At 40.6% G+C, this 243,004-nt stretch overlaps 14 protein-coding genes and 16 long non-coding RNA genes across 38 annotated transcripts; all 30 read left to right on the top strand.

Annotated features, from left to right (window-relative positions):
• Positions 1-7,553: 7,553 nt before the first annotated feature.
• LOC146385388 (uncharacterized) lies at positions 7,554-9,822 on the top strand. The gene is made up of 4 exons (XR_014800495.1): positions 7,554-7,678; positions 7,778-7,955; positions 8,050-8,134; positions 9,693-9,822. It is a non-coding gene; the product is annotated as an uncharacterized LOC146385388 (long non-coding RNA).
• Positions 9,823-11,864: 2,042 nt separating this feature from the next.
• Positions 11,865-15,026, top strand: LOC146385387 (ubiquitin carboxyl-terminal hydrolase 37-like). The gene is made up of 6 exons (XM_084931080.1): positions 11,865-12,593; positions 12,679-13,035; positions 13,170-13,246; positions 13,427-13,535; positions 14,145-14,529; positions 14,616-15,026. Exons 2-5 carry the CDS (start codon positions 12,928-12,930, stop codon positions 14,220-14,222), a joined length of 372 nt encoding a protein of 123 aa, XP_084787206.1. The 5' UTR covers positions 11,865-12,593; positions 12,679-12,927; the 3' UTR covers positions 14,223-14,529; positions 14,616-15,026.
• Positions 15,027-23,184: 8,158 nt separating this feature from the next.
• LOC146385386 (uncharacterized) lies at positions 23,185-26,343 on the top strand. 2 transcript variants are annotated; one of them, XR_014800494.1, is made up of 5 exons: positions 23,185-23,353; positions 23,453-23,630; positions 23,725-23,809; positions 25,370-25,704; positions 26,003-26,343. It is a non-coding gene; the product is annotated as an uncharacterized LOC146385386 (long non-coding RNA). The 2 variants fall into 2 exon arrangements; XR_014800493.1 differs by having other exon boundaries at positions 23,191-23,353; positions 25,370-26,343.
• A 2,221-nt stretch (positions 26,344-28,564) lies between these two features.
• Positions 28,565-30,613, top strand: LOC146385385 (ubiquitin carboxyl-terminal hydrolase 37-like). The gene is made up of 5 exons (XM_084931079.1): positions 28,565-28,696; positions 28,837-28,913; positions 29,095-29,203; positions 29,517-29,901; positions 29,988-30,613. The coding sequence occupies exons 1-4, from the start codon at positions 28,589-28,591 to the stop codon at positions 29,592-29,594; spliced, it is 372 nt and encodes a 123-aa protein (XP_084787205.1). The 5' UTR covers positions 28,565-28,588; the 3' UTR covers positions 29,595-29,901; positions 29,988-30,613.
• Positions 30,614-38,555: 7,942 nt separating this feature from the next.
• LOC146385384 (uncharacterized) lies at positions 38,556-41,721 on the top strand. Of its 2 annotated transcripts, XR_014800492.1 has the most exons (5): positions 38,556-38,724; positions 38,824-39,001; positions 39,096-39,180; positions 40,741-41,075; positions 41,374-41,721. It is a non-coding gene; the product is annotated as an uncharacterized LOC146385384 (long non-coding RNA). The 2 variants fall into 2 exon arrangements; XR_014800491.1 differs by having other exon boundaries at positions 38,562-38,724; positions 40,741-41,721.
• A 1,073-nt stretch (positions 41,722-42,794) lies between these two features.
• Positions 42,795-45,990, top strand: LOC146385383 (ubiquitin carboxyl-terminal hydrolase 37-like). Its single transcript, XM_084931077.1, has 6 exons — positions 42,795-43,634; positions 43,720-44,076; positions 44,217-44,293; positions 44,474-44,582; positions 44,896-45,280; positions 45,367-45,990. The coding sequence occupies exons 2-5, from the start codon at positions 43,969-43,971 to the stop codon at positions 44,971-44,973; spliced, it is 372 nt and encodes a 123-aa protein (XP_084787203.1). The 5' UTR covers positions 42,795-43,634; positions 43,720-43,968; the 3' UTR covers positions 44,974-45,280; positions 45,367-45,990.
• Positions 45,991-49,182: 3,192 nt separating this feature from the next.
• On the top strand, positions 49,183-50,981 carry LOC146385382 (uncharacterized). The gene is made up of 3 exons (XR_014800490.1): positions 49,183-49,306; positions 49,406-49,583; positions 49,678-50,981. It is a non-coding gene; the product is annotated as an uncharacterized LOC146385382 (long non-coding RNA).
• Positions 50,982-52,610: 1,629 nt separating this feature from the next.
• LOC146385381 (ubiquitin carboxyl-terminal hydrolase 37-like) lies at positions 52,611-55,171 on the top strand. The gene is made up of 6 exons (XM_084931076.1): positions 52,611-53,136; positions 53,222-53,578; positions 53,719-53,795; positions 53,976-54,084; positions 54,398-54,782; positions 54,869-55,171. Exons 2-5 carry the CDS (start codon positions 53,471-53,473, stop codon positions 54,473-54,475), a joined length of 372 nt encoding a protein of 123 aa, XP_084787202.1. The 5' UTR covers positions 52,611-53,136; positions 53,222-53,470; the 3' UTR covers positions 54,476-54,782; positions 54,869-55,171.
• An 8,283-nt stretch (positions 55,172-63,454) lies between these two features.
• Positions 63,455-66,325, top strand: LOC146385380 (uncharacterized). Its single transcript, XR_014800489.1, has 4 exons — positions 63,455-63,611; positions 63,711-63,888; positions 63,983-64,067; positions 65,626-66,325. It is a non-coding gene; the product is annotated as an uncharacterized LOC146385380 (long non-coding RNA).
• A 1,530-nt stretch (positions 66,326-67,855) lies between these two features.
• LOC146385379 (ubiquitin carboxyl-terminal hydrolase 37-like) lies at positions 67,856-70,875 on the top strand. The gene is made up of 6 exons (XM_084931075.1): positions 67,856-68,517; positions 68,603-68,959; positions 69,100-69,176; positions 69,357-69,465; positions 69,779-70,163; positions 70,250-70,875. Exons 2-5 carry the CDS (start codon positions 68,852-68,854, stop codon positions 69,854-69,856), a joined length of 372 nt encoding a protein of 123 aa, XP_084787201.1. The 5' UTR covers positions 67,856-68,517; positions 68,603-68,851; the 3' UTR covers positions 69,857-70,163; positions 70,250-70,875.
• An 8,068-nt stretch (positions 70,876-78,943) lies between these two features.
• On the top strand, positions 78,944-82,090 carry LOC146385378 (uncharacterized). 2 transcript variants are annotated; one of them, XR_014800488.1, is made up of 5 exons: positions 78,944-79,100; positions 79,200-79,377; positions 79,472-79,556; positions 81,117-81,451; positions 81,750-82,090. It is a non-coding gene; the product is annotated as an uncharacterized LOC146385378 (long non-coding RNA). The 2 variants fall into 2 exon arrangements; XR_014800487.1 differs by having other exon boundaries at positions 81,117-82,090.
• A 1,089-nt stretch (positions 82,091-83,179) lies between these two features.
• LOC146385377 (ubiquitin carboxyl-terminal hydrolase 37-like) lies at positions 83,180-86,662 on the top strand. 2 transcript variants are annotated; one of them, XM_084931073.1, is made up of 6 exons: positions 83,180-84,008; positions 84,094-84,450; positions 84,591-84,667; positions 84,848-84,956; positions 85,566-85,950; positions 86,037-86,662. In XM_084931073.1, exons 2-5 carry the CDS (start codon positions 84,343-84,345, stop codon positions 85,641-85,643), a joined length of 372 nt encoding a protein of 123 aa, XP_084787199.1. In that variant the 5' UTR covers positions 83,180-84,008; positions 84,094-84,342; the 3' UTR covers positions 85,644-85,950; positions 86,037-86,662. The 2 variants fall into 2 exon arrangements, with proteins under 2 accessions (XP_084787199.1, XP_084787200.1); XM_084931074.1 differs by lacking the exon at positions 83,180-84,008 and having other exon boundaries at positions 84,016-84,450.
• A 7,940-nt stretch (positions 86,663-94,602) lies between these two features.
• LOC146385376 (uncharacterized) lies at positions 94,603-97,014 on the top strand. Its single transcript, XR_014800486.1, has 5 exons — positions 94,603-94,692; positions 94,792-94,969; positions 95,064-95,148; positions 96,709-96,789; positions 96,988-97,014. It is a non-coding gene; the product is annotated as an uncharacterized LOC146385376 (long non-coding RNA).
• A 13-nt stretch (positions 97,015-97,027) lies between these two features.
• On the top strand, positions 97,028-101,412 carry LOC146385375 (ubiquitin carboxyl-terminal hydrolase 37-like). The gene is made up of 12 exons (XM_084931072.1): positions 97,028-97,414; positions 97,524-97,607; positions 98,110-98,165; positions 99,096-99,152; positions 99,253-99,384; positions 99,477-99,600; positions 99,686-99,837; positions 99,943-100,042; positions 100,183-100,259; positions 100,440-100,548; positions 100,862-100,919; positions 101,089-101,412. The coding sequence occupies exons 1-12, from the start codon at positions 97,280-97,282 to the stop codon at positions 101,271-101,273; spliced, it is 1,269 nt and encodes a 422-aa protein (XP_084787198.1). The 5' UTR covers positions 97,028-97,279; the 3' UTR covers positions 101,274-101,412.
• An 8,726-nt stretch (positions 101,413-110,138) lies between these two features.
• LOC146385374 (uncharacterized) lies at positions 110,139-113,038 on the top strand. 2 transcript variants are annotated; one of them, XR_014800485.1, is made up of 4 exons: positions 110,139-110,327; positions 110,422-110,506; positions 112,065-112,399; positions 112,698-113,038. It is a non-coding gene; the product is annotated as an uncharacterized LOC146385374 (long non-coding RNA). The 2 variants fall into 2 exon arrangements; XR_014800484.1 differs by having other exon boundaries at positions 112,065-113,038.
• A 1,097-nt stretch (positions 113,039-114,135) lies between these two features.
• LOC146385373 (ubiquitin carboxyl-terminal hydrolase 37-like) lies at positions 114,136-116,667 on the top strand. The gene is made up of 5 exons (XM_084931070.1): positions 114,136-114,956; positions 115,042-115,398; positions 115,539-115,615; positions 115,796-115,904; positions 116,218-116,667. The coding sequence occupies exons 2-5, from the start codon at positions 115,291-115,293 to the stop codon at positions 116,293-116,295; spliced, it is 372 nt and encodes a 123-aa protein (XP_084787196.1). The 5' UTR covers positions 114,136-114,956; positions 115,042-115,290; the 3' UTR covers positions 116,296-116,667.
• Positions 116,668-125,244: 8,577 nt separating this feature from the next.
• On the top strand, positions 125,245-127,171 carry LOC146385372 (uncharacterized). Its single transcript, XR_014800375.1, has 3 exons — positions 125,245-125,411; positions 125,511-125,688; positions 125,783-127,171. It is a non-coding gene; the product is annotated as an uncharacterized LOC146385372 (long non-coding RNA).
• Positions 127,172-128,339: 1,168 nt separating this feature from the next.
• LOC146385371 (uncharacterized) lies at positions 128,340-130,068 on the top strand. Its single transcript, XR_014800483.1, has 3 exons — positions 128,340-129,241; positions 129,327-129,683; positions 129,824-130,068. It is a non-coding gene; the product is annotated as an uncharacterized LOC146385371 (long non-coding RNA).
• Positions 130,069-143,423: 13,355 nt separating this feature from the next.
• Positions 143,424-145,945, top strand: LOC146385370 (ubiquitin carboxyl-terminal hydrolase 37-like). Of its 2 annotated transcripts, XM_084931068.1 has the most exons (5): positions 143,424-144,263; positions 144,349-144,705; positions 144,846-144,922; positions 145,103-145,211; positions 145,821-145,945. In XM_084931068.1, the coding sequence occupies exons 2-5, from the start codon at positions 144,598-144,600 to the stop codon at positions 145,896-145,898; spliced, it is 372 nt and encodes a 123-aa protein (XP_084787194.1). In that variant the 5' UTR covers positions 143,424-144,263; positions 144,349-144,597; the 3' UTR covers positions 145,899-145,945. The 2 variants fall into 2 exon arrangements, with proteins under 2 accessions (XP_084787194.1, XP_084787195.1); XM_084931069.1 differs by lacking the exon at positions 143,424-144,263 and having other exon boundaries at positions 144,271-144,705.
• An 8,852-nt stretch (positions 145,946-154,797) lies between these two features.
• LOC146385369 (uncharacterized) lies at positions 154,798-157,838 on the top strand. Of its 2 annotated transcripts, XR_014800482.1 has the most exons (5): positions 154,798-155,026; positions 155,126-155,303; positions 155,398-155,482; positions 157,021-157,355; positions 157,654-157,838. It is a non-coding gene; the product is annotated as an uncharacterized LOC146385369 (long non-coding RNA). The 2 variants fall into 2 exon arrangements; XR_014800481.1 differs by having other exon boundaries at positions 154,847-155,026; positions 157,021-157,838.
• A 1,548-nt stretch (positions 157,839-159,386) lies between these two features.
• On the top strand, positions 159,387-162,270 carry LOC146385368 (ubiquitin carboxyl-terminal hydrolase 37-like). Its single transcript, XM_084931067.1, has 6 exons — positions 159,387-159,912; positions 159,998-160,354; positions 160,495-160,571; positions 160,752-160,860; positions 161,174-161,558; positions 161,645-162,270. Exons 2-5 carry the CDS (start codon positions 160,247-160,249, stop codon positions 161,249-161,251), a joined length of 372 nt encoding a protein of 123 aa, XP_084787193.1. The 5' UTR covers positions 159,387-159,912; positions 159,998-160,246; the 3' UTR covers positions 161,252-161,558; positions 161,645-162,270.
• An 11,010-nt stretch (positions 162,271-173,280) lies between these two features.
• Positions 173,281-175,009, top strand: LOC146385367 (uncharacterized). The gene is made up of 3 exons (XR_014800480.1): positions 173,281-174,182; positions 174,268-174,624; positions 174,765-175,009. It is a non-coding gene; the product is annotated as an uncharacterized LOC146385367 (long non-coding RNA).
• A 5,412-nt stretch (positions 175,010-180,421) lies between these two features.
• Positions 180,422-184,713, top strand: LOC146385366 (uncharacterized). 2 transcript variants are annotated; one of them, XM_084931066.1, is made up of 6 exons: positions 180,422-182,120; positions 182,268-182,392; positions 182,504-182,569; positions 182,669-182,846; positions 182,941-183,025; positions 184,581-184,713. In XM_084931066.1, the coding sequence occupies exons 1-5, from the start codon at positions 182,088-182,090 to the stop codon at positions 182,998-183,000; spliced, it is 462 nt and encodes a 153-aa protein (XP_084787192.1). In that variant the 5' UTR covers positions 180,422-182,087; the 3' UTR covers positions 183,001-183,025; positions 184,581-184,713. The 2 variants fall into 2 exon arrangements, with proteins under 2 accessions (XP_084787192.1, XP_084787191.1); XM_084931065.1 differs by having other exon boundaries at positions 182,264-182,392.
• LOC146385365 (ubiquitin carboxyl-terminal hydrolase 46-like) lies at positions 183,724-189,830 on the top strand. Its single transcript, XM_084929932.1, has 18 exons — positions 183,724-183,826; positions 184,789-184,915; positions 185,214-185,286; positions 185,396-185,479; positions 185,982-186,037; positions 186,357-186,456; positions 186,566-186,649; positions 186,744-186,844; positions 186,968-187,024; positions 187,125-187,256; positions 187,349-187,472; positions 187,558-187,709; positions 187,815-187,914; positions 188,055-188,131; positions 188,312-188,420; positions 188,734-188,791; positions 188,961-189,118; positions 189,205-189,830. The coding sequence occupies exons 1-18, from the start codon at positions 183,724-183,726 to the stop codon at positions 189,208-189,210; spliced, it is 1,701 nt and encodes a 566-aa protein (XP_084786058.1). The 3' UTR covers positions 189,211-189,830.
• Positions 189,831-197,790: 7,960 nt separating this feature from the next.
• On the top strand, positions 197,791-200,074 carry LOC146385364 (uncharacterized). The gene is made up of 4 exons (XR_014800479.1): positions 197,791-197,930; positions 198,030-198,207; positions 198,302-198,386; positions 199,945-200,074. It is a non-coding gene; the product is annotated as an uncharacterized LOC146385364 (long non-coding RNA).
• A 2,560-nt stretch (positions 200,075-202,634) lies between these two features.
• LOC146385363 (ubiquitin carboxyl-terminal hydrolase 37-like) lies at positions 202,635-205,193 on the top strand. Its single transcript, XM_084931064.1, has 6 exons — positions 202,635-202,835; positions 202,921-203,277; positions 203,418-203,494; positions 203,675-203,783; positions 204,097-204,481; positions 204,568-205,193. The coding sequence occupies exons 2-5, from the start codon at positions 203,170-203,172 to the stop codon at positions 204,172-204,174; spliced, it is 372 nt and encodes a 123-aa protein (XP_084787190.1). The 5' UTR covers positions 202,635-202,835; positions 202,921-203,169; the 3' UTR covers positions 204,175-204,481; positions 204,568-205,193.
• Positions 205,194-213,121: 7,928 nt separating this feature from the next.
• On the top strand, positions 213,122-215,050 carry LOC146385362 (uncharacterized). Its single transcript, XR_014800374.1, has 3 exons — positions 213,122-213,290; positions 213,390-213,567; positions 213,662-215,050. It is a non-coding gene; the product is annotated as an uncharacterized LOC146385362 (long non-coding RNA).
• Positions 215,051-216,218: 1,168 nt separating this feature from the next.
• Positions 216,219-217,947, top strand: LOC146385361 (uncharacterized). The gene is made up of 3 exons (XR_014800478.1): positions 216,219-217,120; positions 217,206-217,562; positions 217,703-217,947. It is a non-coding gene; the product is annotated as an uncharacterized LOC146385361 (long non-coding RNA).
• A 10,034-nt stretch (positions 217,948-227,981) lies between these two features.
• Positions 227,982-231,085, top strand: LOC146385360 (uncharacterized). Its single transcript, XR_014800477.1, has 4 exons — positions 227,982-228,170; positions 228,265-228,349; positions 229,908-230,242; positions 230,541-231,085. It is a non-coding gene; the product is annotated as an uncharacterized LOC146385360 (long non-coding RNA).
• Positions 231,086-231,958: 873 nt separating this feature from the next.
• Positions 231,959-235,454, top strand: LOC146385359 (ubiquitin carboxyl-terminal hydrolase 37-like). The gene is made up of 8 exons (XM_084931062.1): positions 231,959-232,584; positions 232,677-232,800; positions 232,886-233,037; positions 233,143-233,242; positions 233,383-233,459; positions 233,640-233,748; positions 234,358-234,415; positions 234,585-235,454. Exons 1-8 carry the CDS (start codon positions 232,481-232,483, stop codon positions 234,767-234,769), a joined length of 909 nt encoding a protein of 302 aa, XP_084787188.1. The 5' UTR covers positions 231,959-232,480; the 3' UTR covers positions 234,770-235,454.
• Positions 235,455-243,004: the final 7,550 nt, after the last annotated feature.

Raw genomic sequence — 243,004 nt, 5'->3', positions numbered from 1 at the left:
AATATTCCTTTTACTCTCCGCCTCATAATGTTTATACTAGAATCGACTACTTTCTTATTTCTGAAGCCTTAGTGAATAACGCTATAGATTCAAGTATTGGTAATATAGTATTCTCGGACCATGTGCCAATTTTTCTATGTCTTGGAAATATTTTACGGATTCCTCAAAGCCGCAGATGGCATTTAAATGTGTCCTTAATTAAAGACTCTGAGTTTATTAAATTGATAAGAGATGAAATACAATTTTACAAACAGACAAATAATCGAGAGGACACTACATTGGCTACTTGGTGGGATGCTATGAAGGCATACTTAAGGGGGAGGATAATTTCTTACGCTTCCTTTAAAAAGAAGGCAGCTAACAAGAATATCATTACGTTAGAAGCCAAATTAAAGGCACTTGAGGCAGTACATTCCCATACAAAAGACAGAGTTACGTTGAATAAAATTGTTCAAGTTAAATATAAGTTGAATGTACTGTACAACAGAAAGGCAGAATACGCTTTATTTCGCATTAATCAAGCATATTGGGAAATGGGAGAAAAGCCGAGTCGTTTATTAGCATACCGTCTTAAACAGAAAGACAGTATGAACCATATCCCAGGCATACGACAATCAGATGGGGTTATTTCAACTTCTATTAGACATATAAATGATGGATTCAGGGCCTTTTACAATAATCTTTATTCTACACAAGGGAGTTTAGATGAACAGAAATTCAAAGCATTCTTTACTGATTTAAACCTGCCACAGCTTTCTACTACTGACCAGCAGATTATAGATGCTCCAATTACAGTGGAGGAGATTACCCGTGCAATTAACAGTATGCCACTTAATAAAGCTCCAGGATTAGATGGGTTACCATTGGATTTCTATAGAGCATTTGAGGATATGTTAAGTCCCCTGTTGCTCGATGTTTATAATGAGGCGTTCAAAGTAGGCTCATTACCTCAGTCAATGCACTCTGGACTTATAACATTTATTCTTTAAACTGGGAAAGACCCTTTAGACCCAAGTGGTTACCGCCCCATATCTTTGCTGAATTCTGGCCAAAAAATCTTGGCAACGGTCTTAGCGGGTCGATTAAAAGTAGTAATGGTGAAAATAATTCATGCAGACCAATCTGGTTTTGTTCCAAACCGCTATGGCTCAGATAATATTAGGCGGTTGGTTAATTTGCAAAATTATGTATATGATTCAGTACATCCAACAGTGGCCCTATCGCTGGATGCTGCAAAAGCTTTTGATTGTGTTGAGTGGGATTATCTGTTTAAGACATTATAAAAGTTTGGTTTTGGTGACAATTTTATTAGGTGGATAAAGATATTATATTTTGGCGAGCTCAGACAAGGAGGAGACGGAGGTATCGTTTGGTCTTGCTTTCCGTGAGCTAGCCAGGGAGCACAGCCGTTTATTAACATCTGCAGAAGAACACTGCCGCTAGCTAACTGCTCAGCACGGCAACAGAACAGCAACAACAACACACAGGGCGCCCTCTGACCCCGGAAGGACACACCGTCGCAGCCAGAGGGCGTCACCCGTCACTATGGTAACATAAACAAAACATCACAAACAGAACCTCGAACAGCCCTGACCCGCTACATAGCCCCCACCTAAGGGGTCAGTCGTCCCCGACGACCCCATTACCCCACACAAAGTCCTGCAAATGTCCAGGTGCCTTCTTTTGGCGCACCGGCCGGTCTCGACCGGCGGGGGAAAAGTCCCTCGGGTCAGAACATGGGGTGCCACCAGCATCCCCTGCCCCGGCGTCTGCCGGAGCGAGCGGTCGGTACGGTGAGAGCCTGTCCCGGTGCAACACCACCATGCGCCCCGGGCCCAGCATGCGGATACGGTACACCACTTCTGTTAGCCGCTCCACGACCTCCGCCGGCCCTTGCCAGTGACTCCTCTCTTGCGAACCGGGCAGTACACCCAAACCTTGTCGCCAGGCATGAAAACCCCCCTCGGCACTTGGTGTCGTAGGCTCTTTTCTGTCGTACACCCGCGCTGGCCTGGGCCTGGCGGGTGTAGTCATGAACCACCTGCAGCTGCTCCCACAGCCTCCTGTAGTAGTCCATCTCTGGCCCACCATCAATCTCCGGCTCGGGGGGGGGGGACCCGAACACCAGATCCACAGGCGTCCGGAGCTCGGCCCGCTCCTCCTGTCGCAGGCAGTAGCGGCACTCGACGGCTACGCAGGGCCGCCTGGAGAGGGCATCAGCGTTGCCATGCTGTCGACCTGCCCGATGCTGGATCTCGAAGTCATAACCCTGAAGGACCTCCAGCCAGCGGGCCACCTGCCCCTCTGGGTGTTTGAAGTTCAGGAGCCAAGTCAGAGATGCGTGGTCAGTGCGCAGGAGGAACCGGCAGCCGTGCAGATATGGCTGGAAGTGCCGCACCACTAGCACTACGGCCAGCAGCTCCCGCCGGGTCACGCAGTAGTTCCTCTCGGCTCGCCCCAAGGCACGACTGAAGTACGCCACCACCCGTTCTCCAGCCTCGTCCTGCTGGGAAAGGACCGCCCCGACTCCTACATTGCTAGCATCAGTGTCCACAATGAAAGGTTGCCGGGCGTCGGGGTAGGCCAGGACTGGGGCTCTGGTGAGGGCCTCCTTCAGCTGTGCAAAAGCCGCAGCACAGGCATCCCCCCAGCCAAACAGCTGTCCCTTGTCAGTCAGGCGGTGGAGGGGGCTGGCCATCGTCGCGAACCCCCTTGATGAACCGACGGTAGTAGGAGGCTAGGCCCAGGAAGCTCCGCAGTTCTTGGACGTTCGAGGGAGTCGGCCAGTCCCGGACCACAGCCACTTTTGCGGGGTCAGTGGCGACACCTCGAGCGCTGATCACATGGCCCAAGAACGTGGTCTCTCTCGCCAACAGCCGGCATTTCGCCCAGCTCGTCGGATGGCACTCAAGACCTCGCTCAGGTGAGACAGTGCACTGTCGAAGTCGCCACCATGCACCAACAGGTCATCCAGGTACACAACGCAGCGGCTACGAGGGATATCCACAAGCACCCTCTCCATCAGCCTCTTAAACGTCGCTGGCGCATTGCAGAGCCCAAATGGCATGACCCTGAACTGCCACAGCCCCTGTCCAATGGTGAATGCAGTCTTAGGCCTTGCGTCGGGGGCTAGCTCCACCTGCCAGTAACCGCTGCGTAGGTCGAGGGAGCTGAACCAACTGGAGCCGGTAACGTAATCTAGGGCCTCGTCGATCCGCGGCAGCGGGTACGAGTCCTTCTTGGTGACTGCATTGAGACGGCGAAAGTCCACGCAGAACCTCGGGCTGCCGCCCATGGGCTATTGGACGGCTCGATCACCCCAGCCGCAGCCATCTCACGGATCTTCTCTTCCGCTACCTGCCGTTTTGAGAGGGGCAGCCGGTGTGGGCGCAGACGGATGGGCTGAGCAGAGCCGGTGTCGATGGTGTGCTGGACCAGACTCGTCTGCCTACAGTCTTTGTCACTGGCGGCAAAGATGTCCACATTCTCGTCCAGGAGGCACCTCAACCGCTGGCGCTGGTCAACGTTGAGGCCTACGCTGCTGTGCTGCCAAAGGTCATCAACAGCCTCGATGGTCTCGGTCGAAGGAGGTTTGTCGGGCTGAGAGGCTGAGGCGAGTGGAGATGACCCGGAGCCACCGGCATCCGAAATCTGCTGAGCGGCAGCTGCCCGACGCCTGTCTCGTCTGGTCCCCGCTCCCTGCTTTTGGCCGCGCTGGACGGCAAAAGTCTCTGCGCCAAGAGTGATAGCCAGCTTCGCGGTGTCGACGCAGGCCCCCCAGTGGCTCAGCAGATCCAGGCCAATGATGCACTGGTCTTGAATGTCGGCGAGCCAGAAGTTGTGCACCAGCTCTAGATCCTTCACTCGGATCCGCAACAGTTTCTTCCCCCGCATAACAGTTTTCTGCCCCGTCACTGTCATCAGCTGGGTGTCTGTGGGCAACCAACCCTTCACCAGTGGCCCGGATGTTTCAGGGAGCACGCCAGGTCGTATCAGGGAAATGGTAGACCCCGTGTCCACCAGGGCCTGGCATGGCTGGTCCTCAACACAGCAGCTCAGGTAGAGTCCCTTGAGGTGCCCAACTCGGCCCCCCACTGTGCATCGTCCTTGGAGGGGGGCAGGAAGCTGGAGCGGTGGTCCCCTCGCTACACCGCTCCCTCCTCGTTTCCCTGAGGCTGCGTAGTTCTGGTCTTCGGGGCTGGTGCTGGGCAGTCACGCGCCACGTGGCCAGGCTCATCGCACCAGTAGCAGCGGTCGGTCGGTCGACGAGGACGTCTCCGGGGCACCGAAGGTTGCAGCTGGGACATCTCGGCGACCCCCCCCTCCCCGTCGCAGTCTGTGGCTCTGATTTGGGGGTAGTTTGGGGGGGGCGCCTGCTGGTTAGGTCGCGAGGTGTGCACCGGCTCGGCCCTTTCAGCCTCAAGGAGCGCCTCACGGAGGGTCTGAGGCATGGCCAGGCGGACGTGTTGGCGTAGTCGCTCTGGGAAAAGTCCTTGCAGAAAAGCATGCAGGCTAGCTCCTCACGGGCTGCTGCTGGAAACTCCGGGTAGCCACGACGAGTATACAGAAACACGTCTGCTGCAAAGGTGCCCAGGCTCTCCCCCGGTCGACGGCTCCGGTTGGTCAGCTGCTCTCTGCTCTGATCAGTGGAGTGCCGCTGCCCGAATCGCCTCTCGAGTGCCGCGGTGAGGGCCTGGAGCTCATGCTGCTCTGCCGGGGCTAGGTCAAGGAGTATCTGCAGTGCATCTCCCTCTAATGCTAGCGCTAGGTGTGTAGCAGTCTCCTCTTCGCTCCAGCCACTATGTCTGGCAGCCAGCCACACTTGTGAGAGGTAGGGCTCTAGCGGGGTTAACCCGTTGTATTTTGGTACCTTGACTGGCGTGGTAGGCATAACTGCTCGCGGTTGGGGGCTCGGCGTGTGGGTCGACAGAGGTAGCCCATGAAGCATCGCCCTAGCATCTGTCGTGACGGGCCGCCGCCGCGGTGCGCTCGCGCCATCGGGACCCGTCGGGGGACTTACATGGCCGCTCACATCCTCTCTCTTCAATCGCCAGTTTCCCAAGCGGGGAATGTTCTCCTCGACAGCTTGCTCCAGCCTCTGAATATCTCTCTCCATTGCGGCGAGGGTGAGCTATCCCACTTCTGACACCAATGTGGCGAGCTCAGACAAGGAGGAGACGGAGGTATCGTTTGGTCTTGCTTTCCGTGAGCTAGCCAGGGAGCACAGCCGTTTATTAACATCTGCAGAAGAACACTGCCGCTAGCTAACTGCTCAGCACGGCAACAGAACAGCAACAACAACACACAGGGCGCCCTCTGACCCCGGAAGGACACACCGTCGCAGCCAGAGGGCGTCACCCGTCACTATGGTAACATAAACAAAACATCACAAACAGAACCCCGAACAGCCCTGACCCGCTACAATATGATTCGCCTTCAGCGCGAGTATTGACGAATGGGCTCATATCAGACCTATTCCTTTTACAGAGATCCACAAGACAGGGTTGTCCCCTTAGCCCCGGTCTTTTTGTAATTGCTATAGAGCCTTTGGCACAAAAACTGAGAAATAATGTAAATATATTTGAAATTTCGATGGGTAATAGTCAACATAAGCTTCTATTATATGCAGATGATATGTTGTTACTTATGACCCAGCCTGGGAAGTCAATTCCAGCCCTATTAGAATGTGTAGAAAGCTTTACGCTGCTTTCAGGGTATCGCGTCAACTGGGATAAATCAGAGGCAATGCCTATGTCAGGACACTGCCCCCATACTTTATTTAAACAGTGGGAGTTTCGGTGGTCCGTGAATGGTTTGAGGTATTTTTGGATACAAATTACCTCGGATTACACTAAGATGGTTCGAGCAAATATGGAGCCAATGTTGGAAAGAATAAAAATGGAATTTGGTAGATGGTCCAGAGTACGTCTCACAATATGGGGTAAAATTAGTTGTATTAAGATGATGACTGCACCCATGATCTTTTATATTTTATCTAATATTCCATTACACATTCCAGATAAGTATTTCAAAGATCTAGACTTTTTAATCCGGCAGTTTCTTTGGGGTAGCTCACGTTTTGCTCTCGTTTAAGTATTAAGAAACTTCAAGCGAGTGCAAAACAAGGAGGTTTTTCATTGCCTAATTTCCAATGGTATTATTGGGTGATGAACGTGAAACAACTTAGAGCTTGGTTACCTACTGCACCAGTTAAACCCATCTGGTCCCATATAGAGACGGAAGTTAATGGCGGTATTTCTCCTTGGAGGGAGCTGTTTGATACCAGTCATAAAACTACCCATCCTATAATTGCAAAGACATTGTGGTTTAAATTACATAGGGCAGGTCGCTGGGACTTTATTAAATCACCTTCGGCAACCTTATGGAGTAATAAAAGAATTTTAATTGGAGGGACATCGGTTGACTGGTTACAGTGGCGTAAAGCAGGCATCCTTAATGTATCAGATTTATTTGACTGTGGGACTAAATGTTTTTTAAGCTTTGATAAAATTGTAGAGTTATATAAGTTGCAGCGTAATCAATTCTGGAGATATGTCCAAATACATAGTTCATTATCGAAGTGGCTGGGAACCCCCTTGAGTTGTCTTGTGGGCAACCCTATGGAAGTCCTGCTCTCAAGATCACCCTTGGGTAAAGGCATTACCTCTAAGATTTATCACTTATTGCAAGAACGGTCAGCTGACCCTCTCCTTAAAGTTAAGGGCTACTGGGCCCAGGACATGGCATTGGACATATCTTCAGTTGAATGGGATTCATGTTTTCAAAATGTTAATACTATGTATAAAGAAACAGGCAGTAGATTTATTCAACTTAAGATAATCCATAGGTGGCATCGAACACCGCAACAATTGTATAAATGGAACCTGGCCTCTACGGACGAATGTTGGAGATGTGATGGTCAAAATGCTTTGATTTTACATATCTTATGGAGCTGTTCGGCACTTCGGGATTGGTGGGAAAATATAATGGAGGTAATTTTCAGTGTTTTAAAAAGGAGATTTGGTATCTCACCAAAACTGTCCATACTTGGTATAACCACAGAACTTTCTGATGGAGATTTTTCCAGTTATACAAAAAGATGGATTATTTTGGCTCTTACTACGGCCAAACGGGTCCTGCTAAGACATTGGCGGAAAAAGAACCCCCCTCCCTATGAAGAGTGGCTAAAGACAATGGCTAAGTTGGCGTCTTACGAAAAAGTGACTTATGGTTTATTAGACAAATTGCCTCAATATGATTGTATTTGGTCCCCCTTTACAAGCTGGCTTTCTGTAACTTGAAGAACAGAGGAGTAATGACAGAGTGGTGGTGTGGGGATTGGTGTGCGAAGAAAGAATAGGATAACTTCCCTTTGTTTTGTTTTTTGTTGTTGTAGTGTTTTGTTTTGTTGTTGTTTTGTTTTTGTTTGTTTGTTTTTTAAACTATTTATTTATGTAGTTATCCTTAAGCTCTGTTATTGAAGTTTAAAATGAAATAAATAAAAATTGTTGATGATAGAAATAAAAAGTTTAAACTTCAAAGCTCATGCATACATGCACATCCAGTGCTCAGTGTCTAATTGTGTGTTTGTGTTTTTACCTTTTTGCAGTAGCGTAGTGAAACATTTGGGCGGTGGATAAATAATGGAAAATAAAATTCAGACTACAGACGGCTTCAGGTGAGTACACGTGGTGCACAAGGACCAAAGCTCACCTTCTCAACCTGGACAAAATGAATTATTTTACACTGATACTGTAAACTTTTGTTTGTGTGTCAGGTTTCCATACATCGGAAACAGCTGCTGCATCTGTAATTCTGTCCATCCAGAGGAGAGTCAGCACTCTACATCAGATCCTTGGCTCACCTATAATGACGCACAGGTGCTGCACACAACTGGATCTGCAGCTTGTGAGGAACAGCAGCACTCAGCCTACATCCTGTTTTACAAGAGAAACGTAAGAAGACACAGCATCTCATCCTGAAGTGAGAGAATGGCACGCCAGCTGCAGCCTAATCCAATCTCTCTTCTTTTCTTTTTTCGGTGCCCAGACACCCTTCAGTTTCATCATGTCATCCCTAACAATAGCTGTAGAGTTGGATGGAGGATGAAGACAGCAGAGAGCAAAAGAAACAGGTAAGAGCAGACAGGTAGTCAGAGTTAACAAAAACTTTTAAAGCCAGTGTAGCTTCTGTTTTGAACACATTTATTGATGACAATTTTACATAAATAAGCAGTGTGTTATACTGTTATCAGATGTGGAGTCTCACTAACCACTTTAATAGTGACTTGTGTCCCAAATACTGTTTATTTGTCTTAGTTACAGATAGTGAAATAAAAATGGAAAATGATTCTTTCATAATTGTATACTCAGCTTGGTCAAGACAATAATTCGAGAACGAGGGGCAGGATTTTGAATTGATGCCATTGGTGCATCTACTAAAGTTCTGGGGTCAGTTTGAATATCAGTGACCTTGACCTCAAGTTCAAAGGTCAAGTTTTCTGAAAATCTTGTGAATGCTACAACTCTGACGAGAAGTAAGTCTCCTAGGTCTTTAAATTTGTATATAGGTGAATCTACTAGGAAGCTGAAGGGTTGCACTGCGGGCCATCTGTAGAGGTGTAGAGTCAACAACCTGTCTCTGAACGTGGACAAAACAAAAGAGATTGTTGACTTCAGGAGAGCACAGTGGGATCACTGCCCACTTAACATGAATGGATCCTCTGTGGAGGTCGTCAAGAGCACCAGATTTCTTGGTGTCCACCTGGCGGAGAACCTCTCCTGCTCCCTCAACACCAGCTCCATAACCAAGAAGGCCCAGCAGCATCTCTACTTCATGCAGAAGCTGAGGAAAGCCCATCTCCCACCATCCATTCTCACCACCTTTTACAGTGGGACTAACGAGAGCATCCTAAGTAGCTGCATCACTGTCTGGTATGGTAACTGCAGCGTATTGGATCGCAGTACCCTACAACGGATTGTGAGAGCAGCTGAGAAGATCATTGGAGCCCCTCTCCCCTCCTTATAACAACCGCTTGCTGGAGGACCCCACACACCCTTCAAACACACTCTTCACCCTGCTGCCTTCTGGAAAGAGGTCCCAGAACATCCGGGCCCTCGCTACCAAACTACGGAAAAGTTTCTTCCCACAAGCCGTCAGACCCCTGAACACTCAGTGACTGCACTGGCACACGCACACCTACACACACGTCACTACCAAGCACTTATCTGCAGTGTCTCACACTCATACACATACATACAGACACCAAGTTACTTTTGCACAATACTCAGCATTTTGCACATTTCCATTGTCTTGTGTCTGTATCGTCCTGTTCTGTCTAGTTTTGCACTGTTTTGTCTTGTTTATTTTTGCAGTTTATGCACACTGCACTTTATGTAGTCCTGGGTTTGTCCGTATATGTCATATACAGCACCAGGGTCTCGGAGGAACGCTGTCTCATTTCACTCTGTACAGTACCTCTGCACGTGGTTAAAATGACAATAAAAGCCACTTGACTTGACCTGTTTTTGTAGCAGTTGCTTGGAGACGAGTACCATACAGTTCAAATGAGCATACATTCCAAAATATGCAAATTAGCCCCATACACCATAATGATGATGTTTGCTGTTCAGGGTATGAACATTCTATGCTGAAAGTTTATAAATATACAACCTTTGACTGCTTGTTTTCAGTTGAACTTTTGCAAAGCTGAGGAGATTTTCGCTGCGATCACCTCAAGTCCAAAGATGTTTAAACTTCTTTTTCACAGAAAGGTAAGTTTGAAGAGACTCGCAGCACATTTCTCTGAATATTTTCTTATGGTAAATAAGCATTTTTGAAGCTTTTACGGAAGCTTCTTGGATGATTTCTGTAAAAACTGAATTTTGAATCCAAATGAAGGATTTTGTATTTTCATACCATATACTTTCTTTTATGCCATTACTGATGTTGGTTTTCTTGTTTCTAAACAGAAATCACACAAACAAAACGTGGCAGAGAAGGAAATTCCTTCTACGTCTCATCAGAGGTAAAGAAATGCGCCACTCTTTAATGCTGCTGGAGATATTTATAGCAGTGGTTTAGTTGGAGCTCTTTTATTTCCCTTTTATTGGTGTTTTGTAGTTACATCTTTTTTACTACTTCTAGTCTTGTCTATAATTTATATTGATTCAGAGATTAGCGTTTGAAAATGTAGAGTGTAAATGTACAAAATACATGATTTTGTTCCATTACAGTTATTAATTTTTATTTGCAGTCTCCAGCATGTACTCCTTGTTAAAAATTTCCACTTTGAAAAATAACATTTACACTTTTGTCCTCATCAGCATCCCGGATGCTTCTGTTGCTGAAAATGGTCAAAAGAAGAAGAGAAAATGGAGACACCTCTGCTGTTCCTCGGTTTGCTTTTACACAAAACATATGAAATGCACATTCTCTTTAAATTGCACTTGTTAATTTAAAGTGACTTTACTTTTTTAATAAACGTATGTTTGTTCGTCCTCTGCAGCAAACTGACAGCGATGCAGAGGCAGAGACCAACACTGTGAAGACACAAAAAAAGTGTCGCTGGTTTCTTTTTAAATTCTGGAAGGTATGTTTTATGGAAAGAGTCACTGTCATCAAGCATTTACTCATCACAGTTAAATGAGAAGAATTAAGAGCAATTTAGCACAGCTATGTCCTCAAATTAAGTTCAAAGATGTTTAAACGTTTGTTGTTTTTTTTTCACAGAAAGGTAAGTTCGAAGAGACTTGCAGGATGTTTCTCTAAATATTTTTTATGGTGAATAAGCATTTTTGAAGCTTTTAATGAAGCTTCATGGATGATTTCTGTAAAAACTGAATTTTGATCAGAACCAAATGAAGGATTTTGTATTTCATAGGACAAACTTTAAAACTGAATTTAAAGCATGAATAAATTGTTTTTATTTTATTTAAAGATATTCCTATATATCTGCTTCATGAGCTGACAGCTCACTAAAGTGATAAATAATATGAAATAATACCAAATTTTCTAACTGGACACTTTTCATGGAGAGACTCCCTTGGTATGTTTGTTTTATGCCATTACTGATGTTGGTTTTCTTGTTTCTAAACAGAAATTACACAAACAAAACGTGGCAGAGAAGGAAATTCCTTCTACGTCTCATCAGAGGTAAAGAAATGCGCCACTCTTTAATGCTGCTGGAGATATTTATAGCAGTGGTTTAGTTGGAGCTCTTTTATTTCCCTTTTATTGGCATTTTTCTTCCACCTTGTGTATTTACATCTTTTTTACTACTTCTAGTCTTGTCTATTATTTATATGGTTGCAGAGATTAGCGTTTGAAAATGTAGAGTGTAAATGTATAAAATACATGATTTTGTTCATGTTGGTATTCCATTACAGTTATTCACTGTTATTAGCAATCTGTATTAGCAAAATGTACTCCTTCTTATAAATTTCCACAACATTTACACTTTTCTCCTGATCAGCATCCCGGATGCTTCTGTTGCTGCCACACCAGCTAACCCTGAAAATGGTCAAAAGAAGAAGAAGAAGAGAAAATGGAGACACTTCTTCTGCTGTTCCTCGGTTTGCTTTTACACAAAACATATGAAATGCACATTCTCTTTAAAATGCACTTGTTAATTTTAAGTGACTTTACTTTTTTAATAAACTTATGTTTGTTCGTCCTCTGCAGCAAACTGACAGCGATGCAGAGGCAGAGACCAACACAGTGAAGACACAAAACAGGTGTCGCTGGTCTCTTTTTAAATCCGGGAAGGTATGTTTTATGGAAAGAGTCACTGTCATCAAGCATTTAAATGAGAGCAATTAAGAGCAATGAGGCACACAGCTATGTCCTATATATATATATAGCAGGTAAGAAGCACCACGGAAAAGATCCCAGCAGACCTGATTTGGGACACTTTGATTATGGAGCTTCTGGACCAAGAGAGTGGATGGGAGCATGTGTTTAACAGGTAAGAGAAAGACGTCCTCCAAAATGTTTCAACTTCAAAGCTCATGCATACATGCACATACACTGCTCAGCATCCTGACATCTTTCCTAATTTTGTGTTTGTGTTTTTACCTTTTTGGAGCAGTGTAGCATGCGGTGGAAAAATAATAGAACGTCAAACTGAGACTATAGACTGCTTCGGGTGAGTACACGTGGTGCACAAAGACCAAAGCTCACTTTGTCAAAGTGGAGAAAATGAATTCTTTTACACTGATACTGTAAACGTTGTGCGTGTGTGTCAGGTTTCCAAACATCGGAAACACCTGCTACATGAACTCCTGCCTGCAGAGCCTCCTCAACATTGAGGAGTTCATAAGAGACATCAGGCGTCAGGAGGTTTTGTGGAGCACAGATCCAGAAGCTCAGCTCTTAAGGTGCGCTACGTCAACCTTCTACTTTCTTCAAAAACCTGAAGAACAAAGAGATCTAACAGCAGAAATGTCTGTTTACCCTTTCCTTTCTACAGAAGGCTCATTGATGTCAGGGACTGTCATGAGTCAACAGATTATGGCCTTAAAGATCACCACCTAAGAGCTTTTAAGAAGGCATTCAGCAATCAAGCTCCTGAATACACCGGCAGTGCACAGAAAGTGCGTCAGCTATTTGGACATTTCGTTTTTTGCTTTACCTTCTGATTTTGATGTACTGTTTTAAATCTCTCTGCTTTTCTTTCAGGACGCTCATGAATTCCTAACATTGTTCCTCAATGAGGTCAAAAGGCTCACACCTCACCTGGAGAGGAACGCAGCTCTCCTGGGCCAAAGTTATACCTGCCCAGTAGAAGACCATCACATTTTTAAAATGGAAAACATGAGGACATGCAAGAGGTAAGCCTGTCTTTCAGAAACGCAGAGCTGGTTGCAATATTTTCATATACCTCTTTTCCACCTACCTGATCTTTACTTTAACTACGTTACTCCTGAAATGTGTAGCTGCGGTCACCAATCATCACAGCAAGAGGAATTCACCAGCTTGTCTCTTGACCTGGTTCCAGAGGGGTCTGTTATAAACATGTTAGAGACATACTTGAAGGTAAGATCACAAATTCCAATAGAGTTGTAGTGTCAGCGATCTTAACACACCTTTTTTGTTTGTGTGTATGTGTGTGTGCATATGTTGAGATTTCTTTCTAACATAAAGCCTGTTTTCTCTGTGCTGTTGTTCAGGAACAAGAAATAGAATTTCGCTGTGATTGTGGAGGGACGGCCTCAGAACTGAAGTCGTCTTTTGATACACTGCCAAGGTGAGTAAGGTCACATCAGAATTGATCGACTGACCAGGTTTCCAAACTGTGGCGCATCAAATATCAGAGTTTTTCGAGACAATACTTGAGCAGTCGTTTTCTCCCATCTTCTGTTTGTGTTTGACACTCATTCTTCTTATTTTCTACCTTGTTTGTTTTATTTTTTTTCTTTTCTGCCAGAGTTCTGATCTTGCATCTGAAGAGGTTTGGCTTTACACAAACCTACAAGATTCAGAAGGTGGATGACCCCGTCAGGCTGCAGAGGGACTTGGTGGTGCCATCCAATCAGGTAAAAACAGACTGCAGAACGTCTCAGGCTACGTCCACATTAGCCCTGATAGATTTGAAAACTCCGTGTCCACACTAGCGTTTTCAGTCATTTTCAAATAGTTGTGCGTCTGCATTGAAACGGCCGAAAACGCTTACGTTCCAGTCCTGCGCATGCGCAAAAGTGAGTGAGAATAACAGAATTTGAAGAAAAGCTATCCGGAGCATGTACAAACTGATATTAATCTTTTTTAGGGCTGTCAAAGTTGAGAGCAATCAAAACAACTGCTGTATAATGCACTCGGCTATCTTTGTTTAATTGCTCACATGACTGCATCACATGACTAAAATGCGTCATCGTTTTAGAAAGTCTGCATTTTCGAGTGTCCACACTGCGACGGGACAACTCCGTTTTCAAATGTATGCGTTTTCGAGAGCGTTTTCAAGATGCTGTGTTTTTCCTTGAGGAAAACGCCATCTCAGTGTGGACGGGAGGTCAAAGCGGAGAGAAAACGATGTGTTTTCAAACGAAAACGCATTCGTGTGGACGTAGCCTCAGCAAATCAGCTTAATTATGGCACTGATGTGAGACTTTATGAAACTAACACTCTTTGGATTTGTTCCTTCTCAGGGTGGTGGCTGTTATAGTCTTGTCAGCATCATTAGTCATTATGGAGGCACAGAGTCAGGTAAAACAACAGACTTGTGACAAACAGAAAATGAAAACTTGCTACTTTTCAGTGAAGGACTCACACACAAAAGCTTTTGATGTTCTAAGAAGCACTAAGTCAAAATCACTGTTTGCTTGAATCAGTTGACTTCCAGAAGTTGGATTCATTTGTCTTAATGTGATTTCAGGACACTACATCTGTAGTTCTGTCCATCCTGAGGAGAGTCAGCACTCTACATCAGATCGCTGGCTCACCTATAATGACGCACAGGTGCTCCACACAACTGGATCTGCAGCTTGTGAGGAACAGCAGCACTCGGCCTACATGCTGTTTTACAAGAGAAACGTAAGAAGACACAGCATCTCATCCTGAAGTGAGAGAATTTTTAAATGTCCTGTTACCTTGTTAACCAGTTTTGTCTTCATTCTCAGTTCTGAAACAGGAAATGGAAGGAAGGAAGGAAGTTAAGGTCATCATCATGCTGAGAAGAAACAACACTCGTCCCAGCCCACCATCGCACACTGGAGGACAAGTACTGGTAAGTATTGCCCTCAGGAGGAAGGGTCCTCCCAGAGAGCCTGGTTCCTCCCAAGATTTCTTCCTCCAGGAGGGAGTTTTTTCTTGCCACCGTCGCCCCACATTCACTGGTCTCATCAGCAGGGACATTTTTAACATCCTAAGACCTGAACTCTTTCATGGCATGCATTTTTCATTTCTCTGTGCCATTTGGGTTGATTGGGACCTGATGAATGTAAAAACAAAGACATCAGATTCGGACTATCTTTTTTTTGTTTCTCAAAACAATGAGATCCACATATGAGGACGTTCGTTTTAAATTTCGATTGAACAGTGGCAGTGTAATGTCCTCCCTCATAAGTGGATGTCAGGTTTTTGAAGAGCAAAATTTTGTATTTTGGTCTAGACAACCCAAAATGTTATGTCTACATATGTGGACACCAGGTCCTAGGAGGTTAAAACAAATCTACTAGTAGTGCACCACTACTAGAGATCGTCCTTTTCTGGACCAGTGTTTGGCTTGCTCTCTGGCAACAAATTAGTGCTGTCAGTGTTAACGTTATTTTAACTAATGACGTTTACGCTGACATCACTAATTTTATAGTTATTATTATTAATATTATTATTAATTTATTTGTAAAAGAAATTAAATTTAAAAAAACAAAGAAATTATTTAATTCTTTGTTATTTTGTTTTATTAAAATCAAAATAACAACAAAACAAAAATAACTAATAAAAAAATATTAAAAGTATTCAGCAGTGTTTTGTGAAATTTGTAATGAGCCTTAGTTAAGTTGATGTCACAGAAGTTTCTGAATCATTTAGATTGTTCAACAAACTGATTCACTCAGGTAAAGATGGTAAGCTGGAGCAATGGTACCCTTGGAGTTCAGTTTAAGTTTTCAGACAAACATTCACTCGATCAGTTGCAGCTTCTGCTTTTAAATAAATGATTTAGCTGCAAATGTTTAGCTGCAGGTAGCAAAGTCCAAAAGTGACAACATTTCCACTGCAGTCTCTCCAGAAATGGCTTATAAAATTTTGACCAAATTAGACATTTATCCTTGGATCATTGACAACCCTGTAGGGTGAAAATCTTTAATTGTACCTTTTATAACATTTTAACAAGTTACTGTCTCCTGCTGCATGTTTCCTGTTTTGGCTGAACTTCATCAGCTCAAAAAACTCACCGTGCTGTGGTGTACTAAATGACCTCATGTACAGGACACACTGAAGGCAGGTTTGCAACGTTTAATCAACAAAGTCAAGATCAGTTAACAACAGCTGAACTAAAGACTTTCTTTTTCTCATTGATAAAATGAGGTCCATGCCAATGTGCTCAAATGGGACCTCCATTAATGGTGAGGGGCATAAAGGTGCTTTTTAAATGACCAGCTGGTTCACCAGCTGACACCACTGGACGCACACCATCGGCGCACATCCAAACATGCAAAAAATGCAAGATGGTGGTGCGCACAGATACAGCGGCTCTATGCTCTCCACTTACCCAATTTCACTGTGCAAGAAACTGCACAATGACAATAAAAAGCTCTAAGTCTAAAACAGTTTCCTGGCCAGTAAAATCGGGCAATTATTCGCTCCAGAGTTTTATCTTATTCCAGGTGACCAACCATCGACTTGTAATGAGCCAGCTAAAACAATAATTTCTCAGTGGCTCTTCTGGCACCAACAAGTGGGTGTGTTCTTCCATCGTGCAAGTGTCACGACACACTGAACATGGTCTGTCCCTACTCGTTACAACATGTGGAAATGTCAGTGCTATGTCAGGGCGCACTATTTGACTATCAGCTTTCATCATTTGATCAAAGGGCCAGTTGCATAATGCCATTATCTTCTGTGTAGCGAATTGCTGGAACGGGCAACCCAAACGCCACGTGTCCCTGTTGGTGGTGTGTGCAGGCCTACATACTACCCTATTGAGCTACTAAACCCCGACCAATCAGTTTTCAGATTTAAGGGGTATGATGGCCGTCAGCTAACTGCAGCCGTTACTCTATGCATTTTCCCCCGATATTTCTTTTCCACCAGTACTATGGGGTATTTGTGAATATCCATGACTGACCCGGCCAGCTGGTCTTTGGACAGGGTCACGGCAGTTTCAAGATTTAAAAAAAATCCCTTTCACTGACAGACTGAAGGAAAGCTCCTCAAAAATGGAGGGTCTTCAAGCTCCTCAGTGGCAGGAAAAGGTTTCCCGGACCCAGTGTTGTATATTTGTTTCCCAAAAGATTGAAATAGTGGAGAGAAATCAGGTTCTGAAACCATCCAGAAGACAAAGTCTCCAACTGGTTTGTGGAAGTCCAGTTTCTCCAAATTAATCAGCGGGTGAAATGTCTCTTCATGGATGGTTTTGATTCTGTTGTTGTTCACAAACAAAGCCCTCAAAGCAGCATATGAAAGAAAGTCATCTTTCATTGTTGTCTCCAGCGTGTTAAAAGAGAGATCGAGCTCAGTGATGACTTTTGAAGCGGCTGCAGGGACTTCTCGAAGGTTTTGACTCAAACGGTCGCAGGATGTTGTTCACAGTGGTGACACTGTTGACTGGTGATTGACAAGCACTGAGATACTAACATGACAAACACAAGAAACATCATGACTTATTCTCCTGAGTGCCTGCAAAACACAAAATCAAACTCAAAGCTTTTCTCTCAGGTGCTGGTGTGGCACAATCTAATGATAAAAAAAGGTCATGCTAACAGCTTTTGGAGCACAGCTGCACAAAATAACAGCTTTTGGAGCACAAAATGCATTACAGGTAAACCCAGTACCCAAACATGTTAACAAGGATAAAGAAAAAATCTGAAACAAAAGCAGGTAGTGTGGTGATTTATGTTGTGAGGATGCTTTCACTCCCATCAAAGTCACCCAGTGTTGAGAACCCAAATGAGCCCAGAAACCTCAAGTGGCTGCAACCAACAGCGAACGCCAAGAAGTGCATGCTGAGCCAGAAACATGCAGAAAACCCAAAAGAGGCAAGACAGCACATCTTGGTCCCACTCAGGCAGTACGAACACCTGGAAAGAGGAGCCCACAGTTCAGACCCAAGGTCACTGGTAAGGACACCAGCCAGTTTTAAGTCTAGTTTCATTTTAGTTAGTGTTATGGCCTGTCTAAGGGTGGCCAGACCATAATATAGGGGTGATCCACCCCTGTCTGACCCCAAGCAGCACATCACACAACCAGTACAATTTTGATGGTGATTTATTTACAGTGATTGAATTCTAACAAAGGAAAGGAGCGAACTATAGCTTCGGGGTGGACCCCAAAACAACAAACAAGAGGGACCGTATCAAAAGGATGTACAAAACTTATTTATGAAAAGAATAAAACCAAATGACAGTGTCTTATCTCCCTAACTAACAAAAACATAAGAAAAGGGTAATCAAATAAAAAGGCAGTCCACCCCTACATGCTCCTGTATAAAGAAACAGGTAACACAAAGCCTGCCGGTTGAGGTCCATGGCGGTGTCATCTCATATGTTGTCTCCAGGTCATTAGCCAATCTGTATGGTCCGTCCCATGGATGCACCAATCACGGAAAGGCACCTGCACACTCAGATTTACATATGAGACAACATTACAACAACAGTCGTAACATTAACTAAAAATGTTTTTCATCATCTCGTTTTAACTTCTGGTTTAGCTTCAGCTAACTAAAACTAAATGGACCTTGGAGATAATCACATCTTAATAGAGTGAACCATAGACTGTATAAAAGATAGGACCATTGCAACTTTACTGCAGCACTTCACCCTTTCACATAGTCCCAGCTCTTCTCTGTCATGTTTTATGGTGCTGCAAATGTCTTCAGTTGGTGAAAGGTCTGGACTGCTGGTGTCTTGTTGTGCTTGCTATGCATCCCTGACTCTTTTCTTCTTTCTGCATCAAGTAAGGAATGTAGTGAAAGTTCCCAAGAGGTTAAAAACACCACTGGAAAAAATGCCATCAGACCTGAGTTGGGACACTTGGATTATGGAGCTTCTGGACCAAGAGAGTGGATGGGAGCATGTGTTTAACAAGTAAGAGAATAATGTCCCCCAAAATGTCCCGAACTAACAAAAACATGAGAAAAGGGTAATCAAATAAAAAGGCAGTCCACCCCTACATGCTCCTGTATAAAGAAACAGGTAACACAAAGCCTGCTGGTTGAGGTCCATGGCGGTGTCATCTTATATGTTGTCTCCAGGTCAAGGAGACAACATATAAGATGGATAGACAGACAGATTTCAAAATAGCCAGCTGGAATGTTAAGGGGTTGAATAACGGGATTAAGAGGAAGAAAATGTTAACATATCTAAAGTTATCAAGAGTTGATATAGCCTTTATTCAAGAAATGCACATGTGCAAGTCAGAAGCCTTAAAACTTAAATGTTCCTGGGTAGGTAAAGTCTTTTCCAGTCCTGGAACTGATAAAAGTAGGGGAGTGTCGGTTCTGATTCATAAAGCAGTTAGCTTTGCTGAAACAAAAGTAATAACAGATAAGGAAGGTAGATTTATATTGGTTTATGGACAACTACTGGACACACCAATAATTTTATGTAATATCTATGCACCTAATGCGGACATACTCGCCTTTTTTCATAACCTGTCACGGTATCTTTTGGAATTAGAAGGTGCACAAATAGTGGTAGGAGGAGATTTTAATCAAATACTGGATCAAGACCTAGATAGATCACTTCCTAGGAGAGGCACAGAGAGTAAATCTGCAGTTGCCATAAGGCAGATGACCTCAGATTTAGGTCTGAATGATATTTGGCGGACAATGCATCCAGAAGGCAGGGAATATTCCTTTTACTCTCCGCCTCATAATGTTTATACTAGAATCGACTACTTTCTTATTTCTGAAGCCTTAGTGAATAACTCTATAGATTCAAGTATTGGTAATATAGTATTCTCGGACCATGTGCCAATTTTTCTATGTCTTGGAAATATTTTACAGATTCCTCAAAGCCGCAGATGGCATTTAAATGTGTCCTTAATTAAAGACTCTGGGTTTATTAAATTGATAAGAGATGAAATACAATTTTACAAACAGACAAATAATCGAGAGGACACTACATTGGCTACTTGGTGGGATGCTATGAAGGCATACTTAAGGGGGAGGATAATTTCTTACGCTTCCTTTAAAAAGAAGGCAGCTAACAAGAATATCATTACGTTAGAAGCCAAATTAAAGGCACTTGAGGCAGTACATTCCCATACAAAAGACAGAGTTACGTTGAATAAAATTGTTCAAGTTAAATATAAGTTGAATGTACTGTACAACAGAAAGGCAGAATACGCTTTATTTCGCATTAATCAAGCATATTGGGAAATGGGAGAAAAGCCGAGTCGTTTATTAGCATACCGTCTTAAACAGAAAGACAGTATGAACCATATCCCAGGCATACGACAATCAGATGGGGTTATTTCAACTTCTATTAGACATATAAATGATGGATTCAGGGCCTTTTACAATAATCTTTATTCTACACAAGGGAGTTTAGATGAACAGAAATTCAAAGCATTCTTTACTGATTTAAACCTGCCACAGCTTTCTACTACTGACCAGCAGATTATAGATGCTCCAATTACAGTGGAGGAGATTACCCGTGCAATTAACAGTATGCCACTTAATAAAGCTCCAGGATTAGATGGGTTACCATTGGATTTCTATAGAGCATTTGAGGATATGTTAAGTCCCCTGTTGCTCGATGTTTATAATGAGGCGTTCAAAGTAGGCTCATTACCTCAGTCAATGCACTCTGGACATTTATTCTTTAAACTGGGAAAGACCCTTTAGACCCAAGTGGTTACCGCCCCATATCTTTGCTGAATTCTGACCAAAAAATCTTGGCAAAGGTCTTAGCGGGTCGATTAAAAGTAGTAATGGTGAAAATAATTCATGCAGACCAATCTGGTTTTGTTCCAAACCGCTATGGTTCAGATAATATTAGGCGGTTGGTTAATTTGCAAAATTATGTATATGATTCAGTACATCCAACAGTGGCCCTATCGCTGGATGCTGCAAAAGCTTTTGATTGTGTTGAGTGGGATTATCTGTTTAAGACATTATAAAAGTTTGGTTTTGGTGACAATTTTATTAGGTGGATAAAGATATTATATTTTGGCGAGCTCAGACAAGGAGGAGACGGAGGTATCGTTTGGTCTTGCTTTCCGTGAGCTAGCCAGGGAGCACAGCCGTTTATTAACATCTGCAGAAGAACACTGCCGCTAGCTAACTGCTCAGCACGGCAACAGAACAGCAACAACAACACACAGGGCGCCCTCTGACCCCGGAAGGACACACCGTCGCAGCCAGAGGGCGTCACCCGTCACTATGGTAACATAAACAAAACATCACAAACAGAACCCCGAACAGCCCTGACCCGCTACAATATGATTCGCCTTCAGCGCGAGTATTGACGAATGGGCTCATATCAGACCTATTCCTTTTACAGAGATCCACAAGACAGGGTTGTCCCCTTAGCCCCGGTCTTTTTGTAATTGCTATAGAGCCTTTGGCACAAAAACTGAGAAATAATGTAAATATATTTGAAATTTCGATGGGTAATAGTCAACATAAGCTTCTATTATATGCAGATGATATGTTGTTACTTATGACCCAGCCTGGGAAGTCAATTCCAGCCCTATTAGAATGTGTAGAAAGCTTTACGCTGCTTTCAGGGTATCGCGTCAACTGGGATAAATCAGAGGCAATGCCTATGTCAGGACACTGCCCCCATACTTTATTTAAACAGTGGGAGTTTCGGTGGTCCGTGAATGGTTTGAGGTATTTGGGGATACAAATGACCTCGGATTACACTAAGATGGTTCGAGCAAATATGGAGCCAATGTTGGAAAGAATAAAAATGGAATTTGGTAGATGGTCCAGAGTACGTCTCACAATATGGGGTAAAATTAGTTGTATTAAGATGATGACTGCACCCATGATCTTTTATATTTTATCTAATATTCCATTACACATTCCAGATAAGTATTTCAAAGATCTAGACTTTTTAATCCGGCACTTTCTTTGGGGTAGCTCACCGCATCGTTTAAGTATTAAGAAACTTCAAGCGAGTGCAAAACAAAGAGGTTTTTCATTGCCTAATTTCCAATGGTATTATTGGGTGATGAACGTGAAACAACTTAGAGCTTGGTTACCTACTGCACCAGTTAAACCCATCTGGTCCCGTATAGAGACGGAAGTTAATGGCGGTATTTCTCCTTGGAGGGAGCTGTTTGATACCAGTCTTAAAACTACCCATCCTATAATTGCAAAGACATTGTGGTTTAAATTACATAGGGCAGGTCGCTGGGACTTTATTAAATCACCTTCGGCAACCTTATGGAGTAATAAAAGAATTTTAATTGGAGGGACATCGGTTGACTGGTTACAGTGGCGTAAAGCAGGCATCCTTAATGTATCAGATTTATTTGACTGTGGGACTAAATGTTTTTTAAGCTTTGATAAAATTGTAGAGTTATATAAGTTGCAGCGTAATCAATTCTGGAGATATGTCCAAATACATAGTTCATTATCGAAGTGGCTGGGAACCCCCTTGAGTTGTCTTGTGGGCAACCCTATGGAAGTCCTGCTCTCAAGATCACCCTTGGGTAAAGGCATTACCTCTAAGATTTATCACTTATTGCAAGAACGGTCAGCTGACCCTCTCCTTAAAGTTAAGGGCTACTGGGCCCAGGACATGGCATTGGACATATCTTCAGTTGAATGGGATTCATGTTTTCAAAATGTTAATACTATGTATAAAGAAACAGGCAGTAGATTTATTCAACTTAAGATAATCCATAGGTGGCATCGAACACCGCAACAATTGTATAAATGGAACCTGGCCTCTACGGACGAATGTTGGAGATGTGATGGTCAAAATGCTTTGATTTTACATATCTTATGGAGCTGTTCGGCACTTCGGGATTGGTGGGAAAATATAATGGAGGTAATTTTCAGTGTTTTAAAAAGGAGATTTGGTATCTCACCAAAACTGTCCATACTTGGTATAACCACAGAACTTTCTGATGGAGATTTTTCCAGTTATACAAAAAGATGGATTATTTTGGCTCTTACTACGGCCAGACGGGTCCTGCTAAGACATTGGCGGAAAAAGAACCCCCCTCCCTATGAAGAGTGGCTAAAGACAATGGCTAAGTTGGCGTCTTACGAAAAAGTGACTTATGGTTTATTAGACAAATTGCCTCAATATGATTGTATTTGGTCCCCCTTTACAAGCTGGCTTTCTGTAACTTGAAGAACAGAGGAGTAATGACAGAGTGGTGGTGTGGGGATTGGTGTGCGAAGAAAGAATAGGATAACTTCCCTTTGTTTTGTTTTTTGTTGTTGTAGTGTTTTGTTTTGTTGTTGTTTTGTTTTTGTTTGTTTGTTTTTTAAACTATTTATTTATGTAGTTATCCTTAAGCTCTGTTATTGAAGTTTAAAATGAAATAAATAAAAATTGTTGATGATAAAAATAAAAATAAAAAGTTTAAACTTCAAAGCTCATGCATACATGCACATCCAGTGCTCAGTGTCTAATTGTGTGTTTGTGTTTTTACCTTTTTGCAGTAGCGTAGTGAAACATTTGGGCGGTGGATAAATAATGGAAAATAAAATTCAGACTACAGACGGCTTCAGGTGAGTACACGTGGTGCACAAGGACCAAAGCTCACCTTCTCAACCTGGACAAAATGAATTATTTTACACTGATACTGTAAACTTTTGTTTGTGTGTCAGGTTTCCATACATCGGAAACAGCTGCTGCATCTGTAATTCTGTCCATCCAGAGGAGAGTCAGCACTCTACATCAGATCCTTGGCTCACCTATAATGACGCACAGGTGCTGCACACAACTGGATCTGCAGCTTGTGAGGAACAGCAGCACTCAGCCTACATCCTGTTTTACAAGAGAAACGTAAGAAGACACAGCATCTCATCCTGAAGTGAGAGAATGGCACGCCAGCTGCAGCCTAATCCAATCTCTCTTCTTTTCTTTTTTCGGTGCCCAGACACCCTTCAGTTTCATCATGTCATCCCTAACAATAGCTGTAGAGTTGGATGGAGGATGAAGACAGCAGAGAGCAAAAGAAACAGGTAAGAGCAGACAGGTAGTCAGAGTTAACAAAAACTTTTAAAGCCAGTGTAGCTTCTGTTTTGAACACATTTATTGATGACAATTTTACATAAATAAGCAGTGTGTTATACTGTTATCAGATGTGGAGTCTCACTAACCACTTTAATAGTGACTTGTGTCCCAAATACTGTTTATTTGTCTTAGTTACAGATAGTGAAATAAAAATGGAAAATGATTGTTTCATAATTGTATACTCAGCTTGGTCAAGACAATAATTCGAGAACGAGGGGCAGGATTTTGAATTGATGCCATTGGTGCATCTACTAAAGTTCTGGGGTCAGTTTGAATATCAGTGACCTTGACCTCAAGTTCAAAGGTCAAGTTTTCTGAAAATCTTGTGAATGCTACAACTCTGTGACGAGAAGTAAGTCTCCTAGGTCTTTAAATTTGTATATAGGTGAATCTACTAGGGAGCTGAAGGGTTGCACTGCGGGCCATCTGTAGAGGTGTAGAGTCAACAACCTGTCTCTGAACGTGGACAAAACAAAAGAGATTGTTGACTTCAGGAGAGCACAGTGGGATCACTGCCCACTTAACATGAATGGATCCTCTGTGGAGGTCGTCAAGAGCACCAGATTTCTTGGTGTCCACCTGGCAGAGAACCTCTCCTGCTCCCTCAACACCAGCTCCATAACCAAGAAGGCCCAGCAGCATCTCTACTTCATGCAGAAGCTGAGGAAAGCCCATCTCCCACCATCCATTCTCACCACCTTTTACAGTGGGACTAATGAGAGCATCCTAAGTAGCTGCATCACTGTCTGGTATGGTAACTGCAGCGTATTGGATCGCAGTACCCTACAACGGATTGTGAGAGCAGCTGAGAAGATCATTGGAGCCCCTCTCCCCTCCTTATAACAACCGCTTGCTGGAGGACCCCACACACCCTTCAAACACACTCTTCACCCTGCTGCCTTCTGGAAAGAGGTCCCAGAACATCCGGGCCCTCGCTACCAAACTACGGAAAAGTTTCTTCCCACAAGCCGTCAGACCCCTGAACACTCAGTGACTGCACTGGCACACGCACACCTACACACACGTCACTACCAAGCACTTATCTGCAGTATCTCACACTCATACACATACATACAGACACCAAGTTACTTTTGCACAATACTCAGCATTTTGCACATTTCCATTGTCTTGTGTCTGTATCGTCCTGTTCTGTCTAGTTTTGCACTGTTTTGTCTTGTTTATTTTTGCAGTTTATGCACACTGCACTTTATGTAGTCCTGGGTTTGTCCGTATATGTCATATATAGCACCAGGGTCTCGGAGGAACGCTGTCTCATTTCACTCTGTACAGTACCTCTGCACGTGGTTAAAATGACAATAAAAGCCACTTGACTTGACCTGTTTTTGTAGCAGTTGCTTGGAGACGAGTACCATACAGTTCAAATGAGCATACATTCCAAAATATGCAAATTAGCCCCATACATCATAATGATGATGTTTGCTGTTCAGGGTATGAACATTCTATGCTGAAAGTTTATAAATATACAACCTTTGACTGCTTGTTTTCAGTTGAACTTTTGCAAAGCTGAGGAGATTTTCGCTGCGATCACCTCAAGTCCAAAGATGTTTAAACTTCTTTTTCACAGAAAGGTAAGTTTGAAGAGACTCGCAGCACATTTCTCTGAATATTTTCTTATGGTAAATAAGCATTTTTGAAACTTTTACGGAAGCTTCTTGGATGATTTCTGTAAAAACTGAATTTTGAATCCAAATGAAGGATTTTGTATTTTCATACCATATACTTTGTTTTATGCCATTACTGATGTTGGTTTTCTTGTTTCTAAACAGAAATCACACAAACAAAACGTGGCAGAGAAGGAAATTCCTTCTACGTCTCATCAGAGGTAAAGAAATGCGCCACTCTTTAATGCTGCTGGAGATATTTATAGCAGTGGTTTAGTTGGAGCTCTTTTATTTCCCTTTTATTGGTGTTTTGTAGTTACATCTTTTTTACTACTTCTAGTCTTGTCTATAATTTATATTGATTCAGAGATTAGCGTTTGAAAATGTAGAGTGTCAATGTACAAATTACATGATTTTGTTCCATTACAGTTATTAATTTTTATCTGCAATCTCCAGCATGTACTCCTTGTTAAAAATTTCCACTTTGAAAAATAACATTTACACTTTTGTCCTCATCAGCATCCCGGATGCTTCTGTTGCTGAAAATGGTCAAAAGAAGAAGAGAAAATGGAGACACCTCTGCTGTTCCTCGGTTTGCTTTTACACAAAACATATGAAATGCACATTCTCTTTAAATTGCACTTGTTAATTTAAAGTGACTTTACTTTTTTAATAAACGTATGTTTGTTCGTCCTCTGCAGCAAACTGACAGCGATGCAGAGGCAGAGACCAACACTGTGAAGACACAAAAAAAGTGTCGCTGGTTTCTTTTTAAATTCTGGAAGGTATGTTTTATGGAAAGAGTCACTGTCATCAAGCATTTACTCATCACAGTTAAATGAGAAGAATTAAGAGCAATTTAGCACAGCTATGTCCTCAAATTAAGTTCAAAGATGTTTAAACGTTTTTTTTTTTCACAGAAAGGTAAGTTCGAAGAGACTTGCAGGATGTTTCTCTAAATATTTTTTGTGGTGAATAAGCATTTTTGAAGCTTTTAATGAAGCTTCATGGATGATTTCTGTAAAAACTGAATTTTGATCAGAACCAAATGAAGGATTTTGTATTTCACAGGACAAACTTTAAAACTGAATTTAAAGCATGAATAAATTGTTTTTATTTTATTTAAAGATATTCCTATATATCTGCTTCATGAGCTGACAGCTCACTAAAGTGATAAATAATATGAAATAATACCAAATTTTCTAACTGGACACTTTTCATGGAGAGACCCACTTGGTATGTTTGTTTTATGCCATTACTGATGTTGGTTTTCTTGTTTCTAAACAGAAATTACACAAACAAAACGTGGCAGAGAAGGAAATTCCTTCTACGTCTCATCAGAGGTAAAGAAATGCGCCACTCTTTAATGCTGCTGGAGATATTTATAGCAGTGGTTTAGTTGGAGCTCTTTTATTTCCCTTTTATTGGCATTTTTCTTCCACCTTGTGTATTTACATCTTTTTTACTACTTCTAGTCTTGTCTATTATTTATATGGTTGCAGAGATTAGCGTTTGAAAATGTAGAGTGTAAATGTATAAAATACATGATTTTGTTCATGTTGGTATTCCATTACAGTTATTCACTGTTATTAGCAATCTGTATTAGCAAAATGTACTCCTTCTTATAAATTTCCACAACATTTACACTTTTCTCCTGATCAGCATCCCGGATGCTTCTGTTGCTGCCACACCAGCTAACCCTGAAAATGGTCAAAAGAAGAAGAGAAAATGGAGACACTTCTTCTGCTGTTCCTCGGTTTGCTTTTACACAAAACATATGAAATGCACATTCTCTTTAAAATGCACTTGTTAATTTTAAGTGACTTTACTTTTTTAATAAACTTATGTTTGTTCGTCCTCTGCAGCAAACTGACAGCGATGCAGAGGCAGAGACCAACACTGTGAAGACACAAAACAGGTGTCGCTGGTCTCTTTTTAAATCCGGGAAGGTATGTTTTATGGAAAGAGTCACTGTCATCAAGCATTTAAATGAGAGCAATTAAGAGCAATGAGGCACACAGCTATGTCCTATATATATAGCAGGTAAGAAGCACCACGGAAAAGATCCCAGCAGACCTGATTTGGGACACTTTGATTATGGAGCTTCTGGACCAAGAGAGTGGATGGGAGCATGTGTTTAACAGGTAAGAGAAAGATGTCCTCCAAAATGTTTCAACTTCAAAGCTCATGCATACATGCACATACACTGCTCAGCATCCTGACATCTTTCCTAATTTTGTGTTTGTGTTTTTACCTTTTTGGAGCAGTGTAGCATGCGGTGGAAAAATAATAGAACGTCAAACTGAGACTATAGACTGCTTCGGGTGAGTACACGTGGTGCACAAAGACCAAAGCTCACTTTGTCAAAGTGGAGAAAATGAATTCTTTTACACTGATACTGTAAACGTTGTGCGTGTGTGTCAGGTTTCCAAACATCGGAAACACCTGCTACATGAACTCCTGCCTGCAGAGCCTCCTCAACATTGAGGAGTTCATAAGAGACATCAGGCGTCAGGAGGTTTTGTGGAGCACAGATCCAGAAGCTCAGCTCTTAAGGTGAGCAACGTCAACCTTCTACTTTCTTCAAAAACCTGAAGAACAAAGAGATCTAACAGCAGAAATGTCTGTTTACCCTTTCCTTTCTACAGAAGGCTCATTGATGTCAGGGACTGTCATGAGTCAACAGATTATGGCCTTAAAGATCACCACCTAAGAGCTTTTAAGAAGGCATTCAGCAATCAAGCTCCTGAATACACCGGCAGTGCACAGAAAGTGCGTCAGCTATTTGGACATTTCGTTTTTTGCTTTACCTTCTGATTTTGATGTACTGTTTTAAATCTCTCTGCTTTTCTTTCAGGACGCTCATGAATTCCTAACATTGTTCCTCAATGAGGTCAAAAGGCTCACACCTCACCTGGAGAGGAACGCAGCTCTCCTGGGCCAAAGTTATACCTGCCCAGTAGAAGACCATCACATTTTTAAAATGGAAAACATGAGGACATGCAAGAGGTAAGCCTGTCTTTCAGAAACGCAGAGCTGGTTGCAATATTTTCATATACCTCTTTCCACCTACCTGATCTTTACTTTAACTACGTTACTCCTGAAATGTGTAGCTGCGGTCACCAATCATCACAGCAAGAGGAATTCACCAGCTTGTCTCTTGACCTGGTTCCAGAGGGGTCTGTTATAAACATGTTAGAGACATACTTGAAGGTAAGATCACAAATTCCAATAGAGTTGTAGTGTCAGCGATCTTAACACACCTTTTTTGTTAGTGTTTGTGTGTATGTGTGTGTGCATATGTTGAGATTTCTTTCTAACATAAAGCCTGTTTTCTCTGTGCTGTTGTTCAGGAACAAGAAATAGAATTTCGCTGTGATTGTGGAGGGACGGCCTCAGAACTGAAGTCGTCTTTTGATACACTGCCAAGGTGAGTAAGGTCACATCAGAATTGATCGACTGACCAGGTTTCCAAACTGTGGCGCATCAAATATCAGAGTTTTTCGAGACAATACTTGAGCAGTCGTTTTCTCCCATCTTCTGTTTGTGTTTGAAACTCATTCTTCTTATTTTCTACCTTTGTTTGTTTTATTTTTTTTCTTTTCTGCCAGAGTTCTGATCTTGCATCTGAAGAGGTTTGGCTTTACACAAACCTACAAGATTCAGAAGGTGGATGACCCCGTCAGGCTGCAGAGGGACTTGGTGGTGCCATCCAATCAGGTAAAAACAGACTGCAGAACGTCTCAGGCTACGTCCACACTAGCCCTGATAGATTTGAAAACTCCGTGTCCACACTGCGACGGGACAGCTCCGTTTTCAAATGTATGCGTTTTCGAGAGCGTTTTCAAGATGCTGTGTTTTTCCTTGAGGAAAACGCCGTCTCAGTGTGGACGGGAGGTCAAAGCGGAGAGAAAACGATGTGTTTTCAAACGAAAACGCATTCGTGTGGACGTAGCCTCAGCAAATCAGCTTAATTATGGCACTGATGTGAGACTTTATGAAACTAACACTCTTTGGATTTGTTCCTTCTCAGGGTGGTGGCTGTTATAGTCTTGTCAGCATCATTAGTCATTATGGAGGCACAGAGTCAGGTAAAACAACAGACTTGTGACAAACAGAAAATGAAAACTTGCTACTTTTCAGTGAAGGACTCACACACAAAAGCTTTTGATGTTCTAAGAAGCACTAAGTCAAAATCACTGTTTGCTTGAATCAGTTGACTTCCAGAAGTTGGATTCATTTGTCTTAATGTGATTTCAGGACACTACATCTGTAGTTCTGTCCATCCTGAGGAGAGTCAGCACTCTACATCAGATCGCTGGCTCACCTATAATGACGCACAGGTGCTCCACACAACTGGATCTGCAGCTTGTGAGGAACAGCAGCACTCGGCCTACATGCTGTTTTACAAGAGAAACGTAAGAAGACACAGCATCTCATCCTGAAGTGAGAGAATTTTTAAATGTCCTGTTATCTTGTTAACCAGTTTTGTCTTCATTCTCAGTTCTGAAACAGGAAATGGAAGGAAGGAAGGAAGTTAAGGTCATCATCATGCTGAGAAGAAACAACACTCGTCCCAGCCCACCATCGCACACTGGAGGACAAGTACTGGTAAGTATTGCCCTCAGGAGGAAGGGTCCTCCCAGAGAGCCTGGTTCCTCCCAAGATTTCTTCCTCCAGGAGGGAGTTTTTTCTTGCCACCGTCGCCCCACATTCACTGGTCTCATCAGCAGGGACATTTTTAACATCCTAAGACCTGAACTCTTTCATGGCATGCATTTTTCATTTCTCTGTGCCATTTGGGTTGATTGGGACCTGATGAATGTAAAAACAAAGACATCAGATTCGGACTATCTTTTTTTTGTTTCTCAAAACAATGAGATCCACATATGAGGACGTTCATTTTAAATTTCGATTGAACAGTGGCAGTGTAATGTCCTCCCTCATAAGTGGATATCAGGTTTTTGAAGAGCAAAATTTTGTATTTTGGTCTAGACAACCCAAAATGTTATGTCCACATATGTGGACACCAGGTCCTAGGAGGTTAAAACAAATCTACTAGTAGTGCACCACTACTAGAGATCGTCCTTTTCTGGACCAGTGTTTGGCTTGCTCTCTGGCAACAAATTAGTGCTGTCAGTGTTAACGTTATTTTAACTAATGACGTTTACGCTGACATCACTAATTTTATAGTTATTATTATTAATATTATTATTAATTTATTTGTAAAAGAAATTAAATTAAAAAAACAAAGAAATTATTTAATTCTTTGTTATTTTGTTTTATTAAAATCAAAATAACAACAAAACAAAAATAACTAATAAAAAAATATTAAAAGTATTCAGCAGTGTTTTGTGAAATTTGTAATGAGCCTTAGTTAAGTTGATGTCACAGAAGTTTCTGAATCATTTAGATTGTTCAACAAACTGATTCACTCAGGTAAAGATGGTAAGCTGGAGCAATGGTACCCTTGGAGTTCAGTTTAAGTTTTCAGACAAACATTCACTCGATCAGTTGCAGCTTCTGCTTTTAAATAAATGATTTAGCTGCAAATGTTTAGCTGCAGGTAGCAAAGTCCAAAAGTGACAACATTTCCACTGCAGTCTCTCCAGAAATGGCTTATAAAATTTTGACCAAATTAGACATTTATCCTTGGATCATTGACAACCCTGTAGGGTGAAAATCTTTAATTGTACCTTTTATAACATTTTAACAAGTTACTGTCTCCTGCTGCATGTTTCCTGTTTTGGCTGAACTTCATCAGCTCAAAAAACTCACCGTGCTGTGGTGTACTAAATGACCTCATGTACAGGACACACTGAAGGCAGGTTTGCAACGTTTAATCAACAAAGTCAAGATCAGTTAACAACAGCTGAACTAAAGACTTTCTTTTTCTCATTGATAAAATGAGGTCCATGCCAATGTGCTCAAATGGGACCTCCATTAATGGTGAGGGGCATAAAGGTGCTTTTTAAATGACCAGCTGGTTCACCAGCTGACACCACTGGACGCACACCATCGGCGCACATCCAAACATGCAAAAAATGCAAGATGGTGGTGCGCACAGATACAGCGGCTCTATGCTCTCCACTTACCCAATTTCACTGTGCAAGAAACTGCACAATGACAATAAAAAGCTCTAAGTCTAAAACAGTTTCCTGGCCAGTAAAATCGGGCAATTATTCGCTCCAGAGTTTTATCTTATTCCAGGTGACCAACCATCGACTTGTAATGAGCCAGCTAAAACAATAATTTCTCAGTGGCTCTTCTGGCACCAACAAGTGGGTGTGTTCTTCCATCGTGCAAGTGTCACGACACACTGAACATGGTCTGTCCCTACTCGTTACAACATGTGGAAATGTCAGTGCTATGTCAGGGCGCACTATTTGACTATCAGCTTTCATCATTTGATCAAAGGGCCAGTTGCATAATGCCATTATCTTCTGTGTAGCGAATTGCTGGAACGGGCAACCCAAACGCCACGTGTCCCTGTTGGTGGTGTGTGCAGGCCTACATACTACCCTATTGAGCTACTAAACCCCGACCAATCAGTTTTCAGATTTAAGGGGTATGATGGCCGTCAGCTAACTGCAGCCGTTACTCTATGCATTTTCCCCCGATATTTCTTTTCCACCAGTACTATGGGGTATTTGTGAATATCCATGACTGACCCGGCCAGCTGGTCTTTGGACAGGGTCACGGCAGTTTCAAGATTTAAAAAAAATCCCTTTCACTGACAGACTGAAGGAAAGCTCCTCAAAAATGGAGGGTCTTCAAGCTCCTCAGTGGCAGGAAAAGGTTTCCCGGACCCAGTGTTGTATATTTGTTTCCCAAAAGATTGAAATAGTGGAGAGAAATCAGGTTCTGAAACCATCCAGAAGACAAAGTCTCCAACTGGTTTGTGGAAGTCCAGTTTCTCCAAATTAATCAGCGGGTGAAATGTCTCTTCATGGATGGTTTTGATTCTGTTGTTGTTCACAAACAAAGCCCTCAAAGCAGCATATGAAAGAAAGTCATCTTTCATTGTTGTCTCCAGCGTGTTAAAAGAGAGATCGAGCTCAGTGATGACTTTTGAAGCGGCTGCAGGGACTTCTCGAAGGTTTTGACTCAAACGGTCGCAGGATGTTGTTCACAGTGGTGACACTGTTGACTGGTGATTGACAAGCACTGAGATACTAACATGACAAACACAAGAAACATCATGACTTATTCTCCTGAGTGCCTGCAAAACACAAAATCAAACTCAAAGCTTTTCTCTCAGGTGCTGGTGTGGCACAATCTAATGATAAAAAAAGGTCATGCTAACAGCTTTTGGAGCACAGCTGCACAAAATAACAGCTTTTGGAGCACAAAATGCATTACAGGTAAACCCAGTACCCAAACATGTTAACAAGGATAAAGAAAAAATCTGAAACAAAAGCAGGTAGTGTGGTGATTTATGTTGTGAGGATGCTTTCACTCCCATCAAAGTCACCCAGTGTTGAGAACCCAAATGAGCCCAGAAACCTCAAGTGGCTGCAACCAACAGCGAACGCCAAGAAGTGCATGCTGAGCCAGAAACATGCAGAAAACCCAAAAGAGGCAAGACAGCACATCTTGGTCCCACTCAGGCAGTACGAACACCTGGAAAGAGGAGCCCACAGTTCAGACCCAAGGTCACTGGTAAGGACACCAGCCAGTTTTAAGTCTAGTTTCATTTTAGTTAGTGTTATGGCCTGTCTAAGGGTGGCCAGACCATAATATAGGGGTGATCCACCCCTGTCTGACCCCAAGCAGCACATCACACAACCAGTACAATTTTGATGGTGATTTATTTACAGTGATTGAATTCTAACAAAGGAAAGGAGCGAACTATAGCTTCGGGGTGGACCCCAAAACAACAAACAAGAGGGACCGTATCAAAAGGATGTACAAAACTTATTTATGAAAAGAATAAAACCAAATGACAGTGTCTTATCTCCCTAACTAACAAAAACATAAGAAAAGGGTAATCAAATAAAAAGGCAGTCCACCCCTACATGCTCCTGTATAAAGAAACAGGTAACACAAAGCCTGCCGGTTGAGGTCCATGGCGGTGTCATCTCATATGTTGTCTCCAGGTCATTAGCCAATCTGTATGGTCCGTCCCATGGATGCACCAATCACGGAAAGGCACCTGCACACTCAGATTTACATATGAGACAACATTACAACAACAGTCGTAACATTAACTAAAAATGTTTTTCATCATCTCGTTTTAACTTCTGGTTTAGCTTCAGCTAACTAAAACTAAATGGACCTTGGAGATAATCACATCTTAATAGAGTGAACCATAGACTGTATAAAAGATAGGACCATTGCAACTTTACTGCAGCACTTCACCCTTTCACATAGTCCCAGCTCTTCTCTGTCATGTTTTATGGTGCTGCAAATGTCTTCAGTTGGTGAAAGGTCTGGACTGCTGGTGTCTTGTTGTGCTTGCTATGCATCCCTGACTCTTTTCTTCTTTCTGCATCAAGTAAGGAATGTAGTGAAAGTTCCCAAGAGGTTAAAAACACCACTGGAAAAAATGCCATCAGACCTGAGTTGGGACACTTGGATTATGGAGCTTCTGGACCAAGAGAGTGGATGGGAGCATGTGTTTAACAAGTAAGAGAATAATGTCCCCCAAAATGTCCCGAACTAACAAAAACATGAGAAAAGGGTAATCAAATAAAAAGGCAGTCCACCCCTACATGCTCCTGTATAAAGAAACAGGTAACACAAAGCCTGCTGGTTGAGGTCCATGGCGGTGTCATCTTATATGTTGTCTCCAGGTCAAGGAGACAACATATAAGATGGATAGACAGACAGATTTCAAAATAGCCAGCTGGAATGTTAAGGGGTTGAATAACGGGATTAAGAGGAAGAAAATGTTAACATATCTAAAGTTATCAAGAGTTGATATAGCCTTTATTCAAGAAATGCACATGTGCAAGTCAGAAGCCTTAAAACTTAAATGTTCCTGGGTAGGTAAAGTCTTTTCCAGTCCTGGAACTGATAAAAGTAGGGGAGTGTCGGTTCTGATTCATAAAGCAGTTAGCTTTGCTGAAACAAAAGTAATAACAGATAAGGAAGGTAGATTTATATTGGTTTATGGACAACTACTGGACACACCAATAATTTTATGTAATATCTATGCACCTAATGCGGACATACTCGCCTTTTTTCATAACCTGTCACGGTATCTTTTGGAATTAGAAGGTGCACAAATAGTGGTAGGAGGAGATTTTAATCAAATACTGGATCAAGACCTAGATAGATCACTTCCTAGGAGAGGCACAGAGAGTAAATCTGCAGTTGCCATAAGGCAGATGACCTCAGATTTAGGTCTGAATGATATTTGGCGGACAATGCATCCAGAAGGCAGGGAATATTCCTTTTACTCTCCGCCTCATAATGTTTATACTAGAATCGACTACTTTCTTATTTCTGAAGCCTTAGTGAATAACTCTATAGATTCAAGTATTGGTAATATAGTATTCTCGGACCATGTGCCAATTTTTCTATGTCTTGGAAATATTTTACAGATTCCTCAAAGCCGCAGATGGCATTTAAATGTGTCCTTAATTAAAGACTCTGGGTTTATTAAATTGATAAGAGATGAAATACAATTTTACAAACAGACAAATAATCGAGAGGACACTACATTGGCTACTTGGTGGGATGCTATGAAGGCATACTTAAGGGGGAGGATAATTTCTTACGCTTCCTTTAAAAAGAAGGCAGCTAACAAGAATATCATTACGTTAGAAGCCAAATTAAAGGCACTTGAGGCAGTACATTCCCATACAAAAGACAGAGTTACGTTGAATAAAATTGTTCAAGTTAAATATAAGTTGAATGTACTGTACAACAGAAAGGCAGAATACGCTTTATTTCGCATTAATCAAGCATATTGGGAAATGGGAGAAAAGCCGAGTCGTTTATTAGCATACCGTCTTAAACAGAAAGACAGTATGAACCATATCCCAGGCATACGACAATCAGATGGGGTTATTTCAACTTCTATTAGACATATAAATGATGGATTCAGGGCCTTTTACAATAATCTTTATTCTACACAAGGGAGTTTAGATGAACAGAAATTCAAAGCATTCTTTACTGATTTAAACCTGCCACAGCTTTCTACTACTGACCAGCAGATTATAGATGCTCCAATTACAGTGGAGGAGATTACCCGTGCAATTAACAGTATGCCACTTAATAAAGCTCCAGGATTAGATGGGTTACCATTGGATTTCTATAGAGCATTTGAGGATATGTTAAGTCCCCTGTTGCTCGATGTTTATAATGAGGCGTTCAAAGTAGGCTCATTACCTCAGTCAATGCACTCTGGACATTTATTCTTTAAACTGGGAAAGACCCTTTAGACCCAAGTGGTTACCGCCCCATATCTTTGCTGAATTCTGACCAAAAAATCTTGGCAAAGGTCTTAGCGGGTCGATTAAAAGTAGTAATGGTGAAAATAATTCATGCAGACCAATCTGGTTTTGTTCCAAACCGCTATGGTTCAGATAATATTAGGCGGTTGGTTAATTTGCAAAATTATGTATATGATTCAGTACATCCAACAGTGGCCCTATCGCTGGATGCTGCAAAAGCTTTTGATTGTGTTGAGTGGGATTATCTGTTTAAGACATTATAAAAGTTTGGTTTTGGTGACAATTTTATTAGGTGGATAAAGATATTATATTTTGGCGAGCTCAGACAAGGAGGAGACGGAGGTATCGTTTGGTCTTGCTTTCCGTGAGCTAGCCAGGGAGCACAGCCGTTTATTAACATCTGCAGAAGAACACTGCCGCTAGCTAACTGCTCAGCACGGCAACAGAACAGCAACAACAACACACAGGGCGCCCTCTGACCCCGAAAGGACACACCGTCGCAGCCAGAGGGCGTCACCCGTCACTATGGTAACATAAACAAAACATCACAAACAGAACCCCGAACAGCCCTGACCCGCTACAATATGATTCGCCTTCAGCGCGAGTATTGACGAATGGGCTCATATCAGACCTATTCCTTTTACAGAGATCCACAAGACAGGGTTGTCCCCTTAGCCCCGGTCTTTTTGTAATTGCTATAGAGCCTTTGGCACAAAAACTGAGAAATAATGTAAATATATTTGAAATTTCGATGGGTAATAGTCAACATAAGCTTCTATTATATGCAGATGATATGTTGTTACTTATGACCCAGCCTGGGAAGTCAATTCCAGCCCTATTAGAATGTGTAGAAAGCTTTACGCTGCTTTCAGGGTATCGCGTCAACTGGGATAAATCAGAGGCAATGCCTATGTCAGGACACTGCCCCCATACTTTATTTAAACAGTGGGAGTTTCGGTGGTCCGTGAATGGTTTGAGGTATTTGGGGATACAAATGACCTCGGATTACACTAAGATGGTTCGAGCAAATATGGAGCCAATGTTGGAAAGAATAAAAATGGAATTTGGTAGATGGTCCAGAGTACGTCTCACAATATGGGGTAAAATTAGTTGTATTAAGATGATGACTGCACCCATGATCTTTTATATTTTATCTAATATTCCATTACACATTCCAGATAAGTATTTCAAAGATCTAGACTTTTTAATCCGGCACTTTCTTTGGGGTAGCTCACCGCATCGTTTAAGTATTAAGAAACTTCAAGCGAGTGCAAAACAAAGAGGTTTTTCATTGCCTAATTTCCAATGGTATTATTGGGTGATGAACGTGAAACAACTTAGAGCTTGGTTACCTACTGCACCAGTTAAACCCATCTGGTCCCGTATAGAGACGGAAGTTAATGGCGGTATTTCTCCTTGGAGGGAGCTGTTTGATACCAGTCTTAAAACTACCCATCCTATAATTGCAAAGACATTGTGGTTTAAATTACATAGGGCAGGTCGCTGGGACTTTATTAAATCACCTTCGGCAACCTTATGGAGTAATAAAAGAATTTTAATTGGAGGGACATCGGTTGACTGGTTACAGTGGCGTAAAGCAGGCATCCTTAATGTATCAGATTTATTTGACTGTGGGACTAAATGTTTTTTAAGCTTTGATAAAATTGTAGAGTTATATAAGTTGCAGCGTAATCAATTCTGGAGATATGTCCAAATACATAGTTCATTATCGAAGTGGCTGGGAACCCCCTTGAGTTGTCTTGTGGGCAACCCTATGGAAGTCCTGCTCTCAAGATCACCCTTGGGTAAAGGCATTACCTCTAAGATTTATCACTTATTGCAAGAACGGTCAGCTGACCCTCTCCTTAAAGTTAAGGGCTACTGGGCCCAGGACATGGCATTGGACATATCTTCAGTTGAATGGGATTCATGTTTTCAAAATGTTAATACTATGTATAAAGAAACAGGCAGTAGATTTATTCAACTTAAGATAATCCATAGGTGGCATCGAACACCGCAACAATTGTATAAATGGAACCTGGCCTCTACGGACGAATGTTGGAGATGTGATGGTCAAAATGCTTTGATTTTACATATCTTATGGAGCTGTTCGGCACTTCGGGATTGGTGGGAAAATATAATGGAGGTAATTTTCAGTGTTTTAAAAAGGAGATTTGGTATCTCACCAAAACTGTCCATACTTGGTATAACCACAGAACTTTCTGATGGAGATTTTTCCAGTTATACAAAAAGATGGATTATTTTGGCTCTTACTACGGCCAAACGGGTCCTGCTAAGACATTGGCGGAAAAAGAACCCCCCTCCCTATGAAGAGTGGCTAAAGACAATGGCTAAGTTGGCGTCTTACGAAAAAGTGACTTATGGTTTATTAGACAAATTGCCTCAATATGATTGTATTTGGTCCCCCTTTACAAGCTGGCTTTCTGTAACTTGAAGAACAGAGGAGTAATGACAGAGTGGTGGTGTGGGGATTGGTGTGCGAAGAAAGAATAGGATAACTTCCCTTTGTTTTGTTTTTTGTTGTTGTAGTGTTTTGTTTTGTTGTTGTTTTGTTTTTGTTTGTTTGTTTTTTAAACTATTTATTTATGTAGTTATCCTTAAGCTCTGTTATTGAAGTTTAAAATGAAATAAATAAAAATTGTTGATGATAAAAATAAAAATAAAAAGTTTAAACTTCAAAGCTCATGCATACATGCACATCCAGTGCTCAGTGTCTAATTGTGTGTTTGTGTTTTTACCTTTTTGCAGTAGCGTAGTGAAACATTTGGGCGGTGGATAAATAATGGAAAATAAAATTCAGACTACAGACGGCTTCAGGTGAGTACACGTGGTGCACAAGGACCAAAGCTCACCTTCTCAACCTGGACAAAATGAATTATTTTACACTGATACTGTAAACTTTTGTTTGTGTGTCAGGTTTCCATACATCGGAAACAGCTGCTGCATCTGTAATTCTGTCCATCCAGAGGAGAGTCAGCACTCTACATCAGATCCTTGGCTCACCTATAATGACGCACAGGTGCTGCACACAACTGGATCTGCAGCTTGTGAGGAACAGCAGCACTCAGCCTACATCCTGTTTTACAAGAGAAACGTAAGAAGACACAGCATCTCATCCTGAAGTGAGAGAATGGCACGCCAGCTGCAGCCTAATCCAATCTCTCTTCTTTTCTTTTTTCGGTGCCCAGACACCCTTCAGTTTCATCATGTCATCCCTAACAATAGCTGTAGAGTTGGATGGAGGATGAAGACAGCAGAGAGCAAAAGAAACAGGTAAGAGCAGACAGGTAGTCAGAGTTAACAAAAACTTTTAAAGCCAGTGTAGCTTCTGTTTTGAACACATTTATTGATGACAATTTTACATAAATAAGCAGTGTGTTATACTGTTATCAGATGTGGAGTCTCACTAACCACTTTAATAGTGACTTGTGTCCCAAATACTGTTTATTTGTCTTAGTTACAGATAGTGAAATAAAAATGGAAAATGATTGTTTCATAATTGTATACTCAGCTTGGTCAAGACAATAATTCGAGAACGAGGGGCAGGATTTTGAATTGATGCCATTGGTGCATCTACTAAAGTTCTGGGGTCAGTTTGAATATCAGTGACCTTGACCTCAAGTTCAAAGGTCAAGTTTTCTGAAAATCTTGTGAATGCTACAACTCTGTGACGAGAAGTAAGTCTCCTAGGTCTTTAAATTTGTATATAGGTGAATCTACTAGGGAGCTGAAGGGTTGCACTGCGGGCCATCTGTAGAGGTGTAGAGTCAACAACCTGTCTCTGAACGTGGACAAAACAAAAGAGATTGTTGACTTCAGGAGAGCACAGTGGGATCACTGCCCACTTAACATGAATGGATCCTCTGTGGAGGTCGTCAAGAGCACCAGATTTCTTGGTGTCCACCTGGCAGAGAACCTCTCCTGCTCCCTCAACACCAGCTCCATAACCAAGAAGGCCCAGCAGCATCTCTACTTCATGCAGAAGCTGAGGAAAGCCCATCTCCCACCATCCATTCTCACCACCTTTTACAGTGGGACTAATGAGAGCATCCTAAGTAGCTGCATCACTGTCTGGTATGGTAACTGCAGCGTATTGGATCGCAGTACCCTACAACGGATTGTGAGAGCAGCTGAGAAGATCATTGGAGCCCCTCTCCCCTCCTTATAACAACCGCTTGCTGGAGGACCCCACACACCCTTCAAACACACTCTTCACCCTGCTGCCTTCTGGAAAGAGGTCCCAGAACATCCGGGCCCTCGCTACCAAACTACGGAAAAGTTTCTTCCCACAAGCCGTCAGACCCCTGAACACTCAGTGACTGCACTGGCACACGCACACCTACACACACGTCACTACCAAGCACTTATCTGCAGTATCTCACACTCATACACATACATACAGACACCAAGTTACTTTTGCACAATACTCAGCATTTTGCACATTTCCATTGTCTTGTGTCTGTATCGTCCTGTTCTGTCTAGTTTTGCACTGTTTTGTCTTGTTTATTTTTGCAGTTTATGCACACTGCACTTTATGTAGTCCTGGGTTTGTCCGTATATGTCATATATAGCACCAGGGTCTCGGAGGAACGCTGTCTCATTTCACTCTGTACAGTACCTCTGCACGTGGTTAAAATGACAATAAAAGCCACTTGACTTGACCTGTTTTTGTAGCAGTTGCTTGGAGACGAGTACCATACAGTTCAAATGAGCATACATTCCAAAATATGCAAATTAGCCCCATACATCATAATGATGATGTTTGCTGTTCAGGGTATGAACATTCTATGCTGAAAGTTTATAAATATACAACCTTTGACTGCTTGTTTTCAGTTGAACTTTTGCAAAGCTGAGGAGATTTTCGCTGCGATCACCTCAAGTCCAAAGATGTTTAAACTTCTTTTTCACAGAAAGGTAAGTTTGAAGAGACTCGCAGCACATTTCTCTGAATATTTTCTTATGGTAAATAAGCATTTTTGAAACTTTTACGGAAGCTTCTTGGATGATTTCTGTAAAAACTGAATTTTGAATCCAAATGAAGGATTTTGTATTTTCATACCATATACTTTGTTTTATGCCATTACTGATGTTGGTTTTCTTGTTTCTAAACAGAAATCACACAAACAAAACGTGGCAGAGAAGGAAATTCCTTCTACGTCTCATCAGAGGTAAAGAAATGCGCCACTCTTTAATGCTGCTGGAGATATTTATAGCAGTGGTTTAGTTGGAGCTCTTTTATTTCCCTTTTATTGGTGTTTTGTAGTTACATCTTTTTTACTACTTCTAGTCTTGTCTATAATTTATATTGATTCAGAGATTAGCGTTTGAAAATGTAGAGTGTAAATGTACAAAATACATGATTTTGTTCCATTACAGTTATTAATTTTTATCTGCAATCTCCAGCATGTACTCCTTGTTAAAAATTTCCACTTTGAAAAATAACATTTACACTTTTGTCCTCATCAGCATCCCGGATGCTTCTGTTGCTGAAAATGGTCAAAAGAAGAAGAGAAAATGGAGACACCTCTGCTGTTCCTCGGTTTGCTTTTACACAAAACATATGAAATGCACATTCTCTTTAAATTGCACTTGTTAATTTAAAGTGACTTTACTTTTTTAATAAACGTATGTTTGTTCGTCCTCTGCAGCAAACTGACAGCGATGCAGAGGCAGAGACCAACACTGTGAAGACACAAAAAAAGTGTCGCTGGTTTCTTTTTAAATTCTGGAAGGTATGTTTTATGGAAAGAGTCACTGTCATCAAGCATTTACTCATCACAGTTAAATGAGAAGAATTAAGAGCAATTTAGCACAGCTATGTCCTCAAATTAAGTTCAAAGATGTTTAAACGTTTTTTTTTTTTTCACAGAAAGGTAAGTTTGAAGAGACTTGCAGGATGTTTCTCTAAATATTTTTTGTGGTGAATAAGCATTTTTGAAGCTTTTAATGAAGCTTCATGGATGATTTCTGTAAAAACTGAATTTTGATCAGAACCAAATGAAGGATTTTGTATTTCACAGGACAAACTTTAAAACTCAATTTAAAGCATGAATAAATTGTTTTTATTTTATTTAAAGATATTCCTATATATCTGCTTCATGAGCTGACAGCTCACTAAAGTGATAAATAATATGAAATAATACCAAATTTTCTAACTGGACACTTTTCATGGAGAGACTCCCTTGGTATGTTTGTTTTATGCCATTACTGATGTTGGTTTTCTTGTTTCTAAACAGAAATTACACAAACAAAACGTGGCAGAGAAGGAAATTCCTTCTACGTCTCATCAGAGGTAAAGAAATGCGCCACTCTTTAATGCTGCTGGAGATATTTATAGCAGTGGTTTAGTTGGAGCTCTTTTATTTCCCTTTTATTGGCATTTTTCTTCCACCTTGTGTATTTACATCTTTTTTACTACTTCTAGTCTTGTCTATTATTTATATGGTTTCAGAGATTAGCGTTTGAAAATGTAGAGTGTAAATGTATAAAATACATGATTTTGTTCATGTTGGTATTCCATTACAGTTATTCACTGTTATTAGCAATCTGTATTAGCAAAATGTACTCCTTCTTATAAATTTCCACAACATTTACACTTTTCTCCTGATCAGCATCCCGGATGCTTCTGTTGCTGCCACACCAGCTAACCCTGAAAATGGTCAAAAGAAGAAGAAGAAGAGAAAATGGAGACACTTCTTCTGCTGTTCCTCGGTTTGCTTTTACACAAAACATATGAAATGCACATTCTCTTTAAAATGCACTTGTTAATTTTAAGTGACTTTACTTTTTTAATAAACTTCTGTTTGTTCGTCCTCTGCAGCAAACTGACAGCGATGCAGAGGCAGAGACCAACACAGTGAAGACACAAAAAAGGTCTCGCTGGTCTCTTTTTAAATCCGGGAAGGTATGTTTTATGGAAAGAGTCACTGTCATCAAGCATTTAAATGAGAGCAATTAAGAGCAATGAGGCACACAGCTATGTCCTTTATATATAGCAGGTAAGAAGCACCACGGAAAAGATCCCAGCAGACCTGATTTGGGACACTTTGATTATGGAGCTTCTGGACCAAGAGAGTGGATGGGAGCATGTGTTTAACAGGTAAGAGAAAGACGTCCTCCAAAATGTTTCAACTTCAAAGCTCATGCATACATGCACATACACTGCTCAGCATCCTGACATCTTTCCTAATTTTGTGTTTGTGTTTTTACCTTTTTGGAGCAGTGTAGCATGCGGTGGAAAAATAATAGAAAGTCAAACTGAGACTATAGACTGCTTCGGGTGAGTACACGTGGTGCACAAAGACCAAAGCTCACTTTGTCAAAGTGGAGAAAATGAATTCTTTTACACTGATACTGTAAACGTTGTGCGTGTGTGTCAGGTTTCCAAACATCGGAAACACCTGCTACATGAACTCCTGCCTGCAGAGCCTCCTCAACATTGAGGAGTTCATAAGAGACATCAGGCGTCAGGAGGTTTTGTGGAGCACAGATCCAGAAGCTCAGCTCTTAAGGTGCGCTACGTCAACCTTCTACTTTCTTCAAAAACCTGAAGAACAAAGAGATCTAACAGCAGAAATGTCTGTTTACCCTTTCCTTTCTACAGAAGGCTCATTGATGTCAGGGACTGTCATGAGTCAACAGATTATGGCCTTAAAGATCACCACCTAAGAGCTTTTAAGAAGGCATTCAGCAATCAAGCTCCTGAATACACCGGCAGTGCACAGAAAGTGCGTCAGCTATTTGGACATTTCGTTTTTTGCTTTACCTTCTGATTTTGATGTACTGTTTTAAATCTCTCTGCTTTTCTTTCAGGACGCTCATGAATTCCTAACATTGTTCCTCAATGAGGTCAAAAGGCTCACACCTCACCTGGAGAGGAACGCAGCTCTCCTGGGCCAAAGTTATACCTGCCCAGTAGAAGACCATCACATTTTTAAAATGGAAAACATGAGGACATGCAAGAGGTAAGCCTGTCTTTCAGAAACGCAGAGCTGGTTGCAATATTTTCATATACCTCTTTTCCACCTACCTGATCTTTACTTTAACTACGTTACTCCTGAAATGTGTAGCTGCGGTCACCAATCATCACAGCAAGAGGAATTCACCAGCTTGTCTCTTGACCTGGTTCCAGAGGGGTCTGTTATAAACATGTTAGAGACATACTTGAAGGTAAGATCACAAATTCCAATAGAGTTGTAGTGTCAGCGATCTTAACACACCTTTTTTGTTAGTGTTTGTGTGTATGTGTGTGTGCATATGTTGAGATTTCTTTCTAACATAAAGCCTGTTTTCTCTGTGCTGTTGTTCAGGAACAAGAAATAGAATTTCGCTGTGATTGTGGAGGGACGGCCTCAGAACTGAAGTCGTCTTTTGATACACTGCCAAGGTGAGTAAGGTCACATCAGAATTGATCGACTGACCAGGTTTCCAAACTGTGGCGCATCAAATATCAGAGTTTTTCGAGACAATACTTGAGCAGTCGTTTTCTCCCATCTTCTGTTTGTGTTTGAAACTCATTCTTCTTATTTTCTACCTTGTTTGTTTTATTTTTTTTCTTTTCTGCCAGAGTTCTGATCTTGCATCTGAAGAGGTTTGGCTTTACACAAACCTACAAGATTCAGAAGGTGGATGACCCCGTCAGGCTGCAGAGGGACTTGGTGGTGCCATCCAATCAGGTAAAAACAGACTGCAGAACGTCTCAGGCTACGTCCACACTAGCCCTGATAGATTTGAAAACTCCGTGTCCACACTGCGACGGGACTGCTCCGTTTTCAAATGTATGCGTTTTCGAGAGCGTTTTCAAGATGCTGTGTTTTTCCTTGAGGAAAACGCCGTCTCAGTGTGGACGGGAGGTCAAAGCGGAGAGAAAACGATGTGTTTTCAAACGAAAACGCATTCGTGTGGACGTAGCCTCAGCAAATCAGCTTAATTATGGCACTGATGTGAGACTTTATGAAACTAACACTCTTTGGATTTGTTCCTTCTCAGGGTGGTGGCTGTTATAGTCTTGTCAGCATCATTAGTCATTATGGAGGCACAGAGTCAGGTAAAACAACAGACTTGTGACAAACAGAAAATGAAAACTTGCTACTTTTCAGTGAAGGACTCACACACAAAAGCTTTTGATGTTCTAAGAAGCACTAAGTCAAAATCACTGTTTGCTTGAATCAGTTGACTTCCAGAAGTTGGATTCATTTGTCTTAATGTGATTTCAGGACACTACATCTGTAGTTCTGTCCATCCTGAGGAGAGTCAGCACTCTACATCAGATCGCTGGCTCACCTATAATGACGCACAGGTGCTCCACACAACTGGATCTGCAGCTTGTGAGGAACAGCAGCACTCGGCCTACATCCTGTTTTACAAGAGAAACGTAAGAAGACACAGCATCTCATCCTGAAGTGAGAGAATTTTTAAATGTCCTGTTATCTTGTTAACCAGTTTTGTCTTCATTCTCAGTTCTGAAACAGGAAATGGAAGGAAGGAAGGAAGTTAAGGTCATCATCATGCTGAGAAGAAACAACACTCGTCCCAGCCCACCATCGCACACTGGAGGACAAGTACTGGTAAGTATTGCCCTCAGGAGGAAGGGTCCTCCCAGAGAGCCTGGTTCCTCCCAAGATTTCTTCCTCCAGGAGGGAGTTTTTTCTTGCCACCGTCGCCCCACATTCACTGGTCTCATCAGCAGGGACATTTTTAACATCCTAAGACCTGAACTCTTTCATGGCATGCATTTTTCATTTCTCTGTGCCATTTGGGTTGATTGGGACCTGATGAATGTAAAAACAAAGACATCAGATTCGGACTATCTTTTTTTTGTTTCTCAAAACAATGAGATCCACATATGAGGACGTTCATTTTAAATTTCGATTGAACAGTGGCAGTGTAATGTCCTCCCTCATAAGTGGATATCAGGTTTTTGAAGAGCAAAATTTTGTATTTTGGTCTAGACAACCCAAAATGTTATGTCCACATATGTGGACACCAGGTCCTAGGAGGTTAAAACAAATCTACTAGTAGTGCACCACTACTAGAGATCGTCCTTTTCTGGACCAGTGTTTGGCTTGCTCTCTGGCAACAAATTAGTGCTGTCAGTGTTAACGTTATTTTAACTAATGACGTTTACGCTGACATCACTAATTTTATAGTTATTATTATTAATATTATTATTAATTTACTTGTAAAAGAAATTAAATAAAAAAAAAACAAAGAAATTATTTAATTCTTTGTTATTTTGTTTTATTAAAATCAAAATAACAACAAAACAAAAATAACTAATAAAAAAATATTAAAAGTATTCAGCAGCGTTTTGTGAAATTTGTAATGAGCCTTAGTTAAGTTGATGTCACAGAAGTTTCTGAATCATTTAGATTGTTCAACAAACTGATTCACTCAGGTAAAGATGGTAAGCTGGAGCAATGGTACCCTTGGAGTTCAGTTTAAGTTTTCAGACAAACATTCACTCGATCAGTTGCAGCTTCTGCTTTTAAATAAATGATTTAGCTGCAAATGTTTAGCTGCAGGTAGCAAAGTCCAAAAGTGACAACATTTCCACTGCAGTCTCTCCAGAAATGGCTTATAAAATTTTGACCAAATTAGACATTTATCCTTGGATCATTGACAACCCTGTAGGGTGAAAATCTTTAATTGTACCTTTTATAACATTTTAACAAGTTACTGTCTCCTGCTGCATGTTTCCTGTTTTGGCTGAACTTCATCAGCTCAAAAAACTCACCGTGCTGTGGTGTACTAAATGACCTCATGTACAGGACACACTGAAGGCAGGTTTGCAACGTTTAATCAACAAAGTCAAGATCAGTTAACAACAGCTGAACTAAAGACTTTCTTTTTCTCATTGATAAAATGAGGTCCATGCCAATGTGCTCAAATGGGACCTCCATTAATGGTGAGGGGCATAAAGGTGCTTTTTAAATGACCAGCTGGTTCACCAGCTGACACCACTGGACGCACACCATCGGCGCACATCCAAAAATGCAAGATGGTGGTGCGCACAGATACAGCGGCTCTATGCTCTCCACTTACCCAATTTCACTGTGCAAGAAACTGCACAATGACAATAAAAAGCTCTAAGTCTAAAACAGTTTCCTGGCCAGTAAAATCGGGCAATTATTCGCTCCAGAGTTTTATCTTATTCCAGGTGACCAGCCATCGACTTGTAATGAGCCAGCTAAAACAATAATTTCTCAGTGGCTCTTCTGGCACCAACAAGTGGGTGTGTTCTTCCATCGTGCAAGTGTCACGACACACTGAACATGGTCTGTCCCTACTCGTTACAACATGTGGAAATGTCAGTGCTATGTCAGGGCGCACTATTTGACTATCAGCTCTCATCATTTGATCAAAGGGCCAGTTGCATAATGCCATTATCTTCTGTGTAGCGAATTGCTGGAACGGGCAACCCAAACGCCACGTGTCCCTGTTGGTGGTGTGTGCAGGCCTACATACTGCCCTATTGAGCTACTAAACCCCGACCAATCAGTTTTCAGATTTAAGGGGTGTGATGGCCGTCAGCTAACTGCAGCCGTTACTCTATGCATTTTCCCCCGATATTTCTTTTCCACCAGTACTATGGGGTATTTGTGAATATCCATGACTGACCCGGCCAGCTGGTCTTTGGACAGGGTCACGGCAGTTTCAAGATTTAAAAAAAATCCCTTTCACTGACAGACTGAAGGAAAGCTCCTCAAAAATGGAGGGTCTTCAAGCTCCTCAGTGGCAGGAAAAGGTTTCCCGGACCCAGTGTTGTATATTTGTTTCCCAAAAGATTGAAATAGTGGAGAGAAATCAGGTTCTGAAACCATCCAGAAGACAAAGTCTCCAACTGGTTTGTGGAAGTCCAGTTTCTCCAAATTAATCAGCGGGTGAAATGTCTCTTCATGGATGGTTTTGATTCTGTTGTTGTTCACAAACAAAGCCCTCAAAGCAGCATATGAAAGAAAGTCATCTTTCATTGTTGTCTCCAGCGTGTTAAAAGAGAGATCGAGCTCAGTGATGACTTTTGAAGCGGCTGCAGGGACTTCTCGAAGGTTTTGACTCAAACGGTCGCAGGATGTTGTTCATAGTGGTGACACTGTTGACTGGTGATTGACAAGCACAAACACAAGAAACATCATGACTTATTCTCCTGAGTGCCTGCAAAACACAAAATCAAACTCAAAGCTTTTCTCTCAGGTGCTGGTGTGGCACAATCTAATGATAAAAAAAGGTCATGCTAACAGCTTTTGGAGCACAGCTCCACAAAATAACAGCTTTTGGAGCACAAAATGCATTACAGGTAAACCCAGTACCCAAACATGTTAACAAGGATAAAGAAAAAATCTGAAACAAAAGCAGGTAGTGTGGTGATTTATGTTGTGAGGATGCTTTCACTCCCATCAAAGTCACCCAGTGTTGAGAACCCAAATGAGCCCAGAAACCTCAAGTGGCTGCAACCAACAGCGAACGCCAAGAAGTGCATGCTGAGCCAGAAACATGCAGAAAACCCAAAAGAGGCAAGACAGCACATCTTGGTCCCACTCAGGCAGTACGAACACCTGGAAAGAGGAGCCCACAGTTCAGACCCAAGGTCACTGGTAAGGACACCAGCCAGTTTTAAGTGTTGGAGATGTGATGGTCAAAATGCTTTGATTTTACATATCTTATGGAGCTGTTCGGCACTTCGGGATTGGTGGGAAAATATAATGGAGGTAATTTTCAGTGTTTTAAAAAGGAGATTTGGTATCTCACCAAAACTGTCCATACTTGGTATAACCACAGAACTTTCTGATGGAGATTTTTCCAGTTATACAAAAAGATGGATTATTTTGGCTCTTACTACGGCCAAACGGGTCCTGCTAAGACATTGGCGGAAAAAGAACCCCCCTCCCTATGAAGAGTGGCTAAAGACAATGGCTAAGTTGGCGTCTTACGAAAAAGTGACTTATGGTTTATTAGACAAATTGCCTCAATATGATTGTATTTGGTCCCCCTTTACAAGCTGGCTTTCTGTAACTTGAAGAACAGAGGAGTAATGACAGAGTGGTGGTGTGGGGATTGGTGTGCGAAGAAAGAATAGGATAACTTCCCTTTGTTTTGTTTTTTGTTGTTGTAGTGTTTTGTTTTGTTGTTGTTTTGTTTTTGTTTGTTTGTTTTTTAAACTATTTATTTATGTAGTTATCCTTAAGCTCTGTTATTGAAGTTTAAAATGAAATAAATAAAAATTGTTGATGATAAAAATAAAAATAAAAAGTTTAAACTTCAAAGCTCATGCATGCATGCACATCCAGTGCTCAGTGTCTAATTGTGTGTTTGTGTTTTTACCTTTTTGCAGTAGCGTAGTGAAACATTTGGGCGGTGGATAAATAATGGAAAATAAAATTCAGACTACAGACGGCTTCAGGTGAGTACACGTGGTGCACAAGGACCAAAGCTCACCTTCTCAACCTGGACAAAATGAATTATTTTACACTGATACTGTAAACTTTTGTTTGTGTGTCAGGTTTCCATACATCGGAAACAGCTGCTGCATCTGTAATTCTGTCCATCCAGAGGAGAGTCAGCACTCTACATCAGATCCTTGGCTCACCTATAATGACGCACAGGTGCTGCACACAACTGGATCTGCAGCTTGTGAGGAACAGCAGCACTCAGCCTACATCCTGTTTTACAAGAGAAACGTAAGAAGACACAGCATCTCATCCTGAAGTGAGAGAATGGCACGCCAGCTGCAGCCTAATCCAATCTCTCTTCTTTTCTTTTTTCGGTGCCCAGACACCCTTCAGTTTCATCATGTCATCCCTAACAATAGCTGTAGAGTTGGATGGAGGATGAAGACAGCAGAGAGCAAAAGAAACAGGTAAGAGCAGACAGGTAGTCAGAGTTAACAAAAACTTTTAAAGCCAGTGTAGCTTCTGTTTTGAACACATTTATTGATGACAATTTTACATAAATAAGCAGTGTGTTATACTGTTATCAGATGTGGAGTCTCACTAACCACTTTAATAGTGACTTGTGTCCCAAATACTGTTTATTTGTCTTAGTTACAGATAGTGAAATAAAAATGGAAAATGATTGTTTCATAATTGTATACTCAGCTTGGTCAAGACAATAATTCGAGAACGAGGGGCAGGATTTTGAATTGATGCCATTGGTGCATCTACTAAAGTTCTGGGGTCAGTTTGAATATCAGTGACCTTGACCTCAAGTTCAAAGGTCAAGTTTTCTGAAAATCTTGTGAATGCTACAACTCTGACGAGAAGTAAGTCTCCTAGGTCTTTAAATTTGTATATAGGTGAATCTACTAGGGAGCTGAAGGGTTGCACTGCGGGCCATCTGTAGAGGTGTAGAGTCAACAACCTGTCTCTGAACGTGGACAAAACAAAAGAGATTGTTGACTTCAGGAGAGCACAGTGGGATCACTGCCCACTTAACATGAATGGATCCTCTGTGGAGGTCGTCAAGAGCACCAGATTTCTTGGTGTCCACCTGGCGGAGAACCTCTCCTGCTCCCTCAACACCAGCTCCATAACCAAGAAGGCCCAGCAGCATCTCTACTTCATGCAGAAGCTGAGGAAAGCCCATCTCCCACCATCCATTCTCACCACCTTTTACAGTGGGACTAACGAGAGCATCCTAAGTAGCTGCATCACTGTCTGGTATGGTAACTGCAGCGTATTGGATCGCAGTACCCTACAACGGATTGTGAGAGCAGCTGAGAAGATCATTGGAGCCCCTCTCCCCTCCTTATAACAACCGCTTGCTGGAGGACCCCACACACCCTTCAAACACACTCTTCACCCTGCTGCCTTCTGGAAAGAGGTCCCAGAACATCCGGGCCCTCGCTACCAAACTACGGAAAAGTTTCTTCCCACAAGCCGTCAGACCCCTGAACACTCAGTGACTGCACTGGCACACGCACACCTACACACACGTCACTACCAAGCACTTATCTGCAGTATCTCACACTCATACACATACATACAGACACCAAGTTACTTTTGCACAATACTCAGCATTTTGCACATTTCCATTGTCTTGTGTCTGTATCGTCCTGTTCTGTCTAGTTTTGCACTGTTTTGTCTTGTTTATTTTTGCAGCTTATGCACACTGCACTTTATGTAGTCCTGGGTTTGTCCGTATATGTCATATATAGCACCAGGGTCTCGGAGGAACGCTGTCTCATTTCACAAGACACAAAAAAAGTGTCGCTGGTTTCTTTTTAAATTCTGGAAGGTATGTTTTATGGAAAGAGTCACTGTCATCAAGCATTTACTCATCACAGTTAAATGAGAAGAATTAAGAGCAATTTAGCACAGCTATGTCCTCAAATTAAGTTCAAAGATGTTTAAACGTTTGTTGTTTTTTTTTCACAGAAAGGTAAGTTTGAAGAGACTTGCAGGATGTTTCTCTAAATATTTTTTGTGGTGAATAAGCATTTTTGAAGCTTTTAATGAAGCTTCATGGATGATTTCTGTAAAAACTGAATTTTGATCAGAACCAAATGAAGGATTTTGTATTTCATAGGACAAACTTTAAAACTGAATTTAAAGCATGAATAAATTGTTTTTATTTTATTTAAAGATATTCCTATATATCTGCTTCATGAGCTGACAGCTCACTAAAGTGATAAATAATATGAAATAATACCAAATTTTCTAACTGGACACTTTTCATGGAGAGACTCCCTTGGTATGTTTGTTTTATGCCATTACTGATGTTGGTTTTCTTGTTTCTAAACAGAAATTACACAAACAAAACGTGGCAGAGAAGGAAATTCCTTCTACGTCTCATCAGAGGTAAAGAAATGCGCCACTCTTTAATGCTGCTGGAGATATTTATAGCAGTGGTTTAGTTGGAGCTCTTTTATTTCCCTTTTATTGGCATTTTTCTTCCACCTTGTGTATTTACATCTTTTTTACTACTTCTAGTCTTGTCTATTATTTATATGGTTGCAGAGATTAGCGTTTGAAAATGTAGAGTGTAAATGTATAAAATACATGATTTTGTTCATGTTGGTATTCCATTACAGTTATTCACTGTTATTAGCAATCTGTATTAGCAAAATGTACTCCTTCTTATAAATTTCCACAACATTTACACTTTTCTCCTGATCAGCATCCCGGATGCTTCTGTTGCTGCCACACCAGCTAACCCTGAAAATGGTCAAAAGAAGAAGAAGAAGAGAAAATGGAGACACTTCTTCTGCTGTTCCTCGGTTTGCTTTTACACAAAACATATGAAATGCACATTCTCTTTAAAATGCACTTGTTAATTTTAAGTGACTTTACTTTTTTAATAAACTTATGTTTGTTCGTCCTCTGCAGCAAACTGACAGCGATGCAGAGGCAGAGAGCAACACAGTGAAGACACAAAACAGGTGTCGCTGGTCTCTTTTTAAATCCGGGAAGGTATGTTTTATGGAAAGAGTCACTGTCATCAAGCATTTAAATGAGAGCAATTAAGAGCAATGAGGCACACAGCTATGTCCTATATATATAGCAGGTAAGAAGCACCACGGAAAAGATCCCAGCAGACCTGATTTGGGACACTTTGATTATGGAGCTTCTGGACCAAGAGAGTGGATGGGAGCATGTGTTTAACAGGTAAGAGAAAGACGTCCTCCAAAATGTTTCAACTTCAAAGCTCATGCATACACGCACATACACTGCTCAGCATCCTGACATCTTTCCTAATTTTGTGTTTGTGTTTTTACCTTTTTGGAGCAGTGTAGCATGCGGTGGAAAAATAATAGAAAGTCAAACTGAGACTATAGACTGCTTCGGGTGAGTACACGTGGTGCACAAAGACCAAAGCTCACTTTGTCAAAGTGGAGAAAATGAATTCTTTTACACTGATACTGTAAACGTTGTGCGTGTGTGTCAGGTTTCCAAACATCGGAAACACCTGCTACATGAACTCCTGCCTGCAGAGCCTCCTCAACATTGAGGAGTTCATAAGAGACATCAGGCGTCAGGAGGTTTTGTGGAGCACAGATCCAGAAGCTCAGCTCTTAAGGTGCGCTACGTCAACCTTCTACTTTCTTCAAAAACCTGAAGAACAAAGAGATCTAACAGCAGAAATGTCTGTTTACCCTTTCCTTTCTACAGAAGGCTCATTGATGTCAGGGACTGTCATGAGTCAACAGATTATGGCCTTAAAGATCACCACCTAAGAGCTTTTAAGAAGGCATTCAGCAGTCAAGCTCCTGAATACACCGGCAGTGCACAGAAAGTGCGTCAGCTATTTGGACATTTCGTTTTTTGCTTTACCTTCTGATTTTGATGTACTGTTTTAAATCTCTCTGCTTTTCTTTCAGGACGCTCATGAATTCCTAACATTGTTCCTCAATGAGGTCAAAAGGCTCACACCTCACCTGGAGAGGAACGCAGCTCTCCTGGGCCAAAGTTATACCTGCCCAGTAGAAGACCATCACATTTTTAAAATGGAAAACATGAGGACATGCAAGAGGTAAGCCTGTCTTTCAGAAACGCAGAGCTGGTTGCAATATTTTCATATACCTCTTTTCCACCTACCTGATCTTTACTTTAACTACGTTACTCCTGAAATGTGTAGCTGCGGTCACCAATCATCACAGCAAGAGGAATTCACCAGCTTGTCTCTTGACCTGGTTCCAGAGGGGTCTGTTATAAACATGTTAGAGACATACTTGAAGGTAAGATCACAAATTCCAATAGAGTTGTAGTGTCAGCGATCTTAACACACCTTTTTTGTTAGTGTTTGTGTGTATGTGTGTGTGCATATGTTGAGATTTCTTTCTAACATAAAGCCTGTTTTCTCTGTGCTATTGTTCAGGAACAAGAAATAGAATTTCGCTGTGATTGTGGAGGGACGGCCTCAGAACTGAAGTCGTCTTTTGATACACTGCCAAGGTGAGTAAGGTCACATCAGAATTGATCGACTGACCAGGTTTCCAAACTGTGGCGCATCAAATATCAGAGTTTTTCGAGACAATACTTGAGCAGTCGTTTTCTCCCATCTTCTGTTTGTGTTTGAAACTCATTCTTCTTATTTTCTACCTTGTTTGTTTTATTTTTTTTCTTTTCTGCCAGAGTTCTGATCTTGCATCTGAAGAGGTTTGGCTTTACACAAACCTACAAGATTCAGAAGGTGGATGACCCCGTCAGGCTGCAGAGGGACTTGGTGGTGCCATCCAATCAGGTAAAAACAGACTGCAGAACGTCTCAGGCTACGTCCACACTAGCCCTGATAGATTTGAAAACTCCGTGTCCACACTGCGACGGGACTGCTCCGTTTTCAAATGTATGCGTTTTCGAGAGCGTTTTCAAGATGCTGTGTTTTTCCTTGAGGAAAACGCCGTCTCAGTGTGGACGGGAGGTCAAAGCGGAGAGAAAACGATGTGTTTTCAAACGAAAACGCATTCGTGTGGACGTAGCCTCAGCAAATCAGCTTAATTATGGCACTGATGTGAGACTTTATGAAACTAACACTCTTTGGATTTGTTCCTTCTCAGGGTGGTGGCTGTTATAGTCTTGTCAGCATCATTAGTCATTATGGAGGCACAGAGTCAGGTAAAACAACAGACTTGTGACAAACAGAAAATGAAAACTTGCTACTTTTCAGTGAAGGACTCACACACAAAAGCTTTTGATGTTCTAAGAAGCACTAAGTCAAAATCACTGTTTGCTTGAATCAGTTGACTTCCAGAAGTTGGATTCATTTGTCTTAATGTGATTTCAGGACACTACATCTGTAGTTCTGTCCATCCTGAGGAGAGTCAGCACTCTACATCAGATCGCTGGCTCACCTATAATGACGCACAGGTGCTCCACACAACTGGATCTGCAGCTTGTGAGGAACAGCAGCACTCGGCCTACATGCTGTTTTACAAGAGAAACGTAAGAAGACACAGCATCTCATCCTGAAGTGAGAGAATTTTTAAATGTCCTGTTACCTTGTTAACCAGTTTTGTCTTCATTCTCAGTTCTGAAACAGGAAATGGAAGGAAGGAAGGAAGTTAAGGTCATCATCATGCTGAGAAGAAACAACACTCGTCCCAGCCCACCATCGCACACTGGAGGACAAGTACTGGTAAGTATTGCCCTCAGGAGGAAGGGTCCTCCCAGAGAGCCTGGTTCCTCCCAAGATTTCTTCCTCCAGGAGGGAGTTTTTTCTTGCCACCGTCGCCCCACATTCACTGGTCTCATCAGCAGGGACATTTTTAACATCCTAAGACCTGAACTCTTTCATGGCATGCATTTTTCATTTCTCTGTGCCATTTGGGTTGATTGGGACCTGATGAATGCAAAAACAAAGACATCAGATTTGGACTATCTTTTTTTTGTTTCTCAAAACAATGAGATCCACATATGAGGACGTTCATTTTAAATTTCGATTGAACAGTGGCAGTGTAATGTCCTCCCTCATAAGTGGATGTCAGGTTTTTGAAGAGCAAAATTTTGTATTTTGGTCTAGACAACCCAAAATGTTATGTCCACATATGTGGACACCAGGTCCTAGGAGGTTAAAACAAATCTACTAGTAGTGCACCACTACTAGAGATCGTCCTTTTCTGGACCAGTGTTTGGCTTGCTCTCTGGCAACAAATTAGTGCTGTCAGTGTTAACGTTATTTTAACTAATGACGTTTACGCTGACATCACTAATTTTATAGTTATTATTATTAATATTATTATTAATTTATTTGTAAAAGAAATTAAATTTAAAAAAAAACAAAGAAATTATTTAATTCTTTGTTATTTTGTTTTATTAAAATCAAAATAACAACAAAACAAAAATAACTAATAAAAAAATATTAAAAGTATTCAGCAGTGTTTTGTGAAATTTGTAATGAGCCTTAGTTAAGTTGATGTCACAGAAGTTTCTGAATCATTTAGATTGTTCAACAAACTGATTCACTCAGGTAAAGATGGTAAGCTGGAGCAATGGTACCCTTGGAGTTCAGTTTAAGTTTTCAGACAAACATTCACTCGATCAGTTGCAGCTTCTGCTTTTAAATAAATGATTTAGCTGCAAATGTTTAGCTGCAGGTAGCAAAGTCCAAAAGTGACAACATTTCCACTGCAGTCTCTCCAGAAATGGCTTATAAAATTTTGACCAAATTAGACATTTATCCTTGGATCATTGACAACCCTGTAGGGTGAAAATCTTTAATTGTACCTTTTATAACATTTTAACAAGTTACTGTCTCCTGCTGCATGTTTCCTGTTTTGGCTGAACTTCATCAGCTCAAAAAACTCACCGTGCTGTGGTGTACTAAATGACCTCATGTACAGGACACACTGAAGGCAGGTTTGCAACGTTTAATCAACAAAGTCAAGATCAGTTAACAACAGCTGAACTAAAGACTTTCTTTTTCTCATTGATAAAATGAGGTCCATGCCAATGTGCTCAAATGGGACCTCCATTAATGGTGAGGGGCATAAAGGTGCTTTTTAAATGACCAGCTGGTTCACCAGCTGACACCACTGGACGCACACCATCGGCGCACATCCAAAAATGCAAGATGGTGGTGCGCACAGATACAGCGGCTCTATGCTCTCCACTTACCCAATTTCACTGTGCAAGAAACTGCACAATGACAATAAAAAGCTCTAAGTCTAAAACAGTTTCCTGGCCAGTAAAATCGGGCAATTATTCGCTCCAGAGTTTTATCTTATTCCAGGTGACCAGCCATCGACTTGTAATGAGCCAGCTAAAACAATAATTTCTCAGTGGCTCTTCTGGCACCAACAAGTGGGTGTGTTCTTCCATCGTGCAAGTGTCACGACACACTGAACATGGTCTGTCCCTACTCGTTACAACATGTGGAAATGTCAGTGCTATGTCAGGGCGCACTATTTGACTATCAGCTCTCATCATTTGATCAAAGGGCCAGTTGCATAATGCCATTATCTTCTGTGTAGCGAATTGCTGGAACGGGCAACCCAAACGCCACGTGTCCCTGTTGGTGGTGTGTGCAGGCCTACATACTGCCCTATTGAGCTACTAAACCCCGACCAATCAGTTTTCAGATTTAAGGGGTGTGATGGCCGTCAGCTAACTGCAGCCGTTACTCTATGCATTTTCCCCCGATATTTCTTTTCCACCAGTACTATGGGGTATTTGTGAATATCCATGACTGACCCGGCCAGCTGGTCTTTGGACAGGGTCACGGCAGTTTCAAGATTTAAAAAAAATCCCTTTCACTGACAGACTGAAGGAAAGCTCCTCAAAAATGGAGGGTCTTCAAGCTCCTCAGTGGCAGGAAAAGGTTTCCCGGACCCAGTGTTGTATATTTGTTTCCCAAAAGATTGAAATAGTGGAGAGAAATCAGGTTCTGAAACCACCCAGAAGACAAAGTCTCCAACTGGTTTGTGGAAGTCCAGTTTCTCCAAATTAATCAGCGGGTGAAATGTCTCTTCATGGATGGTTTTGATTCTGTTGTTGTTCACAAACAAAGCCCTCAAAGCAGCATATGAAAGAAAGTCATCTTTCATTGTTGTCTCCAGCGTGTTAAAAGAGAGATCGAGCTCAGTGATGAGTTTTGAAGCGGCTGCAGGGACTTCTCGAAGGTTTTGACTCAAACGGTCGCAGGATGTTGTTCATAGTGGTGACACTGTTGACTGGTGATTGACAAGCACTGAGATACTAACATGACAAACACAAGAAACATCATGACTTATTCTCCTGAGTGCCTGCAAAACACAAAATCAAACTCAAAGCTTTTCTCTCAGGTGCTGGTGTGGCACAATCTAATGATAAAAAAAGGTCATGCTAACAGCTTTTGGAGCACAGCTCCACAAAATAACAGCTTTTGGAGCACAAAATGCATTACAGGTAAACCCAGTACCCAAACATGTTAACAAGGATAAAGAAAAAATCTGAAACAAAAGCAGGTAGTGTGGTGATTTATGTTGTGAGGATTCTTTCACTCCCATCAAAGTCACCCAGTGTTGAGAACCCAAATGAGCCCAGAAACCTCAAGTGGCTGCAACCAACAGCGAACGCCAAGAAGTGCATGCTGAGCCAGAAACATGCAGAAAACCCAAAAGAGGCAAGACAGCACATCTTGGTCCCACTCAGGCAGTACGAACACCTGGAAAGAGGAGCCCACAGTTCAGACCCAAGGTCACTGGTAAGGACACCAGCCAGTTTTAAGTCTAGTTTCATTTTAGTTAGTGTTATGGCCTGTCTAAGGGTGGCCAGACCATAATATAGGGGTGATCCACCCCTGTCTGACCCCAAGCAGCACATCACACAACCAGTACAATTTTGATGGTGATTTATTTACAGTGATTGAATTCTAACAAAGGAAAGGAGCGAACTATAGCTTCGGGGTGGACCCCAAAACAACAAACAAGAGGGACCGTATCAAAAGGATGTACAAAACTTATTTATGAAAAGAATAAAACCAAATGACAGTGTCTTATCTCCCTAACTAACAAAAACATAAGAAAAGGGTAATCAAATAAAAAGGCAGTCCACCCCTACATGCTCCTGTATAAAGAAACAGGTAACACAAAGCCTGCCGGTTGAGGTCCATGGCGGTGTCATCTCATATGTTGTCTCCAGGTCATTAGCCAATCTGTATGGTCCGTCCCATGGATGCACCAATCACGGAAAGGCACCTGCACACTCAGATTTACATATGAGACAACATTACAACAACAGTCGTAACATTAACTAAAAATGTTTTTCATCATCTCGTTTTAACTTCTGGTTTAGCTTCAGCTAACTAAAACTAAATGGACCTTGGAGATAATCACATCTTAATAGAGCGAACCATAGACTGTATAAAAGATAGGACCATTGCAACTTTACTGCAGCACTTCACCCTTTCACATAGTCCCAGCTCTTCTCTGTCATGTTTTATGGTGCTGCAAATGTCTTCAGTTGGTGAAAGGTCTGGACTGCTGGTGTCTTGTTGTGCTTGCTATGCATCCCTGACTCTTTTCTTCTTTCTGCATCAAGTAAGGAATGTAGTGAAAGTTCCCAAGAGGTTAAAAACACCACTGAAAAAATGCCATCAGACCTGAGTTGGGACACTTGGATTATGGAGCTTCTGGACCAAGAGAGTGGATGGGAGCATGTGTTTAACAAGTAAGAGAATAATGTCCCCCAAAATGTCCCGAACTAACAAAAACATGAGAAAAGGGTAATCAAATAAAAAGGCAGTCCACCCCTACATGCTCCTGTATAAAGAAACAGGTAACACAAAGCCTGCTGGTTGAGGTCCATGGCGGTGTCATCTTATATGTTGTCTCCAGGTCAAGGAGACAACATATAAGATGGATAGACAGACAGATTTCAAAATAGCCAGCTGGAATGTTAAGGGGTTGAATAACGGGATTAAGAGGAAGAAAATGTTAACATATCTAAAGTTATCAAGAGTTGATATAGCCTTTATTCAAGAAATGCACATGTGCAAGTCAGAAGCCTTAAAACTTAAATGTTCCTGGGTAGGTAAAGTCTTTTCCAGTCCTGGAACTGATAAAAGTAGGGGAGTGTCGGTTCTGATTCATAAAGCAGTTAGCTTTGCTGAAACAAAAGTAATAACAGATAAGGAAGGTAGATTTATATTGGTTTATGGACAACTACTGGACACACCAATAATTTTATGTAATATCTATGCACCTAATGCGGACATACTCGCCTTTTTTCATAACCTGTCACAGTATCTTTTGGAATTAGAAGGTGCACAAATAGTGGTAGGAGGAGATTTTAATCAAATACTGGATCAAGACCTAGATAGATCACTTCCTAGGAGAGGCACAGAGAGTAAATCTGTAGTTGCCATAAGGCAGATGACCTCAGATTTAGGTCTGAATGATATTTGGCGGACAATGCATCCAGAAGGCAGGGAATATTCCTTTTACTCTCCGCCTCATAATGTTTATACTAGAATCGACTACTTTCTTATTTCTGAAGCCTTAGTGAATAACTCTATAGATTCAAGTATTGGTAATATAGTATTCTCGGACCATGTGCCAATTTTTCTGTGTCTTGGAAATATTTTACAGATTCCTCAAAGCCGCAGATGGCATTTAAATGTGTCCTTAATTAAAGACTCTGGGTTTATTAAATTGATAAGAGATGAAATACAATTTTACAAACAGACAAATAATCGAGAGGACACTACATTGGCTACTTGGTGGGATGCTATGAAGGCATACTTAAGGGGGAGGATAATTTCTTACGCTTCCTTTAAAAAGAAGGCAGCTAACAAGAATATCATTACGTTAGAAGCCAAATTAAAGGCACTTGAGGCAGTACATTCCCATACAAAAGACAGAGTTACGTTGAATAAAATTGTTCAAGTTAAATATAAGTTGAATGTACTGTACAACGGAAAGGCAGAATACGCTTTATTTCGCATTAATCAAGCATATTGGGAAATGGGAGAAAAGCCGAGTCGTTTATTAGCATACCGTCTTAAACAGAAAGACAGTATGAACCGTATCCCAGGCATACGACAATCAGATGGGGTTATTTCAACTTCTATTAGACATATAAATGATGGATTCAGGGCCTTTTACAATAATCTTTATTCTACACAAGGGAGTTTAGATGAACAGAAATTCAAAGCATTCTTTACTGATTTAAACCTGCCACAGCTTTCTACTACTGACCAGCAGATTATAGATGCTCCAATTACAGTGGAGGAGATTACCCGTGCAATTAACAGTATGCCACTTAATAAAGCTCCAGGATTAGATGGGTTACCATTGGATTTCTATAGAGCATTTGAGGATATGTTAAGTCCCCTGTTGCTCGATGTTTATAATGAGGCGTTCAAAGTAGGCTCATTACCTCAGTCAATGCACTCTGGACTTATAACATTTATTCTTTAAACTGGGAAAGACCCTTTAGACCCAAGTGGTTACCGCCCCATATCTTTGCTGAATTCTGACCAAAAAATCTTGGCAAAGGTCTTAGCGGGTCGATTAAAAGTAGTAATGGTGAAAATAATTCATGCAGACCAATCTGGTTTTGTTCCAAACCGCTATGGTTCAGATAATATTAGGCGGTTGGTTAATTTGCAAAATTATGTATATGATTCAGTACATCCAACAGTGGCCCTATCGCTGGATGCTGCAAAAGCTTTTGATTGTGTTGAGTGGGATTATCTGTTTAAGACATTATAAAAGTTTGGTTTTGGTGACAATTTTATTAGGTGGATAAAGATATTATATTTTGGCGAGCTCAGACAAGGAGGAGACGGAGGTATCGTTTGGTCTTGCTTTCCGTGAGCTAGCCAGGGAGCACAGCCGTTTATTAACATCTGCAGAAGAACACTGCCGCTAGCTAACTGCTCAGCACGGCAACAGAACAGCAACAACAACACACAGGGCGCCCTCTGACCCCGGAAGGACACACCGTCGCAGCCAGAGGGCGTCACCCGTCACTATGGTAACATAAACAAAACATCACAAACAGAACTCCGAACAGCCCTGACCCGCTACAATATGATTCGCCTTCAGCGCGAGTATTGACGAATGGGCTCATATCAGACCTATTCCTTTTACAGAGATCCACAAGACAGGGTTGTCCCCTTAGCCCCGGTCTTTTTGTAATTGCTATAGAGCCTTTGGCACAAAAACTGAGAAATAATGTAAATATATTTGAAATTTCGATGGGTAATAGTCAACATAAGCTTCTATTATATGCAGATGATATGTTGTTACTTATGACCCAGCCTGGGAAGTCAATTCCAGCCCTATTAGAATGTGTAGAAAGCTTTACGCTGCTTTCAGGGTATCGCGTCAACTGGGATAAATCAGAGGCAATGCCTATGTCAGGACACTGCCCCCATACTTTATTTAAACAGTGGGAGTTTCGGTGGTCCGTGAATGGTTTGAGGTATTTGGGGATACAAATGACCTCGGATTACACTAAGATGGTTCGAGCAAATATGGAGCCAATGTTGGAAAGAATAAAAATGGAATTTGGTAGATGGTCCAGAGTACGTCTCACAATATGGGGTAAAATTAGTTGTATTAAGATGATGACTGCACCCATGATCTTTTATATTTTATCTAATATTCCATTACACATTCCAGATAAGTATTTCAAAGATCTAGACTTTTTAATCCGGCAGTTTCTTTGGGGTAGCTCACCGCATCGTTTAAGTATTAAGAAACTTCAAGCGAGTGCAAAACAAGGAGGTTTTTCATTGCCTAATTTCCAATGGTATTATTGGGTGATGAACGTGAAACAACTTAGAGCTTGGTTACCTACTGCACCAGTTAAACCCATCTGGTCCCGTATAGAGACGGAAGTTAATGGCGGTATTTCTCCTTGGAGGGAGCTGTTTGATACCAGTCATAAAACTACCCATCCTATAATTGCAAAGACATTGTGGTTTAAATTACATAGGGCAGGTCGCTGGGACTTTATTAAATCACCTTCGGCAACCTTATGGAGTAATAAAAGAATTTTAATTGGAGGGACATCGGTTGACTGGTTACAGTGGCGTAAAGCAGGCATCCTTAATGTATCAGATTTATTTGACTGTGGGACTAAATGTTTTTTAAGCTTTGATAAAATTGTAGAGTTATATAAGTTGCAGCGTAATCAATTCTGGAGATATGTCCAAATACATAGTTCATTATCGAAGTGGCTGGGAACCCCCTTGAGTTGTCTTGTGGGCAACCCTATGGAAGTCCTGCTCTCAAGATCACCCTTGGGTAAAGGCATTACCTCTAAGATTTATCACTTATTGCAAGAACGGTCAGCTGACCCTCTCCTTAAAGTTAAGGGCTACTGGGCCCAGGACATGGCATTGGACATATCTTCAGTTGAATGGGATTCATGTTTTCAAAATGTTAATACTATGTATAAAGAAACAGGCAGTAGATTTATTCAACTTAAGATAATCCATAGGTGGCATCGAACACCGCAACAATTGTATAAATGGAACCTGGCCTCTACGGACGAATGTTGGAGATGTGATGGTCAAAATGCTTTGATTTTACATATCTTATGGAGCTGTTCGGCACTTCGGGATTGGTGGGAAAATATAATGGAGGTAATTTTCAGTGTTTTAAAAAGGAGATTTGGTATCTCACCAAAACTGTCCATACTTGGTATAACCACAGAACTTTCTGATGGAGATTTTTCCAGTTATACAAAAAGATGGATTATTTTGGCTCTTACTACGGCCAAACGGGTCCTGCTAAGACATTGGCGGAAAAAGAACCCCCCTCCCTATGAAGAGTGGCTAAAGACAATGGCTAAGTTGGCGTCTTACGAAAAAGTGACTTATGGTTTATTAGACAAATTGCCTCAATATGATTGTATTTGGTCCCCCTTTACAAGCTGGCTTTCTGTAACTTGAAGAACAGAGGAGTAATGACAGAGTGGTGGTGTGGGGATTGGTGTGCGAAGAAAGAATAGGATAACTTCCCTTTGTTTTGTTTTTTGTTGTTGTAGTGTTTTGTTTTGTTTTGTTGTTGTTTTGTTTTTGTTTGTTTGTTTTTTTAAACTATTTATTTATGTAGTTATCCTTAAGCTGTGTTATTGAAGTTTAAAATGAAATAAATAAAAATTGTTGATGATAAAAATAAAAATAAAAAGTTTAAACTTCAAAGCTCATGCATACATGCACATCCAGTGCTCAGTGTCTAATTGTGTGTTTGTGTTTTTACCTTTTTGCAGTAGCGTAGTGAAACATTTGGGCGGTGGATAAATAATGGAAAATAAAATTCAGACTACAGACGGCTTCAGGTGAGTACACGTGGTGCACAAGGACCAAAGCTCACCTTCTCAACCTGGACAAAATGAATTATTTTACACTGATACTGTAAACTTTTGTTTGTGTGTCAGGTTTCCATACATCGGAAACAGCTGCTGCATCTGTAATTCTGTCCATCCAGAGGAGAGTCAGCACTCTACATCAGATCCTTGGCTCACCTATAATGACGCACAGGTGCTGCACACAACTGGCTCTGCAGCTTGTGAGGAACAGCAGCACTCAGCCTACATCCTGTTTTACAAGAGAAACGTAAGAAGACACAGCATCTCATCCTGAAGTGAGAGAATGGCACGCCAGCTGCAGCCTAATCCAATCTCTCTTCTTTTCTTTTTTCGGTGCCCAGACACCCTTCAGTTTCATCATGTCATCCCTAACAATAGCTGTAGAGTTGGATGGAGGATGAAGACAGCAGAGAGCAAAAGAAACAGGTAAGAGCAGACAGGTAGTCAGAGTTAACAAAAACTTTTAAAGCCAGTGTAGCTTCTGTTTTGAACACATTTATTGATGACAATTTTACATAAATAAGCAGTGTGTTATACTGTTATCAGATGTGGAGTCTCACTAACCACTTTAATAGTGACTTGTGTCCCAAATACTGTTTATTTGTCTTAGTTACAGATAGTGAAATAAAAATGGAAAATGATTGTTTCATAATTGTATACTCAGCTTGGTCAAGACAATAATTCGAGAACGAGGGGCAGGATTTTGAATTGATGCCATTGGTGCATCTACTAAAGTTCTGGGGTCAGTTTGAATATCAGTGACCTTGACCTCAAGTTCAAAGGTCAAGTTTTCTGAAAATCTTGTGAATGCTACAACTCTGACGAGAAGTAAGTCTCCTAGGTCTTTAAATTTGTATATAGGTGAATCTACTAGGAAGCTGAAGGGTTGCACTGCGGGCCATCTGTAGAGGTGTAGAGTCAACAACCTGTCTCTGAACGTGGACAAAACAAAAGAGATTGTTGACTTCAGGAGAGCACAGTGGGATCACTGCCCACTTAACATGAATGGATCCTCTGTGGAGGTCGTCAAGAGCACCAGATTTCTTGGTGTCCACCTGGCGGAGAACCTCTCCTGCTCCCTCAACACCAGCTCCATAACCAAGAAGGCCCAGCAGCATCTCTACTTCATGCAGAAGCTGAGGAAAGCCCATCTCCCACCATCCATTCTCACCACCTTTTACAGTGGGACTAACGAGAGCATCCTAAGTAGCTGCATCACTGTCTGGTATGGTAACTGCAGCGTATTGGATCGCAGTACCCTACAACGGATTGTGAGAGCAGCTGAGAAGATCATTGGAGCCCCTCTCCCCTCCTTATAACAACCGCTTGCTGGAGGACCCCACACACCCTTCAAACACACTCTTCACCCTGCTGCCTTCTGGAAAGAGGTCCCAGAACATCCGGGCCCTCGCTACCAAACTACGGAAAAGTTTCTTCCCACAAGCCGTCAGACCCCTGAACACTCAGTGACTGCACTGGCACACGCACACCTACACACACGTCACTACCAAGCACTTATCTGCAGTATCTCACACTCATACACATACATACAGACACCAAGTTACTTTTGCACAATACTCAGCATTTTGCACATTTCCATTGTCTTGTGTCTGTATCGTCCTGTTCTGTCTAGTTTTGCACTGTTTTGTCTTGTTTATTTTTGCAGTTTATGCACACTGCACTTTATGTAGTCCTGGGTTTGTCCGTATATGTCATATATAGCACCAGGGTCTCGGAGGAACGCTGTCTCATTTCACTCTGTACAGTACCTCTGCACGTGGTTAAAATGACAATAAAAGCCACTTGACTTGACCTGTTTTTGTAGCAGTTGCTTGGAGACGAGTACCATACAGTTCAAATGAGCATACATTCCAAAATATGCAAATTAGCCCCATACATCATAATGATGATGTTTGCTGTTCAGGGTATGAACATTCTATGCTGAAAGTTTATAAATATACAACCTTTGACTGCTTGTTTTCAGTTGAACTTTTGCAAAGCTGAGGAGATTTTCGCTGCGATCACCTCAAGTCCAAAGATGTTTAAACTTCTTTTTCACAGAAAGGTAAGTTTGAAGAGACTCGCAGCACATTTCTCTGAATATTTTCTTATGGTAAATAAGCATTTTTGAAACTTTTACGGAAGCTTCTTGGATGATTTCTGTAAAAACTGAATTTTGAATCCAAATGAAGGATTTTGTATTTTCATACCATATACTTTGTTTTATGCCATTACTGATGTTGGTTTTCTTGTTTCTAAACAGAAATCACACAAACAAAACGTGGCAGAGAAGGAGATTCCTTCTACGTCTCATCAGAGGTAAAGAAATGCGCCACTCTTTAATGCTGCTGGAGATATTTATAGCAGTGGTTTAGTTGGAGCTCTTTTATTTCCCTTTTATTGGTGTTTTGTAGTTACATCTTTTTTACTACTTCTAGTCTTGTCTATAATTTATATTGATTCAGAGATTAGCGTTTGAAAATGTAGAGTGTAAATGTACAAAATACATGATTTTGTTCCATTACAGTTATTAATTTTTATCTGCAATCTCCAGCATGTACTCCTTGTTAAAAATTTCCACTTTGAAAAATAACATTTACACTTTTGTCCTCATCAGCATCCCGGATGCTTCTGTTGCTGAAAATGGTCAAAAGAAGAAGAGAAAATGGAGACACCTCTGCTGTTCCTCGGTTTGCTTTTACAAAAAACATATGAAATGCACATTCTCTTTAAATTGCACTTGTTAATTTAAAGTGACTTTACTTTTTTAATAAACGTATGTTTGTTCGTCCTCTGCAGCAAACTGACAGCGATGCAGAGGCAGAGACCAACACTGTGAAGACACAAAAAAAGTGTCGCTGGTTTCTTTTTAAATTCTGGAAGGTATGTTTTATGGAAAGAGTCACTGTCATCAAGCATTTACTCATCACAGTTAAATGAGAAGAATTAAGAGCAATTTAGCACAGCTATGTCCTCAAATTAAGTTCAAAGATGTTTAAACGTTTTTTTTTTTCACAGAAAGGTAAGTTTGAAGAGACTTGCAGGATGTTTCTCTAAATATTTTTTGTGGTGAATAAGCATTTTTGAAGCTTTTAATGAAGCTTCATGGATGATTTCTGTAAAAACTGAATTTTGATCAGAACCAAATGAAGGATTTTGTATTTCACAGGACAAACTTTAAAACTGAATTTAAAGCATGAATAAATTGTTTTTATTTTATTTAAAGATATTCCTATATATCTGCTTCATGAGCTGACAGCTCACTAAAGTGATAAATAATATGAAATAATACCAAATTTTCTAACTGGACACTTTTCATGGAGAGACTCCCTTGGTATGTTTGTTTTATGCCATTACTGATGTTGGTTTTCTTGTTTCTAAACAGAAATTACACAAACAAAACGTGGCAGAGAAGGAAATTCCTTCTACGTCTCATCAGAGGTAAAGAAATGCGCCACTCTTTAATGCTGCTGGAGATATTTATAGCAGTGGTTTAGTTGGAGCTCTTTTATTTCCCTTTTATTGGCATTTTTCTTCCACCTTGTGTATTTACATCTTTTTTACTACTTCTAGTCTTGTCTATTATTTATATGGTTGCAGAGATTAGCGTTTGAAAATGTAGAGTGTAAATGTATAAAATACATGATTTTGTTCATGTTGGTATTCCATTACAGTTATTCACTGTTATTAGCAATCTGTATTAGCAAAATGTACTCCTTCTTATAAATTTCCACAACATTTACACTTTTCTCCTGATCAGCATCCCGGATGCTTCTGTTGCTGCCACACCAGCTAACCCTGAAAATGGTCAAAAGAAGAAGAAGAAGAGAAAATGGAGACACTTCTTCTGCTGTTCCTCGGTTTGCTTTTACACAAAACATATGAAATGCACATTCTCTTTAAAATGCACTTGTTAATTTTAAGTGACTTTACTTTTTTAATAAACTTATGTTTGTTCGTCCTCTGCAGCAAACTGACAGCGATGCAGAGGCAGAGACCAACACAGTGAAGACACAAAACAGGTGTCGCTGGTCTCTTTTTAAATCCGGGAAGGTATGTTTTATGGAAAGAGTCACTGTCATCAAGCATTTAAATGAGAGCAATTAAGAGCAATGAGGCACACAGCTATGTCCTTTATATATAGCAGGTAAGAAGCACCACGGAAAAGATCCCAGCAGACCTGATCTGGGACACTTTGATTATGGAGCTTCTGGACCAAGAGAGTGGATGGGAGCATGTGTTTAACAGGTAAGAGAAAGACGTCCTCCAAAATGTTTCAACTTCAAAGCTCATGCATACATGCACATACACTGCTCAGCATCCTGACATCTTTCCTAATTTTGTGTTTGTGTTTTTACCTTTTTGGAGCAGTGTAGCATGCGGTGGAAAAATAATAGAAAGTCAAACTGAGACTATAGACTGCTTCGGGTGAGTACACGTGGTGCACAAAGACCAAAGCTCACTTTGTCAAAGTGGAGAAAATGAATTCTTTTACACTGATACTGTAAACGTTGTGCGTGTGTGTCAGGTTTCCAAACATCGGAAACACCTGCTACATGAACTCCTGCCTGCAGAGCCTCCTCAACATTGAGGAGTTCATAAGAGACATCAGGCGTCAGGAGGTTTTGTGGAGCACAGATCCAGAAGCTCAGCTCTTAAGGTGCGCTACGTCAACCTTCTACTTTCTTCAAAAACCTGAAGAACAAAGAGATCTAACAGCAGAAATGTCTGTTTACCCTTTCCTTTCTACAGAAGGCTCATTGATGTCAGGGACTGTCATGAGTCAACAGATTATGGCCTTAAAGATCACCACCTAAGAGCTTTTAAGAAGGCATTCAGCAATCAAGCTCCTGAATACACCGGCAGTGCACAGAAAGTGCGTCAGCTATTTGGACATTTCGTTTTTTGCTTTACCTTCTGATTTTGATGTACTGTTTTAAATCTCTCTGCTTTTCTTTCAGGACGCTCATGAATTCCTAACATTGTTCCTCAATGAGGTCAAAAGGCTCACACCTCACCTGGAGAGGAGCGCAGCTCTCCTGGGCCAAAGTTATACCTGCCCAGTAGAAGACCATCACATTTTTAAAATGGAAAACATGAGGACATGCAAGAGGTAAGCCTGTCTTTCAGAAACGCAGAGCTGGTTGCAATATTTTCATATACCTCTTTTCCACCTACCTGATCTTTACTTTAACTACGTTACTCCTGAAATGTGTAGCTGCGGTCACCAATCATCACAGCAAGAGGAATTCACCAGCTTGTCTCTTGACCTGGTTCCAGAGGGGTCTGTTATAAACATGTTAGAGACATACTTGAAGGTAAGATCACAAATTCCAATAGAGTTGTAGTGTCAGCGATCTTAACACACCTTTTTTGTTAGTGTTTGTGTGTATGTGTGTGTGCATATGTTGAGATTTCTTTCTAACATAAAGCCTGTTTTCTCTGTGCTGTTGTTCAGGAACAAGAAATAGAATTTCGCTGTGATTGTGGAGGGACGGCCTCAGAACTGAAGTCGTCTTTTGATACACTGCCAAGGTGAGTAAGGTCACATCAGAATTGATCGACTGACCAGGTTTCCAAACTGTGGCGCATCAAATATCAGAGTTTTTCGAGACAATACTTGAGCAGTCGTTTTCTCCCATCTTCTGTTTGTGTTTGAAACTCATTCTTCTTATTTTCTACCTTGTTTGTTTTATTTTTTTTCTTTTCTGCCAGAGTTCTGATCTTGCATCTGAAGAGGTTTGGCTTTACACAAACCTACAAGATTCAGAAGGTGGATGACCCCGTCAGGCTGCAGAGGGACTTGGTGGTGCCATCCAATCAGGTAAAAACAGACTGCAGAACGTCTCAGGCTACGTCCACACTAGCCCTGATAGATTTGAAAACTCCGTGTCCACACTGCGACGGGACTGCTCCGTTTTCAAATGTATGCGTTTTCGAGAGCGTTTTCAAGATGCTGTGTTTTTCCTTGAGGAAAACGCCGTCTCAGTGTGGACGGGAGGTCAAAGCGGAGAGAAAACGATGTGTTTTCAAACGAAAACGCATTCGTGTGGACGTAGCCTCAGCAAATCAGCTTAATTATGGCACTGATGTGAGACTTTATGAAACTAACACTCTTTGGATTTGTTCCTTCTCAGGGTGGTGGCTGTTATAGTCTTGTCAGCATCATTAGTCATTATGGAGGCACAGAGTCAGGTAAAACAACAGACTTGTGACAAACAGAAAATGAAAACTTGCTACTTTTCAGTGAAGGACTCACACACAAAAGCTTTTGATGTTCTAAGAAGCACTAAGTCAAAATCACTGTTTGCTTGAATCAGTTGACTTCCAGAAGTTGGATTCATTTGTCTTAATGTGATTTCAGGACACTACATCTGTAGTTCTGTCCATCCTGAGGAGAGTCAGCACTCTACATCAGATCGCTGGCTCACCTATAATGACGCACAGGTGCTCCACACAACTGGATCTGCAGCTTGTGAGGAACAGCAGCACTCGGCCTACATCCTGTTTTACAAGAGAAACGTAAGAAGACACAGCATCTCATCCTGAAGTGAGAGAATTTTTTAATGTCCTGTTACCTTGTTAACCAGTTTTGTCTTCATTCTCAGTTCTGAAACAGGAAATGGAAGGAAGGAAGGAAGTTAAGGTCATCATCATGCTGAGAAGAAACAACACTCGTCCCAGCCCACCATCGCACACTGGAGGACAAGTACTGGTAAGTATTGCCCTCAGGAGGAAGGGTCCTCCCAGAGAGCCTGGTTCCTCCCAAGATTTCTTCCTCCAGGAGGGAGTTTTTTCTTGCCACCGTCGCCCCACATTCACTGGTCTCATCAGCAGGGACATTTTTAACATCCTAAGACCTGAACTCTTTCATGGCATGCATTTTTCATTTCTCTGTGCCATTTGGGTTGATTGGGACCTGATGAATGTAAAAACAAAGACATCAGATTCGGACTATCTTTTTTTTGTTTCTCAAAACAATGAGATCCACATATGAGGACGTTCATTTTAAATTTCGATTGAACAGTGGCAGTGTAATGTCCTCCCTCATAAGTGGATATCAGGTTTTTGAAGAGCAAAATTTTGTATTTTGGTCTAGACAACCCAAAATGTTATGTCCACATATGTGGACACCAGGTCCTAGGAGGTTAAAACAAATCTACTAGTAGTGCACCACTACTAGAGATCGTCCTTTTCTGGACCAGTGTTTGGCTTGCTCTCTGGCAACAAATTAGTGCTGTCAGTGTTAACGTTATTTTAACTAATGACGTTTACGCTGACATCACTAATTTTATAGTTATTATTATTAATATTATTATTAATTTATTTGTAAAAGAAATTAAATTTAAAAAAAAACAAAGAAATTATTTAATTCTTTGTTATTTTGTTTTATTAAAATCAAAATAACAACAAAACAAAAATAACTAATAAAAAAATATTAAAAGTATTCAGCAGTGTTTTGTGAAATTTGTAATGAGCCTTAGTTAAGTTGATGTCACAGAAGTTTCTGAATCATTTAGATTGTTCAACAAACTGATTCACTCAGGTAAAGATGGTAAGCTGGAGCAATGGTACCCTTGGAGTTCAGTTTAAGTTTTCAGACAAACATTCACTCGATCAGTTGCAGCTTCTGCTTTTAAATAAATGATTTAGCTGCAAATGTTTAGCTGCAGGTAGCAAAGTCCAAAAGTGACAACATTTCCACTGCAGTCTCTCCAGAAATGGCTTATAAAATTTTGACCAAATTAGACATTTATCCTTGGATCATTGACAACCCTGTAGGGTGAAAATCTTTAATTGTACCTTTTATAACATTTTAACAAGTTACTGTCTCCTGCTGCATGTTTCCTGTTTTGGCTGAACTTCATCAGCTCAAAAAACTCACCGTGCTGTGGTGTACTAAATGACCTCATGTACAGGACACACTGAAGGCAGGTTTGCAACGTTTAATCAACAAAGTCAAGATCAGTTAACAACAGCTGAACTAAAGACTTTCTTTTTCTCATTGATAAAATGAGGTCCATGCCAATGTGCTCAAATGGGACCTCCATTAATGGTGAGGGGCATAAAGGTGCTTTTTAAATGACCAGCTGGTTCACCAGCTGACACCACTGGACGCACACCATCGGCGCACATCCAAAAATGCAAGATGGTGGTGCGCACAGATACAGCGGCTCTATGCTCTCCACTTACCCAATTTCACTGTGCAAGAAACTGCACAATGACAATAAAAAGCTCTAAGTCTAAAACAGTTTCCTGGCCAGTAAAATCGGGCAATTATTCGCTCCAGAGTTTTATCTTATTCCAGGTGACCAGCCATCGACTTGTAATGAGCCAGCTAAAACAATAATTTCTCAGTGGCTCTTCTGGCACCAACAAGTGGGTGTGTTCTTCCATCGTGCAAGTGTCACGACACACTGAACATGGTCTGTCCCTACTCGTTACAACATGTGGAAATGTCAGTGCTATGTCAGGGCGCACTATTTGACTATCAGCTCTCATCATTTGATCAAAGGGCCAGTTGCATAATGCCATTATCTTCTGTGTAGCGAATTGCTGGAACGGGCAACCCAAACGCCACGTGTCCCTGTTGGTGGTGTGTGCAGGCCTACATACTGCCCTATTGAGCTACTAAACCCCGACCAATCAGTTTTCAGATTTAAGGGGTATGATGGCCGTCAGCTAACTGCAGCCGTTACTCTATGCATTTTCCCCCGATATTTCTTTTCCACCAGTACTATGGGGTATTTGTGAATATCCATGACTGACCCGGCCAGCTGGTCTTTGGACAGGGTCACGGCAGTTTCAAGATTTAAAAAAAATCCCTTTCACTGACAGACTGAAGGAAAGCTCCTCAAAAATGGAGGGTCTTCAAGCTCCTCAGTGGCAGGAAAAGGTTTCCCGGACCCAGTGTTGTATATTTGTTTCCCAAAAGATTGAAATAGTGGAGAGAAATCAGGTTCTGAAACCATCCAGAAGACAAAGTCTCCAACTGGTTTGTGGAAGTCCAGTTTCTCCAAATTAATCAGCGGGTGAAATGTCTCTTCATGGATGGTTTTGATTCTGTTGTTGTTCACAAACAAAGCCCTCAAAGCAGCATATGAAAGAAAGTCATCTTTCATTATTGTCTCCAGCGTGTTAAAAGAGAGATCGAGCTCAGTGATGAGTTTTGAAGCGGCTGCAGGGACTTCTCGAAGGTTTTGACTCAAACGGTCGCAGGATGTTGTTCATAGTGGTGACACTGTTGACTGGTGATTGACAAGCACCAATAATTTTACAATAATCTTTATTCTACACAAGGGAGTTTAGATGAACAGAAATTCAAAGCATTCTTTACTGATTTAAACCTGCCACAGCTTTCTACTACTGACCAGCAGATTATAGATGCTCCAATTACAGTGGAGGAGATCATGACTTATTCTCCTGAGTGCCTGCAAAACACAAAATCAAACTCAAAGCTTTTCTCTCAGGTGCTGGTGTGGCACAATCTAATGATAAAAAAAGGTCATGCTAACAGCTTTTGGAGCACAGCTGCACAAAATAACAGCTTTTGGAGCACAAAATGCATTACAGGTAAACCCAGTACCCAAACATGTTAACAAGGATAAAGAAAAAATCTGAAACAAAAGCAGATAGTGTGGTGATTTATGTTGTGAGGATGCTTTCACTCCCATCAAAGTCACCCAGTGTTGAGAACCCAAATGAGCCCAGAAACCTCAAGTGGCTGCAACCAACAGCGAACGCCAAGAAGTGCATGCTGAGCCAGAAACATGCAGAAAACCCAAAAGAGGCAAGACACCACATCTTGGTCCCACTCAGGCAGTACGAACACCTGGAAAGAGGAGCCCACAGTTCAGACCCAAGGTCACTGGTAAGGACACCAGCCAGTTTTAAGTCTAGTTTCATTTTAGTTAGTGTTATGGCCTGTCTAAGGGTGGCCAGACCATAATAGGGTGATCCACCCCTGTCTGACCCCAAGCAGCACATCACACAACCAGTACAATTTTGATGGTGATTTATTTACAGTGATTGAATTCTAACAAAGGAAAGGAGCGAACTATAGCTTCGGGGTGGACCCCAAAACAACAAACAAGAGGGACCGTATCAAAAGGATGTACAAAACTTATTTATGAAAAGAATAAAACCAAATGACAGTGTCTTATCTCCCTAACTAACAAAAACATAAGAAAAGGGTAATCAAATAAAAAGGCAGTCCACCCCTACATGCTCCTGTATAAAGAAACAGGTAACACAAAGCCTGCCGGTTGAGGTCCATGGCGGTGTCATCTCATATGTTGTCTCCAGGTCATTAGCCAATCTGTATGGTCCGTCCCATGGATGCACCAATCACGGAAAGGCACCTGCACACTCAGATTTACATATGAGACAACATTACAACAACAGTCGTAACATTAACTAAAAATGTTTTTCATCATCTCGTTTTAACTTCTGGTTTAGCTTCAGCTAACTAAAACTAAATGGACCTTGGAGATAATCACATCTTAATAGAGTGAACCATAGACTGTATAAAAGATAGGACCATTGCAACTTTACTGCAGCACTTCACCCTTTCACATAGTCCCAGCTCTTCTCTGTCATGTTTTATGGTGCTGCAAATGTCTTCAGTTGGTGAAAGGTCTGGACTGCTGGTGTCTTGTTGTGCTTGCTATGCATCTCTGACTCTTTTCTTCTTTCTGCATCAAGTAAGGAATGTAGTGAAAGTTCCCAAGAGGTTAAAAACACCACTGAAAAAATGCCATCAGACCTGAGTTGGGACACTTGGATTATGGAGCTTCTGGACCAAGAGAGTGGATGGGAGCATGTGTTTAACAAGTAAGAGAATAATGTCCCCCAAAATGTCCCGAACTAACAAAAACATGAGAAAAGGGTAATCAAATAAAAAGGCAGTCCACCCCTACATGCTCCTGTATAAAGAAACAGGTAACACAAAGCCTGCTGGTTGAGGTCCATGGCGGTGTCATCTTATATGTTGTCTCCACGTCAAGGAGACAACATATAAGATGGATAGACAGACAGATTTCAAAATAGCCAGCTGGAATGTTAAGGGGTTGAATAACGGGATTAAGAGGAAGAAAATGTTAACATATCTAAAGTTATCAAGAGTTGATATAGCCTTTATTCAAGAAATGCACATGTGCAAGTCAGAAGCCTTAAAACTTAAATGTTCCTGGGTAGGTAAAGTCTTTTCCAGTCCTGGAACTGATAAAAGTAGGGGAGTGTCGGTTCTGATTCATAAAGCAGTTAGCTTTGCTGAAACAAAAGTAATAACAGATAAGGAAGGTAGATTTATATTGGTTTATGGACAACTACTGGACACACCAATAATTTTATGTAATATCTATGCACCTAATGCGGACATACTCGCCTTTTTTCATAACCTGTCACAGTATCTTTTGGAATTAGAAGGTGCACAAATAGTGGTAGGAGGAGATTTTAATCAAATACTGGATCAAGACCTAGATAGATCACTTCCTAGGAGAGGCACAGAGAGTAAATCTGTAGTTGCCATAAGGCAGATGACCTCAGATTTAGGTCTGAATGATATTTGGCGGACAATGCATCCAGAAGGCAGGGAATATTCCTTTTACTCTCCGCCTCATAATGTTTATACTAGAATCGACTACTTTCTTATTTCTGAAGCCTTAGTGAATAACTCTATAGATTCAAGTATTGGTAATATAGTATTCTCGGACCATGTGCCAATTTTTCTATGTCTTGGAAATATTTTACAGATTCCTCAAAGCCGCAGATGGCATTTAAATGTGTCCTTAATTAAAGACTCTGGGTTTATTAAATTGATAAGAGATGAAATACAATTTTACAAACAGACAAATAATCGAGAGGACACTACATTGGCTACTTGGTGGGATGCTATGAAGGCATACTTAAGGGGGAGGATAATTTCTTACGCTTCCTTTAAAAAGAAGGCAGCTAACAAGAATATCATTACGTTAGAAGCCAAATTAAAGGCACTTGAGGCAGTACATTCCCATACAAAAGACAGAGTTACGTTGAATAAAATTGTTCAAGTTAAATATAAGTTGAATGTACTGTACAACAGAAAGGCAGAATACGCTTTATTTCGCATTAATCAAGCATATTGGGAAATGGGAGAAAAGCCGAGTCGTTTATTAGCATACCGTCTTAAACAGAAAGACAGTATGAACCATATCCCAGGCATACGACAATCAGATGGGGTTATTTCAACTTCTATTAGACATATAAATGATGGATTCAGGGCCTTTTACAATAATCTTTATTCTACACAAGGGAGTTTAGATGAACAGAAATTCAAAGCATTCTTTACTGATTTAAACCTGCCACAGCTTTCTACTACTGACCAGCAGATTATAGATGCTCCAATTACAGTGGAGGAGATTACCCGTGCAATTAACAGTATGCCACTTAATAAAGCTCCAGGATTAGATGGGTTACCATTGGATTTCTATAGAGCATTTGAGGATATGTTAAGTCCCCTGTTGCTCGATGTTTATAATGAGGCGTTCAAAGTAGGCTCATTACCTCAGTCAATGCACTCTGGACTTATAACATTTATTCTTTAAACTGGGAAAGACCCTTTAGACCCAAGTGGTTACCGCCCCATATCTTTGCTGAATTCTGACCAAAAAATCTTGGCAAAGGTCTTAGCGGGTCGATTAAAAGTAGTAATGGTGAAAATAATTCATGCAGACCAATCTGGTTTTGTTCCAAACCGCTATGGTTCAGATAATATTAGGCGGTTGGTTAATTTGCAAAATTATGTATATGATTCAGTACATCCAACAGTGGCCCTATCGCTGGATGCTGCAAAAGCTTTTGATTGTGTTGAGTGGGATTATCTGTTTAAGACATTATAAAAGTTTGGTTTTGGTGACAATTTTATTAGGTGGATAAAGATATTATATTTTGGCGAGCTCAGACAAGGAGGAGACGGAGGTATCGTTTGGTCTTGCTTTCCGTGAGCTAGCCAGGGAGCACAGCCGTTTATTAACATCTGCAGAAGAACACTGCCGCTAGCTAACTGCTCAGCACGGCAACAGAACAGCAACAACAACACACAGGGCGCCCTCTGACCCCGGAAGGACACACCGTCGCAGCCAGAGGGCGTCACCCGTCACTATGGTAACATAAACAAAACATCACAAACAGAACCCCGAACAGCCCTGACCCGCTACAATATGATTCGCCTTCAGCGCGAGTATTGACGAATGGGCTCATATCAGACCTATTCCTTTTACAGAGATCCACAAGACAGGGTTGTCCCCTTAGCCCCGGTCTTTTTGTAATTGCTATAGAGCCTTTGGCACAAAAACTGAGAAATAATGTAAATATATTTGAAATTTCGATGGGTAATAGTCAACATAAGCTTCTATTATATGCAGATGATATGTTGTTACTTATGACCCAGCCTGGGAAGTCAATTCCAGCCCTATTAGAATGTGTAGAAAGCTTTACGCTGCTTTCAGGGTATCGCGTCAACTGGGATAAATCAGAGGCAATGCCTATGTCAGGACACTGCCCCCATACTTTATTTAAACAGTGGGAGTTTCGGTGGTCCGTGAATGGTTTGAGGTATTTGGGGATACAAATGACCTCGGATTACACTAAGATGGTTCGAGCAAATATGGAGCCAATGTTGGAAAGAATAAAAATGGAATTTGGTAGATGGTCCAGAGTACGTCTCACAATATGGGGTAAAATTAGTTGTATTAAGATGATGACTGCACCCATGATCTTTTATATTTTATCTAATATTCCATTACACATTCCAGATAAGTATTTCAAAGATCTAGACTTTTTAATCCGGCAGTTTCTTTGGGGTAGCTCACCGCATCGTTTAAGTATTAAGAAACTTCAAGCGAGTGCAAAACAAGGAGGTTTTTCATTGCCTAATTTCCAATGGTATTATTGGGTGATGAACGTGAAACAACTTAGAGCTTGGTTACCTACTGCACCAGTTAAACCCATCTGGTCCCGTATAGAGACGGAAGTTAATGGCGGTATTTCTCCTTGGAGGGAGCTGTTTGATACCAGTCATAAAACTACCCATCCTATAATTGCAAAGACATTGTGGTTTAAATTACATAGGGCAGGTCGCTGGGACTTTATTAAATCACCTTCGGCAACCTTATGGAGTAATAAAAGAATTTTAATTGGAGGGACATCGGTTGACTGGTTACAGTGGCGTAAAGCAGGCATCCTTAATGTATCAGATTTATTTGACTGTGGGACTAAATGTTTTTTAAGCTTTGATAAAATTGTAGAGTTATATAAGTTGCAGCGTAATCAATTCTGGAGATATGTCCAAATACATAGTTCATTATCGAAGTGGCTGGGAACCCCCTTGAGTTGTCTTGTGGGCAACCCTATGGAAGTCCTGCTCTCAAGATCACCCTTGGGTAAAGGCATTACCTCTAAGATTTATCACTTATTGCAAGAACGGTCAGCTGACCCTCTCCTTAAAGTTAAGGGCTACTGGGCCCAGGACATGGCATTGGACATATCTTCAGTTGAATGGGATTCATGTTTTCAAAATGTTAATACTATGTATAAAGAAACAGGCAGTAGATTTATTCAACTTAAGATAATCCATAGGTGGCATCGAACACCGCAACAATTGTATAAATGGAACCTGGCCTCTACGGACGAATGTTGGAGATGTGATGGTCAAAATGCTTTGATTTTACATATCTTATGGAGCTGTTCGGCACTTCGGGATTGGTGGGAAAATATAATGGAGGTAATTTTCAGTGTTTTAAAAAGGAGATTTGGTATCTCACCAAAACTGTCCATACTTGGTATAACCACAGAACTTTCTGATGGAGATTTTTCCAGTTATACAAAAAGATGGATTATTTTGGCTCTTACTACGGCCAAACGGGTCCTGCTAAGACATTGGCGGAAAAAGAACCCCCCTCCCTATGAAGAGTGGCTAAAGACAATGGCTAAGTTGGCGTCTTACGAAAAAGTGACTTATGGTTTATTAGACAAATTGCCTCAATATGATTGTATTTGGTCCCCCTTTACAAGCTGGCTTTCTGTAACTTGAAGAACAGAGGAGTAATGACAGAGTGGTGGTGTGGGGATTGGTGTGCGAAGAAAGAATAGGATAACTTCCCTTTGTTTTGTTTTTTGTTGTTGTAGTGTTTTGTTTTGTTTTGTTGTTGTTTTGTTTTTGTTTGTTTGTTTTTTTAAACTATTTATTTATGTAGTTATCCTTAAGCTGTGTTATTGAAGTTTAAAATGAAATAAATAAAAATTGTTGATGATAAAAATAAAAATAAAAAGTTTAAACTTCAAAGCTCATGCATACATGCACATCCAGTGCTCAGTGTCTAATTGTGTGTTTGTGTTTTTACCTTTTTGCAGTAGCGTAGTGAAACATTTGGGCGGTGGATAAATAATGGAAAATAAAATTCAGACTACAGACGGCTTCAGGTGAGTACACGTGGTGCACAAGGACCAAAGCTCACCTTCTCAACCTGGACAAAATGAATTATTTTACACTGATACTGTAAACTTTTGTTTGTGTGTCAGGTTTCCATACATCGGAAACAGCTGCTGCATCTGTAATTCTGTCCATCCAGAGGAGAGTCAGCACTCTACATCAGATCCTTGGCTCACCTATAATGACGCACAGGTGCTGCACACAACTGGCTCTGCAGCTTGTGAGGAACAGCAGCACTCAGCCTACATCCTGTTTTACAAGAGAAACGTAAGAAGACACAGCATCTCATCCTGAAGTGAGAGAATGGCACGCCAGCTGCAGCCTAATCCAATCTCTCTTCTTTTCTTTTTTCGGTGCCCAGACACCCTTCAGTTTCATCATGTCATCCCTAACAATAGCTGTAGAGTTGGATGGAGGATGAAGACAGCAGAGAGCAAAAGAAACAGGTAAGAGCAGACAGGTAGTCAGAGTTAACAAAAACTTTTAAAGCCAGTGTAGCTTCTGTTTTGAACACATTTATTGATGACAATTTTACATAAATAAGCAGTGTGTTATACTGTTATCAGATGTGGAGTCTCACTAACCACTTTAATAGTGACTTGTGTCCCAAATACTGTTTATTTGTCTTAGTTACAGATAGTGAAATAAAAATGGAAAATGATTGTTTCATAATTGTATACTCAGCTTGGTCAAGACAATAATTCGAGAACGAGGGGCAGGATTTTGAATTGATGCCATTGGTGCATCTACTAAAGTTCTGGGGTCAGTTTGAATATCAGTGACCTTGACCTCAAGTTCAAAGGTCAAGTTTTCTGAAAATCTTGTGAATGCTACAACTCTGTGACGAGAAGTAAGTCTCCTAGGTCTTTAAATTTGTATATAGGTGAATCTACTAGGAAGCTGAAGGGTTGCACTGCGGGCCATCTGTAGAGGTGTAGAGTCAACAACCTGTCTCTGAACGTGGACAAAACAAAAGAGATTGTTGACTTCAGGAGAGCACAGTGGGATCACTGCCCACTTAACATGAATGGATCCTCTGTGGAGGTCGTCAAGAGCACCAGATTTCTTGGTGTCCACCTGGCGGAGAACCTCTCCTGCTCCCTCAACACCAGCTCCATAACCAAGAAGGCCCAGCAGCATCTCTACTTCATGCAGAAGCTGAGGAAAGCCCATCTCCCACCATCCATTCTCACCACCTTTTACAGTGGGACTAACGAGAGCATCCTAAGTAGCTGCATCACTGTCTGGTATGGTAACTGCAGCGTATTGGATCGCAGTACCCTACAACGGATTGTGAGAGCAGCTGAGAAGATCATTGGAGCCCCTCTCCCCTCCTTATAACAACCGCTTGCTGGAGGACCCCACACACCCTTCAAACACACTCTTCACCCTGCTACCTTCTGGAAAGAGGTCCCAGAACATCCGGGCCCTCGCTACCAAACTACGGAAAAGTTTCTTCCCACAAGCCGTCAGACCCCTGAACACTCAGTGACTGCACTGGCACACGCACACCTACACACACGTCACTACCAAGCACTTATCTGCAGTATCTCACACTCATACACATACATACAGACACCAAGTTACTTTTGCACAATACTCAGCATTTTGCACATTTCCATTGTCTTGTGTCTGTATCGTCCTGTTCTGTCTAGTTTTGCACTGTTTTGTCTTGTTTATTTTTGCAGTTTATGCACACTGCACTTTATGTAGTCCTGGGTTTGTCCGTATATGTCATATATAGCACCAGGGTCTCGGAGGAACGCTGTCTCATTTCACTCTGTACAGTACCTCTGCACGTGGTTAAAATGACAATAAAAGCCACTTGACTTGACCTGTTTTTGTAGCAGTTGCTTGGAGACGAGTACCATACAGTTCAAATGGGCATACATTCCAAAATATGCAAATTAGCCCCATACATCATAATGATGATGTTTGCTGTTCAGGGTATGAACATTCTATGCTGAAAGTTTATAAATATACAACCTTTGACTGCTTGTTTTCAGTTGAACTTTTGCAAAGCTGAGGAGATTTTCGCTGCGATCACCTCAAGTCCAAAGATGTTTAAACTTCTTTTTCACAGAAAGGTAAGTTTGAAGAGACTCGCAGCACATTTCTCTGAATATTTTCTTATGGTAAATAAGCATTTTTGAAACTTTTACGGAAGCTTCTTGAATGATTTCTGTAAAAACTGAATTTTGAATCCAAATGAAGGATTTTGTATTTTCATACCATATACTTTGTTTTATGCCATTACTGATGTTGGTTTTCTTGTTTCTAAACAGAAATCACACAAACAAAACGTGGCAGAGAAGGAAATTCCTTCTACGTCTCATCAGAGGTAAAGAAATGCGCCACTCTTTAATGCTGCTGGAGATATTTATAGCAGTGGTTTAGTTGGAGCTCTTTTATTTCCCTTTTATTGGTGTTTTGTAGTTACATCTTTTTTACTACTTCTAGTCTTGTCTATAATTTATATTGATTCAGAGATTAGCGTTTGAAAATGTAGAGTGTAAATGTACAAAATACATGATTTTGTTCCATTACAGTTATTAATTTTTATCTGCAATCTCCAGCATGTACTCCTTGTTAAAAATTTCCACTTTGAAAAATAACATTTACACTTTTGTCCTCATCAGCATCCCGGATGCTTCTGTTGCTGAAAATGGTCAAAAGAAGAAGAGAAAATGGAGACACCTCTGCTGTTCCTCGGTTTGCTTTTACACAAAACATATGAAATGCACATTCTCTTTAAATTGCACTTGTTAATTTAAAGTGACTTTACTTTTTTAATAAACGTATGTTTGTTCGTCCTCTGCAGCAAACTGACAGCGATGCAGAGGCAGAGACCAACACTGTGAAGACACAAAAAAAGTGTCGCTGGTTTCTTTTTAAATTCTGGAAGGTATGTTTTATGGAAAGAGTCACTGTCATCAAGCATTTACTCATCACAGTTAAATGAGAAGAATTAAGAGCAATTTAGCACAGCTATGTCCTCAAATTAAGTTCAAAGATGTTTAAACGTTTTTTTTTTTCACAGAAAGGTAAGTTTGAAGAGACTTGCAGGATGTTTCTCTAAATATTTTTTGTGGTGAATAAGCATTTTTGAAGCTTTTAATGAAGCTTCATGGATGATTTCTGTAAAAACTGAATTTTGATCAGAACCAAATGAAGGATTTTGTATTTCACAGGACAAACTTTAAAACTGAATTTAAAGCATGAATAAATTGTTTTTATTTTATTTAAAGATATTCCTATATATCTGCTTCATGAGCTGACAGCTCACTAAAGTGATAAATAATATGAAATAATACCAAATTTTCTAACTGGACACTTTTCATGGAGAGACTCCCTTGGTATGTTTGTTTTATGCCATTACTGATGTTGGTTTTCTTGTTTCTAAACAGAAATTACACAAACAAAACGTGGCAGAGAAGGAAATTCCTTCTACGTCTCATCAGAGGTAAAGAAATGCGCCACTCTTTAATGCTGCTGGAGATATTTATAGCAGTGGTTTAGTTGGAGCTCTTTTATTTCCCTTTTATTGGCATTTTTCTTCCACCTTGTGTATTTACATCTTTTTTACTACTTCTAGTCTTGTCTATTATTTATATGGTTGCAGAGATTAGCGTTTGAAAATGTAGAGTGTAAATGTATAAAATACATGATTTTGTTCATGTTGGTATTCCATTACAGTTATTCACTGTTATTAGCAATCTGTATTAGCAAAATGTACTCCTTCTTATAAATTTCCACAACATTTACACTTTTCTCCTGATCAGCATCCCGGATGCTTCTGTTGCTGCCACACCAGCTAACCCTGAAAATGGTCAAAAGAAGAAGAAGAAGAGAAAATGGAGACACTTCTTCTGCTGTTCCTCGGTTTGCTTTTACACAAAACATATGAAATGCACATTCTCTTTAAAATGCACTTGTTAATTTTACGTGACTTTACTTTTTTAATAAACTTATGTTTGTTCGTCCTCTGCAGCAAACTGACAGCGATGCAGAGGCAGAGAGCAACACAGTGAAGACACAAAACAGGTGTCGCTGGTCTCTTTTTAAATCCGGGAAGGTATGTTTTATGGAAAGAGTCACTGTCATCAAGCATTTAAATGAGAGCAATTAAGAGCAATGAGGCACACAGCTATGTCCTATATATATAGCAGGTAAGAAGCACCACGGAAAAGATCCCAGCAGACCTGATTTGGGACACTTTGATTATGGAGCTTCTGGACCAAGAGAGTGGATGGGAGCATGTGTTTAACAGGTAAGAGAAAGACGTCCTCCAAAATGTTTCAACTTCAAAGCTCATGCATACATGCACATACACTGCTCAGCATCCTGACATCTTTCCTAATTTTGTGTTTGTGTTTTTACCTTTTTGGAGCAGTGTAGCATGCGGTGGAAAAATAATAGAAAGTCAAACTGAGACTATAGACTGCTTCGGGTGAGTACACGTGGTGCACAAAGACCAAAGCTCACTTTGTCAAAGTGGAGAAAATGAATTCTTTTACACTGATACTGTAAACGTTGTGCGTGTGTGTCAGGTTTCCAAACATCGGAAACACCTGCTACATGAACTCCTGCCTGCAGAGCCTCCTCAACATTGAGGAGTTCATAAGAGACATCGGGCGTCAGGAGGTTTTGTGGAGCACAGATCCAGAAGCTCAGCTCTTAAGGTGCGCTACGTCAACCTTCTACTTTCTTCAAAAACCTGAAGAACAAAGAGATCTAACAGCAGAAATGTCTGTTTACCCTTTCCTTTCTACAGAAGGCTCATTGATGTCAGGGACTGTCATGAGTCAACAGATTATGGCCTTAAAGATTACCACCTAAGAGCTTTTAAGAAGGCATTCAGCAATCAAGCTCCTGAATACACCGGCAGTGCACAGAAAGTGCGTCAGCTATTTGGACATTTCGTTTTTTGCTTTACCTTCTGATTTTGATGTACTGTTTTAAATCTCTCTGCTTTTCTTTCAGGACGCTCATGAATTCCTAACATTGTTCCTCAATGAGGTCAAAAGGCTCACACCTCACCTGGAGAGGAACGCAGCTCTCCTGGGCCAAAGTTATACCTGCCCAGTAGAAGACCATCACATTTTTAAAATGGAAAACATGAGGACATGCAAGAGGTAAGCCTGTCTTTCAGAAACGCAGAGCTGGTTGCAATATTTTCATATACCTCTTTTCCACCTACCTGATCTTTACTTTAACTACGTTACTCCTGAAATGTGTAGCTGCGGTCACCAATCATCACAGCAAGAGGAATTCACCAGCTTGTCTCTTGACCTGGTTCCAGAGGGGTCTGTTATAAACATGTTAGAGACATACTTGAAGGTAAGATCACAAATTCCAATAGAGTTGTAGTGTCAGCGATCTTAACACACCTTTTTTGTTAGTGTTTGTGTGTATGTGTGTGTGCATATGTTGAGATTTCTTTCTAACATAAAGCCTGTTTTCTCTGTGCTGTTGTTCAGGAACAAGAAATAGAATTTCGCTGTGATTGTGGAGGGACGGCCTCAGAACTGAAGTCGTCTTTTGATACACTGCCAAGGTGAGTAAGGTCACATCAGAATTGATCGACTGACCAGGTTTCCAAACTGTGGCGCATCAAATATCAGAGTTTTTCGAGACAATACTTGAGCAGTCGTTTTCTCCCATCTTCTGTTTATGTTTGAAACTCATTCTTCTTATTTTCTACCTTGTTTGTTTTATTTTTTTTCTTTTCTGCCAGAGTTCTGATCTTGCATCTGAAGAGGTTTGGCTTTACACAAACCTACAAGATTCAGAAGGTGGATGACCCCGTCAGGCTGCAGAGGGACTTGGTGGTGCCATCCAATCAGGTAAAAACAGACTGCAGAACGTCTCAGGCTACGTCCACACTAGCCCTGATAGATTTGAAAACTCCGTGTCCACACTAGCGTTTTCAGTCATTTTCAAATAGTTGTGCGTCTGCATTGAAACGGCCGAAAACGCTTACGTTCCAGTCCTGCGCATGCGCAAAAGTGAGTGAGAATAACAGAATTTGAAGAAAAGCTATCCGGAGCATGTACAAACTGATATTAATCTTTTTTAGGGCTGTCAAAGTTGAGAGCAATCAAAACAACTGCTGTATAATGCACTCGGCTATCTTTGTTTAATTGCTCACATGACTGCATCACATGACTAAAATGCGTCATCGTTTTAGAAAGTCTGCATTTTCGAGTGTCCACACTGCGACGGGACAACTCCGTTTTGAAATGTATGCGTTTTCGAGAGCGTTTTCAAGATGCTGTGTTTTTCCTTGAGGAAAACGCCGTCTCAGTGTGGACGGGAGGTCAAAGCGGAGAGAAAACGATGTGTTTTCAAACGAAAACGCATTCGTGTGGACGTAGCCTCAGCAAATCAGCTTAATTATGGCACTGATGTGAGACTTTATGAAACTAACACTCTTTGGATTTGTTCCTTCTCAGGGTGGTGGCTGTTATAGTCTTGTCAGCATCATTAGTCATTATGGAGGCACAGAGTCAGGTAAAACAACAGACTTGTGACAAACAGAAAATGAAAACTTGCTACTTTTCAGTGAAGGACTCACACACAAAAGCTTTTGATGTTCTAAGAAGCACTAAGTCAAAATCACTGTTTGCTTGAATCAGTTGACTTCCAGAAGTTGGATTCATTTGTCTTAATGTGATTTCAGGACACTACATCTGTAGTTCTGTCCATCCTGAGGAGAGTCAGCACTCTACATCAGATCGCTGGCTCACCTATAATGACGCACAGGTGCTCCACACAACTGGATCTGCAGCTTGTGAGGAACAGCAGCACTCGGCCTACATCCTGTTTTACAAGAGAAACGTAAGAAGACACAGCATCTCATCCTGAAGTGAGAGAATTTTTAAATGTCCTGTTACCTTGTTAACCAGTTTTGTCTTCATTCTCAGTTCTGAAACAGGAAATGGAAGGAAGGAAGGAAGTTAAGGTCATCATCATGCTGAGAAGAAACAACACTCGTCCCAGCCCACCATCGCACACTGGAGGACAAGTACTGGTAAGTATTGCCCTCAGGAGGAAGGGTCCTCCCAGAGAGCCTGGTTCCTCCCAAGATTTCTTCCTCCAGGAGGGAGTTTTTTCTTGCCACCGTCGCCCCACATTCACTGGTCTCATCAGCAGGGACATTTTTAACATCCTAAGACCTGAACTCTTTCATGGCATGCATTTTTCATTTCTCTGTGCCATTTGGGTTGATTGGGACCTGATGAATGTAAAAACAAAGACATCAGATTCGGACTATCTTTTTTTTGTTTCTCAAAACAATGAGATCTACATATGAGGACGTTCATTTTAAATTTCGATTGAACAGTGGCAGTGTAATGTCCTCCCTCATAAGTGGATATCAGGTTTTTGAAGAGCAAAATTTTGTATTTTGGTCTAGACAACCCAAAATGTTATGTCCACATATGTGGACACCAGGTCCTAGGAGGTTAAAACAAATCTACTAGTAGTGCACCACTACTAGAGATCGTCCTTTTCTGGACCAGTGTTTGGCTTGCTCTCTGGCAACAAATTAGTGCTGTCAGTGTTAACGTTATTTTAACTAATGACGTTTACGCTGACATCACTAATTTTATAGTTATTATTATTAATATTATTATTAATTTATTTGTAAAAGAAATTAAATTAAAAAAAAAACAAAGAAATTATTTAATTCTTTGTTATTTTGTTTTATTAAAATCAAAATAACAACAAAACAAAAATAACTAATAAAAAAATATTAAAAGTATTCAGCAGTGTTTTGTGAAATTTGTAATGAGCCTTAGTTAAGTTGATGTCACAGAAGTTTCTGAATCATTTAGATTGTTCAACAAACTGATTCACTCAGGTAAAGATGGTAAGCTGGAGCAATGGTACCCTTGGAGTTCAGTTTAAGTTTTCAGACAAACATTCACTCGATCAGTTGCAGCTTCTGCTTTTAAATAAATGATTTAGCTGCAAATGTTTAGCTGCAGGTAGCAAAGTCCAAAAGTGACAACATTTCCACTGCAGTCTCTCCAGAAATGGCTTATAAAATTTTGACCAAATTAGACATTTATCCTTGGATCATTGACAACCCTGTAGGGTGAAAATCTTTAATTGTACCTTTTATAACATTTTAACAAGTTACTGTCTCCTGCTGCATGTTTCCTGTTTTGCCTGAACTTCATCAGCTCAAAAAACTCACCGTGCTGTGGTGTACTAAATGACCTCATGTACAGGACACACTGAAGGCAGGTTTGCAACGTTTAATCAACAAAGTCAAGATCAGTTAACAACAGCTGAACTAAAGACTTTCTTTTTCTCATTGATAAAATGAGGTCCATGCCAATGTGCTCAAATGGGACCTCCATTAATGGTGAGGGGCATAAAGGTGCTTTTTAAATGACCAGCTGGTTCACCAGCTGACACCACTGGACGCACACCATCGGCGCACATCCAAAAATGCAAGATGGTGGTGCGCACAGATACAGCGGCTCTATGCTCTCCACTTACCCAATTTCACTGTGCAAGAAACTGCACAATGACAATAAAAAGCTCTAAGTCTAAAACAGTTTCCTGGACAGTAAAATCGGGCAATTATTCGCTCCAGAGTTTTATCTTATTCCAGGTGACCAGCCATCGACTTGTAATGAGCCAGCTAAAACAATAATTTCTCAGTGGCTCTTCTGGCACCAACAAGTGGGTGTGTTCTTCCATCGTGCAAGTGTCACGACACACTGAACATGGTCTGTCCCTACTCGTTACAACATGTGGAAATGTCAGTGCTATGTCAGGGCGCACTATTTGACTATCAGCTCTCATCATTTGATCAAAGGGCCAGTTGCATAATGCCATTATCTTCTGTGTAGCGAATTGCTGGAACGGGCAACCCAAACGCCACGTGTCCCTGATGGCCGTCAGCTAACTGCAGCCGTTACTCTATGCATTTTCCCCCGATATTTCTTTTCCACCAGTACTATGGGGTATTTGTGAATATCCATGACTGACCCGGCCAGCTGGTCTTTGGACAGGGTCACGGCAGTTTCAAGATTTAAAAAAAATCCCTTTCACTGACAGACTGAAGGAAAGCTCCTCAAAAATGGAGGGTCTTCAAGCTCCTCAGTGGCAGGAAAAGGTTTCCCGGACCCAGTGTTGTATATTTGTTTCCCAAAAGATTGAAATAGTGGAGAGAAATCAGGTTCTGAAACCATCCAGAAGACAAAGTCTCCAACTGGTTTGTGGAAGTCCAGTTTCTCCAAATTAATCAGCGGGTGAAATGTCTCTTCATGGATGGTTTTGATTCTGTTGTTGTTCACAAACAAAGCCCTCAAAGCAGCATATGAAAGAAAGTCATCTTTCATTGTTGTCTCCAGCGTGTTAAAAGAGAGATCGAGCTCAGTGATGACTTTTGAAGCGGCTGCAGGGACTTCTCGAAGGTTTTGACTCAAACGGTCGCAGGATGTTGTTCATAGTGGTGACACTGTTGACTGGTGATTGACAAGCACTGAGATACTAACATGACAAACACAAGAAACATCATGACTTATTCTCCTGAGTGCCTGCAAAACACAAAATCAAACTCAAAGCTTTTCTCTCAGGTGCTGGTGTGGCACAATCTAATGATAAAAAAAGGTCATGCTAACAGCTTTTGGAGCACAGCTGCACAAAATAACAGCTTTTGGAGCACAAAATGCATTACAGGTAAACCCAGTACCCAAACATGTTAACAAGGATAAAGAAAAAATCTGAAACAAAAGCAGGTAGTGTGGTGATTTATGTTGTGAGGATGCTTTCACTCCCATCAAAGTCACCCAGTGTTGAGAACCCAAATGAGCCCAGAAACCTCAAGTGGCTGCAACCAACAGCGAACGCCAAGAAGTGCATGCTGAGCCAGAAACATGCAGAAAACCCAAAAGAGGCAAGACAGCACATCTTGGTCCCACTCAGGCAGTACGAACACCTGGAAAGAGGAGCCCACAGTTCAGACCCAAGGTCACTGGTAAGGACACCAGCCAGTTTTAAGTCTAGTTTCATTTTAGTTAGTGTTATGGCCTGTCTAAGGGTGGCCAGACCATAATATAGGGGTGATCCACCCCTGTCTGACCCCAAGCAGCACATCACACAACCAGTACAATTTTGATGGTGATTTATTTACAGTGATTGAATTCTAACAAAGGAAAGGAGCGAACTATAGCTTCGGGGTGGACCCCAAAACAACAAACAAGAGGGACCGTATCAAAAGGATGTACAAAACTTATTTATGAAAAGAATAAAACCAAATGACAGTGTCTTATCTCCCTAACTAACAAAAACATAAGAAAAGGGTAATCAAATAAAAAGGCAGTCCACCCCTACATGCTCCTGTATAAAGAAACAGGTAACACAAAGCCTGCCGGTTGAGGTCCATGGCGGTGTCATCTCATATGTTGTCTCCAGGTCATTAGCCAATCTGTATGGTCCGTCCCATGGATGCACCAATCACGGAAAGGCACCTGCACACTCAGATTTACATATGAGACAACATTACAACAACAGTCGTAACATTAACTAAAAATGTTTTTCATCATCTCGTTTTAACTTCTGGTTTAGCTTCAGCTAACTAAAACTAAATGGACCTTGGAGATAATCACATCTTAATAGAGTGAACCATAGACTGTATAAAAGATAGGACCATTGCAACTTTACTGCAGCACTTCACCCTTTCACATAGTCCCAGCTCTTCTCTGTCATGTTTTATGGTGCTGCAAATGTCTTCAGTTGGTGAAAGGTCTGGACTGCTGGTGTCTTGTTGTGCTTGCTATGCATCCCTGACTCTTTTCTTCTTTCTGCATCAAGTAAGGAATGTAGTGAAAGTTCCCAAGAGGTTAAAAACACCACTGAAAAAATGCCATCAGACCTGAGTTGGGACACTTGGATTATGGAGCTTCTGGACCAAGAGAGTGGATGGGAGCATGTGTTTAACAAGTAAGAGAATAATGTCCCCCAAAATGTCCCGAACTAACAAAAACATGAGAAAAGGGTAATCAAATAAAAAGGCAGTCCACCCCTACATGCTCCTGTATAAAGAAACAGGTAACACAAAGCCTGCTGGTTGAGGTCCATGGCGGTGTCATCTTATATGTTGTCTCCAGGTCAAGGAGACAACATATAAGATGGATAGACAGACAGATTTCAAAATAGCCAGCTGGAATGTTAAGGGGTTGAATAACGGGATTAAGAGGAAGAAAATGTTAACATATCTAAAGTTATCAAGAGTTGATATAGCCTTTATTCAAGAAATGCACATGTGCAAGTCAGAAGCCTTAAAACTTAAATGTTCCTGGGTAGGTAAAGTCTTTTCCAGTCCTGGAACTGATAAAAGTAGGGGAGTGTCGGTTCTGATTCATAAAGCAGTTAGCTTTGCTGAAACAAAAGTAATAACAGATAAGGAAGGTAGATTTATATTGGTTTATGGACAACTACTGGACACACCAATAATTTTATGTAATATCTATGCACCTAATGCGGACATACTCGCCTTTTTTCATAACCTGTCACAGTATCTTTTGGAATTAGAAGGTGCACAAATAGTGGTAGGAGGAGATTTTAATCAAATACTGGATCAAGACCTAGATAGATCACTTCCTAGGAGAGGCACAGAGAGTAAATCTGTAGTTGCCATAAGGCAGATGACCTCAGATTTAGGTCTGAATGATATTTGGCGGACAATGCATCCAGAAGGCAGGGAATATTCCTTTTACTCTCCGCCTCATAATGTTTATACTAGAATCGACTACTTTCTTATTTCTGAAGCCTTAGTGAATAACTCTATAGATTCAAGTATTGGTAATATAGTATTCTCGGACCATGTGCCAATTTTTCTGTGTCTTGGAAATATTTTACAGATTCCTCAAAGCCGCAGATGGCATTTAAATGTGTCCTTAATTAAAGACTCTGGGTTTATTAAATTGATAAGAGATGAAATACAATTTTACAAACAGACAAATAATCGAGAGGACACTACATTGGCTACTTGGTGGGATGCTATGAAGGCATACTTAAGGGGGAGGATAATTTCTTACGCTTCCTTTAAAAAGAAGGCAGCTAACAAGAATATCATTACGTTAGAAGCCAAATTAAAGGCACTTGAGGCAGTACATTCCCATACAAAAGACAGAGTTACGTTGAATAAAATTGTTCAAGTTAAATATAAGTTGAATGTACTGTACAACAGAAAGGCAGAATACGCTTTATTTCGCATTAATCAAGCATATTGGGAAATGGGAGAAAAGCCGAGTCGTTTATTAGCATACCGTCTTAAACAGAAAGACAGTATGAACCATATCCCAGGCATACGACAATCAGATGGGGTTATTTCAACTTCTATTAGACATATAAATGATGGATTCAGGGCCTTTTACAATAATCTTTATTCTACACAAGGGAGTTTAGATGAACAGAAATTCAAAGCAGTCTTTACTGATTTAAACCTGCCACAGCTTTCTACTACTGACCAGCAGATTATAGATGCTCCAATTACAGTGGAGGAGATTACCCGTGCAATTAACAGTATGCCACTTAATAAAGCTCCAGGATTAGATGGGTTACCATTGGATTTCTATAGAGCATTTGAGGATATGTTAAGTCCCCTGTTGCTCGATGTTTATAATGAGGCGTTCAAAGTAGGCTCATTACCTCAGTCAATGCACTCTGGACTTATAACATTTATTCTTTAAACTGGGAAAGACCCTTTAGACCCAAGTGGTTACCGCCCCATATCTTTGCTGAATTCTGACCAAAAAATCTTGGCAAAGGTCTTAGCGGGTCGATTAAAAGTAGTAATGGTGAAAATAATTCATGCAGACCAATCTGGTTTTGTTCCAAACCGCTATGGTTCAGATAATATTAGGCGGTTGGTTAATTTGCAAAATTATGTATATGATTCAGTACATCCAACAGTGGCCCTATCGCTGGATGCTGCAAAAGCTTTTGATTGTGTTGAGTGGGATTATCTGTTTAAGACATTATAAAAGTTTGGTTTTGGTGACAATTTTATTAGGTGGATAAAGATATTATATTTTGGCGAGCTCAGACAAGGAGGAGACGGAGGTATCGTTTGGTCTTGCTTTCCGTGAGCTAGCCAGGGAGCACAGCCGTTTATTAACATCTGCAGAAGAACACTGCCGCTAGCTAACTGCTCAGCGCGGCAACAGAACAGCAACAACAACACACAGGGCGCCCTCTGACCCCGGAAGGACACACCGTCGCAGCCAGAGGGCGTCACCCGTCACTATGGTAACATAAACAAAACATCACAAACAGAACCCCGAACAGCCCTGACCCGCTACAATATGATTCGCCTTCAGCGCGAGTATTGACGAATGGGCTCATATCAGACCTATTCCTTTTACAGAGATCCACAAGACAGGGTTGTCCCCTTAGCCCCGGTCTTTTTGTAATTGCTATAGAGCCTTTGGCACAAAAACTGAGAAATAATGTAAATATATTTGAAATTTCGATGGGTAATAGTCAACATAAGCTTCTATTATATGCAGATGATATGTTGTTACTTATGACCCAGCCTGGGAAGTCAATTCCAGCCCTATTAGAATGTGTAGAAAGCTTTACGCTGCTTTCAGGGTATCGCGTCAACTGGGATAAATCAGAGGCAATGCCTATGTCAGGACACTGCCCCCATACTTTATTTAAACAGTGGGAGTTTCGGTGGTCCGTGAATGGTTTGAGGTATTTGGGGATACAAATGACCTCGGATTACACTAAGATGGTTCGAGCAAATATGGAGCCAATGTTGGAAAGAATAAAAATGGAATTTGGTAGATGGTCCAGAGTACGTCTCACAATATGGGGTAAAATTAGTTGTATTAAGATGATGACTGCACCCATGATCTTTTATATTTTATCTAATATTCCATTACACATTCCAGATAAGTATTTCAAAGATCTAGACTTTTTAATCCGGCAGTTTCTTTGGGGTAGCTCACCGCATCGTTTAAGTATTAAGAAACTTCAAGCGAGTGCAAAACAAGGAGGTTTTTCATTGCCTAATTTCCAATGGTATTATTGGGTGATGAACGTGAAACAACTTAGAGCTTGGTTACCTACTGCACCAGTTAAACCCATCTGGTCCCGTATAGAGACGGAAGTTAATGGCGGTATTTCTCCTTGGAGGGAGCTGTTTGATACCAGTCATAAAACTACCCATCCTATAATTGCAAAGACATTGTGGTTTAAATTACATAGGGCAGGTCGCTGGGACTTTATTAAATCACCTTCGGCAACCTTATGGAGTAATAAAAGAATTTTAATTGGAGGGACATCGGTTGACTGGTTACAGTGGCGTAAAGCAGGCATCCTTAATGTATCAGATTTATTTGACTGTGGGACTAAATGTTTTTTAAGCTTTGATAAAATTGTAGAGTTATATAAGTTGCAGCGTAATCAATTCTGGAGATATGTCCAAATACATAGTTCATTATCGAAGTGGCTGGGAACCCCCTTGAGTTGTCTTGTGGGCAACCCTATGGAAGTCCTGCTCTCAAGATCACCCTTGGGTAAAGGCATTACCTCTAAGATTTATCACTTATTGCAAGAACGGTCAGCTGACCCTCTCCTTAAAGTTAAGGGCTACTGGGCCCAGGACATGGCATTGGACATATCTTCAGTTGAATGGGATTCATGTTTTCAAAATGTTAATACTATGTATAAAGAAACAGGCAGTAGATTTATTCAACTTAAGATAATCCATAGGTGGCATCGAACACCGCAACAATTGTATAAATGGAACCTGGCCTCTACGGACGAATGTTGGAGATGTGATGGTCAAAATGCTTTGATTTTACATATCTTATGGAGCTGTTCGGCACTTCGGGATTGGTGGGAAAATATAATGGAGGTAATTTTCAGTGTTTTAAAAAGGAGATTTGGTATCTCACCAAAACTGTCCATACTTGGTATAACCACAGAACTTTCTGATGGAGATTTTTCCAGTTATACAAAAAGATGGATTATTTTGGCTCTTACTACGGCCAAACGGGTCCTGCTAAGACATTGGCGGAAAAAGAACCCCCCTCCCTATGAAGAGTGGCTAAAGACAATGGCTAAGTTGGCGTCTTACGAAAAAGTGACTTATGGTTTATTAGACAAATTGCCTCAATATGATTGTATTTGGTCCCCCTTTACAAGCTGGCTTTCTGTAACTTGAAGAACAGAGGAGTAATGACAGAGTGGTGGTGTGGGGATTGATGTGCGAAGAAAGAATAGGATAACTTCCCTTTGTTTTGTTTTTTGTTGTTGTAGTGTTTTGTTTTGTTGTTGTTTTGTTTTTGTTTGTTTGTTTTTTAAACTATTTATTTATGTAGTTATCCTTAAGCTGTGTTATTGAAGTTTAAAATGAAATAAATAAAAATTGTTGATGATAAAAATAAAAATAAAAAGTTTAAACTTCAAAGCTCATGCATGCATGCACATCCAGTGCTCAGTGTCTAATTGTGTGTTTGTGTTTTTACCTTTTTGCAGTAGCGTAGTGAAACATTTGGGCGGTGGATAAATAATGGAAAATAAAATTCAGACTACAGACGGCTTCAGGTGAGTACACGTGGTGCACAAGGACCAAAGCTCACCTTCTCAACCTGGACAAAATGAATTATTTTACACTGATACTGTAAACTTTTGTTTGTGTGTCAGGTTTCCATACATCGGAAACAGCTGCTGCATCTGTAATTCTGTCCATCCAGAGGAGAGTCAGCACTCTACATCAGATCCTTGGCTCACCTATAATGACGCACAGGTGCTGCACACAACTGGATCTGCAGCTTGTGAGGAACAGCAGCACTCAGCCTACATCCTGTTTTACAAGAGAAACGTAAGAAGACACAGCATCTCATCCTGAAGTGAGAGAATGGCACGCCAGCTGCAGCCTAATCCAATCTCTCTTCTTTTCTTTTTTCGGTGCCCAGACACCCTTCAGTTTCATCATGTCATCCCTAACAATAGCTGTAGAGTTGGATGGAGGATGAAGACAGCAGAGAGCAAAAGAAACAGGTAAGAGCAGACAGGTAGTCAGAGTTAACAAAAACTTTTAAAGCCAGTGTAGCTTCTGTTTTGAACACATTTATTGATGACAATTTTACATAAATAAGCAGTGTGTTATACTGTTATCAGATGTGGAGTCTCACTAACCACTTTAATAGTGACTTGTGTCCCAAATACTGTTTATTTGTCTTAGTTACAGATAGTGAAATAAAAATGGAAAATGATTCTTTCATAATTGTATACTCAGCTTGGTCAAGACAATAATTCGAGAACGAGGGGCAGGATTTTGAATTGATTCCATTGGTGCATCTACTAAAGTTCTGGGGTCAGTTTGAATATCAGTGACCTTGACCTCAAGTTCAAAGGTCAAGTTTTCTGAAAATCTTGTGAATGCTACAACTCTGTGACGAGAAGTAAGTCTCCTAGGTCTTTAAATTTGTATATAGGTGAATCTACTAGGGAGCTGAAGGGTTGCACTGCGGGCCATCTGTAGAGGTGTAGAGTCAACAACCTGTCTCTGAACGTGGACAAAACAAAAGAGATTGTTGACTTCAGGAGAGCACAGTGGGATCACTGCCCACTTAACATGAATGGATCCTCTGTGGAGGTCGTCAAGAGCACCAGATTTCTTGGTGTCCACCTGGCGGAGAACCTCTCCTGCTCCCTCAACACCAGCTCCATAACCAAGAAGGCCCAGCAGCATCTCTACTTCATGCAGAAGCTGAGGAAAGCCCATCTCCCACCATCCATTCTCACCACCTTTTACAGTGGGACTAACGAGAGCATCCTAAGTAGCTGCATCACTGTCTGGTATGGTAACTGCAGCGTATTGGATCGCAGTACCCTACAACGGATTGTGAGAGCAGCTGAGAAGATCATTGGAGCCCCTCTCCCCTCCTTATAACAACCGCTTGCTGGAGGACCCCACACACCCTTCAAACACACTCTTCACCCTGCTGCCTTCTGGAAAGAGGTCCCAGAACATCCGGGCCCTCGCTACCAAACTACGGAAAAGTTTCTTCCCACAAGCCGTCAGACCCCTGAACACTCAGTGACTGCACTGGCACACGCACACCTACACACACGTCACTACCAAGCACTTATCTGCAGTATCTCACACTCATACACATACATACAGACACCAAGTTACTTTTGCACAATACTCAGCATTTTGCACATTTCCATTGTCTTGTGTCTGTATCGTCCTGTTCTGTCTAGTTTTGCACTGTTTTGTCTTGTTTATTTTTGCAGTTTATGCACACTGCACTTTATGTAGTCCTGGGTTTGTCCGTATATGTCATATATAGCACCAGGGTCTCGGAGGAACGCTGTCTCATTTCACTCTGTACAGTACCTCTGCACGTGGTTAAAATGACAATAAAAGCCACTTGACTTGACCTGTTTTTGTAGCAGTTGCTTGGAGACGAGTACCATACAGTTCAAATGAGCATACATTCCAAAATATGCAAATTAGCCCCATACATCATAATGATGATGTTTGCTGTTCAGGGTATGAACATTCTATGCTGAAAGTTTATAAATATACAACCTTTGACTGCTTGTTTTCAGTTGAACTTTTGCAAAGCTGAGGAGATTTTCGCTGCGATCACCTCAAGTCCAAAGATGTTTAAACTTCTTTTTCACAGAAAGGTAAGTTTGAAGAGACTCGCAGCACATTTCTCTGAATATTTTCTTATGGTAAATAAGCATTTTTGAAACTTTTACGGAAGCTTCTTGGATGATTTCTGTAAAAACTGAATTTTGAATCCAAATGAAGGATTTTGTATTTTCATACCATATACTTTGTTTTATGCCATTACTGATGTTGGTTTTCTTGTTTCTAAACAGAAATCACACAAACAAAACGTGGCAGGGAAGGAAATTCCTTCTACGTCTCATCAGAGGTAAAGAAATGCGCCACTCTTTAATGCTGCTGGAGATATTTATAGCAGTGGTTTAGTTGGAGCTCTTTTATTTCCCTTTTATTGGTGTTTTGTAGTTACATCTTTTTTACTACTTCTAGTCTTGTCTATAATTTATATTGATTCAGAGATTAGCGTTTGAAAATGTAGAGTGTAAATGTACAAAATACATGATTTTGTTCCATTACAGTTATTAATTTTTATCTGCAATCTCCAGCATGTACTCCTTGTTAAAAATTTCCACTTTGAAAAATAACATTTACACTTTTGTCCTCATCAGCATCCCGGATGCTTCTGTTGCTGAAAATGGTCAAAAGAAGAAGAGAAAATGGAGACACCTCTGCTGTTCCTCGGTTTGCTTTTACACAAAACATATGAAATGCACATTCTCTTTAAATTGCACTTGTTAATTTAAAGTGACTTTACTTTTTTAATAAACGTATGTTTGTTCGTCCTCTGCAGCAAACTGACAGCGATGCAGAGGCAGAGACCAACACTGTGAAGACACAAAAAAAGTGTCGCTGGTTTCTTTTTAAATTCTGGAAGGTATGTTTTATGGAAAGAGTCACTGTCATCAAGCATTTACTCATCACAGTTAAATGAGAAGAATTAAGAGCAATTTAGCACAGCTATGTCCTCAAATTAAGTTCAAAGATGTTTAAACGTTTTTTTTTTTCACAGAAAGGTAAGTTTGAAGAGACTTGCAGGATGTTTCTCTAAATATTTTTTGTGGTGAATAAGCATTTTTGAAGCTTTTAATGAAGCTTCATGGATGATTTCTGTAAAAACTGAATTTTGATCAGAACCAAATGAAGGATTTTGTATTTCATAGGACAAACTTTAAAACTCAATTTAAAGCATGAATAAATTGTTTTTATTTTATTTAAAGATATTCCTATATATCTGCTTCATGAGCTGACAGCTCACTAAAGTGATAAATAATATGAAATAATACCAAATTTTCTAACTGGACACTTTTCATGGAGAGACTCCCTTGGTATGTTTGTTTTATGCCATTACTGATGTTGGTTTTCTTGTTTCTAAACAGAAATTACACAAACAAAACGTGGCAGAGAAGGAAATTCCTTCTACGTCTCATCAGAGGTAAAGAAATGCGCCACTCTTTAATGCTGCTGGAGATATTTATAGCAGTGGTTTAGTTGGAGCTCTTTTATTTCCCTTTTATTGGCATTTTTCTTCCACCTTGTGTATTTACATCTTTTTTACTACTTCTAGTCTTGTCTATTATTTATATGGTTGCAGAGATTAGCGTTTGAAAATGTAGAGTGTAAATGTATAAAATACATGATTTTGTTCATGTTGGTATTCCATTACAGTTATTCACTGTTATTAGCAATCTGTATTAGCAAAATGTACTCCTTCTTATAAATTTCCACAACATTTACACTTTTCTCCTGATCAGCATCCCGGATGCTTCTGTTGCTGCCACACCAGCTAACCCTGAAAATGGTCAAAAGAAGAAGAAGAAGAGAAAATGGAGACACTTCTTCTGCTGTTCCTCGGTTTGCTTTTACACAAAACATATGAAATGCACATTCTCTTTAAAATGCACTTGTTAATTTTAAGTGACTTTACTTTTTTAATAAACTTATGTTTGTTCGTCCTCTGCAGCAAACTGACAGCGATGCAGAGGCAGAGAGCAACAAAGTGAAGACACAAAAAAGGTCTCGCTGGTCTCTTTTTAAATCCGGGAAGGTATGTTTTATGGAAAGAGTCACTGTCATCAAGCATTTAAATGAGAGCAATTAAGAGCAATGAGGCACACAGCTATGTCCTTTATATATAGCAGGTAAGAAGCACCACGGAAAAGATCCCAGCAGACCTGATTTGGGACACTTTGATTATGGAGCTTCTGGACCAAGAGAGTGGATGGGAGCATGTGTTTAACAGGTAAGAGAAAGACGTCCTCCAAAATGTTTCAACTTCAAAGCTCATGCATACATGCACATACACTGCTCAGCATCCTGACATCTTTCCTAATTTTGTGTTCGTGTTTTTACCTTTTTGGAGCAGTGTAGCATGCGGTGGAAAAATAATAGAAAGTCAAACTGAGACTATAGACTGCTTCGGGTGAGTACACGTGGTGCACAAAGACCAAAGCTCACTTTGTCAAAGTGGAGAAAATGAATTCTTTTACACTGATACTGTAAACGTTGTGCGTGTGTGTCAGGTTTCCAAACATCGGAAACACCTGCTACATGAACTCCTGCCTGCAGAGCCTCCTCAACATTGAGGAGTTCATAAGAGACATCAGGCGTCAGGAGGTTTTGTGGAGCACAGATCCAGAAGCTCAGCTCTTAAGGTGCGCTACGTCAACCTTCTACTTTCTTCAAAAACCTGAAGAACAAAGAGATCTAACAGCAGAAATGTCTGTTTACCCTTTCCTTTCTACAGAAGGCTCATTGATGTCAGGGACTGTCATGAGTCAACAGATTATGGCCTTAAAGATCACCACCTAAGAGCTTTTAAGAAGGCATTCAGCAATCAAGCTCCTGAATACACCGGCAGTGCACAGAAAGTGCGTCAGCTATTTGGACATTTCGTTTTTTGCTTTACCTTCTGATTTTGATGTACTGTTTTAAATCTCTCTGCTTTTCTTTCAGGACGCTCATGAATTCCTAACATTGTTCCTCAATGAGGTCAAAAGGCTCACACCTCACCTGGAGAGGAACGCAGCTCTCCTGGGCCAAAGTTATACCTGCCCAGTAGAAGACCATCACATTTTTAAAATGGAAAACATGAGGACATGCAAGAGGTAAGCCTGTCTTTCAGAAACGCAGAGCTGGTTGCAATATTTTCATATACCTCTTTTCCACCTACCTGATCTTTACTTTAACTACGTTACTCCTGAAATGTGTAGCTGCGGTCACCAATCATCACAGCAAGAGGAATTCACCAGCTTGTCTCTTGACCTGGTTCCAGAGGGGTCTGTTATAAACATGTTAGAGACATACTTGAAGGTAAGATCACAAATTCCAATAGAGTTGTAGTGTCAGCGATCTTAACACACCTTTTTTGTTAGTGTTTGTGTGTATGTGTGTGTGCATATGTTGAGATTTCTTTCTAACATAAAGCCTGTTTTCTCTGTGCTGTTGTTCAGGAACAAGAAATAGAATTTCGCTGTGATTGTGGAGGGACGGCCTCAGAACTGAAGTCGTCTTTTGATACACTGCCAAGGTGAGTAAGGTCACATCAGAATTGATCGACTGACCAGGTTTCCAAACTGTGGCGCATCAAATATCAGAGTTTTTCGAGACAATACTTGAGCAGTCGTTTTCTCCCATCTTCTGTTTGTGTTTGAAACTCATTCTTCTTATTTTCTACCTTGTTTGTTTTATTTTTTTTCTTTTCTGCCAGAGTTCTGATCTTGCATCTGAAGAGGTTTGGCTTTACACAAACCTACAAGATTCAGAAGGTGGATGACCCCGTCAGGCTGCAGAGGGACTTGGTGGTGCCATCCAATCAGGTAAAAACAGACTGCAGAACGTCTCAGGCTACGTCCACACTAGCCCTGATAGATTTGAAAACTCCGTGTCCACACTGCGACGGGACTGCTCCGTTTTCAAATGTATGCGTTTTCGAGAGCGTTTTCAAGATGCTGTGTTTTTCCTTGAGGAAAACGCCGTCTCAGTGTGGACGGGAGGTCAAAGCGGAGAGAAAACGATGTGTTTTCAAACGAAAACGCATTCGTGTGGACGTAGCCTCAGCAAATCAGCTTAATTATGGCACTGATGTGAGACTTTATGAAACTAACACTCTTTGGATTTGTTCCTTCTCAGGGTGGTGGCTGTTATAGTCTTGTCAGCATCATTAGTCATTATGGAGGCACAGAGTCAGGTAAAACAACAGACTTGTGACAAACAGAAAATGAAAACTTGCTACTTTTCAGTGAAGGACTCACACACAAAAGCTTTTGATGTTCTAAGAAGCACTAAGTCAAAATCACTGTTTGCTTGAATCAGTTGACTTCCAGAAGTTGGATTCATTTGTCTTAATGTGATTTCAGGACACTACATCTGTAGTTCTGTCCATCCTGAGGAGAGTCAGCACTCTACATCAGATCGCTGGCTCACCTATAATGACGCACAGGTGCTCCACACAACTGGATCTGCAGCTTGTGAGGAACAGCAGCACTCGGCCTACATCCTGTTTTACAAGAGAAACGTAAGAAGACACAGCATCTCATCCTGAAGTGAGAGAATTTTTAAATGTCCTGTTACCTTGTTAACCAGTTTTGTCTTCATTCTCAGTTCTGAAACAGGAAATGGAAGGAAGGAAGGAAGTTAAGGTCATCATCATGCTGAGAAGAAACAACACTCGTCCCAGCCCACCATCGTACACTGGAGGACAAGTACTGGTAAGTATTGCCCTCAGGAGGAAGGGTCCTCCCAGAGAGCCTGGTTCCTCCCAAGATTTCTTCCTCCAGGAGGGAGTTTTTTCTTGCCACCGTCGCCCCACATTCACTGGTCTCATCAGCAGGGACATTTTTAACATCCTAAGACCTGAACTCTTTCATGGCATGCATTTTTCATTTCTCTGTGCCATTTGGATTGATTGGGACCTGATGAATGTAAAAACAAAGACATCAGATTCGGACTATCTTTTTTTTGTTTCTCAAAACAATGAGATCCACATATGAGGACGTTCATTTTAAATTTCGATTGAACAGTGGCAGTGTAATGTCCTCCCTCATAAGTGGATGTCAGGTTTTTGAAGAGCAAAATTTTGTATTTTGGTCTAGACAACCCAAAATGTTATGTCCACATATGTGGACACCAGGTCCTAGGAGGTTAAAACAAATCTACTAGTAGTGCACCACTACTAGAGATCGTCCTTTTCTGGACCAGTGTTTGGCTTGCTCTCTGGCAACAAATTAGTGCTGTCAGTGTTAACGTTATTTTAACTAATGACGTTTACGCTGACATCACTAATTTTATAGTTATTATTATTAATATTATTATTAATTTATTTGTAAAATAAATTAAATTAAAAAAAACAAAGAAATTATTTAATTCTTTGTTATTTAGTTTTATTAAAATCAAAATAACAACAAAACAAAAATAACTAATAAAAAAATATTAAAAGTATTCAGCAGTGTTTTGTGAAATTTGTAATGAGCCTTAGTTAAGTTGATGTCACAGAAGTTTCTGAATCATTTAGATTGTTCAACAAACTGATTCACTCAGGTAAAGATGGTAAGCTGGAGCAATGGTACCCTTGGAGTTCAGTTTAAGTTTTCAGACAAACATTCACTCGATCAGTTGCAGCTTCTGCTTTTAAATAAATGATTTAGCTGCAAATGTTTAGCTGCAGGTAGCAAAGTCCAAAAGTGACAACATTTCCACTGCAGTCTCTCCAGAAATGGCTTATAAAATTTTGACCAAATTAGACATTTATCCTTGGATCATTGACAACCCTGTAGGGTGAAAATCTTTAATTGTACCTTTTATAACATTTTAACAAGTTACTGTCTCCTGCTGCATGTTTCCTGTTTTGGCTGAACTTCATCAGCTCAAAAAACTCACCGTGCTGTGGTGTACTAAATGACCTCATGTACAGGACACACTGAAGGCAGGTTTGCAACGTTTAATCAACAAAGTCAAGATCAGTTAACAACAGCTGAACTAAAGACTTTCTTTTTCTCATTGATAAAATGAGGTCCATGCCAATGTGCTCAAATGGGACCTCCATTAATGGTGAGGGGCATAAAGGTGCTTTTTAAATGACCAGCTGGTTCACCAGCTGACACCACTGGACGCACACCATCGGCGCACATCCAAAAATGCAAGATGGTGGTGCGCACAGATACAGCGGCTCTATGCTCTCCACTTACCCAATTTCACTGTGCAAGAAACTGCACAATGACAATAAAAAGCTCTAAGTCTAAAACAGTTTCCTGGCCAGTAAAATCGGGCAATTATTCGCTCCAGAGTTTTATCTTATTCCAGGTGACCAGCCATCGACTTGTAATGAGCCAGCTAAAACAATAATTTCTCAGTGGCTCTTCTGGCACCAACAAGTGGGTGTGTTCTTCCATCGTGCAAGTGTCACGACACACTGAACATGGTCTGTCCCTACTCGTTACAACATGTGGAAATGTCAGTGCTATGTCAGGGCGCACTATTTGACTATCAGCTCTCATCATTTGATCAAAGGGCCAGTTGCATAATGCCATTATCTTCTGTGTAGCGAATTGCTGGAACGGGCAACCCAAACGCCACGTGTCCCTGTTGGTGGTGTGTGCAGGCCTACATACTGCCCTATTGAGCTACTAAACCCCGACCAATCAGTTTTCAGATTTAAGGGGTGTGATGGCCGTCAGCTAACTGCAGCCGTTACTCTATGCATTTTCCCCCGATATTTCTTTTCCACCAGTACTATGGGGTATTTGTGAATATCCATGACTGACCCGGCCAGCTGGTCTTTGGACAGGGTCACGGCAGTTTCAAGATTTAAAAAAAATCCCTTTCACTGACAGACTGAAGGAAAGCTCCTCAAAAATGGAGGGTCTTCAAGCTCCTCAGTGGCAGGAAAAGGTTTCCCGGACCCAGTGTTGTATATTTGTTTCCCAAAAGATTGAAATAGTGGAGAGAAATCAGGTTCTGAAACCACCCAGAAGACAAAGTCTCCAACTGGTTTGTGGAAGTCCAGTTTCTCCAAATTAATCAGCGGGTGAAATGTCTCTTCATGGATGGTTTTGATTCTGTTGTTGTTCACAAACAAAGCCCTCAAAGCAGCATATGAAAGAAAGTCATCTTTCATTGTTGTCTCCAGCGTGTTAAAAGAGAGATCGAGCTCAGTGATGAGTTTTGAAGCGGCTGCAGGGACTTCTCGAAGGTTTTGACTCAAACGGTCGCAGGATGTTGTTCATAGTGGTGACACTGTTGACTGGTGATTGACAAGCACAAACACAAGAAACATCATGACTTATTCTCCTGAGTGCCTGCAAAACACAAAATCAAACTCAAAGCTTTTCTCTCAGGTGCTGGTGTGGCACAATCTAATGATAAAAAAAGGTCATGCTAACAGCTTTTGGAGCACAGCTCCACAAAATAACAGCTTTTGGAGCACAAAATGCATTACAGGTGAACCCAGTACCCAAACATGTTAACAAGGATAAAGAAAAAATCTGAAACAAAAGCAGGTAGTGTGGTGATTTATGTTGTGAGGATGCTTTCACTCCCATCAAAGTCACCCAGTGTTGAGAACCCAAATGAGCCCAGAAACCTCAAGTGGCTGCAACCAACAGCGAACGCCAAGAAGTGCATGCTGAGCCAGAAACATGCAGAAAACCCAAAAGAGGCAAGACAGCACATCTTGGTCCCACTCAGGCAGTACGAACACCTGGAAAGAGGAGCCCACAGTTCAGACCCAAGGTCACTGGTAAGGACACCAGCCAGTTTTAAGTCTAGTTTCATTTTAGTTAGTGTTATGGCCTGTCTAAGGGTGGCCAGACCATAATATAGGGGTGATCCACCCCTGTCTGACCCCAAGCAGCACATCACACAACCAGTACAATTTTGATGGTGATTTATTTACAGTGATTGAATTCTAACAAAGGAAAGGAGCGAACTATAGCTTCGGGGTGGACCCCAAAACAACAAACAAGAGGGACCGTATCAAAAGGATGTACAAAACTTATTTATGAAAAGAATAAAACCAAATGACAGTGTCTTATCTCCCTAACTAACAAAAACATAAGAAAAGGGTAATCAAATAAAAAGGCAGTCCACCCCTACATGCTCCTGTATAAAGAAACAGGTAACACAAAGCCTGCCGGTTGAGGTCCATGGCGGTGTCATCTCATATGTTGTCTCCAGGTCATTAGCCAATCTGTATGGTCCGTCCCATGGATGCACCAATCACGGAAAGGCACCTGCACACTCAGATTTACATATGAGACAACATTACAACAACAGTCGTAACATTAACTAAAAATGTTTTTCATCATCTCGTTTTAACTTCTGGTTTAGCTTCAGCTAACTAAAACTAAATGGACCTTGGAGATAATCACATCTTAATAGAGTGAACCATAGACTGTATAAAAGATAGGACCATTGCAACTTTACTGCAGCACTTCACCCTTTCACATAGTCCCAGCTCTTCTCTGTCATGTTTTATGGTGCTGCAAATGTCTTCAGTTGGTGAAAGGTCTGGACTGCTGGTGTCTTGTTGTGCTTGCTATGCATCCCTGACTCTTTTCTTCTTTCTGCATCAAGTAAGGAATGTAGTGAAAGTTCCCAAGAGGTTAAAAACACCACTGAAAAAATGCCATCAGACCTGAGTTGGGACACTTGGATTATGGAGCTTCTGGACCAAGAGAGTGGATGGGAGCATGTGTTTAACAAGTAAGAGAATAATGTCCCCCAAAATGTCCCGAACTAACAAAAACATGAGAAAAGGGTAATCAAATAAAAAGGCAGTCCACCCCTACATGCTCCTGTATAAAGAAACAGGTAACACAAAGCCTGCTGGTTGAGGTCCATGGCGGTGTCATCTTATATGTTGTCTCCAGGTCAAGGAGACAACATATAAGATGGATAGACAGACAGATTTCAAAATAGCCAGCTGGAATGTTAAGGGGTTGAATAACGGGATTAAGAGGAAGAAAATGTTAACATATCTAAAGTTATCAAGAGTTGATATAGCCTTTATTCAAGAAATGCACATGTGCAAGTCAGAAGCCTTAAAACTTAAATGTTCCTGGGTAGGTAAAGTCTTTTCCAGTCCTGGAACTGATAAAAGTAGGGGAGTGTCGGTTCTGATTCATAAAGCAGTTAGCTTTGCTGAAACAAAAGTAATAACAGATAAGGAAGGTAGATTTATATTGGTTTATGGACAACTACTGGACACACCAATAATTTTATGTAATATCTATGCACCTAATGCGGACATACTCGCCTTTTTTCATAACCTGTCACAGTATCTTTTGGAATTAGAAGGTGCACAAATAGTGGTAGGAGGAGATTTTAATCAAATACTGGATCAAGACCTAGATAGATCACTTCCTAGGAGAGGCACAGAGAGTAAATCTGTAGTTGCCATAAGGCAGATGACCTCAGATTTAGGTCTGAATGATATTTGGCGGACAATGCATCCAGAAGGCAGGGAATATTCCTTTTACTCTCCGCCTCATAATGTTTATACTAGAATCGACTACTTTCTTATTTCTGAAGCCTTAGTGAATAACTCTATAGATTCAAGTATTGGTAATATAGTATTCTCGGACCATGTGCCAATTTTTCTATGTCTTGGAAATATTTTACAGATTCCTCAAAGCCGCAGATGGCATTTAAATGTGTCCTTAATTAAAGACTCTGGGTTTATTAAATTGATAAGAGATGAAATACAATTTTACAAACAGACAAATAATCGAGAGGACACTACATTGGCTACTTGGTGGGATGCTATGAAGGCATACTTAAGGGGGAGGATAATTTCTTACGCTTCCTTTAAAAAGAAGGCAGCTAACAAGAATATCATTACGTTAGAAGCCAAATTAAAGGCACTTGAGGCAGTACATTCCCATACAAAAGACAGAGTTACGTTGAATAAAATTGTTCAAGTTAAATATAAGTTGAATGTACTGTACAACAGAAAGGCAGAATACGCTTTATTCCGCATTAATCAAGCATATTGGGAAATGGGAGAAAAGCCGAGTCGTTTATTAGCATACCGTCTTAAACAGAAAGACAGTATGAACCATATCCCAGGCATACGACAATCAGATGGGGTTATTTCAACTTCTATTAGACATATAAATGATGGATTCAGGGCCTTTTACAATAATCTTTATTCTACACAAGGGAGTTTAGATGAACAGAAATTCAAAGCATTCTTTACTGATTTAAACCTGCCACAGCTTTCTACTACTGACCAGCAGATTATAGATGCTCCAATTACAGTGGAGGAGATTACCCGTGCAATTAACAGTATGCCACTTAATAAAGCTCCAGGATTAGATGGGTTATCATTGGATTTCTATAGAGCATTTGAGGATATGTTAAGTCCCCTGTTGCTCGATGTTTATAATGAGGCGTTCAAAGTAGGCTCATTACCTCAGTCAATGCACTCTGGACTTATAACATTTATTCTTTAAACTGGGAAAGACCCTTTAGACCCAAGTGGTTACCGCCCCATATCTTTGCTGAATTCTGACCAAAAAATCTTGGCAAAGGTCTTAGCGGGTCGATTAAAAGTAGTAATGGTGAAAATAATTCATGCAGACCAATCTGGTTTTGTTCCAAACCGCTATGGTTCAGATAATATTAGGCGGTTGGTTAATTTGCAAAATTATGTATATGATTCAGTACATCCAACAGTGGCCCTATCGCTGGATGCTGCAAAAGCTTTTGATTGTGTTGAGTGGGATTATCTGTTTAAGACATTATAAAAGTTTGGTTTTGGTGACAATTTTATTAGGTGGATAAAGATATTATATTTTGGCGAGCTCAGACAAGGAGGAGACGGAGGTATCGTTTGGTCTTGCTTTCCGTGAGCTAGCCAGGGAGCACAGCCGTTTATTAACATCTGCAGAAGAACACTGCCGCTAGCTAACTGCTCAGCACGGCAACAGAACAGCAACAACAACACACAGGGCGCCCTCTGACCCCGGAAGGACACACCGTCGCAGCCAGAGGGCGTCACCCGTCACTATGGTAACATAAACAAAACATCACAAACAGAACCCCGAACAGCCCTGACCCGCTACAATATGATTCGCCTTCAGCGCGAGTATTGACGAATGGGCTCATATCAGACCTATTCCTTTTACAGAGATCCACAAGACAGGGTTGTCCCCTTAGCCCCGGTCTTTTTGTAATTGCTATAGAGCCTTTGGCACAAAAACTGAGAAATAATGTAAATATATTTGAAATTTCGATGGGTAATAGTCAACATAAGCTTCTATTATATGCAGATGATATGTTGTTACTTATGACCCAGCCTGGGAAGTCAATTCCAGCCCTATTAGAATGTGTAGAAAGCTTTACGCTGCTTTCAGGGTATCGCGTCAACTGGGATAAATCAGAGGCAATGCCTATGTCAGGACACTGCCCCCATACTTTATTTAAACAGTGGGAGTTTCGGTGGTCCGTGAATGGTTTGAGGTATTTGGGGATACAAATGACCTCGGATTACACTAAGATGGTTCGAGCAAATATGGAGCCAATGTTGGAAAGAATAAAAATGGAATTTGGTAGATGGTCCAGAGTACGTCTCACAATATGGGGTAAAATTAGTTGTATTAAGATGATGACTGCACCCATGATCTTTTATATTTTATCTAATATTCCATTACACATTCCAGATAAGTATTTCAAAGATCTAGACTTTTTAATCCGGCAGTTTCTTTGGGGTAGCTCACCGCATCGTTTAAGTATTAAGAAACTTCAAGCGAGTGCAAAACAAGGAGGTTTTTCATTGCCTAATTTCCAATGGTATTATTGGGTGATGAACGTGAAACAACTTAGAGCTTGGTTACCTACTGCACCAGTTAAACCCATCTGGTCCCGTATAGAGACGGAAGTTAATGGCGGTATTTCTCCTTGGAGGGAGCTGTTTGATACCAGTCATAAAACTACCCATCCTATAATTGCAAAGACATTGTGGTTTAAATTACATAGGGCAGGTCGCTGGGACTTTATTAAATCACCTTCGGCAACCTTATGGAGTAATAAAAGAATTTTAATTGGAGGGACATCGGTTGACTGGTTACAGTGGCGTAAAGCAGGCATCCTTAATGTATCAGATTTATTTGACTGTGGGACTAAATGTTTTTTAAGCTTTGATAAAATTGTAGAGTTATATAAGTTGCAGCATAATCAATTCTGGAGATATGTCCAAATACATAGTTCATTATCGAAGTGGCTGGGAACCCCCTTGAGTTGTCTTGTGGGCAACCCTATGGAAGTCCTGCTCTCAAGATCACCCTTGGGTAAAGGCATTACCTCTAAGATTTATCACTTATTGCAAGAACGGTCAGCTGACCCTCTCCTTAAAGTTAAGGGCTACTGGGCCCAGGACATGGCATTGGACATATCTTCAGTTGAATGGGATTCATGTTTTCAAAATGTTAATACTATGTATAAAGAAACAGGCAGTAGATTTATTCAACTTAAGATAATCCATAGGTGGCATCGAACACCGCAACAATTGTATAAATGGAACCTGGCCTCTACGGACGAATGTTGGAGATGTGATGGTCAAAATGCTTTGATTTTACATATCTTATGGAGCTGTTCGGCACTTCGGGATTGGTGGGAAAATATAATGGAGGTAATTTTCAGTGTTTTAAAAAGGAGATTTGGTATCTCACCAAAACTGTCCATACTTGGTATAACCACAGAACTTTCTGATGGAGATTTTTCCAGTTATACAAAAAGATGGATTATTTTGGCTCTTACTACGGCCAAACGGGTCCTGCTAAGACATTGGCGGAAAAAGAACCCCCCTCCCTATGAAGAGTGGCTAAAGACAATGGCTAAGTTGGCGTCTTACGAAAAAGTGACTTATGGTTTATTAGACAAATTGCCTCAATATGATTGTATTTGGTCCCCCTTTACAAGCTGGCTTTCTGTAACTTGAAGAACAGAGGAGTAATGACAGAGTGGTGGTGTGGGGATTGGTGTGCGAAGAAAGAATAGGATAACTTCCCTTTGTTTTGTTTTTTGTTGTTGTAGTGTTTTGTTTTGTTGTTGTTTTGTTTTTGTTTGTTTGTTTTTTAAACTATTTATTTATGTAGTTATCCTTAAGCTCTGTTATTGAAGTTTAAAATGAAATAAATAAAAATTGTTGATGATAAAAATAAAAATAAAAAGTTTAAACTTCAAAGCTCATGCATACATGCACATCCAGTGCTCAGTGTCTAATTGTGTGTTTGTGTTTTTACCTTTTTGCAGTAGCGTAGTGAAACATTTGGGCGGTGGATAAATAATGGAAAATAAAATTCAGACTACAAACGGCTTCAGGTGAGTACACGTGGTGCACAAGGACCAAAGCTCACCTTCTCAACCTGGACAAAATGAATTATTTTACACTGATACTGTAAACTTTTGTTTGTGTGTCAGGTTTCCATACATCGGAAACAGCTGCTGCATCTGTAATTCTGTCCATCCAGAGGAGAGTCAGCACTCTACATCAGATCCTTGGCTCACCTATAATGACGCACAGGTGCTGCACACAACTGGATCTGCAGCTTGTGAGGAACAGCAGCACTCAGCCTACATCCTGTTTTACAAGAGAAACGTAAGAAGACACAGCATCTCATCCTGAAGTGAGAGAATGGCACGCCAGCTGCAGCCTAATCCAATCTCTCTTCTTTTCTTTTTTCGGTGCCCAGACACCCTTCAGTTTCATCATGTCATCCCTAACAATAGCTGTAGAGTTGGATGGAGGATGAAGACAGCAGAGAGCAAAAGAAACAGGTAAGAGCAGACAGGTAGTCAGAGTTAACAAAAACTTTTAAAGCCAGTGTAGCTTCTGTTTTGAACACATTTATTGATGACAATTTTACATAAATAAGCAGTGTGTTATACTGTTATCAGATGTGGAGTCTCACTAACCACTTTAATAGTGACTTGTGTCCCAAATACTGTTTATTTGTCTTAGTTACAGATAGTGAAATAAAAATGGAAAATGATTGTTTCATAATTGTATACTCAGCTTGGTCAAGACAATAATTCGAGAACGAGGGGCAGGATTTTGAATTGATGCCATTGGTGCATCTACTAAAGTTCTGGGGTCAGTTTGAATATCAGTGACCTTGACCTCAAGTTCAAAGGTCAAGTTTTCTGAAAATCTTGTGAATGCTACAACTCTGACGAGAAGTAAGTCTCCTAGGTCTTTAAATTTGTATATAGGTGAATCTACTAGGAAGCTGAAGGGTTGCACTGCGGGCCATCTGTAGAGGTGTAGAGTCAACAACCTGTCTCTGAACGTGGACAAAACAAAAGAGATTGTTGACTTCAGGAGAGCACAGTGGGATCACTGCCCACTTAACATGAATGGATCCTCTGTGGAGGTCGTCAAGAGCACCAGATTTCTTGGTGTCCACCTGGCGGAGAACCTCTCCTGCTCCCTCAACACCAGCTCCATAACCAAGAAGGCCCAGCAGCATCTCTACTTCATGCAGAAGCTGAGGAAAGCCCATCTCCCACCATCCATTCTCACCACCTTTTACAGTGGGACTAACGAGAGCATCCTAAGTAGCTGCATCACTGTCTGGTATGGTAACTGCAGCGTATTGGATCGCAGTACCCTACAACGGATTGTGAGAGCAGCTGAGAAGATCATTGGAGCCCCTCTCCCCTCCTTATAACAACCGCTTGCTGGAGGACCCCACACACCCTTCAAACACACTCTTCACCCTGCTGCCTTCTGGAAAGAGGTCCCAGAACATCCGGGCCCTCGCTACCAAACTACGGAAAAGTTTCTTCCCACAAGCCGTCAGACCCCTGAACACTCAGTGACTGCACTGGCACACGCACACCTACACACACGTCACTACCAAGCACTTATCTGCAGTATCTCACACTCATACACATACATACAGACACCAAGTTACTTTTGCACAATACTCAGCATTTTGCACATTTCCATTGTCTTGTGTCTGTATCGTCCTGTTCTGTCTAGTTTTGCACTGTTTTGTCTTGTTTATTTTTGCAGTTTATGCACACTGCACTTTATGTAGTCCTGGGTTTGTCCGTATATGTCATATATAGCACCAGGGTCTCGGAGGAACGCTGTCTCATTTCACTCTGTACAGTACCTCTGCACGTGGTTAAAATGACAATAAAAGCCACTTGACTTGACCTGTTTTTGTAGCAGTTGCTTGGAGACGAGTACCATACAGTTCAAATGAGCATACATTCCAAAATATGCAAATTAGCCCCATACATCATAATGATGATGTTTGCTGTTCAGGGTATGAACATTCTATGCTGAAAGTTTATAAATATACAACCTTTGACTGCTTGTTTTCAGTTGAACTTTTGCAAAGCTGAGGAGATTTTCGCTGCGATCACCTCAAGTCCAAAGATGTTTAAACTTCTTTTTCACAGAAAGGTAAGTTTGAAGAGACTCGCAGCACATTTCTCTGAATATTTTCTTATGGTAAATAAGCATTTTTGAAACTTTTACGGAAGCTTCTTGGATGATTTCTGTAAAAACTGAATTTTGAATCCAAATGAAGGATTTTGTATTTTCATACCATATACTTTGTTTTATGCCATTACTGATGTTGGTTTTCTTGTTTCTAAACAGAAATCACACAAACAAAACGTGGCAGAGAAGGAAATTCCTTCTACGTCTCATCAGAGGTAAAGAAATGCGCCACTCTTTAATGCTGCTGGAGATATTTATAGCAGTGGTTTAGTTGGAGCTCTTTTATTTCCCTTTTATTGGTGTTTTGTAGTTACATCTTTTTTACTACTTCTAGTCTTGTCTATAATTTATATTGATTCAGAGATTAGCGTTTGAAAATGTAGAGTGTAAATGTACAAAATACATGATTTTGTTCCATTACAGTTATTAATTTTTATCTGCAATCTCCAGCATGTACTCCTTGTTAAAAATTTCCACTTTGAAAAATAACATTTACACTTTTGTCCTCATCAGCATCCCGGATGCTTCTGTTGCTGAAAATGGTCAAAAGAAGAAGAGAAAATGGAGACACCTCTGCTGTTCCTCGGTTTGCTTTTACACAAAACATATGAAATGCACATTCTCTTTAAATTGCACTTGTTAATTTAAAGTGACTTTACTTTTTTAATAAACGTATGTTTGTTCGTCCTCTGCAGCAAACTGACAGCGATGCAGAGGCAGAGACCAACACTGTGAAGACACAAAAAAAGTGTCGCTGGTTTCTTTTTAAATTCTGGAAGGTATGTTTTATGGAAAGAGTCACTGTCATCAAGCATTTACTCATCACAGTTAAATGAGAAGAATTAAGAGCAATTTAGCACAGCTATGTCCTCAAATTAAGTTCAAAGATGTTTAAACGTTTTTTTTTTTCACAGAAAGGTAAGTTTGAAGAGACTTGCAGGATGTTTCTCTAAATATTTTTTGTGGTGAATAAGCATTTTTGAAGCTTTTAATGAAGCTTCATGGATGATTTCTGTAAAAACTGAATTTTGATCAGAACCAAATGAAGGATTTTGTATTTCACAGGACAAACTTTAAAACTGAATTTAAAGCATGAATAAATTGTTTTTATTTTATTTAAAGATATTCCTATATATCTGCTTCATGAGCTGACAGCTCACTAAAGTGATAAATAATATGAAATAATACCAAATTTTCTAACTGGACACTTTTCATGGAGAGACTCCCTTGGTATGTTTGTTTTATGCCATTACTGATGTTGGTTTTCTTGTTTCTAAACAGAAATTACACAAACAAAACGTGGCAGAGAAGGAAATTCCTTCTACGTCTCATCAGAGGTAAAGAAATGCGCCACTCTTTAATGCTGCTGGAGATATTTATAGCAGTGGTTTAGTTGGAGCTCTTTTATTTCCCTTTTATTGGCATTTTTCTTCCACCTTGTGTATTTACATCTTTTTTACTACTTCTAGTCTTGTCTATTATTTATATGGTTGCAGAGATTAGCGTTTGAAAATGTAGAGTGTAAATGTATAAAATACATGATTTTGTTCATGTTGGTATTCCATTACAGTTATTCACTGTTATTAGCAATCTGTATTAGCAAAATGTACTCCTTCTTATAAATTTCCACAACATTTACACTTTTCTCCTGATCAGCATCCCGGATGCTTCTGTTGCTGCCACACCAGCTAACCCTGAAAATGGTCAAAAGAAGAAGAAGAAGAGAAAATGGAGACACTTCTTCTGCTGTTCCTCGGTTTGCTTTTACACAAAACATATGAAATGCACATTCTCTTTAAAATGCACTTGTTAATTTTAAGTGACTTTACTTTTTTAATAAACTTATGTTTGTTCGTCCTCTGCAGCAAACTGACAGCGATGCAGAGGCAGAGACCAACACAGTGAAGACACAAAACAGGTCTCGCTGGTCTCTTTTTAAATCCGGGAAGGTATGTTTTATGGAAAGAGTCACTGTCATCAAGCATTTAAATGAGAGCAATTAAGAGCAATGAGGCACACAGCTATGTCCTTTATATATAGCAGGTAAGAAGCACCACGGAAAAGATCCCAGCAGACCTGATTTGGGACACTTTGATTATGGAGCTTCTGGACCAAGAGAGTGGATGGGAGCATGTGTTTAACAGGTAAGAGAAAGACGTCCTCCAAAATGTTTCAACTTCAAAGCTCATGCATACATGCACATACACTGCTCAGCATCCTGACATCTTTCCTAATTTTGTGTTTGTGTTTTTACCTTTTTGGAGCAGTGTAGCATGCGGTGGAAAAATAATAGAAAGTCAAACTGAGACTATAGACTGCTTCGGGTGAGTACACGTGGTGCACAAAGACCAAAGCTCACTTTGTCAAAGTGGAGAAAATGAATTCTTTTACACTGATACTGTAAACGTTGTGCGTGTGTGTCAGGTTTCCAAACATCGGAAACACCTGCTACATGAACTCCTGCCTGCAGAGCCTCCTCAACATTGAGGAGTTCATAAGAGACATCAGGCGTCAGGAGGTTTTGTGGAGCACAGATCCAGAAGCTCAGCTCTTAAGGTGCGCTACGTCAACCTTCTACTTTCTTCAAAAACCTGAAGAACAAAGAGATCTAACAGCAGAAATGTCTGTTTACCCTTTCCTTTCTACAGAAGGCTCATTGATGTCAGGGACTGTCATGAGTCAACAGATTATGGCCTTAAAGATCACCACCTAAGAGCTTTTAAGAAGGCATTCAGCAATCAAGCTCCTGAATACACCGGCAGTGCACAGAAAGTGCGTCAGCTATTTGGAAATTTCGTTTTTTGCTTTACCTTCTGATTTTGATGTACTGTTTTAAATCTCTCTGCTTTTCTTTCAGGACGCTCATGAATTCCTAACATTGTTCCTCAATGAGGTCAAAAGGCTCACACCTCACCTGGAGAGGAGCGCAGCTCTCCTGGGCCAAAGTTATACCTGCCCAGTAGAAGACCATCACATTTTTAAAATGGAAAACATGAGGACATGCAAGAGGTAAGCCTGTCTTTCAGAAACGCAGAGCTGGTTGCAATATTTTCATATACCTCTTTTCCACCTACCTGATCTTTACTTTAACTACGTTACTCCTGAAATGTGTAGCTGCGGTCACCAATCATCACAGCAAGAGGAATTCACCAGCTTGTCTCTTGACCTGGTTCCAGAGGGGTCTGTTATAAACATGTTAGAGACATACTTGAAGGTAAGATCACAAATTCCAATAGAGTTGTAGTGTCAGCGATCTTAACACACCTTTTTTGTTAGTGTTTGTGTGTATGTGTGTGTGCATATGTTGAGATTTCTTTCTAACATAAAGCCTGTTTTCTCTGTGCTGTTGTTCAGGAACAAGAAATAGAATTTCGCTGTGATTGTGGAGGGACGGCCTCAGAACTGAAGTCGTCTTTTGATACACTGCCAAGGTGAGTAAGGTCACATCAGAATTGATCGACTGACCAGGTTTCCAAACTGTGGCGCATCAAATATCAGAGTTTTTCGAGACAATACTTGAGCAGTCGTTTTCTCCCATCTTCTGTTTGTGTTTGAAACTCATTCTTCTTATTTTCTACCTTGTTTGTTTTATTTTTTTTCTTTTCTGCCAGAGTTCTGATCTTGCATCTGAAGAGGTTTGGCTTTACACAAACCTACAAGATTCAGAAGGTGGATGACCCCGTCAGGCTGCAGAGGGACTTGGTGGTGCCATCCAATCAGGTAAAAACAGACTGCAGAACGTCTCAGGCTACGTCCACACTAGCCCTGATAGATTTGAAAACTCCGTGTCCACACTGCGACGGGACTGCTCCGTTTTCAAATGTATGCGTTTTCGAGAGCGTTTTCAAGATGCTGTGTTTTTCCTTGAGGAAAACGCCATCTCAGTGTGGACGGGAGGTCAAAGCGGAGAGAAAACGATGTGTTTTCAAACGAAAACGCATTCGTGTAGACGTAGCCTCAGCAAATCAGCTTAATTATGGCACTGATGTGAGACTTTATGAAACTAACACTCTTTGGATTTGTTCCTTCTCAGGGTGGTGGCTGTTATAGTCTTGTCAGCATCATTAGTCATTATGGAGGCACAGAGTCAGGTAAAACAACAGACTTGTGACAAACAGAAAATGAAAACTTGCTACTTTTCAGTGAAGGACTCACACACAAAAGCTTTTGATGTTCTAAGAAGCACTAAGTCAAAATCACTGTTTGCTTGAATCAGTTGACTTCCAGAAGTTGGATTCATTTGTCTTAATGTGATTTCAGGACACTACATCTGTAGTTCTGTCCATCCTGAGGAGAGTCAGCACTCTACATCAGATCACTGGCTCACCTATAATGACGCACAGGTGCTCCACACAACTGGATCTGCAGCTTGTGAGGAACAGCAGCACTCGGCCTACATCCTGTTTTACAAGAGAAACGTAAGAAGACACAGCATCTCATCCTGAAGTGAGAGAATTTTTAAATGTCCTGTTACCTTGTTAACCAGTTTTGTCTTCATTCTCAGTTCTGAAACAGGAAATGGAAGGAAGAAAGGAAGTTAAGGTCATCATCATGCTGAGAAGAAACAACACTCGTCCCAGCCCACCATCGCACACTGGAGGACAAGTACTGGTAAGTATTGCCCTCAGGAGGAAGGGTCCTCCCAGAGAGCCTGGTTCCTCCCAAGATTTCTTCCTCCAGGAGGGAGTTTTTTCTTGCCACCGTCGCCCCACATTCACTGGTCTCATCAGCAGGGACATTTTTAACATCCTAAGACCTGAACTCTTTCATGGCATGCATTTTTCATTTCTCTGTGCCATTTGGGTTGATTGGGACCTGATGAATGTAAAAACAAAGACATCAGATTCGGACTATCTTTTTTTTGTTTCTCAAAACAATGAGATCCACATATGAGGACGTTCATTTTAAATTTCGATTGAACAGTGGCAGTGTAATGTCCTCCCTCATAAGTGGATATCAGGTTTTTGAAGAGCAAAATTTTGTATTTTGGTCTAGACAACCCAAAATGTTATGTCCACATATGTGGACACCAGGTCCTAGGAGGTTAAAACAAATCTACTAGTAGTGCACCACTACTAGAGATCGTCCTTTTCTGGACCAGTGTTTGGCTTGCTCTCTGGCAACAAATTAGTGCTGTCAGTGTTAACGTTATTTTAACTAATGACGTTTACGCTGACATCACTAATTTTATAGTTATTATTATTAATATTATTATTAATTTATTTGTAAAAGAAATTAAATTAAAAAAAACAAAGAAATTATTTAATTCTTTGTTATTTTGTTTTATTAAAATCAAAATAACAACAAAACAAAAATAACTAATAAAAAAATATTAAAAGTATTCAGCAGTGTTTTGTGAAATTTGTAATGAGCCTTAGTTAAGTTGATGTCACAGAAGTTTCTGAATCATTTAGATTGTTCAACAAACTGATTCACTCAGGTAAAGATGGTAAGCTGGAGCAATGGTACCCTTGGAGTTCAGTTTAAGTTTTCAGACAAACATTCACTCGATCAGTTGCAGCTTCTGCTTTTAAATAAATGATTTAGCTGCAAATGTTTAGCTGCAGGTAGCAAAGTCCAAAAGTGACAACATTTCCACTGCAGTCTCTCCAGAAATGGCTTATAAAATTTTGACCAAATTAGACATTTATCCTTGGATCATTGACAACCCTGTAGGGTGAAAATCTTTAATTGTACCTTTTATAACATTTTAACAAGTTACTGTCTCCTGCTGCATGTTTCCTGTTTTGGCTGAACTTCATCAGCTCAAAAAACTCACCGTGCTGTGGTGTACTAAATGACCTCATGTACAGGACACACTGAAGGCAGGTTTGCAACGTTTAATCAACAAAGTCAAGATCAGTTAACAACAGCTGAACTAAAGACTTTCTTTTTCTCATTGATAAAATGAGGTCCATGCCAATGTGCTCAAATGGGACCTCCATTAATGGTGAGGGGCATAAAGGTGCTTTTTAAATGACCAGCTGGTTCACCAGCTGACACCACTGGACGCACACCATCGGCGCACATCCAAAAATGCAAGATGGTGGTGCGCACAGATACAGCGGCTCTATGCTCTCCACTTACCCAATTTCACTGTGCAAGAAACTGCACAATGACAATAAAAAGCTCTAAGTCTAAAACAGTTTCCTGGCCAGTAAAATCGGGCAATTATTCGCTCCAGAGTTTTATCTTATTCCAGGTGACCAGCCATCGACTTGTAATGAGCCAGCTAAAACAATAATTTCTCAGTGGCTCTTCTGGCACCAACAAGTGGGTGTGTTCTTCCATCGTGCAAGTGTCACGACACACTGAACATGGTCTGTCCCTACTCGTTACAACATGTGGAAATGTCAGTGCTATGTCAGGGCGCACTATTTGACTATCAGCTCTCATCATTTGATCAAAGGGCCAGTTGCATAATGCCATTATCTTCTGTGTAGCGAATTGCTGGAACGGGCAACCCAAACGCCACGTGTCCCTGTTGGTGGTGTGTGCAGGCCTACATACTGCCCTATTGAGCTACTAAACCCCGACCAATCAGTTTTCAGATTTAAGGGGTGTGATGGCCGTCAGCTAACTGCAGCCGTTACTCTATGCATTTTCCCCCGATATTTCTTTTCCACCAGTACTATGGGGTATTTGTGAATATCCATGACTGACCCGGCCAGCTGGTCTTTGGACAGGGTCACGGCAGTTTCAAGATTAAAAAAAAATCCCTTTCACTGACAGACTGAAGGAAAGCTCCTCAAAAATGGAGGGTCTTCAAGCTCCTCAGTGGCAGGAAAAGGTTTCCCGGACCCAGTGTTGTATATTTGTTTCCCAAAAGATTGAAATAGTGGAGAGAAATCAGGTTCTGAAACCATCCAGAAGACAAAGTCTCCAACTGGTTTGTGGAAGTCCAGTTTCTCCAAATTAATCAGCGGGTGAAATGTCTCTTCATGGATGGTTTTGATTCTGTTGTTGTTCACAAACAAAGCCCTCAAAGCAGCATATGAAAGAAAGTCATCTTTCATTGTTGTCTCCAGCGTGTTAAAAGAGAGATCGAGCTCAGTGATGACTTTTGAAGCGGCTGCAGGGACTTCTCGAAGGTTTTGACTCAAACGGTCGCAGGATGTTGTTCATAGTGGTGACACTGTTGACTGGTGATTGACAAGCACTGAGATACTAACATGACAAACACAAGAAACATCATGACTTATTCTCCTGAGTGCCTGCAAAACACAAAATCAAACTCAAAGCTTTTCTCTCAGGTGCTGGTGTGGCACAATCTAATGATAAAAAAAGGTCATGCTAACAGCTTTTGGAGCACAGCTGCACAAAATAACAGTTTTTGGAGCACAAAATGCATTACAGGTAAACCCAGTACCCAAACATGTTAACAAGGATAAAGAAAAAATCTGAAACAAAAGCAGGTAGTGTGGTGATTTATGTTGTGAGGATGCTTTCACTCCCATCAAAGTCACCCAGTGTTGAGAACCCAAATGAGCCCAGAAACCTCAAGTGGCTGCAACCAACAGCGAACGCCAAGAAGTGCATGCTGAGCCAGAAACATGCAGAAAACCCAAAAGAGGCAAGACAGCACATCTTGGTCCCACTCAGGCAGTACGAACACCTGGAAAGAGGAGCCCACAGTTCAGACCCAAGGTCACTGGTAAGGACACCAGCCAGTTTTAAGTCTAGTTTCATTTTAGTTAGTGTTATGGCCTGTCTAAGGGTGGCCAGACCATAATATAGGGGTGATCCACCCCTGTCTGACCCCAAGCAGCACATCACACAACCAGTACAATTTTGATGGTGATTTATTTACAGTGATTGAATTCTAACAAAGGAAAGGAGCGAACTATAGCTTCGGGGTGGACCCCAAAACAACAAACAAGAGGGACCGTATCAAAAGGATGTACAAAACTTATTTATGAAAAGAATAAAACCAAATGACAGTGTCTTATCTCCCTAACTAACAAAAACATAAGAAAAGGGTAATCAAATAAAAAGGCAGTCCACCCCTACATGCTCCTGTATAAAGAAACAGGTAACACAAAGCCTGCCGGTTGAGGTCCATGGCGGTGTCATCTCATATGTTGTCTCCAGGTCATTAGCCAATCTGTATGGTCCGTCCCATGGATGCACCAATCACGGAAAGGCACCTGCACACTCAGATTTACATATGAGACAACATTACAACAACAGTCGTAACATTAACTAAAAATGTCTTTCATCATCTCGTTTTAACTTCTGGTTTAGCTTCAGCTAACTAAAACTAAATGGACCTCGGAGATAATCACATCTTAATAGAGTGAACCATAGACTGTATAAAAGATAGGACCATTGCAACTTTACTGCAGCACTTCACCCTTTCACATAGTCCCAGCTCTTCTCTGTCATGTTTTATGGTGCTGCAAATGTCTTCAGTTGGTGAAAGGTCTGGACTGCTGGTGTCTTGTTGTGCTTGCTATGCATCCCTGACTCTTTTCTTCTTTCTGCATCAAGTAAGGAATGTAGTGAAAGTTCCCAAGAGGTTAAAAACACCACTGAAAAAATGCCATCAGACCTGAGTTGGGACACTTGGATTATGGAGCTTCTGGACCAAGAGAGTGGATGGGAGCATGTGTTTAACAAGTAAGAGAATAATGTCCCCCAAAATGTCCCGAACTAACAAAAACATGAGAAAAGGGTAATCAAATAAAAAGGCAGTCCACCCCTACATGCTCCTGTATAAAGAAACAGGTAACACAAAGCCTGCTGGTTGAGGTCCATGGCGGTGTCATCTTATATGTTGTCTCCAGGTCAAGGAGACAACATATAAGATGGATAGACAGACAGATTTCAAAATAGCCAGCTGGAATGTTAAGGGGTTGAATAACGGGATTAAGAGGAAGAAAATGTTAACATATCTAAAGTTATCAAGAGTTGATATAGCCTTTATTCAAGAAATGCACATGTGCAAGTCAGAAGCCTTAAAACTTAAATGTTCCTGGGTAGGTAAAGTCTTTTCCAGTCCTGGAACTGATAAAAGTAGGGGAGTGTCGGTTCTGATTCATAAAGCAGTTAGCTTTGCTGAAACAAAAGTAATAACAGATAAGGAAGGTAGATTTATATTGGTTTATGGACAACTACTGGACACACCAATAATTTTATGTAATATCTATGCACCTAATGCGGACATACTCGCCTTTTTTCATAACCTGTCACAGTATCTTTTGGAATTAGAAGGTGCACAAATAGTGGTAGGAGGAGATTTTAATCAAATACTGGATCAAGACCTAGATAGAGGAGGCACAGAGAGTAAATCTGTAGTTGCCATAAGGCAGATGACCTCAGATTTAGGTCTGAATGATATTTGGCGGACAATGCATCCAGAAGGCAGGGAATATTCCTTTTACTCTCCGCCTCATAATGTTTACACTAGAATCGACTACTTTCTTATTTCTGAAGCCTTAGTGAATAACTCTATAGATTCAAGTATTGGTAATATAGTATTCTCGGACCATGTGCCAATTTTTCTATGTCTTGGAAATATTTTACAGATTCCTCAAAGCCGCAGATGGCATTTAAATGTGTCCTTAATTAAAGACTCTGGGTTTATTAAATTGATAAGAGATGAAATACAATTTTACAAACAGACAAATAATCGAGAGGACACTACATTGGCTACTTGGTGGGATGCTATGAAGGCATACTTAAGGGGGAGGATAATTTCTTACGCTTCCTTTAAAAAGAAGGCAGCTAACAAGAATATCATTACGTTAGAAGCCAAATTAAAGGCACTTGAGGCAGTACATTCCCATACAAAAGACAGAGTTACGTTGAATAAAATTGTTCAAGTTAAATATAAGTTGAATGTACTGTACAACAGAAAGGCAGAATACGCTTTATTTCGCATTAATCAAGCATATTGGGAAATGGGAGAAAAGCCGAGTCGTTTATTAGCATACCGTCTTAAACAGAAAGACAGTATGAACCATATCCCAGGCATACGACAATCAGATGGGGTTATTTCAACTTCTATTAGACATATAAATGATGGATTCAGGGCCTTTTACAATAATCTTTATTCTACACAAGGGAGTTTAGATGAACAGAAATTCAAAGCATTCTTTACTGATTTAAACCTGCCACAGCTTTCTACTACTGACCAGCAGATTATAGATGCTCCAATTACAGTGGAGGAGATTACCCGTGCAATTAACAGTATGCCACTTAATAAAGCTCCAGGATTAGATGGGTTACCATTGGATTTCTATAGAGCATTTGAGGATATGTTAAGTCCCCTGTTGCTCAATGTTTATAATGAGGCGTTCAAAGTAGGCTCATTACCTCAGTCAATGCACTCTGGACTTATAACATTTATTCTTTAAACTGGGAAAGACCCTTTAGACCCAAGTGGTTACCGCCCCATATCTTTGCTGAATTCTGACCAAAAAATCTTGGCAAAGGTCTTAGCGGGTCGATTAAAAGTAGTAATGGTGAAAATAATTCATGCAGACCAATCTGGTTTTGTTCCAAACCGCTATGGTTCAGATAATATTAGGCGGTTGGTTAATTTGCAAAATTATGTATATGATTCAGTACATCCAACAGTGGCCCTATCGCTGGATGCTGCAAAAGCTTTTGATTGTGTTGAGTGGGATTATCTGTTTAAGACATTATAAAAGTTTGGTTTTGGTGACAATTTTATTAGGTGGATAAAGATATTATATTTTGGCGAGCTCAGACAAGGAGGAGACGGAGGTATCGTTTGGTCTTGCTTTCCGTGAGCTAGCCAGGGAGCACAGCCGTTTATTAACATCTGCAGAAGAACACTGCCGCTAGCTAACTGCTCAGCACGGCAACAGAACAGCAACAACAACACACAGGGCGCCCTCTGACCCCGGAAGGACACACCGTCGCAGCCAGAGGGCGTCACCCGTCACTATGGTAACATAAACAAAACATCACAAACAGAACCCCGAACAGCCCTGACCCGCTACAATATGATTCGCCTTCAGCGCGAGTATTGACGAATGGGCTCATATCAGACCTATTCCTTTTACAGAGATCCACAAGACAGGGTTGTCCCCTTAGCCCCGGTCTTTTTGTAATTGCTATAGAGCCTTTGGCACAAAAACTGAGAAATAATGTAAATATATTTGAAATTTCGATGGGTAATAGTCAACATAAGCTTCTATTATATGCAGATGATATGTTGTTACTTATGACCCAGCCTGGGAAGTCAATTCCAGCCCTATTAGAATGTGTAGAAAGCTTTACGCTGCTTTCAGGGTATCGCGTCAACTGGGATAAATCAGAGGCAATGCCTATGTCAGGACACTGCCCCCATACTTTATTTAAACAGTGGGAGTTTCGGTGGTCCGTGAATGGTTTGAGGTATTTGGGGATACAAATGACCTCGGATTACACTAAGATGGTTCGAGCAAATATGGAGCCAATGTTGGAAAGAATAAAAATGGAATTTGGTAGATGGTCCAGAGTACGTCTCACAATATGGGGTAAAATTAGTTGTATTAAGATGATGACTGCACCCATGATCTTTTATATTTTATCTAATATTCCATTACACATTCCAGATAAGTATTTCAAAGATCTAGACTTTTTAATCCGGCAGTTTCTTTGGGGTAGCTCACCGCATCGTTTAAGTATTAAGAAACTTCAAGCGAGTGCAAAACAAGGAGGTTTTTCATTGCCTAATTTCCAATGGTATTATTGGGTGATGAACGTGAAACAACTTAGAGCTTGGTTACCTACTGCACCAGTTAAACCCATCTGGTCCCGTATAGAGACGGAAGTTAATGGCGGTATTTCTCCTTGGAGGGAGCTGTTTGATACCAGTCATAAAACTACCCATCCTATAATTGCAAAGACATTGTGGTTTAAATTACATAGGGCAGGTCGCTGGGACTTTATTAAATCACCTTCGGCAACCTTATGGAGTAATAAAAGAATTTTAATTGGAGGGACATCGGTTGACTGGTTACAGTGGCGTAAAGCAGGCATCCTTAATGTATCAGATTTATTTGACTGTGGGACTAAATGTTTTTTAAGCTTTGATAAAATTGTAGAGTTATATAAGTTGCAGCGTAATCAATTCTGGAGATATGTCCAAATACATAGTTCATTATCGAAGTGGCTGGGAACCCCCTTGAGTTGTCTTGTGGGCAACCCTATGGAAGTCCTGCTCTCAAGATCACCCTTGGGTAAAGGCATTACCTCTAAGATTTATCACTTATTGCAAGAACGGTCAGCTGACCCTCTCCTTAAAGTTAAGGGCTACTGGGCCCAGGACATGGCATTGGACATATCTTCAGTTGAATGGGATTCATGTTTTCAAAATGTTAATACTATGTATAAAGAAACAGGCAGTAGATTTATTCAACTTAAGATAATCCATAGGTGGCATCGAACACCGCAACAATTGTATAAATGGAACCTGGCCTCTACGGACGAATGTTGGAGATGTGATGGTCAAAATGCTTTGATTTTACATATCTTATGGAGCTGTTCGGCACTTCGGGATTGGTGGGAAAATATAATGGAGGTAATTTTCAGTGTTTTAAAAAGGAGATTTGGTATCTCACCAAAACTGTCCATACTTGGTATAACCACAGAACTTTCTGATGGAGATTTTTCCAGTTATACAAAAAGATGGATTATTTTGGCTCTTACTACAGCCAAACGGGTCCTGCTAAGACATTGGCGGAAAAAGAACCCCCCTCCCTATGAAGAGTGGCTAAAGACAATGGCTAAGTTGGCGTCTTACGAAAAAGTGACTTATGGTTTATTAGACAAATTGCCTCAATATGATTGTATTTGGTCCCCCTTTACAAGCTGGCTTTCTGTAACTTGAAGAACAGAGGAGTAATGACAGAGTGGTGGTGTGGGGATTGGTGTGCGAAGAAAGAATAGGATAACTTCCCTTTGTTTTGTTTTTTGTTGTTGTAGTGTTTTGTTTTGTTGTTGTTTTGTTTTTGTTTGTTTGTTTTTTAAACTATTTATTTATGTAGTTATCCTTAAGCTCTGTTATTGAAGTTTAAAATGAAATAAATAAAAATTGTTGATGATAAAAATAAAAATAAAAAGTTTAAACTTCAAAGCTCATGCATACATGCACATCCAGTGCTCAGTGTCTAATTGTGTGTTTGTGTTTTTACCTTTTTGCAGTAGCGTAGTGAAACATTTGGGCGGTGGATAAATAATGGAAAATAAAATTCAGACTACAGACGGCTTCAGGTGAGTACACGTGGTGCACAAGGACCAAAGCTCACCTTCTCAACCTGGACAAAATGAATTATTTTACACTGATACTGTAAACTTTTGTTTGTGTGTCAGGTTTCCATACATCGGAAACAGCTGCTGCATCTGTAATTCTGTCCATCCAGAGGAGAGTCAGCACTCTACATCAGATCCTTGGCTCACCTATAATGACGCACAGGTGCTGCACACAACTGGATCTGCAGCTTGTGAGGAACAGCAGCACTCAGCCTACATCCTGTTTTACAAGAGAAACGTAAGAAGACACAGCATCTCATCCTGAAGTGAGAGAATGGCACGCCAGCTGCAGCCTAATCCAATCTCTCTTCTTTTCTTTTTTCGGTGCCCAGACACCCTTCAGTTTCATCATGTCATCCCTAACAATAGCTGTAGAGTTGGATGGAGGATGAAGACAGCAGAGAGCAAAAGAAACAGGTAAGAGCAGACAGGTAGTCAGAGTTAACAAAAACTTTTAAAGCCAGTGTAGCTTCTGTTTTGAACACATTTATTGATGACAATTTTACATAAATAAGCAGTGTGTTATACTGTTATCAGATGTGGAGTCTCACTAACCACTTTAATAGTGACTTGTGTCCCAAATACTGTTTATTTGTCTTAGTTACAGATAGTGAAATAAAAATGGAAAATGATTCTTTCATAATTGTATACTCAGCTTGGTCAAGACAATAATTCGAGAACGAGGGGCAGGATTTTGAATTGATGCCATTGGTGCATCTACTAAAGTTCTGGGGTCAGTTTGAATATCAGTGACCTTGACCTCAAGTTCAAAGGTCAAGTTTTCTGAAAATCTTGTGAATGCTACAACTCTGACGAGAAGTAAGTCTCCTAGGTCTTTAAATTTGTATATAGGTGAATCTACTAGGGAGCTGAAGGGTTGCACTGCGGGCCATCTGTAGAGGTGTAGAGTCAACAACCTGTCTCTGAACGTGGACAAAACAAAAGAGATTGTTGACTTCAGGAGAGCACAGTGGGATCACTGCCCACTTAACATGAATGGATCCTCTGTGGAGGTCGTCAAGAGCACCAGATTTCTTGGTGTCCACCTGGCGGAGAACCTCTCCTGCTCCCTCAACACCAGCTCCATAACCAAGAAGGCCCAGCAGCATCTCTACTTCATGCAGAAGCTGAGGAAAGCCCATCTCCCACCATCCATTCTCACCACCTTTTACAGTGGGACTAACGAGAGCATCCTAAGTAGCTGCATCACTGTCTGGTATGGTAACTGCAGCGTATTGGATCGCAGTACCCTACAACGGATTGTGAGAGCAGCTGAGAAGATCATTGGAGCCCCTCTCCCCTCCTTATAACAACCGCTTGCTGGAGGACCCCACACACCCTTCAAACACACTCTTCACCCTGCTGCCTTCTGGAAAGAGGTCCCAGAACATCCGGGCCCTCGCTACCAAACTACGGAAAAGTTTCTTCCCACAAGCCGTCAGACCCCTGAACACTCAGTGACTGCACTGGCACACGCACACCTACACACACGTCACTACCAAGCACTTATCTGCAGTATCTCACACTCATACACATACATACAGACACCAAGTTACTTTTGCACAATACTCAGCATTTTGCACATTTCCATTGTCTTGTGTCTGTATCATCCTGTTCTGTCTAGTTTTGCACTGTTTTGTCTTGTTTATTTTTGCAGCTTATGCACACTGCACTTTATGTAGTCCTGGGTTTGTCCGTATATGTCATATATAGCACCAGGGTCTCGGAGGAACGCTGTCTCATTTCACAAGACACAAAAAAAGTGTCGCTGGTTTATTTTTAAATTCTGGAAGGTATGTTTTATGGAAAGAGTCACTGTCATCAAGCATTTACTCATCACAGTTAAATGAGAAGAATTAAGAGCAATTTAGCACAGCTATGTCCTCAAATTAAGTTCAAAGATGTTTAAACGTTTGTTGTTTTTTTTTCACAGAAAGGTAAGTTCGAAGAGACTTGCAGGATGTTTCTCTAAATATTTTTTGTGGTGAATAAGCATTTTTGAAGCTTTTAATGAAGCTTCATGGATGATTTCTGTAAAAACTGAATTTTGATCAGAACCAAATGAAGGATTTTGTATTTCATAGGACAAACTTTAAAACTCAATTTAAAGCATGAATAAATTGTTTTTATTTTATTTAAAGATATTCCTATATATCTGCTTCATGAGCTGACAGCTCACTAAAGTGATAAATAATATGAAATAATACCAAATTTTCTAACTGGACACTTTTCATGGAGAGACTCCCTTGGTATGTTTGTTTCATGCCATTACTGATGTTGGTTTTCTTGTTTCTAAACAGAAATTACACAAACAAAACGTGGCAGAGAAGGAAATTCCTTCTACGTCTCATCAGAGGTAAAGAAATGCGCCACTCTTTAATGCTGCTGGAGATATTTATAGCAGTGGTTTAGTTGGAGCTCTTTTATTTCCCTTTTATTGGCATTTTTCTTCCACCTTGTGTATTTACATCTTTTTTACTACTTCTAGTCTTGTCTATTATTTATATGGTTGCAGAGATTAGCGTTTGAAAATGTAGAGTGTAAATGTATAAAATACATGATTTTGTTCATGTTGGTATTCCATTACAGTTATTCACTGTTATTAGCAATCTGTATTAGCAAAATGTACTCCTTCTTATAAATTTCCACAACATTTACACTTTTCTCCTGATCAGCATCCCGGATGCTTCTGTTGCTGCCACACCAGCTAACCCTGAAAATGGTCAAAAGAAGAAGAAGAAGAGAAAATGGAGACACTTCTTCTGCTGTTCCTCGGTTTGCTTTTACACAAAACATATGAAATGCACATTCTCTTTAAAATGCACTTGTTAATTTTACGTGACTTTACTTTTTTAATAAACTTATGTTTGTTCGTCCTCTGCAGCAAACTGACAGCGATGCAGAGGCAGAGACCAACACTGTGAAGACACAAAACAGGTGTCGCTGGTCTCTTTTTAAATCCGGGAAGGTATGTTTTATGGAAAGAGTCACTGTCATCAAGCATTTAAATGAGAGCAATTAAGAGCAATGAGGCACACAGCTATGTCCTTTATATATAGCAGGTAAGAAGCACCACGGAAAAGATCCCAGCAGACCTGATTTGGGACACTTTGATTATGGAGCTTCTGGACCAAGAGAGTGGATGGGAGCATGTGTTTAACAGGTAAGAGAAAGACGTCCTCCAAAATGTTTCAACTTCAAAGCTCATGCATACATGCACATACACTGCTCAGCATCCTGACATCTTTCCTAATTTTGTGTTTGTGTTTTTACCTTTTTGGAGCAGTGTAGCATGCGGTGGAAAAATAATAGAAAGTCAAACTGAGACTATAGACTGCTTCGGGTGAGTACACGTGGTGCACAAAGACCAAAGCTCACTTTGTCAAAGTGGAGAAAATGAATTCTTTTACACTGATACTGTAAACGTTGTGCGTGTGTGTCAGGTTTCCAAACATCGGAAACACCTGCTACATGAACTCCTGCCTGCAGAGCCTCCTCAACATTGAGGAGTTCATAAGAGACATCAGGCGTCAGGAGGTTTTGTGGAGCACAGATCCAGAAGCTCAGCTCTTAAGGTGAGCAACGTCAACCTTCTACTTTCTTCAAAAACCTGAAGAACAAAGAGATCTAACAGCAGAAATGTCTGTTTACCCTTTCCTTTCTACAGAAGGCTCATTGATGTCAGGGACTGTCATGAGTCAACAGATTATGGCCTTAAAGATCACCACCTAAGAGCTTTTAAGAAGGCATTCAGCAATCAAGCTCCTGAATACACCGGCAGTGCACAGAAAGTGCGTCAGCTATTTGGACATTTCGTTTTTTGCTTTACCTTCTGATTTTGATGTACTGTTTTAAATCTCTCTGCTTTTCTTTCAGGACGCTCATGAATTCCTAACATTGTTCCTCAATGAGGTCAAAAGGCTCACACCTCACCTGGAGAGGAACGCAGCTCTCCTGGGCCAAAGTTATACCTGCCCAGTAGAAGACCATCACATTTTTAAAATGGAAAACATGAGGACATGCAAGAGGTAAGCCTGTCTTTCAGAAACGCAGAGCTGGTTGCAATATTTTCATATACCTCTTTTCCACCTACCTGATCTTTACTTTAACTACGTTACTCCTGAAATGTGTAGCTGCGGTCACCAATCATCACAGCAAGAGGAATTCACCAGCTTGTCTCTTGACCTGGTTCCAGAGGGGTCTGTTATAAACATGTTAGAGACATACTTGAAGGTAAGATCACAAATTCCAATAGAGTTGTAGTGTCAGCGATCTTAACACACCTTTTTTGTTAGTGTTTGTGTGTATGTGTGTGTGCATATGTTGAGATTTCTTTCTAACATAAAGCCTGTTTTCTCTGTGCTGTTGTTCAGGAACAAGAAATAGAATTTCGCTGTGATTGTGGAGGGACGGCCTCAGAACTGAAGTCGTCTTTTGATACACTGCCAAGGTGAGTAAGGTCACATCAGAATTGATCGACTGACCAGGTTTCCAAACTGTGGCGCATCAAATATCAGAGTTTTTCGAGACAATACTTGAGCAGTCGTTTTCTCCCATCTTCTGTTTGTGTTTGAAACTCATTCTTCTTATTTTCTACCTTGTTTGTTTTATTTTTTTTCTTTTCTGCCAGAGTTCTGATCTTGCATCTGGAGAGGTTTGGCTTTACACAAACCTACAAGATTCAGAAGGTGGATGACCCCGTCAGGCTGCAGAGGGACTTGGTGGTGCCATCCAATCAGGTAAAAACAGACTGCAGAACGTCTCAGGCTACGTCCACACTAGCCCTGATAGATTTGAAAACTCCGTGTCCACACTGCGACGGGACTGCTCCGTTTTCAAATGTATGCGTTTTCGAGAGCGTTTTCAAGATGCTGTGTTTTTCCTTGAGGAAAACGCCATCTCAGTGTGGACGGGAGGTCAAAGCGGAGAGAAAACGATGTGTTTTCAAACGAAAACGCATTCGTGTGGACGTAGCCTCAGCAAATCAGCTTAATTATGGCACTGATGTGAGACTTTATGAAACTAACACTCTTTGGATTTGTTCCTTCTCAGGGTGGTGGCTGTTATAGTCTTGTCAGCATCATTAGTCATTATGGAGGCACAGAGTCAGGTAAAACAACAGACTTGTGACAAACAGAAAATGAAAACTTGCTACTTTTCAGTGAAGGACTCACACACAAAAGCTTTTGATGTTCTAAGAAGAACTAAGTCAAAATCACTGTTTGCTTGAATCAGTTGACTTCCAGAAGTTGGATTCATTTGTCTTAATGTGATTTCAGGACACTACATCTGTAGTTCTGTCCATCCTGAGGAGAGTCAGCACTCTACATCAGATCGCTGGCTCACCTATAATGACGCACAGGTGCTCCACACAACTGGATCTGCAGCTTGTGAGGAACAGCAGCACTCGGCCTACATCCTGTTTTACAAGAGAAACGTAAGAAGACACAGCATCTCATCCTGAAGTGAGAGAATTCTTAAATGTCCTGTTACCTTGTTAACCAGTTTTGTCTTCATTCTCAGTTCTGAAACAGGAAATGGAAGGAAGGAAGGAAGTTAAGGTCATCATCATGCTGAGAAGAAACAACACTCGTCCCAGCCCACCATCGCACACTGGAGGACAAGTACTGGTAAGTATTGCCCTCAGGAGGAAGGGTCCTCCCAGAGAGCCTGGTTCCTCCCAAGATTTCTTCCTCCAGGAGGGAGTTTTTTCTTGCCACCGTCGCCCCACATTCACTGGTCTCATCAGCAGGGACATTTTTAACATCCTAAGACCTGAACTCTTTCATGGCATGCATTTTTCATTTCTCTGTGCCATTTGGGTTGATTGGGACCTGATGAATGTAAAAACAAAGACATCAGATTCGGACTATCTTTTTTTTGTTTCTCAAAACAATGAGATCCACATATGAGGACGTTCATTTTAAATTTCGATTGAACAGTGGCAGTGTAATGTCCTCCCTCATAAGTGGATGTCAGGTTTTTGAAGAGCAAAATTTTGTATTTTGGTCTAGACAACCCAAAATGTTATGTCCACATATGTGGACACCAGGTCCTAGGAGGTTAAAACAAATCTACTAGTAGTGCACCACTACTAGAGATCGTCCTTTTCTGGACCAGTGTTTGGCTTGCTCTCTGGCAACAAATTAGTGCTGTCAGTGTTAACGTTATTTTAACTAATGACGTTTACGCTGACATCACTAATTTTATAGTTATTATTATTAATATTATTATTAATTTATTTGTAAAAGAAATTAAATTAAAAAAAACAAAGAAATTATTTAATTCTTTGTTATTTAGTTTTATTAAAATCAAAATAACAACAAAACAAAAATAACTAATAAAAAAATATTAAAAGTATTCAGCAGTGTTTTGTGAAATTTGTAATGAGCCTTAGTTAAGTTGATGTCACAGAAGTTTCTGAATCATTTAGATTGTTCAACAAACTGATTCACTCAGGTAAAGATGGTAAGCTGGAGCAATGGTACCCTTGGAGTTCAGTTTAAGTTTTCAGACAAACATTCACTCGATCAGTTGCAGCTTCTGCTTTTAAATAAATGATTTAGCTGCAAATGTTTAGCTGCAGGTAGCAAAGTCCAAAAGTGACAACATTTCCACTGCAGTCTCTCCAGAAATGGCTTATAAAATTTTGACCAAATTAGACATTTATCCTTGGATCATTGACAACCCTGTAGGGTGAAAATCTTTAATTGTACCTTTTATAACATTTTAACAAGTTACTGTCTCCTGCTGCATGTTTCCTGTTTTGGCTGAACTTCATCAGCTCAAAAAACTCACCGTGCTGTGGTGTACTAAATGACCTCATGTACAGGACACACTGAAGGCAGGTTTGCAACGTTTAATCAACAAAGTCAAGATCAGTTAACAACAGCTGAACTAAAGACTTTCTTTTTCTCATTGATAAAATGAGGTCCATGCCAATGTGCTCAAATGGGACCTCCATTAATGGTGAGGGGCATAAAGGTGCTTTTTAAATGACCAGCTGGTTCACCAGCTGACACCACTGGACGCACACCATCGGCGCACATCCAAACATGCAAAAAATGCAAGATGGTGGTGCGCACAGATACAGCGGCTCTATGCTCTCCACTTACCCAATTTCACTGTGCAAGAAACTGCACAATGACAATAAAAAGCTCTAAGTCTAAAACAGTTTCCTGGCCAGTAAAATCGGGCAATTATTCGCTCCAGAGTTTTATCTTATTCCAGGTGACCAGCCATCGACTTGTAATGAGCCAGCTAAAACAATAATTTCTCAGTGGCTCTTCTGGCACCAACAAGTGGGTGTGTTCTTCCATCGTGCAAGTGTCACGACACACTGAACATGGTCTGTCCCTACTCGTTACAACATGTGGAAATGTCAGTGCTATGTCAGGGCGCACTATTTGACTATCAGCTTTCATCATTTGATCAACGGGCCAGTTGCATAATGCCATTATCTTCTGTGTAGCGAATTGCTGGAACGGGCAACCCAAACGCCACGTGTCCCTGTTGGTGGTGTGTGCAGGCCTACATACTGCCCTATTGAGCTACTAAACCCCGACCAATCAGTTTTCAGATTTAAGGGGTATGATGGCCGTCAGCTAACTGCAGCCGTTACTCTATGCATTTTCCCCCGATATTTCTTTTCCACCAGTACTATGGGGTATTTGTGAATGTCCACGACTGACCCGGCCAGCTGGTTTTTTGACAGGGTCACGGCAGTTTCAAGATTTAAAAAAAATCCCTTTCACTGACAGACTGAAGGAAAGCTCCTCAAAAATGGAGGGTCTTCAAGCTCCTCAGTGGCAGGAAAAGGTTTCCCGGACCCAGTGTTGTATATTTGTTTCCCAAAAGATTGAAATAGTGGAGAGAAATCAGGTTCTGAAACCATCCAGAAGACAAAGTCTCCAACTGGTTTGTGGAAGTCCAGTTTCTCCAAATTAATCAGTGGGTGAAATGTCTCTTCATGGATGGTTTTGATTCTGTTGTTGTTCACAAACAAAGCCCTCAAAGCAGCATATGAAAGAAAGTCATCTTTCATTGTTGTCTCCAGCGTGTTAAAAGAGAGATCGAGCTCAGTGATGACTTTTGAAGCGGCTGCAGGGACTTCTCGAAGGTTTTGACTCAAACGGTCGCAGGATGTTGTTCATAGTGGTGACACTGTTGACTGGTGATTGACAAGCACTGAGATACTAACATGACAAACACAAGAAACATCATGACTTATTCTCCTGAGTGCCTGCAAAACACAAAATCAAACTCAAAGCTTTTCTCTCAGGTGCTGGTGTGGCACAATCTAATGATAAAAAAAGGTCATGCTAACAGCCTTTGGAGCACAGCTCCACAAAATAACAGCTTTTGGAGCACAAAATGCATTACAGGTAAACCCAGTACCCAAACATGTTAACAAGGATAAAGAAAAAATCTGAAACAAAAGCAGGTAGTGTGGTGATTTATGTTGTGAGGATGCTTTCACTCCCATCAAAGTCACCCAGTGTTGAGAACCCAAATGAGCCCAGAAACCTCAAGTGGCTGCAACCAACAGCGAACGCCAAGAAGTGCATGCTGAGCCAGAAACATGCAGAAAACCCAAAAGAGGCAAGACAGCACATCTTGGTCCCACTCAGGCAGTACCAACACCTGGAAAGAGGAGCCCACAGTTCAGACCCAAGGTCACTGGTAAGGACACCAGCCAGTTTTAAGTCTAGTTTCATTTTAGTTAGTGTTATGGCCTGTCTAAGGGTGGCCAGACCATAATATAGGGGTGATCCACCCCTGTCTGACCCCAAGCAGTACATCACACAACCAGTACAATTTTGATGGTGATTTATTTACAGTGATTGAATTCTAACAAAGGAAAGGAGCGAACTATAGCTTCGGGGTGGACCCCAAAACAACAAACAAGAGGGACCGTATCAAAAGGATGTACAAAACTTATTTATGAAAAGAATAAAACCAAATGACAATGTCTTATCTCCCTAACTAACAAAAACATAAGAAAAGGGTAATCAAATAAAAAGGCAGTCCACCCCTACATGCTCCTGTATAAAGAAACAGGTAACACAAAGCCTGCCGGTTGAGGTCCATGGCGGTGTCATCTCATATGTTGTCTCCAGGTCATTAGCCAATCTGTATGGTCCGTCCCATGGATGCACCAATCACGGAAAGGCACCTGCACACTCAGATTTACATATGAGACAACATTACAACAACAGTCGTAACATTAACTAAAAATGTTTTTCATCATCTCGTTTTAACTTCTGGTTTAGCTTCAGCTAACTAAAACTAAATGGACCTTGGAGATAATCACATCTTAATAGAGTGAACCATAGACTGTATAAAAGATAGGACCATTGCAACTTTACTGCAGCACTTCACCCTTTCACATAGTCCCAGCTCTTCTCTGTCATGTTTTATGGTGCTGCAAATGTCTTCAGTTGGTGAAAGGTCTGGACTGCTGGTGTCTTGTTGTGCTTGCTATGCATCCCTGACTCTTTTCTTCTTTCTGCATCAAGTAAGGAATGTAGTGAAAGTTCCCAAGAGGTTAAAAACACCACTGGAAAAAATGCCATCAGACCTGAGTTGGGACACTTGGATTATGGAGCTTCTGGACCAAGAGAGTGGATGGGAGCATGTGTTTAACAAGTAAGAGAATAATGTCCCCCAGAATGTCCCGAACTAACAAAAACATGAGAAAAGGGTAATCAAATAAAAAGGCAGTCCACCCCTACATGCTCCTGTATAAAGAAACAGGTAACACAAAGCCTGCTGGTTGAGGTCCATGGCGGTGTCATCTTATATGTTGTCTCCAGGTCAAGGAGACAACATATAAGATGGATAGACAGACAGATTTCAAAATAGCCAGCTGGAATGTTAAGGGGTTGAATAACGGGATTAAGAGGAAGAAAATGTTAACATATCTAAAGTTATCAAGAGTTGATATAGCCTTTATTCAAGAAATGCACATGTGCAAGTCAGAAGCCTTAAAACTTAAATGTTCCTGGGTAGGTAAAGTCTTTTCCAGTCCTGGAACTGATAAAAGTAGGGGAGTGTCGGTTCTGATTCATAAAGCAGTTAGCTTTGCTGAAACAAAAGTAATAACAGATAAGGAAGGTAGATTTATATTGGTTTATGGACAACTACTGGACACACCAATAATTTTATGTAATATCTATGCACCTAATGCGGACATACTCGCCTTTTTTCATAACCTGTCACAGTATCTTTTGGAATTAGAAGGTGCACAAATAGTGGTAGGAGGAGATTTTAATCAAATACTGGATCAAGACCTAGATAGATCACTTCCTAGGAGAGGCACAGAGAGTAAATCTGTAGTTGCCATAAGGCAGATGACCTCAGATTTAGGTCTGAATGATATTTGGCGGACAATGCATCCAGAAGGCAGGGAATATTCCTTTTACTCTCCGCCTCATAATGTTTATACTAGAATCGACTACTTTCTTATTTCTGAAGCCTTAGTGAATAACTCTATAGATTCAAGTATTGGTAATATAGTATTCTCGGACCATGTGCCAATTTTTCTGTGTCTTGGAAATATTTTACAGATTCCTCAAAGCCGCAGATGGCATTTAAATGTGTCCTTAATTAAAGACTCTGGGTTTATTAAATTGATAAGAGATGAAATACAATTTTACAAACAGACAAATAATCGAGAGGACACTACATTGGCTACTTGGTGGGATGCTATGAAGGCATACTTAAGGGGGAGGATAATTTCTTACGCTTCCTTTAAAAAGAAGGCAGCTAACAAGAATATCATTACGTTAGAAGCCAAATTAAAGGCACTTGAGGCAGTACATTCCCATACAAAAGACAGAGTTACGTTGAATAAAATTGTTCAAGTTAAATATAAGTTGAATGTACTGTACAACAGAAAGGCAGAATACGCTTTATTTCGCATTAATCAAGCATATTGGGAAATGGGAGAAAAGCCGAGTCGTTTATTAGCATACCGTCTTAAACAGAAAGACAGTATGAACCATATCCCAGGCATACGACAATCAGATGGGGTTATTTCAACTTCTATTAGACATATAAATGATGGATTCAGGGCCTTTTACAATAATCTTTATTCTACACAAGGGAGTTTAGATGAACAGAAATTCAAAGCATTCTTTACTGATTTAAACCTGCCACAGCTTTCTACTACTGACCAGCAGATTATAGATGCTCCAATTACAGTGGAGGAGATTACCCGTGCAATTAACAGTATGCCACTTAATAAAGCTCCAGGATTAGATGGGTTATCATTGGATTTCTATAGAGCATTTGAGGATATGTTAAGTCCCCTGTTGCTCGATGTTTATAATGAGGCGTTCAAAGTAGGCTCATTACCTCAGTCAATGCACTCTGGACTTATAACATTTATTCTTTAAACTGGGAAAGACCCTTTAGACCCAAGTGGTTACCGCCCCATATCTTTGCTGAATTCTGACCAAAAAATCTTGGCAAAGGTCTTAGCGGGTCGATTAAAAGTAGTAATGGTGAAAATAATTCATGCAGACCAATCTGGTTTTGTTCCAAACCGCTATGGTTCAGATAATATTAGGCGGTTGGTTAATTTGCAAAATTATGTATATGATTCAGTACATCCAACAGTGGCCCTATCGCTGGATGCTGCAAAAGCTTTTGATTGTGTTGAGTGGGATTATCTGTTTAAGACATTATAAAAGTTTGGTTTTGGTGACAATTTTATTAGGTGGATAAAGATATTATATTTTGGCGAGCTCAGACAAGGAGGAGACGGAGGTATCGTTTGGTCTTGCTTTCCGTGAGCTAGCCAGGGAGCACAGCCGTTTATTAACATCTGCAGAAGAACACTGCCGCTAGCTAACTGCTCAGCACGGCAACAGAACAGCAACAACAACACACAGGGCGCCCTCTGACCCCGGAAGGACACACCGTCGCAGCCAGAGGGCGTCACCCGTCACTATGGTAACATAAACAAAACATCACAAACAGAACCCCGAACAGCCCTGACCCGCTACAATATGATTCGCCTTCAGCGCGAGTATTGACGAATGGGCTCATATCAGACCTATTCCTTTTACAGAGATCCACAAGACAGGGTTGTCCCCTTAGCCCCGGTCTTTTTGTAATTGCTATAGAGCCTTTGGCACAAAAACTGAGAAATAATGTAAATATATTTGAAATTTCGATGGGTAATAGTCAACATAAGCTTCTATTATATGCAGATGATATGTTGTTACTTATGACCCAGCCTGGGAAGTCAATTCCAGCCCTATTAGAATGTGTAGAAAGCTTTACGCTGCTTTCAGGGTATCGCGTCAACTGGGATAAATCAGAGGCAATGCCTATGTCAGGACACTGCCCCCATACTTTATTTAAACAGTGGGAGTTTCGGTGGTCCGTGAATGGTTTGAGGTATTTGGGGATACAAATGACCTCGGATTACACTAAGATGGTTCGAGCAAATATGGAGCCAATGTTGGAAAGAATAAAAATGGAATTTGGTAGATGGTCCAGAGTACGTCTCACAATATGGGGTAAAATTAGTTGTATTAAGATGATGACTGCACCCATGATCTTTTATATTTTATCTAATATTCCATTACACATTCCAGATAAGTATTTCAAAGATCTAGACTTTTTAATCCGGCAGTTTCTTTGGGGTAGCTCACCGCATCGTTTAAGTATTAAGAAACTTCAAGCGAGTGCAAAACAAGGAGGTTTTTCATTGCCTAATTTCCAATGGTATTATTGGGTGATGAACGTGAAACAACTTAGAGCTTGGTTACCTACTGCACCAGTTAAACCCATCTGGTCCCGTATAGAGACGGAAGTTAATGGCGGTATTTCTCCTTGGAGGGAGCTGTTTGATACCAGTCATAAAACTACCCATCCTATAATTGCAAAGACATTGTGGTTTAAATTACATAGGGCAGGTCGCTGGGACTTTATTAAATCACCTTCGGCAACCTTATGGAGTAATAAAAGAATTTTAATTGGAGGGACATCGGTTGACTGGTTACAGTGGCGTAAAGCAGGCATCCTTAATGTATCAGATTTATTTGACTGTGGGACTAAATGTTTTTTAAGCTTTGATAAAATTGTAGAGTTATATAAGTTGCAGCGTAATCAATTCTGGAGATATGTCCAAATACATAGTTCATTATCGAAGTGGCTGGGAACCCCCTTGAGTTGTCTTGTGGGCAACCCTATGGAAGTCCTGCTCTCAAGATCACCCTTGGGTAAAGGCATTACCTCTAAGATTTATCACTTATTGCAAGAACGGTCAGCTGACCCTCTCCTTAAAGTTAAGGGCTACTGGGCCCAGGACATGGCATTGGACATATCTTCAGTTGAATGGGATTCATGTTTTCAAAATGTTAATACTATGTATAAAGAAACAGGCAGTAGATTTATTCAACTTAAGATAATCCATAGGTGGCATCGAACACCGCAACAATTGTATAAATGGAACCTGGCCTCTACGGACGAATGTTGGAGATGTGATGGTCAAAATGCTTTGATTTTACATATCTTATGGAGCTGTTCGGCACTTCGGGATTGGTGGGAAAATATAATGGAGGTAATTTTCAGTGTTTTAAAAAGGAGATTTGGTATCTCACCAAAACTGTCCATACTTGGTATAACCACAGAACTTTCTGATGGAGATTTTTCCAGTTATACAAAAAGATGGATTATTTTGGCTCTTACTACGGCCAAACGGGTCCTGCTAAGACATTGGCGGAAAAAGAACCCCCCTCCCTATGAAGAGTGGCTAAAGACAATGGCTAAGTTGGCGTCTTACGAAAAAGTGACTTATGGTTTATTAGACAAATTGCCTCAATATGATTGTATTTGGTCCCCCTTTACAAGCTGGCTTTCTGTAACTTGAAGAACAGAGGAGTAATGACAGAGTGGTGGTGTGGGGATTGGTGTGCGAAGAAAGAATAGGATAACTTCCCTTTGTTTTGTTTTTTGTTGTTGTAGTGTTTTGTTTTGTTGTTGTTTTGTTTTTGTTTGTTTGTTTTTTAAACTATTTATTTATGTAGTTATCCTTAAGCTCTGTTATTGAAGTTTAAAATGAAATAAATAAAAATTGTTGATGATAAAAATAAAAATAAAAAGTTTAAACTTCAAAGCTCATGCATACATGCACATCCAGTGCTCAGTGTCTAATTGTGTGTTTGTGTTTTTACCTTTTTGCAGTAGCGTAGTGAAACATTTGGGCGGTGGATAAATAATGGAAAATAAAATTCAGACTACAAACGGCTTCAGGTGAGTACACGTGGTGCACAAGGACCAAAGCTCACCTTCTCAACCTGGACAAAATGAATTATTTTACACTGATACTGTAAACTTTTGTTTGTGTGTCAGGTTTCCATACATCGGAAACAGCTGCTGCATCTGTAATTCTGTCCATCCAGAGGAGAGTCAGCACTCTACATCAGATCCTTGGCTCACCTATAATGACGCACAGGTGCTGCACACAACTGGATCTGCAGCTTGTGAGGAACAGCAGCACTCAGCCTACATCCTGTTTTACAAGAGAAACGTAAGAAGACACAGCATCTCATCCTGAAGTGAGAGAATGGCACGCCAGCTGCAGCCTAATCCAATCTCTCTTCTTTTCTTTTTTCGGTGCCCAGACACCCTTCAGTTTCATCATGTCATCCCTAACAATAGCTGTAGAGTTGGATGGAGGATGAAGACAGCAGAGAGCAAAAGAAACAGGTAAGAGCAGACAGGTAGTCAGAGTTAACAAAAACTTTTAAAGCCAGTGTAGCTTCTGTTTTGAACACATTTATTGATGACAATTTTACATAAATAAGCAGTGTGTTATACTGTTATCAGATGTGGAGTCTCACTAACCACTTTAATAGTGACTTGTGTCCCAAATACTGTTTATTTGTCTTAGTTACAGATAGTGAAATAAAAATGGAAAATGATTCTTTCATAATTGTATACTCAGCTTGGTCAAGACAATAATTCGAGAACGAGGGGCAGGATTTTGAATTGATGCCATTGGTGCATCTACTAAAGTTCTGGGGTCAGTTTGAATATCAGTGACCTTGACCTCAAGTTCAAAGGTCAAGTTTTCTGAAAATCTTGTGAATGCTACAACTCTGACGAGAAGTAAGTCTCCTAGGTCTTTAAATTTGTATATAGGTGAATCTACTAGGAAGCTGAAGGGTTGCACTGCGGGCCATCTGTAGAGGTGTAGAGTCAACAACCTGTCTCTGAACGTGGACAAAACAAAAGAGATTGTTGACTTCAGGAGAGCACAGTGGGATCACTGCCCACTTAACATGAATGGATCCTCTGTGGAGGTCGTCAAGAGCACCAGATTTCTTGGTGTCCACCTGGCGGAGAACCTCTCCTGCTCCCTCAACACCAGCTCCATAACCAAGAAGGCCCAGCAGCATCTCTACTTCATGCAGAAGCTGAGGAAAGCCCATCTCCCACCATCCATTCTCACCACCTTTTACAGTGGGACTAACGAGAGCATCCTAAGTAGCTGCATCACTGTCTGGTATGGTAACTGCAGCGTATTGGATCGCAGTACCCTACAACGGATTGTGAGAGCAGCTGAGAAGATCATTGGAGCCCCTCTCCCCTCCTTATAACAACCGCTTGCTGGAGGACCCCACACACCCTTCAAACACACTCTTCACCCTGCTGCCTTCTGGAAAGAGGTCCCAGAACATCCGGGCCCTCGCTACCAAACTACGGAAAAGTTTCTTCCCACAAGCCGTCAGACCCCTGAACACTCAGTGACTGCACTGGCACACGCACACCTACACACACGTCACTACCAAGCACTTATCTGCAGTATCTCACACTCATACACATACATACAGACACCAAGTTACTTTTGCACAATACTCAGCATTTTGCACATTTCCATTGTCTTGTGTCTGTATCGTCCTGTTCTGTCTAGTTTTGCACTGTTTTGTCTTGTTTATTTTTGCAGTTTATGCACACTGCCCTTTATGTAGTCCTGGGTTTGTCCGTATATGTCATATATAGCACCAGGGTCTCGGAGGAACGCTGTCTCATTTCACTCTGTACAGTACCTCTGCACGTGGTTAAAATGACAATAAAAGCCACTTGACTTGACCTGTTTTTGTAGCAGTTGCTTGGAGACGAGTACCATACAGTTCAAATGGGCATACATTCCAAAATATGCAAATTAGCCCCATACACAGAAATCACACAAACAAAACGTGGCAGAGAAGGAAATTCCTTCTACGTCTCATCAGAGGTAAAGAAATGCGCCACTCTTTAATGCTGCTGGAGATATTTATAGCAGTGGTTTAGTTGGAGCTCTTTTATTTCCCTTTTATTGGTGTTTTGTAGTTACATCTTTTTTACTACTTCTAGTCTTGTCTATAATTTATATTGATTCAGAGATTAGCGTTTGAAAATGTAGAGTGTAAATGTACAAAATACATGATTTTGTTCCATTACAGTTATTAATTTTTATCTGCAATCTCCAGCATGTACTCCTTGTTAAAAATTTCCACTTTGAAAAATAACATTTACACTTTTGTCCTCATCAGCATCCCGGATGCTTCTGTTGCTGAAAATGGTCAAAAGAAGAAGAGAAAATGGAGACACCTCTGCTGTTCCTCGGTTTGCTTTTACACAAAACATATGAAATGCACATTCTCTTTAAATTGCACTTGTTAATTTAAAGTGACTTTACTTTTTTAATAAACGTATGTTTGTTCGTCCTCTGCAGCAAACTGACAGCGATGCAGAGGCAGAGACCAACACTGTGAAGACACAAAAAAAGTGTCGCTGGTTTCTTTTTAAATTCTGGAAGGTATGTTTTATGGAAAGAGTCACTGTCATCAAGCATTTACTCATCACAGTTAAATGAGAAGAATTAAGAGCAATTTAGCACAGCTATGTCCTCAAATTAAGTTCAAAGATGTTTAAACGTTTTGTTTTTTTCACAGAAAGGTAAGTTTGAAGAGACTTGCAGGATGTTTCTCTAAATATTTTTTGTGGTGAATAAGCATTTTTGAAGCTTTTAATGAAGCTTCATGGATGATTTCTGTAAAAACTGAATTTTGATCAGAACCAAATGAAGGATTTTGTATTTCACAGGACAAACTTTAAAACTGAATTTAAAGCATGAATAAATTGTTTTTATTTTATTTAAAGATATTCCTATATATCTGCTTCATGAGCTGACAGCTCACTAAAGTGATAAATAATATGAAATAATACCAAATTTTCTAACTGGACACTTTTCATGGAGAGACTCCCTTGGTATGTTTGTTTTATGCCATTACTGATGTTGGTTTTCTTGTTTCTAAACAGAAATTACACAAACAAAACGTGGCAGAGAAGGAAATTCCTTCTACGTCTCATCAGAGGTAAAGAAATGCGCCACTCTTTAATGCTGCTGGAGATATTTATAGCAGTGGTTTAGTTGGAGCTCTTTTATTTCCCTTTTATTGGCATTTTTCTTCCACCTTGTGTATTTACATCTTTTTTACTACTTCTAGTCTTGTCTATTATTTATATGGTTGCAGAGATTAGCGTTTGAAAATGTAGAGTGTAAATGTATAAAATACATGATTTTGTTCATGTTGGTATTCCATTACAGTTATTCACTGTTATTAGCAATCTGTATTAGCAAAATGTACTCCTTCTTATAAATTTCCACAACATTTACACTTTTCTCCTGATCAGCATCCCGGATGCTTCTGTTGCTGCCACACCAGCTAACCCTGAAAATGGTCAAAAGAAGAAGAAGAAGAGAAAATGGAGACACTTCTTCTGCTGTTCCTCGGTTTGCTTTTACACAAAACATATGAAATGCACATTCTCTTTAAAATGCACTTGTTAATTTTAAGTGACTTTACTTTTTTAATAAACTTATGTTTGTTCGTCCTCTGCAGCAAACTGACAGCGATGCAGAGGCAGAGAGCAACACAGTGAAGACACAAAACAGGTGTCGCTGGTCTCTTTTTAAATCCGGGAAGGTATGTTTTATGGAAAGAGTCACTGTCATCAAGCATTTAAATGAGAGCAATTAAGAGCAATGAGGCACACAGCTATGTCCTTTATATATAGCAGGTAAGAAGCACCACGGAAAAGATCCCAGCAGACCTGATTTGGGACACTTTGATTATGGAGCTTCTGGACCAAGAGAGTGGATGGGAGCATGTGTTTAACAGGTAAGAGAAAGACGTCCTCCAAAATGTTTCAACTTCAAAGCTCATGCATACATGCACATACACTGCTCAGCATCCTGACATCTTTCCTAATTTTGTGTTTGTGTTTTTACCTTTTTGGAGCAGTGTAGCATGCGGTGGAAAAATAATAGAAAGTCAAACTGAGACTATAGACTGCTTCGGGTGAGTACACGTGGTGCACAAAGACCAAAGCTCACTTTGTCAAAGTGGAGAAAATGAATTCTTTTACACTGATACTGTAAACGTTGTGCGTGTGTGTCAGGTTTCCAAACATCGGAAACACCTGCTACATGAACTCCTGCCTGCAGAGCCTCCTCAACATTGAGGAGTTCATAAGAGACATCAGGCGTCAGGAGGTTTTGTGGAGCACAGATCCAGAAGCTCAGCTCTTAAGGTGCGCTACGTCAACCTTCTACTTTCTTCAAAAACCTGAAGAACAAAGAGATCTAACAGCAGAAATGTCTGTTTACCCTTTCCTTTCTACAGAAGGCTCATTGATGTCAGGGACTGTCATGAGTCAACAGATTATGGCCTTAAAGATCACCACCTAAGAGCTTTTAAGAAGGCATTCAGCAGTCAAGCTCCTGAATACACCGGCAGTGCACAGAAAGTGCGTCAGCTATTTGGACATTTCGTTTTTTGCTTTACCTTCTGATTTTGATGTACTGTTTTAAATCTCTCTGCTTTTCTTTCAGGACGCTCATGAATTCCTAACATTGTTCCTCAATGAGGTCAAAAGGCTCACACCTCACCTGGAGAGGAACGCAGCTCTCCTGGGCCAAAGTTATACCTGCCCAGTAGAAGACCATCACATTTTTAAAATGGAAAACATGAGGACATGCAAGAGGTAAGCCTGTCTTTCAGAAACGCAGAGCTGGTTGCAATATTTTCATATACCTCTTTTCCACCTACCTGATCTTTACTTTAACTACGTTACTCCTGAAATGTGTAGCTGCGGTCACCAATCATCACAGCAAGAGGAATTCACCAGCTTGTCTCTTGACCTGGTTCCAGAGGGGTCTGTTATAAACATGTTAGAGACATACTTGAAGGTAAGATCACAAATTCCAATAGAGTTGTAGTGTCAGCGATCTTAACACACCTTTTTTGTTAGTGTTTGTGTGTATGTGTGTGTGCATATGTTGAGATTTCTTTCTAACATAAAGCCTGTTTTCTCTGTGCTGTTGTTCAGGAACAAGAAATAGAATTTCGCTGTGATTGTGGAGGGACGGCCTCAGAACTGAAGTCGTCTTTTGATACACTGCCAAGGTGAGTAAGGTCACATCAGAATTGATCGACTGACCAGGTTTCCAAACTGTGGCGCATCAAATATCAGAGTTTTTCGAGACAATACTTGAGCAGTCGTTTTCTCCCATCTTCTGTTTGTGTTTGAAACTCATTCTTCTTATTTTCTACCTTGTTTGTTTTATTTTTTTTCTTTTCTGCCAGAGTTCTGATCTTGCATCTGAAGAGGTTTGGCTTTACACAAACCTACAAGATTCAGAAGGTGGATGACCCCGTCAGGCTGCAGAGGGACTTGGTGGTGCCATCCAATCAGGTAAAAACAGACTGCAGAACATCTCAGGCTACGTCCACACTAGCCCTGATAGATTTGAAAACTCCGTGTCCACACTAGCGTTTTCAGTCATTTTCAAATAGCTGTGCGTCTGCATTGAAACGGCCGAAAACGCTTACGTTCCAGTCCTGCGCATGCGCAAAAGTGAGTGAGAATAACAGAATTTGAAGAAAAGCTATCCGGAGCATGTACAAACTGATATTAATCTTTTTTAGGGCTGTCAAAGTTGAGAGCAATCAAAACAACTGCTGTATAATGCACTCGGCTATCTTTGTTTAATTGCTCACATGACTGCATCACATGACTAAAATGCGTCATCGTTTTAGAAAGTCTGCATTTTCGAGTGTCCACACTGCGACGGGACAACTCCGTTTTGAAATGTATGCGTTTTCGAGAGCGTTTTCAAGATGCTGTGTTTTTCCTTGAGGAAAACGCCATCTCAGTGTGGACGGGAGGTCAAAGCGGAGAGAAAACGATGTGTTTTCAAACGAAAACGCATTCGTGTGGACGTAGCCTCAGCAAATCAGCTTAATTATGGCACTGATGTGAGACTTTATGAAACTAACACTCTTTGGATTTGTTCCTTCTCAGGGTGGTGGCTGTTATAGTCTTGTCAGCATCATTAGTCATTATGGAGGCACAGAGTCAGGTAAAACAACAGACTTGTGACAAACAGAAAATGAAAACTTGCTACTTTTCAGTGAAGGACTCACACACAAAAGCTTTTGATGTTCTAAGAAGAACTAAGTCAAAATCACTGTTTGCTTGAATCAGTTGACTTCCAGAAGTTGGATTCATTTGTCTTAATGTGATTTCAGGACACTACATCTGTAGTTCTGTCCATCCTGAGGAGAGTCAGCACTCTACATCAGATCGCTGGCTCACCTATAATGACGCACAGGTGCTCCACACAACTGGATCTGCAGCTTGTGAGGAACAGCAGCACTCGGCCTACATCCTGTTTTACAAGAGAAACGTAAGAAGACACAGCATCTCATCCTGAAGTGAGAGAATTTTTAAATGTCCTGTTACCTTGTTAACCAGTTTTGTCTTCATTCTCAGTTCTGAAACAGGAAATGGAAGGAAGGAAGGAAGTTAAGGTCATCATCATGCTGAGAAGAAACAACACTCGTCCCAGCCCACCATCGCACACTGGAGGACAAGTACTGGTAAGTATTGCCCTCAGGAGGAAGGGTCCTCCCAGAGAGCCTGGTTCCTCCCAAGATTTCTTCCTCCAGGAGGGAGTTTTTTCTTGCCACCGTCGCCCCACATTCACTGGTCTCATCAGCAGGGACATTTTTAACATCCTAAGACCTGAACTCTTTCATGGCATGCATTTTTCATTTCTCTGTGCCATTTGGGTTGATTGGGACCTGATGAATGTAAAAACAAAGACATCAGATTCGGACTATCTTTTTTTTGTTTCTCAAAACAATGAGATCCACATATGAGGACGTTCATTTTAAATTTCGATTGAACAGTGGCAGTGTAATGTCCTCCCTCATAAGTGGATGTCAGGTTTTTGAAGAGCAAAATTTTGTATTTTGGTCTAGACAACCCAAAATGTTATGTCCACATATGTGGACACCAGGTCCTAGGAGGTTAAAACAAATCTACTAGTAGTGCACCACTACTAGAGATCGTCCTTTTCTGGACCAGTGTTTGGCTTGCTCTCTGGCAACAAATTAGTGCTGTCAGTGTTAACGTTATTTTAACTAATGACGTTTACGCTGACATCACTAATTTTATAGTTATTATTATTAATATTATTATTAATTTATTTGTAAAAGAAATTAAATTAAAAAAAACAAAGAAATTATTTAATTCTTTGTTATTTAGTTTTATTAAAATCAAAATAACAACAAAACAAAAATAACTAATAAAAAAATATTAAAAGTATTCAGCAGTGTTTTGTGAAATTTGTAATGAGCCTTAGTTAAGTTGATGTCACAGAAGTTTCTGAATCATTTAGATTGTTCAACAAACTGATTCACTCAGGTAAAGATGGTAAGCTGGAGCAATGGTACCCTTGGAGTTCAGTTTAAGTTTTCAGACAAACATTCACTCGATCAGTTGCAGCTTCTGCTTTTAAATAAATGATTTAGCTGCAAATGTTTAGCTGCAGGTAGCAAAGTCCAAAAGTGACAACATTTCCACTGCAGTCTCTCCAGAAATGGCTTATAAAATTTTGACCAAATTAGACATTTATCCTTGGATCATTGACAACCCTGTAGGGTGAAAATCTTTAATTGTACCTTTTATAACATTTTAACAAGTTACTGTCTCCTGCTGCATGTTTCCTGTTTTGGCTGAACTTCATCAGCTCAAAAAACTCACCGTGCTGTGGTGTACTAAATGACCTCATGTACAGGACACACTGAAGGCAGGTTTGCAACGTTTAATCAACAAAGTCAAGATCAGTTAACAACAGCTGAACTAAAGACTTTCTTTTTCTCATTGATAAAATGAGGTCCATGCCAATGTGCTCAAATGGGACCTCCATTAATGGTGAGGGGCATAAAGGTGCTTTTTAAATGACCAGCTGGTTCACCAGCTGACACCACTGGACGCACACCATCGGCGCACATCCAAAAATGCAAGATGGTGGTGCGCACAGATACAGCGGCTCTATGCTCTCCACTTACCCAATTTCACTGTGCAAGAAACTGCACAATGACAATAAAAAGCTCTAAGTCTAAAACAGTTTCCTGGCCAGTAAAATCGGGCAATTATTCGCTCCAGAGTTTTATCTTATTCCAGGTGACCAGCCATCGACTTGTAATGAGCCAGCTAAAACAATAATTTCTCAGTGGCTCTTCTGGCACCAACAAGTGGGTGTGTTCTTCCATCGTGCAAGTGTCACGACACACTGAACATGGTCTGTCCCTACTCGTTACAACATGTGGAAATGTCAGTGCTATGTCAGGGCGCACTATTTGACTATCAGCTCTCATCATTTGATCAAAGGGCCAGTTGCATAATGCCATTATCTTCTGTGTAGCGAATTGCTGGAACGGGCAACCCAAACGGCACGTGTCCCTGTTGGTGGTGTGTGCAGGCCTACATACTGCCCTATTGAGCTACTAAACCCCGACCAATCAGTTTTCAGATTTAAGGGGTGTGATGGCCGTCAGCTAACTGCAGCCGTTACTCTATGCATTTTCCCCCGATATTTCTTTTCCACCAGTACTATGGGGTATTTGTGAATATCCATGACTGACCCGGCCAGCTGGTCTTTGGACAGGGTCACGGCAGTTTCAAGATTTAAAAAAAATCCCTTTCACTGACAGACTGAAGGAAAGCTCCTCAAAAATGGAGGGTCTTCAAGCTCCTCAGTGGCAGGAAAAGGTTTCCCGGACCCAGTGTTGTATATTTGTTTCCCAAAAGATTGAAATAGTGGAGAGAAATCAGGTTCTGCAACCACCCAGAAGACAAAGTCTCCAACTGGTTTGGGGAAGTCCAGTTTCTCCAAATTAATCAGCGGGTGAAATGTCTCTTCATGGATGGTTTTGATTCTGTTGTTGTTCACAAACAAAGCCCTCAAAGCAGCATATGAAAGAAAGTCATCTTTCATTGTTGTCTCCAGCGTGTTAAAAGAGAGATCGAGCTCAGTGATGACTTTTGAAGCGGCTGCAGGGACTTCTCGAAGGTTTTGACTCAAACGGTCGCAGGATGTTGTTCATAGTGGTGACACTGTTGACTGGTGATTGACAAGCACTGAGATACTAACATGACAAACACAAGAAACATCATGACTTATTCTCCTGAGTGCCTGCAAAACACAAAATCAAACTCAAAGCTTTTCTCTCAGGTGCTGGTGTGGCACAATCTAATGATAAAAAAAGGTCATGCTAACAGCTTTTGGAGCACAGCTGCACAAAATAACAGCTTTTGGAGCACAAAATGCATTACAGGTAAACCCAGTACCCAAACATGTTAACAAGGATAAAGAAAAAATCTGAAACAAAAGCAGGTAGTGTGGTGATTTATGTTGTGAGGATGCTTTCACTCCCATCAAAGTCACCCAGTGTTGAGAACCCAAATGAGCCCAGAAACCTCAAGTGGCTGCAACCAACAGCGAACGCCAAGAAGTGCATGCTGAGCCAGAAACATGCAGAAAACCCAAAAGAGGCAAGACAGCACATCTTGGTCCCACTCAGGCAGTACGAACACCTGGAAAGAGGAGCCCACAGTTCAGACCCAAGGTCACTGGTAAGGACACCAGCCAGTTTTAAGTCTAGTTTCATTTTAGTTAGTGTTATGGCCTGTCTAAGGGTGGCCAGACCATAATATAGGGGTGATCCACCCCTGTCTGACCCCAAGCAGCACATCACACAACCAGTACAATTTTGATGGTGATTTATTTACAGTGATTGAATTCTAACAAAGGAAAGGAGCGAACTATAGCTTCGGGGTGGACCCCAAAACAACAAACAAGAGGGACCGTATCAAAAGGATGTACAAAACTTATTTATGAAAAGAATAAAACCAAATGACAGTGTCTTATCTCCCTAACTAACAAAAACATAAGAAAAGGGTAATCAAATAAAAAGGCAGTCCACCCCTACATGCTCCTGTATAAAGAAACAGGTAACACAAAGCCTGCCGGTTGAGGTCCATGGCGGTGTCATCTCATATGTTGTCTCCAGGTCATTAGCCAATCTGTATGGTCCGTCCCATGGATGCACCAATCACGGAAAGGCACCTGCACACTCAGATTTACATATGAGACAACATTACAACAACAGTCGTAACATTAACTAAAAATGTTTTTCATCATCTCGTTTTAACTTCTGGTTTAGCTTCAGCTAACTAAAACTAAATGGACCTTGGAGATAATCACATCTTAATAGAGTGAACCATAGACTGTATAAAAGATAGGACCATTGCAACTTTACTGCAGCACTTCACCCTTTCACATAGTCCCAGCTCTTCTCTGTCATGTTTTATGGTGCTGCAAATGTCTTCAGTTGGTGAAAGGTCTGGACTGCTGGTGTCTTGTTGTGCTTGCTATGCATCCCTGACTCTTTTCTTCTTTCTGCATCAAGTAAGGAATGTAGTGAAAGTTCCCAAGAGGTTAAAAACACCACTGAAAAAATGCCATCAGACCTGAGTTGGGACACTTGGATTATGGAGCTTCTGGACCAAGAGAGTGGATGGGAGCATGTGTTTAACAAGTAAGAGAATAATGTCCCCCAAAATGTCCCGAACTAACAAAAACATGAGAAAAGGGTAATCAAATAAAAAGGCAGTCCACCCCTACATGCTCCTGTATAAAGAAACAGGTAACACAAAGCCTGCTGGTTGAGGTCCATGGCGGTGTCATCTTATATGTTGTCTCCAGGTCAAGGAGACAACATATAAGATGGATAGACAGACAGATTTCAAAATAGCCAGCTGGAATGTTAAGGGGTTGAATAACGGGATTAAGAGGAAGAAAATGTTAACATATCTAAAGTTATCAAGAGTTGATATAGCCTTTATTCAAGAAATGCACATATGCAAGTCAGAAGCCTTAAAACTTAAATGTTCCTGGGTAGGTAAAGTCTTTTCCAGTCCTGGAACTGATAAAAGTAGGGGAGTGTCGGTTCTGATTCATAAAGCAGTTAGCTTTGCTGAAACAAAAGTAATAACAGATAAGGAAGGTAGATTTATATTGGTTTATGGACAACTACTGGACACACCAATAATTTTATGTAATATCTATGCACCTAATGCGGACATACTCGCCTTTTTTCATAACCTGTCACAGTATCTTTTGGAATTAGAAGGTGCACAAATAGTGGTAGGAGGAGATTTTAATCAAATACTGGATCAAGACCTAGATAGATCACTTCCTAGGAGAGGCACAGAGAGTAAATCTGTAGTTGCCATAAGGCAGATGACCTCAGATTTAGGTCTGAATGATATTTGGCGGACAATGCATCCAGAAGGCAGGGAATATTCCTTTTACTCTCCGCCTCATAATGTTTATACTAGAATCGACTACTTTCTTATTTCTGAAGCCTTAGTGAATAACTCTATAGATTCAAGTATTGGTAATATAGTATTCTCGGACCATGTGCCAATTTTTCTATGTCTTGGAAATATTTTACAGATTCCTCAAAGCCGCAGATGGCATTTAAATGTGTCCTTAATTAAAGACTCTGGGTTTATTAAATTGATAAGAGATGAAATACAATTTTACAAACAGACAAATAATCGAGAGGACACTACATTGGCTACTTGGTGGGATGCTATGAAGGCATACTTAAGGGGGAGGATAATTTCTTACGCTTCCTTTAAAAAGAAGGCAGCTAACAAGAATATCATTACGTTAGAAGCCAAATTAAAGGCACTTGAGGCAGTACATTCCCATACAAAAGACAGAGTTACGTTGAATAAAATTGTTCAAGTTAAATATAAGTTGAATGTACTGTACAACAGAAAGGCAGAATACGCTTTATTTCGCATTAATCAAGCATATTGGGAAATGGGAGAAAAGCCGAGTCGTTTATTAGCATACCGTCTTAAACAGAAAGACAGTATGAACCATATCCCAGGCATACGACAATCAGATGGGGTTATTTCAACTTCTATTAGACATATAAATGATGGATTCAGGGCCTTTTACAATAATCTTTATTCTACACAAGGGAGTTTAGATGAACAGAAATTCAAAGCATTCTTTACTGATTTAAACCTGCCACAGCTTTCTACTGCTGACCAGCAGATTATAGATGCTCCAATTACAGTGGAGGAGATTACCCGTGCAATTAACAGTATGCCACTTAATAAAGCTCCAGGATTAGATGGGTTACCATTGGATTTCTATAGAGCATTTGAGGATATGTTAAGTCCCCTGTTGCTCGATGTTTATAATGAGGCGTTCAAAGTAGGCTCATTACCTCAGTCAATGCACTCTGGACTTATAACATTTATTCTTTAAACTGGGAAAGACCCTTTAGACCCAAGTGGTTACCGCCCCATATCTTTGCTGAATTCTGACCAAAAAATCTTGGCAAAGGTCTTAGCGGGTCGATTAAAAGTAGTAATGGTGAAAATAATTCATGCAGACCAATCTGGTTTTGTTCCAAACCGCTATGGTTCAGATAATATTAGGCGGTTGGTTAATTTGCAAAATTATGTATATGATTCAGTACATCCAACAGTGGCCCTATCGCTGGATGCTGCAAAAGCTTTTGATTGTGTTGAGTGGGATTATCTGTTTAAGACATTATAAAAGTTTGGTTTTGGTGACAATTTTATTAGGTGGATAAAGATATTATATTTTGGCGAGCTCAGACAAGGAGGAGACGGAGGTATCGTTTGGTCTTGCTTTCCGTGAGCTAGCCAGGGAGCACAGCCGTTTATTAACATCTGCAGAAGAACACTGCCGCTAGCTAACTGCTCAGCGCGGCAACAGAAAAGCAACAACAACACACAGGGCGCCCTCTGACCCCGGAAGGACACACCGTCGCAGCCAGAGGGCGTCACCCGTCACTATGGTAACATAAACAAAACATCACAAACAGAACCCCGAACAGCCCTGACCCGCTACAATATGATTCGCCTTCAGCGCGAGTATTGACGAATGGGCTCATATCAGACCTATTCCTTTTACAGAGATCCACAAGACAGGGTTGTCCCCTTAGCCCCGGTCTTTTTGTAATTGCTATAGAGCCTTTGGCACAAAAACTGAGAAATAATGTAAATATATTTGAAATTTCGATGGGTAATAGTCAACATAAGCTTCTATTATATGCAGATGATATGTTGTTACTTATGACCCAGCCTGGGAAGTCAATTCCAGCCCTATTAGAATGTGTAGAAAGCTTTACGCTGCTTTCAGGGTATCGCGTCAACTGGGATAAATCAGAGGCAATGCCTATGTCAGGACACTGCCCCCATACTTTATTTAAACAGTGGGAGTTTCGGTGGTCCGTGAATGGTTTGAGGTATTTGGGGATACAAATGACCTCGGATTACACTAAGATGGTTCGAGCAAATATGGAGCCAATGTTGGAAAGAATAAAAATGGAATTTGGTAGATGGTCCAGAGTACGTCTCACAATATGGGGTAAAATTAGTTGTATTAAGATGATGACTGCACCCATGATCTTTTATATTTTATCTAATATTCCATTACACATTCCAGATAAGTATTTCAAAGATCTAGACTTTTTAATCCGGCAGTTTCTTTGGGGTAGCTCACCGCATCGTTTAAGTATTAAGAAACTTCAAGCGAGTGCAAAACAAGGAGGTTTTTCATTGCCTAATTTCCAATGGTATTATTGGGTGATGAACGTGAAACAACTTAGAGCTTGGTTACCTACTGCACCAGTTAAACCCATCTGGTCCCGTATAGAGACGGAAGTTAATGGCGGTATTTCTCCTTGGAGGGAGCTGTTTGATACCAGTCATAAAACTACCCATCCTATAATTGCAAAAACATTGTGGTTTAAATTACATAGGGCAGGTCGCTGGGACTTTATTAAATCACCTTCGGCAACCTTATGGAGTAATAAAAGAATTTTAATTGGAGGGACATCGGTTGACTGGTTACAGTGGCGTAAAGCAGGCATCCTTAATGTATCAGATTTATTTGACTGTGGGACTAAATGTTTTTTAAGCTTTGATAAAATTGTAGAGTTATATAAGTTGCAGCGTAATCAATTCTGGAGATATGTCCAAATACATAGTTCATTATCGAAGTGGCTGGGAACCCCCTTGAGTTGTCTTGTGGGCAACCCTATGGAAGTCCTGCTCTCAAGATCACCCTTGGGTAAAGGCATTACCTCTAAGATTGATCACTTATTGCAAGAACGGTCAGCTGACCCTCTCCTTAAAGTTAAGGGCTACTGGGCCCAGGACATGGCATTGGACATATCTTCAGTTGAATGGGATTCATGTTTTCAAAATGTTAATACTATGTATAAAGAAACAGGCAGTAGATTTATTCAACTTAAGATAATCCATAGGTGGCATCGAACACCGCAACAATTGTATAAATGGAACCTGGCCTCTACGGACGAATGTTGGAGATGTGATGGTCAAAATGCTTTGATTTTACATATCTTATGGAGCTGTTCGGCACTTCGGGATTGGTGGGAAAATATAATGGAGGTAATTTTCAGTGTTTTAAAAAGGAGATTTGGTATCTCACCAAAACTGTCCATACTTGGTATAACCACAGAACTTTCTGATGGAGATTTTTCCAGTTATACAAAAAGATGGATTATTTTGGCTCTTACTACGGCCAAACGGGTCCTGCTAAGACATTGGCGGAAAAAGAACCCCCCTCCCTATGAAGAGTGGCTAAAGACAATGGCTAAGTTGGCGTCTTACGAAAAAGTGACTTATGGTTTATTAGACAAATTGCCTCAATATGATTGTATTTGGTCCCCCTTTACAAGCTGGCTTTCTGTAACTTGAAGAACAGAGGAGTAATGACAGAGTGGTGGTGTGGGGATTGATGTGCGAAGAAAGAATAGGATAACTTCCCTTTGTTTTGTTTTTTGTTGTTGTAGTGTTTTGTTTTGTTGTTGTTTTGTTTTTGTTTGTTTGTTTTTTAAACTATTTATTTATGTAGTTATCCTTAAGCTCTGTTATTGAAGTTTAAAATGAAATAAATAAAAATTGTTGATGATAAAAATAAAAATAAAAAGTTTAAACTTCAAAGCTCATGCATACATGCACATCCAGTGCTCAGTGTCTAATTGTGTGTTTGTGTTTTTACCTTTTTGCAGTAGCGTAGTGAAACATTTGGGCGGTGGATAAATAATGGAAAATAAAATTCAGACTACAGACGGCTTCAGGTGAGTACACGTGGTGCACAAGGACCAAAGCTCACCTTCTCAACCTGGACAAAATGAATTATTTTACACTGATACTGTAAACTTTTGTTTGTGTGTCAGGTTTCCATACATCGGAAACAGCTGCTGCATCTGTAATTCTGTCCATCCAGAGGAGAGTCAGCACTCTACATCAGATCCTTGGCTCACCTATAATGACGCACAGGTGCTGCACACAACTGGATCTGCAGCTTGTGAGGAACAGCAGCACTCAGCCTACATCCTGTTTTACAAGAGAAACGTAAGAAGACACAGCATCTCATCCTGAAGTGAGAGAATGGCACGCCAGCTGCAGCCTAATCCAATCTCTCTTCTTTTCTTTTTTCGGTGCCCAGACACCCTTCAGTTTCATCATGTCATCCCTAACAATAGCTGTAGAGTTGGATGGAGGATGAAGACAGCAGAGAGCAAAAGAAACAGGTAAGAGCAGACAGGTAGTCAGAGTTAACAAAAACTTTTAAAGCCAGTGTAGCTTCTGTTTTGAACACATTTATTGATGACAATTTTACATAAATAAGCAGTGTGTTATACTGTTATCAGATGTGGAGTCTCACTAACCACTTTAATAGTGACTTGTGTCCCAAATACTGTTTATTTGTCTTAGTTACAGATAGTGAAATAAAAATGGAAAATGATTCTTTCATAATTGTATACTCAGCTTGGTCAAGACAATAATTCGAGAACGAGGGGCAGGATTTTGAATTGATGCCATTGGTGCATCTACTAAAGTTCTGGGGTCAGTTTGAATATCAGTGACCTTGACCTCAAGTTCAAAGGTCAAGTTTTCTGAAAATCTTGTGAATGCTACAACTCTGACGAGAAGTAAGTCTCCTAGGTCTTTAAATTTGTATATAGGTGAATCTACTAGGAAGCTGAAGGGTTGCACTGCGGGCCATCTGTAGAGGTGTAGAGTCAACAACCTGTCTCTGAACGTGGACAAAACAAAAGAGATTGTTGACTTCAGGAGAGCACAGTGGGATCACTGCCCACTTAACATGAATGGATCCTCTGTGGAGGTCGTCAAGAGCACCAGATTTCTTGGTGTCCACCTGGCGGAGAACCTCTCCTGCTCCCTCAACACCAGCTCCATAACCAAGAAGGCCCAGCAGCATCTCTACTTCATGCAGAAGCTGAGGAAAGCCCATCTCCCACCATCCATTCTCACCACCTTTTACAGTGGGACTAACGAGAGCATCCTAAGTAGCTGCATCACTGTCTGGTATGGTAACTGCAGCGTATTGGATCGCAGTACCCTACAACGGATTGTGAGAGCAGCTGAGAAGATCATTGGAGCCCCTCTCCCCTCCTTATAACAACCGCTTGCTGGAGGACCCCACACACCCTTCAAACACACTCTTCACCCTGCTGCCTTCTGGAAAGAGGTCCCAGAACATCCGGGCCCTCGCTACCAAACTACGGAAAAGTTTCTTCCCACAAGCCGTCAGACCCCTGAACACTCAGTGACTGCACTGGCACACGCACACCTACACACACGTCACTACCAAGCACTTATCTGCAGTATCTCACACTCATACACATACATACAGACACCAAGTTACTTTTGCACAATACTCAGCATTTTGCACATTTCCATTGTCTTGTGTCTGTATCGTCCTGTTTTGTCTTGTTTATTTTTGCAGTTTATGCACACTGCACTTTATGTAGTCCTGGGTTTGTCCGTATATGTCATATATAGCACCAGGGTCTCGGAGGAACGCTGTCTCATTTCACTCTGTACAGTACCTCTGCACGTGGTTAAAATGACAATAAAAGCCACTTGACTTGACCTGTTTTTGTAGCAGTTGCTTGGAGACGAGTACCATACAGTTCAAATGAGCATACATTCCAAAATATGCAAATTACCCCCATACATCATAATGATGATGTTTGCTGTTCAGGGTATGAACATTCTATGCTGAAAGTTTATAAATATACAACCTTTGACTGCTTGTTTTCAGTTGAACTTTTGCAAAGCTGAGGAGATTTTCGCTGCGATCACCTCAAGTCCAAAGATGTTTAAACTTCTTTTTCACAGAAAGGTAAGTTTGAAGAGACTCGCAGCACATTTCTCTGAATATTTTCTTATGGTAAATAAGCATTTTTGAAACTTTTACGGAAGCTTCTTGGATGATTTCTGTAAAAACTGAATTTTGAATCCAAATGAAGGATTTTGTATTTTCATACCATATACTTTGTTTTATGCCATTACTGATGTTGGTTTTCTTGTTTCTAAACAGAAATCACACAAACAAAACGTGGCAGAGAAGGAAATTCCTTCTACGTCTCATCAGAGGTAAAGAAATGCGCCACTCTTTAATGCTGCTGGAGATATTTATAGCAGTGGTTTAGTTGGAGCTCTTTTATTTCCCTTTTATTGGTGTTTTGTAGTTACATCTTTTTTACTACTTCTAGTCTTGTCTATAATTTATATTGATTCAGAGATTAGCGTTTGAAAATGTAGAGTGTAAATGTACAAAATACATGATTTTGTTCCATTACAGTTATTAATTTTTATCTGCAATCTCCAGCATGTACTCCTTGTTAAAAATTTCCACTTTGAAAAATAACATTTACACTTTTGTCCTCATCAGCATCCCGGATGCTTCTGTTGCTGAAAATGGTCAAAAGAAGAAGAGAAAATGGAGACACCTCTGCTGTTCCTCGGTTTGCTTTTACACAAAACATATGAAATGCACATTCTCTTTAAATTGCACTTGTTAATTTAAAGTGACTTTACTTTTTTAATAAACGTATGTTTGTTCGTCCTCTGCAGCAAACTGACAGCGATGCAGAGGCAGAAACCAACACTGTGAAGACACAAAAAAAGTGTCGCTGGTTTCTTTTTAAATTCTGGAAGGTATGTTTTATGGAAAGAGTCACTGTCATCAAGCATTTACTCATCACAGTTAAATGAGAAGAATTAAGAGCAATTTAGCACAGCTATGTCCTCAAATTAAGTTCAAAGATGTTTAAACGTTTTTTTTTTTCACAGAAAGGTAAGTTCGAAGAGACTTGCAGGATGTTTCTCTAAATATTTTTTGTGGTGAATAAGCATTTTTGAAGCTTTTAATGAAGCTTCATGGATGATTTCTGTAAAAACTGAATTTTGATCAGAACCAAATGAAGGATTTTGTATTTCACAGGACAAACTTTAAAACTGAATTTAAAGCATGAATAAATTGTTTTTATTTTATTTAAAGATATTCCTATATATCTGCTTCATGAGCTGACAGCTCACTAAAGTGATAAATAATATGAAATAATACCAAATTTTCTAACTGGACACTTTTCATGGAGAGACTCCCTTGGTATGTTTGTTTTATGCCATTACTGATGTTGGTTTTCTTGTTTCTAAACAGAAATTACACAAACAAAACGTGGCAGAGAAGGAAATTCCTTCTACGTCTCATCAGAGGTAAAGAAATGCGCCACTCTTTAATGCTGCTGGAGATATTTATAGCAGTGGTTTAGTTGGAGCTCTTTTATTTCCCTTTTATTGGCATTTTTCTTCCACCTTGTGTATTTACATCTTTTTTACTACTTCTAGTCTTGTCTATTATTTATATGGTTGCAGAGATTAGCGTTTGAAAATGTAGAGTGTAAATGTATAAAATACATGATTTTGTTCATGTTGGTATTCCATTACAGTTATTCACTGTTATTAGCAATCTGTATTAGCAAAATGTACTCCTTCTTATAAATTTCCACAACATTTACACTTTTCTCCTCATCAGCATCCCGGATGCTTCTGTTGCTGCCACACCAGCTAACCCTGAAAATGGTCAAAAGAAGAAGAAGAAGAGAAAATGGAGACACTTCTGCTGCTGTTCCTCGGTTTGCTTTTACACAAAACATATGAAATGCACATTCTCTTTAAAATGCACTTGTTAATTTTAAGTGACTTTACTTTTTTAATAAACTTATGTTTGTTCATCCTCTGCAGCAAACTGACAGCGATGCAGAGGCAGAGAGCAACACAGTGAAGACACAAAACAGGTGTCGCTGGTCTCTTTTTAAATCCGGGAAGGTATGTTTTATGGAAAGAGTCACTGTCATCAAGCATTTAAATGAGAGCAATTAAGAGCAATGAGGCACACAGCTATGTCCTTTATATATAGCAGGTAAGAAGCACCACGGAAAAGATCCCAGCAGACCTGATTTGGGACACTTTGATTATGGAGCTTCTGGACCAAGAGAGTGGATGGGAGCATGTGTTTAACAGGTAAGAGAAAGACGTCCTCCAAAATGTTTCAACTTCAAAGCTCATGCATACACGCACATACACTGCTCAGCATCCTGACATCTTTCCTAATTTTGTGTTTGTGTTTTTACCTTTTTGGAGCAGTGTAGCATGCGGTGGAAAAATAATAGAAAGTCAAACTGAGACTATAGACTGCTTCGGGTGAGTACACGTGGTGCACAAAGACCAAAGCTCACTTTGTCAAAGTGGAGAAAATGAATTCTTTTACACTGATACTGTAAACGTTGTGCGTGTGTGTCAGGTTTCCAAACATCGGAAACACCTGCTACATGAACTCCTGCCTGCAGAGCCTCCTCAACATTGAGGAGTTCATAAGAGACATCAGGCGTCAGGAGGTTTTGTGGAGCACAGATCCAGAAGCTCAGCTCTTAAGGTGCGCTACGTCAACCTTCTACTTTCTTCAAAAACCTGAAGAACAAAGAGATCTAACAGCAGAAATGTCTGTTTACCCTTTCCTTTCTACAGAAGGCTCATTGATGTCAGGGACTGTCATGAGTCAACAGATTATGGCCTTAAAGATCACCACCTAAGAGCTTTTAAGAAGGCATTCAGCAATCAAGCTCCTGAATACACCGGCAGTGCACAGAAAGTGCGTCAGCTATTTGGACATTTCGTTTTTTGCTTTACCTTCTGATTTTGATGTACTGTTTTAAATCTCTCTGCTTTTCTTTCAGGACGCTCATGAATTCCTAACATTGTTCCTCAATGAGGTCAAAAGGCTCACACCTCACCTGGAGAGGAACGCAGCTCTCCTGGGCCAAAGTTATACCTGCCCAGTAGAAGACCATCACATTTTTAAAATGGAAAACATGAGGACATGCAAGAGGTAAGCCTGTCTTTCAGAAACGCAGAGCTGGTTGCAATATTTTCATATACCTCTTTTCCACCTACCTGATCTTTACTTTAACTACGTTACTCCTGAAATGTGTAGCTGCGGTCACCAATCATCACAGCAAGAGGAATTCACCAGCTTGTCTCTTGACCTGGTTCCAGAGGGGTCTGTTATAAACATGTTAGAGACATACTTGAAGGTAAGATCACAAATTCCAATAGAGTTGTAGTGTCAGCGATCTTAACACACCTTTTTTGTTAGTGTTTGTGTGTATGTGTGTGTGCATATGTTGAGATTTCTTTCTAACATAAAGCCTGTTTTCTCTGTGCTGTTGTTCAGGAACAAGAAATAGAATTTCGCTGTGATTGTGGAGGGACGGCCTCAGAACTGAAGTCGTCTTTTGATACACTGCCAAGGTGAGTAAGGTCACATCAGAATTGATCGACTGACCAGGTTTCCAAACTGTGGCGCATCAAATATCAGAGTTTTTCGAGACAATACTTGAGCAGTCGTTTTCTCCCATCTTCTGTTTGTGTTTGAAACTCATTCTTCTTATTTTCTACCTTGTTTGTTTTATTTTTTTTCTTTTCTGCCAGAGTTCTGATCTTGCATCTGAAGAGGTTTGGCTTTACACAAACCTACAAGATTCAGAAGGTGGATGACCCCGTCAGGCTGCAGAGGGACTTGGTGGTGCCATCCAATCAGGTAAAAACAGACTGCAGAACGTCTCAGGCTACGTCCACACTAGCCCTGATAGATTTGAAAACTCCGTGTCCACACTGCGACGGGACTGCTCCGTTTTCAAATGTATGCGTTTTCGAGAGCGTTTTCAAGATGCTGTGTTTTTCCTTGAGGAAAACGCCGTCTCAGTGTGGACGGGAGGTCAAAGCGGAGAGAAAACGATGTGTTTTCAAACGAAAACGCATTCGTGTGGACGTAGCCTCAGCAAATCAGCTTAATTATGGCACTGATGTGAGACTTTATGAAACTAACACTCTTTGGATTTGTTCCTTCTCAGGGTGGTGGCTGTTATAGTCTTGTCAGCATCATTAGTCATTATGGAGGCACAGAGTCAGGTAAAACAACAGACTTGTGACAAACAGAAAATGAAAACTTGCTACTTTTCAGTGAAGGACTCACACACAAAAGCTTTTGATGTTCTAAGAAGCACTAAGTCAAAATCACTGTTTGCTTGAATCAGTTGACTTCCAGAAGTTGGATTCATTTGTCTTAATGTGATTTCAGGACACTACATCTGTAGTTCTGTCCATCCTGAGGAGAGTCAGCACTCTACATCAGATCGCTGGCTCACCTATAATGACGCACAGGTGCTCCACACAACTGGATCTGCAGCTTGTGAGGAACAGCAGCACTCGGCCTACATGCTGTTTTACAAGAGAAACGTAAGAAGACACAGCATCTCATCCTGAAGTGAGAGAATTTTTAAATGTCCTGTTACCTTGTTAACCAGTTTTGTCTTCATTCTCAGTTCTGAAACAGGAAATGGAAGGAAGGAAGGAAGTTAAGGTCATCATCATGCTGAGAAGAAACAACACTCGTCCCAGCCCACCATCGCACACTGGAGGACAAGTACTGGTAAGTATTGCCCTCAGGAGGAAGGGTCCTCCCAGAGAGCCTGGTTCCTCCCAAGATTTCTTCCTCCAGGAGGGAGTTTTTTCTTGCCACCGTCGCCCCACATTCACTGGTCTCATCAGCAGGGACATTTTTAACATCCTAAGACCTGAACTCTTTCATGGCATGCATTTTTCATTTCTCTGTGCCATTTGGGTTGATTGGGACCTGATGAATGTAAAAACAAAGACATCAGATTCGGACTATCTTTTTTTTGTTTCTCAAAACAATGAGATCCACATATGAGGACGTTCATTTTAAATTTCGATTGAACAGTGGCAGTGTAATGTCCTCCCTCATAAGTGGATATCAGGTTTTTGAAGAGCAAAATTTTGTATTTTGGTCTAGACAACCCAAAATGTTATGTCCACATATGTGGACACCAGGTCCTAGGAGGTTAAAACAAATCTACTAGTAGTGCACCACTACTAGAGATCGTCCTTTTCTGGACCAGTGTTTGGCTTGCTCTCTGGCAACAAATTAGTGCTGTCAGTGTTAACGTTATTTTAACTAATGACGTTTACGCTGACATCACTAATTTTATAGTTATTATTATTAATATTATTATTAATTTATTTGTAAAAGAAATTAAATTAAAAAAAAAACAAAGAAATTATTTAATTCTTTGTTATTTTGTTTTATTAAAATCAAAATAACAACAAAACAAAAATAACTAATAAAAAAATATTAAAAGTATTCAGCAGTGTTTTGTGAAATTTGTAATGAGCCTTAGTTAAGTTGATGTCACAGAAGTTTCTGAATCATTTAGATTGTTCAACAAACTGATTCACTCAGGTAAAGATGGTAAGCTGGAGCAATGGTACCCTTGGAGTTCAGTTTAAGTTTTCAGACAAACATTCACTCGATCAGTTGCAGCTTCTGCTTTTAAATAAATGATTTAGCTGCAAATGTTTAGCTGCAGGTAGCAAAGTCCAAAAGTGACAACATTTCCACTGCAGTCTCTCCAGAAATGGCTTATAAAATTTTGACCAAATTAGACATTTATCCTTGGATCATTGACAACCCTGTAGGGTGAAAATCTTTAATTGTACCTTTTATAACATTTTAACAAGTTACTGTCTCCTGCTGCATGTTTCCTGTTTTGGCTGAACTTCATCAGCTCAAAAAACTCACCGTGCTGTGGTGTACTAAATGACCTCATGTACAGGACACACTGAAGGCAGGTTTGCAACGTTTAATCAACAAAGTCAAGATCAGTTAACAACAGCTGAACTAAAGACTTTCTTTTTCTCATTGATAAAATGAGGTCCATGCCAATGTGCTCAAATGGGACCTCCATTAATGGTGAGGGGCATAAAGGTGCTTTTTAAATGACCAGCTGGTTCACCAGCTGACACCACTGGACGCACACCATCGGCGCACATCCAAAAATGCAAGATGGTGGTGCGCACAGATACAGCGGCTCTATGCTCTCCACTTACCCAATTTCACTGTGCAAGAAACTGCACAATGACAATAAAAAGCTCTAAGTCTAAAACAGTTTCCTGGCCAGTAAAATCGGGCAATTATTCGCTCCAGAGTTTTATCTTATTCCAGGTGACCAGCCATCGACTTGTAATGAGCCAGCTAAAACAATAATTTCTCAGTGGCTCTTCTGGCACCAACAAGTGGGTGTGTTCTTCCATCGTGCAAGTGTCACGACACACTGAACATGGTCTGTCCCTACTCGTTACAACATGTGGAAATGTCAGTGCTATGTCAGGGTGCACTATTTGACTATCAGCTCTCATCATTTGATCAAAGGGCCAGTTGCATAATGCCATTATCTTCTGTGTAGCGAATTGCTGGAACGGGCAACCCAAACGCCACGTGTCCCTGTTGGTGGTGTGTGCAGGCCTACATACTGCCCTATTGAGCTACTAAACCCCGACCAATCAGTTTTCAGATTTAAGGGGTGTGATGGCCGTCAGCTAACTGCAGCCGTTACTCTATGCATTTTCCCCCGATATTTCTTTTCCACCAGTACTATGGGGTATTTGTGAATATCCATGACTGACCCGGCCAGCTGGTCTTTGGACAGGGTCACGGCAGTTTCAAGATTTAAAAAAAATCCCTTTCACTGACAGACTGAAGGAAAGCTCCTCAAAAATGGAGGGTCTTCAAGCTCCTCAGTGGCAGGAAAAGGTTTCCCGGACCCAGTGTTGTATATTTGTTTCCCAAAAGATTGAAATAGTGGAGAGAAATCAGGTTCTGAAACCATCCAGAAGACAAAGTCTCCAACTGGTTTGTGGAAGTCCAGTTTCTCCAAATTAATCAGCGGGTGAAATGTCTCTTCATGGATGGTTTTGATTCTGTTGTTGTTCACAAACAAAGCCCTCAAAGCAGCATATGAAAGAAAGTCATCTTTCATTGTTGTCTCCAGCGTGTTAAAAGAGAGATCGAGCTCAGTGATGACTTTTGAAGCGGCTGCAGGGACTTCTCGAAGGTTTTGACTCAAACGGTCGCAGGATGTTGTTCATAGTGGTGACACTGTTGACTGGTGATTGACAAGCACAAACACAAGAAACATCATGACTTATTCTCCTGAGTGCCTGCAAAACACAAAATCAAACTCAAAGCTTTTCTCTCAGGTGCTGGTGTGGCACAATCTAATGATAAAAAAAGGTCATGCTAACAGCTTTTGGAGCACAGCTGCACAAAATAACAGCTTTTGGAGCACAAAATGCATTACAGGTAAACCCAGTACCCAAACATGTTAACAAGGATAAAGAAAAAATCTGAAACAAAAGCAGGTAGTGTGGTGATTTATGTTGTGAGGATGCTTTCACTCCCATCAAAGTCACCCAGTGTTGAGAACCCAAATGAGCCCAGAAACCTCAAGTGGCTGCAACCAACAGCGAACGCCAAGAAGTGCATGCTGAGCCAGAAACATGCAGAAAACCCAAAAGAGGCAAGACAGCACATCTTGGTCCCACTCAGGCAGTACGAACACCTGGAAAGAGGAGCCCACAGTTCAGACCCAAGGTCACTGGTAAGGACACCAGCCAGTTTTAAGTCTAGTTTCATTTTAGTTAGTGTTATGGCCTGTCTAAGGGTGGCCAGACCATAATATAGGGGTGATCCACCCCTGTCTGACCCCAAGCAGCACATCACACAACCAGTACAATTTTGATGGTGATTTATTTACAGTGATTGAATTCTAACAAAGGAAAGGAGCGAACTATAGCTTCGGGGTGGACCCCAAAACAACAAACAAGAGGGACCGTATCAAAAGGATGTACAAAACTTATTTATGAAAAGAATAAAACCAAATGACAGTGTCTTATCTCCCTAACTAACAAAAACATAAGAAAAGGGTAATCAAATAAAAAGGCAGTCCACCCCTACATGCTCCTGTATAAAGAAACAGGTAACACAAAGCCTGCCGGTTGAGGTCCATGGCGGTGTCATCTCATATGTTGTCTCCAGGTCATTAGCCAATCTGTATGGTCCGTCCCATGGATGCACCAATCACGGAAAGGCACCTGCACACTCAGATTTACATATGAGACAACATTACAACAACAGTCGTAACATTAACTAAAAATGTTTTTCATCATCTCGTTTTAACTTCTGGTTTAGCTTCAGCTAACTAAAACTAAATGGACCTTGGAGATAATCACATCTTAATAGAGTGAACCATAGACTGTATAAAAGATAGGACCATTGCAACTTTACTGCAGCACTTCACCCTTTCACATAGTCCCAGCTCTTCTCTGTCATGTTTTATGGTGCTGCAAATGTCTTCAGTTGGTGAAAGGTCTGGACTGCTGGTGTCTTGTTGTGCTTGCTATGCATCCCTGACTCTTTTCTTCTTTCTGCATCAAGTAAGGAATGTAGTGAAAGTTCCCAAGAGGTTAAAAACACCACTGAAAAAATGCCATCAGACCTGAGTTGGGACACTTGGATTATGGAGCTTCTGGACCAAGAGAGTGGATGGGAGCATGTGTTTAACAAGTAAGAGAATAATGTCCCCCAAAATGTCCCGAACTAACAAAAACATGAGAAAAGGGTAATCAAATAAAAAGGCAGTCCACCCCTACATGCTCCTGTATAAAGAAACAGGTAACACAAAGCCTGCTGGTTGAGGTCCATGGCGGTGTCATCTTATATGTTGTCTCCAGGTCAAGGAGACAACATATAAGATGGATAGACAGACAGATTTCAAAATAGCCAGCTGGAATGTTAAGGGGTTGAATAACGGGATTAAGAGGAAGAAAATGTTAACATATCTAAAGTTATCAAGAGTTGATATAGCCTTTATTCAAGAAATGCACATGTGCAAGTCAGAAGCCTTAAAACTTAAATGTTCCTGGGTAGGTAAAGTCTTTTCCAGTCCTGGAACTGATAAAAGTAGGGGAGTGTCGGTTCTGATTCATAAAGCAGTTAGCTTTGCTGAAACAAAAGTAATAACAGATAAGGAAGGTAGATTTATATTGGTTTATGGACAACTACTGGACACACCAATAATTTTATGTAATATCTATGCACCTAATGCGGACATACTCGCCTTTTTTCATAACCTGTCACAGTATCTTTTGGAATTAGAAGGTGCACAAATAGTGGTAGGAGGAGATTTTAATCAAATACTGGATCAAGACCTAGATAGAGGAGGCACAGAGAGTAAATCTGTAGTTGCCATAAGGCAGATGACCTCAGATTTAGGTCTGAATGATATTTGGCGGACAATGCATCCAGAAGGCAGGGAATATTCCTTTTACTCTCCGCCTCATAATGTTTACACTAGAATCGACTACTTTCTTATTTCTGAAGCCTTAGTGAATAACTCTATAGATTCAAGTATTGGTAATATAGTATTCTCGGACCATGTGCCAATTTTTCTATGTCTTGGAAATATTTTACAGATTCCTCAAAGCCGCAGATGGCATTTAAATGTGTCCTTAATTAAAGACTCTGGGTTTATTAAATTGATAAGAGATGAAATACAATTTTACAAACAGACAAATAATCGAGAGGACACTACATTGGCTACTTGGTGGGATGCTATGAAGGCATACTTAAGGGGGAGGATAATTTCTTACGCTTCCTTTAAAAAGAAGGCAGCTAACAAGAATATCATTACGTTAGAAGCCAAATTAAAGGCACTTGAGGCAGTACATTCCCATACAAAAGACAGAGTTACGTTGAATAAAATTGTTCAAGTTAAATATAAGTTGAATGTACTGTACAACAGAAAGGCAGAATACGCTTTATTTCGCATTAATCAAGCATATTGGGAAATGGGAGAAAAGCCGAGTCGTTTATTAGCATACCGTCTTAAACAGAAAGACAGTATGAACCATATCCCAGGCATACGACAATCAGATGGGGTTATTTCAACTTCTATTAGACATATAAATGATGGATTCAGGGCCTTTTACAATAATCTTTATTCTACACAAGGGAGTTTAGATGAACAGAAATTCAAAGCATTCTTTACTGATTTAAACCTGCCACAGCTTTCTACTACTGACCAGCAGATTATAGATGCTCCAATTACAGTGGAGGAGATTACCCGTGCAATTAACAGTATGCCACTTAATAAAGCTCCAGGATTAGATGGGTTACCATTGGATTTCTATAGAGCATTTGAGGATATGTTAAGTCCCCTGTTGCTCAATGTTTATAATGAGGCGTTCAAAGTAGGCTCATTACCTCAGTCAATGCACTCTGGACTTATAACATTTATTCTTTAAACTGGGAAAGACCCTTTAGACCCAAGTGGTTACCGCCCCATATCTTTGCTGAATTCTGACCAAAAAATCTTGGCAAAGGTCTTAGCGGGTCGATTAAAAGTAGTAATGGTGAAAATAATTCATGCAGACCAATCTGGTTTTGTTCCAAACCGCTATGGTTCAGATAATATTAGGCGGTTGGTTAATTTGCAAAATTATGTATATGATTCAGTACATCCAACAGTGGCCCTATCGCTGGATGCTGCAAAAGCTTTTGATTGTGTTGAGTGGGATTATCTGTTTAAGACATTATAAAAGTTTGGTTTTGGTGACAATTTTATTAGGTGGATAAAGATATTATATTTTGGCGAGCTCAGACAAGGAGGAGACGGAGGTATCGTTTGGTCTTGCTTTCCGTGAGCTAGCCAGGGAGCACAGCCGTTTATTAACATCTGCAGAAGAACACTGCCGCTAGCTAACTGCTCAGCACGGCAACAGAACAGCAACAACAACACACAGGGCGCCCTCTGACCCCGGAAGGACACACCGTCGCAGCCAGAGGGCGTCACCCGTCACTATGGTAACATAAACAAAACATCACAAACAGAACCCCGAACAGCCCTGACCCGCTACAATATGATTCGCCTTCAGCGCGAGTATTGACGAATGGGCTCATATCAGACCTATTCCTTTTACAGAGATCCACAAGACAGGGTTGTCCCCTTAGCCCCGGTCTTTTTGTAATTGCTATAGAGCCTTTGGCACAAAAACTGAGAAATAATGTAAATATATTTGAAATTTCGATGGGTAATAGTCAACATAAGCTTCTATTATATGCAGATGATATGTTGTTACTTATGACCCAGCCTGGGAAGTCAATTCCAGCCCTATTAGAATGTGTAGAAAGCTTTACGCTGCTTTCAGGGTATCGCGTCAACTGGGATAAATCAGAGGCAATGCCTATGTCAGGACACTGCCCCCATACTTTATTTAAACAGTGGGAGTTTCGGTGGTCCATGAATGGTTTGAGGTATTTGGGGATACAAATGACCTCGGATTACACTCAGATGGTTCGAGCAAATATGGAGCCAATGTTGGAAAGAATAAAAATGGAATTTGGTAGATGGTCCAGAGTACGTCTCACAATATGGGGTAAAATTAGTTGTATTAAGATGATGACTGCACCCATGATCTTTTATATTTTATCTAATATTCCATTACACATTCCAGATAAGTATTTCAAAGATCTAGACTTTTTAATCCGGCAGTTTCTTTGGGGTAGCTCACCGCATCGTTTAAGTATTAAGAAACTTCAAGCGAGTGCAAAACAAGGAGGTTTTTCATTGCCTAATTTCCAATGGTATTATTGGGTGATGAACGTGAAACAACTTAGAGCTTGGTTACCTACTGCACCAGTTAAACCCATCTGGTCCCATATAGAGACAGAAGTTAATGGCGGTATTTCTCCTTGGAGGGAGCTGTTTGATACCAGTCATAAAACTACCCATCCTATAATTGCAAAGACATTGTGGTTTAAATTACATAGGGCAGGTCGCTGGGACTTTATTAAATCACCTTCGGCAACCTTATGGAGTAATAAAAGAATTTTAATTGGAGGGACATCGGTTGACTGGTTACAGTGGCGTAAAGCAGGCATCCTTAATGTATCAGATTTATTTGACTGTGGGACTAAATGTTTTTTAAGCTTTGATAAAATTGTAGAGTTATATAAGTTGCAGCGTAATCAATTCTGGAGATATGTCCAAATACATAGTTCATTATCGAAGTGGCTGGGAACCCCCTTGAGTTGTCTTGTGGGCAACCCTATGGAAGTCCTGCTCTCAAGATCACCCTTGGGTAAAGGCATTACCTCTAAGATTTATCACTTATTGCAAGAACGGTCAGCTGACCCTCTCCTTAAAGTTAAGGGCTACTGGGCCCAGGACATGGCATTGGACATATCTTCAGTTGAATGGGATTCATGTTTTCAAAATGTTAATACTATGTATAAAGAAACAGGCAGTAGATTTATTCAACTTAAGATAATCCATAGGTGGCATCGAACACCGCAACAATTGTATAAATGGAACCTGGCCTCTACGGACGAATGTTGGAGATGTGATGGTCAAAATGCTTTGATTTTACATATCTTATGGAGCTGTTCGGCACTTCGGGATTGGTGGGAAAATATAATGGAGGTAATTTTCAGTGTTTTAAAAAGGAGATTTGGTATCTCACCAAAACTGTCCATACTTGGTATAACCACAGAACTTTCTGATGGAGATTTTTCCAGTTATACAAAAAGATGGATTATTTTGGCTCTTACTACAGCCAAACGGGTCCTGCTAAGACATTGGCGGAAAAAGAACCCCCCTCCCTATGAAGAGTGGCTAAAGACAATGGCTAAGTTGGCGTCTTACGAAAAAGTGACTTATGGTTTATTAGACAAATTGCCTCAATATGATTGTATTTGGTCCCCCTTTACAAGCTGGCTTTCTGTAACTTGAAGAACAGAGGAGTAATGACAGAGTGGTGGTGTGGGGATTGGTGTGCGAAGAAAGAATAGGATAACTTCCCTTTGTTTTGTTTTTTGTTGTTGTAGTGTTTTGTTTTGTTGTTGTTTTGTTTTTGTTTGTTTGTTTTTTAAACTATTTATTTATGTAGTTATCCTTAAGCTCTGTTATTGAAGTTTAAAATGAAATAAATAAAAATTGTTGATGATAAAAATAAAAATAAAAAGTTTAAACTTCAAAGCTCATGCATACATGCACATCCAGTGCTCAGTGTCTAATTGTGTGTTTGTGTTTTTACCTTTTTGCAGTAGCGTAGTGAAACATTTAGGCGGTGGATAAATAATGGAAAATAAAATTCAGACTACAGACGGCTTCAGGTGAGTACACGTGGTGCACAAGGACCAAAGCTCACCTTCTCAACCTGGACAAAATGAATTATTTTACACTGATACTGTAAACTTTTGTTTGTGTGTCAGGTTTCCATACATCGGAAACAGCTGCTGCATCTGTAATTCTGTCCATCCAGAGGAGAGTCAGCACTCTACATCAGATCCTTGGCTCACCTATAATGACGCACAGGTGCTGCACACAACTGGCTCTGCAGCTTGTGAGGAACAGCAGCACTCAGCCTACATCCTGTTTTACAAGATTAACGTAAGAAGACACAGCATCTCATCCTGAAGTGAGAGAATGGCACGCCAGCTGCAGCCTAATCCAATCTCTCTTCTTTTCTTTTTTCGGTGCCCAGACACCCTTCAGTTTCATCATGTCATCCCTAACAATAGCTGTAGAGTTGGATGGAGGATGAAGACAGCAGAGAGCAAAAGAAACAGGTAAGAGCAGACAGGTAGTCAGAGTTAACAAAAACTTTTAAAGCCAGTGTAGCTTCTGTTTTGAACACATTTATTGATGACAATTTTACATAAATAAGCAGTGTGTTATACTGTTATCAGATGTGGAGTCTCACTAACCACTTTAATAGTGACTTGTGTCCCAAATACTGTTTATTTGTCTTAGTTACAGATAGTGAAATAAAAATGGAAAATGATTCTTTCATAATTGTATACTCAGCTTGGTCAAGACAATAATTCGAGAACGAGGGGCAGGATTTTGAATTGATGCCATTGGTGCATCTACTAAAGTTCTGGGGTCAGTTTGAATATCAGTGACCTTGACCTCAAGTTCAAAGGTCAAGTTTTCTGAAAATCTTGTGAATGCTACAACTCTGACGAGAAGTAAGTCTCCTAGGTCTTTAAATTTGTATATAGGTGAATCTACTAGGGAGCTGAAGGGTTGCACTGCGGGCCATCTGTAGAGGTGTAGAGTCAACAACCTGTCTCTGAACGTGGACAAAACAAAAGAGATTGTTGACTTCAGGAGAGCACAGTGGGATCACTGCCCACTTAACATGAATGGATCCTCTGTGGAGGTCCTCAAGAGCACCAGATTTCTTGGTGTCCACCTGGCGGAGAACCTCTCCTGCTCCCTCAACACCAGCTCCATAACCAAGAAGGCCCAGCAGCATCTCTACTTCATGCAGAAGCTGAGGAAAGCCCATCTCCCACCATCCATTCTCACCACCTTTTACAGTGGGACTAACGAGAGCATCCTAAGTAGCTGCATCACTGTCTGGTATGGTAACTGCAGCGTATTGGATCGCAGTACCCTACAACGGATTGTGAGAGCAGCTGAGAAGATCATTGGAGCCCCTCTCCCCTCCTTATAACAACCGCTTGCTGGAGGACCCCACACACCCTTCAAACACACTCTTCACCCTGCTGCCTTCTGGAAAGAGGTCCCAGAACATCCGGGCCCTCGCTACCAAACTACGGAAAAGTTTCTTCCCACAAGCCGTCAGACCCCTGAACACTCAGTGACTGCACTGGCACACGCACACCTACACACACGTCACTACCAAGCACTTATCTGCAGTATCTCACACTCATACACATACATACAGACACCAAGTTACTTTTGCACAATACTCAGCATTTTGCACATTTCCATTGTCTTGTGTCTGTATCATCCTGTTCTGTCTAGTTTTGCACTGTTTTGTCTTGTTTATTTTTGCAGCTTATGCACACTGCACTTTATGTAGTCCTGGGTTTGTCCGTATATGTCATATATAGCACCAGGGTCTCGGAGGAACGCTGTCTCATTTCACAAGACACAAAAAAAGTGTCGCTGGTTTCTTTTTAAATTCTGGAAGGTATGTTTTATGGAAAGAGTCACTGTCATCAAGCATTTACTCATCACAGTTAAATGAGAAGAATTAAGAGCAATTTAGCACAGCTATGTCCTCAAATTAAGTTCAAAGATGTTTAAACGTTTGTTGTTTTTTTTTCACAGAAAGGTAAGTTCGAAGAGACTTGCAGGATGTTTCTCTAAATATTTTTTGTGGTGAATAAGCATTTTTGAAGCTTTTAATGAAGCTTCATGGATGATTTCTGTAAAAACTGAATTTTGATCAGAACCAAATGAAGGATTTTGTATTTCATAGGACAAACTTTAAAACTCAATTTAAAGCATGAATAAATTGTTTTTATTTTATTTAAAGATATTCCTATATATCTGCTTCATGAGCTGACAGCTCACTAAAGTGATAAATAATATGAAATAATACCAAATTTTCTAACTGGACACTTTTCATGGAGAGACTCCCTTGGTATGTTTGTTTTATGCCATTACTGATGTTGGTTTTCTTGTTTCTAAACAGAAATTACACAAACAAAACGTGGCAGAGAAGGAAATTCCTTCTACGTCTCATCAGAGGTAAAGAAATGCGCCACTCTTTAATGCTGCTGGAGATATTTATAGCAGTGGTTTAGTTGGAGCTCTTTTATTTCCCTTTTATTGGCATTTTTCTTCCACCTTGTGTATTTACATCTTTTTTACTACTTCTAGTCTTGTCTATTATTTATATGGTTGCAGAGATTAGCGTTTGAAAATGTAGAGTGTAAATGTATAAAATACATGATTTTGTTCATGTTGGTATTCCATTACAGTTATTCACTGTTATTAGCAATCTGTATTAGCAAAATGTACTCCTTCTTATAAATTTCCACAACATTTACACTTTTCTCCTGATCAGCATCCCGGATGCTTCTGTTGCTGCCACACCAGCTAACCCTGAAAATGGTCAAAAGAAGAAGAAGAAGAGAAAATGGAGACACTTCTTCTGCTGTTCCTCGGTTTGCTTTTACACAAAACATATGAAATGCACATTCTCTTTAAAATGCACTTGTTAATTTTACGTGACTTTACTTTTTTAATAAACTTATGTTTGTTCGTCCTCTGCAGCAAACTGACAGCGATGCAGAGGCAGAGACCAACACTGTGAAGACACAAAACAGGTGTCGCTGGTCTCTTTTTAAATCCGGGAAGGTATGTTTTATGGAAAGAGTCACTGTCATCAAGCATTTAAATGAGAGCAATTAAGAGCAATGAGGCACACAGCTATGTCCTTTATATATAGCAGGTAAGAAGCACCACGGAAAAGATCCCAGCAGACCTGATTTGGGACACTTTGATTATGGAGCTTCTGGACCAAGAGAGTGGATGGGAGCATGTGTTTAACAGGTAAGAGAAAGACGTCCTCCAAAATGTTTCAACTTCAAAGCTCATGCATACATGCACATACACTGCTCAGCATCCTGACATCTTTCCTAATTTTGTGTTTGTGTTTTTACCTTTTTGGAGCAGTGTAGCATGCGGTGGAAAAATAATAGAAAGTCAAACTGAGACTATAGACTGCTTCGGGTGAGTACACGTGGTGCACAAAGACCAAAGCTCACTTTGTCAAAGTGGAGAAAATGAATTCTTTTACACTGATACTGTAAACGTTGTGCGTGTGTGTCAGGTTTCCAAACATCGGAAACACCTGCTACATGAACTCCTGCCTGCAGAGCCTCCTCAACATTGAGGAGTTCATAAGAGACATCAGGCGTCAGGAGGTTTTGTGGAGCACAGATCCAGAAGCTCAGCTCTTAAGGTGAGCAACGTCAACCTTCTACTTTCTTCAAAAACCTGAAGAACAAAGAGATCTAACAGCAGAAATGTCTGTTTACCCTTTCCTTTCTACAGAAGGCTCATTGATGTCAGGGACTGTCATGAGTCAACAGATTATGGCCTTAAAGATCACCACCTAAGAGCTTTTAAGAAGGCATTCAGCAATCAAGCTCCTGAATACACCGGCAGTGCACAGAAAGTGCGTCAGCTATTTGGACATTTCGTTTTTTGCTTTACCTTCTGATTTTGATGTACTGTTTTAAATCTCTCTGCTTTTCTTTCAGGACGCTCATGAATTCCTAACATTGTTCCTCAATGAGGTCAAAAGGCTCACACCTCACCTGGAGAGGAACGCAGCTCTCCTGGGCCAAAGTTATACCTGCCCAGTAGAAGACCATCACATTTTTAAAATGGAAAACATGAGGACATGCAAGAGGTAAGCCTGTCTTTCAGAAACGCAGAGCTGGTTGCAATATTTTCATATACCTCTTTTCCACCTACCTGATCTTTACTTTAACTACGTTACTCCTGAAATGTGTAGCTGCGGTCACCAATCATCACAGCAAGAGGAATTCACCAGCTTGTCTCTTGACCTGGTTCCAGAGGGGTCTGTTATAAACATGTTAGAGACATACTTGAAGGTAAGATCACAAATTCCAATAGAGTTGTAGTGTCAGCGATCTTAACACACCTTTTTTGTTAGTGTTTGTGTGTATGTGTGTGTGCATATGTTGAGATTTCTTTCTAACATAAAGCCTGTTTTCTCTGTGCTGTTGTTCAGGAACAAGAAATAGAATTTCGCTGTGATTGTGGAGGGACGGCCTCAGAACTGAAGTCGTCTTTTGATACACTGCCAAGGTGAGTAAGGTCACATCAGAATTGATCGACTGACCAGGTTTCCAAACTGTGGCGCATCAAATATCAGAGTTTTTCGAGACAATACTTGAGCAGTCGTTTTCTCCCATCTTCTGTTTGTGTTTGAAACTCATTCTTCTTATTTTCTACCTTGTTTGTTTTATTTTTTTTCTTTTCTGCCAGAGTTCTGATCTTGCATCTGGAGAGGTTTGGCTTTACACAAACCTACAAGATTCAGAAGGTGGATGACCCCGTCAGGCTGCAGAGGGACTTGGTGGTGCCATCCAATCAGGTAAAAACAGACTGCAGAACGTCTCAGGCTACGTCCACACTAGCCCTGATAGATTTGAAAACTCCGTGTCCACACTAGCGTTTTCAGTCATTTTCAAATAGTTGTGCGTCTGCATTGAAACGGCCGAAAACGCTTACGTTCCAGTCCTGCGCATGCGCAAAAGTGAGTGAGAATAACAGAATTTGAAGAAAAGCTATCCGGAGCATGTACAAACTGATATTAATCTTTTTTAGGGCTGTCAAAGTTGAGAGCAATCAAAACAACTGCTGTATAATGCACTCGGCTATCTTTGTTTAATTGCTCACATGACTGCATCACATGACTAAAATGCGTCATCGTTTTAGAAAGTCTGCATTTTCGAGTGTCCACACTGCGACGGGACTGCTCCGTTTTCAAATGTATGCGTTTTCGAGAGCGTTTTCAAGATGCTGTGTTTTTCCTTGAGGAAAACGCCGTCTCAGTGTGGACGGGAGGTCAAAGCGGAGAGAAAACGATGTGTTTTCAAACGAAAACGCATTCGTGTGGACGTAGCCTCAGCAAATCAGCTTAATTATGGCACTGATGTGAGACTTTATGAAACTAACACTCTTTGGATTTGTTCCTTCTCAGGGTGGTGGCTGTTATAGTCTTGTCAGCATCATTAGTCATTATGGAGGCACAGAGTCAGGTAAAACAACAGACTTGTGACAAACAGAAAATGAAAACTTGCTACTTTTCAGTGAAGGACTCACACACAAAAGCTTTTGATGTTCTAAGAAGCACTAAGTCAAAATCACTGTTTGCTTGAATCAGTTGACTTCCAGAAGTTGGATTCATTTGTCTTAATGTGATTTCAGGACACTACATCTGTAGTTCTGTCCATCCTGAGGAGAGTCAGCACTCTACATCAGATCGCTGGCTCACCTATAATGACGCACAGGTGCTCCACACAACTGGATCTGCAGCTTGTGAGGAACAGCAGCACTCGGCCTACATGCTGTTTTACAAGAGAAACGTAAGAAGACACAGCATCTCATCCTGAAGTGAGAGAATTTTTAAATGTCCTGTTACCTTGTTAACCAGTTTTGTCTTCATTCTCAGTTCTGAAACAGGAAATGGAAGGAAGGAAGGAAGTTAAGGTCATCATCATGCTGAGAAGGAAAAGCAGTCGTCCCAGCCCACCATCGCACACTGGAGGACAAGTACTGGTAAGTATTGCCCTCAGGAGGAAGGGTCCTCCCAGAGAGCCTGGTTCCTCCCAAGATTTCTTCCTCCAGGAGGGAGTTTTTTCTTGCCACCGTCGCCCCACATTCACTGGTCTCATCAGCAGGGACATTTTTAACATCCTAAGACCTGAACTCTTTCATGGCATGCATTTTTCATTTCTCTGTGCCATTTGGGTTGATTGGGACCTGATGAATGTAAAAACAAAGACATCAGATTCGGACTATCTTTTTTTTGTTTCTCAAAACAATGAGATCCACATATGAGGACGTTCATTTTAAATTTCGATTGAACAGTGGCAGTGTAATGTCCTCCCTCATAAGTGGATATCAGGTTTTTGAAGAGCAAAATTTTGTATTTTGGTCTAGACAACCCAAAATGTTATGTCCACATATGTGGACACCAGGTCCTAGGAGGTTAAAACAAATCTACTAGTAGTGCACCACTACTAGAGATCGTCCTTTTCTGGACCAGTGTTTGGCTTGCTCTCTGGCAACAAATTAGTGCTGTCAGTGTTAACGTTATTTTAACTAATGACGTTTACGCTGACATCACTAATTTTATAGTTATTATTATTAATATTATTATTAATTTATTTGTAAAAGAAATTAAATAAAAAAAAACAAAGAAATTATTTAATTCTTTGTTATTTTGTTTTATTAAAATCAAAATAACAACAAAACAAAAATAACTAATAAAAAAATATTAAAAGTATTCAGCAGTGTTTTGTGAAATTTGTAATGAGCCTTAGTTAAGTTGATGTCACAGAAGTTTCTGAATCATTTAGATTGTTCAACAAACTGATTCACTCAGGTAAAGATGGTAAGCTGGAGCAATGGTACCCTTGGAGTTCAGTTTAAGTTTTCAGACAAACATTCACTCGATCAGTTGCAGCTTCTGCTTTTAAATAAATGATTTAGCTGCAAATGTTTAGCTGCAGGTAGCAAAGTCCAAAAGTGACAACATTTCCACTGCAGTCTCTCCAGAAATGGCTTATAAAATTTTGACCAAATTAGACATTTATCCTTGGATCATTGACAACCCTGTAGGGTGAAAATCTTTAATTGTACCTTTTATAACATTTTAACAAGTTACTGTCTCCTGCTGCATGTTTCCTGTTTTGGCTGAACTTCATCAGCTCAAAAAACTCACCGTGCTGTGGTGTACTAAATGACCTCATGTACAGGACACACTGAAGGCAGGTTTGCAACGTTTAATCAACAAAGTCAAGATCAGTTAACAACAGCTGAACTAAAGACTTTCTTTTTCTCATTGATAAAATGAGGTCCATGCCAATGTGCTCAAATGGGACCTCCATTAATGGTGAGGGGCATAAAGGTGCTTTTTAAATGACCAGCTGGTTCACCAGCTGACACCACTGGACGCACACCATCGGCGCACATCCAAACATGCAAAAAATGCAAGATGGTGGTGTGCACAGATACAGCGGCTCTATGCTCTCCACTTACCCAATTTCACTGTGCAAGAAACTGCACAATGACAATAAAAAGCTCTAAGTCTAAAACAGTTTCCTGGCCAGTAAAATCGGGCAATTATTCGCTCCAGAGTTTTATCTTATTCCAGGTGACCAGCCATCGACTTGTAATGAGCCAGCTAAAACAATAATTTCTCAGTGGCTCTTCTGGCACCAACAAGTGGGTGTGTTCTTCCATCGTGCAAGTGTCACGACACACTGAACATGGTCTGTCCCTACTCGTTACAACATGTGGAAATGTCAGTGCTATGTCAGGGCGCACTATTTGACTATCAGCTTTCATCATTTGATCAAAGGGCCAGTTGCATAATGCCATTATCTTCTGTGTAGCGAATTGCTGGAACGGGCAACCCAAACGCCACGTGTCCCTGTTGGTGGTGTGTGCAGGCCTACATACTGCCCTATTGAGCTACTAAACCCCGACCAATCAGTTTTCAGATTTAAGGGGTATGATGGCCGTCAGCTAACTGCAGCCGTTACTCTATGCATTTTCCCCCGATATTTCTTTTCCACCAGTACTATGGGGTATTTGTGAATATCCATGACCGACCCGGCCAGCTGGTCTTTGGACAGGGTCACGGCAGTTTCAAGATTTAAAAAAAATCCCTTTCACTGACAGACTGAAGGAAAGCTCCTCAAAAATGGAGGGTCTTCAAGCTCCTCAGTGGCAGGAAAAGGTTTCCCGGACCCAGTGTTGTATATTTGTTTCCCAAAAGATTGAAATAGTGGAGAGAAATCAGGTTCTGAAACCATCCAGAAGACAAAGTCTCCAACTGGTTTGTGGAAGTCCAGTTTCTCCAAATTAATCAGCGGGTGAAATGTCTCTTCATGGATGGTTTTGATTCTGTTGTTGTTCACAAACAAAGCCCTCAAAGCAGCATATGAAAGAAAGTCATCTTTCATTGTTGTCTCCAGCGTGTTAAAAGAGAGATCGAGCTCAGTGATGAGTTTTGAAGCGGCTGCAGGGACTTCTCGAAGGTTTTGACTCAAACGGTCGCAGGATGTTGTTCACAGTGGTGACACTGTTGACTGGTGATTGACAAGCACTGAGATACTAACATGACAAACACAAGAAACATCATGACTTATTCTCCTGAGTGCCTGCAAAACACAAAATCAAACTCAAAGCTTTTCTCTCAGGTGCTGGTGTGGCACAATCTAATGATAAAAAAAGGTCATGCTAACAGCTTTTGGAGCACAGCTCCACAAAATAACAGCTTTTGGAGCACAAAATGCATTACAGGTAAACCCAGTACCCAAACATGTTAACAAGGATAAAGAAAAAATCTGAAACAAAAGCAGGTAGTGTGGTGATTTATGTTGTGAGGATGCTTTCACTCCCATCAAAGTCACCCAGTGTTGAGAACCCAAATGAGCCCAGAAACCTCAAGTGGCTGCAACCAACAGCGAACGCCAAGAAGTGCATGCTGAGCCAGAAACATGCAGAAAACCCAAAAGAGGCAAGACAGCACATCTTGGTCCCACTCAGGCAGTACGAACACCTGGAAAGAGGAGCCCACAGTTCAGACCCAAGGTCACTGGTAAGGACACCAGCCAGTTTTAAGTCTAGTTTCATTTTAGTTAGTGTTATGGCCTGTCTAAGGGTGGCCAGACCATAATATAGGGGTGATCCACCCCTGTCTGACCCCAAGCAGCACATCACACAACCAGTACAATTTTGATGGTGATTTATTTACAGTGATTGAATTCTAACAAAGGAAAGGAGCGAACTATAGCTTCGGGGTGGACCCCAAAACAACAAACAAGAGGGACCGTATCAAAAGGATGTACAAAACTTATTTATGAAAAGAATAAAACCAAATGACAGTGTCTTATCTCCCTAACTAACAAAAACATAAGAAAAGGGTAATCAAATAAAAAGGCAGTCCACCCCTACATGCTCCTGTATAAAGAAACAGGTAACACAAAGCCTGCCGGTTGAGGTCCATGGCGGTGTCATCTCATATGTTGTCTCCAGGTCATTAGCCAATCTGTATGGTCCGTCCCATGGATGCACCAATCACGGAAAGGCACCTGCACACTCAGATTTACATATGAGACAACATTACAACAACAGTCGTAACATTAACTAAAAATGTTTTTCATCATCTCGTTTTAACTTCTGGTTTAGCTTCAGCTAACTAAAACTAAATGGACCTTGGAGATAATCACATCTTAATAGAGTGAACTGTATAAAAGATAGGACCATTGCAACTTTACTGCAGCACTTCACCCTTTCACATAGTCCCAGCTCTTCTCTGTCATGTTTTATGGTGCTGCAAATGTCTTCAGTTGGTGAAAGGTCTGGACTGCTGGTGTCTTGTTGTGCTTGCTATGCATCCCTGACTCTTTTCTTCTTTCTGCATCAAGTAAGGAATGTAGTGAAAGTTCCCAAGAGGTTAAAAACACCACTGAAAAAATGCCATCAGACCTGAGTTGGGACACTTGGATTATGGAGCTTCTGGACCAAGAGAGTGGATGGGAGCATGTGTTTAACAAGTAAGAGAATAATGTCCCCCAAAATGTCCCGAACTAACAAAAACATGAGAAAAGGGTAATCAAATAAAAAGGCAGTCCACCCCCACATGCTCCTGTATAAAGAAACAGGTAACACAAAGCCTGCTGGTTGAGGTCCATGGCGGTGTCATCTTATATGTTGTCTCCAGGTCAATATCTTTATTAGGTGGATAAAGATATTATATTTTGGCGAGCTCAGACAAGGAGGAGACGGAGGTATCGTTTGGTCTTGCTTTCCGTGAGCTAGCCAGGGAGCACAGCCGTTTATTAACATCTGCAGAAGAACACTGCCGCTAGCTAACTGCTCAGCACGGCAACAGAACAGCAACAACAACACACAGGGCGCCCTCTGACCCCGGAAGGACACACCGTCGCAGCCAGAGGGCGTCACCCGTCACTATGGTAACATAAACAAAACATCACAAACAGAACCCCGAACAGCCCTGACCCGCTACATAGCCCCCACCTAAGGGGTCAGTCGTCCCCGACGACCCCATTACCCCACACAAAGTCCTGCAAATGTCCAGGTGCCTTCTTTTGGCGCACCGGCCGGTCTCGACCGGCGGGGGAAAAGTCCCTCGGGTCAGAACATGGGGTGCCACCAGCATCCCCTGCCCCGGCGTCTGCCGGAGCGAGCGGTCGGTACGGTGAGAGCCTGTCCCGGTGCAACACCACCATGCGCCCCGGGCCCGGCATGCGGATACGGTACACCACTTCTGTTAGCCGCTCCACGACCTCCGCCGGCCCTTGCCAGTGACTCCTCTCTAATAAATAGGGATATGCGAGAAAAAAGAAATGGGCAAAATGCCCTTTTAATTATTAAAGCCAGAGTCATGGACGTTGCTAAAATCTATGCATTTGCTGCCATCTAGTGGTCAAGAGACCAAAGCAGAGACAATAATACTGTTATTGTACTCAAGTATTTTCTAATTAATTCTAAGTAATTTCACTTTTTGTTTTTAATCCAGCTCAGTTTTAGTTAGTGCAGTGACAGTTTGCTTGTTTCAGTTTCATATTTCAGTTTTGAAAATGTTTAGTAGTTTACAGGGTTCATAACTACGCTGATAATGAGCCTCATCCTCCTTTTGTTCGGACTTTTCCATGGTCATCCACCCGCGTGTACACATTACATCAGAAGAGACACCACAACACAGAGTTAACACTGCATTACAATAAGAAAAAAAGACCTGGTGCTGGAAAAAAACGGAGGGAATAAGATTAGTGCTGTTAAAGTCAATGAGCTGTCAAAATAGGCTAGATGTTCTGCAGACCCTGTTCACACAACATAGCTGACTGAAGAAAAATGTAAAATATTATTTACCTTACCATAAACTGACTTTAATATTGTTTAATTTGATTTTAAATAATATGCTCAACTGTGTGCCAAAACTGAGGATCAAGCTACAATTCAACTCACGAGTCTTACTTTAATCGGTGTAATGTTTTCTAACTTGGAGACCCAAAACAGGCTATGTTAGCTTAATTTTAACAGCAATGAGTAAAGGAATTGGGGGTCGGACCCTTCGTGTTTTCAGCCTAAGAGAGATATCAAGGCACAGATAACTTAACCACCTCAACTGCTATACCAAAATAAATCCTTGAGGGTTTTATTTATGTTGTTTTTAGCCTGTTTGAGCTTCAGTCAATATTAGCTAATATGCCTGTTAGCTAATGCACTATAAGCTAACAGGAAGTTCGGAGGATCCAGTGCAGGTCATCTATCCCCGAGCAGGACAACCAGAATGTCCCCAGGGTGTAATTACAGACAACCCCAGGTAAGTGCTTTTAATACTTTGGCAAATTGCGGGTCAAAATAAGCATTGGTGGTCGAATGCTGTTCTCCAGAGAGAGAATATTTGTTTGGTGTCTTGTTGTGCTTGCTATGCATCGCTGACTCATTTCTTCTTTCTGCATCAAGTAAGGAATGTAGTGAAAGTTCCCAAGAGGTTAAAAACACCACTGAAAAAATGCCATCAGACCTGAGTTGGGACACTTGGATTATGGAGCTTCTGGACCAAGAGAGTGGATGGGAGCATGTGTTTAACAAGTAAGAGAATAACGTCCCCCAAAATGTTTATACTTCAAAGCTCATGCATACATGCACATCCAGTGCTCAGCGTCTAATTGTGTGTTTGTGTTTTTACCTTTTTTGCAATAGCGTAGTGAAACATTTGGGCGGTGGAAAAATAATGGAAAATAAAATTCAGACTACAGACGGCTTCAGGTGAGTACACGTGGTGCACAAGGACCAAAGCTCACCTTCTCAACCTGGACAAAATGAATTGTTTTACACTGATACTGTAAACTTTTGTTTGTGTGTCAGGTTTCCATACATTTTAAACAGCTGCTGCATCTGTAATTCTGTCCATCCTGAGGAGAGTCCACACTCTACATCAGATCCTTGGCTCACCTATAATGACGCACAGGTGCTGCACACAACTGGATCTGCAGCTTGTGAGGAACAGCAGCACTCAGCCTACATCCTGTTTTACAAGATTAACGTAAGAAGACACAGCATCTCATCCTGAAGTGAGAGAATGGCACGCCAGCTGCAGCCTAATCCAATCTCTCTTCTTTTCTTTTTTCGGTGCCCAGACACCCTTCAGTTTCATCATGTCATCCCTAACAATAGCTGTAGAGTTGGATGGAGGATGAAGACAGCAGAGAGCAAAAGAAACAGGTAAGAGCAGACAGGTAGTCAGAGTTAACAAAAACTTTTAAAGCCAGTGTAGCTTCTGTTTTGAACACATTTATTGATGACAATTTTACATAAATAAGCAGTGTGTTATACTGTTATCAGATGTGGAGTCTCACTAACCACTTTAATAGTGACTTGTGTCCCAAATACTGTTTATTTGTCTTAGTTACAGATAGTGAAATAAAAATGGAAAATGATTGTTTCATAATTGTATACTCAGCTTGGTCAAGACAATAATTCGAGAACGAGAAGCGTAGGATTTTGAATTGATACCATTGGTGCATTTACTAAAGTTCTGGGGTCAGTTTGAATATCAGTGACCTTGACCTCGAGTTCAAGTTTTCTGAAAATCTTGTGAATGCTACAACTCTGTGACGAGAAGTAAGTCTCCTAGGTCTTTAAATTTGTATATAGGTGAATCTACTAGGAAGCTGAAGGGTTGCACTGCGGGCCATCTGTAGAGGTGTAGAGTCAACAACCTGTCTCTGAACGTGGACAAAACAAAAGAGATTGTTGACTTCAGGAGAGCACAGTGGGATCACTGCCCACTTAACATGAATGGATCCTCTGTGGAGGTCGTCAAGAGCACCAGATTTCTTGGTGTCCACCTGGCGGAGAACCTCTCCTGCTCCCTCAACACCAGCTCCATAACCAAGAAGGCCCAGCAGCATCTCTACTTCATGCAGAAGCTGAGGAAAGCCCATCTCCCACCATCCATTCTCACCACCTTTTACAGTGGGACTAACGAGAGCATCCTAAGTAGCTGCATCACTGTCTGGTATGGTAACTGCAGCGTATTGGATCGCAGTACCCTACAACGGATTGTGAGAGCAGCTGAGAAGATCATTGGAGCCCCTCTCCCCTCCTTATAACAACCGCTTGCTGGAGGACCCCACACACCCTTCAAACACACTCTTCACCCTGCTGCCTTCTGGAAAGAGGTCCCAGAACATCCGGGCCCTCGCTACCAAACTACGGAAAAGTTTCTTCCCACAAGCCGTCAGACCCCTGAACACTCAGTGACTGGACTGGCACACGCACACCTACACACACGTCACTACCAAGCACTTATCTGCAGTATCTCACACTCATACACATACATACAGACACCAAGTTACTTTTGCACAATACTCAGCATTTTGCACATTTCCATTGTCTTGTGTCTGTATCGTCCTGTTCTGTCTAGTTTTGCACTGTTTTGTCTTGTTTATTTTTGCAGTTTATGCACACTGCACTTTATGTAGTCCTGGGTTTGTCCGTATATGTCATATATAGCACCAGGGTCTCGGAGGAACGCTGTCTCATTTCACTCTGTACAGTACCTCTGCACGTGGTTAAAATGACAATAAAAGCCACTTGACTTGACCTGTTTTTGTAGCAGTTGCTTGGAGACGAGTACCATACAGTTCAAATGAGCATACATTCCAAAATATGCAAATTAGCCCCATACATCATAATGATGATGTTTGCTGTTCAGGGTATGAACATTCTATGCTGAAAGTTTATAAATATACAACCTTTGACTGCTTGTTTTCAGTTGAACTTTTGCAAAGCTGAGGAGATTTTCGCTGCGATCACCTCAAGTCCAAAGATGTTTAAACTTCTTTTTCACAGAAAGGTAAGTTTGAAGAGACTCGCAGCACATTTCTCTGAATATTTTCTTATGGTAAATAAGCATTTTTGAAGCTTTTACGGAAGCTTCTTGGATGATTTCTGTAAAAACTGAATTTTGAATCCAAATGAAGGATTTTGTATTTTCATACCATATACTTTCTTTTATGCCATTACTGATGTTGGTTTTCTTGTTTCTAAACAGAAATCACACAAACAAAACGTGGCAGAGAAGGAAATTCCTTCTACGTCTCATCAGAGGTAAAGAAATGCGCCACTCTTTAATGCTGCTGGAGATATTTATAGCAGTGGTTTAGTTGGAGCTCTTTTATTTCCCTTTTATTGGTGTTTTGTAGTTACATCTTTTTTACTACTTCTAGTCTTGTCTATAATTTATATTGATTCAGAGATTAGCGTTTGAAAATGTAGAGTGTAAATGTACAAAATACATGATTTTGTTCCATTACAGTTATTAATTTTTATCTGCAATCTCCAGCATGTACTCCTTGTTAAAAATTTCCACTTTGAAAAATAACATTTACACTTTTGTCCTCATCAGCATCCCGGATGCTTCTGTTGCTGAAAATGGTCAAAAGAAGAAGAGAAAATGGAGACACCTCTGCTGTTCCTCGGTTTGCTTTTACACAAAACATATGAAATGCACATTCTCTTTAAATTGCACTTGTTAATTTAAAGTGACTTTACTTTTTTAATAAACGTATGTTTGTTCGTCCTCTGCAGCAAACTGACAGCGATGCAGAGGCAGAGACCAACACTGTGAAGACACAAAAAAAGTGTCGCTGGTTTCTTTTTAAATTCTGGAAGGTATGTTTTATGGAAAGAGTCACTGTCATCAAGCATTTACTCATCACAGTTAAATGAGAAGAATTAAGAGCAATTTAGCACAGCTATGTCCTCAAATTAAGTTCAAAGATGTTTAAACGTTTTTTTTTTTCACAGAAAGGTAAGTTCGAAGAGACTTGCAGGATGTTTCTCTAAATATTTTTTGTGGTGAATAAGCATTTTTGAAGCTTTTAATGAAGCTTCATGGATGATTTCTGTAAAAACTGAATTTTGATCAGAACCAAATGAAGGATTTTGTATTTCACAGGACAAACTTTAAAACTGAATTTAAAGCATGAATAAATTGTTTTTATTTTATTTAAAGATATTCCTATATATCTGCTTCATGAGCTGACAGCTCACTAAAGTGATAAATAATATGAAATAATACCAAATTTTCTAACTGGACACTTTTCATGGAGAGACTCCCTTGGTATGTTTGTTTTATGCCATTACTGATGTTGGTTTTCTTGTTTCTAAACAGAAATTACACAAACAAAACGTGGCAGAGAAGGAAATTCCTTCTACGTCTCATCAGAGGTAAAGAAATGCGCCACTCTTTAATGCTGCTGGAGATATTTATAGCAGTGGTTTAGTTGGAGCTCTTTTATTTCCCTTTTATTGGCATTTTTCTTCCACCTTGTGTATTTACATCTTTTTTACTACTTCTAGTCTTGTCTATTATTTATATGGTTGCAGAGATTAGCGTTTGAAAATGTAGAGTGTAAATGTATAAAATACATGATTTTGTTCATGTTGGTATTCCATTACAGTTATTCACTGTTATTAGCAATCTGTATTAGCAAAATGTACTCCTTCTTATAAATTTCCACAACATTTACACTTTTCTCCTGATCAGCATCCCGGATGCTTCTGTTGCTGCCACACCAGCTAACCCTGAAAATGGTCAAAAGAAGAAGAAGAAGAGAAAATGGAGACACTTCTTCTGCTGTTCCTCGGTTTGCTTTTACACAAAACATATGAAATGCACATTCTCTTTAAAATGCACTTGTTAATTTTAAGTGACTTTACTTTTTTAATAAACTTATGTTTGTTCGTCCTCTGCAGCAAACTGACAGCGATGCAGAGGCAGAGAGCAACACAGTGAAGACACAAAAAAGGTCTCGCTGGTCTCTTTTTAAATCCGGGAAGGTATGTTTTATGGAAAGAGTCACTGTCATCAAGCATTTAAATGAGAGCAATTAAGAGCAATGAGGCACACAGCTATGTCCTTTATATATAGCAGGTAAGAAGCACCACGGAAAAGATCCCAGCAGACCTGATTTGGGACACTTTGATTATGGAGCTTCTGGACCAAGAGAGTGGATGGGAGCATGTGTTTAACAGGTAAGAGAAAGACGTCCTCCAAAATGTTTCAACTTCAAAGCTCATGCATACATGCACATACACTGCTCAGCATCCTGACATCTTTCCTAATTTTGTGTTTGTGTTTTTACCTTTTTGGAGCAGTGTAGCATGCGGTGGAAAAATAATAGAAAGTCAAACTGAGACTATAGACTGCTTCGGGTGAGTACACGTGGTGCACAAAGACCAAAGCTCACTTTGTCAAAGTGGAGAAAATGAATTCTTTTACACTGATACTGTAAACGTTGTGCGTGTGTGTCAGGTTTCCAAACATCGGAAACACCTGCTACATGAACTCCTGCCTGCAGAGCCTCCTCAACATTGAGGAGTTCATAAGAGACATCAGGCGTCAGGAGGTTTTGTGGAGCACAGATCCAGAAGCTCAGCTCTTAAGGTGCGCTACGTCAACCTTCTACTTTCTTCAAAAACCTGAAGAACAAAGAGATCTAACAGCAGAAATGTCTGTTTACCCTTTCCTTTCTACAGAAGGCTCATTGATGTCAGGGACTGTCATGAGTCAACAGATTATGGCCTTAAAGATCACCACCTAAGAGCTTTTAAGAAGGCATTCAGCAGTCAAGCTCCTGAATACACCGGCAGTGCACAGAAAGTGCGTCAGCTATTTGGACATTTCGTTTTTTGCTTTACCTTCTGATTTTGATGTACTGTTTTAAATCTCTCTGCTTTTCTTTCAGGACGCTCATGAATTCCTAACATTGTTCCTCAATGAGGTCAAAAGGCTCACACCTCACCTGGAGAGGAACGCAGCTCTCCTGGGCCAAAGTTATACCTGCCCAGTAGAAGACCATCACATTTTTAAAATGGAAAACATGAGGACATGCAAGAGGTAAGCCTGTCTTTCAGAAACGCAGAGCTGGTTGCAATATTTTCATATACCTCTTTTCCACCTACCTGATCTTTACTTTAACTACGTTACTCCTGAAATGTGTAGCTGCGGTCACCAATCATCACAGCAAGAGGAATTCACCAGCTTGTCTCTTGACCTGGTTCCAGAGGGGTCTGTTATAAACATGTTAGAGACATACTTGAAGGTAAGATCACAAATTCCAATAGAGTTGTAGTGTCAGCGATCTTAACACACCTTTTTTGTTAGTGTTTGTGTGTATGTGTGTGTGCATATGTTGAGATTTCTTTCTAACATAAAGCCTGTTTTCTCTGTGCTGTTGTTCAGGAACAAGAAATAGAATTTCGCTGTGATTGTGGAGGGACGGCCTCAGAACTGAAGTCGTCTTTTGATACACTGCCAAGGTGAGTAAGGTCACATCAGAATTGATCGACTGACCAGGTTTCCAAACTGTGGCGCATCAAATATCAGAGTTTTTCGAGACAATACTTGAGCAGTCGTTTTCTCCCATCTTCTGTTTGTGTTTGAAACTCATTCTTCTTATTTTCTACCTTGTTTGTTTTATTTTTTTTCTTTTCTGCCAGAGTTCTGATCTTGCATCTGAAGAGGTTTGGCTTTACACAAACCTACAAGATTCAGAAGGTGGATGACCCCGTCAGGCTGCAGAGGGACTTGGTGGTGCCATCCAATCAGGTAAAAACAGACTGCAGAACGTCTCAGGCTACGTCCACACTAGCCCTGATAGATTTGAAAACTCCGTGTCCACACTGCGACGGGACTGCTCCGTTTTCAAATGTATGCGTTTTCGAGAGCGTTTTCAAGATGCTGTGTTTTTCCTTGAGGAAAACGCCGTCTCAGTGTGGACGGGAGGTCAAAGCGGAGAGAAAACGATGTGTTTTCAAACGAAAACGCATTCGTGTGGACGTAGCCTCAGCAAATCAGCTTAATTATGGCACTGATGTGAGACTTTATGAAACTAACACTCTTTGGATTTGTTCCTTCTCAGGGTGGTGGCTGTTATAGTCTTGTCAGCATCATTAGTCATTATGGAGGCACAGAGTCAGGTAAAACAACAGACTTGTGACAAACAGAAAATGAAAACTTGCTACTTTTCAGTGAAGGACTCACACACAAAAGCTTTTGATGTTCTAAGAAGCACTAAGTCAAAATCACTGTTTGCTTGAATCAGTTGACTTCCAGAAGTTGGATTCATTTGTCTTAATGTGATTTCAGGACACTACATCTGTAGTTCTGTCCATCCTGAGGAGAGTCAGCACTCTACATCAGATCGCTGGCTCACCTATAATGACGCACAGGTGCTCCACACAACTGGATCTGCAGCTTGTGAGGAACAGCAGCACTCGGCCTACATGCTGTTTTACAAGAGAAACGTAAGAAGACACAGCATCTCATCCTGAAGTGAGAGAATTTTTAAATGTCCTGTTATCTTGTTAACCAGTTTTGTCTTCATTCTCAGTTCTGAAACAGGAAATGGAAGGAAGGAAGGAAGTTAAGGTCATCATCATGCTGAGAAGAAACAACACTCGTCCCAGCCCACCATCGCACACTGGAGGACAAGTACTGGTAAGTATTGCCCTCAGGAGGAAGGGTCCTCCCAGAGAGCCTGGTTCCTCCCAAGATTTCTTCCTCCAGGAGGGAGTTTTTTCTTGCCACCGTCGCCCCACATTCACTGGTCTCATCAGCAGGGACATTTTTAACATCCTAAGACCTGAACTCTTTCATGGCATGCATTTTTCATTTCTCTGTGCCATTTGGGTTGATTGGGACCTGATGAATGTAAAAACAAAGACATCAGATTCGGACTATCTTTTTTTTGTTTCTCAAAACAATGAGATCCACATATGAGGACGTTCATTTTAAATTTCGATTGAACAGTGGCAGTGTAATGTCCTCCCTCATAAGTGGATGTCAGGTTTTTGAAGAGCAAAATTTTGTATTTTGGTCTAGACAACCCAAAATGTTATGTCCACATATGTGGACACCAGGTCCTAGGAGGTTAAAACAAATCTACTAGTAGTGCACCACTACTAGAGATCGTCCTTTTCTGGACCAGTGTTTGGCTTGCTCTCTGGCAACAAATTAGTGCTGTCAGTGTTAACGTTATTTTAACTAATGACGTTTACGCTGACATCACTAATTTTATAGTTATTATTATTAATATTATTATTAATTTATTTGTAAAAGAAATTAAATTAAAAAAAACAAAGAAATTATTTAATTCTTTGTTATTTTGTTTTATTAAAATTAAAATAACAACAAAACAAAAATAACTAATAAAAAAATATTAAAAGTATTCAGCAGTGTTTTGTGAAATTTGTAATGAGCCTTAGTTAAGTTGATGTCACAGAAGTTTCTGAATCATTTAGATTGTTCAACAAACTGATTCACTCAGGTAAAGATGGTAAGCTGGAGCAATGGTACCCTTGGAGTTCAGTTTAAGTTTTCAGACAAACATTCACTCGATCAGTTGCAGCTTCTGCTTTTAAATAAATGATTTAGCTGCAAATGTTTAGCTGCAGGTAGCAAAGTCCAAAAGTGACAACATTTCCACTGCAGTCTCTCCAGAAATGGCTTATAAAATTTTGACCAAATTAGACATTTATCCTTGGATCATTGACAACCCTGTAGGGTGAAAATCTTTAATTGTACCTTTTATAACATTTTAACAAGTTACTGTCTCCTGCTGCATGTTTCCTGTTTTGCCTGAACTTCATCAACTCAAAAAACTCACCGTGCTGTGGTGTACTAAATGACCTCATGTACAGGACACACTGAAGGCAGGTTTGCAACGTTTAATCAACAAAGTCAAGATCAGTTAACAACAGCTGAACTAAAGACTTTCTTTTTCTCATTGATAAAATGAGGTCCATGCCAATGTGCTCAAATGGGACCTCCATTAATGGTGAGGGGCATAAAGGTGCTTTTTAAATGACCAGCTGGTTCACCAGCTGACACCACTGGACGCACACCATCGGCGCACATCCAAACATGCAAAAAATGCAAGATGGTGGTGCGCACAGATACAGCGGCTCTATGCTCTCCACTTACCCAATTTCACTGTGCAAGAAACTGCACAATGACAATAAAAAGCTCTAAGTCTAAAACAGTTTCCTGGCCAGTAAAATCGGGCAATTATTCGCTCCAGAGTTTTATCTTATTCCAGGTGACCAGCCATCGACTTGTAATGAGCCAGCTAAAACAATAATTTCTCAGTGGCTCTTCTGGCACCAACAAGTGGGTGTGTTCTTCCATCGTGCAAGTGTCACGACACACTGAACATGGTCTGTCCCTACTCGTTACAACATGTGGAAATGTCAGTGCTATGTCAGGGCGCACTATTTGACTATCAGCTCTCATCATTTGATCAAAGGGCCAGTTGCATAATGCCATTATCTTCTGTGTAGCGAATTGCTGGAACGGGCAACCCAAACGCCACGTGTCCCTGTTGGTGGTGTGTGCAGGCCTACATACTGCCCTATTGAGCTACTAAACCCCGACCAATCAGTTTTCAGATTTAAGGGGTGTGATGGCCGTCAGCTAACTGCAGCCGTTACTCTATGCATTTTCCCCCGATATTTCTTTTCCACCAGTACTATGGGGTATTTGTGAATATCCATGACTGACCCGGCCAGCTGGTCTTTGGACAGGGTCACGGCAGTTTCAAGATTAAAAAAAAATCCCTTTCACTGACAGACTGAAGGAAAGCTCCTCAAAAATGGAGGGTCTTCAAGCTCCTCAGTGGCAGGAAAAGGTTTCCCGGACCCAGTGTTGTATATTTGTTTCCCAAAAGATTGAAATAGTGGAGAGAAATCAGGTTCTGAAACCATCCAGAAGACAAAGTCTCCAACTGGTTTGTGGAAGTCCAGTTTCTCCAAATTAATCAGCGGGTGAAATGTCTCTTCATGGATGGTTTTGATTCTGTTGTTGTTCACAAACAAAGCCCTCAAAGCAGCATATGAAAGAAAGTCATCTTTCATTGTTGTCTCCAGCGTGTTAAAAGAGAGATCGAGCTCAGTGATGACTTTTGAAGCGGCTGCAGGGACTTCTCGAAGGTTTTGACTCAAACGGTCGCAGGATGTTGTTCATAGTGGTGACACTGTTGACTGGTGATTGACAAGCACTGAGATACTAACATGACAAACACAAGAAACATCATGACTTATTCTCCTGAGTGCCTGCAAAACACAAAATCAAACTCAAAGCTTTTCTCTCAGGTGCTGGTGTGGCACAATCTAATGATAAAAAAAGGTCATGCTAACAGCTTTTGGAGCACAGCTGCACAAAATAACAGCTTTTGGAGCACAAAATGCATTACAGGTAAACCCAGTACCCAAACATGTTAACAAGGATAAAGAAAAAATCTGAAACAAAAGCAGGTAGTGTGGTGATTTATGTTGTGAGGATGCTTTCACTCCCATCAAAGTCACCCAGTGTTGAGAACCCAAATGAGCCCAGAAACCTCAAGTGGCTGCAACCAACAGCGAACGCCAAGAAGTGCATGCTGAGCCAGAAACATGCAGAAAACCCAAAAGAGGCAAGACAGCACATCTTGGTCCCACTCAGGCAGTACGAACACCTGGAAAGAGGAGCCCACAGTTCAGACCCAAGGTCACTGGTAAGGACACCAGCCAGTTTTAAGTCTAGTTTCATTTTAGTTAGTGTTATGGCCTGTCTAAGGGTGGCCAGACCATAATATAGGGGTGATCCACCCCTGTCTGACCCCAAGCAGCACATCACACAACCAGTACAATTTTGATGGTGATTTATTTACAGTGATTGAATTCTAACAAAGGAAAGGAGCGAACTATAGCTTCGGGGTGGACCCCAAAACAACAAACAAGAGGGACCGTATCAAAAGGATGTACAAAACTTATTTATGAAAAGAATAAAACCAAATGACAATGTCTTATCTCCCTAACTAACAAAAACATAAGAAAAGGGTAATCAAATAAAAAGGCAGTCCACCCCTACATGCTCCTGTATAAAGAAACAGGTAACACAAAGCCTGCCGGTTGAGGTCCATGGCGGTGTCATCTCATATGTTGTCTCCAGGTCATTAGCCAATCTGTATGGTCCGTCCCATGGATGCACCAATCACGGAAAGGCACCTGCACACTCAGATTTACATATGAGACAACATTACAACAACAGTCGTAACATTAACTAAAAATGTTTTTCATCATCTCGTTTTAACTTCTGGTTTAGCTTCAGCTAACTAAAACTAAATGGACCTTGGAGATAATCACATCTTAATAGAGTGAACCATAGACTGTATAAAAGATAGGACCATTGCAACTTTACTGCAGCACTTCACCCTTTCACATAGTCCCAGCTCTTCTCTGTCATGTTTTATGGTGCTGCAAATGTCTTCAGTTGGTGAAAGGTCTGGACTGCTGGTGTCTTGTTGTGCTTGCTATGCATCCCTGACTCTTTTCTTCTTTCTGCATCAAGTAAGGAATGTAGTGAAAGTTCCCAAGAGGTTAAAAACACCACTGAAAAAATGCCATCAGACCTGAGTTGGGACACTTGGATTATGGAGCTTCTGGACCAAGAGAGTGGATGGGAGCATGTGTTTAACAAGTAAGAGAATAATGTCCCCCAAAATGTCCCGAACTAACAAAAACATGAGAAAAGGGTAATCAAATAAAAAGGCAGTCCACCCCTACATGCTCCTGTATAAAGAAACAGGTAACACAAAGCCTGCTGGTTGAGGTCCATGGCGGTGTCATCTTATATGTTGTCTCCAGGTCAAGGAGACAACATATAAGATGGATAGACAGACAGATTTCAAAATAGCCAGCTGGAATGTTAAGGGGTTGAATAACGGGATTAAGAGGAAGAAAATGTTAACATATCTAAAGTTATCAAGAGTTGATATAGCCTTTATTCAAGAAATGCACATGTGCAAGTCAGAAGCCTTAAAACTTAAATGTTCCTGGGTAGGTAAAGTCTTTTCCAGTCCTGGAACTGATAAAAGTAGGGGAGTGTCGGTTCTGATTCATAAAGCAGTTAGCTTTGCTGAAACAAAAGTAATAACAGATAAGGAAGGTAGATTTATATTGGTTTATGGACAACTACTGGACACACCAATAATTTTATGTAATATCTATGCACCTAATGCGGACATACTCGCCTTTTTTCATAACCTGTCACAGTATCTTTTGGAATTAGAAGGTGCACAAATAGTGGTAGGAGGAGATTTTAATCAAATACTGGATCAAGACCTAGATAGAGGAGGCACAGAGAGTAAATCTGTAGTTGCCATAAGGCAGATGACCTCAGATTTAGGTCTGAATGATATTTGGCGGACAATGCATCCAGAAGGCAGGGAATATTCCTTTTACTCTCCGCCTCATAATGTTTACACTAGAATCGACTACTTTCTTATTTCTGAAGCCTTAGTGAATAACTCTATAGATTCAAGTATTGGTAATATAGTATTCTCGGACCATGTGCCAATTTTTCTATGTCTTGGAAATATTTTACAGATTCCTCAAAGCCGCAGATGGCATTTAAATGTGTCCTTAATTAAAGACTCTGGGTTTATTAAATTGATAAGAGATGAAATACAATTTTACAAACAGACAAATAATCGAGAGGACACTACATTGGCTACTTGGTGGGATGCTATGAAGGCATACTTAAGGGGGAGGATAATTTCTTACGCTTCCTTTAAAAAGAAGGCAGCTAACAAGAATATCATTACGTTAGAAGCCAAATTAAAGGCACTTGAGGCAGTACATTCCCATACAAAAGACAGAGTTACGTTGAATAAAATTGTTCAAGTTAAATATAAGTTGAATGTACTGTACAACAGAAAGGCAGAATACGCTTTATTTCGCATTAATCAAGCATATTGGGAAATGGGAGAAAAGCCGAGTCGTTTATTAGCATACCGTCTTAAACAGAAAGACAGTATGAACCATATCCCAGGCATACGACAATCAGATGGGGTTATTTCAACTTCTATTAGACATATAAATGATGGATTCAGGGCCTTTTACAATAATCTTTATTCTACACAAGGGAGTTTAGATGAACAGAAATTCAAAGCATTCTTTACTGATTTAAACCTGCCACAGCTTTCTACTACTGACCAGCAGATTATAGATGCTCCAATTACAGTGGAGGAGATTACCCGTGCAATTAACAGTATGCCACTTAATAAAGCTCCAGGATTAGATGGGTTACCATTGGATTTCTATAGAGCATTTGAGGATATGTTAAGTCCCCTGTTGCTCGATGTTTATAATGAGGCGTTCAAAGTAGGCTCATTACCTCAGTCAATGCACTCTGGACATTTATTCTTTAAACTGGGAAAGACCCTTTAGACCCAAGTGGTTACCGCCCCATATCTTTGCTGAATTCTGACCAAAAAATCTTGGCAAAGGTCTTAGCGGGTCGATTAAAAGTAGTAATGGTGAAAATAATTCATGCAGACCAATCTGGTTTTGTTCCAAACCGCTATGGTTCAGATAATATTAGGCGGTTGGTTAATTTGCAAAATTATGTATATGATTCAGTACATCCAACAGTGGCCCTATCGCTGGATGCTGCAAAAGCTTTTGATTGTGTTGAGTGGGATTATCTGTTTAAGACATTATAAAAGTTTGGTTTTGGTGACAATTTTATTAGGTGGATAAAGATATTATATTTTGGCGAGCTCAGACAAGGAGGAGACGGAGGTATCGTTTGGTCTTGCTTTCCGTGAGCTAGCCAGGGAGCACAGCCGTTTATTAACATCTGCAGAAGAACCCTGCCGCTAGCTAACTGCTCAGCACGGCAACAGAACAGCAACAACAACACACAGGGCGCCCTCTGACCCCGGAAGGACACACCGTCGCAGCCAGAGGGCGTCACCCGTCACTATGGTAACATAAACAAAACATCACAAACAGAACCCCGAACAGCCCTGACCCGCTACAATATGATTCGCCTTCAGCGCGAGTATTGACGAATGGGCTCATATCAGACCTATTCCTTTTACAGAGATCCACAAGACAGGGTTGTCCCCTTAGCCCCGGTCTTTTTGTAATTGCTATAGAGCCTTTGGCACAAAAACTGAGAAATAATGTAAATATATTTGAAATTTCGATGGGTAATAGTCAACATAAGCTTCTATTATATGCAGATGATATGTTGTTACTTATGACCCAGCCTGGGAAGTCAATTCCAGCCCTATTAGAATGTGTAGAAAGCTTTACGCTGCTTTCAGGGTATCGCGTCAACTGGGATAAATCAGAGGCAATGCCTATGTCAGGACACTGCCCCCATACTTTATTTAAACAGTGGGAGTTTCGGTGGTCCGTGAATGGTTTGAGGTATTTGGGGATACAAATGACCTCGGATTACACTAAGATGGTTCGAGCAAATATGGAGCCAATGTTGGAAAGAATAAAAATGGAATTTGGTAGATGGTCCAGAGTACGTCTCACAATATGGGGTAAAATTAGTTGTATTAAGATGATGACTGCACCCATGATCTTTTATATTTTATCTAATATTCCATTACACATTCCAGATAAGTATTTCAAAGATCTAGACTTTTTAATCCGGCAGTTTCTTTGGGGTAGCTCACCGCATCGTTTAAGTATTAAGAAACTTCAAGCGAGTGCAAAACAAAGAGGTTTTTCATTGCCTAATTTCCAATGGTATTATTGGGTGATGAACGTGAAACAACTTAGAGCTTGGTTACCTACTGCACCAGTTAAACCCATCTGGTCCCATATAGAGACGGAAGTTAATGGCAGTATTTCTCCTTGGAGGGAGCTGTTTGATACCAGTCATAAAACTACCCATCCTATAATTGCAAAGACATTGTGGTTTAAATTACATAGGGCAGGTCGCTGGGACTTTATTAAATCACCTTCGGCAACCTTATGGAGTAATAAAAGAATTTTAATTGGAGGGACATCGGTTGACTGGTTACAGTGGCGTAAAGCAGGCATCCTTAATGTATCAGATTTATTTGACTGTGGGACTAAATGTTTTTTAAGCTTTGATAAAATTGTAGAGTTATATAAGTTGCAGCGTAATCAATTCTGGAGATATGTCCAAATACATAGTTCATTATCGAAGTGGCTGGGAACCCCCTTGAGTTGTCTTGTGGGCAACCCTATGGAAGTCCTGCTCTCAAGATCACCCTTGGGTAAAGGCATTACCTCTAAGATTTATCACTTATTGCAAGAACGGTCAGCTGACCCTCTCCTTAAAGTTAAGGGCTACTGGGCCCAGGACATGGCATTGGACATATCTTCAGTTGAATGGGATTCATGTTTTCAAAATGTTAATACTATGTATAAAGAAACAGGCAGTAGATTTATTCAACTTAAGATAATCCATAGGTGGCATCGAACACCGCAACAATTGTATAAATGGAACCTGGCCTCTACGGACGAATGTTGGAGATGTGATGGTCAAAATGCTTTGATTTTACATATCTTATGGAGCTGTTCGGCACTTCGGGATTGGTGGGAAAATATAATGGAGGTAATTTTCAGTGTTTTAAAAAGGAGATTTGGTATCTCACCAAAACTGTCCATACTTGGTATAACCACAGAACTTTCTGATGGAGATTTTTCCAGTTATACAAAAAGATGGATTATTTTGGCTCTTACTACGGCCAAACGGGTCTTGCTAAGACATTGGCGGAAAAAGAACCCCCCTCCCTATGAAGAGTGGCTAAAGACAATGGCTAAGTTGGCGTCTTACGAAAAAGTGACTTATGGTTTATTAGACAAATTGCCTCAATATGATTGTATTTGGTCCCCCTTTACAAGCTGGCTTTCTGTAACTTGAAGAACAGAGGAGTAATGACAGAGTGGTGGTGTGGGGATTGGTGTGCGAAGAAAGAATAGGATAACTTCCCTTTGTTTTGGTTTTTTTTTGTTGTAGTGTTTTGTTTTGTTGTTGTTTTGTTTTTGTTTGTTTGTTTTTTAAACTATTTATTTATGTAGTTATCCTTAAGCTCTGTTATTGAAGTTTAAAATGAAATAAATAAAAATTGTTGATGATAAAAATAAAAATAAAAAGTTTAAACTTCAAAGCTCATGCATACATGCACATCCAGTGCTCAGTGTCTAATTGTGTGTTTGTGTTTTTACCTTTTTGCAGTAGCGTAGTGAAACATTTAGGCGGTGGATAAATAATGGAAAATAAAATTCAGACTACAGACGGCTTCAGGTGAGTACACGTGGTGCACAAGGACCAAAGCTCACCTTCTCAACCTGGACAAAATGAATTATTTTACACTGATACTGTAAACTTTTGTTTGTGTGTCAGGTTTCCATACATCGGAAACAGCTGCTGCATCTGTAATTCTGTCCATCCAGAGGAGAGTCAGCACTCTACATCAGATCCTTGGCTCACCTATAATGACGCACAGGTGCTGCACACAACTGGATCTGCAGCTTGTGAGGAACAGCAGCACTCAGCCTACATCCTGTTTTACAAGAGAAACGTAAGAAGACACAGCATCTCATCCTGAAGTGAGAGAATGGCACGCCAGCTGCAGCCTAATCCAATCTCTCTTCTTTTCTTTTTTCGGTGCCCAGACACCCTTCAGTTTCATCATGTCATCCCTAACAATAGCTGTAGAGTTGGATGGAGGATGAAGACAGCAGAGAGCAAAAGAAACAGGTAAGAGCAGACAGGTAGTCAGAGTTAACAAAAACTTTTAAAGCCAGTGTAGCTTCTGTTTTGAACACATTTATTGATGACAATTTTACATAAATAAGCAGTGTGTTATACTGTTATCAGATGTGGAGTCTCACTAACCACTTTAATAGTGACTTGTGTCCCAAATACTGTTTATTTGTCTTAGTTACAGATAGTGAAATAAAAATGGAAAATGATTCTTTCATAATTGTATACTCAGCTTGGTCAAGACAATAATTCGAGAACAAGGGGCAGGATTTTGAATTGATGCCATTGGTGCATCTACTAAAGTTCTGGGGTCAGTTTGAATATCAGTGACCTTGACCTCAAGTTCAAAGGTCAAGTTTTCTGAAAATCTTGTGAATGCTACAACTCTGACGAGAAGTAAGTCTCCTAGGTCTTTAAATTTGTATATAGGTGAATCTACTAGGAAGCTGAAGGGTTGCACTGCGGGCCATCTGTAGAGGTGTAGAGTCAACAACCTGTCTCTGAACGTGGACAAAACAAAAGAGATTGTTGACTTCAGGAGAGCACAGTGGGATCATTGCCCACTTAACATGAATGGATCCTCTGTGGAGGTCGTCAAGAGCACCAGATTTCTTGGTGTCCACCTGGCGGAGAACCTCTCCTGCTCCCTCAACACCAGCTCCATAACCAAGAAGGCCCAGCAGCATCTCTACTTCATGCAGAAGCTGAGGAAAGCCCATCTCCCACCATCCATTCTCACCACCTTTTACAGTGGGACTAACGAGAGCATCCTAAGTAGCTGCATCACTGTCTGGTATGGTAACTGCAGCGTATTGGATCGCAGTACCCTACAACGGATTGTGAGAGCAGCTGAGAAGATCATTGGAGCCCCTCTCCCCTCCTTATAACAACCGCTTGCTGGAGGACCCCACACACCCTTCAAACACACTCTTCACCCTGCTGCCTTCTGGAAAGAGGTCCCAGAACATCCGGGCCCTCGCTACCAAACTACGGAAAAGTTTCTTCCCACAAGCCGTCAGACCCCTGAACACTCAGTGACTGCACTGGCACACGCACACCTACACACACGTCACTACCAAGCACTTATCTGCAGTATCTCACACTCATACACATACATACAGACACCAAGTTACTTTTGCACAATACTCAGCATTTTGCACATTTCCATTGTCTTGTGTCTGTATCATCCTGTTCTGTCTAGTTTTGCACTGTTTTGTCTTGTTTATTTTTGCAGTTTATGCACACTGCACTTTATGTAGTCCTGGGTTTGTCCGTATATGTCATATATAGCACCAGGGTCTCGGAGGAACGCTGTCTCATTTCACTCTGTACAGTACCTCTGCACGTGGTTAAAATGACAATAAAAGCCACTTTACTTGACCTGTTTTTGTAGCAGTTGCTTGGAGACGAGTACCATACAGTTCAAATGAGCATACATTCCAAAATATGCAAATTAGCCCCATACATCATAATGATGATGTTTGCTGTTCAGGGTATGAACATTCTATGCTGAAAGTTTATAAATATACAACCTTTGACTGCTTGTTTTCAGTTGAACTTTTGCAAAGCTGAGGAGATTTTCGCTGCGATCACCTCAAGTCCAAAGATGTTTAAACTTCTTTTTCACAGAAAGGTAAGTTTGAAGAGACTCGCAGCACATTTCTCTGAATATTTTCTTATGGTAAATAAGCATTTTTGAAGCTTTTACGGAAGCTTCTTGGATGATTTCTGTAAAAACTGAATTTTGAATCCAAATGAAGGATTTTGTATTTTCATACCATATACTTTCTTTTATGCCATTACTGATGTTGGTTTTCTTGTTTCTAAACAGAAATCACACAAACAAAACGTGGCAGAGAAGGAAATTCCTTCTACGTCTCATCAGAGGTAAAGAAATGCGCCACTCTTTAATGCTGCTGGAGATATTTATAGCAGTGGTTTAGTTGGAGCTCTTTTATTTCCCTTTTATTGGTGTTTTGTAGTTACATCTTTTTTACTACTTCTAGTCTTGTCTATAATTTATATTGATTCAGAGATTAGCGTTTGAAAATGTAGAGTGTAAATGTACAAAATACATGATTTTGTTCCATTACAGTTATTAATTTTTATTTGCAGTCTCCAGCATGTACTCCTTGTTAAAAATTTCCACTTTGAAAAATAACATTTACACTTTTGTCCTCATCAGCATCCCGGATGCTTCTGTTGCTGAAAATGGTCAAAAGAAGAAGAGAAAATGGAGACACCTCTGCTGTTCCTCGGTTTGCTTTTACACAAAACATATGAAATGCACATTCTCTTTAAATTGCACTTGTTAATTTAAAGTGAATTTACTTTTTTAATAAACGTATGTTTGTTCGTCCTCTGCAGCAAACTGACAGCGATGCAGAGGCAGAGACCAACACTGTGAAGACACAAAAAAAGTGTCGCTGGTTTCTTTTTAAATTCTGGAAGGTATGTTTTATGGAAAGAGTCACTGTCATCAAGCATTTACTCATCACAGTTAAATGAGAAGAATTAAGAGCAATTTAGCACAGCTATGTCCTCAAATTAAGTTCAAAGATGTTTAAACGTTTGTTGGTTTTTTTTCACAGAAAGGTAAGTTCGAAGAGACTTGCAGGATGTTTCTCTAAATATTTTTTATGGTGAATAAGCATTTTTGAAGCTTTTAATGAAGCTTCATGGATGATTTCTGTAAAAACTGAATTTTGATCAGAACCAAATGAAGGATTTTGTATTTCATAGGACAAACTTTAAAACTCAATTTAAAGCATGAATAAATTGTTTTTATTTTATTTAAAGATATTCCTATATATCTGCTTCATGAGCTGACAGCTCACTAAAGTGATAAATAATATGAAATAATACCAAATTTTCTAACTGGACACTTTTCATGGAGAGACCCACTTGGTATGTTTGTTTTATGCCATTACTGATGTTGGTTTTCTTGTTTCTAAACAGAAATTACACAAACAAAACGTGGCAGAGAAGGAAATTCCTTCTACGTCTCATCAGAGGTAAAGAAATGCGCCACTCTTTAATGCTGCTGGAGATATTTATAGCAGTGGTTTAGTTGGAGCTCTTTTATTTCCCTTTTATTGGCATTTTTCTTCCACCTTGTGTATTTACATCTTTTTTACTACTTCTAGTCTTGTCTATTATTTATATGGTTGCAGAGATTAGCGTTTGAAAATGTAGAGTGTAAATGTATAAAATACATGATTTTGTTCATGTTGGTATTCCATTACAGTTATTCACTGTTATTAGCAATCTGTATTAGCAAAATGTACTCCTTCTTATAAATTTCCACAACATTTACACTTTTCTCCTGATCAGCATCCCGGATGCTTCTGTTGCTGCCACACCAGCTAACCCTGAAAATGGTCAAAAGAAGAAGAGAAAATGGAGACACTTCTTCTGCTGTTCCTCGGTTTGCTTTTACACAAAACATATGAAATGCACATTCTCTTTAAAATGCACTTGTTAATTTTAAGTGACTTTACTTTTTTAATAAACTTATGTTTGTTCGTCCTCTGCAGCAAACTGACAGCGATGCAGAGGCAGAGACCAACACTGTGAAGACACAAAACAGGTGTCGCTGGTCTCTTTTTAAATCCGGGAAGGTATGTTTTATGGAAAGAGTCACTGTCATCAAGCATTTAAATGAGAGCAATTAAGAGCAATGAGGCACACAGCTATGTCCTATATATATAGCAGGTAAGAAGCACCACGGAAAAGATCCCAGCAGACCTGATTTGGGACACTTTGATTATGGAGCTTCTGGACCAAGAGAGTGGATGGGAGCATGTGTTTAACAGGTAAGAGAAAGACGTCCTCCAAAATGTTTCAACTTCAAAGCTCATGCATACATGCACATACACTGCTCAGCATCCTGACATCTTTCCTAATTTTGTGTTTGTGTTTTTACCTTTTTGGAGCAGTGTAGCATGCGGTGGAAAAATAATAGAACGTCAAACTGAGACTATAGACTGCTTCGGGTGAGTACACGTGGTGCACAAAGACCAAAGCTCACTTTGTCAAAGTGGAGAAAATGAATTCTTTTACACTGATACTGTAAACGTTGTGCGTGTGTGTCAGGTTTCCAAACATCGGAAACACCTGCTACATGAACTCCTGCCTGCAGAGCCTCCTCAACATTGAGGAGTTCATAAGAGACATCAGGCGTCAGGAGGTTTTGTGGAGCACAGATCCAGAAGCTCAGCTCTTAAGGTGAGCTACGTCAACCTTCTACTTTCTTCAAAAACCTGAAGAACAAAGAGATCTAACAGCAGAAATGTCTGTTTACCCTTTCCTTTCTACAGAAGGCTCATTGATGTCAGGGACTGTCATGAGTCAACAGATTATGGCCTTAAAGATCACCACCTAAGAGCTTTTAAGAAGGCATTCAGCAATCAAGCTCCTGAATACACCGGCAGTGCACAGAAAGTGCGTCAGCTATTTGGACATTTCGTTTTTTGCTTTACCTTCTGATTTTGATGTACTGTTTTAAATCTCTCTGCTTTTCTTTCAGGACGCTCATGAATTCCTAACATTGTTCCTCAATGAGGTCAAAAGGCTCACACCTCACCTGGAGAGGAACGCAGCTCTCCTGGGCCAAAGTTATACCTGCCCAGTAGAAGACCATCACATTTTTAAAATGGAAAACATGAGGACATGCAAGAGGTAAGCCTGTCTTTCAGAAACGCAGAGCTGGTTGCAATATTTTCATATACCTCTTTTCCACCTACCTGATCTTTACTTTAACTACGTTACTCCTGAAATGTGTAGCTGCGGTCACCAATCATCACAGCAAGAGGAATTCACCAGCTTGTCTCTTGACCTGGTTCCAGAGGGGTCTGTTATAAACATGTTAGAGACATACTTGAAGGTAAGATCACAAATTCCAATAGAGTTGTAGTGTCAGCGATCTTAACACACCTTTTTTGTTAGTGTTTGTGTGTATGTGTGTGTGCATATGTTGAGATTTCTTTCTAACATAAAGCCTGTTTTCTCTGTGCTGTTGTTCAGGAACAAGAAATAGAATTTCGCTGTGATTGTGGAGGGACGGCCTCAGAACTGAAGTCGTCTTTTGATACACTGCCAAGGTGAGTAAGGTCACATCAGAATTGATCGACTGACCAGGTTTCCAAACTGTGGCGCATCAAATATCAGAGTTTTTCGAGACAATACTTGAGCAGTCGTTTTCTCCCATCTTCTGTTTGTGTTTGAAACTCATTCTTCTTATTTTCTACCTTGTTTGTTTTATTTTTTTTCTTTTCTGCCAGAGTTCTGATCTTGCATCTGAAGAGGTTTGGCTTTACACAAACCTACAAGATTCAGAAGGTGGATGACCCCGTCAGGCTGCAGAGGGACTTGGTGGTGCCATCCAATCAGGTAAAAACAGACTGCAGAACGTCTCAGGCTACGTCCACACTAGCCCTGATAGATTTGAAAACTCCGTGTCCACACTGCGACGGGACTGCTCCGTTTTCAAATGTATGCGTTTTCGAGAGCGTTTTCAAGATGCTGTGTTTTTCCTTGAGGAAAACGCCGTCTCAGTGTGGACGGGAGGTCAAAGCGGAGAGAAAACGATGTGTTTTCAAACGAAAACGCATTCGTGTGGACGTAGCCTCAGCAAATCAGCTTAATTATGGCACTGATGTGAGACTTTATGAAACTAACACTCTTTGGATTTGTTCCTTCTCAGGGTGGTGGCTGTTATAGTCTTGTCAGCATCATTAGTCATTATGGAGGCACAGAGTCAGGTAAAACAACAGACTTGTGACAAACAGAAAATGAAAACTTGCTACTTTTCAGTGAAGGACTCACACACAAAAGCTTTTGATGTTCTAAGAAGCACTAAGTCAAAATCACTGTTTGCTTGAATCAGTTGACTTCCAGAAGTTGGATTCATTTGTCTTAATGTGATTTCAGGACACTACATCTGTAGTTCTGTCCATCCTGAGGAGAGTCAGCACTCTACATCAGATCGCTGGCTCACCTATAATGACGCACAGGTGCTCCACACAACTGGATCTGCAGCTTGTGAGGAACAGCAGCACTCGGCCTACATGCTGTTTTACAAGAGAAACGTAAGAAGACACAGCATCTCATCCTGAAGTGAGAGAATTTTTAAATGTCCTGTTACCTTGTTAACCAGTTTTGTCTTCATTCTCAGTTCTGAAACAGGAAATGGAAGGAAGGAAGGAAGTTAAGGTCATCATCATGCTGAGAAGAAACAACACTCGTCCCAGCCCACCATCGCACACTGGAGGACAAGTACTGGTAAGTATTGCCCTCAGGAGGAAGGGTCCTCCCAGAGAGCCTGGTTCCTCCCAAGATTTCTTCCTCCAGGAGGGAGTTTTTTCTTGCCACCGTCGCCCCACATTCACTGGTCTCATCAGCAGGGACATTTTTAACATCCTAAGACCTGAACTCTTTCATGGCATGCATTTTTCATTTCTCTGTGCCATTTGGGTTGATTGGGACCTGATGAATGTAAAAACAAAGACATCAGATTCGGACTATCTTTTTTTTGTTTCTCAAAACAATGAGATCCACATATGAGGACGTTCATTTTAAATTTCGATTGAACAGTGGCAGTGTAATGTCCTCCCTCATAAGTGGATATCAGGTTTTTGAAGAGCAAAATTTTGTATTTTGGTCTAGACAACCCAAAATGTTATGTCCACATATGTGGACACCAGGTCCTAGGAGGTTAAAACAAATCTACTAGTAGTGCACCACTACTAGAGATCGTCCTTTTCTGGACCAGTGTTTGGCTTGCTCTCTGGCAACAAATTAGTGCTGTCAGTGTTAACGTTATTTTAACTAATGACGTTTACGCTGACATCACTAATTTTATAGTTATTATTATTAATATTATTATTAATTTATTTGTAAAAGAAATTAAATTAAAAAAAACAAAGAAATTATTTAATTCTTTGTTATTTTGTTTTATTAAAATCAAAATAACAACAAAACAAAAATAACTAATAAAAAAATATTAAAAGTATTCAGCAGTGTTTTGTGAAATTTGTAATGAGCCTTAGTTAAGTTGATGTCACAGAAGTTTCTGAATCATTTAGATTGTTCAACAAACTGATTCACTCAGGTAAAGATGGTAAGCTGGAGCAATGGTACCCTTGGAGTTCAGTTTAAGTTTTCAGACAAACATTCACTCGATCAGTTGCAGCTTCTGCTTTTAAATAAATGATTTAGCTGCAAATGTTTAGCTGCAGGTAGCAAAGTCCAAAAGTGACAACATTTCCACTGCAGTCTCTCCAGAAATGGCTTATAAAATTTTGACCAAATTAGACATTTATCCTTGGATCATTGACAACCCTGTAGGGTGAAAATCTTTAATTGTACCTTTTATAACATTTTAACAAGTTACTGTCTCCTGCTGCATGTTTCCTGTTTTGGCTGAACTTCATCAGCTCAAAAAACTCACCGTGCTGTGGTGTACTAAATGACCTCATGTACAGGACACACTGAAGGCAGGTTTGCAACGTTTAATCAACAAAGTCAAGATCAGTTAACAACAGCTGAACTAAAGACTTTCTTTTTCTCATTGATAAAATGAGGTCCATGCCAATGTGCTCAAATGGGACCTCCATTAATGGTGAGGGGCATAAAGGTGCTTTTTAAATGACCAGCTGGTTCACCAGCTGACACCACTGGACGCACACCATCGGCGCACATCCAAAAATGCAAGATGGTGGTGCGCACAGATACAGCGGCTCTATGCTCTCCACTTACCCAATTTCACTGTGCAAGAAACTGCACAATGACAATAAAAAGCTCTAAGTCTAAAACAGTTTCCTGGCCAGTAAAATCGGGCAATTATTCGCTCCAGAGTTTTATCTTATTCCAGGTGACCAGCCATCGACTTGTAATGAGCCAGCTAAAACAATAATTTCTCAGTGGCTCTTCTGGCACCAACAAGTGGGTGTGTTCTTCCATCGTGCAAGTGTCACGACACACTGAACATGGTCTGTCCCTACTCGTTACAACATGTGGAAATGTCAGTGCTATGTCAGGGCGCACTATTTGACTATCAGCTCTCATCATTTGATCAAAGGGCCAGTTGCATAATGCCATTATCTTCTGTGTAGCGAATTGCTGGAACGGGCAACCCAAACGCCACGTGTCCCTGTTGGTGGTGTGTGCAGGCCTACATACTGCCCTATTGAGCTACTAAACCCCGACCAATCAGTTTTCAGATTTAAGAGGTGTGATGGCCGTCAGCTAACTGCAGCCGTTACTCTATGCATTTTCCCCCGATATTTCTTTTCCACCAGTACTATGGGGTATTTGTGAATATCCATGACTGACCCGGCCAGCTGGTCTTTGGACAGGGTCACGGCAGTTTCAAGATTAAAAAAAAATCCCTTTCACTGACAGACTGAAGGAAAGCTCCTCAAAAATGGAGGGTCTTCAAGCTCCTCAGTGGCAGGAAAAGGTTTCCCGGACCCAGTGTTGTATATTTGTTTCCCAAAAGATTGAAATAGTGGAGAGAAATCAGGTTCTGAAACCATCCAGAAGACAAAGTCTCCAACTGGTTTGTGGAAGTCCAGTTTCTCCAAATTAATCAGCGGGTGAAATGTCTCTTCATGGATGGTTTTGATTCTGTTGTTGTTCACAAACAAAGCCCTCAAAGCAGCATATGAAAGAAAGTCATCTTTCATTGTTGTCTCCAGCGTGTTAAAAGAGAGATCGAGCTCAGTGATGACTTTTGAAGCGGCTGCAGGGACTTCTCGAAGGTTTTGACTCAAACGGTCGCAGGATGTTGTTCATAGTGGTGACACTGTTGACTGGTGATTGACAAGCACTGAGATACTAACATGACAAACACAAGAAACATCATGACTTATTCTCCTGAGTGCCTGCAAAACACAAAATCAAACTCAAAGCTTTTCTCTCAGGTGCTGGTGTGGCACAATCTAATGATAAAAAAAGGTCATGCTAACAGCTTTTGGAGCACAGCTGCACAAAATAACAGTTTTTGGAGCACAAAATGCATTACAGGTAAACCCAGTACCCAAACATGTTAACAAGGATAAAGAAAAAATCTGAAACAAAAGCAGGTAGTGTGGTGATTTATGTTGTGAGGATGCTTTCACTCCCATCAAAGTCACCCAGTGTTGAGAACCCAAATGAGCCCAGAAACCTCAAGTGGCTGCAACCAACAGCGAACGCCAAGAAGTGCATGCTGAGCCAGAAACATGCAGAAAACCCAAAAGAGGCAAGACAGCACATCTTGGTCCCACTCAGGCAGTACGAACACCTGGAAAGAGGAGCCCACAGTTCAGACCCAAGGTCACTGGTAAGGACACCAGCCAGTTTTAAGTCTAGTTTCATTTTAGTTAGTGTTATGGCCTGTCTAAGGGTGGCCAGACCATAATATAGGGGTGATCCACCCCTGTCTGACCCCAAGCAGCACATCACACAACCAGTACAATTTTGATGGTGATTTATTTACAGTGATTGAATTCTAACAAAGGAAAGGAGCGAACTATAGCTTCGGGGTGGACCCCAAAACAACAAACAAGAGGGACCGTATCAAAAGGATGTACAAAACTTATTTATGAAAAGAATAAAACCAAATGACAGTGTCTTATCTCCCTAACTAACAAAAACATAAGAAAAGGGTAATCAAATAAAAAGGCAGTCCACCCCTACATGCTCCTGTATAAAGAAACAGGTAACACAAAGCCTGCCGGTTGAGGTCCATGGCGGTGTCATCTCATATGTTGTCTCCAGGTCATTAGCCAATCTGTATGGTCCGTCCCATGGATGCACCAATCACGGAAAGGCACCTGCACACTCAGATTTACATATGAGACAACATTACAACAACAGTCGTAACATTAACTAAAAATGTTTTTCATCATCTCGTTTTAACTTCTGGTTTAGCTTCAGCTAACTAAAACTAAATGGACCTCGGAGATAATCACATCTTAATAGAGTGAACCATAGACTGTATAAAAGATAGGACCATTGCAACTTTACTGCAGCACTTCACCCTTTCACATAGTCCCAGCTCTTCTCTGTCATGTTTTATGGTGCTGCAAATGTCTTCAGTTGGTGAAAGGTCTGGACTGCTGGTGTCTTGTTGTGCTTGCTATGCATCCCTGACTCTTTTCTTCTTTCTGCATCAAGTAAGGAATGTAGTGAAAGTTCCCAAGAGGTTAAAAACACCACTGAAAAAATGCCATCAGACCTGAGTTGGGACACTTGGATTATGGAGCTTCTGGACCAAGAGAGTGGATGGGAGCATGTGTTTAACAAGTAAGAGAATAATGTCCCCCAAAATGTCCCGAACTAACAAAAACATGAGAAAAGGGTAATCAAATAAAAAGGCAGTCCACCCCTACATGCTCCTGTATAAAGAAACAGGTAACACAAAGCCTGCTGGTTGAGGTCCATGGCGGTGTCATCTTATATGTTGTCTCCAGGTCAAGGAGACAACATATAAGATGGATAGACAGACAGATTTCAAAATAGCCAGCTGGAATGTTAAGGGGTTGAATAACGGGATTAAGAGGAAGAAAATGTTAACATATCTAAAGTTATCAAGAGTTGATATAGCCTTTATTCAAGAAATGCACATGTGCAAGTCAGAAGCCTTAAAACTTAAATGTTCCTGGGTAGGTAAAGTCTTTTCCAGTCCTGGAACTGATAAAAGTAGGGGAGTGTCGGTTCTGATTCATAAAGCAGTTAGCTTTGCTGAAACAAAAGTAATAACAGATAAGGAAGGTAGATTTATATTGGTTTATGGACAACTACTGGACACACCAATAATTTTATGTAATATCTATGCACCTAATGCGGACATACTCGCCTTTTTTCATAACCTGTCACAGTATCTTTTGGAATTAGAAGGTGCACAAATAGTGGTAGGAGGAGATTTTAATCAAATACTGGATCAAGACCTAGATAGAGGAGGCACAGAGAGTAAATCTGTAGTTGCCATAAGGCAGATGACCTCAGATTTAGGTCTGAATGATATTTGGCGGACAATGCATCCAGAAGGCAGGGAATATTCCTTTTACTCTCCGCCTCATAATGTTTACACTAGAATCGACTACTTTCTTATTTCTGAAGCCTTAGTGAATAACTCTATAGATTCAAGTATTGGTAATATAGTATTCTCGGACCATGTGCCAATTTTTCTATGTCTTGGAAATATTTTACAGATTCCTCAAAGCCGCAGATGGCATTTAAATGTGTCCTTAATTAAAGACTCTGGGTTTATTAAATTGATAAGAGATGAAATACAATTTTACAAACAGACAAATAATCGAGAGGACACTACATTGGCTACTTGGTGGGATGCTATGAAGGCATACTTAAGGGGGAGGATAATTTCTTACGCTTCCTTTAAAAAGAAGGCAGCTAACAAGAATATCATTACGTTAGAAGCCAAATTAAAGGCACTTGAGGCAGTACATTCCCATACAAAAGACAGAGTTACGTTGAATAAAATTGTTCAAGTTAAATATAAGTTGAATGTACTGTACAACAGAAAGGCAGAATACGCTTTATTTCGCATTAATCAAGCATATTGGGAAATGGGAGAAAAGCCGAGTCGTTTATTAGCATACCGTCTTAAACAGAAAGACAGTATGAACCATATCCCAGGCATACGACAATCAGATGGGGTTATTTCAACTTCTATTAGACATATAAATGATGGATTCAGGGCCTTTTACAATAATCTTTATTCTACACAAGGGAGTTTAGATGAACAGAAATTCAAAGCATTCTTTACTGATTTAAACCTGCCACAGCTTTCTACTACTGACCAGCAGATTATAGATGCTCCAATTACAGTGGAGGAGATTACCCGTGCAATTAACAGTATGCCACTTAATAAAGCTCCAGGATTAGATGGGTTACCATTGGATTTCTATAGAGCATTTGAGGATATGTTAAGTCCCCTGTTGCTCAATGTTTATAATGAGGCGTTCAAAGTAGGCTCATTACCTCAGTCAATGCACTCTGGACTTATAACATTTATTCTTTAAACTGGGAAAGACCCTTTAGACCCAAGTGGTTACCGCCCCATATCTTTGCTGAATTCTGACCAAAAAATCTTGGCAAAGGTCTTAGCGGGTCGATTAAAAGTAGTAATGGTGAAAATAATTCATGCAGACCAATCTGGTTTTGTTCCAAACCGCTATGGTTCAGATAATATTAGGCGGTTGGTTAATTTGCAAAATTATGTATATGATTCAGTACATCCAACAGTGGCCCTATCGCTGGATGCTGCAAAAGCTTTTGATTGTGTTGAGTGGGATTATCTGTTTAAGACATTATAAAAGTTTGGTTTTGGTGACAATTTTATTAGGTGGATAAAGATATTATATTTTGGCGAGCTCAGACAAGGAGGAGACGGAGGTATCGTTTGGTCTTGCTTTCCGTGAGCTAGCCAGGGAGCACAGCCGTTTATTAACATCTGCAGAAGAACACTGCCGCTAGCTAACTGCTCAGCACGGCAACAGAACAGCAACAACAACACACAGGGCGCCCTCTGACCCCGGAAGGACACACCGTCGCAGCCAGAGGGCGTCACCCGTCACTATGGTAACATAAACAAAACATCACAAACAGAACCCCGAACAGCCCTGACCCGCTACAATATGATTCGCCTTCAGCGCGAGTATTGACGAATGGGCTCATATCAGACCTATTCCTTTTACAGAGATCCACAAGACAGGGTTGTCCCCTTAGCCCCGGTCTTTTTGTAATTGCTATAGAGCCTTTGGCACAAAAACTGAGAAATAATGTAAATATATTTGAAATTTCGATGGGTAATAGTCAACATAAGCTTCTATTATATGCAGATGATATGTTGTTACTTATGACCCAGCCTGGGAAGTCAATTCCAGCCCTATTAGAATGTGTAGAAAGCTTTACGCTGCTTTCAGGGTATCGCGTCAACTGGGATAAATCAGAGGCAATGCCTATGTCAGGACACTGCCCCCATACTTTATTTAAACAGTGGGAGTTTCGGTGGTCCATGAATGGTTTGAGGTATTTGGGGATACAAATGACCTCGGATTACACTCAGATGGTTCGAGCAAATATGGAGCCAATGTTGGAAAGAATAAAAATGGAATTTGGTAGATGGTCCAGAGTACGTCTCACAATATGGGGTAAAATTAGTTGTATTAAGATGATGACTGCACCCATGATCTTTTATATTTTATCTAATATTCCATTACACATTCCAGATAAGTATTTCAAAGATCTAGACTTTTTAATCCGGCAGTTTCTTTGGGGTAGCTCACCGCATCGTTTAAGTATTAAGAAACTTCAAGCGAGTGCAAAACAAGGAGGTTTTTCATTGCCTAATTTCCAATGGTATTATTGGGTGATGAACGTGAAACAACTTAGAGCTTGGTTACCTACTGCACCAGTTAAACCCATCTGGTCCCATATAGAGACAGAAGTTAATGGCGGTATTTCTCCTTGGAGGGAGCTGTTTGATACCAGTCATAAAACTACCCATCCTATAATTGCAAAGACATTGTGGTTTAAATTACATAGGGCAGGTCGCTGGGACTTTATTAAATCACCTTCGGCAACCTTATGGAGTAATAAAAGAATTTTAATTGGAGGGACATCGGTTGACTGGTTACAGTGGCGTAAAGCAGGCATCCTTAATGTATCAGATTTATTTGACTGTGGGACTAAATGTTTTTTAAGCTTTGATAAAATTGTAGAGTTATATAAGTTGCAGCGTAATCAATTCTGGAGATATGTCCAAATACATAGTTCATTATCGAAGTGGCTGGGAACCCCCTTGAGTTGTCTTGTGGGCAACCCTATGGAAGTCCTGCTCTCAAGATCACCCTTGGGTAAAGGCATTACCTCTAAGATTTATCACTTATTGCAAGAACGGTCAGCTGACCCTCTCCTTAAAGTTAAGGGCTACTGGGCCCAGGACATGGCATTGGACATATCTTCAGTTGAATGGGATTCATGTTTTCAAAATGTTAATACTATGTATAAAGAAACAGGCAGTAGATTTATTCAACTTAAGATAATCCATAGGTGGCATCGAACACCGCAACAATTGTATAAATGGAACCTGGCCTCTACGGACGAATGTTGGAGATGTGATGGTCAAAATGCTTTGATTTTACATATCTTATGGAGCTGTTCGGCACTTCGGGATTGGTGGGAAAATATAATGGAGGTAATTTTCAGTGTTTTAAAAAGGAGATTTGGTATCTCACCAAAACTGTCCATACTTGGTATAACCACAGAACTTTCTGATGGAGATTTTTCCAGTTATACAAAAAGATGGATTATTTTGGCTCTTACTACAGCCAAACGGGTCCTGCTAAGACATTGGCGGAAAAAGAACCCCCCTCCCTATGAAGAGTGGCTAAAGACAATGGCTAAGTTGGCGTCTTACGAAAAAGTGACTTATGGTTTATTAGACAAATTGCCTCAATATGATTGTATTTGGTCCCCCTTTACAAGCTGGCTTTCTGTAACTTGAAGAACAGAGGAGTAATGACAGAGTGGTGGTGTGGGGATTGGTGTGCGAAGAAAGAATAGGATAACTTCCCTTTGTTTTGTTTTTTGTTGTTGTAGTGTTTTGTTTTGTTGTTGTTTTGTTTTTGTTTGTTTGTTTTTTAAACTATTTATTTATGTAGTTATCCTTAAGCTCTGTTATTGAAGTTTAAAATGAAATAAATAAAAATTGTTGATGATAAAAATAAAAATAAAAAGTTTAAACTTCAAAGCTCATGCATACATGCACATCCAGTGCTCAGTGTCTAATTGTGTGTTTGTGTTTTTACCTTTTTGCAGTAGCGTAGTGAAACATTTGGGCGGTGGATAAATAATGGAAAATAAAATTCAGACTACAGACGGCTTCAGGTGAGTACACGTGGTGCACAAGGACCAAAGCTCACCTTCTCAACCTGGACAAAATGAATTATTTTACACTGATACTGTAAACTTTTGTTTGTGTGTCAGGTTTCCATACATCGGAAACAGCTGCTGCATCTGTAATTCTGTCCATCCAGAGGAGAGTCAGCACTCTACATCAGATCCTTGGCTCACCTATAATGACGCACAGGTGCTGCACACAACTGGCTCTGCAGCTTGTGAGGAACAGCAGCACTCAGCCTACATCCTGTTTTACAAGATTAACGTAAGAAGACACAGCATCTCATCCTGAAGTGAGAGAATGGCACGCCAGCTGCAGCCTAATCCAATCTCTCTTCTTTTCTTTTTTCGGTGCCCAGACACCCTTCAGTTTCATCATGTCATCCCTAACAATAGCTGTAGAGTTGGATGGAGGATGAAGACAGCAGAGAGCAAAAGAAACAGGTAAGAGCAGACAGGTAGTCAGAGTTAACAAAAACTTTTAAAGCCAGTGTAGCTTCTGTTTTGAACACATTTATTGATGACAATTTTACATAAATAAGCAGTGTGTTATACTGTTATCAGATGTGGAGTCTCACTAACCACTTTAATAGTGACTTGTGTCCCAAATACTGTTTATTTGTCTTAGTTACAGATAGTGAAATAAAAATGGAAAATGATTCTTTCATAATTGTATACTCAGCTTGGTCAAGACAATAATTCGAGAACGAGGGGCAGGATTTTGAATTGATGCCATTGGTGCATCTACTAAAGTTCTGGGGTCAGTTTGAATATCAGTGACCTTGACCTCAAGTTCAAAGGTCAAGTTTTCTGAAAATCTTGTGAATGCTACAACTCTGACGAGAAGTAAGTCTCCTAGGTCTTTAAATTTGTATATAGGTGAATCTACTAGGGAGCTGAAGGGTTGCACTGCGGGCCATCTGTAGAGGTGTAGAGTCAACAACCTGTCTCTGAACGTGGACAAAACAAAAGAGATTGTTGACTTCAGGAGAGCACAGTGGGATCACTGCCCACTTAACATGAATGGATCCTCTGTGGAGGTCGTCAAGAGCACCAGATTTCTTGGTGTCCACCTGGCGGAGAACCTCTCCTGCTCCCTCAACACCAGCTCCATAACCAAGAAGGCCCAGCAGCATCTCTACTTCATGCAGAAGCTGAGGAAAGCCCATCTCCCACCATCCATTCTCACCACCTTTTACAGTGGGACTAACGAGAGCATCCTAAGTAGCTGCATCACTGTCTGGTATGGTAACTGCAGCGTATTGGATCGCAGTACCCTACAACGGATTGTGAGAGCAGCTGAGAAGATCATTGGAGCCCCTCTCCCCTCCTTATAACAACCGCTTGCTGGAGGACCCCACACACCCTTCAAACACACTCTTCACCCTGCTGCCTTCTGGAAAGAGGTCCCAGAACATCCGGGCCCTCGCTACCAAACTACGGAAAAGTTTCTTCCCACAAGCCGTCAGACCCCTGAACACTCAGTGACTGCACTGGCACACGCACACCTACACACACGTCACTACCAAGCACTTATCTGCAGTATCTCACACTCATACACATACATACAGACACCAAGTTACTTTTGCACAATACTCAGCATTTTGCACATTTCCATTGTCTTGTGTCTGTATCATCCTGTTCTGTCTAGTTTTGCACTGTTTTGTCTTGTTTATTTTTGCAGCTTATGCACACTGCACTTTATGTAGTCCTGGGTTTGTCCGTATATGTCATATATAGCACCAGGGTCTCGGAGGAACGCTGTCTCATTTCACAAGACACAAAAAAAGTGTCGCTGGTTTATTTTTAAATTCTGGAAGGTATGTTTTATGGAAAGAGTCACTGTCATCAAGCATTTACTCATCACAGTTAAATGAGAAGAATTAAGAGCAATTTAGCACAGCTATGTCCTCAAATTAAGTTCAAAGATGTTTAAACGTTTGTTGTTTTTTTTTCACAGAAAGGTAAGTTCGAAGAGACTTGCAGGATGTTTCTCTAAATATTTTTTGTGGTGAATAAGCATTTTTGAAGCTTTTAATGAAGCTTCATGGATGATTTCTGTAAAAACTGAATTTTGATCAGAACCAAATGAAGGATTTTGTATTTCATAGGACAAACTTTAAAACTCAATTTAAAGCATGAATAAATTGTTTTTATTTTATTTAAAGATATTCCTATATATCTGCTTCATGAGCTGACAGCTCACTAAAGTGATAAATAATATGAAATAATACCAAATTTTCTAACTGGACACTTTTCATGGAGAGACTCCCTTGGTATGTTTGTTTCATGCCATTACTGATGTTGGTTTTCTTGTTTCTAAACAGAAATTACACAAACAAAACGTGGCAGAGAAGGAAATTCCTTCTACGTCTCATCAGAGGTAAAGAAATGCGCCACTCTTTAATGCTGCTGGAGATATTTATAGCAGTGGTTTAGTTGGAGCTCTTTTATTTCCCTTTTATTGGCATTTTTCTTCCACCTTGTGTATTTACATCTTTTTTACTACTTCTAGTCTTGTCTATTATTTATATGGTTGCAGAGATTAGCGTTTGAAAATGTAGAGTGTAAATGTATAAAATACATGATTTTGTTCATGTTGGTATTCCATTACAGTTATTCACTGTTATTAGCAATCTGTATTAGCAAAATGTACTCCTTCTTATAAATTTCCACAACATTTACACTTTTCTCCTGATCAGCATCCCGGATGCTTCTGTTGCTGCCACACCAGCTAACCCTGAAAATGGTCAAAAGAAGAAGAAGAAGAGAAAATGGAGACACTTCTTCTGCTGTTCCTCGGTTTGCTTTTACACAAAACATATGAAATGCACATTCTCTTTAAAATGCACTTGTTAATTTTACGTGACTTTACTTTTTTAATAAACTTATGTTTGTTCGTCCTCTGCAGCAAACTGACAGCGATGCAGAGGCAGAGACCAACACTGTGAAGACACAAAACAGGTGTCGCTGGTCTCTTTTTAAATCCGGGAAGGTATGTTTTATGGAAAGAGTCACTGTCATCAAGCATTTAAATGAGAGCAATTAAGAGCAATGAGGCACACAGCTATGTCCTTTATATATAGCAGGTAAGAAGCACCACGGAAAAGATCCCAGCAGACCTGATTTGGGACACTTTGATTATGGAGCTTCTGGACCAAGAGAGTGGATGGGAGCATGTGTTTAACAGGTAAGAGAAAGACGTCCTCCAAAATGTTTCAACTTCAAAGCTCATGCATACATGCACATACACTGCTCAGCATCCTGACATCTTTCCTAATTTTGTGTTTGTGTTTTTACCTTTTTGGAGCAGTGTAGCATGCGGTGGAAAAATAATAGAAAGTCAAACTGAGACTATAGACTGCTTCGGGTGAGTACACGTGGTGCACAAAGACCAAAGCTCACTTTGTCAAAGTGGAGAAAATGAATTCTTTTACACTGATACTGTAAACGTTGTGCGTGTGTGTCAGGTTTCCAAACATCGGAAACACCTGCTACATGAACTCCTGCCTGCAGAGCCTCCTCAACATTGAGGAGTTCATAAGAGACATCAGGCGTCAGGAGGTTTTGTGGAGCACAGATCCAGAAGCTCAGCTCTTAAGGTGAGCAACGTCAACCTTCTACTTTCTTCAAAAACCTGAAGAACAAAGAGATCTAACAGCAGAAATGTCTGTTTACCCTTTCCTTTCTACAGAAGGCTCATTGATGTCAGGGACTGTCATGAGTCAACAGATTATGGCCTTAAAGATCACCACCTAAGAGCTTTTAAGAAGGCATTCAGCAATCAAGCTCCTGAATACACCGGCAGTGCACAGAAAGTGCGTCAGCTATTTGGACATTTCGTTTTTTGCTTTACCTTCTGATTTTGATGTACTGTTTTAAATCTCTCTGCTTTTCTTTCAGGACGCTCATGAATTCCTAACATTGTTCCTCAATGAGGTCAAAAGGCTCACACCTCACCTGGAGAGGAACGCAGCTCTCCTGGGCCAAAGTTATACCTGCCCAGTAGAAGACCATCACATTTTTAAAATGGAAAACATGAGGACATGCAAGAGGTAAGCCTGTCTTTCAGAAACGCAGAGCTGGTTGCAATATTTTCATATACCTCTTTTCCACCTACCTGATCTTTACTTTAACTACGTTACTCCTGAAATGTGTAGCTGCGGTCACCAATCATCACAGCAAGAGGAATTCACCAGCTTGTCTCTTGACCTGGTTCCAGAGGGGTCTGTTATAAACATGTTAGAGACATACTTGAAGGTAAGATCACAAATTCCAATAGAGTTGTAGTGTCAGCGATCTTAACACACCTTTTTTGTTAGTGTTTGTGTGTATGTGTGTGTGCATATGTTGAGATTTCTTTCTAACATAAAGCCTGTTTTCTCTGTGCTGTTGTTCAGGAACAAGAAATAGAATTTCGCTGTGATTGTGGAGGGACGGCCTCAGAACTGAAGTCGTCTTTTGATACACTGCCAAGGTGAGTAAGGTCACATCAGAATTGATCGACTGACCAGGTTTCCAAACTGTGGCGCATCAAATATCAGAGTTTTTCGAGACAATACTTGAGCAGTCGTTTTCTCCCATCTTCTGTTTGTGTTTGAAACTCATTCTTCTTATTTTCTACCTTGTTTGTTTTATTTTTTTTCTTTTCTGCCAGAGTTCTGATCTTGCATCTGGAGAGGTTTGGCTTTACACAAACCTACAAGATTCAGAAGGTGGATGACCCCGTCAGGCTGCAGAGGGACTTGGTGGTGCCATCCAATCAGGTAAAAACAGACTGCAGAACGTCTCAGGCTACGTCCACACTAGCCCTGATAGATTTGAAAACTCCGTGTCCACACTAGCGTTTTCAGTCATTTTCAAATAGTTGTGCGTCTGCATTGAAACGGCCGAAAACGCTTACGTTCCAGTCCTGCGCATGCGCAAAAGTGAGTGAGAATAACAGAATTTGAAGAAAAGCTATCCGGAGCATGTACAAACTGATATTAATCTTTTTTAGGGCTGTCAAAGTTGAGAGCAATCAAAACAACTGCTGTATAATGCACTCGGCTATCTTTGTTTAATTGCTCACATGACTGCATCACATGACTAAAATGCGTCATCGTTTTAGAAAGTCTGCATTTTCGAGTGTCCACACTGCGACGGGACTGCTCCGTTTTCAAATGTATGCGTTTTCGAGAGCGTTTTCAAGATGCTGTGTTTTTCCTTGAGGAAAACGCCATCTCAGTGTGGACGGGAGGTCAAAGCGGAGAGAAAACGATGTGTTTTCAAACGAAAACGCATTCGTGTGGACGTAGCCTCAGCAAATCAGCTTAATTATGGCACTGATGTGAGACTTTATGAAACTAACACTCTTTGGATTTGTTCCTTCTCAGGGTGGTGGCTGTTATAGTCTTGTCAGCATCATTAGTCATTATGGAGGCACAGAGTCAGGTAAAACAACAGACTTGTGACAAACAGAAAATGAAAACTTGCTACTTTTCAGTGAAGGACTCACACACAAAAGCTTTTGATGTTCTAAGAAGAACTAAGTCAAAATCACTGTTTGCTTGAATCAGTTGACTTCCAGAAGTTGGATTCATTTGTCTTAATGTGATTTCAGGACACTACATCTGTAGTTCTGTCCATCCTGAGGAGAGTCAGCACTCTACATCAGATCGCTGGCTCACCTATAATGACGCACAGGTGCTCCACACAACTGGATCTGCAGCTTGTGAGGAACAGCAGCACTCGGCCTACATCCTGTTTTACAAGAGAAACGTAAGAAGACACAGCATCTCATCCTGAAGTGAGAGAATTCTTAAATGTCCTGTTACCTTGTTAACCAGTTTTGTCTTCATTCTCAGTTCTGAAACAGGAAATGGAAGGAAGGAAGGAAGTTAAGGTCATCATCATGCTGAGAAGAAACAACACTCGTCCCAGCCCACCATCGCACACTGGAGGACAAGTACTGGTAAGTATTGCCCTCAGGAGGAAGGGTCCTCCCAGAGAGCCTGGTTCCTCCCAAGATTTCTTCCTCCAGGAGGGAGTTTTTTCTTGCCACCGTCGCCCCACATTCACTGGTCTCATCAGCAGGGACATTTTTAACATCCTAAGACCTGAACTCTTTCATGGCATGCATTTTTCATTTCTCTGTGCCATTTGGGTTGATTGGGACCTGATGAATGTAAAAACAAAGACATCAGATTCGGACTATCTTTTTTTTGTTTCTCAAAACAATGAGATCCACATATGAGGACGTTCATTTTAAATTTCGATTGAACAGTGGCAGTGTAATGTCCTCCCTCATAAGTGGATGTCAGGTTTTTGAAGAGCAAAATTTTGTATTTTGGTCTAGACAACCCAAAATGTTATGTCCACATATGTGGACACCAGGTCCTAGGAGGTTAAAACAAATCTACTAGTAGTGCACCACTACTAGAGATCGTCCTTTTCTGGACCAGTGTTTGGCTTGCTCTCTGGCAACAAATTAGTGCTGTCAGTGTTAACGTTATTTTAACTAATGACGTTTACGCTGACATCACTAATTTTATAGTTATTATTATTAATATTATTATTAATTTATTTGTAAAAGAAATTAAATTAAAAAAAACAAAGAAATTATTTAATTCTTTGTTATTTAGTTTTATTAAAATCAAAATAACAACAAAACAAAAATAACTAATAAAAAAATATTAAAAGTATTCAGCAGTGTTTTGTGAAATTTGTAATGAGCCTTAGTTAAGTTGATGTCACAGAAGTTTCTGAATCATTTAGATTGTTCAACAAACTGATTCACTCAGGTAAAGATGGTAAGCTGGAGCAATGGTACCCTTGGAGTTCAGTTTAAGTTTTCAGACAAACATTCACTCGATCAGTTGCAGCTTCTGCTTTTAAATAAATGATTTAGCTGCAAATGTTTAGCTGCAGGTAGCAAAGTCCAAAAGTGACAACATTTCCACTGCAGTCTCTCCAGAAATGGCTTATAAAATTTTGACCAAATTAGACATTTATCCTTGGATCATTGACAACCCTGTAGGGTGAAAATCTTTAATTGTACCTTTTATAACATTTTAACAAGTTACTGTCTCCTGCTGCATGTTTCCTGTTTTGGCTGAACTTCATCAGCTCAAAAAACTCACCGTGCTGTGGTGTACTAAATGACCTCATGTACAGGACACACTGAAGGCAGGTTTGCAACGTTTAATCAACAAAGTCAAGATCAGTTAACAACAGCTGAACTAAAGACTTTCTTTTTCTCATTGATAAAATGAGGTCCATGCCAATGTGCTCAAATGGGACCTCCATTAATGGTGAGGGGCATAAAGGTGCTTTTTAAATGACCAGCTGGTTCACCAGCTGACACCACTGGACGCACACCATCGGCGCACATCCAAACATGCAAAAAATGCAAGATGGTGGTGCGCACAGATACAGCGGCTCTATGCTCTCCACTTACCCAATTTCACTGTGCAAGAAACTGCACAATGACAATAAAAAGCTCTAAGTCTAAAACAGTTTCCTGGCCAGTAAAATCGGGCAATTATTCGCTCCAGAATTTTATCTTATTCCAGGTGACCAGCCATCGACTTGTAATGAGCCAGCTAAAACAATAATTTCTCAGTGGCTCTTCTGGCACCAACAAGTGGGTGTGTTCTTCCATCGTGCAAGTGTCACGACACACTGAACATGGTCTGTCCCTACTCGTTACAACATGTGGAAATGTCAGTGCTATGTCAGGGCGCACTATTTGACTATCAGCTTTCATCATTTGATCAACGGGCCAGTTGCATAATGCCATTATCTTCTGTGTAGCGAATTGCTGGAACGGGCAACCCAAACGCCACGTGTCCCTGTTGGTGGTGTGTGCAGGCCTACATACTGCCCTATTGAGCTACTAAACCCCGACCAATCAGTTTTCAGATTTAAGGGGTATGATGGCCGTCAGCTAACTGCAGCCGTTACTCTATGCATTTTCCCCCGATATTTCTTTTCCACCAGTACTATGGGGTATTTGTGAATGTCCACGACTGACCCGGCCAGCTGGTTTTTTGACAGGGTCACGGCAGTTTCAAGATTTAAAAAAAATCCCTTTCACTGACAGACTGAAGGAAAGCTCCTCAAAAATGGAGGGTCTTCAAGCTCCTCAGTGGCAGGAAAAGGTTTCCCGGACCCAGTGTTGTATATTTGTTTCCCAAAAGATTGAAATAGTGGAGAGAAATCAGGTTCTGAAACCATCCAGAAGACAAAGTCTCCAACTGGTTTGTGGAAGTCCAGTTTCTCCAAATTAATCAGTGGGTGAAATGTCTCTTCATGGATGGTTTTGATTCTGTTGTTGTTCACAAACAAAGCCCTCAAAGCAGCATATGAAAGAAAGTCATCTTTCATTGTTGTCTCCAGCGTGTTAAAAGAGAGATCGAGCTCAGTGATGACTTTTGAAGCGGCTGCAGGGACTTCTCGAAGGTTTTGACTCAAACGGTCGCAGGATGTTGTTCATAGTGGTGACACTGTTGACTGGTGATTGACAAGCACTGAGATACTAACATGACAAACACAAGAAACATCATGACTTATTCTCCTGAGTGCCTGCAAAACACAAAATCAAACTCAAAGCTTTTCTCTCAGGTGCTGGTGTGGCACAATCTAATGATAAAAAAAGGTCATGCTAACAGCCTTTGGAGCACAGCTCCACAAAATAACAGCTTTTGGAGCACAAAATGCATTACAGGTAAACCCAGTACCCAAACATGTTAACAAGGATAAAGAAAAAATCTGAAACAAAAGCAGGTAGTGTGGTGATTTATGTTGTGAGGATGCTTTCACTCCCATCAAAGTCACCCAGTGTTGAGAACCCAAATGAGCCCAGAAACCTCAAGTGGCTGCAACCAACAGCGAACGCCAAGAAGTGCATGCTGAGCCAGAAACATGCAGAAAACCCAAAAGAGGCAAGACAGCACATCTTGGTCCCACTCAGGCAGTACCAACACCTGGAAAGAGGAGCCCACAGTTCAGACCCAAGGTCACTGGTAAGGACACCAGCCAGTTTTAAGTCTAGTTTCATTTTAGTTAGTGTTATGGCCTGTCTAAGGGTGGCCAGACCATAATATAGGGGTGATCCACCCCTGTCTGACCCCAAGCAGTACATCACACAACCAGTACAATTTTGATGGTGATTTATTTACAGTGATTGAATTCTAACAAAGGAAAGGAGCGAACTATAGCTTCGGGGTGGACCCCAAAACAACAAACAAGAGGGACCGTATCAAAAGGATGTACAAAACTTATTTATGAAAAGAATAAAACCAAATGACAATGTCTTATCTCCCTAACTAACAAAAACATAAGAAAAGGGTAATCAAATAAAAAGGCAGTCCACCCCTACATGCTCCTGTATAAAGAAACAGGTAACACAAAGCCTGCCGGTTGAGGTCCATGGCGGTGTCATCTCATATGTTGTCTCCAGGTCATTAGCCAATCTGTATGGTCCGTCCCATGGATGCACCAATCACGGAAAGGCACCTGCACACTCAGATTTACATATGAGACAACATTACAACAACAGTCGTAACATTAACTAAAAATGTTTTTCATCATCTCGTTTTAACTTCTGGTTTAGCTTCAGCTAACTAAAACTAAATGGACCTTGGAGATAATCACATCTTAATAGAGTGAACCATAGACTGTATAAAAGATAGGACCATTGCAACTTTACTGCAGCACTTCACCCTTTCACATAGTCCCAGCTCTTCTCTGTCATGTTTTATGGTGCTGCAAATGTCTTCAGTTGGTGAAAGGTCTGGACTGCTGGTGTCTTGTTGTGCTTGCTATGCATCCCTGACTCTTTTCTTCTTTCTGCATCAAGTAAGGAATGTAGTGAAAGTTCCCAAGAGGTTAAAAACACCACTGGAAAAAATGCCATCAGACCTGAGTTGGGACACTTGGATTATGGAGCTTCTGGACCAAGAGAGTGGATGGGAGCATGTGTTTAACAAGTAAGAGAATAATGTCCCCCAGAATGTCCCGAACTAACAAAAACATGAGAAAAGGGTAATCAAATAAAAAGGCAGTCCACCCCTACATGCTCCTGTATAAAGAAACAGGTAACACAAAGCCTGCTGGTTGAGGTCCATGGCGGTGTCATCTTATATGTTGTCTCCAGGTCAAGGAGACAACATATAAGATGGATAGACAGACAGATTTCAAAATAGCCAGCTGGAATGTTAAGGGGTTGAATAACGGGATTAAGAGGAAGAAAATGTTAACATATCTAAAGTTATCAAGAGTTGATATAGCCTTTATTCAAGAAATGCACATGTGCAAGTCAGAAGCCTTAAAACTTAAATGTTCCTGGGTAGGTAAAGTCTTTTCCAGTCCTGGAACTGATAAAAGTAGGGGAGTGTCGGTTCTGATTCATAAAGCAGTTAGCTTTGCTGAAACAAAAGTAATAACAGATAAGGAAGGTAGATTTATATTGGTTTATGGACAACTACTGGACACACCAATAATTTTATGTAATATCTATGCACCTAATGCGGACATACTCGCCTTTTTTCATAACCTGTCACAGTATCTTTTGGAATTAGAAGGTGCACAAATAGTGGTAGGAGGAGATTTTAATCAAATACTGGATCAAGACCTAGATAGATCACTTCCTAGGAGAGGCACAGAGAGTAAATCTGTAGTTGCCATAAGGCAGATGACCTCAGATTTAGGTCTGAATGATATTTGGCGGACAATGCATCCAGAAGGCAGGGAATATTCCTTTTACTCTCCGCCTCATAATGTTTATACTAGAATCGACTACTTTCTTATTTCTGAAGCCTTAGTGAATAACTCTATAGATTCAAGTATTGGTAATATAGTATTCTCGGACCATGTGCCAATTTTTCTGTGTCTTGGAAATATTTTACAGATTCCTCAAAGCCGCAGATGGCATTTAAATGTGTCCTTAATTAAAGACTCTGGGTTTATTAAATTGATAAGAGATGAAATACAATTTTACAAACAGACAAATAATCGAGAGGACACTACATTGGCTACTTGGTGGGATGCTATGAAGGCATACTTAAGGGGGAGGATAATTTCTTACGCTTCCTTTAAAAAGAAGGCAGCTAACAAGAATATCATTACGTTAGAAGCCAAATTAAAGGCACTTGAGGCAGTACATTCCCATACAAAAGACAGAGTTACGTTGAATAAAATTGTTCAAGTTAAATATAAGTTGAATGTACTGTACAACAGAAAGGCAGAATACGCTTTATTTCGCATTAATCAAGCATATTGGGAAATGGGAGAAAAGCCGAGTCGTTTATTAGCATACCGTCTTAAACAGAAAGACAGTATGAACCATATCCCAGGCATACGACAATCAGATGGGGTTATTTCAACTTCTATTAGACATATAAATGATGGATTCAGGGCCTTTTACAATAATCTTTATTCTACACAAGGGAGTTTAGATGAACAGAAATTCAAAGCATTCTTTACTGATTTAAACCTGCCACAGCTTTCTACTACTGACCAGCAGATTATAGATGCTCCAATTACAGTGGAGGAGATTACCCGTGCAATTAACAGTATGCCACTTAATAAAGCTCCAGGATTAGATGGGTTACCATTGGATTTCTATAGAGCATTTGAGGATATGTTAAGTCCCCTGTTGCTCGATGTTTATAATGAGGCGTTCAAAGTAGGCTCATTACCTCAGTCAATGCACTCTGGACTTATAACATTTATTCTTTAAACTGGGAAAGACCCTTTAGACCCAAGTGGTTACCGCCCCATATCTTTGCTGAATTCTGACCAAAAAATCTTGGCAAAGGTCTTAGCGGGTCGATTAAAAGTAGTAATGGTGAAAATAATTCATGCAGACCAATCTGGTTTTGTTCCAAACCGCTATGGTTCAGATAATATTAGGCGGTTGGTTAATTTGCAAAATTATGTATATGATTCAGTACATCCAACAGTGGCCCTATCGCTGGATGCTGCAAAAGCTTTTGATTGTGTTGAGTGGGATTATCTGTTTAAGACATTATAAAAGTTTGGTTTTGGTGACAATTTTATTAGGTGGATAAAGATATTATATTTTGGCGAGCTCAGACAAGGAGGAGACGGAGGTATCGTTTGGTCTTGCTTTCCGTGAGCTAGCCAGGGAGCACAGCCGTTTATTAACATCTGCAGAAGAACACTGCCGCTAGCTAACTGCTCAGCACGGCAACAGAACAGCAACAACAACACACAGGGCGCCCTCTGACCCCGGAAGGACACACCGTCGCAGCCAGAGGGCGTCACCCGTCACTATGGTAACATAAACAAAACATCACAAACAGAACCCCGAACAGCCCTGACCCGCTACAATATGATTCGCCTTCAGCGCGAGTATTGACGAATGGGCTCATATCAGACCTATTCCTTTTACAGAGATCCACAAGACAGGGTTGTCCCCTTAGCCCCGGTCTTTTTGTAATTGCTATAGAGCCTTTGGCACAAAAACTGAGAAATAATGTAAATATATTTGAAATTTCGATGGGTAATAGTCAACATAAGCTTCTATTATATGCAGATGATATGTTGTTACTTATGACCCAGCCTGGGAAGTCAATTCCAGCCCTATTAGAATGTGTAGAAAGCTTTACGCTGCTTTCAGGGTATCGCGTCAACTGGGATAAATCAGAGGCAATGCCTATGTCAGGACACTGCCCCCATACTTTATTTAAACAGTGGGAGTTTCGGTGGTCCGTGAATGGTTTGAGGTATTTGGGGATACAAATGACCTCGGATTACACTAAGATGGTTCGAGCAAATATGGAGCCAATGTTGGAAAGAATAAAAATGGAATTTGGTAGATGGTCCAGAGTACGTCTCACAATATGGGGTAAAATTAGTTGTATTAAGATGATGACTGCACCCATGATCTTTTATATTTTATCTAATATTCCATTACACATTCCAGATAAGTATTTCAAAGATCTAGACTTTTTAATCCGGCAGTTTCTTTGGGGTAGCTCACCGCATCGTTTAAGTATTAAGAAACTTCAAGCGAGTGCAAAACAAGGAGGTTTTTCATTGCCTAATTTCCAATGGTATTATTGGGTGATGAACGTGAAACAACTTAGAGCTTGGTTACCTACTGCACCAGTTAAACCCATCTGGTCCCGTATAGAGACGGAAGTTAATGGCGGTATTTCTCCTTGGAGGGAGCTGTTTGATACCAGTCATAAAACTACCCATCCTATAATTGCAAAGACATTGTGGTTTAAATTACATAGGGCAGGTCGCTGGGACTTTATTAAATCACCTTCGGCAACCTTATGGAGTAATAAAAGAATTTTAATTGGAGGGACATCGGTTGACTGGTTACAGTGGCGTAAAGCAGGCATCCTTAATGTATCAGATTTATTTGACTGTGGGACTAAATGTTTTTTAAGCTTTGATAAAATTGTAGAGTTATATAAGTTGCAGCGTAATCAATTCTGGAGATATGTCCAAATACATAGTTCATTATCGAAGTGGCTGGGAACCCCCTTGAGTTGTCTTGTGGGCAACCCTATGGAAGTCCTGCTCTCAAGATCACCCTTGGGTAAAGGCATTACCTCTAAGATTTATCACTTATTGCAAGAACGGTCAGCTGACCCTCTCCTTAAAGTTAAGGGCTACTGGGCCCAGGACATGGCATTGGACATATCTTCAGTTGAATGGGATTCATGTTTTCAAAATGTTAATACTATGTATAAAGAAACAGGCAGTAGATTTATTCAACTTAAGATAATCCATAGGTGGCATCGAACACCGCAACAATTGTATAAATGGAACCTGGCCTCTACGGACGAATGTTGGAGATGTGATGGTCAAAATGCTTTGATTTTACATATCTTATGGAGCTGTTCGGCACTTCGGGATTGGTGGGAAAATATAATGGAGGTAATTTTCAGTGTTTTAAAAAGGAGATTTGGTATCTCACCAAAACTGTCCATACTTGGTATAACCACAGAACTTTCTGATGGAGATTTTTCCAGTTATACAAAAAGATGGATTATTTTGGCTCTTACTACGGCCAAACGGGTCCTGCTAAGACATTGGCGGAAAAAGAACCCCCCTCCCTATGAAGAGTGGCTAAAGACAATGGCTAAGTTGGCGTCTTACGAAAAAGTGACTTATGGTTTATTAGACAAATTGCCTCAATATGATTGTATTTGGTCCCCCTTTACAAGCTGGCTTTCTGTAACTTGAAGAACAGAGGAGTAATGACAGAGTGGTGGTGTGGGGATTGGTGTGCGAAGAAAGAATAGGATAACTTCCCTTTGTTTTGTTTTTTGTTGTTGTAGTGTTTTGTTTTGTTGTTGTTTTGTTTTTGTTTGTTTGTTTTTTAAACTATTTATTTATGTAGTTATCCTTAAGCTCTGTTATTGAAGTTTAAAATGAAATAAATAAAAATTGTTGATGATAAAAATAAAAATAAAAAGTTTAAACTTCAAAGCTCATGCATACATGCACATCCAGTGCTCAGTGTCTAATTGTGTGTTTGTGTTTTTACCTTTTTGCAGTAGCGTAGTGAAACATTTGGGCGGTGGATAAATAATGGAAAATAAAATTCAGACTACAAACGGCTTCAGGTGAGTACACGTGGTGCACAAGGACCAAAGCTCACCTTCTCAACCTGGACAAAATGAATTATTTTACACTGATACTGTAAACTTTTGTTTGTGTGTCAGGTTTCCATACATCGGAAACAGCTGCTGCATCTGTAATTCTGTCCATCCAGAGGAGAGTCAGCACTCTACATCAGATCCTTGGCTCACCTATAATGACGCACAGGTGCTGCACACAACTGGATCTGCAGCTTGTGAGGAACAGCAGCACTCAGCCTACATCCTGTTTTACAAGAGAAACGTAAGAAGACACAGCATCTCATCCTGAAGTGAGAGAATGGCACGCCAGCTGCAGCCTAATCCAATCTCTCTTCTTTTCTTTTTTCGGTGCCCAGACACCCTTCAGTTTCATCATGTCATCCCTAACAATAGCTGTAGAGTTGGATGGAGGATGAAGACAGCAGAGAGCAAAAGAAACAGGTAAGAGCAGACAGGTAGTCAGAGTTAACAAAAACTTTTAAAGCCAGTGTAGCTTCTGTTTTGAACACATTTATTGATGACAATTTTACATAAATAAGCAGTGTGTTATACTGTTATCAGATGTGGAGTCTCACTAACCACTTTAATAGTGACTTGTGTCCCAAATACTGTTTATTTGTCTTAGTTACAGATAGTGAAATAAAAATGGAAAATGATTCTTTCATAATTGTATACTCAGCTTGGTCAAGACAATAATTCGAGAACGAGGGGCAGGATTTTGAATTGATGCCATTGGTGCATCTACTAAAGTTCTGGGGTCAGTTTGAATATCAGTGACCTTGACCTCAAGTTCAAAGGTCAAGTTTTCTGAAAATCTTGTGAATGCTACAACTCTGACGAGAAGTAAGTCTCCTAGGTCTTTAAATTTGTATATAGGTGAATCTACTAGGAAGCTGAAGGGTTGCACTGCGGGCCATCTGTAGAGGTGTAGAGTCAACAACCTGTCTCTGAACGTGGACAAAACAAAAGAGATTGTTGACTTCAGGAGAGCACAGTGGGATCACTGCCCACTTAACATGAATGGATCCTCTGTGGAGGTCGTCAAGAGCACCAGATTTCTTGGTGTCCACCTGGCGGAGAACCTCTCCTGCTCCCTCAACACCAGCTCCATAACCAAGAAGGCCCAGCAGCATCTCTACTTCATGCAGAAGCTGAGGAAAGCCCATCTCCCACCATCCATTCTCACCACCTTTTACAGTGGGACTAACGAGAGCATCCTAAGTAGCTGCATCACTGTCTGGTATGGTAACTGCAGCGTATTGGATCGCAGTACCCTACAACGGATTGTGAGAGCAGCTGAGAAGATCATTGGAGCCCCTCTCCCCTCCTTATAACAACCGCTTGCTGGAGGACCCCACACACCCTTCAAACACACTCTTCACCCTGCTGCCTTCTGGAAAGAGGTCCCAGAACATCCGGGCCCTCGCTACCAAACTACGGAAAAGTTTCTTCCCACAAGCCGTCAGACCCCTGAACACTCAGTGACTGCACTGGCACACGCACACCTACACACACGTCACTACCAAGCACTTATCTGCAGTATCTCACACTCATACACATACATACAGACACCAAGTTACTTTTGCACAATACTCAGCATTTTGCACATTTCCATTGTCTTGTGTCTGTATCGTCCTGTTCTGTCTAGTTTTGCACTGTTTTGTCTTGTTTATTTTTGCAGTTTATGCACACTGCCCTTTATGTAGTCCTGGGTTTGTCCGTATATGTCATATATAGCACCAGGGTCTCGGAGGAACGCTGTCTCATTTCACTCTGTACAGTACCTCTGCACGTGGTTAAAATGACAATAAAAGCCACTTGACTTGACCTGTTTTTGTAGCAGTTGCTTGGAGACGAGTACCATACAGTTCAAATGGGCATACATTCCAAAATATGCAAATTAGCCCCATACATCATAATGATGATGTTTGCTGTTCAGGGTATGAACATTCTATGCTGAAAGTTTATAAATATACAACCTTTGACTGCTTGTTTTCAGTTGAACTTTTGCAAAGCTGAGGAGATTTTCGCTGCGATCACCTCAAGTCCAAAGATGTTTAAACTTCTTTTTCACAGAAAGGTAAGTTTGAAGAGACTCGCAGCACATTTCTCTGAATATTTTCTTATGGTAAATAAGCATTTTTGAAACTTTTACGGAAGCTTCTTGAATGATTTCTGTAAAAACTGAATTTTGAATCCAAATGAAGGATTTTGTATTTTCATACCATATACTTTGTTTTATGCCATTACTGATGTTGGTTTTCTTGTTTCTAAACAGAAATCACACAAACAAAACGTGGCAGAGAAGGAAATTCCTTCTACGTCTCATCAGAGGTAAAGAAATGCGCCACTCTTTAATGCTGCTGGAGATATTTATAGCAGTGGTTTAGTTGGAGCTCTTTTATTTCCCTTTTATTGGTGTTTTGTAGTTACATCTTTTTTACTACTTCTAGTCTTGTCTATAATTTATATTGATTCAGAGATTAGCGTTTGAAAATGTAGAGTGTAAATGTACAAAATACATGATTTTGTTCCATTACAGTTATTAATTTTTATCTGCAATCTCCAGCATGTACTCCTTGTTAAAAATTTCCACTTTGAAAAATAACATTTACACTTTTGTCCTCATCAGCATCCCGGATGCTTCTGTTGCTGAAAATGGTCAAAAGAAGAAGAGAAAATGGAGACACCTCTGCTGTTCCTCGGTTTGCTTTTACACAAAACATATGAAATGCACATTCTCTTTAAATTGCACTTGTTAATTTAAAGTGACTTTACTTTTTTAATAAACGTATGTTTGTTCGTCCTCTGCAGCAAACTGACAGCGATGCAGAGGCAGAGACCAACACTGTGAAGACACAAAAAAAGTGTCGCTGGTTTCTTTTTAAATTCTGGAAGGTATGTTTTATGGAAAGAGTCACTGTCATCAAGCATTTACTCATCACAGTTAAATGAGAAGAATTAAGAGCAATTTAGCACAGCTATGTCCTCAAATTAAGTTCAAAGATGTTTAAACGTTTTGTTTTTTTCACAGAAAGGTAAGTTTGAAGAGACTTGCAGGATGTTTCTCTAAATATTTTTTGTGGTGAATAAGCATTTTTGAAGCTTTTAATGAAGCTTCATGGATGATTTCTGTAAAAACTGAATTTTGATCAGAACCAAATGAAGGATTTTGTATTTCACAGGACAAACTTTAAAACTGAATTTAAAGCATGAATAAATTGTTTTTATTTTATTTAAAGATATTCCTATATATCTGCTTCATGAGCTGACAGCTCACTAAAGTGATAAATAATATGAAATAATACCAAATTTTCTAACTGGACACTTTTCATGGAGAGACTCCCTTGGTATGTTTGTTTTATGCCATTACTGATGTTGGTTTTCTTGTTTCTAAACAGAAATTACACAAACAAAACGTGGCAGAGAAGGAAATTCCTTCTACGTCTCATCAGAGGTAAAGAAATGCGCCACTCTTTAATGCTGCTGGAGATATTTATAGCAGTGGTTTAGTTGGAGCTCTTTTATTTCCCTTTTATTGGCATTTTTCTTCCACCTTGTGTATTTACATCTTTTTTACTACTTCTAGTCTTGTCTATTATTTATATGGTTGCAGAGATTAGCGTTTGAAAATGTAGAGTGTAAATGTATAAAATACATGATTTTGTTCATGTTGGTATTCCATTACAGTTATTCACTGTTATTAGCAATCTGTATTAGCAAAATGTACTCCTTCTTATAAATTTCCACAACATTTACACTTTTCTCCTGATCAGCATCCCGGATGCTTCTGTTGCTGCCACACCAGCTAACCCTGAAAATGGTCAAAAGAAGAAGAAGAAGAGAAAATGGAGACACTTCTTCTGCTGTTCCTCGGTTTGCTTTTACACAAAACATATGAAATGCACATTCTCTTTAAAATGCACTTGTTAATTTTAAGTGACTTTACTTTTTTAATAAACTTATGTTTGTTCGTCCTCTGCAGCAAACTGACAGCGATGCAGAGGCAGAGAGCAACACAGTGAAGACACAAAACAGGTGTCGCTGGTCTCTTTTTAAATCCGGGAAGGTATGTTTTATGGAAAGAGTCACTGTCATCAAGCATTTAAATGAGAGCAATTAAGAGCAATGAGGCACACAGCTATGTCCTTTATATATAGCAGGTAAGAAGCACCACGGAAAAGATCCCAGCAGACCTGATTTGGGACACTTTGATTATGGAGCTTCTGGACCAAGAGAGTGGATGGGAGCATGTGTTTAACAGGTAAGAGAAAGACGTCCTCCAAAATGTTTCAACTTCAAAGCTCATGCATACACGCACATACACTGCTCAGCATCCTGACATCTTTCCTAATTTTGTGTTTGTGTTTTTACCTTTTTGGAGCAGTGTAGCATGCGGTGGAAAAATAATAGAAAGTCAAACTGAGACTATAGACTGCTTCGGGTGAGTACACGTGGTGCACAAAGACCAAAGCTCACTTTGTCAAAGTGGAGAAAATGAATTCTTTTACACTGATACTGTAAACGTTGTGCGTGTGTGTCAGGTTTCCAAACATCGGAAACACCTGCTACATGAACTCCTGCCTGCAGAGCCTCCTCAACATTGAGGAGTTCATAAGAGACATCAGGCGTCAGGAGGTTTTGTGGAGCACAGATCCAGAAGCTCAGCTCTTAAGGTGCGCTACGTCAACCTTCTACTTTCTTCAAAAACCTGAAGAACAAAGAGATCTAACAGCAGAAATGTCTGTTTACCCTTTCCTTTCTACAGAAGGCTCATTGATGTCAGGGACTGTCATGAGTCAACAGATTATGGCCTTAAAGATCACCACCTAAGAGCTTTTAAGAAGGCATTCAGCAGTCAAGCTCCTGAATACACCGGCAGTGCACAGAAAGTGCGTCAGCTATTTGGACATTTCGTTTTTTGCTTTACCTTCTGATTTTGATGTACTGTTTTAAATCTCTCTGCTTTTCTTTCAGGACGCTCATGAATTCCTAACATTGTTCCTCAATGAGGTCAAAAGGCTCACACCTCACCTGGAGAGGAACGCAGCTCTCCTGGGCCAAAGTTATACCTGCCCAGTAGAAGACCATCACATTTTTAAAATGGAAAACATGAGGACATGCAAGAGGTAAGCCTGTCTTTCAGAAACGCAGAGCTGGTTGCAATATTTTCATATACCTCTTTTCCACCTACCTGATCTTTACTTTAACTACGTTACTCCTGAAATGTGTAGCTGCGGTCACCAATCATCACAGCAAGAGGAATTCACCAGCTTGTCTCTTGACCTGGTTCCAGAGGGGTCTGTTATAAACATGTTAGAGACATACTTGAAGGTAAGATCACAAATTCCAATAGAGTTGTAGTGTCAGCGATCTTAACACACCTTTTTTGTTAGTGTTTGTGTGTATGTGTGTGTGCATATGTTGAGATTTCTTTCTAACATAAAGCCTGTTTTCTCTGTGCTGTTGTTCAGGAACAAGAAATAGAATTTCGCTGTGATTGTGGAGGGACGGCCTCAGAACTGAAGTCGTCTTTTGATACACTGCCAAGGTGAGTAAGGTCACATCAGAATTGATCGACTGACCAGGTTTCCAAACTGTGGCGCATCAAATATCAGAGTTTTTCGAGACAATACTTGAGCAGTCGTTTTCTCCCATCTTCTGTTTGTGTTTGAAACTCATTCTTCTTATTTTCTACCTTGTTTGTTTTATTTTTTTTCTTTTCTGCCAGAGTTCTGATCTTGCATCTGAAGAGGTTTGGCTTTACACAAACCTACAAGATTCAGAAGGTGGATGACCCCGTCAGGCTGCAGAGGGACTTGGTGGTGCCATCCAATCAGGTAAAAACAGACTGCAGAACATCTCAGGCTACGTCCACACTAGCCCTGATAGATTTGAAAACTCCGTGTCCACACTAGCGTTTTCAGTCATTTTCAAATAGCTGTGCGTCTGCATTGAAACGGCCGAAAACGCTTACGTTCCAGTCCTGCGCATGCGCAAAAGTGAGTGAGAATAACAGAATTTGAAGAAAAGCTATCCGGAGCATGTACAAACTGATATTAATCTTTTTTAGGGCTGTCAAAGTTGAGAGCAATCAAAACAACTGCTGTATAATGCACTCGGCTATCTTTGTTTAATTGCTCACATGACTGCATCACATGACTAAAATGCGTCATCGTTTTAGAAAGTCTGCATTTTCGAGTGTCCACACTGCGACGGGACAACTCCGTTTTGAAATGTATGCGTTTTCGAGAGCGTTTTCAAGATGCTGTGTTTTTCCTTGAGGAAAACGCCATCTCAGTGTGGACGGGAGGTCAAAGCGGAGAGAAAACGATGTGTTTTCAAACGAAAACGCATTCGTGTGGACGTAGCCTCAGCAAATCAGCTTAATTATGGCACTGATGTGAGACTTTATGAAACTAACACTCTTTGGATTTGTTCCTTCTCAGGGTGGTGGCTGTTATAGTCTTGTCAGCATCATTAGTCATTATGGAGGCACAGAGTCAGGTAAAACAACAGACTTGTGACAAACAGAAAATGAAAACTTGCTACTTTTCAGTGAAGGACTCACACACAAAAGCTTTTGATGTTCTAAGAAGAACTAAGTCAAAATCACTGTTTGCTTGAATCAGTTGACTTCCAGAAGTTGGATTCATTTGTCTTAATGTGATTTCAGGACACTACATCTGTAGTTCTGTCCATCCTGAGGAGAGTCAGCACTCTACATCAGATCGCTGGCTCACCTATAATGACGCACAGGTGCTCCACACAACTGGATCTGCAGCTTGTGAGGAACAGCAGCACTCGGCCTACATCCTGTTTTACAAGAGAAACGTAAGAAGACACAGCATCTCATCCTGAAGTGAGAGAATTTTTAAATGTCCTGTTACCTTGTTAACCAGTTTTGTCTTCATTCTCAGTTCTGAAACAGGAAATGGAAGGAAGGAAGGAAGTTAAGGTCATCATCATGCTGAGAAGAAACAACACTCGTCCCAGCCCACCATCGCACACTGGAGGACAAGTACTGGTAAGTATTGCCCTCAGGAGGAAGGGTCCTCCCAGAGAGCCTGGTTCCTCCCAAGATTTCTTCCTCCAGGAGGGAGTTTTTTCTTGCCACCGTCGCCCCACATTCACTGGTCTCATCAGCAGGGACATTTTTAACATCCTAAGACCTGAACTCTTTCATGGCATGCATTTTTCATTTCTCTGTGCCATTTGGGTTGATTGGGACCTGATGAATGTAAAAACAAAGACATCAGATTCGGACTATCTTTTTTTTGTTTCTCAAAACAATGAGATCCACATATGAGGACGTTCATTTTAAATTTCGATTGAACAGTGGCAGTGTAATGTCCTCCCTCATAAGTGGATGTCAGGTTTTTGAAGAGCAAAATTTTGTATTTTGGTCTAGACAACCCAAAATGTTATGTCCACATATGTGGACACCAGGTCCTAGGAGGTTAAAACAAATCTACTAGTAGTGCACCACTACTAGAGATCGTCCTTTTCTGGACCAGTGTTTGGCTTGCTCTCTGGCAACAAATTAGTGCTGTCAGTGTTAACGTTATTTTAACTAATGACGTTTACGCTGACATCACTAATTTTATAGTTATTATTATTAATATTATTATTAATTTATTTGTAAAAGAAATTAAATTAAAAAAAACAAAGAAATTATTTAATTCTTTGTTATTTAGTTTTATTAAAATCAAAATAACAACAAAACAAAAATAACTAATAAAAAAATATTAAAAGTATTCAGCAGTGTTTTGTGAAATTTGTAATGAGCCTTAGTTAAGTTGATGTCACAGAAGTTTCTGAATCATTTAGATTGTTCAACAAACTGATTCACTCAGGTAAAGATGGTAAGCTGGAGCAATGGTACCCTTGGAGTTCAGTTTAAGTTTTCAGACAAACATTCACTCGATCAGTTGCAGCTTCTGCTTTTAAATAAATGATTTAGCTGCAAATGTTTAGCTGCAGGTAGCAAAGTCCAAAAGTGACAACATTTCCACTGCAGTCTCTCCAGAAATGGCTTATAAAATTTTGACCAAATTAGACATTTATCCTTGGATCATTGACAACCCTGTAGGGTGAAAATCTTTAATTGTACCTTTTATAACATTTTAACAAGTTACTGTCTCCTGCTGCATGTTTCCTGTTTTGGCTGAACTTCATCAGCTCAAAAAACTCACCGTGCTGTGGTGTACTAAATGACCTCATGTACAGGACACACTGAAGGCAGGTTTGCAACGTTTAATCAACAAAGTCAAGATCAGTTAACAACAGCTGAACTAAAGACTTTCTTTTTCTCATTGATAAAATGAGGTCCATGCCAATGTGCTCAAATGGGACCTCCATTAATGGTGAGGGGCATAAAGGTGCTTTTTAAATGACCAGCTGGTTCACCAGCTGACACCACTGGACGCACACCATCGGCGCACATCCAAAAATGCAAGATGGTGGTGCGCACAGATACAGCGGCTCTATGCTCTCCACTTACCCAATTTCACTGTGCAAGAAACTGCACAATGACAATAAAAAGCTCTAAGTCTAAAACAGTTTCCTGGCCAGTAAAATCGGGCAATTATTCGCTCCAGAGTTTTATCTTATTCCAGGTGACCAGCCATCGACTTGTAATGAGCCAGCTAAAACAATAATTTCTCAGTGGCTCTTCTGGCACCAACAAGTGGGTGTGTTCTTCCATCGTGCAAGTGTCACGACACACTGAACATGGTCTGTCCCTACTCGTTACAACATGTGGAAATGTCAGTGCTATGTCAGGGCGCACTATTTGACTATCAGCTCTCATCATTTGATCAAAGGGCCAGTTGCATAATGCCATTATCTTCTGTGTAGCGAATTGCTGGAACGGGCAACCCAAACGCCACGTGTCCCTGTTGGTGGTGTGTGCAGGCCTACATACTGCCCTATTGAGCTACTAAACCCCGACCAATCAGTTTTCAGATTTAAGGGGTGTGATGGCCGTCAGCTAACTGCAGCCGTTACTCTATGCATTTTCCCCCGATATTTCTTTTCCACCAGTACTATGGGGTATTTGTGAATATCCATGACTGACCCGGCCAGCTGGTCTTTGGACAGGGTCACGGCAGTTTCAAGATTTAAAAAAAATCCCTTTCACTGACAGACTGAAGGAAAGCTCCTCAAAAATGGAGGGTCTTCAAGCTCCTCAGTGGCAGGAAAAGGTTTCCCGGACCCAGTGTTGTATATTTGTTTCCCAAAAGATTGAAATAGTGGAGAGAAATCAGGTTCTGCAACCACCCAGAAGACAAAGTCTCCAACTGGTTTGGGGAAGTCCAGTTTCTCCAAATTAATCAGCGGGTGAAATGTCTCTTCATGGATGGTTTTGATTCTGTTGTTGTTCACAAACAAAGCCCTCAAAGCAGCATATGAAAGAAAGTCATCTTTCATTGTTGTCTCCAGCGTGTTAAAAGAGAGATCGAGCTCAGTGATGACTTTTGAAGCGGCTGCAGGGACTTCTCGAAGGTTTTGACTCAAACGGTCGCAGGATGTTGTTCATAGTGGTGACACTGTTGACTGGTGATTGACAAGCACTGAGATACTAACATGACAAACACAAGAAACATCATGACTTATTCTCCTGAGTGCCTGCAAAACACAAAATCAAACTCAAAGCTTTTCTCTCAGGTGCTGGTGTGGCACAATCTAATGATAAAAAAAGGTCATGCTAACAGCTTTTGGAGCACAGCTGCACAAAATAACAGCTTTTGGAGCACAAAATGCATTACAGGTAAACCCAGTACCCAAACATGTTAACAAGGATAAAGAAAAAATCTGAAACAAAAGCAGGTAGTGTGGTGATTTATGTTGTGAGGATGCTTTCACTCCCATCAAAGTCACCCAGTGTTGAGAACCCAAATGAGCCCAGAAACCTCAAGTGGCTGCAACCAACAGCGAACGCCAAGAAGTGCATGCTGAGCCAGAAACATGCAGAAAACCCAAAAGAGGCAAGACAGCACATCTTGGTCCCACTCAGGCAGTACGAACACCTGGAAAGAGGAGCCCACAGTTCAGACCCAAGGTCACTGGTAAGGACACCAGCCAGTTTTAAGTCTAGTTTCATTTTAGTTAGTGTTATGGCCTGTCTAAGGGTGGCCAGACCATAATATAGGGGTGATCCACCCCTGTCTGACCCCAAGCAGCACATCACACAACCAGTACAATTTTGATGGTGATTTATTTACAGTGATTGAATTCTAACAAAGGAAAGGAGCGAACTATAGCTTCGGGGTGGACCCCAAAACAACAAACAAGAGGGACCGTATCAAAAGGATGTACAAAACTTATTTATGAAAAGAATAAAACCAAATGACAGTGTCTTATCTCCCTAACTAACAAAAACATAAGAAAAGGGTAATCAAATAAAAAGGCAGTCCACCCCTACATGCTCCTGTATAAAGAAACAGGTAACACAAAGCCTGCCGGTTGAGGTCCATGGCGGTGTCATCTCATATGTTGTCTCCAGGTCATTAGCCAATCTGTATGGTCCGTCCCATGGATGCACCAATCACGGAAAGGCACCTGCACACTCAGATTTACATATGAGACAACATTACAACAACAGTCGTAACATTAACTAAAAATGTTTTTCATCATCTCGTTTTAACTTCTGGTTTAGCTTCAGCTAACTAAAACTAAATGGACCTTGGAGATAATCACATCTTAATAGAGTGAACCATAGACTGTATAAAAGATAGGACCATTGCAACTTTACTGCAGCACTTCACCCTTTCACATAGTCCCAGCTCTTCTCTGTCATGTTTTATGGTGCTGCAAATGTCTTCAGTTGGTGAAAGGTCTGGACTGCTGGTGTCTTGTTGTGCTTGCTATGCATCCCTGACTCTTTTCTTCTTTCTGCATCAAGTAAGGAATGTAGTGAAAGTTCCCAAGAGGTTAAAAACACCACTGAAAAAATGCCATCAGACCTGAGTTGGGACACTTGGATTATGGAGCTTCTGGACCAAGAGAGTGGATGGGAGCATGTGTTTAACAAGTAAGAGAATAATGTCCCCCAAAATGTCCCGAACTAACAAAAACATGAGAAAAGGGTAATCAAATAAAAAGGCAGTCCACCCCTACATGCTCCTGTATAAAGAAACAGGTAACACAAAGCCTGCTGGTTGAGGTCCATGGCGGTGTCATCTTATATGTTGTCTCCAGGTCAAGGAGACAACATATAAGATGGATAGACAGACAGATTTCAAAATAGCCAGCTGGAATGTTAAGGGGTTGAATAACGGGATTAAGAGGAAGAAAATGTTAACATATCTAAAGTTATCAAGAGTTGATATAGCCTTTATTCAAGAAATGCACATATGCAAGTCAGAAGCCTTAAAACTTAAATGTTCCTGGGTAGGTAAAGTCTTTTCCAGTCCTGGAACTGATAAAAGTAGGGGAGTGTCGGTTCTGATTCATAAAGCAGTTAGCTTTGCTGAAACAAAAGTAATAACAGATAAGGAAGGTAGATTTATATTGGTTTATGGACAACTACTGGACACACCAATAATTTTATGTAATATCTATGCACCTAATGCGGACATACTCGCCTTTTTTCATAACCTGTCACAGTATCTTTTGGAATTAGAAGGTGCACAAATAGTGGTAGGAGGAGATTTTAATCAAATACTGGATCAAGACCTAGATAGATCACTTCCTAGGAGAGGCACAGAGAGTAAATCTGTAGTTGCCATAAGGCAGATGACCTCAGATTTAGGTCTGAATGATATTTGGCGGACAATGCATCCAGAAGGCAGGGAATATTCCTTTTACTCTCCGCCTCATAATGTTTATACTAGAATCGACTACTTTCTTATTTCTGAAGCCTTAGTGAATAACTCTATAGATTCAAGTATTGGTAATATAGTATTCTCGGACCATGTGCCAATTTTTCTATGTCTTGGAAATATTTTACAGATTCCTCAAAGCCGCAGATGGCATTTAAATGTGTCCTTAATTAAAGACTCTGGGTTTATTAAATTGATAAGAGATGAAATACAATTTTACAAACAGACAAATAATCGAGAGGACACTACATTGGCTACTTGGTGGGATGCTATGAAGGCATACTTAAGGGGGAGGATAATTTCTTACGCTTCCTTTAAAAAGAAGGCAGCTAACAAGAATATCATTACGTTAGAAGCCAAATTAAAGGCACTTGAGGCAGTACATTCCCATACAAAAGACAGAGTTACGTTGAATAAAATTGTTCAAGTTAAATATAAGTTGAATGTACTGTACAACAGAAAGGCAGAATACGCTTTATTTCGCATTAATCAAGCATATTGGGAAATGGGAGAAAAGCCGAGTCGTTTATTAGCATACCGTCTTAAACAGAAAGACAGTATGAACCATATCCCAGGCATACGACAATCAGATGGGGTTATTTCAACTTCTATTAGACATATAAATGATGGATTCAGGGCCTTTTACAATAATCTTTATTCTACACAAGGGAGTTTAGATGAACAGAAATTCAAAGCATTCTTTACTGATTTAAACCTGCCACAGCTTTCTACTGCTGACCAGCAGATTATAGATGCTCCAATTACAGTGGAGGAGATTACCCGTGCAATTAACAGTATGCCACTTAATAAAGCTCCAGGATTAGATGGGTTACCATTGGATTTCTATAGAGCATTTGAGGATATGTTAAGTCCCCTGTTGCTCGATGTTTATAATGAGGCGTTCAAAGTAGGCTCATTACCTCAGTCAATGCACTCTGGACTTATAACATTTATTCTTTAAACTGGGAAAGACCCTTTAGACCCAAGTGGTTACCGCCCCATATCTTTGCTGAATTCTGACCAAAAAATCTTGGCAAAGGTCTTAGCGGGTCGATTAAAAGTAGTAATGGTGAAAATAATTCATGCAGACCAATCTGGTTTTGTTCCAAACCGCTATGGTTCAGATAATATTAGGCGGTTGGTTAATTTGCAAAATTATGTATATGATTCAGTACATCCAACAGTGGCCCTATCGCTGGATGCTGCAAAAGCTTTTGATTGTGTTGAGTGGGATTATCTGTTTAAGACATTATAAAAGTTTGGTTTTGGTGACAATTTTATTAGGTGGATAAAGATATTATATTTTGGCGAGCTCAGACAAGGAGGAGACGGAGGTATCGTTTGGTCTTGCTTTCCGTGAGCTAGCCAGGGAGCACAGCCGTTTATTAACATCTGCAGAAGAACACTGCCGCTAGCTAACTGCTCAGCGCGGCAACAGAAAAGCAACAACAACACACAGGGCGCCCTCTGACCCCGGAAGGACACACCGTCGCAGCCAGAGGGCGTCACCCGTCACTATGGTAACATAAACAAAACATCACAAACAGAACCCCGAACAGCCCTGACCCGCTACAATATGATTCGCCTTCAGCGCGAGTATTGACGAATGGGCTCATATCAGACCTATTCCTTTTACAGAGATCCACAAGACAGGGTTGTCCCCTTAGCCCCGGTCTTTTTGTAATTGCTATAGAGCCTTTGGCACAAAAACTGAGAAATAATGTAAATATATTTGAAATTTCGATGGGTAATAGTCAACATAAGCTTCTATTATATGCAGATGATATGTTGTTACTTATGACCCAGCCTGGGAAGTCAATTCCAGCCCTATTAGAATGTGTAGAAAGCTTTACGCTGCTTTCAGGGTATCGCGTCAACTGGGATAAATCAGAGGCAATGCCTATGTCAGGACACTGCCCCCATACTTTATTTAAACAGTGGGAGTTTCGGTGGTCCGTGAATGGTTTGAGGTATTTGGGGATACAAATGACCTCGGATTACACTAAGATGGTTCGAGCAAATATGGAGCCAATGTTGGAAAGAATAAAAATGGAATTTGGTAGATGGTCCAGAGTACGTCTCACAATATGGGGTAAAATTAGTTGTATTAAGATGATGACTGCACCCATGATCTTTTATATTTTATCTAATATTCCATTACACATTCCAGATAAGTATTTCAAAGATCTAGACTTTTTAATCCGGCACTTTCTTTGGGGTAGCTCACCGCATCGTTTAAGTATTAAGAAACTTCAAGCGAGTGCAAAACAAGGAGGTTTTTCATTGCCTAATTTCCAATGGTATTATTGGGTGATGAACGTGAAACAACTTAGAGCTTGGTTACCTACTGCACCAGTTAAACCCATCTGGTCCCGTATAGAGACGGAAGTTAATGGCGGTATTTCTCCTTGGAGGGAGCTGTTTGATACCAGTCATAAAACTACCCATCCTATAATTGCAAAAACATTGTGGTTTAAATTACATAGGGCAGGTCGCTGGGACTTTATTAAATCACCTTCGGCAACCTTATGGAGTAATAAAAGAATTTTAATTGGAGGGACATCGGTTGACTGGTTACAGTGGCGTAAAGCAGGCATCCTTAATGTATCAGATTTATTTGACTGTGGGACTAAATGTTTTTTAAGCTTTGATAAAATTGTAGAGTTATATAAGTTGCAGCGTAATCAATTCTGGAGATATGTCCAAATACATAGTTCATTATCGAAGTGGCTGGGAACCCCCTTGAGTTGTCTTGTGGGCAACCCTATGGAAGTCCTGCTCTCAAGATCACCCTTGGGTAAAGGCATTACCTCTAAGATTGATCACTTATTGCAAGAACGGTCAGCTGACCCTCTCCTTAAAGTTAAGGGCTACTGGGCCCAGGACATGGCATTGGACATATCTTCAGTTGAATGGGATTCATGTTTTCAAAATGTTAATACTATGTATAAAGAAACAGGCAGTAGATTTATTCAACTTAAGATAATCCATAGGTGGCATCGAACACCGCAACAATTGTATAAATGGAACCTGGCCTCTACGGACGAATGTTGGAGATGTGATGGTCAAAATGCTTTGATTTTACATATCTTATGGAGCTGTTCGGCACTTCGGGATTGGTGGGAAAATATAATGGAGGTAATTTTCAGTGTTTTAAAAAGGAGATTTGGTATCTCACCAAAACTGTCCATACTTGGTATAACCACAGAACTTTCTGATGGAGATTTTTCCAGTTATACAAAAAGATGGATTATTTTGGCTCTTACTACGG

Source organism: Perissodus microlepis, chromosome 6 (genome assembly GCF_051167445.1).
Source record: "Perissodus microlepis isolate ML-2025 ecotype Zambia chromosome 6, ASM5116744v1, whole genome shotgun sequence".
NCBI classification, from domain to species: domain Eukaryota; kingdom Metazoa; phylum Chordata; class Actinopteri; order Cichliformes; family Cichlidae; genus Perissodus; species Perissodus microlepis.
Note: the sequence above shows the minus strand (reverse complement) of the source record. Positions and strands in the feature narration are given on the sequence as shown.

Coding starts and splice junctions, on each gene's coding strand:
- LOC146385363 (XM_084931064.1), top strand. CDS start 203,170: ATGTGTAGCTGCGGTCACCAATCATCACAGCAAGAGGAATTCACCAGC. Junction 203,495..203,674: donor TCTTTTGATACACTGCCAAG/GTGAGTAAGGTC, acceptor CTTTTCTGCCAG/AGTTCTGATCTTGCATCTGA. Junction 203,784..204,096: donor TGGTGGTGCCATCCAATCAG/GTAAAAACAGAC, acceptor GTTCCTTCTCAG/GGTGGTGGCTGTTATAGTCT.
- LOC146385368 (XM_084931067.1), top strand. CDS start 160,247: ATGTGTAGCTGCGGTCACCAATCATCACAGCAAGAGGAATTCACCAGC. Junction 160,355..160,494: donor TGTTAGAGACATACTTGAAG/GTAAGATCACAA, acceptor GCTGTTGTTCAG/GAACAAGAAATAGAATTTCG. Junction 160,861..161,173: donor TGGTGGTGCCATCCAATCAG/GTAAAAACAGAC, acceptor GTTCCTTCTCAG/GGTGGTGGCTGTTATAGTCT.
- LOC146385370 (XM_084931068.1), top strand. CDS start 144,598: ATGTGTAGCTGCGGTCACCAATCATCACAGCAAGAGGAATTCACCAGC. Junction 144,706..144,845: donor TGTTAGAGACATACTTGAAG/GTAAGATCACAA, acceptor GCTGTTGTTCAG/GAACAAGAAATAGAATTTCG. Junction 145,212..145,820: donor TGGTGGTGCCATCCAATCAG/GTAAAAACAGAC, acceptor GTTCCTTCTCAG/GGTGGTGGCTGTTATAGTCT.
- LOC146385379 (XM_084931075.1), top strand. CDS start 68,852: ATGTGTAGCTGCGGTCACCAATCATCACAGCAAGAGGAATTCACCAGC. Junction 69,177..69,356: donor TCTTTTGATACACTGCCAAG/GTGAGTAAGGTC, acceptor CTTTTCTGCCAG/AGTTCTGATCTTGCATCTGA. Junction 69,466..69,778: donor TGGTGGTGCCATCCAATCAG/GTAAAAACAGAC, acceptor GTTCCTTCTCAG/GGTGGTGGCTGTTATAGTCT.
- LOC146385387 (XM_084931080.1), top strand. CDS start 12,928: ATGTGTAGCTGCGGTCACCAATCATCACAGCAAGAGGAATTCACCAGC. Junction 13,036..13,169: donor TGTTAGAGACATACTTGAAG/GTAAGATCACAA, acceptor GCTGTTGTTCAG/GAACAAGAAATAGAATTTCG. Junction 13,536..14,144: donor TGGTGGTGCCATCCAATCAG/GTAAAAACAGAC, acceptor GTTCCTTCTCAG/GGTGGTGGCTGTTATAGTCT.
- LOC146385385 (XM_084931079.1), top strand. CDS start 28,589: ATGTGTAGCTGCGGTCACCAATCATCACAGCAAGAGGAATTCACCAGC. Junction 28,697..28,836: donor TGTTAGAGACATACTTGAAG/GTAAGATCACAA, acceptor GCTGTTGTTCAG/GAACAAGAAATAGAATTTCG. Junction 28,914..29,094: donor TCTTTTGATACACTGCCAAG/GTGAGTAAGGTC, acceptor CTTTTCTGCCAG/AGTTCTGATCTTGCATCTGA.
- LOC146385373 (XM_084931070.1), top strand. CDS start 115,291: ATGTGTAGCTGCGGTCACCAATCATCACAGCAAGAGGAATTCACCAGC. Junction 115,616..115,795: donor TCTTTTGATACACTGCCAAG/GTGAGTAAGGTC, acceptor CTTTTCTGCCAG/AGTTCTGATCTTGCATCTGA. Junction 115,905..116,217: donor TGGTGGTGCCATCCAATCAG/GTAAAAACAGAC, acceptor GTTCCTTCTCAG/GGTGGTGGCTGTTATAGTCT.
- LOC146385375 (XM_084931072.1), top strand. CDS start 97,280: ATGTACTCCTTGTTAAAAATTTCCACTTTGAAAAATAACATTTACACT. Junction 98,166..99,095: donor CCTTCTACGTCTCATCAGAG/GTAAAGAAATGC, acceptor TTTTTGGAGCAG/TGTAGCATGCGGTGGAAAAA. Junction 100,920..101,088: donor TTATGGAGGCACAGAGTCAG/GTAAAACAACAG, acceptor ATGTGATTTCAG/GACACTACATCTGTAGTTCT.
- LOC146385365 (XM_084929932.1), top strand. CDS start 183,724: ATGCAGAAGCTGAGGAAAGCCCATCTCCCACCATCCATTCTCACCACC. Junction 187,473..187,557: donor ACACCGGCAGTGCACAGAAA/GTGCGTCAGCTA, acceptor CTTTTCTTTCAG/GACGCTCATGAATTCCTAAC. Junction 187,915..188,054: donor TGTTAGAGACATACTTGAAG/GTAAGATCACAA, acceptor GCTGTTGTTCAG/GAACAAGAAATAGAATTTCG.
- LOC146385377 (XM_084931073.1), top strand. CDS start 84,343: ATGTGTAGCTGCGGTCACCAATCATCACAGCAAGAGGAATTCACCAGC. Junction 84,451..84,590: donor TGTTAGAGACATACTTGAAG/GTAAGATCACAA, acceptor GCTGTTGTTCAG/GAACAAGAAATAGAATTTCG. Junction 84,957..85,565: donor TGGTGGTGCCATCCAATCAG/GTAAAAACAGAC, acceptor GTTCCTTCTCAG/GGTGGTGGCTGTTATAGTCT.
- LOC146385366 (XM_084931065.1), top strand. CDS start 182,017: ATGCACTATAAGCTAACAGGAAGTTCGGAGGATCCAGTGCAGGTCATC. Junction 182,570..182,668: donor CAGACTACAGACGGCTTCAG/GTGAGTACACGT, acceptor TTTGTGTGTCAG/GTTTCCATACATTTTAAACA. Junction 182,847..182,940: donor TCCTGTTTTACAAGATTAAC/GTAAGAAGACAC, acceptor TTCGGTGCCCAG/ACACCCTTCAGTTTCATCAT.
- LOC146385383 (XM_084931077.1), top strand. CDS start 43,969: ATGTGTAGCTGCGGTCACCAATCATCACAGCAAGAGGAATTCACCAGC. Junction 44,077..44,216: donor TGTTAGAGACATACTTGAAG/GTAAGATCACAA, acceptor GCTGTTGTTCAG/GAACAAGAAATAGAATTTCG. Junction 44,583..44,895: donor TGGTGGTGCCATCCAATCAG/GTAAAAACAGAC, acceptor GTTCCTTCTCAG/GGTGGTGGCTGTTATAGTCT.
- LOC146385381 (XM_084931076.1), top strand. CDS start 53,471: ATGTGTAGCTGCGGTCACCAATCATCACAGCAAGAGGAATTCACCAGC. Junction 53,579..53,718: donor TGTTAGAGACATACTTGAAG/GTAAGATCACAA, acceptor GCTATTGTTCAG/GAACAAGAAATAGAATTTCG. Junction 53,796..53,975: donor TCTTTTGATACACTGCCAAG/GTGAGTAAGGTC, acceptor CTTTTCTGCCAG/AGTTCTGATCTTGCATCTGA.
- LOC146385359 (XM_084931062.1), top strand. CDS start 232,481: ATGAACTCCTGCCTGCAGAGCCTCCTCAACATTGAGGAGTTCATAAGA. Junction 233,038..233,142: donor AACATGAGGACATGCAAGAG/GTAAGCCTGTCT, acceptor TGAAATGTGTAG/CTGCGGTCACCAATCATCAC. Junction 233,460..233,639: donor TCTTTTGATACACTGCCAAG/GTGAGTAAGGTC, acceptor CTTTTCTGCCAG/AGTTCTGATCTTGCATCTGA.